This window comes from Phoxinus phoxinus (genome assembly GCF_949152265.1).
Source record: "Phoxinus phoxinus genome assembly, chromosome: 17".
In the NCBI taxonomy this organism is placed as follows: Eukaryota; Metazoa; Chordata; class Actinopteri; order Cypriniformes; family Leuciscidae; genus Phoxinus; species Phoxinus phoxinus.
In genome coordinates, this window is record NC_136892.1 from 10,391,738 (window position 1) to 10,638,045 (window position 246,308).

At 37.9% G+C, this 246,308-nt stretch overlaps 7 protein-coding genes across 19 annotated transcripts; 4 read left to right on the forward strand and 3 right to left on the reverse strand.

Moving 5' to 3' along the window:
• The first annotated feature begins 329 nt into the window (after nt 1–329).
• dbn1 (drebrin 1) lies at nt 330–93,155 on the forward strand. Of its 4 annotated transcripts, none has more exons than XM_079584918.1 (14): nt 330–618; nt 56,156–56,211; nt 58,847–58,959; nt 62,687–62,776; nt 68,995–69,141; nt 70,444–70,521; nt 71,526–71,677; nt 71,765–71,822; nt 72,164–72,217; nt 74,133–74,247; nt 80,451–80,558; nt 85,825–86,261; nt 86,452–86,557; nt 88,337–93,137. In XM_079584918.1, the coding sequence occupies exons 1-14, from the start codon at nt 536–538 to the stop codon at nt 88,387–88,389; spliced, it is 1,650 nt and encodes a 549-aa protein (XP_079441044.1). In that variant the 5' UTR covers nt 330–535; the 3' UTR covers nt 88,390–93,137. The 4 variants fall into 4 exon arrangements, with proteins under 4 accessions (XP_079441044.1, XP_079441045.1, XP_079441043.1 ...); XM_079584919.1 differs by having other exon boundaries at nt 443–618; nt 62,687–62,761; nt 71,765–71,828; nt 88,337–93,155; XM_079584917.1 differs by having other exon boundaries at nt 443–618; nt 71,765–71,828; nt 88,337–93,151.
• Nucleotides 88,385–102,552, reverse strand: prr7 (proline rich 7 (synaptic)). Of its 7 annotated transcripts, none has more exons than XM_079584923.1 (6): nt 102,531–102,552; nt 102,174–102,344; nt 102,028–102,076; nt 101,836–101,926; nt 97,555–98,369; nt 88,385–94,957 (listed from the first exon to the last, which is right to left on the reverse strand). In XM_079584923.1, exons 5-6 carry the CDS (start codon nt 97,853–97,855, stop codon nt 94,521–94,523), a joined length of 738 nt encoding a protein of 245 aa, XP_079441049.1. In that variant the 5' UTR covers nt 97,856–98,369; nt 101,836–101,926; nt 102,028–102,076; nt 102,174–102,344; nt 102,531–102,552; the 3' UTR covers nt 88,385–94,520. The 7 variants fall into 7 exon arrangements, with proteins under 7 accessions (XP_079441049.1, XP_079441051.1, XP_079441050.1 ...); XM_079584925.1 differs by having other exon boundaries at nt 97,555–98,207; nt 98,279–98,369; nt 102,028–102,344; XM_079584924.1 differs by having other exon boundaries at nt 101,836–101,921; nt 102,028–102,344.
• A 13,885-nt stretch (nt 102,553–116,437) lies between these two features.
• Nucleotides 116,438–177,642, reverse strand: grk6 (G protein-coupled receptor kinase 6). The gene is made up of 16 exons (XM_079587008.1): nt 177,340–177,642; nt 160,812–160,907; nt 136,827–136,939; nt 130,935–131,012; nt 130,666–130,766; nt 129,758–129,850; nt 129,135–129,198; nt 127,510–127,650; nt 126,782–126,972; nt 126,640–126,677; nt 122,422–122,511; nt 122,129–122,337; nt 121,405–121,542; nt 120,772–120,909; nt 118,851–118,985; nt 116,438–116,610 (listed from the first exon to the last, which is right to left on the reverse strand). Exons 1-16 carry the CDS (start codon nt 177,389–177,391, stop codon nt 116,560–116,562), a joined length of 1,728 nt encoding a protein of 575 aa, XP_079443134.1. The 5' UTR covers nt 177,392–177,642; the 3' UTR covers nt 116,438–116,559.
• Nucleotides 177,643–178,907: 1,265 nt separating this feature from the next.
• On the forward strand, nt 178,908–186,376 carry nop16 (NOP16 nucleolar protein homolog (yeast)). The gene is made up of 5 exons (XM_079587012.1): nt 178,908–179,185; nt 182,803–182,911; nt 183,001–183,055; nt 183,151–183,257; nt 183,354–186,376. Exons 1-5 carry the CDS (start codon nt 179,079–179,081, stop codon nt 183,489–183,491), a joined length of 516 nt encoding a protein of 171 aa, XP_079443138.1. The 5' UTR covers nt 178,908–179,078; the 3' UTR covers nt 183,492–186,376.
• Nucleotides 183,590–190,659, reverse strand: arl10 (ADP-ribosylation factor-like 10). 3 transcript variants are annotated; one of them, XM_079587009.1, is made up of 5 exons: nt 190,413–190,659; nt 189,581–189,610; nt 189,172–189,358; nt 187,443–187,618; nt 183,590–187,124 (listed from the first exon to the last, which is right to left on the reverse strand). In XM_079587009.1, the coding sequence occupies exons 1-5, from the start codon at nt 190,629–190,631 to the stop codon at nt 186,957–186,959; spliced, it is 780 nt and encodes a 259-aa protein (XP_079443135.1). In that variant the 5' UTR covers nt 190,632–190,659; the 3' UTR covers nt 183,590–186,956. The 3 variants fall into 3 exon arrangements, with proteins under 3 accessions (XP_079443135.1, XP_079443137.1, XP_079443136.1); XM_079587011.1 differs by lacking the exon at nt 189,581–189,610 and having other exon boundaries at nt 189,172–189,355; nt 190,413–190,658; XM_079587010.1 differs by lacking the exon at nt 189,581–189,610 and having other exon boundaries at nt 190,413–190,658.
• A 2,820-nt stretch (nt 190,660–193,479) lies between these two features.
• On the forward strand, nt 193,480–233,913 carry wwc1 (WW and C2 domain containing 1). Of its 2 annotated transcripts, XM_079586069.1 has the most exons (22): nt 193,480–194,447; nt 201,750–201,859; nt 202,989–203,192; nt 206,229–206,305; nt 206,549–206,628; nt 209,610–209,739; nt 214,324–214,470; nt 214,634–214,704; nt 215,682–215,924; nt 217,685–217,774; nt 219,177–219,745; nt 221,658–221,775; nt 221,860–222,027; nt 223,559–223,751; nt 223,838–223,978; nt 225,390–225,454; nt 228,633–228,780; nt 228,889–229,053; nt 229,154–229,246; nt 231,505–231,735; nt 231,820–231,938; nt 232,768–233,913. In XM_079586069.1, exons 1-22 carry the CDS (start codon nt 194,329–194,331, stop codon nt 232,832–232,834), a joined length of 3,348 nt encoding a protein of 1,115 aa, XP_079442195.1. In that variant the 5' UTR covers nt 193,480–194,328; the 3' UTR covers nt 232,835–233,913. The 2 variants fall into 2 exon arrangements, with proteins under 2 accessions (XP_079442195.1, XP_079442194.1); XM_079586068.1 differs by having other exon boundaries at nt 194,188–194,447; nt 231,505–231,938; nt 232,768–233,910.
• A 3,555-nt stretch (nt 233,914–237,468) lies between these two features.
• On the forward strand, nt 237,469–246,023 carry cnot8 (CCR4-NOT transcription complex, subunit 8). Its single transcript, XM_079586594.1, has 8 exons — nt 237,469–237,729; nt 238,125–238,259; nt 238,926–239,119; nt 240,059–240,252; nt 241,025–241,186; nt 244,802–244,946; nt 245,019–245,129; nt 245,213–246,023. Exons 3-8 carry the CDS (start codon nt 239,003–239,005, stop codon nt 245,339–245,341), a joined length of 858 nt encoding a protein of 285 aa, XP_079442720.1. The 5' UTR covers nt 237,469–237,729; nt 238,125–238,259; nt 238,926–239,002; the 3' UTR covers nt 245,342–246,023.
• Nucleotides 246,024–246,308: the final 285 nt, after the last annotated feature.

The following is a 246,308-nucleotide window of genomic DNA, read 5'->3' on the forward strand; positions in this document are numbered from 1 at the left end:
TATTATATTTAGAACACTTTAGATCTTTTTATTCTTATATAAAAAAGTAGGCTATAGGCTACTGCTTGTAGCCTACCGTATTTGACTAAATCGGACAAAATGAATGCAGTTTATTTTCAGCGCCCCATGTAGCCTACACACTAAGTAGCACACTAGACAGTATTTAGTATGAAAATGATTACATTCCATTATAGCCTATATTATATTCACTGTTTTTAACGGTCTATGCACACATGCAACATATGACGCATTGCTCTTTGTTTTGCGTCTCATCAATGAGCATCGCGTGTTTAAAATGTCCACTTAAACAGTTTGGCTTATTTTACAACGTTGTGTTCCATTGTGAACACAATAACGCACTTCACGCAGAGGCACTAGGACCGCGCGTCGGAGCAGAGCGGCAGCAGCGTCTCTTTGTTCAGCGTGCAACATCTCTCCTCCTCCTCCTCCTCTCCTCTCGCGCTCCGTCCGCAGTGACTCTCGCGCTCCTCATCATCACTGCTACACTGGGCTGGATGATTGCAGTGGCAGCAACATGGCTGTGAATCTCAGCAAGAACAGACTGGCCCTCTTAACAGCCTACCAGGACGTTATCAACGAGACGTCGGCAATCGACTGGTAAGATAAATCAAACATGACTTAAAAAGACTCCCTTTTTTAGTACGCTGTTACTGCTTTGCAATTAAAACAATTAAGCTGGCGTTCTAACTATATGCAGATGGGTTGCACAGAATGGGATTATGCGTCTGGGATGGATCCTGGATCTCTTGTTTCCTATTTCAGGGGGCTTTTGTTTGATAAATCGATTTTAAACCTCTTCATTCATTTTTTAGGTGTTTTTTGGGGGTAGTTGCATTTTAATAGTGCACACTTTGATACATTTTGGACCCTAAAATGACACATTTATTTTTATTTGTTGGCATCTTTAGTTTGCCTATTGGTGTACTCGGATTTTACACTAGGTTGCAGTTCATGCTTTGACCTCCAGAGAGTTGTGCAAGGGATTTTGCACTGTTTGCTCAGTTCAAGGGAGTCTTCACTACAGCGCTTGTGATTTGCCAGTTAGAAAGCATGAGCAGATGATCATGCCAAAACCCAAATGTTTGCAGCCTTCCTAATTATTTATCTACTGAGTGAAGTATATCAGTGGGAATAATGGAGCCTTTCCATTTGCATGGCAGGACAGGGATGGGCGAGGCGACGGCTGTCTGTCAACCTGTCAACCGTTTATTGTGCTCTCTCATCTTTATCTTTTGTACCAGACGGAAACGTTACCTCTGTTATAATAATTACTTACGCCTATTTAAGCTTTTGGTATTGCGTATATATTTTTTTGTATGGCCCTCGTGGTTGTGGAGCCTGTACAGGACAGTGTATCTGAGCTCTTTGTGTTGAAACGAAACTGTTAGTTCTGAATCATTAGTAATGCGTTGTTGGTTTAACACCCCCAGCCAAAAGTTTGGTTTGGATTATTTTGAGAAATTGTTTTTCGTTGTACAGAGCATAAGTTGGACCCTGACTGAATGACGTGTTATGAGTAGTGATAAACCAATATATTGATTGGTCAGGCCCATTGATTTGGCTTTGAGATGATCAGCCTTGGTAGAATCTGCCTGGCCACTTAACAGTGTTAGATTAAAAATCTACCCACAGTCTGGCTAATGAATAACAATTATTTGAATAAATGTAAATATATATGTAAATAATGTGGGATTTTTTTTGTATTGGCCACACACACACACACACACACACACGTGCATTGTGTTTTCATGTTTTATGGGGACTTTCCATAGACATGATTTTTTATATTATATCCCCCCCCCCCCCCCCACACATACACACAAAAGAAACTGGACATAAAATCAATCACTTTCCCCGAAGGATTCATATTCTCTCATTTTCATTGAGATGTTTGTTTTCTGCATCAGCACTGTAATTTGCTTGATTATATGATTATATATGAATAAACTGATGTCCCACAGTTGCCACTTTATGTGACATTGACTTGAGGGGAACAAAGACTTTCAGCCTCTGTAAACTGCTGTCTTCCTCTATATTCACCCTTAGCCTAAACCTCGGTCCAAACAATGCTCCTGTTCTACGTGCGTAAAACCACATGACTATACCAGACGCAAACACGACTCTCCTCTTTCCTGTACCCACACAGTTGACATTATCATTGAGCTAACTCGCATTCCTCTTCCTGGCATTCATCCATGTGTCATTACAATACAACCAACCACCACGTTATGGAGCCTTTGTGTCTGGAAAACCTTAAACGCAAAGTGAACTCTGTGTTTAAAAGATGAGATCAAGCCCAGAGGGTCAGCAGCATTTTACTAACCACCATTCATTGCCAAAGGAACCTCAGGGTAGGCTTCAAAACTGAGTAGATAAAGCTTCTAAACCTATTGAGGCGCATCGGACATGGAAATCAAATTGTCCTGAGTGCATGTGTAAGGTTGGAGGGCGAGTTCCAGGATGCTTTTCATAGGCTAAGGGCTATCGTAATTATTTTAAAAGGATTTTGATGTGTTGGGTGCCGTAGGGTTTAGAAAAGAAAGCTTTTTGAAGTTTGTCAAGGATAGGTGACGCCAAGCCATTTGGGATAGAGAGTTGGGTATCAGAGTACTCTCAAATATCAAAGAATTGTTGCAAAGAATGTTCGGGCTGCTGATCTGAAGAAAGCATATGGATATGTGATCCTCAGAGCTGATGATGAAGGTACTAGTGGAGTATCTTCTGGTCACCAGTCACATTATTTCAGCTGTCTATAGTGCTTCTTAGGCTTCTGGAAGGAATCTTCTTGGTCTTGGTTGGTCCCCCACCCCATTCCTGGTCCTGTTGGGTCATTGCAGTTATCATATGTCCATGATTTCGTAAATCAGGGGTTCCCAAACTTCAGTCGCTTTGAAAACACTGCAATATAAGCTGCACACGTAAATGAACACAGTGCCCCTATTCACTGTGAAAAACGCAGCACAACAGACTCTATACATCAATTAAATCACAGTCTTTGTTTTGTTCATCGTGTTTTGATTAGATATATTTCATATATAGCTTTTCATTGACTCACTAACCTCATGCATATCCCTCACAAACCCCTGTTTGGGAAACCCTTTTGTAAATGATAAACTGTTGGTTTCAATAGATATTTCATGTGAACCATTGCAGCAGAGGTGGACCTGCATACACTGTTTCCCTTAACCTCAGAGCTGTTGGAGATTTGTGGGGACCCAATCGCACTGCGGGGCATCATGGCACAGGATGTCTTGTGTAACACTGCAGTAGGAAAATGCAGGAAGAACACAGTTCTTGCAGATCTTACCAATGCCCTTTTAAGCAAGTTACTCCAGTTTAAATTTCACAAACATCCATTATACAGTAGCTTATATAATTCCTGTAATATAACTAGAGCTCTTGCATGTAAAAGAAAAAATTCCCAACTTGAATTTGGTGGGAAACATAATCATACATCATGATACATATATTATGACCATAACAGATCTAGATTAATGACTCACTAAATACACTATTAGCATCTATAATTGTTATCAAAGCTACTCAAGTGCTACACTCTTAAAAATAAAGGTTCTTTATTGGGATCAATGGTTTCATGAAGAACCTTTAACATCCATGGAACCTTTACAGCGGCTGAAAGGTTCTTTATAGTGGAAAAAGGTTCTTTTAGATTTTTAAAATGTTCTTCACACTAAGATTAAATTGTTATTTTAAGAACTGTTCATTGAACTTTTTTTTTGGCAAACCAAAAAGGGTTCTTCTGTGGCATTGTTGAGAAAACCTTTATTTTTGTCAAAGTGGTGCATTGGAACTTGTACATTTTTTCAAATGTAACAAACAGCAACACTTGCCACAACCAAAACACAACCACTGCCTCTTCAGCCAGAAGAAATCTCCTCTTTCAGCTAAGCTCAAGCCTTTTTGGTTTTTGATTAGGTCTTCTGAGCACAAAGAAAGCACGTGAGAGCCCCAGAGACAACTCTTCTGTTTGCATTCGGCTGCCAAGAAATGTCGGGGAAACCACACAGAGGACTGGAGATTCATATTTCGCATGGTCTACCAGACTCTGTAAATTGTTACCATTTCCCTAAAAGTGTGGTGTGAAGTCTAGATCTCAACTTCACCTGCAGGGAGTTTATCTCCCACATTCCCACAGTCTGATTCCTGCATTCCTCCTGCATCAGGTCACTATCTTAGTCAAGTCATTTATCATTCCGAACCAGTGCTGGGGAAGCTACATTAAAACTGTACTCAAGCTACTCAACATTTAAAGTTCGGCATTTTCCAGAAAAGAAGTTGCACATGATTATAAGTTGAACTAAACGTTCCCCTAGGGTAATTTTCCTGGTTGCATTCACACCGCCAGTAGGAACTCTAAAGTGATGTAAGCTGCGCATGTTGTTGTTGTAACCTTTATTTTGACGGCACTGTGGAAATTTATTTTAGAACGCCAGAGCACACAGCGCTCCCATTCTCCGCCTTTATTAGTTTACGATCTGTTTAACAGTCCTGTCTAATATGTTATTAGATAGAACTTTTGTTCAAAGAAAGTAAACCATATATGAAAAGGTATTAGCATTTGCCTCGTGGTTGATGCCCAATGTCGCTAGCTGAGCAGAAATACATTATCATGTTTCGCTTTGTCCCTTCAAAGTTGCGTTGGATTTTCTCCTTAGCGTGAAGGTTGAGAGTTCCATCTATCACTGTTTTTCATGTTCGTAGAGTTCGTTTTGTGGCATAAATATATAGGCTATAGTTTTTTTTTTTTGTGCTGGTGTTTCGTGTGCGTTCGGCCAATCAGCGTACACTTCATATACAGTATTTTCCGGACTATACGTTTTTTTTAAATATTTTTTTTCATTGTTTGACTGGTCCTGCGACTTATAGTCAGGTGCGACTTATATATCAAAATGAATTAAAAATGACTGAGATGAACCAAGAGAAAACATTACCGTCTACAGCCGTGAGAGGGCGCTCTAGTTGGCGGAGTTGTTCAGAAGCGACAAAGAGGAAGAATTCAATGGATTCAGTGTTGTGGAATGAGGTCGCGGGAGATTGTTGAACTTGCTTACCGGTAACTTGCTTGTTGGACTCGCTGGCTAATGTTAATTTAGCCTATTCAGCTTCCCAAGTATATTTTCTTTATGCTATTGTGTATCTGAATAACTATTAATGCGTTACGTTAACATGCCGGACACCTATTCAGCCTGTTGTTCTGTGTGCTATTGTGTAGTTGAATAACTTGCCTTTCCAGATTAAATGTCTGTTCTTGGTCTTGGATTTTGTGAAATAAATTTCTAAATAAATAGTCCAGTGCGACTTATATATGTTTTTTTTTTTTCCTCTTTATGACGCATTTTTTTTTACTGATGCGACTTAGCCTATATTCCAGAGCGACTTATAGTCCGGAAAATACGGTAGTTCATATTGTGCTGGTTTAGACCCTACTCTGAAGTAGGAGCTAATTTAGTTCCCCCAAAAGGAGTTCCTTGAACTAAAATTGTTCCTAGTTCCTGTGGTGCAAGTACTTCCGCCATTAAAGGTTCCTAACCCTAACCTTACATCCTACTAATACTCTAATGAGAGTTGACTTGATAAATGCTATGATAAAAATACTTGAATGTACTGCACATTTTAGATGATATAAAACTTGACTAAAAATATGGTAGTTCAACTAGTCAAACCCTTTTAAAAAGTTAACAACACTGCAAGCTACTAAGTAAAGCCAGGTGCACACTGTACACTTTTGGCCACGATTTTGCCGTCTGAGACAAATTTAGCAAATCCTATAAGATTCCTCTGATCCTAGGCTAAAATCTGAAGTCTTGATCGTTAGTTTGACATGTTTACCGACAGCTGATTAATGACCATTGCGATCAAATTTTACCTCACCCCAAGCTCACTGTTACCGCACGACGCACGTGTCATTGAACTCCGGAACTCCTTTATCTCAATGCTAAATTTATATTGTTTTTCAAAAAAGCATGTAAATTAGGCTGACAACATTAAATTGAACATCATTTCTTCAATAAAACTAGGAAAAACAAAAATTTCTGGAAATGTGTCAACATTAGTGACAAACATCTTTATATTTGTAAAAATTTGACTCAATTCATTTAAACGAATTGAACTTCTGTCATAACAGTAGTTTAAATGCAAAATAAGACATTTATGCTAATAACCACTACAGCGCCCCTTGTGGCAACGCTGAAAATGCAGTACATATTTTTGCATTATGCAGTCTTACAAAGTTTTGAATGCAACGGTGCATAAAATTAGTTTGTGTATTTCAAAGCATCTGTTATTGGGTTTTTGCGTCAAGTAAGTCTAAAGCTGTGGGCACATTAATGTGATAAACATTTCCAATTGGTATTTCCAACTCAAACTGATCTTAAATATGGCTGTCCTCTGTAACAGTTCAGTTGTGATGCATACGGAAAGAAATGCAGCCTGACTGCAGTATAATTGAAGAGAGGACATGCAGTGTTATCACTTTCCAGACATAGTGGTGCGCTGTGTGGGTAGATGACACTTTGGCTTCTCTCTTCATGGACTCAAGGCTGTCTGTGAAAGGCAGCTGATTCAGATCATGGCTGTGTATTTCTCCTTGTGAGTGGCATATATTAATAACAAAGGCGGCTCCTTGCCTGGCTCTTGACCCTTGACATTACAGGAGTGCAAACATGTCCACATCCCAGCTCTGATAAGATCCAGGCCACAACATTCTCAAAGTTCAAAGTTTAACATTTTCGACAGCTGGTAAGAACAGTTTTTGTGTTTGTTTGTGAATTTTTCATTTTGAAAAAAAAATGTTTTTGTCAATATAATCAATTATCAAATATAATATGTAAATGTTATACATTGGGTGCACAAAAGTTTTTCCCCATCAATTATATTGATTAATTGATGGGGAAAACCTTTTTTTGCACCCAATGTATAACATTTACATATTATATTTTGCATTTACAATATATATATATATATTATATATATATATATATATATATATATATATATATATATATATATATATATATATATATATATATATATATATATATATACATACATAGAGGGCTGTTAAACGATTAATCACGATTAATCGCATCCAAAATAAAAGTTTATGTTTACAAAATAAATGTGTGTGTACTGTGTGTAATTATTGTGTATATATAAATACACACATGTTCATGTATATATTTAAGAAAAAATGTTATTTATATATAAAATATTTATAATTTATATATAATATAAATTATATATGAATCGATATACAGTATATACATGCAAATATTTCTTAAATATATACAAGCGTGTGTGTATTTAAATACATACAAATAATTATACACAGTACACACACATTTATTATGTAAACACAAACTTTAGTTTTGGATGCGATTAATCGTTTAAAAGCCCTATATATATATATATCAGTAGAAACTGTAGATTAATTGCTGATCCATTAATTATCAAAATAGTTGTTAGCTGCAGCTCTGTTAACTGCAGTTATTATGAACATGCAGACTGTTATTTGCAGCACAAGATTTTGAGAAGGAATGAGAACTCTTTTGTGGGAGTTTGTTTTCATAACCTCAGCAAATGCGATTCCATATTTAAACTCTACTGGAAATGAAACAAGACCGAAAAATAATTTTGCTTTTGCTGCGTTTGTTGTGGTTTGACTGTGCTTTCAGCTAATGATTCTTTAATGGTGCTGAACTGTTGATTTACTAATTTGTGGTGTCGACAAGTTGTGTCAGAACTGCGACAAGCGGTGACTAGTGGTGATAACGTTTGGCAACTCTTCCGATTGTTTTGGCAAAATTAAAATCATGCACGCCACGGACACATTTCGCTTGCACACAAGAATGTGGAACAAAGAAAATGTCATATGGTCATATGAAACCAGCATATTGTTTCTCAGGAGTTTTAACTTCTGCACTGAAAGACATTAATGGCCATAAATTCCCATAAAGGGGGGGAAAAAGAAATCCTGGACAGATCACAAAAGTTTGTTCAGACAATGTTTATGAAAGGCCTAAGACGAGGTGACCGATTCGTTTTAGATGGACTTGCTTGTGGAGCTGAACATCTGGCAGTTCCTTCTTGCACTGGATTAACTACATCATTGAGAAACTGGTAACAATGATAAGGATGATTATGATGACATGGCACTTTTACATCTGGACGGAACGATAGACAGAGCCATGAGATCACAGTTGGATGATAACAACTCTGCTAATGTGTTTTGGATGCACCGATAAACTAAACTATTAAATATCTGCTGGTGATACATTTGCTGAAGAGCTTCAACGTAACACGCAAGCTCCAAAAAGGCGTTCAGACCTGTTTTATAGCAGAGTGAGGTGACATTAACAAAGATTTGTTTGAAGATTCATCCAAAATTTCATTAGACAAAAATGAGCTTTCAGATAGCGAGATCCCACTGGGTTCTGACCTGATGGAACTCCCCACCAGGAAACTCTTCTACTAAAATAAGTTTCCCAGTTTCCCTCTGGTAACAGCTACTGACTTCCCCACATCAAAAAGGTCTTTGTCTTTTGGCATTGGTCTGTCCATTCATTTCAGTTTTGTTAGTTGGTCTAATTTTAGCTTTGAACGGAAGACCAAAATGTAGTGGTCACTAATGGCAGCGAATATTTGTGATAGTTCACCCGTTTAATCTTTAATTATTCAACTAAGCCAGTTGACAGAACATGGATCTTGGAAATGAGTAACTTATTGTTCAAACATTTCCCTCAGCCCTGTTAAAACTATTTTCCAAAGTAGTTTACTTCCCCAAGTAGGTCTGAGGGAATGTACAGATTTTTGAGGCCATTCTCATATTAAACAGTCGAACATGAACAAGTGTTGGGAATTAACTTGCAAGATTTAACTGCCTTCTATTCAGGACAATTTAAGTGCTTCATTGGCAGCACTTCTTAGAAGCAGAGTAGCGAAATAGCACAAGATTGTCTAGGGTGCTTTAAAGTGGTATTAAAAAAAACATTGTCTCCATTCAAACGGACATGGGCAAATTTGCTTAGATTATATAACCAAAGAGCCGATTTAGCTGTTTTTGGGTCATCTAAGTTTGGTCAATTGAAAAGTTAATCTTTTTTTTTTTACTCTATGAAAATATACGTCCAGTGATAGCATTGAAAAGCACACTTAGCATTGAGTACTCAGCTCAGTTCCTCGAAGACATGAACAAAGGTGGGCATTTTTCTCTTTTTTACATTGCTCTCTGGAAAACTTTGTTCTGATTGGTCAATCAAAGAATTCTGAGGTAAAATATGTTTGTATAATGGCCCCTAATTGTATAATTCACTATTGCGTCAGGAATCTCTTTTTATACATAGCTGCTAATGCTAGTTTTATGTAAATCTCGTATCATTCTATGCCAACTTGTACTTTACAGTTAAATAATTTAAAGTCAGAACTATACTTAATTTTCATATAGTTATTTATTTTTTAATATTTGACTTGCAGTGGGATAATGTACAGTCGGTGGGTTGTAATAGCAAAATATGCACATTCAGGACCCCCGGTTTCGCATATTTTGCAACGATGACTGGCTGGTTATACATGATCACCTACTGACTGAAAGGTGTTGATTAGTGTTTGAACTCTATATAATTACACTCTCTGATAAAAATAGACCTTGTGCGTCACTGTTTTTCCATTAAAAAATTATTTAAAGGACTTGTCTTATGCTTTATAATAACTGTTGTAGTAAATGGTCAAGAAAGCATGCTACATTACTAAATTGGTTCTATAGGTTTACTTGTTGCACCTATACAGTAAGTGGAAATCATTGCATTTCTGAGATTGGATCTATTTTTAGAGTTGTTCTTCATTCAAGGTCATTTATCTCACTACAGGCTCTCAATTGGGAGTCTCAATAACCATCTGCACCAATTAAAGCTTTAAGATCATCTTTCCTCACTGAAAATGTCAAACGTCTGTGACGTTTCTGGAAATTAGATTCCGATTGAGGGGGAACTTTTTTTTGGTCTGAATTTGAATATGAGTTTTCGCACTTTGCAATGAACAAACACAACATGTTCCATGTAGAGCACCAGCATAAATTTCTTTATTTCAGAAATCGTAAACTCAATTGTCTCTGATCATCAGCGATGAAGATATGAAAAATTATTTTGAGTGTATTTATTGCCTTTGATTTTTATTTTCAGTGACATTTTTAGTTTTCCTCCCTGGATTCTATTCTAGAATATCTTATTTTAAGCCGACAGTGGTAACAGTTGAAATATGTGCTGAAAAATGTGCTCTAATCCTTTTTGAAAATGTATATTTATGCCTCTGACAGGGACCAGGCTTATGTTAGTGGATGAGGCTCGGGGATTTATGGGAAATGATTTGCTTAGTGTGGGTGTCAGTATAAAGCTCAGAACTATCTGAGACCGGGAAGGGGAAGGAGAGGTGAGGTTTGAATCTGAATGCCATCGTGAAGAGCCTTTTATCTTTGAGGACGTTTGCTATGGCATTCATAGTGCAAATGAGAGACAAATTTGGTCAAGTCAAATCTCCTTCATTTATATAGTGCTTTTAAAATACAGAGAGTTTCAAAGCAGCTTTACAGTGATAATAGAAAAGTAATGGAACAGAGATTGTTTTAGCTGCATACAGCAGATCTAGAAAAAAATAATTGTCCAGTTTAAGTACGTTTTTGATTGATTGATTCATTTCCGTTGTAAAAATCATTATTTGTTAACTTAAGGGCTGCTTACACAACACCATTTTCAACTGAAAACAGAGAACTGAATGCGTTTTGGCCGTTCATTTATAGGCATTTATAGCCAGACTCTCGTACACTTCATTTTTACAGAGTCGGTGCTCTCTCCATTGACAAGCGTTAACTTCCTTGTAGGTTTATAACTATTGGATCTGCCCAGAGCCACTCTGGATCTGCCATAACCAATCGCTAACGTTTGGTCGGGACGAAACTTCAACTCAAACTAGCGCACGACCACAACGTCATCGTTCTTAGCCACTCCCTCTGTTCGCTGATTGGATCGGTAAAAAATGAATACACACACCGCAAACCCAGACAACGTACTGAAGGAAAATGAAAATTGCGTAGGAGGGCGGAGCCAGGCTAGTTCATTTACACGACAACGTTTTGGTAGCCTGAGAATGCAAACTTTGAAATCGAGTTTTTGAAAACAAATGTTGAAAACGATACCGTTATCATCTCTGTGTAAACTTCAAAAACGTGAATCTGTGAAAACGGAGACTCATTATCACTTAGGGTCACTTAATCTATAAATAAACATTTTGTCCTCATACATTGCATGTTTCTAAAGTCACTGGCAGTGGCTCAATCTTTTATCCTAAAATTTTGAAGTGATTGGTGAATCATGATTGCTGCGTGAAATTATTTGTACTCAAGTTTTACACACAAAAATAATTTAATTTAAATGTCTAATTTAAAGTGGAGTCTGATATGTTGATGTGAACAACTCAGTGCACTGTAGAGTTAGTTTTGTGCGTTTGCGAGTGGAGGTTGGCGTCGCAGTGAGCACCGAGTGCCCCTGTGAAGACCATCTGGCTGTGTGCTTAGCCTCACTCTCATCCACAATAACATTCGCTAAGATTAATTCTGAATCCTGCAACAAGAGAAGTTTGCTTGCCTGTCAGCTGATTTAGGGGGATTTAAGGAAGAGGAAGATGTACTCCGAATGACAAAACTAGCAGTTCTAGCTATTTTAGCTCACCACAGTGGCCAGTGGTTGTAAGTCTGCTAAAAGCTGGCCCACACTAAAAAATTAAAGTGAGATTTCCTCATTGATAGTTTGTTGATTAGTATTTGTCTGCACATACTAACTGTGAATTTTCATATCAGCCAGGAAAATGGTCGAAATGTGTAGTTATGTACCAAAATAATTTTTTGTACTGAAACCGGAAATTTCCAATTTCCAAAATTAAATTGAGATAAATTAATTGTCACGGTCACAGTAATAAACTATTAATTTTCTGCCAAAAAAAATTGATATTGCAACTTTTTTTTTTAGCATATTGCCTAATTTTTGCTCACAGTTGTAGCTTATCCATGTTGCGTGCATGAAATTGACAACATTTTGACACACACAAAATACTTTCAAAATGGCTGGTGCATATTTATTTTTGTTTAGCCAGCTAAAGTGAAAACAATTAACCTATAACAATAATTATTTTAATGCAGATTTCCCAAGCACGGTCAGACAAACAGATCCCGCCCAAAGCTTACAGGATTGGTTCAACCAAAGTTGCTTTATCGGGCCGGTCAGGATGCAATGTTTTTAATAGTGCCCCCTTTAACTGTTGGATGGCTGATTTTTATTTTCAGCTTGATGGTTTCCTTGCAGTTCCTTGATTACATGATACCCTTGTACACTTTAGCTTACTCTCAAAAGTAGGCTACTTATTATAAAAATAATATACTTTAAATGAATATACTTTAGTGCGAACTGAATGTTGCTTTCAGACAGTTAATTGCATGTTTTTTTACAATTAAATGAAAATGTATTATAGTTTTAATTTATATTAAATTAAATGACATGCAATTATACCCATTTAAGTAGGATGCACATCTTTATGTAATTTCATAATTACTTCTACTGTCTTTGAAATATGGTTAAAACCTTCTGCCGAATGTAATGACAAGCATTTATGATTCATGAACTAAAATATAGTTTATTTTACTACATGAACTAAAATCTAGTTAATTATAGTAATTTCTTTTGAAACTTCTATGTCATGTATTTATTACATTTGCAATTACACATTATGATGAAGTTGCAATTTAGTATATTAAAATATATTAAATAACAAACTACTTTACATGTGCTTTAGTCAGCATCAAAATAAGTGTACTTTAAAGCATGACAAAGGGTGACAATGATTTAAAATGTGTATAAAACTGTACTCAAGTGTGTTAAGAAACACAGTCATTAAAGTATAATATCTTTAAATACACTTGGTGTAAGTGGCCTTTTTTCATTAATATTATATTATCTGTACGTTTTTTAATTGGCGTTAATATACGTATTACCATACATTGATTTATCTGTGGCGGCCTTCTGTAATTTCAACATTGACTGCCACAAATAGATTTCAGTGCTTCCATTTCATAGACTGTCGTTGCCGGGAAAATATATAAAAATGTCTCATAATAACATAAAAGGCATTTAATGTCGTGTTTTGCGCCATATCGGGCGCTGCGCAATGAGAAGTGCTTTTTTCGCTCACCCGATCAGCATGTGATCAGCTCCGCGTCTCAGTTCAATGTGGATGAATGCAGTGAACTCTATCTGTTCATGTGCGGAGTTTAGCGTACATTTGGGAACACAGTTACGCATTATTTTCACATTTGCATAGTTGATGATTACAGCATTTCACTTGATTTGTAATGAGACGCATTTGTAAACTTGTTTTTCGCCTAAATAAAAGCGTGACTGCTGTTTTCGTCACAGGAAATCCGGACAAAACTAATTATGAAAGTTTATGATTGATGAATTTAACTTTCAAATTTACAAAATTTGCCTTCGGGGGGCATGGCCCTGGACCCCCCTGGTGGGACCGAGGTCCTCCCTCCACACATTCACAAAATCCTGTGGGAAACGCTGTAATATACTTTTATAATTTGAAGTAAACTACAAGTGCACATTCCATACAATTATGCACACTTCTTTTTCACAAGGTAGCCATTAACATTGTTCAAAGTCATATGGCTCCGATTTCTATCTCTTGATGATTTAACTCAGTAAATCAAGGTCTTGGACTTGCTCACCATGTTGAGAGGGCACAATTTGTCTAAAGGGCTCATTTTGGCAGGCCGGCTGGGTATTCAAACAAGCAGGCGGCCAGACCGGCTCCCAGCCTGCAGGGACAAGATAACAACCATAACATTGGAATCAGTATATCAGTATATTTAGACCAATGGCAGTCAGTTGGTTGGTTTTGGACACTCACACTACCTGTTGGCTCCGACAGGCTCTGTACCTGCCATTGAAAGAAGTCCAAATCCCTCAACGCTGTAATCTGTATCAATCCCAGAGAATTAGGGACACAGATTTACACAAGTCCCCACATATACAAGAATGACACAGTTTAAAAAAACACACACAAAATGCATATGAGTAATTTTACCATTTAGGTCAGGTTCTTTGGAGCTTCCGGGGGAATTAGCCTAGTCCTTATTAACATTTAGATGCAAGTGAGAACCCTTTTTATGTCATTTCACCCAAATTATAATGAAATGGGTTCAGATCAGGCAGGTTTTTTTTTATTTTATTTTTTTTATTCCAGGGTAGTTTAACCACATGGCTGTACCTCAAGTGATTTGTACTACTAGTTTTGGTCTTTTTGATTTTAAATTCGAGAGGAATAGGAGATATTCTGTGACAGGGGATTAGGGAATTGGGGCCAGATTTATTTCCCCACACCCACAGAGCAGCAGGACAAATGCTGAATCGCTTTCAGAAAGCCTCAGTTGAAGCTATTGATCAAGTGAGCTGCAACCGACTTGAGCCGATCAGAAGTTAAATGTCACAGAGACATGAATATGCATGAATGAGTATTCAAATGCACATAAGCAAAACAATCAAAAGTAAAAAAAGCAGCGCTCTTGTATTTAGGTTACATAAAAAAATGAAGTTATGAAACTTAACTTTGCCTTAGCCAAATCGATTTGCTCTTGATTAAGTAATAGGTGAATAAGACCTTTACCGTTTGATATACTCAAAATAAATTATATCTGGTTAACCACTATCTACATAAGAGCCAGCGATAAATTCCCGAAAGACTACGAGATGAAGCTGTTCTCGGGAACATGAGCGCTGAGCGGCCGCTAACGGCCTGGAGCTCACATCTCCGAAAACATCTAAACAAATCGTCAAATAGATTGTTTATATATAAATCGCATATTTGAGGTATAAACAACTACATTCTTGTCTAAAAATAGCATATTTGTAAGAAATGCTGCAGTAGATCCAATAGAAATTGTGATTTGATTTGATTCAATCAGATTTGAGAAACAGAATTAAGTGTTGTATAAAGTATAGGCTAATAAATCTCAAATAAAAGTGTATTTGTCGAGAAAGTTTTCGATTGTGAGGAGTTTGTAGATGGTCGCGAGATGGCACTGAAAATACACAATGAACATGTAAGTTAAAAGAATACCAAACATTGGTATGATTGAGTAGTTGTTTTTATTGCATTGTGTGATATATACAGTATAATTAATTACACTATTAAATTCTAAATTGAGCCCTAAACCAAATAAATAGCATTTAAATATATGTAATACACACTGTTCAAGGTTGGGGTGGGTAAGATTTGGTAATGTTTGGTAAGAAGTATCTTATGCTCATTTATTGAATCAAAAATACAGTAAAATTGTGAAATATTATAAAATTTAAACAACTGTTTCCTCATTTAATACATTATAAAATGTAATTTATTCTTATGATGGCAATGCTAAAAATTTCAGCACCATTACTCCAGTCCTCAGTGTCACATGATTCTTCAGAAATCATTCTAATAGGATGATTTGATTCCCAAGACACATTTATTATCAATTTTGAAAACCGTTGTGCTGCTCAATTTGATTAATTGAAAGTCCAAAAGAACAGCATTTATTGGAAATAGAAATCTTGTAACATTATAAATGTCTTTACTTTTGTTCAATTTAATTTTTCCCTGCTGAATAAAAGTATTAATTTCTTTTAAAAAACTACAACTTCTGTATGGTAGTGTAGTAAGTGTACACTCATAGAAAAGCCTATGGCTGAAAGTTGCTAATAATATTGTTTTAGTGTCATCCTTATCATAGTGCCAGTATTCTTCTTCGGTTATTTACAGCTAAGTGAGACAACAGATCGGCACTTATGGTGCAGGCTGCATCAATAAAACACACACAATTGATTCTTTAAAGCAGTGTCTCAGAAGCAATAGTGTTTCTGCAGCTGGAGATTGATTGTCTTTGTGTTTCTATTCCTGTGGATGTTGTCCTTCCTGCTGATTATGAAGGCATTTTACATGTGAGAAATTTGGAGGTTTGAAAAGATGGATGTTAAGCTAAGAGATTTGGAAGCTAAGCGAAAGATTTAGGAGGGGAAAGACTGAGAGAGTATGATGTGTGGATATAAGAATGATTGTAGACCTTAGCGTTTTGCTGAGGTAGGCACACCGCTTAAACGGATGGTGCCGAGGGGGCATGGGTGGGGGGGTTGATGGTAACGGTTTAATGCCAGGCCATAGAGAGTAGATACACTGCTCTGATCTGTTCTTTCTGTCCAGATTTAAAAACTGACTACACCCAGACAGTATATCCAAATCTCCCCCCGCCTAATTCATTACTGTTTGTTCTGTCTCTTGTACCGGGCACAACTTAAACCCCATCGGATCACCCACCCAAGGTCCAGTCAATGGCTGATTCTTTTGCACTGACTTTCGGTGGCAATACTAAAGGCCTTTAGCTGGGAGATGAAACTGCACCAGGCCACGTCATTCCTGGCAAGGGATCTCTTTTCTGCTCTGGTGGGGGCAACCGGATTGCCGCAGTGGAATTTTAATACCCTGCAGGCATCAATCAGTCGGTACATTCCACCTATGTTTGCCGTTTCCTGTCTCCCTTCTTGGTCATGTTACAAATTGGTGTGTGGCAAAGAAATGCCAATTGGACTTGTGTTAGAAATGGCCAAGAACATATCAGATGTTGACCACAGCCATAAATGTACACAAATGTTTTTTTTTTTTACAAGGTTGTAGCCAAAGTTGAATTATATTTGTTTGCATATAAGAGTTTCACTTTTGCAAACCGTTTCTGGTTTTCTGTACATCTTTGTGACGCACCATGCCCATTTAAATCAAAATTAATTTGCAGTATTCTCTGACTCGGCATAAGAGTAAAGAATATTGATAATTAAGACTGTCCATAATAAGCAAAAGGAAACATCTTTAAAAAAAAATGTGTACGTGCCAAGTTGGTTTCATATGTTTTTTATTTTTATTTTTCAAGAAATGTTTAAATGAAATAACTAAAAAATGGCGTCTGGTGTAAGTCTTTCTTTACAACATGAATACATGTGACTGTACACATCTTTATTATTATGTATTGGGACATTTTTGGGGGGCTGGGGTCGCACTACATGACATTTTACAACCTGAATGTCATAAAAAGGTCAAAAGTTTCTGAATATTGGTTATCAACAGCTTTAAAATCTTTCTTCTTGAGAGGGATTTTTTTTTGATGATGAGCCTTTAAATTCATTCCTCTGTCCTGCAGAGCCAGAAACTGAGCCAGAGTTTTGATCTGCACAAAATAGATTGGTACTTTGTGTCAGTTTTCAATGGTATAACAGAATGAGACAGGATTTTCAAAAATGAGAGCGCTAACCTTCCATTTGGTGACACATTGAGTCAGCGTGAGGTTATGTAAGTCACGACTTCCTCGTTCCTTTTCATAAGGCTCAATAGATCAATTACTAATTCTTTTGTTCACGTTTTTCAATCCCTTTACCTAAGCCAGCTGTTTTTTTTAGGAATTGTTTGAACAAGAAAAGGTCTGCCAATGTCGATGCCTTTCCTTGTCCAAGAATAAAAAACGGCACAGTGGATATCTTGCCTTCATTCCGAGAGTGAAGATCCGTGATTGATGCGGCTACAGGAGTCTAGATAACTGTCCCCGCTAAATTTAGTCATGAAACGACTGGGACTGTAATTGAAAACGTAAGAGGGATGTTGCAGTTTTTTTCAAATCAGGATCCAATCTCTGATCACCCTTCGAGATTAAAGTGTACCTAATGATAAAAATAACCAAGGATTGACCCGGACATGTCCTGTACTTTTAAAACAGTTTTTCTTGACTGGTTTTGTCCAGGTTCTAATGACCTCTTTGAATTTTACAGCCCGACAAGCAAACCGATATTTAATATAATCGTGGTGATATTTTTGTTGCGTGTTTTTGTCCATGCTTTCCCCCCCTCTGAAGTCAAAGTCATTTAGAGACATAGCAAACCAACAAAGAACCGAAGCAAACCCATGTGTGGTTCCCATAACAAATCCTACTTGTGATGAGAAACCTCTCAAATAATCCAGTCCTGAAATGTAAGGATGTTTCATTTTAACCCAGTTTTTGGACCTACTGGGCCTGAGATTAGTTGTCAAGTCCATCCAGATCCATTTCCCCCCGAGAACGGTCTGGAAGCTTCTGTGGGTGTTTTGCGTGGATAACAGGATTTGCCCCTGATGATGGAGGCAGTTTCACAAGAATGGCATCAGCGCTGGCCTGTGATCACAGCGCCGTGTTGGACAGAATGGAGTGTGAATCTCTCCAACTCCTACTGTCGGCACTGGTGACATATTTCTGAGATTTCAGTGCCCCAGAAACACATGAACATCATGGTACTGCAGTTGAGCTAAAATCAGGGTTAATGATTGTGCTCAACGGGGGCTTTTAATAGGGTTTTTCATAGTGATGCAACAACATCTTTGATTGAGATGGAAACCAAAACTTCTGGACTCAAACCAACTCAAACGGGAAAAAGATTTGCAATGACTATCAGTTATTTTTAGAAGAATCCTAAGAAACCCTGCAACAATATCAGTAGAAATCCTTGCCAGCACCAGACGCTACTGTATATCTAGTATTATGATACAGTTCCACCCTTCTTGTATCAATTAAATATCAAGTACAATCATCAGATCTTCAAAATAGACAAATCATCTTGATCTAATGCTCTGAGGATTTTGAATTCAATTTTAGGGCAGCACACGTACTGTAAGCAAAGGGGTTTTCCACAAAGCCTTGATGAATAGTCTTGGTTGGCAGACGTACAAAGAGTATGTCCTGTTTTCCCACCTGTTTTTCTCTCTCTCTCTCATTCACCATCTCTGCCTGTCCCTCTTTCTGTTTCCATTCACACATGACATGACACATTTATTTTCATTTTCGCTCTTTTTCTGTGCTTTTCCAGGCCCAGCACTTGCTCACAGCTATGCTTGTTTTTTTTGTTTATGTATACCATGTATACATGGTCCTGTCATTCGGGACCGGAGTCGGGAAGAAATGTCACTCACAGATTACCCTTACCACCACTCGACTCGAAGGCAGTGTCATAGCTAATTTGACTTTCAGTTGTTACAGGCTATGTCTAATATACTTGCATAATTCACCCTAACCTCGGTGTATCTCAATGTCATGTTTGTTTTCCTTGTGGTTAATGGTCAGAGAGTTTTCCAAGGGTTATGCAAGCACATGACACAGCGACGCAACAGACCTTAGTCAGTTTAGATGCTATGTTATGTGACGCTGTATGTTATGCGAGGGATGAAAGTACAGTTTGATCAAAATGTCATATTATCTAAAAAGGGAAACTTCACACGTAAAAACAGAAGTTCTGTCATCATTTACTCCCCCTCATGTCATTCCCTGTGAAAAAAGAAGTGCACTTAATTGTGTGAATGTGCACTTGTAGTGCACTTCAATAGGATTTTTCCATAGGGGTTTGAATTTTTGCTGAAAATAAGCTCTGTGACAAACACAAGTTTTGATTCATCATGATACATCTAAATCTAATTGCCAGAAGAATTTCTGATCGCATTTACTTAATTACAATCAATATGCAATTAAGTGTCCGAAAACATATTCAGTTCACTCTTAATTATATTATATTATATTATATTATATTATATTATATTATATTATATTATATTATATTATATTATATTATATTATATTATATTATATCATTACGTACCCATATTTTTGGGCCACATTGACTTTCATTGCATGAACAAAAAATATTTTGGTAACATTTTATTTTACAATGTTCTTGTTACTCGTTACTGTAGTAATAACTATAAATTATGCATAATTACATGCAACTAACCATAAACCAAACCCTAATCCACCCTATAGTAAGTACATGTAGTTCATTCATAATTAATATACTCAGTACTTAATGCATATTTACACTTTAACACTGACACCTTATAATAAATTGTAACCAATATTTTTTTAGTAAAGGAAGTCCTACAAGTTTGGAGCATGAAGATGAGAAATAATGACAGGATTTTCATTTTAGTTGTCATTTCTTTAACAGCCATTTAAGAGTAGTGCAGTGTAACAAAATACATGTATTATAGTTGGCAAAAAAACTCAGTGACGCTGTGGTTTAGCATCAACTTCAATTTTGACTTTATTAGTGCACCCGATGATATATACTTACAGGATGATATATACTTACAAAACACTCTCTTAATCCATTTCAAAGCTCTGCATTGCATGCTTCCAGAATTAGCAAAAGGTCCTTAGGAAGCACACGGTGGCAATTTTTGGGACAAAACTCCCACTGCTAGGCTTATAGTGTGCTGGTGACCAAGAAACAAATCTGTGTCAAGCCCTAGTAGAAGCAGTCTGCTGACTCATATACTAGCATCTTCTCCCTGAGGAAGGACCATCCTTGGCTCTTTACTAAGACTGATCCCTTATATATTCAGAAGAAAGACTGTTTTCACCAATGTAATCCATATGCATTGCATCCTGTTTTTCCTAATAGCTGGGTAGTACACATGGGCTGTAACCACAAGCCAAGTCATCTGTGGCTTCAACATGTTGTTTTCTCCCTCTGACAGATGGCTAGTCAGTATTCAGTGTGAAATGGTGGTACAAATTTTGTTTGTTTGCCATTTGGGCTGTGCAGTTTCAATTGCTGACGCTGGTGAAATCCATAGAGGGCCAGTGGATATACTATTATTATTTTGAATGCATTGTCTACCATAGATCTTCCTCCATTTTGAGTTTTACTTTTGTAGCTTTTTATTTCTTCATGAAAACCGCTTATAATGCTGGAAAAGATGTCTTGCACCAGAAACAGTCAGACTTTTCTGTACTGGCACTGTACCTTTAAGACTTTTTCAAGGTAAATTAGCTCTTTTTTGATTGGCTAACCTCTGAAAAGTTCACATTGTTCACATCAGGATTACCAACTTACTGAATAGGCTCTGATATGCTTTTAATGTTTGATATTACAGTATGTCTACAGTATCCCTTGTTGTGAAGTAAAAGAGTACTTATTGTGAAAACAATATACTTTAAAAAATATACTTAAGTGCGATCTGAATGCAATGTTTTTAGTCACTTGATTGCATGTTAATTGTAATGAAATAATTTATTGTAGTTTAAATTTATATTCAATGGTATTTTTTTGGATTTTTTTACCCAATTAAATATAGGACTTAAGTACTTATTATGTAATTTCATAATTACCTCTGTTGTCTTTGAAATATGGTTAAAGTGTCTCCTGTAAACCTGATAAGTTGGCAGAACTCAAAACATTTAAGTTTTGAACTTAAAATTTTTTTAAGTTCTGAAATTCAAAGTTTAAGTAAGCAGAACTAGCAGATTTTTATTTTGTACTTAAACATTTCAAGTTAAGAACAATTAAAATGTATGAGTACACAAATTCATACAATTAAATTAAAACTTTCATGTAATCTCAATGTAAACACTTTTATTAGTATAAACTTAGTTAGCTTTAACAAGCTAATCCGCTAACATACTAATTTGCTAACATATTAGTAGTGATGCACCGAAATGAAAATTCTGGGCCGAAACCGATACCGAAAATTTAGGATGCACTTGGCCGAAAACCGAAACCGATACCGAAAATGGTTTCTTTTAAAAACTTTAATATATATTTATTTATATTGCTTAATTTTTTAATGGATCTGAAATGAAAAATCACAAACCAATAGAATAATCAAACTTTTATTACCACTAACAGTTACATAACAAAACCTAAAATATTTTATATATTATATATATTTTATATTGCATGTGCTTCATGAGGCACACGCGCGCGGTCTCTTGCTCTCTCTCCCTCTCCCCGCTACACGGTTTGTAGCACAGTCTCTGTCTCGCGGGCGCGCTCGCTCTAGATTCCGGAGATTTTAACTAATTCGCGGGCATCAGTGAGCCGCTATCAATATGCGGGAGACTCCCGGACTTGGGATGTCTGTATTTCTATACTGAAATAATATCGGCATTATAATTATTGATTTTTCATTACGCTAGTATTTTTTGGTGCCCTCTCAGCTCATGCGCGTGGTGGGAGCGGCGGCGCTGGTTGTCCTCATCTGAAACTTTAAAATACTTCCATACCGCTGACATGCTTAATCTTTGCAGACGCGTGCAAACAGCTCGACCGTGAGTGAAACCTGCTTGAGCACGGAGGGGAGGGGAGGGGTGGGGTGGTTGACGAGTGACAGCTCGACCGTGAGTGAAACCCAAGCGCTGGCGCGCGAATGGTAGGGGCGCGGTTGACATTCATTTTCGGTTGACATTTTCGGCTGGCTTTTTTATTTCGGCCCGAAACCGATAATGCCATTTTCGGCCGAAATTTTCGGCGACCGAAATTTCGGTGCACCCCTACATATTAGCAATAGTATGTTATACAGAAGCACTTGCTGTATGAGCGCAACAATTTAAAGGTATTATTTGCTCTCAAATCAATCTGCATGCACCACTTGTCATCATAATGGTAACTATCCTAAAACCAACATTAACATAAATTCTTCTAAATTAGTATAACAAAACATTAATCACTTCTAAATCTCCCACTTAACATTAGTCTGGCACAAAAAAAACCCATTATATTACACTTAATTTTAGCATTTACTCTCCCTTTCGAGTGCTATCGGCAAAGCATGCTGGGAAATGGACATCCCAGCCGTTTTAGTTAAACTTAAGTTCGTCTAAATTAAAACAAATAAATTCATGAAACTCAAAACAATGAAACACTTCAGTTTACTTAAAATATATCAGTTCTGTGAACTTGAAAGAAAAAGAAAGTGCTAAATACTCATAAAAGTTAATTTGACTCAACTAATTAGTTCAATTTAAGTTTGTCCTACTCAAACCAATTAATTATTTTGAGCGTTAGGGTTTACAGTGCTGAATGTACGGACAAGCATTTATAGTTAACTAAAATATACTTTATTGACACTCATAAATAAAAGCCTAAATTAAATCTGTTCATCATATAAGTCTCTTCAGAAAATTTGGAGTAAACCACTCATATGGATTCGTTTTATGATCTCTTCATTCATTTTTTGAAGCGTCAAAGTAGTTGGACTGTCAATGGACGAGGGACAGAAAGCTATCAGATAAGAGTTCATCAAAAATATCTTCATTTGTGTTTCAAAGATGAACAAAAGTCTTACGGGCTTGGAAGGACATGAGGATGAGTAATTAATGTCTAATTAATTAATAATCTAACTAACCCTAATCTAACCCCTATAGGATTTGTATTGGCTATTTCCTATCATCTTCTAAGGGAAGTACCAAATTTGGTAAGAAACTGAAACCTTGTTCTGCCACCCACGGTCTTGTGTATAGAGATGAATCATGCTTTTTGTGATCCTGTCTGAATTTTAATCATATTATCATGGTCACAAGGGGGTAGATATGATTCAGTCAATAACTGTAAGAAAAAAACAGACCTCCAGCACTCAAAGAGCTGCCACTTCTAGAGCTATTTGTGTTGTACAAAAAGCCGAACAATTTGCTCAATCATTCATTGAAATTTGCACGCTCGGATTTTACGAGGCCCTTAATTTGCAGGCCATACAACACCAAAGCAACACGGCTGTAGTAGCCAGCCAATCTAAGAGTTTTATGATGTGTGACTTAATCAAACCTCCTGTGGGTATCGTTCCCTTTTTCACTGAGGTGATTGTAAAACGTTAATGTAGTTAGTAGACAGATGTGCTCCGAGCTGGATTTATGTAGTTCGAGTTGGGACGGTAGAAGGGTGAGTGGGTTGACTGAAGCATCAGGCTATTCTGGATCGTTCTTTGTTGTTCCTGTTCTCTTACTCACTGCATCTGCCAGTTCCACCTCTTTGTTTCCCAGTGACGTTTCTTTTGTGTGTTTCATTGATGAAGTGGAAATGACCCCTGCTGATGTGGTATCAGCCCACTCACTAGTGGACATCTGGACAGTCACGGCTGCACTGTCCACACAGATGGTCCTTTCAGAGCGACTAGTGAAAAGATCGCAGGCCAGCGAATGCAATGACATTTGAGAGGCTGATGAAAGCTCAACTATTGCCATTGATCCTGTAATTTACACTCCAGAAAGGATTTTTAGGACCAGTATTTTTGTATTGTTTTCCAGTTGAAAAATTCAAGCATCTTTAAAACACATCTTTATTTACCTGAGAAGCAAAATTAAAGATACAAATTAAATATGTTGAAGTAAACCTTACTAACGTTTATTAGATTTACATTCAGTTTGATGTACCGTAATTTAAGCTGAAATTACTTAAAGGATTAGTTCACTTTCAAAAATGTTTTTGCTGATACTTTATTCCTGTCATCCAAGATGTCCATGTCTTTCTTTCTTCAGTCGAAAAGAAATTAAGGTTTTTGAGGAAAACATTCCAGGATTTTCCTCAATATAATGGACTTCGATGGCAACCAACGGTTTGAAGGTCCAAATGTCAGTCTCAATGCAGCTTTAACGGCTCGACACGATCCCAGAAATAAGGGTCTTATCTAGCAAAACGATCAGTCATTTTCTAAAAATAAATAAAAATGATTTTTTTAACCACAAATGCCCGTCTTGTACTGTCTCTGAGATGCGCCGCGCATTACGTCATCACGTTGGAAAGGTCATGCAAGACGTAGACGGAAGTACCGACCAAGTGTTTACAATATGATGTATGTATGTTGAATGACACATTTATATGTATTTGTGTCAGTTTATTGTTTAAAATGTCCCTTACGTGTGCATATCATTACTGGTACGTGTATTCGTCTTTGCCCGTTCGCTTTGTAAACACGTCTTGCGTGACCTTTCCAACGTGATGACGTAATACGTGGCGCATTTCAAAGATGGTACAAGACAGGCTTGTTAAAAAGTATATAATTTAATTTTTTTTAGAAAATGAAATCTTATTTCTCGACTGGGATCGTGTCGAGCCTTTGAAGCTGCATTGAGACGGACATTTGGACCTTCAAACCATTGGTTGCCATTGAAGTTCATTATATGGAGAAAAATCCTGGAATGTTTTCCTCAAAAACCTTAATTTCTTTTCGACTGAAGAAAGACAGACATGGACATCTTGGATGACATGAGGCCGAGTAAATTATCAGCAAACATTTTTTTTGACAGTGAACTAATCCTTTAAATATCCAAGTTGATTGAACTTAAAGGGATAGTGCACTTTAAAATGAAAATTCTGTCATCATTTACTCACCCTCAAGTTGTTTCAAACCTGTATGAATTTCTTTCTTCTGCTGAACACAGAGGAAGATATTTTGAAGAATGTCGGTACTCGGTAACCAAACAGTTAGCTGATCCCATTGACTTCCATAGTATTTTTTTTTTCCTACTATGGAAGTCAATGGGACCAGTTAACTGTTTTGTCATTAATTACAAAAAAGTTATTAATTACTAGCTTTACACCTTCAACACTGTTATTAGATTACTGTACTAAATACTCAATGTAAAAAGTATTGCATTACTTTACTAATTACTCAACCTTGACCAGTTGAACAATACAAAGATTGACATGAAACTGCTCTTTATTTCTTCCAAATAAATAATATAAAATTGCGTGAATTATTCTTGAACTGACCAAAGTATTTAAAGGGAGAAGGTTAGATTAAAAACATACTTTAAAAATCATTTTGATGTTAAATCCATACAGAATTGTTTTAGTTTATACCGCATTTAAATTACAGTAATGAATTATTAGTAATAAAATATGTAAATGTATTTGTAGTGTACTTGGCATAAAATCAATGTATTTCAAATACATTTTGGTATATTTATTTATATGTTTTGTATTACACTTGGGTGAGCATGACTGTAAATACAGTTTTTACAAAGTCATTTTCTGTGATAAATTTCCTTTCAGGTTTATATTGGAAACGCACATCATTGCACCTCATGATTGCCTCTTCACACTTCAACCAGGTGTTGTTGTCTCTTCACCTTTAGACGGTAACAACAGCAGTCCTGGTTATTTAGAGCGCTGCCTGGGTTTGTTTCTCAGTATTTCGTTGCTTTGGTGTAGAAAATGAAGCTGAAGACAGGCTTGTGGAGTGCTGGCCGTGGTTGGATTGTGCGGTGTGTGCGGTTAAATATTCTTTGATGGTGAAAGGTCCAGATGGCCTGGTTAGTGCAAAAGTCCTGTTGACTGCATGTCACACACGGCATGCTTTATAATACTGTAACCTGCCTCATTTGATTAGTGTTCTGCTGCGAATAACAGAGCTTTATGTGATTGATTTTGACTTTTTGTCAGCAAACAAATTATCAGCATATAATGAAAAGCTGTGGACTGCAGTTGACTGATAATCAATTGGGTTTATCATGGAATCTGTCAGTGAACTCGTCGTTCATGAAGCATCGATCATTCATTTCCTTTACAAATATGCCTACAAGCAATGCTATATGAGTGATTACGATATATTACGATTGTTTGTGTCCACACAGGGCATTTGCGGTTTCAGTCGCTGGCTGTATGTGTTTGTATAAATCCGTATGACTCAGGCATTGGTGTACAGGAAAGAGCTGGTGGGGTGCCTGCATTTTTTAGGTGCCCCTCATGATGGTATGAGCTCATTAAATTTGCATATCTATGAGTAGCCTTTTCTAAAAAAAAATGTGTGATTTGAAATTGGAACTCTCCTCGTCACTTAACTCTCACTTTGTCACAGTACAGATTATTTTCATGTTATGGCCAATAAATATTTGTTCAGTTAGTTTGTTTTCATGGACTTTCAGTTGGTTTTCATCAGTCACATTTGCTCTTTGTCTTTGTTTCCTTCCAGTCATCGGTTGTCATGGACACTCATCAGATCATCACACCGGTTCATTATCTCCTCGTTATCTCTGTGTATTTCAGGGTACGTTTACGCGACAACGATATGCTTAAAACGGAGAAGTTTTTCCTTTGAGTTTTCTGCGTATAGACGACACCATTGTCAAAAAGATCCCCATTCACACGGATCCGCGTAAACAACTAAAAACGCTGTATTCTGCTGCCAGCCCATTAGATGGCGATGAAACACTATAGACTGAACGCTGTTGTCGTGTAAATGAGCGGCCAAAACGCAAACAAAGTTTTACGTTTTTAGCTGAAAACAGTGTTACAGCCCCTAAGTTCCTCCTGCCTGTTTGCCTGTTATTTGAATTATTATTATTAAAACTTTGTGTTTAGAAACATTATCTTTGTCTTCGTCTGCCTTCCTGCAACCATCCGTGACTATATTAAATGCCTGATGTTAAAATGTATATTTATTCTATTTTTTCTAGAAAAATTAAAAAGATAAAACACTAACATCAATCGATTTAAATGTTACAAGTGAGTTTAGATCACAATATTGTAATGTACAGTATAAAATAGATATTCCTTTTTTTATTTGCTATTTCGTGTTTTCATAATAAATACTGCAATTCCATAAAATAAAAAAAGAAATGTTGATTTTGATTTCATGGTGACTTTAATGAGATATACAGGGGTTTGTATCTCTTTCATGCCGTATATACGCCCACTGTAGCCTAATAAGCAGACCAAACAACTCAAAACAATGTCCACATTAGATTAATTAACAGTAACACACAGTTACTGAAAGAACGGCTGCCCATGTTTATCATCCAGTGAATTGTTTTGGAAAGCGGCTGAGAGTGAGATGCCGAATGTGTCATGCGGTGGAGTCCTGCAGGTGGTGTGATTGGGAACATTTGTTTTTTAAAGTGGAACTCGAGTAGCAATAAGCAAACACTGCAAACTGTGTTTGTGTAAGGGGCAGTGCTTCAGTTTGGCCATTCTGATAAAAAAAGAAAAAGAAAGTGTGCATAGAGATGAAATGATTAGCACCCAGCTGGTGTTAAAGTGGTTTGAACTTTGAATCAGAAATTTAAATGGTGTGATCTTATTTTATTTAGTTTTAATACAAAATATGTAGTTTCAATTACATTGCAAACTGCAATAATTATTTACTTTTCTAAAACAGCCAAGAGCATGTGCAATACAACTGTGATTTTATAAAGTTTTTGTTCACCCCCCTAACCTTTCATGCTTAAATGTCAACCAGCCATTATATAGTCTGGCCACAGGTTCCAGTGTGGCTGTTTGCACTTGATACATTTCAGTTTTACTCTCTTTGCATCGGCTGAGCGTCTGCACAATAAATGGACACACTGGCATTTGGAATCCAGCACAGAAGTTCAGTGGTCATGCTTTCACATGCACTTCTTGGCTAAATGTCACTCTGCAAGAGCTTGTCTTGGAGCTCTCGCTAGCCATATGGAGCCGGGCTTGTTCTGGAGGCTTTCACTCACGCCTTCTTCCTGGAGCTTTTTACAGTCACCTCCAAGAGAAGAACACAGCGTTTCTGCGAGCTGCCACCTCCCTCCTGATGCATTAACTGCCCTGCTGGAGAAGACAAGAGGACAACAGCTCCAATTCTTCACACAGATATTATAAACCTGTTGCTCTTGTCCTCATATTGTCTGGTTTTCTGTCTTAAAGGGATATTTAGTTCAAAAACGATTATGTCATTATTTACTCATCTTCGTTGTTCCAGATTTTGTTCCATACATATTGGCTGAAATTGGAAATTTAATTAGGCATGCTTATTCCCCTTATTTTAACATTTAATAATGACCTTTGTCGGCAATTCAGATTACCCAACGCTCACTTAAAGTTAAAAACATGAACAAATTATCACTGCGACAGGTGTGATTGCGTTTACGGTTCTTACTGTTGCACAACTCTGAACGAAATTCAATGACGTCAAGGCTGCAATGTGATTGGTCGTCAAGGCACACGTGATCCAAGCTGTCACGCTTTTCCGAGGCCACGGACCCTCGTATCTCCCAATAATAAGACCATCTGTGGCGAGGCCAGTGGCACGATGCTTTTATTATTTATATTTAGACAAAGTAGCATGGCACACACTACAATAAGGTCTCATTTGTTAACATATTTTAGCACTTATTTAGTTTTTTTTTTTTTTGTTAAATGCCTGAAATAACCCCATATATATATATATATATATATATATATATATATATATATATATATAATATATATATATATATATATATATATATATATATATATATATATATATATGCTATATAAATATATATATGAACTATACCAAAATCTATTTCATATATATTATACTTCAAATTCATTAACATATTTATTGACATATCACTTAAGACTTATAATTCAACTTTACAAATAAACTTTATTCTGAGTATTTCTTTATTGCACAATGCACATTTCTTAATATTAAGCCTACAATGTGTTTTAATATCATTATTGATAAGGATTGTAAGATCTCTGTATAATATCAGTCTTTAAATGGAAGATATTTAAAGTGTACTTGCAATAGTTCCACTTTAGCAATCAAGTAAACTTTAGTATATCTTTAGTTGCACTATTTCTGCACAGTGCACGAAGTACAAAATTAGTTGTTCCAATTTAGCAAAGTTTAAGTATACCAGTTTAGCATACCAAAAGCACAACTGCAGGGTATTGTTATTAAGTACATAAATATGTAAATGTATTTGTAGTGTACTTAGCACAAAGTAAATGAATTTCAAATACATTTTAGTGTATAGATATTTTTTTACTTGGGAAGGTATGCGGTTAACACAAGTTCAAGGTATTTATTTATTTATTCTATGACATAAAATACATCATCAATACCCCCTTTTTAAAATATTTTACTTATTTTGAAAAAGGTGGTTGCTTTTAAATGGGACTACAGAGATTGTTGGGGACATTAAACAGCCAGATTTAACTGATAATCTTACCTCACTAGTCTGCTTTCACAGCCTCGTTGTTTTTATGATCACGCTTTTGCAAACTATCCTAACTCACTCTCTGGGAAGTTTTGGAGTTGTTGGAATCTTAGTGATGGTGATGTTGAAGTCATGCAACCGTGGCGTAGGCCTAGTTCGTTTATGGGCTACGTTTAACTTTTTACTTCTGGTGATTGGATTTAGGCTTCAACATTCATAAAGTTGTGTTCATTAGTGAAGATTCTTATGATAAACAACAACATGTGCAAGAATAAAAAAAAAAGGCAATATTCTCAAAAGCCAATGGAAGAATCCTATTGGGTTTTTGTCTGGGAACCAGTGTGCCGACTTCCGGGTTGCCTACAGTAATACGTCATCACCTGCGCGCTCTATTTGCAGACAGCTGAGGTATTTTACCTGTGACTGTTGGTGCTTGGCAACACTGATGTGAACAGGTTCTCTGCCCTCCCATTGAAGGGTCTAATTGCATGTGCGTGAGAGCAGGTGGCACCGTTCTACACTTCAATAAGGAAAACGTCAGAGCAGCTTGACTTCACCCACTAAATGACAACATGGATGACAACTAGAACCAGTATCCAATGTGGGTGTGAAGCCTCCGTTGACCAGGTGCGAAGAATCTGTCGTGCGTATCACAGTGGCCTCCATCTTCTGCCACCTCCTTCAGGCAGATGTGACACTATATTTAGCATCCTGCTAGAGTGCTGTTGAATTATCCTGCTTTTTTTAAAATGCCATCAAGCTAAGTGGACTCTTTTTAAACATGTACATGTTATAGCCTTTGAGCAAATGGCCCAAATTAATATTCCTATTTGGTTCAGTTGCTTTTAAAGGGATATTCCGCCCACAAATGACAATTCTCTCATCATTTACTCACCCTCATGTCGTCCCATATGTATATGACTTTCAATTTTTTTTGAGTTTGAAAAAAATAATCCATCTCTGTGAGTCCATATAATGCAAGTGGATAAATTCTTAAAAGTTGCAGAAGGTCCAGCTTCTGATGCTCATTTAAAGGGAAACTCCACCCAAAAAATACAATTCTCTCATCATTCGCTCACCCTCATACCATCCCAGATGTATGTGACTTTCTTTCTTCAGATTCAAAAAAAGAATCTGCATATAATGGAAGTGGATGGGACCCTTTAAATTATGCTTCAAAAACCATGCAAAACAACACGACAGTAATCCTTGCAACCCCACTTAATGAATCAATGTCTTTTGAAGCTAAAAATAATGATATTTTTAACTTTTTAAACAATAAACCGTCGCTTTGTGAAGTGTGATATGTCACGCAAGAGGTGATGTGGAAGCAGAGATGGTATGAGGGTGAGCGAATGATGAGAGAATTTAATTTTTTGGGTGGAGTTTCCCTTTAAATGAGCATCAGAAGCTGGACCTTGTTGAACTAGGCTATCCCTTTAAAGGCCCGTTTACACCAAGGACGATAACCATACTGATAAGTATAACTAAAGTTTTAATAATCATTCTAATTCTATCACAACAACAAAGACACAGTAACAATATTGTTGGAAAGTTACTGATGGACCCTAAAATCATTGACAGGCAATCAGAATCCAGATTTTTAAAAAGCATTTAAAGTGGCAGACAACATAACAGAATGTTATCACGTTATAGTTATCATTCTTGGGATGAACTGGCCTGAAATCTTTCTTTAAGATATCAATTGTCTGTTGAAAGCTAGCCGAGAGAAACCGGCAAACTATTGCCTGAAGGAAAAGCGAAAGGTTAATGTGACTGGCCCGATTGTAGGGTACTGACCTTGCAAGACAGCTCTCGTATTCTTCTGCTCGAGATACATAACACTCGTATTATTCACGCCAAGCACTTCAGCTCAAGGAGCTAACTGTCTCCCCAAAGACCAGCTGGGTTTTTAACGCATGTCTGAAAAGATCCGAGTGTCCTAATCAGAAATCACCATTAGCAAGATGTGTCCTTGTCTCTTGTGACTCAAGTGGGGAAAAAGTCCCCCAAAATGGAATGCTAATCTGCTGTTAGCATTAGTATCGAAAGAATCATCAGCAGGCATAAAATGGGTGACATGGAAAGTGACTATGACCTCGGTAACCACAAAACTGCTTGTGCAGTGACATCATGACCACATGACACAGACCAGGGCGGCTGAAACGGACCAAATGTGGGATAGAGAATGAAATCAGAGAATTTCACTTGGGAAATATTACAGTTAACCTTTCAATGCAGAGACAACTGGCCGTTCCCTCATGCGTAATGCAGAATGAAATGTGTTTTGCATATTGTTCCAGGCTTTGTTTTGCTGTTGGGGATTGGAACAGGAACAGTGTGTAACTTCCGGGCACAGTTTGTATAGGACTGCATGCCGTTGATTTTTATTAAAATATAACAATATTTTAAAGAGAGAATAGTTTTTTTTAATATAGTGCCCTTGTGAAAAATAAGTGTGATTAATTGAATTTAAGCATAATAATGCATAATAAGTGCATAATAATGAAATTAAGTGTACTTAAGTGTACATTTTCATGACTATAATTCTTATACACTTTTAAAATGTGCATTTTGTAATGTCAAGTTTTACTTTAAAGGAATATTTTTACCATAAATGCTTAACCATATTTTAACGACAGTAAAAGTAATTATTAATTTACATATAAAGATGCACTTAAGATCTAATAAGAGCATTTCATGTAAAAAAAAAAAAAAAGTATATTTAAAGGAAAAATTATAATTTCCATTACAAGTACTCTTTTTAAAAGTGAAGTGTAGTTCTTTTTCACAAAGGGTGGCAGAACTGCTGTTAATCCTAAAAATACAGTTGGATGTACGCCCCATATATTAAATCTCATAAATGAATAAATCTCTTACGTCACTGCAGCAAAGACATAGTGTCAATTCATGTAATGGGATAAAACGGACTATGAGTTCTTGGAAATAGGGCATTGCATTTTGTGGCCTTGCGTGGAAGGACGTGTTTTAGTGCCTTGAAACCTGATTATCCAAAGGGAATTGGACAATAATTTCATATGAAACCTTGCCCAGCCATTGTAAAGTGAAGCCGGCCTTTCCCAAAGCAAATGAGAAGCCTCAGATTAGTTCTGTGACGGCCTTCTTGGCAACAGCCTGAAGACAAGCACGTCAGCTTGGTTTTGTTTGCCGATTCAGTCCCCAAATCTTGTTTACAGCTGACCATCTGCTGTTGGTAAGGCTGGGACATATCCTGGGCATTTCAGCGGTCAGTTTTAGTTCTGACACTGAAAGGGAGAACGGTCACGCTGTCTCCAGAGCAACAGGAAGCAGAGCGAATAAACACTTAGAAGAGAGAAACTCAGAAATCGCTCGAGGTGATAAGGCAAAATGAAAATTACTGCTAGATTAAACTGAGAGTAGGTAAAACATACGAAAGACATGAAATGTAGGGTTGTCACAATAGCAAAAGTCAGAATTTTATTCTGCATACCATGCACTTCTTTGTCCCTGTTTACACTTGGTATTAAAGCTACACTGTGTAATTTTTTAAGTTGATTCTTAGCAAAAAACACTTTGTTCTTTCAAAATAATATTTGCTCATTAATGTATAATTACTTCTACCAACTAATCAAGTATTCTCATAAGCGTAGAATCTGCCATTTATAATATATATGGGTAAGTTACTCGAATGGCGGAAGCCATGTTGCGCCTCCATCTTGAAAATACATTAGCCAAAGAGGGACATATAGGCTCAAGTAGTATAGGCTCAAGTAATATTCAGTTGGTATTCATACAATTTCACCACTAGATGGGAGTAATTCCTACACAGTGTAGCTTTAAGTATGCGTTTTGGTCGATCGGATTACAAGTGGACGATGCTAAATACAGGTGGTCTAAAACTTTTAGAGCTCGTCCTCTTTCTACCACTTCTAGAGGTAGTCGAAAGCGCATTAGATAGTGTAAACGCTCATGTCGTCAATTTAAACTGTCAGATGGAGACCCAAGTTTGGTTTGAAGATTAAAAACGTCTGTACCAAGCACAATGTTTTCTTACATTGTTCGGTGTGGTCTTGCGGCTGTCAGAGCAAAAATGAAAGTTCAGCTGAAAATGATTTGCTGTCGTCTTCGATCGCGTTTATATGTAAATTGCATGAGCTTATTTGGTCCATTAGATCAAAAGATCTGAAAAAAAATCAACATACATTTACCCGCCCATAGACCCTCCCCTCAAAGACATCAGGACAGAAGTGGTTAAAACTGGACAAAAGAGACGGATTAAAACACCAGGTGTAATCGGGAATGCGTCTCCCTTGTCTGCTTGTGATCAGAACAACCAAAACGCATCTTAATACCAGGTGTAAACACAGCCTTTATGTAATGATTAAAGTATTATTTTTTTCTAGCTTGTTTGATAAGTATTAGCAATATTATAAACAGTGGCATGTATTTTTGTGCTGCATTTATATTAGGCTACTAATATAAAATAATTCTAATTTAAATCATTATATTTTAATATTTTATCATGCTTCACAGAAGTACACTTATTTTGATGTGCTGACTAACATAGTAAAGAACATGTAGACTTGATTACAATGTGTGTTATTTGGTATTACATTTGTTGTTACAAGTTTTTATATTTTAAATGTACTAAATAAGAGGATGCACGATGATATCGGCAAAACATCGGTATCGGCCGATAACAGCTTAAAATGACCATCATCGGCATCGGCCGATATGAATATTTCTGGCGATGAGCCTTGCCGATAGGGTGGCCTGTTTCCTATGCGCACGTGACGACCGTGAACATAGCATGAGCGCCAGCAACGTAAACTTCCAACATGTGGAGGCATTTCGAGCATGGGCGTCAGTTTGGTTTGAAATGTGCTGGGGACAGAGACGCATTCGGAAGTGCATTTTCAGAAGTGCTGGGTAATGACGCAATAATTTATTTTTTCTCTTCCGCGCAGGTCATGTTTTGTAATGTCCTGTAGTTTACTAATGTAAGCTCTCCAAGCTACTATGCTCTCCACAGAACATAACATATTCATTTTATTTTATTTTTCGTGTTCGCATTTATGAGGAAAAAACAATGTTACGGACGTGATAGTTCTCGGTCATGGACGCGACCGCTCTGAAATCGTCTCTAAAAGACTGCAAAAACTTCCTCAGAGACCTCAATCGGAAAGCACAAAGCCTTTCTTTAAAGTGAATTTCGTTTTGTATTAATTGTATTCTTAATTTCAATCAATGTTTCATCAACCAATTGCCTGAATTGAATAAATAAGTAGGGTAAAGGAGATAATATATCACGGCACGGAGGCGCATGAACTGGAGCTCATCTCATAAATGAACCAAAACTCAGCACTTGCCTGACACAGACCTAAGAAATATATATATATATATTATCTACAGTATGCTTTAAATCATACTTTAAAAACAGAACAATTCAAAACGAAAGAAAACTATGTAATCCGTATGAAATGTGCATTTCTCTCTGGCGCGTTCATACTGCGAAGATCGCGAGTCAGCATATCGTCAACTTCATCTTTGCAGCCAACACAGAAAAAATGTCTCCTTGCTTGACATATTCATAATCATTACTTTTGCCGGTTCTTTGTGACAGCTTTTAGGTGCGCTGCGCTTCTCAGTGTGCGATACCACGAGTTGTCATAGACGCGACGCGGTGCTGCGCTTCTCGGTGTGCGATGAGTTGTCATAGACGCGACACGTAACTCTCTCTGCCTGCCTTGCTTGCGCTAACAGCTGCGTAGGGCTCTCTTGCGTGCGCAATCTGCACCACAGAACTGGCTTAAACAGACGATCTGATGGGTTTTAGAAGATTAAATACAACCCGAAACTAAAAAACAGACCCGGCCTCTATTTGAGACCGGCCTTTATTTATCCAAACCTCTAGCCGCACCAGACGTGTAAAAGAGACAGGCGTCTATTTGGGACTCGGCTATTATTTTAAGTTTTATGGTATACATCGGTATCGGTATCAGCATCGGACAAAATTAGTTTGAAAATATCGGCATATCGAATATCGGCCAAAATCCATTATCGTGCATCCCTACTAAATAGCAACTTCATCATTACAAATGTGTAATTACATATATATTTAAGTTTCAATGGGAATGCCATTAAAGTATATTGTAGTTGACCATAAATGCTTGCATTCAGCAGCACATTTTAAAGACAATAGAAGTAATTCTGAAATTACATATAAAGATGTACAGTTACGTAAAGTTGATTTTGAGTTTTCCTTATAAATTTAAACTATAAACATTTCCATTGTAAATAGAATAAAGTGAAGTGTCCGAAAACATTACATTCAGTTTGCACTTAAGTAATGGTACATTACTTTAAAGTTGAAGTATTACACAATAAGTATTCAAAGTATTCTAAAGTGTACTTTTTTCACAAGGGTTCTATAACCTCAGATATGAGACTTTTATGAAAGAAGAAATAATTTTGGTGAATCTCCTTGATTTTGAATGACGTTACCTTCAGCATCTTGATGACCGCAGACAAACGGGCAGCTGTACCCACAAGGATGGAATTAACATGCACTTTAATCACTTTCTTTGTGTTTCCTTCCATGTGGCAGTAGCACAACTTGTTTAAATGAATTGTGGCGACGCTCTTTTATGCAGACAAGCAGCCTCATTTAAATGACAATGTGAGTTTGTCAGCTGTGATTGGATGCAGTTGAAGTTACGGCTAAATTATCCTGGACTCACAATTAAACTTGGCTTCAAGCGACTGACATCTTTCTAAAATGTCTTAAGTCAGATTAAAGTGCATTTTCTTTTTCAAATCTTTCGTGGTTATGGTACATTCTGTTTTTTATCTTTATTTTTTTCCTTTTGCTAGACTAATCCACACTGCTCCAAGAATAGATTTTCATCTTTCTCTTTGGATAACTCTACATAAGGCCCTTGACATGAATGATTTCAAGCGTTTCTTTCTTTTTCAAATCTATGCAACTTTCCTGCCGGTTCTACATTAAATAGGCCCTTTGAAGAGGCGTGGGTTCCCTAATTATAGAAACTCTTGAAGAATCGAGTTTTTTTTAGTTATCAGTATCACTCATCCCTTAGCTGAATGAAACAGATGTAACTGTATGTTTGTGTGTGTGCAGGCATGAAAAATCTCGGCTGTTTAAAAGAGTAATATAACACTGTTTATGCGTGCACAGTGTGTGTAGTATTTCTGAATCTTGAGAGCTTGAGTAAGCATTAAGTGCTGGAGAGGGTATTTATGTCTGACAGAGTTTGAGTCAGAGCAGCGCTGATGCTGGATGGGATGTGACCTGATCTCCACGAGGACCCTGTGACCCCGTTTCTGCATTAATGCATCTCTGTATGCTGTTATTTATGTGTCTGTGTGAGCTAGGGTGGATGTGTTTAAAGTTGACATTTTTTACATTTTACTTGTGTATTGTGAGGGATTTCAGGATATTCAATGAGAGCAAAAGTCATGTAAGAGGCAGAACAACTTTTTTTTGCAATAATATGCACGGATGAATCATGTACAGTAAGATCAGGAACATGAATTGAAAAAATAAATAGACCCAGTTAAGGCTGCATAATATTGTAAGAAAAAAATTCTTAGTGTGAAGAACATTTTAATAATCTAATGGAAAGTTTCCATGGATGTTAAAGGTTCTTCATGTAACCATAGATGCCACTATAACAAATCTTTATTTTTCAGAGTATAGGCTCAATGTCAGCATGTTTGTTATATGTATGTGGGCGTGTAAGTTCCACATCATCATTGTATCAGATGTCGATCATTATCGCTTACCCATTATTGCTTCACAGTCACTGGAATCTATGCAAGCTCATTTCACAGAATGAAAAATAAAAAAGGTAATTGTGGCTTTTTATCTCCCAATTCTGACTTTTTTTTCTCACAATTGCGAGTTTACATCAGAATTGCGTGATATAAAGTCGCAATTGCGCGTTATAAAGTCAGAATTGTGATAAAACCTTTCAATTGTGAGAAATAACCTTGAAATTCTGACTTTTTTTCTCAGAATTGCATGTTTATATCTCGCAATTGCGACTTTATTTCTCAGAATTGCGAGATATAAAGTCGCATTTGTGAGATAAAGTCAGAATTGCGAGATGTAAATCAAAATGAATATGTTTAATTCTGTGGCGGAAACAAGCTTCCATAGGAATCCCCTGGATTGGCTGAGATTTGCTTTTATTCATGTCCTATTGTGGAACATCTTTTTCTCCCACCCCATCTGCACAAGCTTTGGCGTCCCCATCCCTGAGTCCCCATCTCTACATTCTAATCTAACCTATTACTCTGAAACTCAAAAATGGAAAACCTTGTGGAACCCGTGTAATCACTGCAATTACGAGTAATTATTCCTCAATGTTGCACTGAAGTGGTAATGAAAGCAGATAGCTCAGCAGGTGGCTTGTATTTCCTCTGAGGTTGCCCAATTTATTGATACCAATAGCATTTCATGGTCCACCAGCAGCACATGGTCATTTCCTCATGGATTCCAGGGTCTTGCTGTACCCATGACTATATAAGGTTATTTTCCCAGCTTCTCGACCTCCTCCCAATGCTAATACACCGCCACATACTCCCAACACATTCCCAGACTGAAGAAATACTTTCGGGTATTCGCCACCCCTTCTCAGCCCCTCTAGTTTTACAAAACGATGACTAAACAAGCCGAGAAATGATGTCACCATGTTCTAGCTGCGGGTCAAAGGGCGACATAACTCAGATGCCCCCCCTCACGTCTGGTCGTCACAAACAACTCTGTGCCAATTACGTTCACTGCGTTCTTTTCAGGCCCGGTAGAGCGTTTGATCGGCCTCTGGGATAGTTTGCCAATGTACCATCTAGAGTCATGTTGCTCAAATTCCTCCTTCACCACACTTTGGAAACCGACTGCTCCTGATTACAGGCCATAGATTTTCCAGAGATGTGCAAATGATTCATATGCCTCATAGACAGTCTCTAAAGCCTCATCAATTCAAGTTTATTTTTTTGGCATGTCCCTAAAACAGGAACAGAACATGTGAGGTATTTTAATCCAGGAAGAGCTGGAGAGTCTTCGCTGTAGATATCTGGATATCCTGAGAAAACTTTGTCTTGGCTGATCATTGTGGTAAAAACCCCTATGGAGATGAGACTTCTACTGAGTTTATCTGGTTTTCTATAATCTTGAGGATGCCATATGAATTAGCCTTCACTCTTCGTTCTCCCAAGAAAATGTCATGCATTGCCATGCTTGATGTTGAGGAGGTTTATTCATACTCATACAAATCAATGATTGACTTTAAATAGCTTTTGCTCTTGTGTTTAGACTCTTTTGCGGTTTTGTGTGTTTGTGCTACAATTTATTGTATTTTCCATTACCTAGCACATGGGTAAGAAATTAACTTTTCAATTAAGGGCCAATATTTGCCCTATAGAATTGATTGCCATGGCCTTTGTAAGGCCAATTTGTTTAATTACCTTATTAAAGTTACCTCTGTTGTCTTTATTTATTATTAATTAGATTGTTTAATGCTGCTCCAATTTTGTATACATGTATATGTATACATACACCAATTGCATTATGTAAATAACCTAAATTATAAAATTACATTTTTTTTTATTTTTTTATAAAAACAGGAACTCATTACAAGGTAAAGGCCATTGCAGACTTGAGTCCGAAATTCTCATCCGAAATTTTCGCATGTTAAAAAATAAATACGACCTCACGTTATGCCAATCAGGCTTGCACACTGCCTCCGAAACTTTCGTCCGTCATAAAAAAAATCTAAACGGGTTTTTGACCCTCCATAGACAGCTGCAGTACATAAGTTCATAAAAAGATTGTAAAACTAATCCATTATTCAAATGAATTGAGTGGTTTAGTCCAAATTTTCTGATGCAACGTGATCACTTTATATGATGAACAGATTGATTTTGGATTATGGCAGCTGCGTAACACGAGAATGAACCTCATTGGTTCTCGCATGCCAAGCGAATGTGCTTGAGCTTCCATTTACCACAACTCATGCGTGAGTTGATGAATGTTTATATGAGCCTCTTTCACACAGAGATTACGGAAAATACACGGATAAAGTGACCCGGGATATGACCCGGGTTCGTTTGATTTTGGTTCATTCACACTGCCAGTGAATTTCCGGAATCAGAGACTGCGTTCACACACAACCCGTTAAACATCCCGTAAAGACACGTGACACGTGTGACATGTAATATATTTTAGCAGCGTGTTAAGTTTGCTTATGAAACCACAGTGTAGAGTTGACACTAGCCGCTTTAAAAAAAAAAAAAACCTGCTAACTAAATAGTTATGAAAAGGACCATGGTATTACACGAAAGCATCTTATAACGGTACACTAATCATTCAGGTCGTTCATGCTCACATTCCATTGCAGTGGTTGAAGATTTTTTTCTCATTGAATATCCTTTTTCACTTGGAAATATGTCAGGTTATTGAAGTAAAATGGTTTGTGAAAGTCATTTCTAATGACTAATGTTTCAAACATTTCAAATCATTCCCACACTTCTGGCAACTTGGTTTACTCACGTTCACAATTCAAAATATTTGTGAGTATTTGAGTTGCAGTTTGAAGGCCTTCATTAAACACTTTTCACAGAGATGCTGTGTGAATAAGCTCCGACCCCGAACAAATCTGCAGCCCTCAGCACAGTTTTCCAGAAACTCATTTCCTTTGCCACAAAGATCTTTATGCAATTACGTGCAGAAAATGAACCAAGTTTTGTGATCATCTTTCCTGAAGGAATATTTGTCTTAGTCAGCATAAGGCTTTTCCACACAAGAGGAACATTGACTTGTGCAAAATGTTTTTTCCATGTGTGGCAAATATGCTCCAGTTTTTAAAACACGTTTGCTTGGTTTGTCAGGAAACCACGGTGCATCAAGATCTGGAATGATCATTAGCTGAGCAAAACGCTATTGTTGTTACTACGGCTTTCTCTTTTGTCACAGTCGTAATTTTTGAGCATTACACAGATGCTGGGTATTTCCAGAACATTAGCAGATAAATCTCCAAAGTATTCAGTCTTGAGAGCAGTGAATTATGGCAGCTCAGCCATTTTAGATGCTGCATACAGGAACCATACTCCCCTATGCATTTTATGGGAATTTTTGGTTGCCATGACAACAGTGTGATATGCCTGTATATCCTGATATTCTGTATATGGTTGTGTTAGGGTAAAGTCACCTCTGTATTTTTGCACTTAAACTCAGAGCTTTCTAGGATCATAAAGTGATGTTTCATCAAGCAGTCTCATTTATATTTCAAAGTCAAATACATATACTGTACGTTATGCACTCTTGAGAGACAGTGTTGATGTACTTTACAGCTGTAAATGAGCGAGAGCCTCTGATTGGATGTTGCTTGACTGGACCGAGCTGTGACAAGACAACTCAAGACAGCAGCTTGCACTCAAACTGACAAATAGACATTGACATGCACATGCATACGCACAAATGTCGCGCTCAAATGAAAATGACCTACTTGTGTCAGCCACTAGAACAGTGACAGACTGCAATTGGACCGTTTCTGGGGACATTCCATGTTTTCTCGATGACACCGTTTTGTCTGGGCTGGTTATGAAGTTAAATGAAGGCACAATGGTTTATATCTAACTTCATTAGCAGTTGATTTCTCTTATGTTTAAGCTGATCAACGCCTGGGGGGGGGGGGGGGGGGGATACTTGATACCAAAAAAACTTTTTTTTCTTTTAATTATTATTTATTTTTTATGGATTTTTCTCACTTAAAAAGGAACCTTCCTGCTAGTTATTTAATATTTTGAGGTATGGTGAAGGATGTGTGATGATGTGGGGCTATTTTAATTCCAAAGGCCGAGGGAACTTTATCAGGATGCATTATATCCTGGATCCATGAAATAACTGGCCTTTAAAAATAAAAATCTGCCTGCCTCTATGGGCATTTAACACAGGGGTGTGCTGACTTATGCACCCTGTATTTTAAGGAAGAACATTTATTTATTTACGATACTTTATTCATTCACAAAGAAAATTGGTGTATTTAAAGGTTCGATTTTTCCTCATTTTTTAAATTAGGGCATTAAGATCAATTTCCAAAAGAGGATTTTTTTTTATTCCTCTTTTTAGGCAACTTTAGCATGGGTGTGTTCACTTATGCACAGCACTGTATTAAAGCACAAAGATAATCAAGGCCATGCGTTGCAGTGATTTTACCAGTTAAACATTATAAAAAAGTATTACAAAAAGTGCCATAAAGCAATAAAGTGCCATAAAACTGCAACAATTAAAATTATTATATTATATTATATCACTCGAATGTGAGAGCAAAAGTTATTATATTATTATATTATTAAAATGATTAATGTTATGTCATGTTATGTGATGTTGTCTGGAAAAACTAAAATTATTCTTTCTATTGCATGAAATTAAGTCGACTGTCCAGTTCCACACACATAATGGGTTTAAAACAGGCGTTTTAATTGAATTTAACTGGTGTGTTAAATTGGCTAGTCTTATCGGGCAAATGCACTGCACGCGTGTGTGTGTGTGTGTGTGTGTGTGTGTGTGTGTGTGTGTGTGTGTGTGTGTGTGTGTGTGTGTGTAACATCCTAATGCAGTGGGCACAGACTGGAGCATGAACACACCCCTCCAGCAGAGAGATGCCCGTGGACCAGCGTTGCCATGGTAACGGCAGGGATGCTGCTGGGCTGGCTGGCCTAATGATGCTCTGCTGGGAGTGGAGAGGGCAAGCTTGAACTTGTTCTGAAGTGAGGGTAGAGAAGAGAGCATGAATGTGACAATATGTGTTGCTTTGTGTCTGCATGTATTTGCCAGCATGCATAAAATCAGCTCACATGACTTGTGGACTAAGATTATTGCTACTTAAGTGTGTGTGGTTTGTGTGCACATTGATGTACATTTGTCGTGTGCCGTCCCCCTCTGAAAAGCTCTCTCAGCAGTCGGCTGGGACAGTTCGGCTCAGGGTAGCAGATGTCTGCTTCACCTCTATTTCAAATCCTGCTATTGATTTGCCTTTTTTTCACCGTGTCATAACCCCCACCCCCTCCCCCACGTCCCCTTCCCCATCTTTTTCCTTTCTTTGCGGTGAGGGGAGGGGGGCTTCCTGTCATGAATAAGTCAGCAGCTTTTCACTTCTAGCAGTGAACAAGGTTAAGCTTAAATTATTGATTTTGGGATTTTAAGATGGTCTGAGGAAAACTGTCCGGGAAAAGAGGGAGTGATGACAGACGGTAAAATCCACACCAGATTCCAGACTCTCACACACACGTTCAAACATATGCTTATAGTCATGTAACAGGCAGTTGACTTAAATCAAACATGAATATTTTAGGTTAAAATGTAAAATGAAAAGAAAATGTACATCTTGCATCCTTTTGTCTTTTTATTTGATATCCAATTTAATTGAAATGCTCAAACTATACAATTTACATTTAGCAATACAATGTACAAAATACAATACACATTATACAACACAAAATGCAATTTATATAAAAAAATATATTTTGTGCATCCGATTTCATCTTAAAGCTACACTGTGTAGGAATTACTCCCATCTAGCGGTGAAACGGTATATGACTACCAACTGAATATTACTTTCTAGCCCCTCCCATTCCGAGGGTGTTTTAACTCCTACGATGGCCGTATTATTTCAAATCTGCCGGCAGTCGCGAGTAATCTCCCCCTCGCATTCGTCACGGTGCCACTGAGTGTAAAAACGCGAAAGGCGAAGCTTGAATTTCCAGGTATGTCCCTCTTTGGCTAATGTATTTTCAAGAGGGAGGCGCAACATGGCTTCCGCCATTCGAGTAGCTCACCCGTATGTATTATAAATGGCAGATTCTACACTTACGAGAATACTTAGTTGATTAGTTGGTAGAACTAATTATACATTAATGAGCAAATATAATTTTGAAAGAACAAAGTGGTTTTTGCTAAGAATCAACTTAAAAAATTACACAGTGCAGCTTTAATCAGTCCAAAATATCAGTCCTCTAATATTAGCCGATACCAAATTGTGTAAATTGTGCATTCCGATTGTATACTGGAATTAAATGGTGAAGTAAAATAGCATGTGTATCCTATTTACAGTGAAAACAAGCAAATCTGCCAAAAAAACATTGGCAGGCTCCCAGTTGTTCAACTGCTCAGCAACAGAATCTCCATTTTCTTATTTCGAGAGGTGTGAATAACAGGACCCTATGTGTGAGTATATGTGCAATCTTCACACATTCTATTGAGACTTGGCTCAGAATCCCTTCGTCATGCTGTGTCCTGCTGACATCTGTCCGTGTGTCGGCCACGTGTCGCTCTGACCCCTCGACTCATGACCCTTCCCCCCCGACTCCAGCCCGCAGGCTTACTCTGCCAGATGCGTCTATTTGCTGCTTTCTCTAGCGCTTTCTTTCCTTCTTCCAGTCCACAAACCTTTACTAAGAGCACATGCCATATTTAATTGTCTTAAAAGGAATAGTTCATCCAAAAATATAAAAATTCTGCCATTAAACTCTTCTTGTTGAAAAATCTAAATGGCTTTATTTCTCGTGTAAGACAGGAAAGGAGACTCTACACAGAATCTTCTGATTTTGTGGATTGGGAACCAGAATCTATTCTTCTTCTATGTCTATGGCAGCCCTTAGAAGCGCTTGTGGGAAAATTATGAAATTTGCCACACAGATAAAGGACAGTCTGAACATTAACCTCAGCAAATTTGGAGTGTCTAAATCAATTGCTCTAGCGCCACCAACTGTCCAAAGTTGCACTCATGTTTATGTTAATAACTTTTGAACTGTAAAGGTCCTTGCACACCGAGTCCGAAATTCGCGTCCGAAATTTTCGTACGTTAAAAAATAAATACGACCTCATGTTGTGTCAATCACCCCTTACACTGCCTTCCGAAACTTTCGCCCGTCATAAAAAAATTCGGATCGGATTCGATTTTCTGCGTTTTTCGCATCCGTAACAAGCATTTTGAACGGTGTTTCGAATACGAAAAAACGCATTCGAAAATTGCGGGCTCAGTGTGCAAGGACCTTAAGGGCTAGGAACAAACATTTGTTCTCTAATTTCTTGACTCAAGACGATTTGACAGATCATCTTTAGACCACGCTGACAAAAACTTATGGATTTAATTTCATGTCGATATATGAAACTTTCATGTACCGCATTAACAAATTAGATGGCATGATGCCAAGAGGCTGTGTATCTGCAATGCTTTGGCAAATTGACACCAAATTTAGCATGTGTCATTGTCAGCTTACTTTGACCACTCCACATCAATTTGGTCACAGCGCCACCTATAACCAGGGCTTGACATTCACTTTTTTGCTCACCAGCCACTTTGGCTAGTGGTTTTGCAAAGTTACTAGCCACTCAGCATTTTCATTGCCCACAATTTTGACATCGATACCAAGAGGAAAAAACTGCCATATAGATATTTTTAATACTATCTCATAATTTGGCAGCAGGTATATTAGGCTACTGTCACTTTAAGAACTGACACACGAATCCATTATACTGCTGTCTGATACATGTTCACTTAAAACATAACTAACTGTGTTTACGTAAATTCTCGCCAAGACTGGCATTTTGACATTATTTTCAGTGTATTTGACTGTTTAAGTGCACTAAAAATAACTCAATTTAGTACTGAGAGGAGGCTTTATGTGCAAAATCTGCAGGAATGAGTCAAATTAAGCGCAAAACGCGCAATCCCACGGCAAAATTCAAGCCATGTAACTCCAACAATATTCATCCGGAGCAAATGGAACAAGTGAGTGACGGGAGACGGGTTTGTGTGTCAACTCGCTGTCGGAGAGAAGAGAGAGCGAGAAAGTGCAGCTGGTATCGTGTATCTATTCTGAGGGAAATGAGTAATGCAAGCGTTTCAGATATCGATATTTCAAAATCTATGTTTTTTGAAAACACTTCACTGCACTTAGTTTATTATTTCAGAAGTCTTTTAAAAAGATGTAAATGTATTTAAAATGGGTGTTAATTAAATCACAGTAGTGATTGTATTCATGATTTTTCAGCCTGACATTTTTCTCCTATAATGATCTTAATTGCTCATTGTTGCTGGCATAACTTATCGTGCCTTCTTTGTGCTTATCCCATTAATTGCTGCTTCTGCTTGTATCTATATTTATTTAATATTTTTATTATTATATGATAATATACTGCTTATTCAAATGTAATTATATTTATTTATTTTGTTTATTTTAAGAAACCGGTTTTCTTTTTCTCAAAGCTTTTCCATCATAATTTTCAGTCGCTCTGTTTTCTGATGCTACACAGATTATTTGAATGAACATCTGGGCCGTGTGTTGGCCACGGGACAGAGGTGACGATTTAGTGCTGGACTATAATCCAGCATCAGCCCTAATCAACTGTGAGCCGAGAGCGAGAAGTGCTGTTCTATTTCGGGCCATTTCTTTATCTTTAGCACCTCCTTCGCTCTTTGAAGTGCATGTCATTTTCCCCTTTAATGAGCTTTTCCTTTTTTGTCTCATTTGTGTTCCAATTAAAACGTCTGTTCTTCAGTACATCAAGCGCGGTGCATATATAAATGCACAGGGCTGATGGCGCTCAATGTGGCCTATTAATGGACATTCTTAGGTTGTTGTGTATCACAGAGGCTGTCAGGTCCTTCCATGGACTGTGAGAGTTACATCTAATTTATGAAGATGTTATTAATGTCTCATTTATGTTGTTTCTCTCATTATTTATTTTGGATGTGCGAGTGTGACTCATTTTCCTGCAGAAAGATATAAACATTTGTGCATATACCAAGTATGTGGTAGTATTATTATAAAACAAACAAAAAACTTTTCAGTACTTTTATTTTGAATTTATGTGATTTAAAAAAAAAATCCATTTATTTTCACACAAATTCTGTTACTGCGTCAATATTCTTTGGTGCAGAAACAGAATTTGTGTGAAAATAAATGTATGTTCTATGTTAGGGCGAATGCGGGATTGAATTTGATACACTACTGGACCTGGAACTACTACTCTTCCGTTAGGACATTTCGGGCCCCACTGTACGGTAATGCAGTTTTCCTAGTGTTATTAGTTTTACTGACTTGATGGGTTTGAAAACTGTGGTTCAGGATTGCATCCTTTCTTTTTTATATTAGAACTGGCTTTATTCGCCTCTTTTGAATTATGATATTTTTATTTCCTTTGATAATTACATTTAGATGGAATCTGCCTCCCACCGTTGATTTGCAATCCACTGAATTTAATTGCATTAACTCCTCTGTGGCTGGACGTTTTGCTGAGCTTTGTTATTTGCAAAGAGGCAATCTCTTCGCAAGAGAATAGCTGGTGAAGTGTGTGTGTGTGTGGGTGTCAGTGTTTTTTTATTTTTTATTTATTTATTTTTTAGTTTTTATAAGATGACCTGTGCATTTTATTTTGCAGTTATTTTTGAGTACTACTAATATACAGAAATATATACACTGCCCTTAAAAAAATTGGGGTATGTAAGAATTTTTGGAAAGAAATGTGTGTGTGTGTATATATATATATATGGCAAACAGACTTTGGGACAACAAAGGAGAACTAAAATGAGGGTCAATATCTGTGTGGCGTTTTCGAGGTGCCGAGAGCTCCACGTCCGTGACAAACTTGTCCGTGACAAATCTTTATTAGACAGGTGAGCAAATGTACATAAAACAAATCAATGTTATATAACTCAACATGATGAAATGTAAGAATATGATCTGTATGTTATTCTAATGTTGATCTAGCTTACTAGTAAGCTGCTAGTTTCATATAGCAAACAAACTAACTCATAGAATAACATTATAACTTTCAACACATGCTGTTTAGTGTGATAGTGTAACGTTAGACGAAGTGAAACAGCGCTGCGTTACCTCACAAGTTTAATCGTCTAATAAAGTGACCTGTGCGAGTAGTAATTCAGCACTTGCGGGTAGTTCGGTAGAATTAAATATCCTTTTTCCTAAACCGATGCCTTTGTTATTGTAAGAGGTTAGCAACCCCTAGCTGCGAAAAAAATGACATATTGTAGCTTTAAGGTACTAATAAGGCAGTGCCTTATTGCCAAGCTAAAGGTACAATTGTTGCACAGGGTGTATATCTATATTTTCCATCTATATACTTTATTACTATGCTATATTATATTGGTTATTGGACAACGCTTTGATAGATATCGACATAAGGCATTGAATAAACCATGTTTGTCGACCACTAATCTCTAACAATCTATTTATATCAGTTTCAGCGCTTCCTCAAAGCACACCTGATAATATTTAATAAAATCTGTTATCACAGCCATTTCTCTCCCTGTTCAACATATTAATTCCCACGCGAAACACATGAACCACAAAACCTGTGACCTTTTCTTTCCAATGTCACAATACTTCTTCCTCTTCTGCACAACAAGAAAGAAACTTTCAGTACTGCTTTGAGGGACATGTGCATTCACTTTAGAGAAAACTACCTGTGTATAGTTTCTCATAGAGGCAAGATATATTACACATGTGGAATCGGTTTATGAGGCTGTAGGAAACATTTCGGAAATGTTTGATTGCTTTGGCTTCCTGGAAAAAAGAGCGCAGTCATGGGGCAGATTGGACACGGCGACCCTCGGAGAAACAATCAGATTAGTAGCCCCTGCTTAGGCGTGCGGCGGAGTAATCACGATGACATGGTCGAGAACGAATTCCGAAAGCCAGAATGGAACTAATTGCAGCTGTGTGGAACTGACCAAATTCCGTGCACATTCTTTTCTCGTCCTTTGGCATACCTTTTAATTTGGCCATTTCTGTATGTCTGCTATGTAATTAACAACGAGGTCACTAGCCGATACTTTTACTTAAACCATTCACATATTTGTAGCATCACGGTCAGTGAACTTGAAGAGTGTCTTATTTCATGTCTTATTTTGAAGTTTAATCACAGTCTTGGTTTCTGTTTGTCATGTGATTCCTTGTCCTCATGTGATCCTGTCATGTGCTTGCATAGTCTCATGTGTCACGTTCTCATTGGTTCATTAAATGTTCATTGCTTTCAGGTGTGTCTTGTTAAGTCATTAGTCTTTACACTTGTTCGACTTCATGCAGCGTTGCGCAGACTGATCGGCGTCTGACTTGAAGCAGTGCATGCCGGTTAGAAATTTTGTCCAACTTGACAGCGGCGACGCCACGTCACTGTGACGTATGGCACCGCGAGAGCAGCTTCTCCATAGCGGCTGCACAAGCTCTGATGACGACACAGCTGTTCCACGATTGGCCGGATTCACCGCATGATCACGTGTGTTTCGTGTTTATTGTGACATCTTCAGTTCCACTAATGCTCACAAATCTGCATTTTTATGACGGTAAAAGCTCTTTTCATGTAGTCACGGTGTTATATTGTGTCATGTTTATCAAAATAACACTGATAAAACTCATTTTATAGACGCTGTAATAAGCAGTTCATAAAGTATTGAATCTCTGAAACGTCTGTGTATTTGACAAATATTGCATTTAATTCACTTCATCTGTGATAAAGTATGCAAACGCAGTGCGAGGGTCACTACGGGAATCAGAAAGTGTCTGACTTCACGTCTCCGTTTTAAGTTGATGTTAAGCCCTCATGTTACCGTTGTCTAGCGTCGTGTTTGTAACCTGCTGTTGGTGAGTTTTAGTCCATGTTTAAGGTCATGTTTCAAGTCAGGTCTTTGTTTATTTTGTTCTTTTTTGTGTGTGTGATTTTTTTTAAATAAACTTCACATGGGTTCTCACTTCATCTTGCCTTCAGTGGACATTCCTGCAGTCAGCATGCCAATTGCACCCTCAAAACTTGCGACATCTGTGGCATTGTGCTGTGTGATAAAACTGCACATTTTAGAGTGGCCTTTTATTGTGGCCAGCCTAAGGCACACCTGTGCAATAATCATGCTGTCTAATCAGCATCTTGATATGCCAGACCTGTGAGGTGGATGGATTATCTCGGCAAAGGAGATGCTCACTTACACAGATTTAGACAGATTTGTGAACAATATTTAAGATAAATCGATCTTTTGTGTACATAGAAAAAGTCTTAGATCTTTGAGTTCAGCTCATAAAAAATGGGGGCAAAAACAAAAGTGTTGCGTTTATTATTTTGTTCAGTGTATTTGAAAATGGCCACCTCAAGAAGCTTTACAACACTTTTTTCAGCAGTGATATCAAACTCTCATTGGCTCTCGCCTGCTTCGTAACAGATCGCAACATTCTGTGTTTCTGATGATGTGTGTTTGATATGCGCGGCTTCAAGGAATGGATCAGGAGAAGATTTTTCAGCTATTAATAAGGGTGTATTCACACCTGCCTTGTTTGGTTCGATTGAATCGAACTCTAGTTCGTTTCCCCCCTTGGTGCGGACCTTTTGGGCAGGTGTGAATACAGCAATCGAACTCGGGTGCGGACCAAACAATCGAACCGAGACCCAGCTGAAGAGGTGGTCTCGGTACGGTTCCAAACAAACTCTGGTACGGTTAATTTACGATGTGAACATGAACCGACCCAATTGCAAGAAAGCTCTGCGCCTTTGAGTTAACAGGCCTCCGTAGTCGGAGTTGCGTTATGGGAAAGTGATATGTTGTTGATGCGTTAATTTACGTTAAACTGGTCTAACTTAATCGCAAGCGTTAACGTTGACAGCACTTGTTAGCAGTATACAATAGCTTTTTTTTTTGCACTTCCTAATTTCCCTACTTGAGAATCCTTGTCCAATGAATGGACGACCTTAGCACACGTGTGGTTTTGTTTACAAATTTTGGTTAAATTGCAAAAAGAGCAGTGTGAAAGCGAACCGTACCAAACCAAAAATTATTTGGTCCGGACCAAAACAAGTGAACTATCGGACTTTCCTGGTGTGAATACATCCTAACTTACAGTAAATTCTACTCTGTACCTCATACAAAACTATTATACATATATCCACAGAGGCGACTGTAACATAACATCATTTGGACTACTTTTGGTACTGCTTTTGGCAATTTTACAATGAATCAGCCAAAAAAATTGGATTAGAAATTAGATTTATGGTTATCAAAGAAGAGGTGTATTCATTTATTGTATATGGTTTGCATTGAAATGTGAATAAATGACTGAAACAGAACGAAACGAGCACTGCAGTAGGTCATGTAGCCTAGTGTTATTAAGGCAGGAATGCATCAACGTTTCATTCACGCTAAGGGAACGCTTTAATTAGCATGGCTATAGAGAGTTTGTTCGCATGTTTCCCACCCTGCGAGACAATAGAGGAGCCCCCCACTCTGGGGCTTGAGCAAATCGCGCTCAGCTTCTCTCTGAGCTGCGTTTCTAGGTCATGAGAGTCTGTTATGAATAATAAAACGAGTCAGATTTAAATGGAATATTTATAGAAGCGCACAACAGCAAACGCTGCACCTCCTTCCTGTATTATTTTCTCTGATGTCTGTGGTATTTCTTATTTACCAATATTTCCTCCATCTTGTACTCTTTACCTTGGCATATTCAGCTCTCTCTGTGTGTGTGTGTGTGTGTGTGTGTATTTACCGTTATGTTAGCCAGGGGGATCGTGAGACAGACTGTGAATGAGCCAGGGACCTAATGACTCAGGCTGAGGCCCTTGACGGGAATGGTGATATTTGGTTGAGGGGAAATGGTTCGGTTAGGTGATGAAAGAGGAACTCGGGAGAAGCAGAGGTTTTAGAATTCTGCCCTAGATGTTTAATTGTGGGACCACTCAGATGGAAAACAATTAGAGCGTAGTCAAGTAGGTCTATTTTGGTGCTGTAGGCTATTTATTTGCCAGTGAACTTATTTTCAGCTCCTCTATAATCAACATAATAATTGCAGGATCCAAGAAATCACATGTGATGGATTGGAATCTGTCTACTCTTTCTGGACTGGATACTCATAATGCATGGCCTTGCACTGGGGGCCAGTGTTATTCTTCTTCAACATTATTGTGTCTATCAGGCTCCTCCGGATTCCAGGGCGCCTGTGATAAACCACTAACTAAAATAAACTTTAAAGGATGTGGCTTCAGCAGAACCATATTCACTCACCCTATGAGTGAATCTCAACTCATTAGCACACTTTTTTTAGTGGTGGTTTCTGCTTAGGGTCTCCTCCAAGCAGCCCCCTAGCAATGATCTGGAAAGCACCTACAGCCATCAGAAAGTGTAAATATGGAGTTGCCTGCTGAGTAGGGTTGCACTACTATTAAAAGTATTTTTTCCTCTTATGGGTGATATATTAAAGAGGATCTATTATGTTTTTTTTGTTTTGTTTTTTGTAATGTTGCTTCTTGAGCATGAAAAAGGTCTGCAAAGTTACAAAGCACAAAGTCAGTAAGCACAGTTTCTGAACTCCCTGAAACGCCTCCATCGTAGTCTTGAGTTTTCTTCTGGGAACGAACACGTCACAATATTCCTCATTTAAATAATTCCCACCCAAGGTCTATACAAAATAAAGGGGGCAAGGTGTTATCGCCACGTCCAAGAGATGCTGGGGAATTTTTTCACCCCAGATCTTACTGTTATGGTAAGGGGCGTGTTTCCGAAGCATGTTTGAAGCAGTTGACCAATCACAACACACTGGTCCTGCCAACCAATCAGAGCACATTGTGCTTTTCAAAAGAAGGGGCTTTCGAGAGACCGGACAAAACAGGGGTGTGTTCCTCTAAAGCATTGTTAGCTAACAATGGTCGCAAGTTCTGTCGTTACCATAGTTCAACGATTTGTCGTTTCCCGAAACCATAGTTCCAACAAACATTCACAAACAGCATCGCAAACTTAAGAGGTTGTTACTACAGCTCTTGGGCTGATAATGTTTGTTTTTTTCAAGCATGAAGATTCAAGCATGAAAACCTATTCTAGTAGAGCCCCAAAAAATCAAGACTTTGTAAAAAGGGCATAATATGTCCCATTTTACCATTTTGTCTGAATAAATGAAAAATTTAAAATGCTAAAACCAAGAATTTTAAATTAGGCAAGTGAATTTAGAGATGCTGGAGATTTAATTTGGCAATGTTATTCAATTATTAGTGTGTTTAAACTTTAAAAAGTTTGTTCACCCAAAAATTTAAATTGTCATTATTTACTCATCTTAATGTTCCAAACTCATATGGCGTCGGTCAACTTCGAAGCGCATATGAAAATATTGAGAGATTGTGTCTCTTTAGAAGACTTTCTGGATTAAATAGCTTGATTATTTTTGGAATACGTTAACGCTTTTCCATGGCGTGGTACGACTCGGCTCTGCTCGCTTTGCTTTCCCACTGCAGTTTAGTACCGCTTCAAAGTCGGTGGGGTTGTAGACTAATAGACTAAACGGACTATTTTGTGGGTTTGATGTCTCGTGTTGCAAATCCAATGACGCTGGTAGTGACGATTCTCTCTGACCAATCAGTGATCTGCAGTGTTTACACGTCACATTTTAGTATCGTACGACTCGCTTGGAACCTCAACTGAGGTGGTACTAAAAAAAAAAAGTACCAGGTACTACTAATCGTACCCCCAAAAGCAAGCTGTACCATGCAGTGGAAAAGCACCAATAATTTTGGTGAAATGGACTTTCAGTGGATGAATAGAAATCTCTCATGTTTAATTAAAAATATCTTCATTTGTGTTTCAAAGATGAATAAACAATCTTATGGGAGTTAATGATGACAGAATTTTCATTTTTGAGGAAACTACCCCTTTAAGTGGTTTTTAATTGCAACAAATGTTATCTAATTGCAAAAATAAGGTAAGTGCATATGCACAATTTAATATCCAATATCAACCAACATTTTTATGCATTTATAAAATCGGTAATAACCGATATGGTATCAACATGCTTTTAATGCATGTTTATTTCAATAAATTACATATTTCATTATTTTCAGACAAACGTAATGTTAAGAGCATCGGATGCTGATGCACAAGTTCAATTGTATTTGGCAAATGAATGATGGCAGAAGTTGTGAAGAACGGATACTGGCCTAATGCTGTTTACTAAAGCTGATTATGTTTGATTAATGATGATTATTAAATGGCCGTTGCACACAACATTCCTCTCATTATGACACACAGATAGATGAAATCTACATATTTCAAACACATCCATATCAACCCTGTGGACCTTCAGCCACTCTGACATGCTTCTCTGTTCTACCCCCATAAACATGTGACAACATAATTATTGTTTAAGAGCTGTAGAGTAGTTTTACCCTTGGCTGCAGCCAAACTTTTTCTCTGCCAGCACTCCGGAATATTTGCATATGATTGTTTGCATTATTATAGGGGTCTCTTTGTAAGCCTGTCAGTATAAAGGCTGGAGGATAGTGTCAGGTAAGGGAAGTCCTCACTGTTTAAATCGTCCTGTTTGTGCTTTGGACACGTTTTTAGCCTTGTGAATTATAAAACTGGCAGACAAAGTTTGTCTAAAGACTTACTTTGATTAGAGGAACCACCTAACAACCATTCACAACACCCTTGCAGATAAATAGAAATGCACTAAAAACCATTTAGAACAACCAAAAAGTAACACCCTCAACATAGGGTGCACAACATATCACAATGGCACTGGCATCCTTGTTCCAAACCTGAATGAGTTTCTTTCTTCTGTTGAACACAAAAGAAGATATTTTGAAGAATGTTGGTAACCGGACAGTTGATGGCACTCAGTGACTTCCATAGTAGGAAACAAAATGGCTACCATCAACTGTCTGGTTACCAACATTCTTCAAAATATCTTCTTTTTTATTCAACAGAAGAAAGAAACTCGTACAGGTAAATGATGGCAGAATTTTAATTTTATTGTGAAATATCTCTTCAAGTGGGAACTACTGTAAACGTAATGTTTTTGTACACTTTAATTGTAATTAAAATGAAATAAAAATGTATTAGTTCAATTATATTTATTGCGATAAGTTGAATTTAAGAGGGTTTTTTTCAACACACTTGAGTAGGAATTAAGTACAACTTTATATGTAATTTCATAATTACTTCTATTGTCTTTGAAATATGGTGAAAGTGTTATGCCGAATGTACTGACGGGGATTTATGGTAAACTAAAATATACTTGTATGAAAATTTTATTTCTATTGAAACTTCCATGCCATGTATTTAAAATAAATATTTGTAATTACACATTTGTACTGAAATAGCAGTTTAGTGAAATGTATTATTAAGTGGCCTTTTGTTTCATATGATAAAATATTAATATTAACAATATTTTATTGTTCGCAAGTTAAAAAAAATCTGAGCACATTCATACAACATGTACTGTATGTGTAGTGTGTACTCCCTTTTCACAAAGAAACCACAATTTCTAAACCACAAAGTTTCTGTTTTTATTAGACTTTGGGACAATATATTCACAGCATTGTACATCGGTTCATCTAAACAGCAAGACACGCCGTTTTCATCCATTTCCCATGCTTCATGCTGTAGCTTACGGCAGTGGAACTTCTGTTCCTCTCTTTGTTGTCTTTACTAGCGTAGCACCAAACTCCCACTCATTATTTTTGCAGTGATGGGGAATGAGATTAGCTGTGCACTACAGTATGTTAATGATTATCTCCATTATTTAAAGAACGAAACATCAAAGCCTTGGCATGTTAGAAATGCCGGGATATATTTTATCTGAGCGTACACAATTCATTAATATCTCTAGATATCGCTTGTACCAGAATCCTTCTCGCTTTTGCAGGTAAGCGTGAGAAAGGATGAAAAAAGCAGCAGATGCACTTTTATTAGAAGCATAACAAGTACTAGTGCTCCATATTTTATCCTCCTACACACACACACACACACACACACACACACACACACACACACACAGCTCTCAGATGACAGAGGATAATGCCTTTTTCTCCTCGGAGCTAACAGCACCCTTGTCCCAGAGTGCACTGCTTTGGCCTTCTGGATAGAGCGCATTCCAGTCTTTCTGTAGAGATGAGTTTGGTAGCACTTTATTTTATAGCCCGGTTCCCCATGTTCATACTATATACTTATACAGTAATAGCAGAACATGTAATGCATTTAAACAAATGGCAAACAACCAATTTTAGAATCTGCAAATATTATAATGCAGTTTGGTTGCAATTATTTATGAAAAGATGCATTATAATATACATTATGAATACTTTTATAATGCATTATACATAAGGGCTTTACGTAAAAACCAATGTTTTAGTTCAACCTCCTTCATAACTGTTATTATTTTTGCATTGTGTTGTTGTTGCTGAATTCTTTGATTGAAGAGCTTTACTGAATCTTCTCTTCTTTCTCTGTTCTCCAGGGCCATATACACATATGAAGACGAGAGTAATGATTTGATCCTGTCTTCATCGGGAGGTAGGCTACATCTCAACATACCTCCTGTACAAATATAGACGATCTAATAATAACCGACCAGAATCTAGTCATGCACTTGCAATAACGCGGCCGGCTGTGACTGATGACATTCATTTGCATTGTTGATGTTCCATGATTATGCCGGTGAACGCCACCGTGCGATTTGAATCGCGACACGGAAGCCAAACCCATTAAATATGATATTAACACTGTTGGAGTTGTGCACAGACAAACATCTTTATTGATTTGCAGCTTATCTAAATAATCTTAAAACTCGATGGACTGTAATCCTGCCATCTATGAACAGAACAGATCCCAAACACTGGCGTCAGTAACCGTCACTCAAATCTCACTGCTTTTTAAAACTATTATGGCGCATCAAACTGTACGGTCTGTTTTTTCCCTCAGAGCTGGAGGAGGGAAACCTGTCATTTCACTCTGATGACAATCATTTAGTCTGTGACTGAGGGAAGGTTATTATTAAGGGCCGTGTTGATTAGCACAGAAGTTAGTTTTGTTGTGGGAATTCGGTTTGCAAGAGGTTTCCCGCTATGTTTATTTACAGTGAACAGTTTGACTTTCTTGTTCCTGAAGTATTTGTATCTAAAGCCATCATTTTGCTGCAGTTTTCAACATCATATCTTAGCAATGTTCAAAATGCCTGCAAATATGACAATATGAGAATGATGCAAACCATCCAAACTTGAGATATTTTGTATAACGATATAACGAATAATAAAATATATATATAGCTCAGCCAATCAGATTTCAAAGCAGAAAGGATCCAATTTATCCAATTGCAATTCCAAATGATCCGTTTAAAGCTACTATATATATATATATACACACAATATAATTTGTTTTCGCGGCTAGGGGTCGCTAACCTCTTACAATAACAAAGGCGTAGGTTGATGACGCAGTGATAAGCGGAATGATGGGACTTGGTATGAAGCAGGGCGCGATTGCAAATAAGAGACAGATATCACACGCGAGTCCCGCGGATATAAAGGAATAAGGACATTTAATTCTACCAAACTACCCGCAAGTGCAGAAATACTAACGTACTCACACAGGTCAGTTTATTTGACGAATTAAACTTGTGTGATAACGCAGCACTGTTTCATTTACTGCGTGGTACGGTTCGGCACAGCACGGTTCGGCCTGCTTCGCTTTTCTACTGCGTGGCACGGCTCGGCATGGGACGGCTCTGCACGCTTTAGCTCGTTTTGCTTTTTTTCCCAATGCAGTTAGTACCGCTTCAAAGTGGGTGGGATTATAAACTGATCGTTATAGTTTATCCGCTCATCGGCAACCAACGAGAGGAACGTCTGCACTTCGTCCACTGACCACGATTCAGCCATTTCTGAAGCCATTTCGTAGACAATACTACGCAGTTGTCCACGTCTGTCGCCATGGATACTAAGGCAGTACTTGAGCGGAAACCAGGGATAACGCTGATATTACGTCATTGCCAGGCGACAAATGAACAGGGACAGGCACTTTTTAAAAGTGTGAATTTCTCTGAATTTACAAATTCTTGGAAACATTTAGGATAATGGAAGGACACAATTGAAAGAAATACTGTGCAAGTGGGTTTTGGATATTTTGATACGAAATTCTTACATATTGTACCTTTAAATGACCAGGATTGGTATTTTATTTAGATCATTTAGTGTACACAGAGTTGGGGAAAATTGGACATTGAAATCAAAAACATGGAATTACATTTTTTTTTATGTGGGCAGTAAGTGGTGAGCTTATGTGTCTGCAGCTTTGTGTAATTTCCTCTTTCCGGAGTAGGAAAGAACTTCCACCAGACTGTGGTTGTGTGTGTGTGTGTATATTCATGTCCGTCCAAACCCTCTCCAGAGGTTTTTTTCTGTCTATTGGCACATTTATACCTCTCATGAGAAGCAGTAACTAACCGATCAGTCATGGTTGGCATAATGGGCCACTTAAATAAGAAACGTTTGCAACTAATTTGACAGAATTGTATTATTAAGAAGTAATTCGTTTTAACCATTTTTATAATGTTGTTTATATTTTTTTTAAATAAAAAAACATTTAGATATTAATAAAATACTACTACTAATATATACAGTGTGTACATACATACATACATACAACTTAAAACAAGATACATTTATTTCAGAAGCAAAACTGCAAGACATTAGACTATTACATATTTAGAGAATATCTTAAAGTATTTTGAATTGATAAGTATTTTCTTGTAAGTTTATCTTGTTTTTAGAATGTTTTGATATTTTTACTGGAAAAAAATACTTTATTTATTTGCATTTTTTGCATTATTTTTTCAGTTAAGCACAGTTTAGTACTGTACACTATTAACTGCTATAGAAAAATGCCTCTAACTACCACTCTGGCCAGACCCCACACAATCCTGTTTCCTAAATAGTAGTTAAGAAATGACTACTTCACTAAACATCCAACATTTAGAAGATTAGATTAGAAAGCATGTTCTATTACTGTGTGGTCAGGCCAGTATGGGCCATATTTTGACTGAAAAACAAGAAGAAAAAAAACAATACTAGTATTATTATTGCAATTGCTACACTACCAACTGATGGGAAAATGGACTTTTCTTTCTAAACTCTGTGATTGCTGTGTTTGACAGATGGCGGTCTGGCAGAGATTGCAGTCACCTTCGATAACACCCGGATCATGTACGGTTTCTGCAGTCTGAAGGAGCCCACGGCAGCCCTGCCGCGCTACGTCCTCATCAACTGGGTGAGATGACGCAACAACCTGCGCTCAGTGACACTGACATTTTGCAAGCCGTTAGCAAGAACGCTTCAGCTCTAGAGGTCGACAAAGACAGAGCAGTCAACATAACCACAGTCAATGGACATCAGTGCCACCCTTTAATTAAACATGCATTCTTTTATCTTACAAAAGCAGGAAATCATTTTGGTATGGAGTGGGAGCGAGACCCCAAGTCTAATCCATATATTTAGCCCCCACAATCCTGAATTAGTAGTTGTGAAATTACTACTGTATTTTGCTAAAGATCTAAGATTAGATTAGATTAGAAGATACATTTTGTTACTGTGGCAGTGTGGTCAGCCTGATATTGGCCAGTATAACAGTGACTTGAAGGCATTTTTATTTTTGAACATGAGTTGGAGGGCAAAAATTATAGATGAATCACTGTTTAATCTTGAATAAAGTAAATGTAAGCCTCCAGTCATTATTTTAGCTCTCCAATTAAATGATTTACACTACTGGTCAAAAGTTTGGAATAATTATGTTTTATGTTTTTGAAACATTAAGTATTTTATGGGGGCAGTTGTGGCCTAATGGTTAGAGAGTTGGAATTGTAACCCAAAGGTTACTGCTCAAGAAACATTTCTTATTATTATCAATGTTGAAAACAGTTGTGCTGCTTAATATTCTTGTGGAAAATGTGATACCCTACCATTTTAAAAGTTTAGGGTAAATAAGTTTTTTACAAATAAAGAAATTAGTACTTTTATTCAGCAGGGATGCATTAAAATGCGTAGTTTCCACAAAAATATGAAGACTGTTTTCAACAGGGATAATTGAAATCCACGGGTCCTTGAAATCCTTGAAAGTTTGTGAGTCTGAAAGAAAAAAAATCAAGGCACTGGAAAGTTTTTGAAAATAAACATAGATAGATACAGGTGAAAGTGCTTGAATTTATTTTGTACAAGAAGTTTTCTGGAAAAAATTCCATATTATTCCCTTCGGTCCGCCAATGTGTTATTTCGCCAACGCTTCGTGGCCTATGCATACTAGCTTGCTTGATTTACATTAGAAACACGTAGACTTGTAGTCAAGACCGCCTAAACCGAGACCAAGACACTACCAAGACCAGAGGGTATCGAGACCAAGACAAGACCAAGACCAAGACAGACCAATTCAAGACCAAGACCAAGTCGAGACCAAGACCGAGACCAAGTCGAGACAGACTAGAAAAAAACAGACTAGTGTTGAAGCTAAGCAATAACTTGTATGAATTCAAGAACAGCAGCATACTAGGGTTCAGCCGCAGTTTCTATTCAATACATATTAGATGGTATTACTTCAACTACACAGGCAGAACAATACAGAAACAGACCATGTCATGTGTGTGACTGTGAGCTCACTGTAAATGTTTTTGCAGACTGGGTGAGATCAACTATAGCAATTGCATGATGGCTGTTACTGCACTATTAGAGGATTGAGACTCCCTTAACTTTTGTGTACTGTTGAGGACTGACATGACTGGTACTGACTGGTTCATCTGACAAAACATCAAACACCATCTTGCTCCTCAAACAACTGTCTAAGAATGAGAAATATGTAACCAATTGAAATTATACTTAATGTGTAGATGAAATCGTAACATCAAATTAAAGATACACAAATATAAACTTAAACTTGGACTTGGACTTGAATGTTTAGTCAACACAACGGAGATATGCAGTTGATATTTAAAATACCATTTATTTAGTCTAACACCATCTTAAATACAATACTGTAATTAAACAACACACACACACACACACACACACACACCGTGCGCTCAAAGTCATCTGTCAGTTGTGCAGTTACCCAAAATCTCCTGAATGAAGTTAAAACCCATCATGTCACTGATACAGAATGTGGTTTTTAAATCAAGTGATCAAAGTGCTCGTTGCCGGCGCTGCGATCAGTGGCGCGGATACAGTGTTTTCTTGTGTGGCTCGCGCGCACGCCGCACTGTCTTCACTTCGGACGCGCGCTTCAATCCGTTGCGGATACTCTTTATTCGTTCTGGTGAAATCACAAAACAATGCACACAAACGTGTCCGTGCTTCATATACAACCACTGATGAACATAATCGGTTTTGATAAGAAAGAAAAACTATACGAGAAAAAAAAAAAAAAAAAACTATACGAGTGTGGATTCGAACCCAGAACTTCTGACACGGTTGGCGAAATATCTACCACTGGACCATTAAGATATTCATTGATTAAATAGGCGAAACGGCGGTCTCACAAAAAATACATGCATTTGAAGGGCGCGAAATAATAATAATGTTGCATTATCGAATGTTTTTGTGTCGTCGTGGATATTGTAGTATTGTATTGCTAAATCCTTTATATACTGTCTATGGCTAAATCCCCCGACCACTATGTCGGTCTGAGACAGCGAGACCTAGACAAGACCGAGAGGTCCGAGACCAAGACAAGACCAAAGTAAAAGTGGTCTCAAGACCGGTGTTGTGCCGAATTTCGACCCCCTGCCAAATTATTACCCCCCTCGTTGAAGTCAGTACCTGATTGCCTAATCCTAACCCCACCCCTAATTCCCAACCCCTCCCCCTCAACCAATCCTAAACCTACCAATGCTAGGGGGGTAATAATTTGGCGGGGGTCAAAATTCGGCACAAGACCGGTCTCGAGACATACATCACTAGTAACACGTTACGTTAAGTCGTGTTTCCCGTGTGAGGTACCTTGTTGTACGTTGCCATGACGTTTACGCGCGCACGAAACTACTACGATGGTACCTCAGCGTTTGTTGTTGGACACAACAAATATGTCCCCACATTAAGTCCTTGAATTTGAGGGTATTGGACCTGGAAAGTCCTTGAAAGGTCCTTGAATTTGAAGTAAACGAAGGTGTGGGAACCCTGTTAATAATAGAGCACCAGTAATATAATTGAGCATTATAATTTCTAAAGGATCATGTGACACTGAAGACTGCCGTAATTATGCTGAAAATTCAGCTTTGCCACATCACAGGAATTAGTTATATTTTAAAATATGTTCAAAATAGAAAACAGCTATTTAAAATTGTAATAATTTTTCACAGTATTACTGTTTTACTGTATTTTTGTTTAAATAAATGCAGCATTAACAAGCATAAGAGACTTAAAAAAAACACACATAAATATTCCAAACTTTTGACCAGTAGTGTAAATCATTCAATTTGAAGTTTGCACCAGTATTTTGAAGTGCATACAAATACTACATAAAAAGCAAAGTACTGTATATTGCACACAACTCATATGAAAGACACTCTTAAATACTTTCATTATTTTCTTATGTTCGTTTAAATACAAGCATGTTTTGTTCTTTGTATTTTTAGTACTTATCTCTTTATGTCACAGCAATTATTTTAAATTGTGTGAGCTTCTTTATTTTGAATGGGTGCTGATCAGAGAAGTATCTCTAATGTTAGTTGAATTATTAAAGCGACAATCTCTCTTTAAATGTATTGGCGCCTTGGAAAAGCACCTAATGGTTGCAGTGGAACACAATATTCACCTCAATTTAAGGTTCAAGGATGTTATTATCAATTTTTGGTTTTCTGAATGCAGTGGGAGGTTGTAACTACTTAGGGGAGCAATCTGAGACAATTATATATTGGCAGTACTCTGAAGTGTGCTAGACTTTTTTTATTTTTTTTCATTCACACTGCAGTTGAATTCTCTGAATAAACACATACTTGACAATGTGTGTTCAGGTTGGTGAAGATGTGCCCGATGCCAGGAAGTGTGCCTGTGCCAGCCATGTAGCCACCATAGCCGAGTTTTTCCAGGTGGGTCTCCCCAAGGTAAAACAAACATCTTTTACTTCCCTTTTAAATTAGGTAATGCACCATTTCAATGACATGATCCCATTGTCACTCATTTTGACATAATCTATCCTCTGAGCATGCGAGGAGTGTTAGCTGTTAGGTTTCATCTTTTCTGACTTTCCTGAGAAAACTGTCTGGAACGAAGGAAATGTGATTCATCCAAAACTATTTTCTTTGTTAGTGTTGGGGTGAAGCTAGCAAAGCAGGTCTAGTTCACCACAAAATAAAATAAATAAGAAATTATATTTTGCATGAAGAAATAAAAGATCATAATGTGACATTATTTTGGTGATTAGGCATGTTCCCCTCCAATTCCCATTTCCTTAATGTTTACAAAATCTAGTTCTTATTATCATAATGCAAAAAAGTATTTCAATTAAAGACTTAATATTTTCAAGGTATTTACATTTCATTGAAGTTCATTTGACTTTCTGCCTTTACATATGCAGATTTTTATCATTTAAAAAAATGTGTCCAGACAATTAGATCTTTATTACTTAGTTACAGTAATGAGAATCAAATGGGAATTATCATTTAGAATAATGAAGATTAAATAAAAAAATATATATCTTAATTCACAACAATGAGAATTGGTGAGGAAATATGGCAAATTGTCATTAAAATGATTTTAATTAATAAATCGTCTCAGGTTAATATGTAACCAGGTTCCCTGAGAAGGGAATGAAATGCTGCGTAATAGAGTTGACACTATGGGAACGCTTCTGCGTGACTGGTGTCTAAAAAACACATGTGTAAATACACCAATCTTGATTGGCTAATGTGATGTCAAGTTACGTAGCAAAGCATGACCATAAAAGGGCCCTATGTCACAGAATCTCCAGATTTTGATTGGCTGAATGAAGCCACAAAGGCATGCCTGAAGTGTGGCAACGCAGCATCACGTTCCCTTCTCAGGGAACCGGGTTACATACGTCATCAAAGACGTTCCCTTTTGAATGTAACTCAACGCTGCGTCATGTCATTGCTGCAATGGGAATGTCAACAGCGACGCTAGCCCACTGATGAAAGCTGCCTGCCTATCAAAGCCAAAGTTGCCAAGCTGCCACAAAGTCTGACAGAGGAATAATTTTTACGATAGTATCAGTTTGTTCAAGGCCGTCAAGCAGCGAACTGGAGGGACCACCCGAAGTAAATGAAGGGAAGATTCCCTCATTAGTGAAGATGGGGCAAATGGCCTGTCGAACACCTCCACCTCCCAAATCACTAGGGGTGGCAGGTTAAGTAGAGGCGCCCCCTGAGAGCCCCAAAGAAAATCTGTTACACAATGTCGAGGTGTGCCCAGATTCCCCCTGGGAGGGGATGCTCTTAGGGATTTTGGATGGTGCTTTGGAAGATGCTTCATACCGGGGTGGAGTGAGCTCTGACACCGAGAGGTGAAGCCATTCCACATGCCTCATAGCCCAGAAAAATTGCATCGCTTATTAAATGCGAAAGGCGTTGCTACATAAACACAGACCCCCCTTGCTGCGATCTCTAGGTAGACCAGCATTTAAGTGCATAAATGCCACTGGTCTGAGCGGTGGACTGAAATCCTAAGAGTGTGAATAGGTGGAGCCTTTCTTGCTCCAGTGATTAATGCTGCATAAGAAGGCATGAAGTATGACCAGATGTGCGGTCGCATAAGCGTGACTATTTCTAACACCTCGGAGCCAGATGAGCACAGCTTCGGTTCCTCGTTCGGATCAGAAGAATTTACAGAGCAAGCTTTCAAATCCAAAAAGCATCCTCTGAGTCAATGGATATAGCAAGAGAAAGAGGGACACCCGTCTTAAGCTCCTCCAACCCCATTATCTAAGCCGCCGTGCTGCCTCAACAGGCACAGAACCCGAACCAGAAGCCTGACTCCCATCCCTCGAAAAGAGAGCCAGGAAGGAGCGGTACGCCTTATGGAGAAATGCTCACAATGAATACGGTCAGCCCACTTCAAGGACTGACCAAGCATGTTTTTAATGTAATCAGGTCTGAGGTGCAACATCCAAGCAGTATGGCATCCAAGGGGTTATTCTAAAAGGTCCAGTAGATCTTCTGCTCTTCTAAAGAAATAATTTAGTAATTGAAGAGCCACTTAAAAAAAGTCAGAGCCTACTCTGTGGCTGACTCAAAGGGTTCAAATTGAGCTTCTGATAAACTTTTCAGGACCACAGGAAGGTCTCAAAAATGAACTTGCTTCCTGCAGATAGGCCTCAGCCGTCTGGCACCATGAAAAAAATGGAGACATCAAGGGGTGCATCCCTACAGAAGCTCTAAAAGAAGGTATGTGGCTAGGGAAAATAGCAGCCACATATACCTTAAGGGCAGCAGAGGCTAACCCTGAGGTGTCTGTTGGGGAACTCCAGCAGTGTACCAAAAGGGTAGTGGGCTAGGTTCAAGTGGTGGTGTTCACACCATGACTGAAAGAGCTGCCGTTTTAGGGCATAACATTTCCTTGTGGAGGGAGCTCTGCAATTCAGAATCGGCCCAACAACCTCATTTGAGCGACCGGAATCCATGAGCTGGGGCCCCTCAAGGGCCAGACCCAAAGTTTCCAGATCTCCGGCTGGATAGATCGACCCCTTCAGTTGAGACAGGAGGTCTCTCAGGAGAGGAATTTCCCAAGGAGTGCCATCAAAGAGTGACACTAGATCCTAGAACCAGACTCTGGCTGGCCAATACAGAGCCACTAATAATAGGTGGACTCAGTCTTGGCAAACCTTTACTAGAACGTACAGAGGGAGTCTTGGCTACATTTGTATTGTGGTGTCCAGCCCCAAACAAGCTGGAGGTGTGAAGGTGAACTACTCTGAGGGTGGACAGTGGGTTGACTTCTCTGAGGCAAAAAAGACCAGTTCCTCTTGACCGTACCTCTGCCATATGGACTCCACCACCTATGAATGGATTCGCAATTCCCCAGGCCTCAGTCCCCGACAGTATTCCTGCTGCCAGATTTGCATGACTTGGAATATAGACTGCCCTCCTCTTATGACTCATTGAGCCTTTAAAAAAGTTTATCAAACATTTTTAATGCCTTAGCTTATGCTGCCCACAATGGGCAATAAACATGCCTGCTTCGTGATCGAATCCCATGTTACCCTAGAAAAGTGGTTATTTCTGATTTGACGATAGTACCCTTTTCCTGAGGTTCAGCCTCAGACCTATGCACCTTATATGGGAGAGAACACCTTGATGCCGAGCCACCAACTTCTCTAGGATCAGCCAGTCAATGCAATACAGTACACAGATGCCCATGAACAACCTTAAATGTCCTGATGGCATCTGAAGAGGGAGGTGGGTGCCACACTCCGGCAGAATTGCTGAGCACAGTTCAGGTGGGATCCCGCTAGAAACGGCTGCTTACCAAAACACTGGTTAGTGAAACAGGTTCTTGAGGGAAGAGTGAGCACCCAATACTGTGGTGTGACACACTTACCTCCGAGGGAACTTGCCCTTTAGGCCACTGAAAGCCATAATAGATTAAAGAGATAATTGCTCCATTCAGCTCCCTGAACAGCTTACTGGCAGGGAACAGCCAAATTTTGCAACTATGTGTCACGGATCTATGAGAGAGGACTCAAGCGCAGAATGAGTGTTAACGGGATTTATTAACAAGACTAGAGATGGTGGGTGAGGAGGTGATAACAGTCCAAACAGTAGGCAGGGAACGAAGCACAATGACAGGCAAGCTGAGAGGGTGGCCGCTGAGACCAGCCCAAGGTGAGCACGCTGGTGTGCTGTGGTTGATGTGCAGCACAAGGCCAATGAATGCAGCGAGAGCCAGACAGGATCATACAGCACACGTAGATAGACTCACAGGGCATGATCAATCACTGCACCAGTCTTGCTGCTTGGCAGAGAGAGGAAGCAGCTAGAGAAGCTCAGCTTGCGGGGCTGGAACAAACAGGACACAACAGACACAAGACAAGGTATCCAGGCACCATCTTCAACTTGAGCAAAAAAAAGCGATGCACACAGAAGTACACAGTGCCACAAGTAGGCACACACACAACGAACTGGCAAAACAAGCAGGAAAGAGAACACCTTATAAAGGGAGCTGAGAACACGAGGAACAGGGGAGCACACTCAGACTAACGAGGACTCATCAACAACTAAACAAGGGGGCGTGGTAATTGGAAACAAGGATGCTGGAACAGAGGAGCACATGTCCAACACAAACAAAGACAGAGCCATGTGCTCAAGCACAACACAAACAAAGACGCATTGAACAAAGACAAGACTGTCAGTGGAAAACCCTGACACTATGGGACTGATTGAAAAGACAGTGCCTAGCATTTACCATGGGGCAAACTGCTGTAACAACCTTACGTGTCCACAACACTCCAGCAGCATTGCTGGGTGGAGATTGGCTAAACCCTACTGGAAATTGCTGTTCCCCGAAACACCATGGGTGTTATACATACTGGGCAGAATCCCTCAGGAGACTGTTTCTTCCCGTAACACGGAATTTGGTGGGATAGCAAGACAGCGCCTTGAGTGCACCGAGGAAGAGTGAGCGCCCATTTTATTGTGGTGTATATTTATATTTACAGTATATGCATAGAAACACAATATTGTACTTTTTTCCCACTGAAACGACTTTAATTAGAAAACAGTACATTTATTTGCAGTATATGCATAAAATATCTTTTAAATAAGTTTGGTTTTGTTAAATGAGACTTGGTCATGTTTCCGTGAGATTCCCACATTAAAACAATTGATGTTTTCAGAAGTTCATCAGAGGAGTTCATTTCAAACATTGACTCATAATGACAGAATTTTGTTACAAACATGTTTTTACTAATATGTTTGTTAGTGTACCACCTCTGTGGTTGTTGTTTAGGCTTTTTTTATGGCTTTGTTTAACAGTATGCCTCTTTAGCTCTGCTGTAATTCAGTCCTGTGCTCCAGCAGATAAGAGTAAATCAAGTCATGTGGGTGGGCCACAGAGTCTTGGTGGGTTTGTTGGATGTGTGTGTGCTTCTGAGTGTATGTACCTTACTGCTGGTATTGTGCAGCAGAAGATGTTTCTAGATGACTAACTTGCTCCTCTTCATGGCTATTGTGTTGGAGGTGTCTGTCGGTGTGAGGCATCTGAATGGGGGGCCGCTCAGCTTTTCAAGCCTCTCAATCTCTTCAACGTGGGTGCGTGGGTGAGAAAGGGAGAGAGAGAGAATAGAGGTATTGAGGTAGAGAAACTCCGCGATAAAACATCAGCGAGACAACCAAGGCCGCCGCAGAGATTGTGCTTTTGGGTTGAAAGAGAGTCGGTGCTATCAGGAATGAATTGATCTAAAGTGCCAGTCAACTCACCGGTTGCTCTTTTTGAGCTACTGAAAACATTGATGGCAGTATTCATGTAGCTATGTCAGAGAAATACACATGAACCAGATATAGTCGGTTTGTTTGATATTCTTACAAAAGCTTAGTTAGAGGAAGAGCCCTATATTCTGTGATGCTCGCACAAGCACATTGAAGACTTGTTTTGTCTTGCATGAAAAGCCTAATTGCATGTGAATTAATCATTCATTCTCATTCATAGTTATTCCTTCATATGTTATTAACTGCAGTTATTCACTTTGAACTAATTATTTCATTAATTATGTTATTGATGAGTTAATAGTGTACACCACTGTTCAAAAGTTTGGGGTTAGTATGATTATTATAATTTTTTTTAAAGAAGGTAATACTTCTATTTATCAAGAATGCATCAAATTGATCAAAAGTGATTGTGGACAATTGGACAATTATAAATGGACAATTATTAAAAAATGTTAGTGGTTTGCGGAAATTAATCAGACTTACAATCTCCCAAACCCCTTCTTTTTAATGGTGGCCAAACGAGTCACCAAAGAAGACTTTTGAACCAATCCCATTAAATAGACAGTTTGAACTGATTCACAGAAATGAATCAAACTTACCAACATTGATGAGACTTTTGCTACTGGACTGTAATTTGTAAACATTTCCCTCACAACAGTCTCATACAAAGTCACATGACAAAGTAGAATCACAAAATGTCTTTAGGAAACCTGTCGAGTAGAGTTGGTCAATGCAGCCTGATGCTTTTGTGACTTTCTTCTTTTGTGACAGTTAAAAGAGTTCTCGTCATTTAAATGCGCGGTTGATGCTGGTTGCCAGGTGACGTGTGTGTGTGTGTGTGTGCAGCAGTACTACTGATGAATTTTTTCTCTCTCCACCAGGGTGTTGACGTCGTCGTGAACGCTAGCACCATAGACGACATCGACCCCTCAGCCATCGGACAGAGGCTGACCAATGGGACGGCTCCAGTGGCCAGCCCAGTGCTGAGCCGCCTGCGAATGAAAGACGAGGAGAACACAGAGAACGTTGTGCGTGATTGGTGACACAAGGGCTGCGGGGGGGCTTGTTTGCATGCACACTGGAAAGGGGTCAAATCAAGTTGTCTGTGAATGGCTCTCTAATAGTGTGATGTCTGACACAAGGGCACAGCCTTGTTGCTGTTTTTAGAGGAAAGTGCTCTTAGAGCCACATTGTTGATTCAGAGGAACCGAAACAATGATTGCTTATGTACCATACGAAACAGACTTTAAAATAACCTAGATCCTTCCTGCTGTTTTGCTCACTTATCAGAATGACGTCTCTGCCAAGTATACACTACGTCAAAAGTTTGTAATAATTACAATTTAATGTTTTCGAAAGAAGTCTCTTATACTCACGTTAAAAAGAGTAATATTGTGAAATATTATTACAATATGAAAGAACTGCACTGTAAATGATATGATCAATACGAACATACATTTGTTCAGCAGGGATGCATTCAATTGGTCCATAGAATTAAAGACATTTATAATGCTATAAAAGCTTTCTATGTCAAATAAATGCTGTTCATTGAACTTTCTCTTCATCAAAGAATTCTGAATAAAAATGATCATGGTTTCCACACAAAAATATTAAGCTGCAAAAACTGTTTTCAAACATTGAAAATAAGAACTTTTATTAATAACTAAGCACTAATTGGTGGCAATTGAGCAGTAAATCATCAAATTAGAAAGATTTCCGAAGGATAATCTGAAAATTCAGCTTTGATCACAGTAATAAATGACATTTTGAAATATATTCAAATAGAAAACGGTTCTTTTAAATTGTTATAATATTTATCAAATAAATGCAGGCTTGGTGAGTATAAGAGACTTCTTTCAGAAAACATATAACGTATACAACTTGTATGCTTTATTGTATCCCCTAAAATTTGGTATTAGTGTATCATACCTTAGCGTTTCAACCAATACAATTCAAGAACCAAGTGATGTTGGTATAATCTAATCACAAAGACAGTTTGTACATCTTTCAAACAGTCTCCACAAGGATAGTAATGGCATAATTTTTTGGTCTTGTGGGGACATTTTTTGGAAATTATGTTTTCTGAAAATCTAAATCTGTAGAAAGTTTCTGTGATGGGTAGGTTTAGGGTTAGAGGATAGATGATATAGTTTGTGGAATATCCCCATAAAACATGAAAACCCAACATATGTGCTCTCTAGCTGACTTTATGTTTGGAGAAGAAACAAACTGTCCTCATAGTGCCTCCCTTGGATCAACATCTTTGTCCTTAGCTGGCTGTCCAATTGAAATGGCCAGTACTCACACTTCCCCTTTCCTCCTGACCACAGGGCACCACCTACCAGAAAACAAATGCAGAGATCGAGATGAAGAAAATCAACCGAGAGGAGTTCTGGGAACAAGCCAAGGTAGAAATGTGATAGCTTTGTGTTTCTGCTGCTAAGATGCTTGATCTGAGACTCTGAGGATGGGTGTGTGAACCACTGGGACCAGTGTAAGCACAATGTGACGCTTCATCTGACTAGCCTCTTCGTTTTAACATTGAGGAAGTGCTTCTGTCAGATTCTTTGATGCCGTTCAGTCACTAGCAAACTTTCTTTTCTTTTTTTTGAGGGTCTTGGATTTGGTTTTTTGGTTTTTTTACTATGCCTTAAACTTGTTTTGGTGGATTGTTTATTTTTTTTTGTATAGACTTCAATCCTAATTGATTATATTGATTATATGATCCGAATTTAAAAATGGTCATCTAAACACAGAGTGAAATAGAGGTAATATTTATTGTGTGTAAAAAATATCAATATACATTTTTATGAAAATTATGACTAAAGCAGCTGACAACAGCCACTAACAACGTTTCCCTTATTGTTTTATATTTATATATAAAAAATTGTGTACTTGTGTCCAATTTTTGTTGTTCATTATTTTCTAACCCTACTGTAATTTAACATTTAAAAAATGATTATTATTACTATAATTGCATGTTAAATGTAATTTTTTTAAAAAGTAATTAATATTTTATTTAAAATTATTATTAGTAGTAGTATTATTAATACTAATATAATTTGCAGTATTAAATTATTATTTGATTGTGTGCATTTAGGATACATAAAATGCTAGCTGTTAAAAAAAAAGAGTCTATCAGTTATTTACATAAATGTAAAAAATGTTGATGTTTTAAAATATACTGTAATTAGAACATCAACATTTCAAACATTTATGTAAAAAACTGAAAGACACCTTTGTTTTATATATATATATATATAATATATCATTACAATGGAAAAAATGGGGTCTGTATCCTTTACAGACATTGATTCACTGTTCAGTGTTGTGTTCTACAATGTTTAGTTCTATCTAATCTTATTTAAATACATATTACTGATATTTTTTTCTGACGTGTGTCTGTTTAAAGCGGGAAGAGGAGTTGAGAAAGGAGGAAGAGAGAAGGAAGATTGCGGAGGAACGGCAGCGCTTCGAAGCAGAGAGGATGGAGCTGGAGAGAAAAGAGCAAGAGGATCGAGAGAAGCGGTACCGCGAGAGGGAGCATCAGATCGAGGAACACAGGTAGAAGTGATGCCACAGTCGCCAATACCCATGACCCTCAGCCAGACATTATTATGATGCTATCTGTGTTTATATGCGCGGTCACAGGAAGAAGATGCTGGAGGACGAAGAGGCCAAAGAGAGGTCAAGGAATCAACCCTTGATTGTAAGAGTGCGTGTGCTTTGCATACAGTAAACCAGGTTTTGTGGCTTTAAAGAAATGCAACGAATGCATGATAACCTATGGGTGGTAAGACCTATGACCCATGTTTCTTCAGTAATATTGTGCCTGCGACATTTGTGACTGCTGAATGGCCGTGGGCTGTACACAGGCTTCAGAAGTATTTACACAAAATCTGTTCAGATTTATTGCACTAGACATTTGTAAAGTAAATAAGTTACAAACATCGGTATGTGGAGGAACCCACATTTAACTGTTATAAAAAAAACAAAAAAACGTTTTGCTGCCCCCTGCTGGAAATAAACATGCACTGATTCTCTTCACAGACAGAGCCCAGCTGTGAAGACCCGAACCTGGAGAAAAAGGAATCAGAGGTTGAGGTGGGTTGAAACGGAGCCGTTAGAGCCACACTAACATCGCTTCATTTCTCAGAGAAGTGTTTTAAAAAGGAGATCAGACCCCAACAAGCTGAAATGTGGAGCAGATTTGTGTTATGTGTTATGATGACAGATATTCTGCTGGGATTTACATGTGGGTCAGTGGGATTCCTCTGGCTATTTAAAGACAAGTGTGTTTCAGTGTGTGTGTGCAGTCGATAGGATCTTCATGATGAGAAGGGGCCGAAAAATCCTAAAGCAAAACTTTCTTACCTGCGCGGCATGCAATTATTACATTAATACACTAACCGGTAGTGAAAAAAGTTTGGAATAATTAAGATTTTTTTAAAGGGGTCATGAACTGCATTGTTTTATTATTTTATAAAGTTTCCTAAGGTGCACTTTCATATGATTTGTACATCAAAACTTATCATAATTTAGAAATAAAACGCCATTTCCTACCCTGATTTGAACGCTCTGTTTTAAGGGGCGTGTCTGCTGAGAGACTTCAGTGTAAACGCCCACTGCTGTGATTGTCTGACAGCTTTGCATAAGAAATAGCTAGTATTACATGTGGAACTCTCTCGAAAACTTCTACTCCGTTTTTACTGTTACAGCTCTCAAGGTTATCTAATCATGAAAAGTGTTGATTATAGCATTATATTTAGATCTATAGCAGAATATTCAGATCGTGGCATGAAAGGTTGCAGTGATGAGCATTGTAGCCGATCACAGACATGTTGAGCACGTGAATGCAGTGATCTCTAACGAATGCACACTAACGAATGCTTTCATCATAACTAACAGTGCAAACACGATGTAAATAAAATATTAGTTGATTATTACGGGAGTCCACCATATGCTGTTTGATTGACAGCTCCAGCAATTGTGAAGGGAGCGTTATTTGATGGCTTTCTATACATATAATTTAATCAGATTATTTTCATCCTACTAAGAGAAAAAAATGTGAAGTTGATCGTTTAGTCACTGGTTTGATTTACTGACACATAGACAAAGAACATCTGACCAGTACCTACATGAATCCGGTCACAGATCAGGCATAAGAATTAACACACAGTTACTTACATGTTGTGGCAATACTGTCGAGTCCATATCGTTTGCAAAGCCTGCGCCGAAATTGCGACTGATTTACCAAAGAATCCACAGTGAAATGTACCGAATACAAATAAATAATGCTCAACTCAGACATTCACATTATTGAAAATAAATGACCACAATCTTAGCATTAGGATTTTTTGTAAGGTAATGTTATTTTTAGTCCAGTGATCCTGTATCGCTCTTCACTCCTCGTCATCTCACTAACACGCCAGTGGGCGGGGCCAAAGTTGCAATGATGAAGTAGGCGTTGATCTTCTTCTGCAGAGTCTGTCTTTTACCTGTCATTGATTGTCTCATTCCAACAACGAGTTGTTATCTGGTCTTGGTTACAATAAAAGCTGTTTTTGAAGTAACCAAGGAAGTTTTCAGTTCTGAAACTTACAGAATATTCTTATTGTATGATGACGTCTTATATGTTAAAAGCTCAAGGGAATTTAGATTTCTTGATTTTTCAGCATCATTACTCCAGTCTTTAGTGTCACATGATCCTTCAGAAATCATTCTAATATGCTGTTATGGTCCTCAATTTTTAATAATGCTTCTTATTATGAATGTTGAAATCATAATTCCTTGCTGAATAATTACAAAACTATTAATGTTTAAAACTGTTTTTAACATTAATAATAATAAAAAAATTATTGAGCAGCAAATCAGCATATTAGAATGATTTCTGGAGGATCATGTGACACTGAAGAGTAGAGTAATGATGCAGAAAATTCAGCTTTGCATTACAGGAATAAATATTTACTTAAAAAATCATAATTATTCATTATGTATTAAATATTAAATGTGTTTATAGGAGGCAGCAGCCATCATTGCCCAGAGGCCTGATAACCCACGGGAATACTTCAAGCAGAGAGAGAGAGCCATAGCCAACAGTGTGGACATCTCACCAGTCACCACGCACAGGACCGGTAAGATCATAGTGAAAGGTGGAGGAGAGGAGGAGGAGATGCTACTAATCCTCTGTTTGTCCTGCTACTTGCTCTTCACTTGTCTCTCAATCTGTCATTTAACGAGAATTGAACAACACAACTCAGGAGATACCATCTGTCTGAAATCTGTGCTCTGAATCACCGTGACAGAGGGTCATAGACAAATTATTCATATAGTTAAATTACATAGACAGATTGATATGTTTATATAGAGAACAGAGGTTAAAGAGAGAAGGATCTAAACTTCATATATGCTGGCTGGCTACAAGTTATTGTAAACCACAGTTATAAATGTGAGAATGTCTTTGGATTATAGAACAAAATATCAAAGGAAGTGGCAGCATGTGCTAAAACCAGTTTAAATCTCCTCATGCTGGTCATTTCGATCAATGCAAATACCCAACATCTCTGTGTTGTATGTTTTTTATCCTTAATCAACATGCTAACACTATGCAATCACAATTGGTTGATTGTGCTTTGATAAGTCATGAAGTTTGCTGGTTGATGTTGTTTTTAGTTGAGAAAATACTTTTTTGGTCCAAAAAACTTATTTTCAACTTTATCACAATAGCTTCAATTGTGCCTTTTGGAGGCTGAGTAAATCAATGCTATTTTAGAGAAGCCATCTTATACCAGCAAACCACCTTAACCTAGTTTAAGGCTTTTTTTTTTCTTTTCTTTTTTAAACAGGGATGCTAAAGCAAAGATTGATTTACTGTCAAAATGCTTTATTAGTGTCATTTTCCAACAGACTGTATGATCCTGCAGAACAATGCAATATTATTTACTGGGTGATTGTGTCATGTCATTGTTTATTTAAGATCATAGACTTTTCAGTGTTGGAGTGACTGTCAAACTCCTCACTACAGTACCATCTGATGTTGAAGGGTGTGAGACCATCACACTAACAGCTGTTTTCTTACCTCTCTCCTTCTACCTTACTTTCTTTCTCTCTATTTTTTGGTAATTTCTTCTTTTTTTTCTCTACTCACTCCATCTTTTTGGTTGTTGACATGTCCTGTTTAACCATCCGTCCATTCCATCTCTCCTTCTGACGATCCTGGATCTTATTTACCCTCCACCCAACTGGTGCACATCCGCCATCACTTCTGTTTTGAACTCGTGCTTCTCTGTCTCTTATCTTTCACTTTTACACAAATTTCCTCCCCTCTCTATCCCTGGATTTATTTCCTCATGTCTATCTGGTTTGGTCTTCGTCTGTCACACCTGTGTACGTCGCTCTTTGTGTTTGTGTGTGGGTGTCCATGTGTCCCACACGATGGTCCCGTCTCCCGTTTACCAGGCCGCTTGGACAGTCCATTCTTGAGGCAGCAGCACAGTCCATCCGATTGCAGCCCGCCCCCTTCTCGCACTCCGCCCCATATGCGGCGGCAGCCAGGTCCACCTGGTAGGTACTGGACAGATCTTGCTGAGGGCCACTGCATCAGCGTAGGATCACCAAGTCACCAGTCTAGCCTGTAGCCACTCTTCTTACTGAATTACCGTTGCTCTTTTGGCTTCCTCAGCAACACTAAGCGCATTCACTGTAGCTGCACTGCACTGGGACGCACTAGGTCTTCCAGGGTTAGTATGTGCTAGTATTAAAGGGATAGTTCGCCCTAAAATTAAACGTCTGTAGCTATTTACTCACCCTTATGATGCTCCAAACCTTTATGACTTAGTTTCTTCTGTGGAACACGAATGGAGATATTTTGCAGAATGTCTAAGCTGCTCTCTTCCATACAACGACAAAATAAATATGTATTTTCTCATGCAACTCAAGCAATCAAACCAACATTAGGCATTTTGAGTTGATGCATTTAAGAAAAATTGACACGCAGCCCAACATGGTAATAATTAAAAGAAAAAAAAGATGAGAACGTGCATCCGTCGTGTAAACAATACAAAACTTTTGCCTACATAATGTGAACAATCTGCCCATTCTGGCTATTTTGAACTAATGTGCATAAATCACACAATAGGTTATATAGACGCTTAAAGGAGAACTCCGGTCAATTTTAACATTGAGCTCAATTTTTTAGTAAATTTGGAGTGCTGTCAATACAGAGAACAACGACAAAAATCGGTGTTGCCTACACCGTGTTATCCTCTTTTTAAAATTTGCACCCTGTTGACTTCAATGGGGCACGTTTTAAACCTGCTTTTAGCCTCTTAACATCTTTGATATGTCATTACAAGTGCCCAGCCATGTTAGACGATTCCTTCAGAGTGAACACGAGTGAATCTGACTGCAGTAGATGTGAAAGATATTAATAGAAATGATGTTATATCAGCCAGCGCAAATACCTGTATTTACATCCTGTTTTCGGTCGAAGTCCAAAGTAGTCGATTGTCGAGTTCACGCGCATAGGTTTAGTTACCTATGATCACGCGCGTGAACTCGACAATTGAAGTCGACGGTGCAAATTTTAAAAAGAGGATAACACAGTGTAGGCAACACCGATTTTTGTCGTTGTTCTCTGTATTGACAGCACTCCAAATTTACCAAAAAATGAGCTCAATGTTAAAATTGACCGGAGTTCTCCTTTAAGTGTTTAAAATTAAAAGAACAAATTGCCAAATATCAGCCATATACTGTCGTATGTGCTCAAATCGCATTGTAATTAGAAACATTTGGTGGTCTTCAGACTACAGAGCGTAAACACAAATGATTTTATCATGATTTTAATGTTTAATTAACAAAGTTCGGGAGGAGCACGTTCAAATAATCTATCCAATCAACTCATCAATCGCAATTACCACGTCTATCCTATCAGCATGAGAGGAAGCCTATATATATATACACACAGTCGACTCACCTACATTCCTCGACAGTTTTCAGCATCCCTCAGGCTCCACCACCCCGACTCCTCACTCTTGGCTTGTTCCTACCACAGTCAGGAATACGGGGGAGTACTCTGGGTTTGGGCCAAATACCGAGCTCTGAGCGCTCTCCTCGGACAGCACGCCAAATACGCATACCATTTATTCTATCTGACTTATTTGTAAGTGAACTTGTGAAATAAGCTTGGAACCATTTGAAAGCAGCTGCCTATCAGTGGGTACCGAATTGAGTTGAAATAGTCTTGGCTATTGGACCCGCAATCCGCCCGTGCCTAATGGTTCCCGTCCCGCACTTGCACTGCAGATGACAACGCAAATGTCACTCCACCCGTTACATCAAATATTAGCGGTTCACCCGTCGGATACCCTCGGGCACCCACCCGCGTGCAGGACTCGGACTCCCAAGGCTCGATCGGGCCTCATCGGGGCCTCCTTGGGGCCAACAGCCAGGGTTTTTTGGCCTGCCGAACACTTTGGTCCAAAGCGAGCCAATCAAGGCTTAATGCGTTAACACGTTGGTATTATTACGTAACACTTAAGAGATACAAAACTTACATTTTTGTACGTTTGGATAGATGCTGCAAAAGTAGTCCAAATGATAATGTGTTGCAGTCAAAGTCCTCTCTGGTGAGATACAATAGTTTTCTGTGAGGTACAGTGCAGAATTGAAGTTGTTAAGAGCTGAAAATCTTATTCCGATCCACTCCGTCAAAAAGACATTACCTGAAACTCGGCATGTAGCGATCTGAGAGCCAATGAGCATTTGATATCCCATAAAGCCTGCTGTAAAGCTTCTTGAGGCAGCAATTTTTTTATTTATAATTCATAACAAGCTGCTTGGATTTGACTTTTATGATCGCTGCTGAGAATGCAGATTAAGATCGCTGAATCAAGGCTTGAATTTGGGTCTGTTCCTCGCAATCGCATGGATTCTGAAGATTTGGATTACAACGCACAAATAAAATTGATTACTTTTTGTGAATTTGTTGCATTTTTAGTGTAGTTTATGGTTCTATTGTCAGTCACAGCACAGGACTATACTGAGAAAACGACAAACAAAATAAATATTACATGATTACTTAAAGTGTAGTCTTGTTTAACATTTATGTAATTCATCGAAACAAGTTTGCAGCAGAAGTCCCACAGAACAGAGCGAAATTTTATCATTTCATATTAAGTAGATGAGTAAACTAACATAATGGCGTCCTGATGATGACAGAACCACAACAGTCAGGTCCTCAAATCTGTAAAGTAACCATCTCCCGTTCTGTATGTCCCGTCTCAAGTAACCTGCTGTACTAGCTAACTAACCTCCGGCCTTCTCAGTGTCACGATCCATTTCTTTCTCAAGACGTCTATTTGATCCATATTGCCATCTTCTCTGGATCCATAGTCAGTATATGTGTTCTATACTTGTTGTCCTTTGACTTTGTATTTTGCACAGGAAACATTTAGCATGTGTTATTTTGAAGCTATTCCATGGACGTTTGGAGGGACTGAGACAAACTGATTCTTTTGGTTAGAGAGATCTGGTTGAATCTCACCAATGTTACTCCCCTCATGTCCCCCTTCCTCTCCTCCCATGCTCTTTCTGACGGATAACCGGCGGCCCCGTCTGCGCTTCCTTTCTTCCTGTTGACCTGTGAGTGTACGCCACGCTGCACCGCATGTGATTGTGGTCTCCGAGCCCTTGGGCTTTGCGTTCCGTGGACCTTGTGTGACTGTACTGTTGTGGAGCCGACCTTGTGGTGTGTTCAAGTGTAGAGTTAAATAGCAACACGATGACAAATGGCGCCCGTGAGGACTAAACACTGGGTCTGTACTAAGACCCAACATCTAGAGTTTATGTAGAGTGATGCTGTGGATTTCACTTTCAGAAATGGGTGAATTTGAATTGTCACTTGGCATGTGCAAGCAGTTTTTACGATGCTCATTGTGGTTTCCACGAGTTGTTGTTTGTTATATGTGGTGTGAGGTCTTCACTAAGCTGTATCGTATTAATCACCAAAATTTGCATCTCAGTGTTTTTGTTGCATTTCAAATTGGTGACTTCCATATGAAAAATTTCCCAGCTATCAGGGAATGTTCTCAGAACTTTGGCTTAACGTAGTAACATAAATATAATGTTCATTCAAAGTTATCTGGACTTTAAGATTGTTCTCAAAACGTTGGCACAAAAACATTGTTTAGCTATATATTGTTCATGGATTTTTTTTTCTGAAACAATTTAGTTGGATGTTCATCGGACATTTTATAAAATGCTAATACTTGGTTTAGATTGTACAAAGAACATTCAAAAGTAACATTATGTTTGCAAAATGAGCAACTGGAAGGTTTCCTTAACTTTTACATAACATATATATATATATATATATATATATATTAAATGTTCTTAGAACATATTTTTGTTAGCTGGGTTCATAGTTTAGACTGATAGTCTTTCAGAGCTCAGGAGACATGACTTTTCAAAATGTTTTTCACAAGTAATTTTATCTCAAATTTATAAAACAAAAATAAATGAGCCGATTGTTGATAATTTGATCTTGAATTTGATTACTGTTTGAAATCTCTGACTTTTGATTGCAGATGTTTTGAAGTCTCTGCAAACCTGAGCACAATTTGTGATATTTTACTGTAGATCTTAGACTATATTTGACCCAGACAGCAACATAGTGTCGGCCCAGATCTGGTACGTGTGGATTCAAAGCGTACCAAATGTGGGCCGGATCTGGGCCGACACTATGTTGCTGTCTGGGGAGATTGTAAAAACATTAAATTAGTTGTCGATTAAATATCATTACTGTCCAGGAGAAAGAATTGAGATTTTAAAGATAACTCATCTGTGATTGGTCTTTACAGTGGGTTGTTATCATTATTTACATATTTCCTAAAAATTGCATGAACAAGTCAAATAGGATCTAGATCTGTTCTGCATTATTACATTGTAATTTTAAAATCTTGTCTTATATTGACCACCTGTCAACTATTTTTCAACCTGTCAGCTTGCTTTAGCTGTTTTGAGTATAAGACATTTTTTTAATAAAACATCCTTCTTGAGTGCATGTTCAGAAAACGACATGCGTTTGTAAATGTGAACTCATTTTCTGTGCTGCACACTGTGTTGTGTCTTCATGGTCACAGTGGCATGTCTGTGTTTTAATGTCGCAGTCGTTGATGAGAACACTGGACGATTCACTTTTTGACAGACAAAACACTGCTTGCTGTCGTTTGGCATTGATAGCAATCCTTTCAGACTATTTGTAAATTTGTGATTGATGTTTTGTCTGGCATGTGTTGCTTGAGATGATCAAACATTTACCTTCTTTTTGATGTCTCAGATGACTCGACCGAAGGAATCCTCGAGCGCAGCATGACCACTGGATGCACTCCCATCCCTAAAATCGCCATTCAGGAGGAAAAAGATGACTTCTTTCGAAAGGAGTTTGGTAAGGCCTTAAAAACAAGGGAACTCTTTTTTGATATTCATATAGGGCCAGATTTACTAACAGCTTGCTCCATGCAAACCCTGTTTTGGCGTTAAAAAAAACTACTGTCAGGATTAACTAAAGACACGCAGTTAAAAATTTTCCATGGACAGTTTTTGTTTGCGGCTGACCTTATTGCATATGTATTTGTAGGAGTTTCCCTTTCAGATACAACATTTATGAGTATTTAAATTAATCATGCAAGGTGATTTTATTAAAATTTGCGCTAGTCAATTTACTGGTATTTGCACCATTATTTACCACCCCAAAAAGCACGTCTTAAACCAGACGCTGATTTGCGCTTCTCTTGATAGATTGCATTTGGTCATTATGGAAATGATCCGGCTGCTAGGGGTGGGAATTGGCAAAAATGTGACGATTCGATAGTATTGCGATATTTGGGCCACGATTCAATATTATTGTGATTCTTAACATATTCATGTCCCCCATATTATTCAAAGGCATTAAAAAAAAAATTAGGAAAATAAGACTAGAGCCCTGCATTTCAGCCCGAGCCCGACGGGCCCCGACTTATTTAAACCTATCACACTGACATATGACTGACACACGACAGTCTGCTCGCGCTCGCGCACACACACACACACGCACGCACGCACACAGGTTTCCCGGCGGCGCGACCCAAGATTTGCGCAACCTGCTCGCTGTTTTTAGTGTCCCCGCCAGCAGCAGAATATAGCGAGCAGGGGCGCCGCTAGAAGCGAGCGTGACTTCAGCGCAGCTGGAATAGTTCAAGATAGTTCGGGCTGACTGGATTAAAACCTTCCAATGTGGATGCTGTGATTTTTCTTCACGATGCTCTGTGAGACTGTTCTTAGCCATGTTAGGGGGCTGTCTTGTTGGCTTTCGTTTGAAAACGACTTTATTTTCATCAGTCTGTTGGAAACTATTGGAAATAAGAATGGCCATGTTCTGTAGCCTGAAGACTTGATTTTTGAGGTAAGATAATGTGCATGTTTGTTTTTAATTTAATGCTATTTATTTGATTTGTTTATAGGCTATAGCTCATTTCGTTTATGAGCGCTGTTGCTGTGAGCAGCAGAGCAGTTTGCCTCAGCTTTTAAAAAATGATAATTAACGTTTAAACTATAACTGTCTATGTGTGATATGCTTAAGGTGTTTTATGGATTTTATTGTAGCCAAGTAAAGTGTTGATTTGAGAGGTTAAATGGATCAAACATGTTTAACTCGCTGTCGGCTGCTTGGTCGTCAATAAAAAAACAAAAAGAAACCGAACATTTGTCTAAATTAACTTAAATTAAAGAAATGATAAGAAACATAACTAACAAAACGGAACTATTTTAATGGCTGCAAATAGTTAGTTTGCCCTTGACCAGGCTACATGTAGCCTATATATAAAAAAAAAAAAAAAAAAAAAAAACGGGCTCGGGTCGGACTCGGGCTGATAATTATGATGAGCTGTCGGACACGGGCCGGGCTAGGGCCTGAGCGTCTCGGGCCAGGGCCGGGCTAGGGCCTAGATTTGAGGCCCGTGCAGGGCTCTAAATAAGACTGCTCAACTCACTTTAAATGTCACATTTAATTCTGTGAACATAATCTTCTACACATGAAGTGCAAAAACGTAGGAGGGTAGTGCGAAAACTTTGTCCTTGAACATTCAGGACACAGGACCTTATTACAGGACAGGACGTAATTATTCTCTGAATAGGAGACCTCTCACATGAATGGTGAGCTCCCAGCACATAACTTAAAATTATTTAAATACAATAGAGTAACATAAAGCAGACATAATAGAGAAACATAAACCTGAGAATAATCATATAAATAATGTCAAGGTCTTTACTATTTGCTTTTTGATGAAAACCTAAATTTACCCACACTTTCGTTTTGAAAGAAGACGGAGCGTCGTGTACAACCGGCTGTGATGGTGAAGCCATTTTCATTTGCTGTTGAATGCACGACAATAAAGCACCACAACAAGCGCCACCTTGTGGATGTAATACGCAAATGTAAATTATCAGAGTAAACTCGGGAGAAAACCCGAAAGTAAAACAGATAATTTTATAATTAAATATCGCAATTGCGTGCGTAAAATATCACGATACTGAACAGAATCGATTTCCCCCCCCACCACTACCGACTGTGTCTGTGTTTTTTTATGTGTACTTTGTCAGTAGATCACATGCAGAACTTTCCACTTTCATCTGCATTTTTTTGGAATTGCACTCATGCTTATTTGCCCTGTTTAGTAAATTTGGCCCATAGTATCATCTCTTTTTATCCTTTTGTGGTATTTTAAATGTGGGTTTATGGCGCTTCAGTACACCACAGAAGTTGAGCCTTTTGTAGACAGAAAGAAAATTATCAACAGACCTTTAATATATAAAGCAGTAGTGCTATTTTAAATAATAAAAGTTTCGATCCCAAAAAATAATCTCCCACCAGTTAATAAGTCAGCAAAGACTGTTTGGGGTATAAAATGTTGAATCTCATCAGCTCAGTAAGTTAGACAGATGGGGGCTGTTGTTTCTCCCACAGAACCGGCCCCTGTGATGCAGCCTGGGGCTCTTTTGTTTGTCCAGGTTGTGTTTGCCTTCACATCTGACTGACTTTCTCAGCTCTTGTGTGTCCACGCTGACTGCACCGAGTATGCTTAAGAAAAGCACTTCACTGGGGCTCAATTTACTGCTCATAATCAGAACATGATGAAAACAGACCCAGAAATATCTTTGATTTTGCCATGAATGCTTCCTTAAGATGAGAGAAAGATGAAGAGTTGTTCTATATCAAAGGCTTCACATATTTCCTTTTCATAACAAGCATGTATTTATGCTACATGTACTTACTATAGGGTTAGGATTAGGGTTTGGTTTGGTTTAGTTTAGGGTTAGTTGCATTGTTCATAATTTATAGTTATTACTATAGTAACTGCATGTAACATTGACACTGTAAAATAAAGTGTTACCTACTTTTTTAGGTACCATAACCATGAATTAGAGTAAATAAGCAATTGTATTACTGCATAATTAATTACATATTATGTGGGGTAATGAAAACCTTTATATATTGTAAAAGGGTGCAAATGGGCAGTTGTTACCTGAATATCTGACTTGACCCTCAAAATGACTTGTGTTGGCTTAACTTAATATTGACAGATTGATTTCAAATACTTTATCACATTACATTTTCTTTTTAGATTAGATTACCCGACTCTCTGATGCCAAGAAACCCCAAATATACCTCAAATATTTTATTTTTACATATAAGGACCGACTTTCTGTGAATTTTAACCCGATTTGACATTATTAAAATGTCATAAATAGATTTTCATATTGTCATGGTGGTAAAATCAAAAGACGTTATTACAATATTATCTGTAAAGTAGATTCAAATAATTAATTTTCTTTAGAAGGCAAACTGCAGCAGTAAAAATTGTAATTCTGTAAATGTTTTACACTTTTTTCTCTCTCTCTCTCTCTCTCTCTCTCTCTCTCTCTCTCTCTCTCTCTCTCTCTCTCTCTCTCTCTCTCTGAAATTTTAGGCCCCTGGTGTAATGCATTGTAGGTTTCATAGAAAGTGCCGTTCTTTCCAAATAAATTTCATTAACATGAACATAATAGTCAAGTCACCTTTTTTCAATGCAGCTTTACAGTGATAACAGGAAAATGATGCATTTCTATGAAGGTAAATTAGGAGCAAAACTCGAGGGCACGTAGATTTGAATTTGAGAACTTGTACAATAAATATTTGTACTTGTACGAGAACATTTTCACTCACAGCTCCAATGTGAAAACCTGTAAAATAAAAATCTGAAGTTGAATGTTGAAATTTGTACTCGCAGACAATAGTCACAAACCTGTATACTGAATTTGAAGCTGCAGACAAGTAGTCACACGTGTAAAATGCCATTCACAGAAATACAATGACAGACACAAACTTGTAATATATATTTGCATTTAATCTTACATTCACAGTACAACCTCAATTAGGCACTTGCAACTTCTCAAATCTGTCATTGCAACTTTAAATTTCGCGCCTTGACTTTTGCTACTCTTTTCGCGATATATGAGGTGCAAAACTGACTTGTGCACTTGCAACTCGGTGGCGGCGAGAGAGAAAGGGGGGGGGGGGGGAGCGGGGGTGTTCAAACGAGCCGTTTTATTGGTTGGCGCCTAGCCGATGAAATTAGACTTCTATAGAGCTGGTAAGTCCCGCCCCCTCCGTAAAACCCCGCTGGACCTCAAAGTTGAAAAACCGTCAATGCAAGTGAATGGGAGAAAATAATTATTTTCTGGTCCCGTTCGAATTGTGCCATGAATGTGAACATATGTTGTATGGGAATTTTTTATATAATCTTTCATGTTACAAGTTTGACAGTATATGGTATGATTCGTCGGCTAGCAGTTGTGGAAAAGACATAACGAGAAAGACTACATGTCGCCTATGTGACGTCACCGCATAAAGTTGACTTACCCGTGGTTTTCGCCAACCTCAACGATTTTGTCCTGTCCCTGAAAGAAGGCGGTGAAGTGCACCAAAGACACAGCCATGTCTAGCGGGATCCGTGAGCTAGAGCCGTGAGCTAGTGGTGTTGACGTTTCAAACGCGTCGACAGCAGCGAAGAGTTGTAGTCCACAAAGTGCTCTTACACAAAGTCTACCCGTATCAAACTTCTACCCGCTAAATTGTAGCATTCTTCACACGAAAGATTATATAAAAAAATCACAGACAACATATGTTCACATTCATGGCACAATTCGAACGGGACCAGAAAATAATTATTTTCTCCCATTCACTTGCATTGACGGTTTTTCAACTTTGAGGTCCAGCGGGGTTTTACGGAGGGGGCGGGACTTACCAGCTCTATTGTACTGCGAGTGCAAATTTCAACATTCAACTTCAGATTTTTATTTTACAGGTTTTCACATTGGAGCTGTGAGTGTAAATGTTCTCGTACATGTACGAATATTTATTGTACAAGTTCTAGAAATTCACATCTACGTGCTCTCGAGTTTTGCTCCTAATTTATCTTCATACATTTCTGGCTGTTGTTCAGCTGAAGTCAGTTGTAAAGATCGTCAATTATTAAATTAGTTAATTTCATATATAAAGCAGTAAAAAATTGTGATCGTCCAGCTCAGTACAGTCCGATATTAAGTGTCCCCAACTAAGCAAGCCAGAGGCGACAGTGGTAATATAGTTCTATATGTTCACGAGTGTTTCCTAAATGTCCTTTTCCCTCCTCAAGCCTTTGACACTCCCAAGCAAACTCCAGTGCAGGAATCCGGCTTCAGCAAGACCTCTCCGAGTGTTTCGCCCCTGCCCCGCAGCACAGATGACACCCTGCTAGACCTGTGGGACAGCAGCCCAGCGCCAGCCTCGGCACCCTCCCAGACCCCCGCCCACATCATGGACCTGATGGAGGACACCCCGGAGCCCCGTCGCCCCGGCTCCTCCCCTGCTCTCCCGCAGCCGCTCATGAGCTTCGATGAGGTGCCTGACACCCCCTACTGCACCGGCCCCGAAGACGAGCCCTCCAGCCTGGTGGACGTGTCAGGGCCCCACCAGATGACCCTGAGTTACCAGCAGGCCCTCCAGCACGCGTCCGGCTCCGGCAGCCAGGACATGGATGACGGACAGCTGCTGCTGACCAATGGAGACTCGCTGCTTAAAGAAGGGACCCAGGTCTGTTAAAACAGCCTATCAATCTCCTTGTTATATTTGACTTATGCATGATATTTATTTTGCCACTAGGGGGCAGCATATACGTTCTATATTTGACATTATCGTAATGCCAAAGACACATATTCAGGACACTATGTATGCATGGAGCTTTGTGTTTACATTTAGCCATCATATGTTTGCATTTATGCAGGCAAGTGAAGGCTACTTCAGCCAATCACAGGAGGAGGATTTCGCCCAGTCAGAAGACTGCACTGCAAAAGTCAACCCAACACCAGTTTTTTATAACAAACCACCAGGTGAGATCGCCGCAGATCGAAGCACATCATGGTTTAATGAACGCAATTCTTGATTCTGTTTTGATGGGAAACAGGAAGTTTGGGTGGGACACAATGAAGGGCTTTTTTTTAAGTAGCCAATAACCTTTAGTTCACATTTACATTCTACTGATTATCAAATGTAAATGGTATTTACAGTTAATGGGAGGTCAGTTATCATTTTAAAGAGATTTCTTGGACAAATGTTTGTATCAGTGTTATTTTAGTATCCCTTGAGATATTATTATTGTTTTAAGTTTTATACTTTCTGGTTTCATGTTGTTGTGTTTTTGTCTCTCTTTTGTCTCTATAGTTTTTTATATTTTTTATTTCAGTTTAAGTTTTAGTTCTTGTAGTATTAAACTGCTGTAAATGAAAATGAGAAACTAGCTGAAATAAGTTTTTTTTAATATTTTATTTCAGTTAATGTTTATTTTTTGTAACAAAAAAACACAGCACTGCATGTAAAAATTACATTGACACGGCACCATAACGGTGTATATATGTATGTGTGTGTGTGTGTGTGTGTGTATGTATGTATGTATGTATGTATGTATACACCGTTAGGGTGGAGTTTTCCTCATTTTTTTTTAATTATGTACCGTAAATAAATAAATGTTCTTCCTTAAAATACAGGGTAAGTCAGGACACCCCTGTGTTAAATTCCCAAAGAATGGGAAATTCCCAATGGCCTTTGGAATTAAAATAGCCGCACATCATCACACACCCTTCACCATACCTAGAGATTGGCATGGTTTTATTTCAGTTTGCCTCATAGCTGGTTTGATCTTATGGAAAGTACCCCATGCCAATCTCTAGGTATGGTGAAGGGTGTGTGATGATGTGCGGCTATTTTAATTCTAAAGGCCAAGGGAACTTTATCTAGCCTGGCTAACGTCAGACCTCGTCTCATTGAGACCTGGTCTGGGAACCACATGTTAATTTTCTCGTATTTGAGGCGTGGTTTACGAATGCCCAGAGCCGTTTATTGGGTGCTACGAATGTCTATCAAATGCGCCTGTACGTAGCTCATAGCCAATCGTTTCAATTATTCCAGATGACGTATGTAGAGCGACAGAAATTCGACGAGGAAGAAGACGATGGGTCATAGTTTTATGTGTACACAATGGCGTTCAGCGACTATTGCCATTTATCAGGATGCATAGTATCCCGGATCCATGAAATAACTGGCCTTATTTAATAAAAATCTGCCTGCCTCTATGGGCATTTAACATAGGGGTGTCCTGCATGCACCCTGTATTTTAAGGAAGAACATTTATTTATTTACGATACATTATTCATTCACAAAGAAAATTGGTGTCCTTAAAGATTGGAGTTTTCCTCATTTTTTATTAAGGCATTAAGATCAATATCCAAAAGATGATTTTTTTTTTTATTCCTCTTTTTAGTCACCTTTAGCATGGGTGTGTTTACTTATGCTAAGCACTGTATACAGTGTATAGTTTCATTTAAAGTTCATTTTATTTTAAACAAAAGTTTTTTGGCTTTAGTTGACTATAAAAGGCCTGGTTTGTCCACACCCCTTAGTACATGAGGGTATTTTTTTTTTATAATATTTTTGAAAAGTGCCACGCAAAGTGCAGAGTGCCGTGTTTTTCCAAAAGAGAAAAACTGTAAATGTTGCATGTGTGCGGGGCTGTTCACAGTGTTACAGCAACAATATTTTCCTAATTATCTGTCGTTATGTTGCATCCCACCATAAAAAAAGATCCTAATTTAAGGTCTTCTTGTCTTCTGCAGAAATCGACATTACGTGCTGGGACACAGACCCCGTGATGGAAGATGATGATTAGGAGCGACCGAGGGAAACCGAGGCGACGCCTCGACGAAAACGGATTTTACAACAGTTACTAAAGTCTTGCATCAAAAATGTTTTAGAGAAAAAAACAACAACAATGTTAGCCACAGAAGAAAAGGACTCGGGTTATTGTTAAAGATGCCAGTGGGTATGAGCGCTTTCGGTTTGTGTATGTGTGTGAGAGTGTTTATTATTTATTTCGATCTCTTTTTCCTTTTCTTTTTGCTATGCAGAGTATAGCACAGTGCGTCTCTAGCGCTCACCTGTGTTGTATGGATCCCTGTGCCTAACAGGTGTGTGTAGTAGCAGATTAGATTCAGTTTTAGTTTCTATCTCCATAATCAACGCCGAGCTTAGGTCTGCTCAGCGCTTCAATCAAGTTCCCCACAATCCTAGTTGCTTAGTTGAATCACATGTGTTTGAGTGTTATGCCCACAGGGGCCTTTGCTTTGACTCAATCGGTCAGGGACAGTCGAACCCTCACCCCTCGTCGAAGCAAAGGCACGTCAGAACTCGATTTTAGCTTCAGTTGAGTCAGTCGTATTTAGCAAACGGAAAATGAAGGGGGTTTATATGTGATTATGAAACAATTTTGTGTTGTGCCAATTATTTTGAGTATGACGTGTCGGTGTAACGGCCTTTTAGGACTTTAGCGCCAGGTGGCATATGTATATTTTGACTACATATGAGACAATGTGTATAAACAATGGCTGAAACTGACGTTTGGTTTTTTTATGAACAACTGCAATAGAGCTTTGATTTGTTGAGAAACTTAGGCAATAACAATTGTAGTGAACTCCTTTGGGAATTGTTTTAGTTATATATGCAGTAGTGTGTGTACATATACTGTATGCGTGTACATCTAGTTTAAAGATAAAGGGAGAAGAGAGTCCCTTATTATTGGGGTGGTTCAGGCCTGAAAGATCGACGCCAATGCAAGCTCGCAGTCCCGGATGTTAGCATGCGGCCTTACTGTGGCGTTAACAGACCTCAGTACTCAAAAGGATAGTTCAGACAAAAACTCGACCTTGTGTCGCTTCAGATCTGTGTGACTTTTTCTTCTGTGGAGCACAAAAGAAGATATTTAGAGAAATCTTAGTGTTTTATGTCCAAACAGTGGAACAAGCTGTTTGGTTACCAACATTCTTCAAAATATACAGAGCCCCTAATGGGACATGGTGGCGAAAACAAAATATATGATATTGGAGTAAAAATAATAAGTCAATGGTTTTGCGTGCACTCGTAAAACCTTTGCAAAATGTTTGCGTTCGCTCGCAAAACGCAACGTTTCTTGGGGGAACGCGAACATTTAGCGAGCGAACGCAGAGTTTCTCGGGGAACGGAAACTGTAGCGAAAGAACGCAAAAGCATTCCCAAATAATTTTTTCTCCCATCTCATAATTTTTTTTCTTTACCATGTCCTTTTAGGGTGTCCGTAAAACACATCATCTTTTGGGTTTTTTGTACAAGAAGAATGAAATTCAACATGCAGATGTCGTAAATTATAGAATCAAATTTTTGGGTGAACTATCCCTTTAAGAAGCCAAAATAATTCCCTTCAGATTGCTATTATCCAAGTAAACGTGCTTACCAGGATTCAGTGTCTTACAGAGGATGATTTATGCTAATGCTGGCTATAGCGCCCCCTTGTGGCTGAATTGCATTCTTCTAACACATTTTTTTGCGAATGAAACCGAAGCATTTGTGTTTGTGTACTTGCGTAGAGTATGGCCTTGACCTTAATTTATCGTGGATGTGATTTTTGAACCTTTTAGTTCTACGCTCCAAGGGAAGGAAACTCTTAATAATTACACACTTCAACCCCTGGTAACCCCCATTATTGAAATATAATATTAATATGACCACTGTATTCTTTTTTTTTTCTTTTTTTTTTTGCTTGTTAAAAATGCTTTATCCAGGACTTCGTTCAGAGTGATGTTACCCTTATGGACGTCTAGACATTTTTTTTTTTTTTACCTAAAATTATTACAACCCTTCAAATCAAATTTGGATTTTGTTACACAAGGACTAGTGCAGGGACACATGGCCTTGCTCAAGGGCAGAATGGTGCGAGTTTATCTCGCTAACTCAACACTGACTCAAACTGTAATCTTTGTTGTACCAGCCCACATCCTTAACTGCCAAGTTATCACCACCCACTGTCTTCCTCATACTTTTAGTCATTTTGAAAAGCCACATCACAACATCTTGGCTTTACATTTAATTTTTTTGTTCTTTTGAGTGGAAAGGCGAGCAATAAGACTAAACCAATAGTATTGTTCTGTAAATAGCTTTAATTTTGTTCTCATGTAAAATGTACTACAATAACTAACATGTATTGATTCACCACTCATGAAAAACGTGTGGTGGCGTACGTTTGGATTGGGTTTCTTGCATTTCTTTGGTGAGAGAGAAAACATGGTTTCTCAGTATGAAACCTAATAGGAAGTAACCCGCATCTTTAACAGTAACTTAGCCCCTTTTGAAACGACTTCCGTGTGTTCCTGTTCACCCTCCAACCTCCTTAGTAGTGATTATTATTCTCTTTCTCCCTCAAACTACTAGGAGACTACTACTACTACTACTACCACCACTATTATTACTATTACTACTGCTGTTCTACTACAGTCATTTCTTCTTTGCCCCTGAAGCAAGGCTTAGCGACTCCTGAAAGTTCTCTTTTTTTAATTATTTTTTTCTATCTCTTCCTTTTTTTCCCCGTCCGCTTCTCACACGCTGTTTTTGAAACAAGCACAAGATCTTTTGTGACATGCTATGTGCTTATGTATGTTAATAAAAGACTTTAAAATCCTTCAGAAAACTTGTGTACTTTCACGTTTTTCTGTCTGCAACCACCTGGACACAGAAATGTTTAAACGACTTTGTACCTCCCTTAAACACATACCTTGGGTCGTTAGTGACCTGGGACGTCATTCAAGACATCAACCTTCATAGTATTCCTTAATCAATTCATTATACGCAATGAATGCCTGTTTTCCCATTCATTTTTTGTACAAATTTGTATAGGGTTGCTAATGACCCGAGGTGTGTAACAGTGTAAATATATATTTCTGCACAACAATAATTGAATCTTTAATGACTGAATTAAGTGCAATTCACCTTTATTCCACAAGGTGGCAATGTCTGATACACAATGATGAAGTGACATTTCACTCATAGTTACGCAGGCAGAAAACAAAAGAATAGAAATTATCAGCAACTCTTGAAATGGCTCAGCGATTTACTTCAGAGTAAGTACTGAACGCAATCAAATATTAGTGTCACTGTCACTTGATGGTGGATCTGATGAAGTTTGATTTTGAAGACGTTGAAAACGATAGCTTTGAGAATATGGTTGGGATTGCGAATATGAGCGGATGATGACAGTGATGAAGGTATAAAAACACCTGCTTAAACTGAACCCTTCCAAGCTACAAAAGGTAACAAAATATGCTTTATTTTATTCTTCTGTAATAGTTACTCTAATATCAGGAGAGTTATATACTATCGCGGCAGTTGGAGAGCATCCGTGTTAGATATAGATCCGGGTTGCTTAAGACCCGAATATGTAACAATGATTGGCGAAACATTCATGAATTTTAAGTTTAAACAAATACGTTAGGCATTCACTGGCCCTCTTTGTGTATCTTCTATATTTTCAGAGACAAACCGAAAATCCTCAAATGAACATTGAAATATATAGCAGCTATGAATTAGTACAGCTCCGATTATTGTGTCCGCACACGCAAGCACACTTTGCACGCTACATGAACATTGCATGATACACTTTCACAGTTTGCCATTCACAGTTCAAGTGACAAGAAAGAAAATCCGCTATAGAAAATCTGGAGTGTAAATCTAGTGTGAAATAGGAACAAAATTGGGCCTAAATTGAGACTCTTGCCAGATCAAAAGAGATTTACTCAACATAAACCCTTTTGATTGATGCACCAGAGCCTCTTGATGACGGCTTTCATTGAAAATGGCACTAACGGGGTACATTTGGTACATAATATGTCTCGTATACTGTATGCTAATTTGCAGTCCACAGTCCACTTATCATAGTGGATGTGAGAAGGCTGTGTGCCAGAGCAGTGACGGTACTGCTCACTTCATCTATGCAAACAGATTCACACGGCTCTGCTACGGTCGCATAGCAACACATTGCTGGCAGAGAGAAGGCAGTTTACATCTCTGTCTTTAGCTTCGGTTGTGATGTAACTGAATATATAAAGCAGAGAGGGAAAAACATAATACAGTCATTTTCATTTACTTTCCCATATATTAATTTGGGGGCTGTAGTCACGTTGAATGCCGTAACATGCTGTCAAGAGGGTGTTTTTGAAATGACATTAAGGTGCAATACATTTCATTGATTGTCTTTGTACAATTTTGTATTTTGGTCTGTGCAGAATATGGATATTTCCCCTGAATTGATAAATATTTGTCCATTTAAGGTTAGTTCTAGTTGTCATTTTTTTCAGGACATTCTTATTTTTATATAAAAGAGAGTATGGTGTACTTTTTGAGAAAGTATGTTTCCTCCTCAACCTTTTCAAAACAATCCATTTGTGATCCCACCTTCATTCTGTCATTTATATAACAAGAAGTAGCGCTTGATTCCCAACATTTGACATGGTCATCGGTTTATCTTTGTAGGGATAAGTAATAAATAGTATATCCTTTATTTAACTGCATTAATTATTTCTGCACAGGTTATAATGAAGGAGGGAACAATGCCTCATATACCAAGTCTTTATAATGTGGGTTGTGGGAAGTGCGTTTCCTTTATGCTTTTGTTATTTTCGGGCGCTCTAGTAATGGCTGCGCAATTTAAAAAAAAAAAAAAAATGAAGCAAAGACATCACTATGATGTAGTAAAAGCATTGTGTGCCCACTTACACTGCTAATTGCTTTTTCACATTTCCCAAAATAGAGCTTATTTTAATCAAATGTCATTTGAAAGCATCCAGCACATGCATGAAAGCAGTGTTATACGCTGGGAAACTGACAAAGACAGCCATTAAATGGATTTGAGGTAGAATCGTTTAAGGGCACGGAAACATACATAAGAGAAATGATGGCAGTAAAAGGGAAAAAAAGCATTTTCACAATGCAGCAATCACCACATTGATTACGAAAGAATACAAACAGCCTAGCAAAAAGGGATTCAGTTGGTCTTACTCGGAGAAGCACCATTAAATGAATGCGGCTTGTAAAATAAATGGCGGAAATCCCACATGTGGCTGCAACAACAGCAGGAAGTACCGTGGGCAACATGGTGATGCTTGAAAATGTTGACAAATCCCATTTGCAGGTCATTACAAACAAGGTGTTATCATCAATCTGAGGAGCACTTCAGGAGGATGGATTTAATATATATATATATTTTTTTAATCATTATTCATACAGAGATTCAGAATCTGTAAAAAAGAGAATAGTACTGCTGACATGAATTTAAAGGCAGTTTCTCAGTGTACCCGCATGGTAATCTATTAAAAGATGTGAGAGACAACTTTCTCCAATGGAAACTACAGACATCTTTCAAAAAATGCAACTCCTCAGGCAACAGCTTCCTTTGGAGGAACAATTTGAGATTACTTTGAAGCTTTTCCACCCCCAAAGTTCAGACTCCTTCCCGAGAAAGGAACTGGCACAGAATCCAGAAAGAGATGCCAGGTATTGTTTTCCAGTTTATGAAACAACATTTTGTACAGCTGAGCAGCATTGTGTAGCTACAATACGGAGCAATCGCTGTCATTTCGCTATGTCGCACTTGTGTGTTTTACCCTGTTTCACAAAGACAGGGTTTGAAATGTCATTTGTATTATATCAGTGAGCCGCAGATGAGAGAGGACGTGAGGGGCGAGGTGTTGGTGGGCTGCAGACAGCTCCTGGGAGCCATGGCAACAGCGTTCACATAATAGCTGCTGCTCTGCATCAGCCGAAGACGCCACGCAGAGCAAAGAGGACGAGAGAGAGAAGCGAGTGTGATGGATCTGTAAATGAACCCCTGAACAAAGCTGATTCAACCGATTCTGCCCCCAAAAGACAGCATTCGAAACGCCTCTGGCAGACTCTTCAGACCACATATGACTCAGCATTGTGAGGTCTATTTTTGTGGGCTCATACCGCTGTGCTTCGACCCAAAAGGGGAAAGGCGGTGGGCAAACCATAGTGTTGATCCAGACCGCGGAGTCCCCGCAAGCCCAAGTCTGTGTGAGTCCGGCCCTCGCGAGGCATGGTGGCGATGGCAGAGGCCTGGGGCTCGGCTGGCAGGTTGTTGTGGTTGAGGTCCATGGTGGACAGGAGGTGCCCCAGCGAGTCCCAGCGTCTGGCCGAAGGTAGGCGTATGAGGGACGAGTAGCCACGTTCGGGAAACACGGTCACGGGGGCCATCTTGCTGGTCTCAGACTCTTGGTGCTCCCTGGAGGACCTGGTTGTAGGTTTGGTGTAAGTTCCTCCCCTGGGGTCCGACAGAACTTCACTGTATGGGGGCGGTGGGTCCTCCATCAATACGGCCTCTTCGTAGCATGGAGGTTTTCCAAAGACATCTGTGTCTGCTGAGAAAAACCAAATGGTTCAGCAAGGAACAGAAAGAACACTGCAAGCTGCACCAAACATGCAAGGTTTTAGTTGCTTATAATCACCGTTGCACACAAGATTTTGTGAGCCTTTCTTTTTCCATGTCAGACCAGTCATTATTAAACATACATAATCACACGATTTATCAGATAAAAAACAAAAACTCTGATTAAAGTTATCACAACATAAATGAGGGCTTGGTATATTTTATCTGGGAAGGGTAGAAGAACTGAAGCTTTTATCATTTTTTCCAACGTCACCTCTCACTCTAAAATGAAAGCTAGGATAGATTTTCTTTTGTGAAAAGCAGTGATAACCAGCATATTGAGGTCAGAGATAAGACTGTTTGCTTGTGACTAGGCAGTGTTTTCCCCCTATCATAAGTGGAGGTTAAACCACTTGAGTCACATGGATTACTTTCATGTTGCCTTTACTACCTTTCTGAGGCTAGAAAGTGGTAGTAGCTGTCAATAGTGGGACAGAAAGCTCTCAGATTTCATTAAAAATTATACAATTTTAATAGTTGTTTATTGTATTCCAGCCTTAGTTCTCAATCATATTCTGATACCTAGATATGGCCATCCATCTATCCATTCTTCAAACAGCTTGTCCTATGTAGGGTCGCAAGTAGATATGGCCAGTCCAGGCTAGCTAAATTATTTAAAATAACATTCATGTCTTTTGTCTATGTATTTACTAAAGAAATGGTTGATTTTGTCTTAGAAGCACCATTAAATAGTTCATATGGTAGGTCAATTCCAGACACCCTATAGTTTCAGGTCTGCTCACGACATCATCTAAAACTGTATTTTTCTTCAATTCATCTAGCAGAATTTACTATTGAACTGTAGAAGTGGTCCGTTACGAAGGGGTCAGGCACATGTCAATGATTATACACCCCCACCCCTCTTAACACTGTCCCTGCTGGTGAAGCTATTCAAGGACGGTGTTATGGCAGAGAAGTCATTTGATGGTGACTCTAGCTTGAAACTTATACTTCTAATTAAATACAATCTTTGGGGAATGTTTACTTAATTAAAATCTTTACAATTTGTTTTTCAAAGACCATTTTCTCATTTGGTGCTCAATGCGTCACAGGGGACATGATGAGTCTGTTGTTGTAAAGTGATACAAAGTCCCTTTAAAGAGCAGAATTCTTTCCGACTCTTACTCTTTTATGAGCTGACTTATTACTCAGGCCCTGTTTCAATGTGTGGTCATCCATCCTGTGCGTTTGGCACAGGTTTAAAGGGACATTCTTTGCCCATGGCTGGGGATCCACCATCTCTGGCAGCCAAAGCACATGATTAGCCCGGCTCTAGCTGGTGCTAGCTCAGTGCTGTACTCGTCTGCCTACACAACACCCACACAAGACTCACTGTTACCATGTCATACATGAAAGAATGCAGCTCGGGCTGCCAACACTGTGTGAGGAGTCAAGGTTTTCAGTTGTACAGCCCTTGTGAGATGGACTATCTTTGTTGATTGGTAAACAGTGTGAAACACAACATGCTTAATGTATTAATAAAAGGTAATAAAGGAGTAGCGTCCTCTGCTTGGTTATTGGATTATGCATATTGCTATTTGAAAGATGATCATTCTAATTGGAAATTACTTAAAAAGACAATTACTGACACTGTCTTGATAACCCTGCTGAAAAATAATCCAGCATAATATTTTTCATCATCTCATGTCTGTTGAGGCTGGTTTATGCTGATATAGTGCTGGTCTAGCAGGTGGACCAGTATAATCATGCTGTTCTCAAGGAAAACCGAGCTGGTGTAGCCACCAGCACTCCGGCTTCACATGCTGGTTTCAGCATGCAAAACATACCTTATGCAGGTGACCAGCAATGCTGTGTTTTTCAGCAGGGAAGTTTAAAAAGCTGTTTGGTTTGAAAGCTGTGAAGGGATTGTGTACTTTAAATGCTTCAAAGTCTAGCTTATATAGCATTAGTGTTGAAGTGGAAGTCTGTAGGAATTTTATAGGAAATGTCTGATTAGTAAGAGACAGAGCACTAAGTCAGGCTAAAGGACTGTGCTGAGTTTAGTGGATGTAGTTTATAACCTCTAGGAGGGGTAAGAGTCCGAAAGGTGAAAGGTGTTTAACATACCTGTAACCTTGAAACTTGCTAAAGTCAATAAAATTATTATAGATTAATAACTAAGAGATATTAAACATTAGAAGGAAAGGGTCTAATTATCTAATGGATATTAGAAAGAACGATTTGAAAATTGACCAAGGTCACATTGAATTATATGAAGTGGTATTTGGAACTAACCAGATAGCTGGAGAAGGACATTTTGAAACCTTTCGTCATTTCAAAGGTCTAAGTCCTTTGAGTTTTATTTTGCTTATATTCTGCTAAGAGTTGTAAAAATACATGGTCTAAAAATGTTGATTTCATTGGGATTTTTAAGTCATGGCTCTTTGTAAAGAAACGATTTTCTTCCGAAAATGTGGGTGGGTGGATGAATGTAGAAGCTTCTACATGCCTCCTCAACCAAAATAGTCCCCATAGCCCTGATTGCAGACAAAACTGCATTGCATGATTGAGCTTGTTTGAACGTCCTACCTTCAGAGACAGTCCAGTTTGCTTGAGGGAGAGTGTGTGTAACAGGCAGCTGTGGAGACATCATTTGAAGTGGAGGGCAGAACTGAGGGGGTTCTCTAGGAGGGTATCCTCCTCCGGTGCAGTCCAGAGGCTCCATCTCAAGCGCCCGCAGGCACTGTTCCCTCAGTCTCTCTTCACGCCGCCGCTTCAGCTTGCGCTGGGCGAAGCTGCAAAAGCAGCAAAGCATGACAATGAGAGCCCAGATCAGCCAGAAGCCGGCAAAGCATGCCAAAAACGTATAGGTCCCCTGAGACATCACCATGATGATCACCTTGATAAAGCTTGTGCCCTCCAGGATCCGGTGGGAAGATTTAAAGTCTTAAGGAGACCTGCTGGTTGAGTCGTAGAGTTCACGCACCAAGTCTCAAAGCACACGAACTGACCATAGCTATCATATTTCTATGAATCCTGTTGTTTAAAACCATTAGGAGTCTATCCAAGTGTTTGCTGAGCTCATTTTTTCCAAAGTTAACCAGCGGAAAGGTTTCCCACTGACCGGAGGTCAAAGAAAGTGACCTGATTTCACTTGAAGCACATTCCACGAAAACACAAGATGTCCGATATATTGCAAAAGAGAAACTGAAGGGGCACGTTCCCAAGGTCCTCCAGGGGCCCTTTCACAAAAAGAAATGAATATCAGCAGATGCTCTTTTCCTGACAGCTGGTGCAATGAGGGAATGCTTACGTCTCACAGTGCCTGGGTCTCCTCCTGTGTTGTGATCCTCCGCTGAGCAGATCAGGGCTCTTTAGATCTCCAGAGGACATCAGCAGTCACGCTGCTCAACAAAGGGAAAGAACATAGAAGGGGGCAACCGTCATAAGTTGTGAACTTGTCATATTTTCAAAACACAGACCCTTAATATTTCACACACAATGGCCCGTTTCATAATTAACCTCAGCTGTTCAAGCACAACTCACACAATGACTTTAGGGGGTAAGTATCAATTTCATACATTGAGAGAGTGGTAGTACACATAGTTTTCTAGAAAGATTGTAAAGAAATGGTGTCAACAGAGTAAGTTTTCATTCACTATGAATCACTAATGTATTTTGAATGTTAATGATGGCTTTCAACATGGCACCTCTTCAGCTGTTAATGACAGCTCTCGACTGCCGACAAATAAATATGCCATTTTATCACTAATATTAAGACAACTTATGTAACCAGTTCTGAGATGATCTAGTAGAAGCTTTATTTCCTACACACATTCACATCTCTATCCGAGATCTTGCTGACCTTGAGGAAGCAAAATAATTATTTGTCCTATGTCATTATCACTGATGGCATCTGATGTTCCCATCTGAATGTGATCATCCATTTCCGATTGCTTACACAAACTGCCTTAAAAAACGAATTCAGCTATGTCATCTTTTGGAGGACATGACCTATAGATTACCTGGGGAACTACCAGAGCTGCTTTACATTGGGGACAATTCCATGCTAATATTGGTCAATAAATAATGGTTCCCCCAATGCAGATAAACTGGTCACATTCGTTTTTGTTTAACATACATTGATAGTCATTCAGTTTATAGGAATGGTCAGAGAACACTGGCTCTCATTAAATGAATGAGAAGGAAGCTGTCATCACCTCTTACTTAACTGAGGAAGAAATATGACTTTGCCTAACCTCAATGATGCCCCCTATTATTAACACATTGTCATTGATATAAAGCACATTATTGGATACGTTTCATAAAAATAAAAATCTGTTATCACATAAGAAACATTTTTACAAATAAAATAGGGCTGTGTTGTTTTCCTTTAATTACAACACAGTTCGCAGTGTTTGGTAAGCTAATATGTCCATGTCCAATCATCACAAATGAATAAATCCATAAATAAACAATATATTAATATAGCAGTGATATGCAGCCTCTCATTTGGGTGATATTTGTGGAGAAATGTGCGCAATTGGTAATGACAGATGAACACCACATTTTATATTACAAAGAGTAGACTACAACATTCAATGACTTAAAAAAATATTCACTTGTGAACGCCTTTATCACCAGACAGCTTTTATTAGGCGTATACTTCATTTGTATACTACCTTTAACCACACATGTGTGTCTAATTTTTAAATAGAAACAAATATGCTGCTTTAAGCTCGTACTTACATGATAAGCGTCTTCCAGTCACGATGTGACACCGTTTCAATGGTCGGGACGTGACTCAATCCATATAAAGTTGCGGTAGTTGTCAGTGGCACATAATGTTAATAGCAAACTTGTCGTTACGCGTGTGTTTTTTAGTGTCTTCACTAATGTTTACCTGGATAAACAGAACGCGTTTCGTGTTCCGCGTCATTCCTTGGTCGAGATGCGCGCGTTGGTTAACGGACACCTGTAAATGACGCGCGCGCGTCATGAAACACCCACATTGGCACTCCGCGCGAGATGCGCTTCTGCTTTCACGAGGACTCTGTATATCAAATTGAGAATAACGGTTCTCTAAACAACCTGACATGTTCGCTCCTCCTTTTTAACTGTTTGTAGAACAAAGCGACTGAAGTGGCACGGTTTTGTCTGAATGGGATTTTTTGTTATGTCTGTATCGGTCATGTTTATGATGTGGTTGTGATTGTTTGGTTAAATGAAGTCTAAGCGTCAGTACTTCAGTAATGATAACAATTATATCTTCGGTTTGTTTCACAAATGCTTCTCACTGGATGGAAAGGTCCTTTGATATGACTGTTAAAGATGCACTCAATTATTTTACGCATAAAAAAAGCACTATTTGAGAAATACAGGTAAAATGATGTACTCTCACATAAAATGAAGACTCACTCAAGACACGAAGTATCAGTCGATTAAGAATGTACATGTATGCGGGACCAAGTGCCGAGTATAGGGATGGCTATATAGCCTTATTCTTCTTGTGCTGATTGGTTGGATTATCTGAACATGTTGCTTCTGAACTTTGTTAAATAAAATGAATAACAAACATGCTTAAGAATCCACTGCAAGTAATGTTCTGACTTCTGAACACATTACATAACAGAACATGCTCAAGGACATTCTGTATTGGAGAGAACATGGTCAAGAACATTTTGATAAAAAACATGCTCAAGAACATTTTGTGTAGAGTGCAACAGTGGCCTTGGTTTCTAAGGCTATTTTTCACATTGGGATTTTAAGTAAGCCATGGACCAAACCAACCAGCTCAGATATATATGAATAACAATATTACAAACTTTTATTAGAAATAATATATAATATCATTCACAGTGCATTATGGGAATGGGGAGTCACTCATTTGGCATGATTCTATGATTAGTGGATATTTCTCTGAGTCTGTAGGATGTAGCCAGTATACAGTAGTTCTTCACCAGGAATTGCACTGTTTTTTGTTTTGCACTGTAACATTTTTAAAATCCCCCTGTGGTGAAAATCAAGCTTTTAATGTTGTTTATATGTCTGTGTGTTGTTTTAATATGCTTTAAGACAAACCATGTGCAAATTCATGTCAAGACCATTGCTGAGTATTTTCTCCAACTGCGGTGAACCAAAGACAGTCTCAAAAACGAGGTTTGAAATCGCTAGTAGCACCTCACTGCAGTACACAAGATCCAGGGGGCGGAGTTCCAGATCTAAGGGGTGGAGATTGGTAGGTTTAAGGGTGGGTTTAGGGATCAGGGGTGGAGATGGGTAGGTTTAGGTATATGTAAGGTGGTGTTTCCGACGTCACAAAACCTTGTAACCAATTAGGTCAACGTGTGATCATCAACGAGTGGATCTCTGAGCCGGTGTGAGTGAGTGGAGACGGGGCTAATTTGCATATTCATAGAACCGCGTAAATGAGGCAAGGGTGTAGATTTACATTCAAGCTATTTTAAGGCATGAATAATTTTTTGTCGTGGAAAAAACTTTTAAATATGTCATTTTGATGATCAAAGGTGAGTTTTAATGGATACACTTATTGACTACAGGGGGACTTTAAAACATGAACTTGGACTGATCACTTCAACAGATACGGTAGCTGATACATACCTCATAGCTTATGGTATATCTCTCTTTACAGACTTATAAGTTAAAAATCAATTCCCCTATGGAGAAATTAATGACATTTTTACTTCTTGAACCCAACAGTGGCACTCTAGGAAACATGCGCAAGAGCACTTAGCATTGAAGACTGTTTTTAAGAACGTAGTGCATTTAATCTTCCACAGAATAGAAGATGCTCAAGAATAGAACAGACTTTCCATAGAACATATTGTAAGAATTTAGCATAAGACAGACCTTCTCTTATGGAACATATTCATCAAGTGTTGGCCATTCTTCAGGATAGCAGAATGGAACTGATTTGTACTACCTCCTCTTTTAATCTGCGCTACAGCGTTGGACATAAGGGAAAAGAACATTGCTATGACAACTTGCATGAACACTGCACCAGCTTCACAGTGACTATAAAGTCGTTGCCATATTGCTTACCATTATCATTATGCAGTGCTTCACCATAGTGTAGCCGTGGGTTTCCACTCTTCATCATAGACAAGTAATAGGATAGGACAGACAATAGGATACGCCATTATTACCATGCACAAAAAACGCTATTTGATTGGCAGTGTGTTATTTACCTCAGAGTAATGCTTGTGTTCATTTTAGACGTAGTCTCTCCACACACACCTCAGACTTATCATACTATAGACACCATCAATGCCTGTGTTCATTTTTGAAAGCCCTGGGCAAAACATCCTTGAAGCATTCTTTGTTTTCATGCTGAACAACATTCTCTCTCCTTGCTGGCCCTGTGGATGAATAAAAGACATCAGAGAGTGCTTTTGCCTTTTATTTCACAGGAAAGAATGGACACATTATATTGAAATTCATGAATACCACAATTTAATGCCCACATCTGTTTGTCTGTCTGTCTGTCTGAATTTTACTTCATGTCCATAACTTAACAATCAGTCCCATACATTTCTTCACCTTACCAGCATTACTCTGTCCTTCCGTGCTTCCCTTGTGTAATGGAAGTGTTCATGCTGCAGTGTTTTCGGTGAGTCATTAGGTGTGTTCCATTCAACCGCAAGTGGCCTGAGAAGTTTACTTCACAGGGGTTTCTGCCATCTGTGAGAGTCCAATCTTGAAGGGAGCATACATGTTCAGTTTGTACAGAACATCGATAGGCTACATCACTTCACAGGAAGTGGAGAGGGAAATGTACCCAAAAGTCACTGCACATCACTCCATTACTGCAAGAAATTTGAAAATGATTGGTGAAAATGATTTGAAGTTCCACGTTTTTTTTTAGTTTAATTAGTCACAGGTGTGGTTTGGACATGGTTGTTCGTGGGTATAAAGTAGGCTATGCGAGATGTGACAGTTAGAGTGCAACAGTCATGATTACCAGTAAATAAAAGATAAAAGACACATCCAAAAGTGTTTATTTTCATTTTGCCATGTTAATGAATATGGCAGTGTTAATGTGTTTGGTCTTGGCAGACTGCCTGGTCTACACTAAAAACAACAACAACCAAAACTAGAACTTGTAACATACCACTTTCAAACCAAAAAATTATATTTGAGATTGATTTCTAGAATTCCTATAATTTTTCATCTACTATATAAGGTAGCAGCACTACACATTTAAAAAAATATTCCATACCAATTGAGCGCATAAATTACGGTTAATAGAAGCTCAAACATGAATGTTTGATGCACGAGAACCAATGAGGATTATTGTCATGCATTAAGAAAGCACATTTGAGGTTTAATACCATGTATTGACAAACTATTATGTATCAATAAACAGTAATGTTTAAGCTAAATTAAAATTGGTTCTTCATCGTCTCTTCAGTGTCATAGTTATGTTCAGTTTGTTTTAGTTTTAATCGACATTCAGTTCATTTTCATCAGTCACATGTCTTCCTTTGTTTGATTTTCCGGCAACTTCTTTGTTACCATGGTCACGTCATTATGAGTTAATTTGTTTCAGCGGTGTATCATTAATTACCTTTTAACTCTTACATTAAGGGGCTGTTTAAACGACACCGCTTTAAACTGAAAACGTAAAACTTTTTTATGCGTTTTGGCTGTTCATTTACACGACAATGGTGCCTGAAAACGCAAACTTTTAAAAAAGTTTTTGAAAACAGTCTCCATGTAAACAACAAAAACGTGAAACTCTAAAGACGATGACGTCATGCACATGTGTATTACGTGTTCAGTACATAGTGCTTCATCGCCATCTAATCCGGGAGCAGAATACAGCGTTTTTAGTCGTTTACGCGGATCCGGGGGAATGGGGATCATTTGACATTGCTGTCGTGTAACAGGGTTCTAATTCATATAAATTGTATATGGTTGAATACATACATACGCATACAGGAACGACTTAATTTGCATATCACATATTTTAACATAAAAAGCTTCATGCAAAACCATTTTAAACTGTCTTCTTGGGAGAGGAACCATTTGCCACATATTATTTACTCACCAGGGCTTTCAGCCAAGTTCGAGCCGGTTTCCTGCATTATCCCTCAGAAGAAAGGCAATGTCATTCATTCTGAATGGGGTAAATGACTCAGGAAAAAAATGACACAGTGATCTCGATGGAGGCAAAAGGTCACTCTTTTTGTGATTGGCTGACCTCCTTCTGCCTCTGTGGTGTGCCCTCGATGACAGGAATTGACCCACAGACGCTCTGTATGACGGATCACATGCCAGCAGTCTCAGAGTGTGACACAATCTGGCCTGCCTAGCAATACAGATACAATCAGTGACACATTGACTCAAACACTTGAGACAATGAGAGTCATTGTCCGATGAGTAATAGCAAAAACTTTGTCGTCACCGAGGCCTGTTTGCGTTTTTCTCTCTAAGCTTTGGCAATATCCACCAAATTTTTGCATTAGCGTAGTCTTGAGATCAGAATGAAAAGTAAGCATAATATATTACAGGAGAGTGTCTTCTTCACACTGGTAAATATTTAGACTGCTGGCTTAACCTTGTTTTCTTGGGAGACAAAATGTTTTAGTGGCTTCATTATCCTAGAAACAAGCCCATTATTAACTTGTCGAGTAAAACTTTGTTAATGAATGTGAATGATTGTAAAGAACTTCAACATTGTCCATTAGTAGATGCCTGATTATGTTGGTCTATAATTTACAGGGTGACAATGTCTGACACAGTTTTCTCTAGTTCTTCATTAATTTGACCCATCATCTAAGCTAAGGAAACAAAGGATATTTTTTTTTCATGGTTTATTTATTTCTTCAGTGAATGTAAATAAAGATATCATACCAGAATATGATGCAGTAATGGAAAAAAGTGGCCAAATTATGCAAAAGCAAAAGTTCAGGTAAGATGTTTTTTAAATGTCTCTTAATACTCGATCAAAATACATCAATATTGAGAAATATTACTACAATTTGAAATAACTGGTTTCTTCATAGAATATATTTTAAAATGTATTATTTTCCTGTGATGGCAACATGAATTTACTTTGAAGAATAGAAAGCTCAAAAGAACAACATTCATTTGAAATATAACTCTGTAACATTATAAATGTTTTTACTGTCACTTCTGATCCATTACATGCATCATTGCAGAATAAAAGTATTAATTTCTTTAAAAAAATATGAATACACCCAACTCAAAGATTGTTGTCCCCCATGTCAGTCACTACTGCGTTATGTCGACTGAGAAATGGGGTCTCGACTCTACTTCATCGTGAAGGCAAGAGCCCTCTCTGATGTAACCCCAAGAAAAGTGGTGTATTACGGCCAATCTTGGACCTGCGAGTTTTGAACCGGGCCCTTCACAAACTCTTGTTTAAAATGTTAACACAAACGCATTCTCACGTGCGTTCTTCCCCAAGATTGAAGCAATCGACCTGAAGTACATGTACTTCCACGTCTTGACGTCTCAACACAGACCGTTTCTTCAGTTAGACTTCAATTAGTCTTCGAGGGTCGGGTGTACCAGTACAAGGTCCTCCCTTCCCCTGTCTCCCCGTGTCTTTACCAAAGTTGCGGACGCTGCTCTTGCCCCGCTAAGGGGATGAGGGATAAGAGACCCCTACAGCACTGGCTACACAGCTGAGTCCCGAGATGGGTATGGTTCCGTGGCACATTGAACTTTCAGCCCTTGGTCAGACCTTGCCTTTCTACGGGCCAGAGTACCCTTAGAACAAGTGTCTAGGCATGTTGTTGTGACAACATATGCCTCCAGAACAGGTTGGGGCACTGTATGCAATGGGCACGCAGCTTCGGGCTCTTGGATGGGACCTCAACGGTGGCATATAAATTGCATACAGTTAATGACACTGCTGTTAGGCCTGTGCTGGCTTCGACTGTTGTATCAGGGCAAGTGTGTGTTGGTCCGGACAGACACCCTGTGACGGTTGTGTATATCAACCGCCAAGGTGCTGAACACTCACGTCACATGTCTTAACTTCTCTGCCATCTCTTCTGGAGTCAGCATCGGCTCAGGTCGCTCTGCGCCATTTACATTCCGGGTGAGCTCAATCGTGCAGCCGACATGCTCTCACGACAGCTCATGATCCCGGAAGAATGGAGACTCCATCCCTAGTGGTCCAGCTAATCTGTCGATTCAGGGAAGCACAAGTAGACCTGTTTGCCTCCCACTGCCAGCTCTTTTACTCCCTGACCGAGGTCCCCCTCGGTACGGAAGCTTTTTTCCACACAGTTGGCCCTGGGCCTACGCAAATAGGCGTTTCCCCCAGTGAGCCTGCAAGGAGCAGGTCTTTAAGTTGCGCCTTACTGGCCCACCCGGACCTGTTTTTTTCAGACCTGATGTTCCTTGCAACAGCCCCTCCCTGGTGGATTCCCCTGAGGAAGGACCTTCTTTCTCAGGGACGGGGCACCATATAGGACCCACGTCCGGACCTCTGGAACCTCAACGTGTGGCTTCTGGGCGAGATGTGGAGGAATTAAGTGGTCTACCACCAGCGGTTGAGCTTAAGATCCTGTCTCTAAAGACAGCGCTCCTGACCGCGCTTACTTCCATCAAAAGGGTGGGGGACCTGCAGGCATTTTCGGTTAGCTAATGCTGTGTCCCGTTCGCGCCCTGAGTATTTGCATGGACCGCTTTAGAAGCTCTGAGCAGCTCTTAGTCTGCTTTCGAGGTCAGCAGAAAGGGAAAGGCTGTCTCCAAGCAGAGGTTGGCCCACTGGATAGTGGATGCCATCGCCTTGGAGTTCCAATCTGAAGGCGAGCAGTGCCCCCTCGGAGTGAGGGCTCACTCCACTTGGAGTGTTGCCTCCTCCTGTGCATTGACCTCTTTGGCAGACATTTGCAGAGCTGCGAGCGGGCGACACCTTATACCTTTGTGAGATTCTACAATCTTTGGGTGGAGCCGGTTTCTTCCTGTGTGCTGGGTACAAACAGGTAATGTGCTGGAAGGCTGGCTTCCCCTCTAAGGGTGAACCCTGGATTGAGTTTTCTCCAAAGCATACTTCAGCAGTCAGACGTGGCAAAGCTGTCCAACGCCAGCCCTAGTACTCGAGTGCATGCCCTCTCGGCCAGTCCCTGTACTGGCATAGATGCCCCATGTGTTGTGATTCCTCCTTGGTAATCCCATATGTCCGGAATTCTTACTGGTTGGTAGGTGATCAAATACTTAAGTCATGCAATAAAATGCAATTTAATTATAAAAAAATCATACAATGTGATTTTATGGATTTTTGTTTTAGATTCCGTCTCTCACAGTTGAAGTGTACCTATGATAAAATTACAGACCTCTACATGCTTTGTAAGTAGGAAAACCTGCAAAATCGGCAGTGTACAAAATACTTGTTCTCCCCACTGTATATCCGTATGTACGGGGACTTGCTTGGCATGCAAATTCCACTTGCCAATTCCATTGGCCATTTAAAAAACAAACAAAAAAAACAGTTTGAGGCCTCCAAGTGAGACCCCATTTGTCAGTCGAAATAACGTCTCTGTTCCCTCCATCAGGGAACAAGGGTTACATAAGTAACCAAGATGATATCAGTAGACTTGAGTTGTCTGCTGCAGGACTTTGTATTTCCAAACAAAGGATTTCCTCTATTTCAGCCGTTTAGTTGTAGATTTTTTTTAGATTGTGTTTAAGGTCTTCGTTGTGTTATACAGCAAACTTTCACACTACTGTGTTGGTGTTTTTGGTTTCGTTTTTATTTTAATTTGTTATCATTATTTCCTGTGTTTTATTCCTGTTTTTGTTTTGTTGTTACCTTGATTCATTGATTAGTTCACACCTGTTTCATGCTGAGTTCAATTATTCTGTGTATAATATAATGCCTTCAGTTCTCAGTTGTTTCATTTTAAATTTTCATTTCAGTTTAATTTTATTTCCGTTTTTGGATTTCAATCCTTTGTGTTATTTAATAAAGTTAAGCTGCAAAGTTAATGCCTCTCTGCATCTTGGTCATAACGTGACATACTATGCTTTTTTGGATAGCTGCGATACAAAGTAGAATTCCCTACACTACTAATGAGTATAAAATGCCCAGTTTATAAATAAAAGGTGTTTAATTAAACTCCTCCATTCAAAATACATTTATATAGATGTCATGGTGATGTTCTTTTGTAAAATTAAATGCGGAAATTTTATGTAGATGAATAAGCTAATTTTGTTCTTTTAACAAAAATGTACTCTGGATGTACATGTTTAATGAAGCCATAACAAAGGCTTTTTGTTTTGTCTGGCCTTTTTATGTTTTTTAATTGTGCTTACATTCAAGGACAAATTAATTGAGGACACAGGGTAAACAACATTCTCCAACCAGTGAACACAATGTTGATCCATGTTCAGATTTTAATATGTACAGTACATTACCGACTATCCTGATTTACAACACCAATAAAAGCCAAGATTACCAGGCATTTTCTTATTTTGACTATAATTATCATAATTAATCTTTACTTTCCAAGCTGTGTATTATTATTAATAATAAGAATCACGACATCACTCTTGGGAAGGATCTGCTCCATTAACATTATTCTGATAATAAATTAATAAAGCTATTTTGGTTTTTTTATGGGAAAGCTGACACCAATAAAAGAGTATTTTACCTAATCAGGTTAATCTGACATCATGTCCTCTATGTAAATATGATGATTAATGTTGTTGAAAATATATGTAACAAATGGTATTATGTAACGAAAAATATAAATGGCTTACTTAAAGGATAATTCCGGTATTTAACACATTGAGTCTATATTGTAGTTTGGTTTGGATGAACAAGAGTGGTGGACAACATTTTTTTGACAATGGTTCCTCTCTCGAGTTTTTGACTATAAAAGAATTGGCCATGGACCCATTTAACATTGGAGTCAATGGGCATGTCCGAAAATGTCATTAAAACAGCCAATGATGTTCGTTTACAAAACTGTTAAACTCACCGAGTGATTAGTGGTGTTCATTGATGATTATAAACAATATACCGTCGCAATATATGATTCCAATCCGTTTATTTTGCTATAGTGGAAATATTTTTTCAACAAAGGGATTTTACAAAATGACGAATAAAACACGACAGAAACTGTATTTCGCAACACTTTTTGGTTCTGGAACATCAACTAACATCACTAATCACTCGGTGAGTTGCACAGTTTTGAAAACTAAGGTTAAAGGTTGTTTTAATGACATTTTCGGACATGCCCATTGACTCCAATGTTAAATGGGTCCATGGCCAATTCTTTTATAGTCAAAAACTCGAGAGAGGAACCATTGTCAAAAAAATGTTGTCCACCACTCTTGTTCATCCAAAACAAACTACAATATAAACTCAAGGTGTTAAATACCGGAATTATCCTTTAAACACTTATCGTTCTGTTATTTCAATTAGCTTGTAAGCGAACTGGTTAACTCACTTACAAACTAACTCACAATCTAATTAACCAGCTTAACTTAGCATACTGCTAACAAATTTACCTGCAATATTAACATACTGCTATACCATTAGCCTACTATACTTTAACATAATGCTAGCGAATTAGCCAGCAAGATTAGCATTTACCTTCACATATTTACCTGAACTGAGCTGGATGTTGACACCTTTATCTTCTGTAGAGCTACTTCAAACCTGAATCAAATTGGTTTCATGATTGATGAATTTTGCAACCGACAATGTTATTGAACAGAATTGAATCAACATTGAACTGACTCGAGCTAAATAACAACACGTTCCCTTCTGTAGAGCTGCTTAATTGAACTACTTTCATAATTGATGAACTTTGCATTTATTGAACATAAGCTGAATAACGACACTTCCGGAACACTGTTGTTTTTTTAGAACGGCCGAATAGCAGAATTTGTCTCATGTTTGATGAAGTTTGCATAACTGATTTTGTTATTTACTTGTTTATTACTTTGAAGCTGCTTTGAAACAATATCTGTATTGTATAAGGCACTATATAAATAAAGGTGACTTGACAATTAATTTAGCAGATGCTTTTATCTAAAGCAACTTACAAATGAGGAACATCGGAATTGATCATATACAAGCCAATTAGCATGTTAGCTTAGCTACTACTTGTGCAAAAGGATAAATGGAAATGCTATTTTGATCATCAAGAAGATATTGTGATAAACAAACGTGTGAACACCATCACAGCAGATACTTTTTCGATAGCTGTCCCTCCAGCAACCTTGGTCAGGTACAGCAGAAATGCTCTTCAATGCTCTCGCCGTCAATAACAAACCCCCCCCCATCCCATGTTCTCACTGAAGGCCCTTGAGCCAGATGCTACGTCTACACCTCACAGACGGTGTGTGATGGGTTCAGTTTCGCTCTTCACCAAATGTTAAAAAACCCAGAAGAGTCTATTTGCAGCATTATTTATTTCTTTTAAATCGCTCTTAAAGATCGTTGCCCAGCAACAGAGGGAAGGAGTGGAGAGGAGAGCGAGGTGTAAGGGAACATCATGGACGGTTTGCAGCGATGAGCCGCATGATGGACGCGTCGACCCTGCAGAACAGGAGATGTGCTAACAGAAAATGCCACTCACGATTTGAGCTGTGTAACAAGGTTCAACTGAATCTAGCGTGATGCATAATAAAAGTGACATTACCTTTCTTTAGGATTGGATAACAAGGTATTGAGCGATCAGATGAGGCCCATCTGCTGTTTATCTGCCCATCTGACGTAAAAAAAGAAGGGTATCAAAAATTTAGTGGCATCTAGACACTGTTACTCTCAGGGACTGGATTAGTCTACAGTTGCGGCTCATTATAGAGTCTGATTCGTCAGTCTAAACTGTTTCTTACTGTCGATTTCTGTTCAAAAGGATAGTTTTACCCTTGTTAAAGGATCATTTTAACCCTTGTGGTTCAAAACTTGTATGACTGTCTTTATTCTGTGAAACACAAAAGGAGATATTTTGAAGAATGTAATATTTTTTTTTAAAGCATTTACTTGAAAAATGTGGTTGCTAACAAGTGTCTAAATGAGACTACAGGTTGTCAGAAACATTACAGACCCCCTGAAATCAAAATGTAAGTTTTCTAGCTTTTAGTATAAATATGTTAGGCCTTAAGGCTATATGACAAAATATATATGGCTTATGACAAAATTCGCATTTAGGAGACATAAGCATTCAAAACTTAAGTCTCTCACTTCCGCTTATGCCTGGCTCACACTACAGGAGTTTTGAAATCCTAACCGATTTTTAAATCTGGTTGCAGCACACACTTTAGGAGAATCTTTGCAGATTTTCTTACCTCAAATCTTAAACATGCTCACTACAAGATTTGAAAATCGCGGCGCATCACACACTACAAAATGTTACTAAGATTATCGGGCCAGAGGAAGCGCCTCACGTGATCTATGCAGCAGATAGGAAGCGGGAAAGCGGATGTAAACAAAATGGCTACTGTAACACGAAAACTTGCTTGTATCAATAATGGTCGTTTGTTGTGAGAAAAAACAAAAGCAGAAGAATAAACGAGTGTGGATGAGAAAATGATTGGGGAGACGGGCTCAACATGGATTGTCAGTTCTTCAGCGAGAAATGCAGGTAAGAAATGTCTGTCACTTCCGTTTCGTCGTAGACTTGTTTCCTATTGGCTATTGTGACAGTACTGACGTAATCACAATCTTGCTCATCTCGATAAATATCAAACATGTTTGATATGATCGGGGTGAGCTCGATTTGTGTGAGAGCAGATCGGGAGGGGCAAGATTCGATCTGCGAACGCCCCAAATTACCAGATAATCTGCGCCGAACATCGCAACCGATCGAGGTCCTCGACAAGATTTTTTCTCCGATTCTCGGGAGGGGGAAATCGGGCATAAATCGGCCTAAAACTCCTGTAGTGTGCAGCCAGGCATAAAATGGATCACGGATTTTTCTCATCACATCTTCTGTCCAATCAAATGCTCTCTAGAATCTAAAGCTCCGCCCCCCATGCTATAAACACCACCTGGCCAAAGCGACCGTTGACGCGTCACAGAGCAAAATGGGTTGGAGATTTGTGTTCGGTTGCTCAAACGCTCCAGATTTATTCCGGTTTCGAACTTTACGTTGGTTAAGAATGAAATGGCTAGAATTTATTCACACCTCTACTATTGAATCCAGCGTATCATCAGCGCTCGGATTCGCTTCCATGGTGCTGTCAAGTACGACTTGCAGTCTGTGAGGTAAACCAAACGCTATTGGCTATTATTTAAGGCGCTTTTAAGGCATTTACCTTAACTACATGAAATTTGCATACGAAATCCAGACTTTTCAACAGTAATCTGCAGGAGGCAAAAAAACGTGAGGGCAATAATTCCCTACAGAAATGTTCTTTATACAAATTCGCAGTGTTCTGATTGGTTTGACATTTTTGTCCACAAAACTTCGCAAATCTGATTGCAATGGTGCAGTCACTCAGACTGATAAGGTCACAAAGTCGGCATGGAACGGAGTAAAAAAGTTCTTGGTAAAGAGAAAAATGTAGGGCGGGACTTGATTTTGTCAATGGGGAATTGATTGGATGGTTGTGGTTTGCTATTGGTCGATCTCATGTGAGTGACAGGTTGTCCCGCCCTCACGCCAAACACATCATCAGAGTGACATAAATTCAAATATGAAGTGAGTTTAAGAGCTACACAATATTTAACCAAATAAAAATTTATTGAAGTTGAATACTAATGCAGATAAAAAGGAAAACAGGAAACAAAATTCAGTTTGTTGAACAGAAGACCTGCATGAGAGGCCATGCGTAATGTACAGGCTTCACAGGCCAGAGACAGACAGCAGAAACTAAACAGAGAAAATGAGCATCAGTGCTTTGACAAGAAAGAACAAATTCCTTCACTGTCGTCATCATCACCATCAAAAAAAGAAACTTTACAGAAAAGTCTATAAACATTCCCAATGGCATGTCTTTTATGCAACTTTAAAACGGACAAATATAAACCAGTAACTTGACATTATGTTATCAGTAAGGCCGTATATATTAAGCAAATAAAAACATACATAACAATGGCAGTAACCTGAGTGAGAATTAACTATTGAGTTCAGCAAAAAATTTGTTTTCAATGTGCAATCCAGGAACCTTTTTTTTGTATCACATAAAAATAAGGCGTCAAGAACAGGAATAAACAGGAACAAGACAACCAAACACATTCTTCTGGCCTTAAAGGGATAGTTCACCCAAAAATGTTAATTATGTTATCATTTACTCACCCCGTCGTTCCAAGCCCGTAAGGCTTTCGTTCATCATTTAATGAAATTAAGATAATTAAATGAAATCCGAGAAATTTCTGTCCCTTCGTTAACCACTTTGACGCTTTAAAAAGTTCATAAAGAGATTATAAAACGAATTCATATGACCTGAGTCATCAATTTTCTGAAGAGACACGATGACTTTATACACTAGACAGATTGAATTTAGGCTTTTATTCACATAAAAACATTCATCAGCTCACATGTTCGATTGATGTGCAAGAACCAATGAGGTTCATTCTCGTGTTACGCATCACGTCTGAGCTTCCGCAAGAACCAATGAGATAGGATCTTACGCTTCAAGCAAGTACGGCTGAGCTTCTGTTTATGTCCGCTGATCAATGTTTATATGTGAATAAAAGCCAACATTAAATCTGTTCATCATATAAAGTGATCGTGATCTCTTCTGAAAATTGGACTAAACCGCTCAATACATATGGATTAGTTTTACAATCTCTTTATTAACTTTTTGAAGCGTCAAACTGTAGTTGCTTGGACTGTCGATGGAGGGACAGAAATCTCTCAGATTTCATTTAAAATATCTTCATTTGTGCTTCAAAAACGAACACAAGTCTTATGGGTTTGGAACGACATGAGCGTGAGTAATTAATGTTTTTAATTTTTGGGTGAACTATCCCTTTAAATGAAAGGGCAATGGACTTATACATACATATTAGGCAAAAGAAAAGAAAAGGGGCAACTTTAAAATAATACAGATATGTTAAAATCTGTTTTAAAATTGAGTCGCTATCAGCAAAACTAGACACAATTTAAATAGTGAGATAAAAAAAACACATTTTAAACTTACAATAGCCAAATCCTCCAGTTACTGTATATTCCATACTCAAAAAAGCACTTTATACAGTTACTAAAAAGTCAAATTTGATTCTATAGCCCTCAATGGCATGTTGTTTGCTAATGGAAAACCGATGCTTGAAATGGCACCGTGCACTTTGAGGCTTACAAGATGTAGGAATAATCTTCAAAACAACAACAAAAACACTAATATGACAGAGTTCATATAATGGGGTCTGTGTTTATTGTTTAGAACTAAAATACATTGATTAATAACACTGACATATGTGGCTGGAAGTGTGCCGTTTCCATTGTGACACTGACCTCCAAAGCCACTGGCATGTCTTTTCTCAGTCTTGTTGTGTATGAAATTTTGAGACTCGCTCTGCCTTGAGGTAAACATGACATCTATGATATTGAAAGGATTGGTATTACTAATAATGGACAATATTATTATCAGTCAGGCTGAAGTTCTCCACCTTTCCTCTTGGAAAAGAAAAACACTGAAAGCTTCCCTAAAATGTAACATTTCACTAATTTAGGGCAAAAAATGGCATCCACTAGTGGTTATGATAAAGAATATGGGCACATGCAGTGCAGGACACATACACTCAGACAGACATACATACACAGTTATAAATTCGCAAACAAAAAGAAAAGAAAAAAAATACAACTGTGACAGAAATGATCACTTCACAGTGTTAAAAGCCTGGCTCAGGAAAACATTGAGTCAAACTAAGTTTTGTCTCGCTCTAGATTTGAAATGTCATTTTATACACATTTACATAATAGTTATACTTATCAAATCCATTATTGCTAAATAAACAACAACAAAACAAACTGAATAAATTGTACAACTGTACAGTACAGTAGAGACTGGAATGTATTTGAGTTTATCCAAGAGAATTAAAGTAAACTGCAGGTGGATGAGAAACGTGTCGACTTTCAAGGATCCGCCATGTCATTCGCTGGCGGTGCGTTTGAAGACTTCCTCCAAAGTATCTCATGTTTTACAGACCCTTGAGTTGGCAGGTCACGGATGTTACGCGTTCAGCTAGGCTTCAATATAAAGTCCCAAAAGCCTTTTTGCGAGACTCTACGATGTCCAAAATAAGAATTCACAAGGTTGCGAAAAAGTTTGAACATCCACAGGGCACAGTAATATTCGAGGTAAAACAACAGCGGAGAAAAGAGAAAAGTGTGCGCACAAAATACTAAGCCAACTCAAAAATATAATGCAGATATTTGAATAAACAGCCCTAATGACAAGAGTACCTTAAAACTTCAAAAAGGCACCTTCAATGAAGATGGAGGACAAAAATTGAAGTTGTTTGGTCTTAAGTGCATCAAGAGATCAAATTTACAACAAAGTTCCCAAGACATCATATTTCCGAGCAACTGAAAACATAGAGAGCTTATTGAGAACGCAGGGGATGCGCAACACGGAACAAAACATTTCTTTTTGGCAGATGAATTTTCGTTTGACCTACATGTAAAAAAAGCAGCAATTAAAATTGTATGCAGCCCATACAATTGCGCAAATCTACTTATAAAAACATGAAATAACGTGTCTATAAGAATGATGAGCAATGGTCAATTGCTGAGAATCGTTTGAGTATTAAAGTCGTTCGGTCTTCAGAGCTGGAATTTGACAAATTACAATGTCACGTTATTACCAGTCATGTTGTGAAATGGAAAATAATGCCTCGTTCTGGACTATAATCAGGATGTTCTTCCCAATTATCCAGAGAAGAATTAGCAGGAAGACGCACTGAAGACTTTACAGATGAGTGTCGGGTATTTACAACATGGTACAACTGTTTGCAGTTGTTATTGTACGTATATGCACTTTAGTCACGACTATTTGGTTTACTAGGTATCTCTAGCTAAGTAACCTTGGATAACATATTTGAGACTTCTGGTAGCGAATTGATGATCTTAAAATTTCCCTCGGTTTTATTAGTCCTTTACTGTTTTTGCTTTTTTTTTTTTATCCATTAATGCACATTTATCACTGTTTTATACAAATGGTGCCATTTGATTGTCGAGATTACCATAAGAAAATAAAATTCAAAATATAAATATAAAAATATCTGCAAAAGCAAATTTCCTTTGCTCCCCACGTCTAAAACAAATATTCAGAGTGCATACTGTACATGTGTGAAATCGTACAAGAACAGAAAAAGAAAAGAAAAGCGCAAAGAGGCTGCGAGACATACCTACGAAATGTACAAGATCGGTTGGCCTCAACCGGGTTTGAGACTTGAGCAGTGTTGAACGATCTGTCCTTGCCATACTTCACACATGATAAAGGACGATAATCGGGACCCCTTTTTATGTCCTTTTCATTGCGATGACTTTAAATAAGATACACTGCATGGCTATATAGTGAAAATATACATTCCAATGTTTATATAGAGCTATCTTAAAAATACAAATGTGCAAAAACTGTAAACAAATGAGATCCTCAGTGGTGTAGGGGAGGAGCCCTAGGCAGGCCATGCCTTCACAGCCGCGTGGGCTCCTCCTCGCTGTCGCTGCAGTTTCCACAGCAGTCCTGCGGGGGCAGCATAGACACATGCACGGTCAAACACGGGGATTTATCAGCATTAAAGACCTTATCAAGCATAACTGACTCTGAGGTCATCTGTGTGCTGATAAAAGTTGAAAAGCAGACATTCACTTCCTGAAAAAACAGCCCTCCAAAATGACTCATTATGACTCAATATGACTCATTTTGCACTCAGGGGTGTATACAAATCTTGTCCAATCAAATGCTCTAAAAGAATAAACATGCTCCTTCCTCAATGTTCCTGCCACAGTCGAGCATTAACAAGTAGTAAATATTGTGGAAAAATTCCACTCATTTTACAATGTTTCTACCGTTTCACATAGAGATGCACCGATCGACCGGCCACTGACCGAAATCAGGGGATTTTCCGCCTTCTCGGCCAATAACGTTCATGCTCTCTTTTCTCCGACGGCGAATTGACACACACCCGCCTCCTCTGACGCACCCGCACCAGTTAAATAGTGCTTGTATTGCGCATAATTTGTAGCCTGGCTAACGCCAGACCCAATTCTCATTGAGACTTGGGTCTGGGAACCACATGTGCATTTTCTCGTATTTGAGGTGTGGTTTACGAATGCCCGGCGCCGTTTATTGGGTGCTAAGAATGTCTATCAAATGCGCCTGTACGTAGCTCATAGCCAATCGTTTCCATTATACCAGACGACGTATGTAGAGACGCCAAAAGCTGCTCTTTTTTCAAAATAAACTTGCGTTCTAAACTACTTAGAACAATATCTAAGGCTGCATCAAAAGGTAGCTTCGCGTGAATCGCGTCTGCTGCCATGTTGAATCCATAGATATAAACAAACTGCTTAGTTGTGTCGCATGTCGTCATCGTCTTGCTGCTCCCTCCCCGTTCTGTGATTGGTTCCCTAAACGAGGCGAAAATCTGGTCCATGGTATCCAGACTGCCTTTCAGCGTGAATAAAATCGCGCTGCGCAAAGGCAGTATGGGGAAACCCAGGCTACATAATTTGATTAATTTCCACAGGTTTCGCACCAAAAGCGAGTGCGCCACTGATCTAAATTAGTGGCAGGCAAATAAAGCCGCCGCTCAAACAGCTTGTGAGTCGCAAGAAGCAAAACGAGTGGCTTACTGCGCTTAAACGGTCAAATACACACACAGTTATGTAAAAATAACTGTCTTGGTGAGTATTCAGTTAAACACAATCAGTTTTGGAATGTAAACAGTTGAGAAAGCAAGCAAGTTGGATCCGTGCATAAACTCTTAAAGTGACAGTAGTCTAATATTCCTGCTGCTGTCTGTCATGTTAATAAAAGAAAAAAAGACAAAGACAATCTCTCTCTGCTCTTGACTGAATCACTTTAGTAACTTTAATTGTAAGCATTAATCTGTATTTAATTTTTATATTGAAGACTATCCAGTGTTATTTTACATTTGATTAATTTAATTTCTGTAGTATTTCTTACCTAAATAGTAACCTACTGTCAGACCAACCTAAAAAACTCAAAGCAGTGTTTATTTCAAATCTCTCTGTAGTCTATTGCAATTATTTGTGCTGTTGTTTACAATTTGTTCTTCTTTTATTACTGACTTTTTACTTGTGTATTTTTATGAAAATACAATTTTGCATTGAAGAAAAGTAAATTTTTGTTTGTATATGTTTTCAAAAAAAGAAAATTGGAATTGGCAAAAATCAATATCGACAGGTTACACATAAAATAAAAAAAAACCCGGAAAGCGGAATCTGCCAAGAACATTGCAATCGGTGCATCTCTAATTTCACAGCAACAAACATACGTCTAAAACACAAATTTGTGTGCCAAAAAATGCTAGCATGCCTTTACATTTAGTTTGCATATTGATTAAAGAGTGACAAGAGAGCCAAATAAAACTGAGAACAAAAGCAACAGGCTCTAAAAAGTTATACATTTGTAATCTGTCGATATCGTCACCTTCCTTTTCATTTTCAAATGACTTAGGCAATTATTTTAGGAAGGTGACGATATATTACATGGATCAGTTCATACTTAACTAATTATACAGCAGGGAGAGGGGGAAGAAAACCTGCACACTGATATTTTATTGCATAACAAGAATCGCCTGCAAACCCGTATACGATTTCACCATCAAACATAATACAGGACACGAAAAGTTTCAGATACACTTTGGCTGAGAACCTCGTTCACTAATGGAACAAACAATGATGTCTTGGAGCAAAAGCAATGCATTTAAATAATAGAAGAACGTGATGAAATCTCACCTGCCGGCCGAAGAGTCTCTGCAGTAAGCCCTGTTTGGGTGGGGGCGAGGGTTGACCTCTCCAGTCCAGGTCAGGGGGCACAGTGCCATCCAAGTTCAAGATGTTGAGTTCTTTAAAGCACTCCGTCTCTATCATCTGAATGGATCAATCAAATGACAACACACAGAATTAAAGTCAAACTAATATAAACTGGGGCTTGTTGTCACTAGGTCTATCTCAGTAGTCTTGTGTAGCCAGACCTTCAGAAGTCGATGACCCTACAGTAACAGACTGGCGTGTGAAACTCTTTTTCATTTGCATTTTAAAGAGTCTATGCTGTGAACTACACATACTTCACATATTTGTGAAAATCCAGAGTTCAGTTGATCACGATAAGCGCTCGTTCTCACAGTTGTAAACACGACGGCTTTCTTCTTCTATGAGGGGGTTTGGCGTCACGGCGGCTTTGGTTCTAGACAACCGTTAAAGAACGCGACACACACGTCTCCGGGGAAATCATGTAGAATTCAACCAATCGGGTGACGACATTTTGTGTGCCTCATGCATCAGATGTTCTGAGACTAACCTCTCAGTAACTACAAAGGTTTGAGACAACAGTCTGATTACAGTTTTTATCTAGCAGTGGATGTTAGTTTCATGAACTGAGTACAAAACATGTTAAATTAGAATTTGTATTAATACATTTTTATTATTTTATTTTGTCAAGTGTTGTTGTCATGTTGAAATAAAATTAAAACTATTAAATTAACAAATGTTTTTTTAATAAAAATGTAGGAATATTTGTAAAAACAAAAAATTACAAAAGCAAAACCATTACAAGAAATAACCTAAAATAAAAACATAAAATATACAAAATGAAACCTAAACTTTATCAAACTGTTGATAAAAAACTGATATTATATAAATAATACTAAGAAAAAATATCTTATCTTGTGAAAAATGAAAATTTAAATAATGCCTTGGAAACTAACTGAAATAAGGTGAAGTTGAACTAAAACGGAAATAAACATTCATTAAAACTGTGATAACACTTTACTATAAGGTCCCATTAGTTAACATTAGTTAATTTTAGTTCATTTTTAGTTCATGTTAGCTCATATCACAAAATCATAAAAACTTTTGTATGAATTTCAAACCTGTATAAAGTTCCAAAGTTGTACTGTATGAATTTCTCTCTTCTGTTGAACACAAAAGACTTCCATATAATTTTTTTTCCTACTATTGAAATCAATTGCTACCATCAATTGTCTGGTTATCAACATTCTTCAAAATATCTTCTTTTGTGTTCAACAGAAGAAAGAAATTCATACAGGTTTGAAACAATGAGGGTGAGTAAATGATGGCATAATTTTCATTTTTAAGTGAACTATTTCCTTTAAGATCATGTAGTTAATGAATGCCAACAAAGATAACCTTATTGTAAATTGTTACCAAAACTAAAAAGTGACAAAAGCACAACTAAAACATTAAAACTAATTCAAAATATGAACAAATACCAATAGTATATAAATAATACATATTAAAATAACACAGAACCTCCAAACTAAAATTACATTGTTAATTTTATTCATAAAAAAGTAATGTAGAAATTTAGAAATATTTCTAACTTGCATTCTAAGTCTTGATATTGATTCTAAAATAAAATAAAAAAATAAAAAAAATAAAAAAGGTTATAAGATGAAAGCTGTAATAACATAAAACTTTTTCACATCCCTATTAATTTCATTAAGTCAATTTCATAATGGCAACATGTCCTGTTTATTCTCAAGAGAAGATATCCCCGATTTGTGTAGATTGCAGTCTGTTTGTACACATTATTAAAGTCAACGTTAATTTCCTTTTTATTGCATGCTGGTCATAAAGCAGCAATCAGGGTTCGGAGTAAAACATTTATTGAGGTTATTCTGGGTAGTGACCTGACCTCATTTTGCCAGGGGATGGGAATACTTCCAGTGGATACTTTGCAGTAAAAGGAGTCGTCTTTGGGTTCCAGCTCCACCCCCTTCACCGTGGAGAACTGCTCGATGTCCAACACGTCCTTACAGTAAATGGCCTGAGGCTGAAACAGAGAAACATATCATGCTGCGTTGTCTCATTGAAGAAGCCATGTCTGATTTTATGAATAAATCATTCGCAAGACACACTGATGTGATTCAAATTGTGTTCTTTTCTTTCCTCAAAGCTGATGTATAAATAATAATAATAATAAAAAGTAGTATGGACTACTTTTATGATACTTTCATGGTGCTTTTGTGTCCTTTTTGAAGCTTGAAAGCTCCAGTTCCCATTCACGGCAAATGCAAGGAAAAGAGCGACCGGTACATGATTCGAAATGTCTCCTTTTGAGTTCCAAGCCAAAAAGAAATTGAAATGGATTTGGAACAACATGAGGATAATTATATATATAAAAAAAAAAAAAAATGGTGGAATTTTCAGTTTTGTGTGAACTATTCATTTAAGCAGTATAGTTATAGAAATAGTATCAGTAGTTGTTACGACTGATATTGGCAATAACAGTTAAAAAAAAAAAGTGTCAGTCTCAGAAAATACTTACATCTGGAGTAAAGGGCGCTTCGAGCATGCCTGCCGCAAGCCGCTTGAAGTTGATGGAACGGAAAATAGGGCAGGCCTTCACCTCTGAGGCTCCGCCCCCCTGACAGCCAAGCCTCTCACAAGGGTCTTTGACTAGCAGCTAAACCAAAAAAAAAAAAAAAAAGATTTTTTTATATGTAAATCATTCTTCATTGACATTTTGAACTACTTAACAGTTGTTAAATTTGCCACTTTTCTGACAACTGTTAAGTAGTTCAAAATGTATTTATTTTAATGGCATATAAACATCATAGGCTATTATTTTGGCAAAACAAATTAAACAATTCATATACAATTAAAATATATATAAAAAATACATTTAAGCTTCATTACATTTAAGTAATTTTTAAAGTCAGTTGAAATTACTTAAATATTCAAGTTGATTGTACTTAAAAAAATTAAGGTAGCAACTTTTTCCCCCACAGTGTATTATTCTGATTACTAAATTTATATAACATCAATTACAATTAATAATTGGATTGGATTAGGGAAGTACAGATACTGAACATAATGATTCATATTCTTTTGGTTTCCCAATATTTTTAAAAATGACAAATGCAATGAAAATACAGGTATCGGTAATCGGCGAGTACCAAAATTGATAGTATCGATATAGGACTCATTCTGGAAAGAGTGGTATCGGGGCATCCCTGGATTGGATAATTAATATTTAACTGGATACTAACCACTTTACAGAGTGATTTGGCATCCTCTGAGAACTTGCTGGAATATTCTTCCTCCACCTCTTTGACTAGCCGCTCCACTTCCTCTCGCTTGATTTTCTTCTTGCGCTGCTGAAAGGGTGACTGGCCCTCAATCATCTCGTAGAGGAGACAGCCGAGAGCCCACCAGTCTGGACTGAATGTGTAACGCTCGTTCTTCACCACCTCAGGGGCTGATGGGAGACAGACATATGCAGGTTACATGGATTGCTTCTGCTGCTGATATTGTTTAGAGGTTAATAAAGGCAAAGACATACCCATGTATCCCACAGTTCCCACCCGGCCTTTGATTGTCTGACCATCTGGTACATGCACAGCGAGGCCCAGGTCTGATATACGTATATGACCTGAGAAGAAACATCACAGCTCTGTTATATTAGTCCTTTCATAAGCAAGCTTAAATGATGTCTGTCAGTGGTTTGTGCCACTAGATATCTTCAAAAGCTTAGTGCATTTACAATATATAAGCATTTTCAATACTAATAACTTATTACAAGTTATATGGAAACAAAGCAAACTTTTTTTGCTATTTAATACTTCAATTCTCTTCATTTGAGGGATTTCAATTAAAGCTACACTGTGTAGGAATTACTCCCATCTAGCGGTGAAATTGTATATGACTACCAACTGAATATTACTTTCTAGCCCCTCCCATTCCGAGGGTGTTTTAACTCCTACGGTGGCCGTATTAGTTCAAATCTGCCGGCAGTCGCGAGTAATCTCTCCCTCGCATTCGTCACGGTGCCACTGAGTGTAACAATGCGAAAGGCGAAGCTTGAATTTCCCGGTATGTCCCTCTTTGGCTAATGTATTTTCAAGATGGAGGCGCAACATGGCTTCCGCCATTCGAGCAGCTCACCCGTATGAATTATAAATGGCAGATTCTACACTTACGAGAATACTTGATTAGTTGAAGTAAATAAACATTAATGAGCACATATAATTTTGAAAGAACAAAGTTGTTTTTGCTAAGAATCAACTTAAAAAATTACACAGTGTAGCTTTAAGGGTTCTCACATTTTGATCAATTAACTTATGACTTTTCATTGACTTTTCCATGGATATCTCTAGTGGTTTGTGACAACTTGATAATGACGTTTAGTATTATTATGATCTCACAAACACTTTAAAAGCTATATTACATTGCATTATATTATGTTATATATTACAAAATAAATTTTTTTTGTTTTAATACGTACAACAATATGCACTACTGTTCAAAAGTTTGGGGTCGGTATGATTTTTTATGTTTTTGAAAGACGCCTAATGTTCACCAAAGGCTACATTTATTAAAAATAGAAATATTGTGATAATATTATTACAATATACGCTGATGAGCCAACACATTATGACCAGTCACAGGTGAAGTGAATATCATTGATCATCTCCCAACAAGGCCACATATTAATGTCTGGGTAGATTAGATGTTGATTATGAGAACTGACTACCGTGTTGGATGCAGGAGAAAAGGGCAGGAATAAAGATTTGAGCGACTTTGACAAGGACCGAATTGTTATGGCAAGTCGACTGGGTCAGAGTATCTCTGAAGCGACAAGGCTTGTGGGTCGCTCCCGGTCAGCAGTGGTGAGACTTTACCAACAATTGTCTGAGGAGGGACAAACCACAAACTGACGACAGGGTGTCGGACGCCCAAGGCTCATCGATTCACGAGGGCAACGAAGGCTATCCAGGCAACAGAAGATCTACTGTGGCATAAGTCACACAAAATTTTAATAATGGTAATGGGAAGAATGTGTCAGAACACACAGTTCATCGCACTCTGACCAATCAGAGTGTCTAAGATGACCTCTGTCCACCGTCGAAAGGGCACGCGGACATCAGAACTGGACCTGGAGCAGTGGAAGAAGGTCGGTGGTCCAATGAGTCCTTTTAGATCACATGGACGGCCATGTCTGTGTCAATTCACCTTTATTTATAAAGCGCTTTATACAATACAGAAAGTTTCAAAGCAGCTTTACAATGAAAACCGGAACATTATGATATTGCGGTTGTGGGTCAGCAGAAGATCATCAAGTATTAAATTAGTTCATGTCATCTATAAACCAGTTCTGCAAAAAAATGATGTCATCGTCCAGCTCAGTTCAGATCTCCTACAGCAGCATCAGTGCAGTCAGATCAATAATATTGTTGAATATTAAGTGTCCCCCAACTAAGAAAGCCAGAGGCGACAGTGGCTAGTAACCCAAACTCCATCAGGTCAAGTCACCTTCACTTATATAGCGCTTTTAACAACATGGACTGTTTCAAAGCAGCTTTACAGTGATAATAGGAAATTAAAGTAACAGAGATTGTTTTGGCTTTACAGCAGCTCTAGAATAAAGTTATTGTCCAGCTAAATTTAGTTTTGATTGATTTACTTCAATTGCAAAGATCAATAGTTATTAACTTAGGGGCTGCCAACACGACACCGTTCAAACAGAAAACCCTTAACGCGCTCCGGCCTGCTCATTTGCACAACAACAGTGCCTGGTGGCACGCAAACCTTGAAAAAAAAAATATATATAAATTTTTTTTTATATCTCTGCGCAAGCTTTAAAAACGCAAACCAGTGAAAACGCTGGCGATGTGCACATGCGTATTACGTGTTTAGTCTATAGGTATGTGCGTTTGAATATATTTGTGCGCAGGCATGCAGTCTTTCTTTACAAATTGACCTCAATAAATTACTAGCCTGGCCTAAAAAAATTATAAAACAGAATTAATAATCGCTTCGTTCCGAGTAGCCACGTGAACCGAAACTATTTTGACAAGTTTTATCTGTGCAGAGGTAAAGGGAAGGAGACGGAGGCCTTCACAGGGGAGAGACTAGTTGACACTTCAGGACTGTGTTGTCATCATGTCCAGGCGCAGGTCCTTCATCAGATCTGGAGTGTGTGTGAGTGACAAAATAAAAAAATAAATTCTCCTCTGGCCAACAAACAAAAACAGTGTCATTATGATTCAGGCTGCATCACAAGTCAAAATTCAGATTGGGATCGTAGCATTCAAATGTTCATCCAGCTCCTTATGCTTGAAGATCGATTCGGTATGGAGCCGAAAAGCTGGTCATAGGGTCTGTGCGGAGGACCTGTCTAGTTCTTGTGGCCTTTGCTGTGGATCTGAGCCGATGGCTTTCATGTTGTTTGCACCGTTTACCTGGGGAAGTAAAGGCACCAGGATGCACTGTGGGACGACGACAAGCCGGCTGAGGGAGTGAGATGCTCTGGGCAAATATTCTGCTGGGAAACACTAGGTCCTACCATTCATGTGGACATCAATTTGACACGTGCCACCTACATAAACATTGTTGCAGACCAGGTACATACACCCTTTCAGGACAATAGTGTTCCCAGGTGGAAGTGGCTCTTTCATCAGGATAAAGCACCACACTGCACACATTGTTCAGGAATGGTTTGAGGAACATGATCAAGGTGTTGCCCCTCTCCAAATTCCCCAGATCTCAATTCAATTGAGGTGATGATCTGAATGTGCTGGACAAACAAGTTTGAACCATGGTGGCTCCACCTCGAAACCTACAGGACTTGAAGGCCAGATACCACAGGACACCTTCAGGGCTCTTGCAGAGTCGGTGCCTCGAGCGCGTGCAGCGCTGTTTTATCAGCACGCGGAGGACCAACAGCACAGGCAGGTGGTCATAGTGTTTTGGCTCATTTTATATCATTAGAGCTGTCGAATCGATTAATCGCATCTGACATAAACGTTTTTGTTTACATAACATATATGTGTGTGTGTGTGTGTGTGTGTGTGTGTATATATATATATATATATATATATATATATTTATATATATAAATAATTATATATATATATATATATATATATATATATATACATATTTATACCGTATGAAAGCACTTTGGTCAACTCGTGTTGTTTTTAAACTTGCTTTAGAAATAAAATGATTGATTGATTGATTGATATATATTTATGTATATATGTGTATATATACACAGACACACACATATAAACAAAATAATATATACACACACACTGTATATTATGTAAACAAAAACTTTTATGCTAGATGCAATTAATCACGATTAATCAATATATAATATAATATAATTATTTAGTTTTTTAGGGCTGGACATTTTTTTTTTTGATTCCCTGATATTTCCAGGTTTTCCATAAGTTTGGGACCCCTGCAGCATGTCATGCAATTCATTTGATAAAAAAGAAAATTCATTCAGTAAAAACCCAAGTTTATAACATACAGCTGACAGTATGTTATAAACGTGGATGTTCAATTTTATGGCACAAAAACAATATTATACAATGTACTCCCTCTTGTGACAAACATAAGTACTACAGTTCAGAATGTGATGTTCAATCATGTGGCATTGATTTTCTTTGAGAAATTAGTTTGACCATTGTCAAACAAATTACCATAACACTAAGTTACTAACCCTGAATTTGCTGAGCAACCACAAAGAAAACATAATTTGCTAACTTACCATGATCGTCCAATAGTATATTTTCTGGCTTCAAATCCCTGATAGAAGATGAACAAAGAAAGCAGGTCAATCAGCAATCAAAATATAGATTTTTTTTGCAAACAGTCCCTTGTAAACCCAAATTCAGTCTGAATCTTGTCACCTGTACACTATCCTCTCCCGATGGAGGTCCTCTAACCCGCAGCAGATCTCAGCAGCATAAAACACGGCTCTCTTCTCATCAAAACCCGCGTCTCCCATGTGGTAGATGTGAAACTTCAGGTCCCCTCCGTTCATCAGCGTGAGCACCAAACACAGGGCGTCTTTCGTCTCGTACGCGTACGCCAGACTCACCTCCACGGGAAAACAGAGAGGTACATCGTTTCATTTACAAAACACAATTCCCATGTTTGATGCAGCCTGCGTGGGAAAGCATCTAAAAACGTAGGAAGAAATTACGAGAAAATCCTGAGAATAATAGCCAAACAAAACAGCTCAAAATAGCGTGCTCGAGGTCAGGCCTTTGGATACACAAACCTCAAATACTAAGTTATCATTTCATTAAACTAGGGGTTACCATTTTTGAAAGGCCGCTGAGAATCTATTTTTGTTTCTGTTTTTTTCTGTTTCTGTCGTTTAATAAAATGTAGTATTCTGAATGTAAACATTAAATAGAGACAATAGTGTACTACAATTTTTCGACATCAGATCTCATGATTCAGAATGATAACTCAGACGTGGCCTCACATGAAAGCAGGACATCTGTGAGCTAATCAGCCCAAAAACAGAAATGGGAACTACAGCGACTTTGTGGAAAACATGGTTAACAGAGGAGGTGGAAGAATGTGACGCATTTAAATGGGCAAAACAAGCAGCACTACAGATGCTTACAACAAACCGACTGTTGACTTTCTCCAGAATCTGCTTCTCGTTCAGGGCCATGGACTCTCCTTTCCTCTTTTTGATGCGTTTCTTCTCCAGCTTTTTGCAGGCGTACATCTTCCCTGTGGCCCGCACCTGGCATGCACAGACCTTGGGGCGAAAAAAAAAAACACAGTGGGAGAAGTGAGAGGCCCATTTATTAGTAACTCTCTCTTTTATGAGCATTACGTTAATGATGAGGTTTAAGAGTCTCAACACAATAAGCCAGTTTGTTCTAAGCAGTATACAGAGAGATATTTCATGCTATTTTGGGGGATAGAGGGGTAGATGTTACATTAAAGTGATCTTTGATCAGTTTTTGTTTTGCATTAAGAGGGTGAATCTCAAATTAATATACTGTATTCGGTTTGATATGCAAATGTATAAGGCCTCTAAATTATCAACATGATCAAAACTGATTTTTAGCAACGTTTAAGTATAATTCTAAAAACGACCCATTCAGGTCGTGGTACACGTGGCGTTTTGCTGAGAAATGTAAGGATTTTTACAAAGTAAACAGAAGAACAACTTTTCCATCGTTAGTAATATTTCAAGATGAACACTTATTAGACTGAAGCAGCTTCGGTTTACCTGATTATACATCTTTTTTTTTCTTCTTTTTTTTAAAATCATGTTCAAGTATGATACATCAGGCTTCTGAGGAACAATTAAAACTACAGAGCTTTGATCATGAAAATAAGCATTTAAATATCATCTTTTAAAAAAAATATATAGAGTGACAACTGATATTTAAATGCATTTTCTGCTATATTGTTATAAAGACCTACTTTGCCCATATAAATATCAGCAATTACTCCAAATTGCATATTTTTGCTCAGTTTGGGCCTCTGAATAAAATGTGTATATATATATATATATATATATATATTTTTTTTTTTTTTGTCTAAAGGTTCAATAAACTGTTCAATTAAATTAAATTAATTACATATTTAAACTTGTGTGTATATATATATATATATAACTGTAAAAAATAAAATAAAAAAATTCTTACTATCATTTCATATATAAGGCTTGCAGGGTAGTTTAAGCAGATTTTCCCCTTAAAATGTTAACTTTCTTAAAGTTTTTGTAGCAATTCTTAATATTTTCAATGATAATTCTCAATACTATAATGAGTATAAAAAAGTACCATATTTAAAAAATAATAATAAGTCAATACAACATTTACTACCATGATGAAAAATATTTCAATAAATAAAACTAATGTTACAATGCAAAAAAAATCGCTTTTTTTTTCACTCCGTCAAATATGACTGACATTCCTTGTAGGGGTTTATCCAAAATAACCTTCCACAGGGCAGCGGAGGGCAATAAAAAGACTCAATGTGATTAGATATCTGGTAGGGAAATTAATAGAGACTTGCTTTCTCTATATCTGCCAACATTGACTGGCAGTTACTGGCAGTATGTATGATAATCTGAAGGATTTATGTCTGATAGTGTAACAAAAATAGGATATTAGCCTTATGAACCTTGGAATGGACAGATAGCGTTTGATTTAGTGGCATTCCAGATAATAACTAATAACACCCTGATATGTTTCTGCAATAAACGGAGCAAGATTTCAGACTCACCTCACCAAAGCCTCCCTTTCCCAAAACCCTATACTGACGGAATGTGTTTTTTGTGACTGGCTGTCTGTCAAGGAAAGGAAGAGAATAATAAACAAAAGTTACATTTCAGAAGAACGAACATGACCCAGTCTTATTTAATTATAACATACTTTTACAGTCCTGTTGCCTTTACAAGAAGCTCATCTCTCAAGAGACAATGTTAAAACGCATGGCTTTAATCTAATTGAAGGGTTTTTTCGTATTCAATAGATGGCTAGTGTACCAGGCCTCTTAAAGTGTACATGACAGTGAAAGTATTTGTTCTGGCATATCATATTCTTCTCTGTAAAATGTCTTGATGGGAACTGTCCAGGCCTGGCTTAGACTTTCAGTCAGAGGACATTTTTATGACTAAAAGTAAATAAATAGCAAGTTCAGAGTTCACATCTGGTTTGTATAAGCTAAGCTTCATAAATAAATCATGGCACCCAAAGGAATAATTAGACTCTACAATGGCGGTGAAGAAAAACTTCTTAGCTATATATAATTTCTCACATTTAACATCAGAACTAGAGAAAATGACTGAGTTCACACATTATAAACAAAACCGAAAAGTTCAAAACGTGCTGAGGTGCTGGTTATACCTCTCAAGCCATTTCCACTGTAAGAAGCGACTGTAGTACATACTATCGAGGTAGTCTGCGAAGGGGGCCACGCTCAGGTAGTCATGGATCAGTCTACAAGAGAACATTGAGAGAAAGAGTTACTAGACTGCACAGTGAAAAAACACGCTCTCACTCGCGCATCCTGATTTCATTAAAGGGGTACTTTACCGCTGGCAAAGTGGACTTTCAATAAAACTTGGCTGCCTATGCAGCAGAAAGGCGTTTTTTTATTATTATTTTTATCAGTGCTAAGTGTCAACTTGTATTGTTCCAGCGTGCAAGAATTCAAAGAGTAAACATTTAGCAGGAGAGGGTTATTTTAGGTTTCCAGAGAAGGATCCAGTGAGTTTTAGGAAGTGGATGAAGGCTGCAGAGAATCGTAAATACGGAGAGAAGGCCGCGGCGGAAAATCGGAAAAACCTCAGTGTTTGTAGTCAACATTTCAAACTGGATGACCACGAACACGGAGGGGAAAAACTAAAAGAAACAGCTGTTCTGCCAGTTCCGGCCAAAACCCTGAAGCAAAACGCTGTTGCGTACAGGTAAGAAAGTCGTTGCCATTTTTTACCATAATACTGTTTAAAAAGTAGACATAGTACACAACAATTTAATTAAAAATAACTGTTCTGTTAATAACCCTCTGTCGATCCAGCTGTCTGTGGGCAGGAATGCAGGAATGTGGAAGTATCTAAAGTAAATCTTTAGTAAAGTAATCTTAATCTGTTACGGTAATTTCTTTTATCACTGTAAAGCTGCGCAGAATTTAATTTCACTCAGAAATGTGTTGCTCAGATGCCTTGTGTTCGTCAGACAGTGTCAGTGTAGTTGCATCATCTACCAGTGGTATCTAATGGATAATAAGAGTGTTTCCTGTCTATAAGACTCACTTGGTACACTCCACGAAGAGCTCTTTACATGCCTCCTGTTGCAAGCGTTCTGCACACTTAGTCACCATCTCCTCTGTTACCTCAGGGATGTAGTCCTCTGACTGCAAATGGAATAATCAGTACGTGAAGGATTTTAACTTGTCAATAAAATCAACAGAAAAAAACACACACATGAAATCATAAGCGCCATATATTAAATGAATATGTTTGGCGCACACACTAATATAAGAGACTGATTTAGGTGTTCCCTGTGCTACTCTTCTCGATACCTTTGGGTTGAGGTACGTGTCTAGGAGTTCCTGTCCACATTCCTTCCTCTTCTCATCTGGCGCTACTTCATACTCCACCTGAAATTATGGAGAAACATTAGCATATAACAAGTAACTAGCATATAACATGTAATATTGTTTTGATATCTACATTCTTCATTATTTAAACACTTATGATTTTGCATTATCATCACTCAATACAGGTTCAATTTCAGTTCCGTTTCACTTTTTAATTTACAGAGGCATGGATTTGATTTGAAAACAAAACCCAAGACAAAACTCAACAAAAAACAAACAAAATCCAAAACAAAGCAACAAACTAAATAAAACCCAAGACAAAACAACACAAAACAGAAACCCCAAACAAAACAAAAAAACACAATACAACCAAAGGCAAATCACAACACAAAACAAAACCCCAAACGAAACAAAACCCAAGACAAAAGACACCCCCCCCCAAAACAACAACAACAACAACAAAAACAAAACAGAAAAACAAAGACAAAACAAAACGGAAAAAAAGAGCCAATTTTGTGAATTTAAAATTTGTAAACCTAAGAAAAGCTGTAAACTAGTTATTTGAGGATTTTTTCCAAAATCATCATGACCATATCACAAGGATTACATTGCAGCGTAATCTTCTGTATATGAGGGGACATTTCTACGCCTTACTTTCTGATCTTAAACACTGAAGGCCTTACCACTTTACTAAAATGCATCCCAATCATTTACTTGTCTTGATAATTTCCTACATGCAACTTACTGAGGCCTCAGTCTCTGAGAAACATGCAAATATTGAAGAAGGGGACCATTTTTTGACTTGGACCAGCAAGCAACCACTGTAGCGATCATACCAATGCGCTAGCAAACACCCACAACACCCTAGCAGCGAGTTTTGCACGAACATGCAACGCTCACATTTGCTTCAGAAATGTGTACAATCTGGTTTTAGATTCGTGTTTATTTACAAAATAACCGTTTCTCCACTGAACATGCAGTATCAAGGTCTTTAAAAGTGGAGCAAACAATAGCAAGTTTTTCATGTGGGCGTGCGCATGTACACACAAGACCATATGCATGTCCTGATGTTTATGTTGAAGCTTAGTAATAGTCTGCATTCCACATCTGAAACAGCATGTCACAGCAAACATATACACGAATTTACCCTATAACCAGGATTTTGGAGGGCAGAACTGGTCTCAAATCAGTAGTTTTAAATGCTTAGTGGAAGGTCTGGTACTCTCTGTTTCAATGTAATTTTATCTCCAAGCCCAGTGCGTCAAGCTTTATAATAATGGATCTCAAATCTTAAGTCGCAAGTCTGCTTGCTCCTAAGTTATGGGCGTGGAAAAGACATTCAGGATAAACTTGCTGGTGGGCATTCACTCGGGTTAGAGGCAGTGGTGCAAATGCGACCCCTGCATTCCTGTTCAGGAAAGGGGTGGAGGAAAAGAGGCAGGCTATGAAGATGTTTTTATGAACTGTATTAGTAGTGAAATTAATTTACAATCACTTTGATTAAAAAAACATGGGGCCCTATTTTAACGATCTGAAACGCAAGTGTCAAAGCGCAAAGCGCAAGTAACTTTGTGGGCGGATCCCGGCGCTGTTGCTATTTTCCCGGTGGGATAAATGACTATTGCGCCCGGCGCAAATCTAATAGGGGTTGGTCTGAAGTAGCTTCATTATTCATAGGTGTGGTTTGGGCGTAACGTGAAATAAACCAATCAGAGCGTCCTCTCACATTCCCTTTAAGGGCAGGCGCGCTTGTTCCATGGCGGATCGCTATTATAACGGCGGATTTGCCAGCACACACCAGAAGCGGTTCACAGCTGATGAGGCCGACGTTCTCGTCAGGACCGTAAAACACAGAGAAGTGACATTGGGGATGATGGGAGAAACCCACCCACATTAGCTTCGGTTAAACAGGCGTATAATTTGGGTGAATGTGTAGCCTAATCTAGATTTTAAAAAAAAAATCTAGATAGATCTTTTCCACATCTTCACGGACGCAACAATGATTTCCCTCGTGTGTTAATATTTTCCTTGTAATAATGTATGATTTGCAAAAATGAAAACTGCTGCGTCTGTTTATAATTATTAGAGAATCAAAGTGGATGCGCGTTAACACACTACATTATAGCACGCGCCCTTAAAATACCATATCACTAACGCGCAACGCGCCACTGTCTTTAGACTGTTTTTTTCCTGGTCAGTGGCGCAATTGCTTTCTAAAACTGGAAAATAGCACCAGGGGAGTTTTGCGCCAGAACACGCCTCCTCTTTGCGCTGAACCGCCCCCGCGAGCGCAAGATCATTCCCTAATTTACCGACGTGCGTCTGTGGAGGGAAAAGTCCGCTGTGCGCGGGTGCAAAATAGGAATGATACATGCGCTGGGTGCAAGATAGGGCCCATGGGCTCTGTTCCAAATTCTTATGTGTTACCATGCTATTTACTGTATACAGGTAGCTGCCTTATAAAGGCTGCATGCTAACAGAAAAGGAAGCTCATAATTGATGGAATTGAAAAGCTATTGGTCAGTGACGATGGTCAGTGTAAGAGCACACCTGAAGGAAATGTCAACTCTCTTTATTGGGCCAGCACTATACCGTACATTTGTTTACTATGCAAATGCTTTTAATGCTGTGCAAACTTTAACATTTCTGTTTTTCTGTGAAATTTGGTTGTAACTTCTTATCAACTTTTTAATTTTGACAGCTTGGTAAATGTATTAACTGCCACTGTCTAACATAGTTTTGTCAAAATTGCAATAATAGTTTGTGGCAGCAGCCTCAGTTACAATGTTTTAAAAATCACAATCAGTTTTGCCATGTATGACATTATTTCGTAAAAGTGTTTATGAATTTGTTATATTATAATAATACTAATTTTACAGATATTACTACGAATTTTCTTGCTAAAGAAAACTACATATTTTTGTGAAAAATGTATAATAAATTATCAAATTTATTTTAAATTAATATTTTTTTTTTAATTATAAATATACAATTATAAAATAAATGTTTTTAGAAGTTATAATTTTTTGGAGTTTGGGCCAGTTGAAAATGTTGGCAGGACAAGTACTGTCCAGACAAAGCAAAAGTCTGGTGTTAGCAGGGTGCTAAACTAACAACTCTAATGGCGCTTTTCCACTGCACAGTACCAGCTCGCCTTGGCTCGCCTCACCTCGACTCGACTCGCCTCTGTTTGGTTTTCCACTGTGTAAAAGTATCACCTCCGGCGAGGTTCTAAGCGAGCCGAGGCGAGCTGAGGCGATACTAAAACGTGACGTGACACACGGGAGACTGCTGATTGGTCAGCGAGAATCGTCACTATTCACTGCGCCATCATTGCACGCGCCAGACGGAGTATCCTGAATAACCCCGGCATTTTTAAATAGTTTTGCCAGAGATTGCGTGATATACCCATTACTAATATTATGTAAAACAGCATACACTCGATTTTCCTGTGTGTGTGGGTAGCGGGTGTGTGTCGCGTCGCTATGACGACCACCAGGTACTATTGTGGAAGTACTATGCAATGGAAAACGGAGCGAAACGCGAGCCGAGCCGAGACGAGCTGAGACGAGCTGAGTCGAGTCGAGCTGGTACTGGTAATGGAAAAGCGCCATAACATCAGTCTCATTCACACCCATAACCAGAACTATAACAATATTAGCGTTCACACCAATGGTCGATAACGTTCTGTTTACTGTATGCACATGCTGTAATTATATCAAAAGTCCAGTAGGGCTGTCAAAATTAACGTGTTAACTCACGCGATTATTTTTTGTCAGTTTAACGCGTTAAAAAAATTAACGGAATTAACGCAGCATCCGTTTTTTCCCCCGTCATCCTTTGGCTAGCGTAACATTATATGACCACGGTCATATTCATGCAAATGCTTTTACACCATTAAAGCACAATGACACACGCGACTAGTGCACACAGAAAACCGCTTCAGACAGCACTTGCATGAACCCCCCCCCCCACAAAATTATACCATAATGGTCATTTTTTTGAGTATCCTCGCAAGCACAGTATTAAACGAGTTAAATGAAGTTATAAATGAACATAACGATTGGTGAGAAAATGGGATCCGCGTCACGTGCGTCAGGTCTTAAAGTGACAGCAGCCTAAAAAAACTGCTGATGTCTGTCATTAATGTTAATCAAAGAACAGAAGAAAAAGAGAAAATCACTCAATGTACAGGATTGATATTTATTATAATGAGTTTATGTGAAGATTGATTTAAGTTGTTTAAATGTTGAAATTGATAGCTGTCAATTATATTGTAATGTTGAATGACTATAATTAATGGCAAGATCCAGGCAAAATACGGCTACAGTTTTTATTTTACTATGCAAAAACAAAAATGCTCACAGGGAAAAGCACTGGTCTCTCTTTTTTGAAAGTTCATAATTTCGGTAACACTTTACAATAAAGTCTTGTATGTTAGCATTATTTTGTAGTAATCTTTTAGCTAATCATTTCATATAATAACAAAATTAATTAGTTAACTAACAGTGACAATACATTTCATTATAAAAAAAAATACTGAAAAAAGCTGGAGTGTCTTTTTTCCTTTTTATTATTCTAGCTCAAGTACCGGTAGTATTTGTCACCAAACTTGCATTTTCAAATTAATAGATTTTTTAGGCATATGGCCAATTAGTCTCTTTTGCATTTTGTAGCAATATACTGGAGCCAAACCTGGGAAATATCCAAATATCCCACAACATTACTGTACAAAAAAAATAATGTAGTTGTAATTCATGGCCAGAAATTATGCTAATTGTAGCATTGAATTTAAGCATGAACGTGCGCCATATTCACAAATTATTGGAATTCATTAACATAAAAAAAATTTAACTATCAAATCTGAAGTTTACAAAGATTTTGTGAATTTTCGGGCAGATCTATTTTTTGTGCAAATTACACATATATTTATGATGTTTTTAAATCTTTGATTATCTGGAAAACATAGTTCTGAGAGTGATTCCAATGATATTGTTCCTCTGTGTCGTCATTGTATTGCTGTGGTGTGAACTTCCTTATTCTAATAGAGTGATTATTAAAACATTATAGTTATCATCCTTGTTGTGAACGGACCTTAAAGTAGCTTTTGTAGCTTTTAGCCACAGGTGTAACTATCGGTAAGCAGGCTATGCGGTTGCTTACGGGCCCGGACCAATCAGGGGCCCGCGTGACTGAAAGATATTGATTGACAGCCGGAGCCCTCTATCGCATTTTACTACTTTTAGTCTGATCACATTTTACTTTATCGTGAATTTATTTGAATAAATAAATGACAACATATTTTACCGATCATTAAATACATGTTTGAAACAAACAATGATGGATTTTGGTGTAATTTGTTTCGAACTGGGACTGGGGAATCCCCAGGTACCAATTAGAATCCCGGATATGGTAAGTGAAATGCGTATTGCGCGCAAAACAGTAAAAACGTAGAACTTGAGACAGACAATATCGACAACTTCGCACAGAGAAAAGTCAGGAAAATGTGAGTAACAATGTGTTATGGTGTGCTGTCACCAGCAGTGTTTTTTCATGCGTTATGGTTATGGTGTATTTTTTTTTTTTGGTGCGGGTAGGCTACTCCTGATTTTGTCAGTCATCTCATCTCTTATATGCTGTGTCTCTATGATCCTATTCCTACTCGTGGACATTGCGTCATCACATGCTGTGGTAGGGGGAACCGTCTTGATAATCCTGCATAAGGGCCCTGTGTTGGCTCCTTACGCCACTGCCTTTAGCAATGGCAATCATAGCAAGTTTTAAAATCCTACATAGATGTACCTAAACACCATACTGACCTCACCGTGTATTATGGGTCAGGCTAAGGGAACGATAGGGACAAAAGCTTCTCACCACAGCATCCAAGAATTTGACACAGCGCCTCAACTCCGGCCTGGTATCACAGAACTGACGGAATAGAAAGCAGCCGATCGGTTGCCTCTCACAAAGGCTGTTGTAGTCTTTCTCTGTGAAAAGAGACCAACACGAAACACAGTGACTAAGGGGTTTGAAAAGGTGGGGTTAAGCACACACTCACAGAGAGGAAGAGAGAGAGAAAATGAGTAAATATCATTTGGGACAATCAATGAATACAATAAAAATCAATAGCACTTTCCTCTCTTCTTTTCGCTTTGGAAAGGAAACTGAAGAGACGAAACCATTAGTTGACCACAACAAAATGGATAATAACATCGACAACATCTTCAAAATATCAAAAGGCACACCCCAGGATTGGTAAAACTGTTGCGTTTAACCCACATCCAAAGAAAGTGCACAGTACTTGCATCTAGAGTAGTGGTCGACCGGGTTTTGCAATAGCCGATACGGATATCTAGAACAGTTTTGCTTGACACACAGGTTTTACTCTGAAAATCAAGTGGTGACCCAACACAGTACCAAAATTGTTTAGCGTAAACAAAGTGAACATTAAAAATAAAAAAATTAAATGTTTTAATGTTTTCATGAACTGTATAAGCCCAAAAGTGTACACAAATTATTGGGATTTGAGAAATCATTGAGACTCAAAGTGCCTGTACCATTTTTATTATTTGCATACTTGTTTATTATTTAATTTTAATTTAATTGAAAATGTACATGGCTCCAGACTGCGATTTTGACGTTTTTTTCTTGCTGGTGTGACTACATTTTGTTAGAGGTTGCAGTGGTGCGACCACCACGATGCCCAACTGATAAGAGCTGCCATTTCTGTTGCATATGAGCAACGAAAGCATAAAGAAACCGTCTACTTGTTCGAGATGCGCAGCGCGGACAGTTTGTCAGCTTTTCGCAGTTTATACTAGACAGCGCAGCGCGAGCTCACAACAGTTTTACTCGTGGACCGATCTCGATCACATGACACCGTTACTACACAGCGCTGTGGTAACCCAGTGAGAAAGTGTTTGGATTCACAGCAGTATTAATAACATTACTGCAAGATCTAATGAGAAACATTCAAATTCAGTGCAGAATTCTCTGTTATTAACAATATCAGATCAAATAGTGTTGACCTGGAAACTAGGAGAAACATTGCACCATGAACGTATGAGTTATGAAAGGCTTTTAAGTCCAGAAATCACCAACATTTACCATGGATTTAATTTAGTAACGCTAATTGCATTTAATTTGAGGTTTTCATTTAAAATTTCCATTTATTTTATGGACCACCAGTTAAGAACTGTCTAGAGATCAGGGTGGCCAATGGTCAACATAATGTAGATAATAATTATGTAAAGCAATTTAAATAATGTAGTTTGTTCTGTGTAAGGAGTTTCTGAAATGAAAAGACCACTTATTTTACACAATATTCACTCAAAATCCAGCAAAAAACAAACAAAAATTCACAATTACCAGCCAATAAACTCAAAACAGGCAAATGTTGGTCGATTGATTGCCCAAATTTATATAGATCTCTTTCAATTTGAGATAAAGCAAGTACAGCCTAACATGCCTACAATTTATCCTGACAGTAACGTAAGGTGAGGCAAATTTCAAACCACACGGTTCCGACTGTCACAGCTTCTCTAGACCACACACCTGATGGAGTGCTTGAAATGAGTGTGATTATGAAGACAGAATGCATTGAAGTGAACAGAGTGGGAAGGCTATGGCCAGTGGCTGAGATTTGCATTTGCTGCTCAGGTATATGCAAAGAGACAGCAGGATTTACACAGAGGCAAATGGGAGTGTGTGGACCAGCAGCAACATACAGTAGAAGCAGTGTGTAGGAGGCTGGTATTGATAGCAATGCCGCATAAATACATGGAGAGCTTACAGCTCCTTCATAATGCTTCTGGCACAAAGCGCAAAGCTGTACTGCAGAGTGCAGATAACAATCAGCATTATTGCTCTTGATACACGCTTGTTTTAATTAGAGCAGATTAGATCTCTTTAGAGAAATATTTGTCTTTAGATTTACTGCTGAAAATTTGAAATGGCCACCGTCATACATTGTGGAGATGCTGTTGATTCTCATTTACTAACCCCTCATTAAGAAACTCATGTGTTTATTGCTTTCTTTATTATTTTGTGTAGAACAAAAGGAGACATTTCAGACGTGTTTACACCTGGTATTAAGATGGGTTTTGGTCATTCTGATCACAAGTAGACGAGGGAGACACGTTCCTGACTCCTTGGAGAAAATATATGCAAGAATTTATGAATGAATGAATTATATGAAATGAATGCATCTCAAAGGGGGAAACGATTGACTTCAGAAAAGTTTCTAAGGCATTTGCTTGTTTACAGAGGTTACCGGGGAAACAGCTCTATTTCTGATGCTCCATAAGCGCCACCTACTGTCAGAGAGAGGATTTACAGTTTTATTCAGCCTGTCTGCCGTTTTTGTTCAGATCAGAGCCGTTCAGACCAATGTGAAAATCGGATTTTTAGTGTACATTTTACCTGTTAGACGGAAACTAAGCTAACACGCATTCTTAAAATTTGGATAATAAGGAAGCCTATGTAGAATTGTTTATGGAGCAGATAAAATACACATCATTTATAATTTTGTCATCCTTTTCATAAAAATTACTTATGTGAGGTTGAGGCTGAAAGGTAATCATTTTATGAAATGTTCTTTTTTTTTGTCAAAGCATGTTATGTACTACATGTTCACATAAAGTTACGTCGTTATGTTTTAAGTCACCCAAACCAATACTTTTGGTCCATTTAACATCTGGCCATCATTGTTAGTTATTATTTTAAAGGTGAACTATGCAGTTTTTTACCTTAACTGAACAGCTTCAGAGTCATTGGAATGGTTATATTACTTTTTTCGGGTTGAATGGTGGTCGTCTCGCACAGCGAAGAAATACCCAAAACTGCATAGTCCTGCTTTAATGTTTATCCAAATAAAAATATTTTAAACATTGGCCCCAAAAAGTATTTGGACTCTTAAGCCACACTTAAAAATATCAGAATTTCACTGCATTAGAAACAAAATATCAAACCAAATGGCATCTGAAAACAAATTATGTTACAGCTTTTCTCAAAAAGTCACTTTTCATGAGCTACTTTTCAATTATTTTCAACTAATTGGTCTTGAGGTCATTTTTTAACAATGTATCTATTGCTTCATATTTTAAAAGCCTAAATTTACAGAATAAAAAGTATATTTGAGCTTGAATTCTTTAAAATAATTGCATTTTGATATTTTGTTATATTGTGGCATTGTAATTGTGGTGTAAGTGTTCACATCCTTTTTGGGGCCACTGTATTTTATGAACATCATACAGTTTAGTGTCATAAAAAGACAAATTATCACACACTGGCTATGTTTACATGCACAACTTTTTTTTCCGAATGCGAAGTAGTGTTTACGTGAACGCTAAATTAAGTGGTCGGGTTGATGTGCGCATTTATATGTCACAAGCTTCTGATCACAATTAAGTTTTTTGACATGAACACTGCAGGTATATACAGAGTTTCCCCGCTGTTTGCACATACTATTCTCTTACATTGCTACTTTTTACTTAATGTTGATCTATTACGTGTCCTAATTAGGAGACAATGAGCATATTAACCGCTGTGCCGCGCTGTTTATCAAGCCGTAAAAGCACCTGGAACAAGGCGTCCGTGGACGAGAGTCTGAAAGAAGGACTGGTGGGACGATGTCTTGCTCCACTTCACAGCTGATGAGTGGTAGGAGAATTTTAGAACGACACGACAGTCATTCATGACACTTCATTCAACAACGGTCATGGTCATTATGCCATTTCCACGCCATTGCACATGTGCAGTACATTCCAGTTTCGGTTTTCAATCCGATCAAGTGTTTACATGTCCTATCGATTGGATCAGAAAAGGAACAACCCACCCATTCACACCCAAAATTTTATTCAGATCGAGCTCAATTGGATCGATTAAGGCGTTTACATGAAGGCTTTTGAGTCCGATTATTGGAGTTCTAATTATTGGACAAAAAACTTCCACACATAATAACCTAGAGTACTGTCTAACACTTGATGGCTGCTCTGTTAAGTCTTCGTCGTCGGTTAGGAACCTGGGTGTGCTCTTTGATACCAATCTTTCATTTGAAAGTCATGTGTCTAGTATCTGTAAAACCGCTTTCTTCCATCTTAAAAATATATCTAAATTACGTCATATGCTCTCAATGAATAATGCAGAACAATTAGTTCATGCGTTTATGACCTCAAGGCTAGATTATTGTAATGCTCTACTGGGTGGTTGCCCTGCACGCTTAATAAACAAACTACAGCTAGTTCAAAACGCAGCAGCTCGAGTTCTTACTAGAACCAGGAAGTATGACCATATTAGCCCTGTTCTGTCAACACTGCATTGGCTGCCTATTAAACATCGGATAAATTTTAAAATATTGCTGATCACTTACAAAGCACTAAATGGTTTAGCTCCGCAGTACTTGAGCGAGCTCTTAACGCATTATAGTCCTTCACGTCTACTGCGATCTCAAAATTCCGGTCAGTTAATAATACCTAGAATATCAAAATCGACTGCTGGCGGTAGATCCTTTTCCTATTTAGCACCAAAACTTTGGAACAGTCTTCCTACCATTGTCCGGGAAGCAGACACACTCTGTCAGTTCAAATCTAGACTAAAAACACATCTCTTCAGCCTAGCATACACATAACACATTATAGACTTATATAATTAGGCTGCATAGTTTAGAACAGCCGGGACCGGGAACACTTCCCGTAATCCTGATGTACTTGGTACATCATAAGAAGGACGGCGTCTACGCCAATATTAGTCTCTCTGTCTATCCCGAGGTTTACCGCTGTCCACTGGAACCAGGCCGTATCCAGATCTGATGAAGGACCAGCGCCAGGACACGACGACGACGACGCTGACCTGAAGTGTCAACCAGTCTCTCCTCCTCTCCACTCTGACTTCAAACTACCGGAACTGGACAAATACTCTGATTCATTCTGAACTTCATACACTGTTCACTCATTGGCCAGAGGAGAACTGGCCCCCGACTGAGCCTGGGTTCTCCCAAGGTTTTTTTCTCCCTTCTGTCACCTGATGGAGTTTTGGTTCCTTGCCGCTGTTGCCTTACCTTCTGGCTTGCTTAGTTGGGGACATTTAATATTCAACAATATTATAGATCTGCCTTAAAGGTGGATGATGATGAAATTATTTTTTGTATTATTTTCATGTTATCACTGTGAAGCTGCTTTGATACAATCTGTATTGTAAAAAGCGCTATATAAATAAAGATGACTTGACTTGACTTGACTCCGATTGAGTCGTCAATCCGACTACGAACGGATTATTTGGTTGCATGTCAGATACCGTATAATGTGTGGTGCACAATTTTGTTCAGTGTTTTAGATCAGTGGGTTTCTGATTGACTACTTTAAGCTTTTGTGATGAGTTTCAAAGTGTCTCAGTTGTAGCCAGCAGACTGTGAGTGATTATATGTTGTAAATAATTGATTATGAAATGGGGCCGCTTTATCTTCCTCTCCTCCCCTATCTGGGGTGTACTTCAATTATACAACACTATTAAGATCCTTAAAAACAAACCAGGTTTGACCCCCTATGCCCATTTTATGGAAATGATTAAACGAGCAGTAACATGGTTTCATTCATACAGTCACAAGGCTTCCTTTGAGTGTACTTAGTCAACAGAAAACATGGAGAGATTGGCCTTCGGAACAGGGTCTCGCTCGGTCACATTGTTAATTCTAAGAGGGGTTTAGTGACCTGTCAGTGAATGGTCAAATGAGTTAGGAGATGGGAGATAATCACAGCGAGTTTCTATTTAAATTAAAAATGGAATTGAAATTGATCCAATTTAGTGTATTAGTACACTATTCGTCACTGCATGTTACTGAAACCCAAAAATTGTGATGTAAGGCTAAATTACGACTGTTTTGGAGCAAGAAACCTGAACTATCAGAGAAAAATCTAAAATCAGGGCTCGGAAATAAGGACAAGTCGATGGCCTCGGGGCACAGCATGCAGTTGAATTGAACGAATTGTCACTGGCAAGAAAGTTGATCATTTGCATGCATTTTAAATCTTCCCAATTTAAATCTTCAAGCAATTTTGAATCATTCAAGCGCAAGGGAATGCGAAAGAGAACTCAACATGTTACTCGCATGTGTTTGATAAAGGTTTTCTGTGCACAAACCCAAAGCGCACCAAAGCATCCTCTCCGACAGCGCGCGGATACTGAATTAAGGGCTGCGTCCGAAAACGAATACTTCCATACTATATAGTATGCGAAAAACAGTACGCGAGCAGAGTAGTATGTCCGAATTCATAGAATTCGAAAAACAGTACGCGAAAAGTACCCGGATGGCCTACTTCTTCCGGCGAGATTCTGAAGTGCGCATACGATGGACACTTTACTATCCCATGATGCCACGGGAGAGGAGTTGTCGTCGTTATATTTGAAAATGGCGGAAACCAGAGTTGTTTCAAGAGGCTGTTTTCAAGTGTAAGTACTTTATAAAACACTTTTTGTTTCTTTGTGGTTAACCAAATCTTAAAATCTTAAAAAATCTTAACCACTGTTTATTTAATTTGCATCTATTTTCTATTGTAATTATTTGTGCAATTGCTTGTAATCAATATGTTTATTTGTTCCTGTTTATTTGTTCTTTAACTTGTCTTGAACAACATTTGGTTAAATGTTGCATATGTTAGGCAAGTAGTTTTTGCTGTGGTATGGTAACATGGTGGCATGGTAACAACCTTACTTATTAAAATACAAGTTTAAAAATGTCAAAATCAATGAAAACAATTTGATTTTGTGCTGACTTTAGGATGGAGTTTGTTTGCTGGTTCAACAAGGTCAACGTCATGCTAAAATCTCCTAGATATTAGACTTTCATTTGCCATTGTTTAGCTAGTGGGGGCGATTCTGTGATAAAGTCAAATATACAGCCAGGGAAATACAGTCAATGTCATAAACCTGAATTGAAGGCTCATGGGCCAATAATGACTGTTTGGATATATATATATATACAATAGTGTGTGTGTGTGTGTGTGTGTGTGTGTGTGTGTGTGTGTGTGTGTGTGTGTGTGTGTGTGTGTGAGAGAGAGAGAGACACACAATGTATCTATAAATAAACACTTGATGGCTGCTCTGTTAAGTCTTTGTCGTCAGTTAGGAACCTGGGTGTGTGCTCTTCGATACCAATCTTTAATTTCAAAGTCACGTGTCTAGTATTTGTAAAACCGCATTTTTCCATCTTAAAAATATATCTAAATTACGTCATATGCTCTCATTGACAAATGCAGAAAAGGTAGCTCATGCGTTCATGACCGCAAGGCTAGATTATTGTAATGCTCTACTGGGTGGTTGCCCTGCACGCTTAACAAACAAACTACAGCTGGTCCAAAACGCAGCAGCTCGAGTTCTTACCAGAACCAGGAAGTATGATCATATTAGCCCCGTTCTGTCAACACTGCATTGGCTGCCTATTAAACACCGTATACATTTTTAAATATTGCTGATTACTTACAAAGCACTAAATTGTTTAGCTCCGCAGTACTTGAGCGAGCTCTTAACGCATTATAGTCCTTCACGTCTATTGCGATCTCAAAATTCCGGCCAGTTAATAATACCTAGAATATCAAAATCGACTGCTGGCGGTAGATCCTTTTCCTATTTAGCACCAAAACTTTGGAACAGTCTTCCTAACATTGTCCGGGTAGCAGACTCACTCTGTCAGTTCAAATCTAGATTAAAAACACATCTATTTGACCTAGCATACACATAATGTATTATAGACTTCTATAACTCAATGTTAGGCTGCATAGATTAGGTCAGCCGGAACTGGGAACACTTCCCTTAAATCCTGATGTAATCGTTACATCATAAGAAGAATGGCATCTACGCTAATTTTTGTGTCTTTGTTTATCCCAAGGTTTTCCCGCAGCCTGCCGGATCCAGATCTGACGAAGGACCTTCGCCTGGACCCGATGACAACGCAGTGCTGAAGTGCCAACTCGCCTCTCCCGATGGAGGATCCCTTTATCACTCTACAGATAAAGCGTTGTGGGAAAATTTAGGTTTCGCGTATCTACCCCGAAGTGATAAAATTCTGTCTCAAAATGTTTAAGGCCAGACAAGTAGTTTGTTAAGACTTGGTTTGTAGGTATTAACAAACCTGCACACATATATTCAAATGCGCATAACTATAGAATGAATTATTGATGCGCAAGTAAGCGCCATCAGCGTTTCTCACAGGTTTGCGTTTAAAGTCTGTTTAGAGAGAACGGTGTCGTCTTAGCGACCTCTAATTTAATAACAAATGATCGTTGCGACGGAAGTGAATCTATCAAAACTAACTTTAGCTGAAAATATCTTTATTCAAGAACCGCTATAAAGCCAAAACAATCTCTGTTACCTTAAATTATCCGTTTAGCTCTGTAAAGCTGCTTTGAAACAATCTACATTGTTAAAAGCGCTATATAAATGAAGATGACTTGACTATACTGTATATATTAAGAGTTGTCATAATTAACACGTTAACATGCAATACTTTTTTTAGTCTAAAGCATTAAAAATATTTTTAATGTTCTTTATATTCTTTTTTCCCCCTCATCCTTTGGCTGGCGTTACATATTATGATCACGCTCTTATTCGTGCAAATGCTTTTGCACCATTCAAGCACGATAAGACAAAAGAGAACGCAGTGCAGTACTGGTGCGCGTCTGTGAACTCCCTGTCTGTGTGACACACACACTCGTGCGCATAGAAACCCGCTTCAGACAGTGCTTGCAAGGACAAAAACACACAAAATTAGCAAGCACAGTCTTTAAATGAGTTAAATGAATGTGAAAATGGGATGCGTGTCACATCCGCGTCACGTGCGGCAGGTCTTAAAGTGACAGCAGCCTATAAAACCTGCTGATGTCTGTCATTAAGACTAGTCAAAGTACAAAAAAAAGAGAAATCACTCAATGCTCTTTTGTAGCATTAATTGAGATTAATCTATATTTAATTTATCATTTATGCAGTGAATTTTATCATTTATTCAATGTCTGTATATTTCTATATAGCTGTTAGACCTACATTAAAATCTTAAAGCACTGTTTACAAGGTTACAAGGGTCAAAAACAATATGAAAACAATAACTCTTTGTGCATTTTGACAGGGCAAGTAAAAATCTGAAATGGCCTGAAAGGAACAAATGAAAAGTTGAAGGGCACAGGTAAATATGACATTTATTATAATAATATAATATTATAATTTATTATAAAGACTGTTATAAGTTCACTTAAATTAAAAGTGATATTGACAGCATTCAATTATACTGTAATGCTGAATGGCTATAATTAATGGCTAAAAATTGAGAAAAAAATATTTTCCATAGGGACATCAGTAGCAGTATTGGTATCAGTGATACTGGCCTTCTTTCACAAAAAGATGCCATTAAACAAGTATTTAAAATATAGGCTACTGTCTTCTTTATGTTGTTTCTGCATTAGTTTCGAATTAGCCTACAAATTCATATATTGTATATTATATTGTAATTTTATTACAATATAAAAAATATATTAAAAAAACTTTAATGTTAGACGTGATTAATCGCGATTAATTACAGAAAGATTCGCAATTATTTTTTAATTTTTTTTAAATGTAATCGATTGACATCACTAATGTCTATATATATGCCTTGGCATGGATGTATGTTGGTTAGTTTTTGTCCAAAGTGAAAATCAGTTGGTCTTCCTGTCTGGTAGAACAACTGTGTGCAGAGAAAGTAAAGCCCAGGGTGTTAGGGAGGATTAGAATGTGTTACTGGGCATGTTGTCATTTGCTTTGGAGGTTGTTTTTTGGTTCCTTGCATTTAAACACGGAAGCCGAGAGCTTCCTGAGGTGCCAGCCCAAGCAGCTGTGCTTCAAAACAGAGAAAAACGGCTGAACATCTGCTGTTGTCTGGCCTGAAGTGCCATGTAGACACTTCTAAGCTTATGAATCAATGGCAATAAAATAGACACATTCTCGTACAAACAATTCAAACATGACCTTTGACAAAAGTCAATGCAGACATGTTTTCTCAATTCCCTAAGGTGATGTCACACAACAGGGCGAAAAATTCCCAAGGCTTTCCCAGAATGACCTTTTTCAGGAGATTACCAATGAATTCAAAACACAACAATTAGACAAGACTGAACAAGCTTGGAAACATTGTCTTGCGTAAAGGTGTGAAAAATGTTCCTCTGAACCTTTTGATATCTGCATTATTTATCCATGTTTATATCTTCTTGTGATGGCCATTTAAAACATTTCAGAAATATCTAACAATTATAGTCAACCCATTTTACTTCCATAATCATATATTTCCATGTGAAACAAACAAACAAAAAGTACTTGTTTTTAAATCTTTGGAAGATTGGATCATGAAAATGAGCGTTGAATGGAGCCAGACCTCATTACCAGTTTGCAGTTGATTGTGGAGAGGAAGAAAATTTCACCCCAGGAATTGAGTCATATGAAAAATTAAGATCAAGGTCCCCCTTGAGAGCATTTGAAAATGTAAATATGACAATAAATGTCTTTTAAAGGGATGGTTTGGAGTAATTTCAGGGTCTTTTGCACCATGACCTCGAGCCAAACACCCCCCCACAAGCTTTTTTTCCCTTGGTCGAACATTATTCAAGTTAGAGCTTATTTAGAGATATCAGCCGAATGGCTTAGAGCAGGCGCTATTGGATTCAAGTTTGTATCTCGTAAATTACCGTTTGGTGCCCTGAATGGTACCAAACGTCTACAGTAGTACAAATAGGTTCTGTACCAAAAAGAGGCATTGGGAAATTTGTAAGTACATCAGGTTTGTAAGTACATTAGCCCACTTAGTTTACAGCAAAGACTAGGCTATAGAATAGCACAAGACGCGTCACTCCTATTGTTTTGAGTGGGGGAAAGTGCAACGCTCAATATGGTGGAATAAGTCCCACCTTATAAATAAGAGCCAATCACCGATTGGTAAAGTCACTGCAGCTGCCGTTAGAAGCTCCGGTTCCTAATATAGAAACAGTCAGACGTGCGCTTCCACTGCGCATGCGCGTTAGCTTGATCCAGCCTGAAAATTTAATTTTCTGTCATGATTTGAGCGTTTAGAAACAAAATTTATGAGACAGTTGTTGTCAGATTTCATTGGCGATTTAAAACATGAAATTTAATCGTGAGCTTGGTGAACAGTTTTGGATAATTTGACGTTTCCCCATTCAGAGAGATAAGAGCTGCACTTGCATGCCCGAGAGGCGTTTAAAAAATGGCCGCCGAGTGAAATGACTTGTCTTAACAGGACTGTACGGTTAACCGATTAGCCTGTTAGCATAGCATACCTTTAGACAAACAGCCTTCTAACTTCAGTCTCAATCAGCTCCCTACCTCAGTAGTCAGGGCACTGATCAGAGAGTCGGCCATTTTAAGGGCTGTCTCAATCGCAAAATCCTTTTAGTGCTCTGTAACATTTTGTGAGGTACCGAGTGTCACCCCAAGTACTGGGATGTGTAGGCTCACTGGCTTTAGATGGTGGAGGTGGAAAAGACGGTTACCAGAGCTCAATTGTTCTAAAAATAGAATAAAGTTTATTTATATATTTAACTCAGAAGTCAAGAAAACAAAATAAAGAAATAAATTAAAGGAGTACAACGTTTCTAGCTTTCTCCAAAAGTATAGCAAACACTTAGTACATAGCCTCACAGCAAGCTAGTACCTACCCTCCCAAAGCATCCTGGGCTAATTGGACCATACCAACCATCAGGGTATTATCTTTAGCCTAAGGTCATAAATAAGCTATAAACTAAGTAGAAAATAAACATAATATCAGGTTCTTATGAAATCATCATATCACAAACTACATATATAACATTTCCACCACCTATTCACACCATACGTAAACATACAAGACATTACTACAAACAAACTCCCCTGTGAACCATGCTCAGCAGCCTCTGCCGTGGGACGCGAAATACTGCCCCTACAGCGGCGCGCGCATCCGTATACGAGCAGTCGAACCGGACCGGGAAGCAGGAAATGCGTGAGTAGCAATATGTATGAAGTAAACAGGAATTTTAGACAGAAATAGGGAGTAAATGGAACATGAACTAGTGGGTACCGCACTATATGTCATGGAGGTGGTAAAGTATGAAGTCATAAGCAGTGACAAATGAGTTTTTCCTGTTGTGAATCATATTGCGGACTAACCGCGCTATATACAAATTAACGCAAATGCGTTAATGGCGCCTAGCCCCGCGCCAGCCTTCCCTTAAACACAATTAGCCTACACAATGTATCATTTTCTTTTATCAAGGAGCGTATAGGTGTATGTGCATGTGTACAAAAGTCCAGAGTCTCTCCCGCTCTCGCGGGTAACGCCATTCACATTCAATGCGGGGGTGCGTAACAGTGAGAAGTGAAGTTCACTTTCTCACACATTTGCTCCCAAAAAATACCACAATGCACCACAAAAAACAGGGAGCATCGATGCTCACCATGCTCCCGTACCGGAAATGATTTCACATTTCTGAAGCGCGAAAAATAAAAAGCACGCGCCAACTCAATATAATGACACGCAATAGAAGATTTAAAAAGACAATACGTTTTTAAATGATAAGCCAGCAGCATTAAACACACATCTGAGAGAATGATTCAATTACTCGTTTGTAAAGACAGTCACTTGGTTCATTTCAGAATAAATTAGCTGTATTGAACAAATCATTTGAATGAATGATTCAATGACTCACTCATTAATACAGGGAATTTCTGCCGAATTGCTACGAAATCATTTGGTATTTCAATATACAGAATTTTATTTTTTAAAACAAATATCACTGTATTATTTATTTACCCCATTAAACAGTCTGTGTCAATCAATACATCTAAATGTCACTTCAATACAAAAATGGATTTAGTTAATAATGATAAATTAATAAAGATAATGATTTAATTTAATTCATAGCAGCCCTAGTGTGTTGTTTCTAATTGAACGAATAGATTACATGTATAAACTTGACATAAAAGATGACATGCATTTAATAAGGTAAAAAAAAGAGGTCCTTATAAAGGTTACCATGCCTTTTATAGTAGTCTAAAAGAATAGTGAAGTTGCCATCTGGCCATTTGTTAACAGTTTTTAACACCTATTATTTTGGCCTACATGACATCATCCTGAAAACTAAAGTCATTTCAGAGTCAGCGCAGGCTCTTAACATTTCGATGAAAGATTACAAAGACAACCTTTTTTCTTCTTCTTTAAAACACTGAAGAAAGCAAATGGTTGAAATTCTGATTTGCCATTGAAACTCTTAATGACTGGTTCTTCATGCTAATAAAAATAATTCATGGTATTTTGTTTATTAGGATGTTTTGACACTGTACATAATGTTCAATGGCAAAATTCACAGTGAGGCACATTATCAAACACAAAACCTGTAAGAGAAAGCTTCATTATTTAGGGACAGACTTGTCCGTAAGGAACATTTTGATATAATACTACTGACAAAGTGGAGAAAAATCGAAAGCACTGATCTTAAGCCTCCCTAGAAGCAACGTGGCAAGATATGACGTGTTCACAATGTAGAATCATGAAGAGAGGTATTATTGAATGGAGCACATTAAATGGGATGGGAACACCCCAGGCATCGAAGGTTTAAAATAATCAGAGATGCCCAAAGCTGTCCTCTATGTCTCTTTTAAGCAGTCGTTTCAATGTTTATATTGTTTGGTCCTTCGTTTGTGGTTTTGCACTCAAGTCCCTTCTTCAGACACCTAAGGCGAAGCCAGCATGATTCTCTTCACACTTAAAAGGCACCAAAGTTGAGACATGGGATTATTCACAGAAGTGTAATGGCATTGGTCATAGTAATAATAATAATAAGGTTTTCAGATTAGATTAGAACTCCATTAGCTAACTAAAGAAACCTGAAGCTGTTTCGGGGAATGGTTTGAGACAGTAATTATAACAAAGGAAACAGGAAGTAAGTGAGAAAGACAGGCATGAGATGCACGATGGGCACAGTACACACACACACACACACACACCAAGTGTTTCACTTCCTGCCCAACTCAAGTTGATTAATATTCATGGGACTATGTTTCACCAAAGAACTCAGGTGCCGTGCTAATATAACAGGCTAATGGGAAACAGAGAAAGCTTTTCTTCAACATCAAGAGGCAATGTTTTCCCAGAGTAGACTTCTGGGCGGCTCACGGCTGATTCCCATCTAAACCACATCTCATTTGCAGAATCTGGTGACATTAGGATAAATTAGGCTCCAACTCAGAGGAAATTATATGATTGGATTTAAACTAATAGGTACTTTTAATCCACCCCCTCCCCTCAATGATATGCCTGTGTACGTCTACTGTACAGTAACAGTGCTGTTTACAAAGAGAACCTCACTATTACTGCAGCTTTGCTCACACACGGGCTTAGGATGTGGACAAACTCTGAACCCTAAGTAGTAAATTCAACACGTAACTCATCCCACACTGTTTGTGCTACAGACATGAATGATATAGGCTATAACTTGAATCATAGCTTGTTGAGAAGAAATGTGGTTATACTGTATATTTAAAAAAAATGAACAGATGCATGATATTATGCCCTTAACTTCCATTGAAGCAGAAAACTGAGCCATACGTAGGGGCCAGAATACTGAACTCTTTTGACCTGGGACTTTTGGAAACCACCTAGCAACCATAGAGAATCATGGCAAAAATAAATAAATAAACTCAAAACACGTATCATATAGCATGTCAAATGGAAATAAGGTAAGCATGATATAAAAGTATCAAATACATTTTTTATTTATTTATCGGTATTGGTTAGCATTGGATATTCAATTGTGAATACCTTTATTTACTTAAAGGAATAGGCTAGTTCACTTAAAAATGAAAATTATATAATATTTCCTCACCCTAAAGTTGTTTCAAACCTGTGTGAGTTTCTTTCTTATGCTGAACACAAAAGAAGATGAAGAATGTCGGTAACTAAACACAGGGGTGCAAACACATGTATGGTCAAAAAAGAGAGAGGTAATCGAAGCCCTCGTCCCGCGGCAAATATCCGGTATATATTACTGCTATTTCATGAAAACAATTTCACCTGATGATTTGAATAGCTCTTTTTGTAAAGAATTAATAATTCTAGGATGATTGGGGTAATTGTGTAGGGTAGGTCTAGTGCATCTGCATAGAAACTAATAAACAAAATACAAATATGAATACAATAAAACACAAATACACGAGAAATAAAGCAGTGCTTTATGTTTTTCAGGTAAATTAACTGTATTAAGTATTAATACAGTTTATCTTTTGACAAAATGTGATTTTTCTCTTTCTCTTTTGTCGTTTGATTAACTTAGGTGACACAAACAGCTGCAGGTATATTGGGTGCTGTCCCTTTAATTCGAATGCACGTATACTGGTAATGACACGCATCCGTTTTGACTGCGTTTACGGGGAAACTCGTTGAGACGGACACTGGCTTATTTTTTCGTGCACATGTCTGTTCAAACACAAATAGATAAGATAGAAAAGGGAATTCGGTGTTCACGAACTTCACGTGCTGTCTGCGACTGCGTGGCTCTGTGCGCCGACAGACCATCTACATTTGGATGTGAAACATAATAGCCTATATATAGCCTGATACAGCAAAGACAACGTCAGCAGTATTGACGGCAAAATAGGCTACAGAATATTTCGTTCTGTAGGCCTGACGGGCAATATTTGAAAATCGATAATTAGGCCTATTTTTTTAATTACAATTATATATGGATTTGTCAAAACCGAGAGACATTCAAGCATCAAAATGTAATTGATTAATATGTATTTGCGCCTTCTATTTTGTCTGAAAACTTCCAACACTCTTGCGTGTCGCGTGAAAAATAGGCATCGGTTGCGGTTCTATTTCTAGCACGCGGTTTCGGCGCGGCTCGAGAAGTGTGTGTGTCACACAGGCAGGGCCGGCGCTCCGTACACGCACTGCGCGTAGCAGGCATTGTGCTCTACAGTTAACACGAGAGCCGACATAAAAACGGACACTCCACGCCACGGAGAGAGAAATGTGATGCAGTGGCAGATCCAGAGTGAGACAGAAACACTAGTGGTTCACGCTTGCGCACATAGCCTACTGCTGGTTTGGCGCGCAGTGTTCTGATTCGCTTATTTCCTATTTACTTGTTGGTGGACGCAATCCAGAATTACTGTCGGTTAAATCCCCCCCCCCCCCCCCCCCCCCCTAAAAAAAACTCTTCGGATCTGCACGATTCACACAAGTCACCCAAACTGACGTGAAAAAAGCGGGAGGCGCCGAAAAGCACGCTGTTTGCACCCATGTAAACAGTTGATGGAAAAGTTCATTTTTAAGTGAACTAGGCTATTCCCTTTAATCTTTAAAAACAGTAATCATTTTAATTATAACACTAGTAAATCTGTTTAATAATAATACTGCTTAACATTTTTCATACTTTATTATAATGCTATGATGCCTCATGCCTAAATGTTAGCATTTAAAATAATTGATTGAAAAATAGTACATCTTTTTTTATATAATATTAGCCATTTATATGATATTGACCATAACTTCATTAGCTTATGGGTATCAGTCAGAATATACTAAATAATAATAATAATGATCAAATTCAGTCAGCCTTACTATAAATCACACACAACATCCTTGAATCGTCACACATTTTTGCAGACAGCCATGCAACATTTACATTTTCTAAATAAAATGTGAGAATTTCTGAGCATTTTTAGTAATGTTATTTAGATACAAGAAGTTTTTGTTGTGAGAACAGAAGAAAATGGCACGTTTCCCCGGCATTGCACACACTCAAGATCAAATCAGCAACTGTCAGGAAGTTAAGAGTGATTGTGTAACACCTCAAGTTTCTTCCACAACTTTCTGCAAGAAAGCATTTTTCTAAAAAAGTGCTATTACTTCATCTTAATGGAACACTCCCTTTTTTTGGAAATAGGCTCATTTTCCAACTCCCCAAGAGTACAATTTTCAAATCCATTCAGCCGATATCCGTGTCTGGCGGTAGCACTTTTAGCATAGCTTAGCATAGATCATTGAATCTGATTAGACCGTTAGCATCTCTCTCAAAAAAATTACCAAAGAATTTAGATATTTTTCCTATTTAAAACTTGACTCTTCTGTAGTTACATTGTGTACTAAGACCAACAGAAAATGAAAAGTTGCGATTTTCTAGGCCAATATGACTAGGAACTATACTCTCATTCCTGCGTAATAATCAAGGAACTGTGCTGTCGTTCCATGGGTGCAGCAGGCGCAATGATGGTAAATGGTAAATGGACTGCATTTATATAGCGCTTTAACAGACCCATGGCCACCAAAGCGCTTTACATATTGCCTCATATTCACCCTTTCATCCACCATACGCCGTCCGTCAGCCATGCAAGGCTCCATCCAGCTCGTCGGGAGCAGCTGGGGTTAGGTGTCTTGCTCATGGACACCTCAACACTTGGTCAGGTGGAACCGTGGATAGAACCACCAACCTTCCGGTTTGTAGACAACCTACATGAACCACTGAGCTACAGCTGCCCATATTGCCACCCATATGATATTACGCAGCACCTGAAAATAGTCCCCAGCTAGGTAACTTCTAACGTGACCGGCACTAAGTTTGTAATATCATTGCACCTGCTGGTACGGTAGCACAGTTCCTTGATTTTTACGCAGGAATGAGAGTATAGTTCCCAGTCATATTGGCCTAGAAAATCACATCTTTTTACTTTCTGTCTTATTACACGATGTAACCACAGAAGGAAATATCCTCTTTAGTATTTTTTTTGAGAGAGATGCTAACGGTCTAATCAGTTTCAATGATCTATGCTAAGCTATGCTAAAAGTGCTACCGCCAGACCCGGAGATCGGCTGAATGGATTCGAAAACGGTAAAACTCAACTGCTTAACTCTAGGGGAGTTGGAAAATGAGCCTATTTCCAAAAAAAGTGGAGTGTTCCTTTAAGGCAGGCTCACACTACAAGACTTTTTGCTGGATTTTGCAGTAGCAGACAGATTTCCAAGATCTGCGACCCACTGGGAACTATATTCTCAGAAGGCGAAGCACTGCTACTTCTGCGGAGTGATTAGCGCAACACTGAGCGAACTCTCTGCTCCTCACCACGGGGCTTCTCAGGCGCTGCGAGCAAATCACTCCGCAGAAGTAGCAGAGCTTCGCCTTCTGAGAATATAGTTCCCAGTATGTATACGGTTAGAAGATGGCTGTGTCTCATGTGACCTTGTTATTTGTACACGCTGTGACTCCCAAAAAGTCGGCGTGTTCCTTTAAGCCCGGGTTAATTAAAGCAAGGAAAACTACACAGTACCTCAACAACGCAACATAATGGAAGTACTCGTCTCTTCGTGGAAGTGGAACATTAATTTTTTTGTGACCCACAATATTTCTTAAAAAAGATTTAAATGCAAAAGAAAATATATGAGAGAGCTGTTTTTTGTCAATTGTATGTTTTAATTTAAAATGTTTGCGATGTTGACATAAGTAGGCCTACATGTTTCAATGTTTTGCCACTTGCTTGAGCAACTTAATATATAAATCTATATAGAAGTAATGCTTTGAATAATACGTTTTTTTAAGTGTATTGAGTTTAAACGTGAATACGTCTGTGAAAGAGTGTAGACCTATAACTACTGTGAACAAATAGAATCGCAATGCTGAAACTTTTTTATATTATTATTTTACAAAAGACACTGATAATAAAAATATTGAAAATACCGCAACACGCACCGGATATCCACACAGAGTATGTGTGGAACAGGCGTTACATTTACAGCTAATTTAAGGCATGAATAAAAAATAAAAAAATCACAGTAAAAAAAACATTTAAATACGGCATTTTTGTGGTCAAAGATGAGTTTTAAGGGATACAATTATTGATACAGATACACACATTGCAAAGATCATCTATGTGACTTCTAAAGGAAACTGATTCAGCAAAAGTTGGTCACATGGCGGCACACATACTGTAAATAATAATGTAAGTCTAACAATTCAATTCACAAGGCATCTGCAAAATGTATAAAATGTTACATTCCCGGTGCAAAATCAAAGACATTAACTGCACAATTCACAGATTTTTTTTCTCATCTTGAGAAGAATTAAGTGACTAACTTCAAAAAATGACAGTTAACTTCCTCTTTCTGGCCTGGCCACAGTTTCCTCTCCTCAACAACAGCCGCACTTACTCTGTCAACTGACGCAGGCATGAAACTCTGTGGCCAACCTACTTTTTCAACATCCCGGTTTACATTTATAATAACACAATTTTATACAATATTACATATGCATAACCTTTACAAAGACTGTAAAACAGCTGGACTAATGTATTAACCTCAGAAGGAGCCAAACAGACAAATAAAATATGGGAACGTGTTTTTTTGTGTGAATCTATGCATGCGCTAGTCTCTGCACATGTGCAACACCTTGTCCGCAAAGGCGGAGGGTAAACCAACTCCAGGCTAAGGTTAGATGCGCTTCCTCCTTACAAACACGTTTTAAATCGTATGTCATGAAATGGTTTCAAGTTACGTGTCATCTACCAACAACCTACACATCCCAGCATAAACACTCCTGATAAATTATTTATTAAAGTGGCTACGTTCGTGATTTAGCATGGCAGCCAATTTGAATAATAAATAATAGGGGTGTAACAATGTATTGTGTCACAATATATTGCGATGGAAAAATGCAACAATATGTATCGTGGATAGTGACAATATGTTTTTGTGTATAGTTCGCCCAAAATAAAAAAAATTGGAAAAAATTTGGATGCCCATGTGGAAAAAAAATCTGGAAAAAAAGTTCACTAGGTATTGAATCGTGACATGAGGGTATCATTACACCCCATCAAAATAACCATTGCCTCAATGAAGTTGTAAAAAAAGTTGTATTTAAATCATACCTGCCAACACCCGTTTTTTTTAGCCCTATCTCCCGGTTTGTTATTTCTCACGGGAAACTCCCGTAATTTGCAAGGCCCAAACACCTTTATAAATAATTGGACCAATATGTTTAATGTCTAATGTTGACCAGTTGCCAGATCTTGTATGAAACGCATCCTATTCACCCAATCCACACTATATACAACGTTGAACCCGTTTGTCACCTCAACCTGACAACCTATATTGCGCAGTTACAACTACGCAACCTACAAGTTGCCCAGTTGATCTCTGCGCAAGCTTCGGCGGTTCACAGTTAGTTCAGAGCCGATGAAAATGATAGGTGAAGGCGGTGTTCCCGCAAAGAAATCAAAATATAGCTGTAAATTTCAACAGTGTTTTGGCGCAACAATTTACATGCATCTTACCTAGTCATATCGACAACCTCCACGCTTTTTGTAAGGTGTCGCATTGATTTTAATGTAGCGCACGGTGGGAAAAATTACATAATAGTACCCCCGCACATCCCGGATTTTGAAACCAAATGTTGGCAGGTATGATTTAAATGGATTATAAGCCTAGAAAGCGCACAGATAGAGCGCTCCCTTTATAATCACCCAAAAAAGCTGTCACCTCAATTCATCGCGATCTCACAAAGTTCCGTTATAATCAATGAAGCACATTTAATCTCTTATTTAGGAGGACATCATTTCTACACTTTGTCTCTTATAAGTTAATTTATAATAGAAACCTTTGACGCTAACACCAAATCTCTTTCGCCAATCTGTTTCGCCAGTCTTAAGTCCGAGGCCAGAGGAGAGCTAAACCTCGCCCAGTCTTACACAAGCTCCGCCTATGCTTGAATGCCAAAAACAATGAGCGAAACACTTCCGGTTCCAACACACAAATATCAAGACTTGTCTTGCACCTAAATAACTTAATTTGCATTTTCACAAGTAAATGATCAGCGTAACCAATAAACACCCCTACCTCTCTCTCTCCCTCTCCCTCTCTCTCTCATAGCTTGTTGAGAATAGATGTGCTTGAACTTTTTTTTTAAATGAACGGATGCATGATATTATTTTCTGTTTATGTTGTTTCTGTTAGCAACCACCCAGTCCCAGACAACACCCTAGCAAGCATAGAGAATCATGACAAAAAACTTTTTTTTTTTTTTAATGTTGGTGTAGAACAATATTGGATATTCAATTGTGCATACCTTTGCTGTCATACGTTTACATGGACACCAATAATGCGATGATGTCTAATAATCAGAGTAAGGTCTTACAGATCGTTGATTATTCGCTAATAATTCATTTATGGTTATGCAACACACAGATAGACATACAGTATGTTACATACAGAGTTCATTCATGAAGTTGTGTGAACAACACCACATCAGTGTACGACGTCCGAGCGGTAATAATGCGATTAAGGAAACGTCTACATTCATTCGGATACATTTGAAAACGGCATTTTCATTTAAAAACGCTCTCTGTTCATGACAACCGGTTTCAGGCGTTTTCCAAAAGTTTCTTATCCACACTGAAACGTCGGAATTCACCCTTACTTAAATGCGTAAACCCTCACAAAAACTCACTGAGATCATACGGACGAAAAAATAAGTAATAAAGTTATCGCGCAAAGCTAAATACCTCACCATTAACTGATGCGTCCAGGTCACCATATGTTTGGTCTAAAACGCAACTGCTCAAGTATTGCTGTATCAACTTTGCAGGACTGTGATATGAAGAGTGTGCAAAGTAACATATTTTAGCAACTGTGTGAAAGTGAATGGCACATAACAGGCACAATACCGGAGTAAACATGAATATCTCTTGGTATAATATGCACCACATGACTAAACATGCGTCATCGTTTTCAAGTACCTCCGGTTTCTCAGACCACACAACACGAAAGCGCTCTTTTCAAATTTATCCACTTTGGAGAGCGTTTTCAAAAAGCTTCGATTTCATTAATAAAAACGCAGTCTCAGGGGCTGTTTACACAACACCGTTTCTTTTCATTCATTTACACAACAACAGCGTTTCGGGTAGCTGAAAACACAAACTTTTGAAAACAGTCTCCGTGTAAACAACAAAAACGCGAATCTCTGAAGATGATGACATCGTGCACATGCACGTGTTCAGTTCACTATAGGTGTTTCATCGCCATCTACTGGCCTGGCAGCAGATTACAGCGTTTTTAGTTATTTTCACATATCCGTCTGAATGGGGATCGTTTTGACAATGGTATCGTCTGTACACGTTGTCGTGTAAACGTATCCTACAACGCGAAAACGGCGTTTTCAAATTTATCCACTTTGGAGAGCGTTTCTTTAAAAAGCGTTGTTGTCATTAATAAAAACGCCATCTCATTGTGGACGGAAGGCCAAAACGGAGAGAAATAGAAGCGTTTTCAAACAAAAAAGTAACTGTGGACAAGGCCTAAGCTGTTTACATGCCTGTTTATTGCCATTAAAATCGTGTACGCCACATAGTTTAATGCGAATATGGTTACTACGATTATGAGCTTTACATCGCATTAGTTTGATCGAATAGGCCTATATTGCATTTACATGAGATAGTTTAATCGCAATATTGCAAAAATTCCATTATAATCGCATTATGTTCTGCGTTCTGATGTTAATCACATGTTAACGCACTGATTTTTAATAACTAAACCATTTTAATAATAACACTGGTTCCCTTTTTTCATACTGAACATTATAATATTGTAATGCCTAAATTGTAGCATTTAAAATTATTTATTTTTAATAATTTCATTTCAGACAAAATTATACAGAATTTTAATATTAGCCAATAATTACCGGTATGTGACCAAAATACAAATAATAACCAAAAATAAATACACCTGTGATATTTATTTTGAAATGTCTATGCTTTACTTTCAGCTGCTCATTCAAAAGGATAAGCGGGATAAAATGTGCACTAGGGCTGCAACAACGAATCGATAAAATCGATAAAAATCGATTATCAAAATAGTTGACAACAAATTTCATTATCGATTCATTGTGTCGCGCGACGCGGAGATGTTTAATAATAAAAAATAAAATAAAAATTTGTTGAGTGCAGAGCTATGAGGCGCTATATTTGGCAGATGTAAAGCACACGTGTATGTTTTTTGTGTTAGTCAATTTAAAAAAAAAGTATTACTTCAACAGCTCAGGGATGTTCAAGGAGCAACCTGTTTGTGCACTTTCTGAAGATTTTGTTTTATCCGATTAATCGATTAATCGAACAAATAATCGACAGATTAATCGATTATTAAAATAATCGTTAGTTGCAGCCCTAATGTGCACTCATAACCATTTACAATATTTTACAGTATAGAGTATAGACAGCATAAAGTTATGTTTAAGTATAGACAGCACTGTCGTAATTCATTAACATTCATCATAAGCAATCACTGGGCATAAATGTGAGGTACTCAATAATTGAGAAATGCTCTGAAACCGCAAGCCTGTAAAATGCGCAGCAGCGCCACATTTTGAATTTGACCGTGCAGCGCTCACATCTAATTAATGTCATCATCATTTTTTTGAAGATTAATAATCACATTAGGCCATATGGTGATTTCTGTTTCTCTGTCCCCAAATTTAAGAATGCTAATTAAGACTTCTGTTCTGATATACTATTTAAGACGTTATATCAACATGTCATTTTTTCACTCATAATGTATAGTTCACCAGGCGAACCAAAGCAATTTAAGATTGGTATTTCCTTGCATATTGCCATATTTCTCTGCAATCACATTTCAGATAGCTTTAAGACAACACAAAACAGCCACAATAAAATGACAGAGAATTTGAGAATAAAAACAAAACAAAGAAACAACTTTTTCTATATACGAGTGAACAGTTTGTTCATATGACATGAATGTGACTTGCATATCAACACATATATGACATATTTGATATATAAACGTGAGCGGTGTACCTATAGTCTGACGTAGCTCCTCACACAGACTTATATGAGGGAACTGAAGCATCTGTTTCCATTTCTTGCTCTTGCCTTTTCTGTTCCCACCCCCTCCTGCAAAGGAATCAAGCAAAGATCAAATTAGAGGCAGGAACTGCATACAGGCTCTAAAATGCTATTAGATTACTATCTTAACACAGGTGGGCTTTAGAAGACAGAATGGGACATGAATACGTATATATTATCCAATTATGTGAATAATAATAGGCCATATATGGGTAATTCTTCAATTAGGACACTTTTGAAAGCTTGAAAAATAAGACTTCTTCAAATTGTTTCATTGGATGTTAAAACATTTCTCAGATTTATCAAGTGGATTCTGGTATAATGCGTGATGGATGTTTGATCATGTGAAGGTAACAACATTTTAAGAGAAGACTTTGGCTGGCTAATACACCAGATAGCTGTGAACTGGAAATAAAAAGACATTTCTAAAATGCTTAGAGACTATTCTGGTAATGACACTTAATAAACCTACTCAGTGCTCATGATGTAAAAATCATACAATTATGACCAATTAATCATATATAAAATAGAAACCTTTTGGGATTAAATTTCTAAAATATTTTCCGTGACAATAATGACAGCAGTTTTGCAGACAGTGATCCATTATTATACAAAAATAATCGTAATCTTTTTATTAAATTGCACATACACTACCATTCAAAAGTTGTTTTTGAATGTTTTTGAAAGAAGTCTTTTATGTTCACAAAAAAAAGCACTTATTTGAATTATTGTTTTAAAATCAGTAATATTGTGATTTCACAATTTCAAAAAAAGTTTTCTATTTTAATATATTTTAAAATGTCATTTATTCCTCTGATGGAAAAGCTGAATTTTCAGCATCATTACGCCAGTCTTCAGTGTCACATGATCCTTCAGAAATCATTCTTATATACGGATTAGTTTCTCATTCTCATCATAGAAACATTTCTTATTATTATCTATGTTGAAAACAGTTGTGCTGCTTAATATATTTGTGGAAACTGTTATACATTTTTTTTTCAGAATTCATTAATGAATAGAAAGTTAAAAAAAACAGCATTTATATGAAACAGGAATCTTTTGTAACATTATAAATGTCTTTACTGTCACTTTAAATCAATGTAATGCATTCCTGCTGAATAACATATTAATTTCTTTTTAAAAAAATCTAATATATACATTTTTATATTTATAGTACAATTATGTACAGTAATATACATGATCAAATCTAAACTGCTCCATAAAGTATGCAAATTTGATTGTTACTTCATTTGAATCACAATGTGTTACATTGCATATTACAGTTCATTTTTCATCATGATGTTGATATGCTCATTTACAGGTTCATAAGTGTTTATAGGGTCTACTAGAATATGTGTGCATCATTTAATGTTCAAACACATTGTTTTTATTATCATTTGCATCGTTGCAACAACCGTTTTCACCCTCTTGGCGAATTCCAAACGTCTTTTTTGCACCCTTGAAGGGCAATTCAGGAAGGGGACACCATTTGTAGGGGCCATTTATAGTAAACAACTGAATCCCTTCTTGAAGGACGATGGTCACTTCAAGGAAGTAATTTAATCGTTATGGTCATGTGACCCAGGGAGACAAGTCATTTCATTCATTTTAAATGAAGATATGGCGGGAGAGTTGGAGTTAATGTAAACAGAATAATTCAAGTTGTTCATGGCAACAGAAGTCCCCACGTCAAGGGCTCTACCCTTCGGAGTGAGTAGGGCATAGAGATACTCACTTGCGATAGGAATTTGCCCACTGTCTGAACGCTCTGTTTTTAGGGCTGGGTATCGTTCCAATTGACCGTTCGCAAAGACCTTAGTTACTGTCGCTATGTCCGACAAGCTACGCCGCTCTCACACACACACACCATGTTCTCACAGAGTGAAAAACACATCGCGGAGCAGAGAGGGCACTGACAACATGCTGACAGACAGGACAGACCAGGTTACTTTTGATATTAAACATATTAAACAAAGTCTCATCTTTCAAATTTGGTCTTTTTTTTTTAAAGAAATTTAAACAATGTAGTTTTGTAGCTCTTTAATGTGTCTGACAGATCGATGTAGAGCATCATTTAAAGCTGCTCCTGAACGATCATCTCTTCCTTCTAGTTCATTTATAGCATCAAATAAACATGAATGAACATAAGAAGGAATGTTGTTTTAACCGCGGAAAGGCGTCAGTACACTCCGTTTTTCAATTTCAAATCCACCCAATCTACTAACTCTCCTGACTGCTTTGACAGACAAAATGGTGGCTGGCGAAGAATGATTGGTCAGATCACCTGTCAATCAAGCTCCCTGCGAAGAGTCAATCCGATTCACAAGATCTCAATTCGATTCGACTCGATTCAATGAATTTTCACTGGCCACACCACAGGAAAAAAAAGTATGAAATTAATAAAATAGCTAGTAATTGTTTTTGACCCATGTAACCTTGAATTGTAAAAAAATTTAGTTGACACCTACATTTTTAGATACCAGTGAAATTGAACAATTCTCGATTCCAATTTCGATACCACAGCTAAAACTACTAGATAATATAAATGTCAAAGATAATTAAATAGAAGTTAACAGTCAGTAATAAAAAAGAACAAAACATTAAACTACACGCAATAACACAAATAAATAAATACAATAGAACAAAGATACGAATGAAATTATCAGTGACTTTAAGGTCTAACTGTAGTTCTCAGGTACATAAATTGAATAAAGTAATCAAATGTAAATCAATGTACAAATTAAATAGAAGTTAATTTCAGTGAAGAGCAGGAAGTGATTTCTTTGTCTTTTGTAGTTTGATTAACATTAAAAACAGACAGCAGCAGGAATATTAGTGTCACAGTGTCTGGTTTGTGTATTCCTGGTGTCCACTAGAGGTCCTCTTCCCCACGGTGTCATCCACATTATAACTACATTTCCCATAATCCTTTGTCTGTTACCCATCAATGTTCATTTCACACAGCTGTTCCCTGTCTTCATTCCGAGCAGCCCCCTCCGAGCAGCCCGCTGTCGTCCCGGAGGCCGTCCCCTCCGAGCAGCCCGCTGTCGTCCCGGAGGCCGTCCCCTCCGAGCAGCCCGCTGTCGTCCCGGAGGCCGTCCCCTCCGAGCAGCCCGCTGTCGTCCCGGAGGCCGTCCCCTCCGAGCAGCCCGCTGTCGTCCCGGAGGCCGTCCCCTCCGAGCAGCCCGCTGTCGTCCCGCAGTCCGCCCCCTCCGAGCAGCCCGCTGTCGTCCCGCAGTCCGTCCCCTCCGAGCAGCCCGCTGTCGTCCCGCAGTCCGTCCCCTCCGAGCAGCCCGCTGTCGTCCCGCAGTCCGTCCCCTCCGAGCAGCCCGCTGTCGTCCCGGAGGCCGTCCCCTCCGAGCAGCCCGCTGTCGTCCCGCAGTCCGTCCCCTCCGAGCAGCCCGCTGTCGTCCCAGAGGCCGTCCCCTCCGAGCAGCCCGCTGTCGTCCCGCAGTCCGTCCCCTCCGAGCAGCCCGCTGTCGTCCCGCAGTCCGCCCCCTCCGAGCAGCCCGCTGTCGTCCCGCAGTCCGTCCCCTCCGAGCAGCCCGCTGTCGTCCCGCAGTCCGTCCCCTCCGAGCAGCCCGCTGTCGTCCCGGAGGCCGTCCCCTCCGAGCAGCCCGCTGTCGTCCCGCAGTCCGTCCCCTCCGAGCAGCCCGCTGTCATCCCTGAGATTGTCTCGGAGCCGCCCACCATCAGTCCTGCCACGGCAAAGAGAGTGGTCTTCCTCTTTTATGCGGTGGCGGTACTGCATGCGTGGAGGAGGCACAGGATGTCTGCCGTTCCAGAGACTGTCCACTTCACGTCTGCTGTTCCAGAGCCGGAGCCAGTGTCTGCTGTTCCAGAGCCGGAGCCAGTGTCTGCTGTTCCAGAGCCGGAGCCAGTGTCTGCTGTTCCAGAGCCGGAGCCAGTGTCTGCTGTTCCAGAGCCGGAGCCAGTGTCTGCTGTTCCAGAGCCGGAGCCAGTGTCTGCTGTTCCAGAGCCGGAGCCAGTGTCTGCTGTTCCAGAGCCGGAGCCAGTGTCTGCTGTTCCAGAGCCGGAGCCAGTGTCTGCTGTTCCAGAGCCGGAGCCAGTGTCTGCTGTTCCAGAGCCGGAGCCCGTGTCTGTTCCTGAGCCGGTGGTGTCTGTTGCTGTTGCAGTTCCTGAGCCGGTGGTGTCTGTTGCTGTTGCAGTTCCTGAGCCGGTTGTGTCTGTTGCTGTTGCAGTTCCGGAGCCGGTGGTGTCTGTTGCTGTTGCAGTTCCTGAGCCGGTGGTGTCTGTTGCTGTTGCAGTTCCTGAGCCGGTGGTGTCTGTTGCTGTTGCAGTTCCTGAGCCGGTGGTGTCTGTTGCTGTTGCAGTTCCTGAGCCGGTGGTGTCTGTTGCTGTTGCAGTTCCTGAGCCTGTGGTGTCTGTTGCTGTTGCAGTTCCTGAGCCGGTGGTGTCTGTTGCAGTTCCTGAGCCGGTGGTGTCTGTTGCTGTTGCAGTTCCTGAGCCGGTGGTGTCTGTTGCTGTTGCAGTTCCTGAGCCGGTGGTGTCTGTTGCAGTTCCTGAGCCGGTGGTGTCGGTTGCAGTTCCTGAGCCGGTGGTGTCGGTTGCAGTTCCTGAGCCGGTGGTGTCTGTTGCAGTTCCTGAGCCGGTGGTGTCTGTTGCAGTTCCTGAGCCGGTGGTGTCTGTTGGTGTCGCCCGAGGGGTCTTCACCGCTGTGGCCGTCCGAGGGGTCTTCACCGCCCTGGTCACCCGATGGACTGTCTGCTTCGCCCTGGCCGCCCGATGGATTGTCTGTTTCGCCCTGGCCGTCGCTTAAGCCGTTCCCCCTTGTTCCTGTTCCCCTTCATGGTCCTGGCCCTCCATCCCTCCCCCTGATCCTCCACCATTCCACCTCCCGCCTGGACTCTTGTTTTGTTTGTTTTTTGTGGGTCTTGGAGCGTCTGGTAGCCGCTCCGTAGAGGGAGGGTTATGTCACAGTGTCTTGTTTGTGTATTCCTGGTGTCCACTAGAGGTCCTCTTCCCCACGGTGTCATCCACATTATAACTACATTTCCCATAATCCTTTGTCCGTTACCCATCAATGTTCATTTCACACAGCTGTTCCCTGTCTTCATTGTTCCCAGCTGTTCCTTGTTAGTGTCTGTGTATAAGTACCCTGTCTGTCTCAGTTCATGTCACGGAGTCCTTGTTTAATGTCACTCACACTTCTGAGTTTGTCGGCCTGTTTCATGTGTCTGTTGGATTGCTTTACTGGATTTTGACCCTTGCCTGGACTGTGTTGTGAGTACGGATTACCCCTAATAAACTACTGCAATTGGATCTACCTTTTCCCGTGTGGGTTCGTGACAATTAGTCTGCTGTCACTTTAAGAATAGTGCATGGATACAACATAATGATACGCATGCATTTTACTGTTTACTTAGCCATAACCGACAATGTTTACTTGCATACTAGTAGGCATTTTGAGATAAATCTGTGTGAATTTGTCCATTTAAGCGCAGGGAGACGTGAAAGATAATTAATTGAATTATTTGCGGCATGTCCGAGATGCGCAGCATTGCGCGCACACAAAAAACTTCTCACTCAGCGCGTGCGAGTTATCTTTCGCGTGAATTACTCAATTGTGCAAGTGCTAAACTTTCGTGACCACGCATCACTGGTCCAGTCGGGACAGTGACGGTTCCTTCAACTGTCCGGAACGTCTTTTACGCAGAAATCGACCACATTTTTAAAAACAATTCATCGAAAAATTAATTTTTTTGCCCAGCCCTATCTTTTTTTAGAAAAGCACAGTCTGCTCTGATTGGTCAGCCGGCCCCAGTGTGTTGTGATTGGTCTATCGCTCAGAGCGTGTGTCGGAAATGTTTCGGCGGCATACATAACCATCGAGTGTCTGCTGTAGAGGCTTCCTGAGGTGCAGCTGTAAACACTTCTGTAACTACGCTAACTATGGCCTCAGTTTTGCCATAATGAAAACCAAGAAGAACAAGCTGATCAACTCTAAACCACAATAACAGTGTCTCTTGGACATGGTGACAGCATAGACCAACACAACTCAACCAGGCCTCATCCCCCATTTTTTGCATATGCCTTGGGCGGGAATTATTTAAATGAGGAACATTGTGGCGTGTACATTCCCATTAAAAAAAACCTCACGACTACAATGGAGGCATTTCAGGGAGTTCAGAAACAGTGCACACTGATAGGTATAGAGAATAACTTGCTTTGGAGTGACTGTGTGCTTTGTAACATTTTTCATGCTCAAACAGCAACATCACACACTAAAGAAAGTTAAACATGTAAAAAAAAAAAAAAAAAAAAAAAAGATTACTTTAAATTATCATAAAATTCAACTAACATGAACAGGCGTAAGATTTAGTCCCTGTTGTACATCTTTACATTCAGCTCGCATCTAATACGTCCCTGGATTGATTTCAGGAAAAGAATCACGCCAATGCCGTGAGAATGTCCCGCTGGCCCGCACTTGTCCTAGCTGACGTCATCGGGGCAGCTCGGGCTCCCCGGGTAGAATGACTGGCCCAGGTGCTGGACCCGGCGAGCTTGTCAACAGACAGCGCAGAGAAAGGTCAGGAAGCGATGCTGCGCGTGGGACACGCTCGTCGGGAATGGAGAGGACTCTCGTGAAAGCTACGGCCAGGTGTTTGCATTGTTGCTAGGTTATGAGAGAATTTGAAGAATAGATTCGACGCTAATGGGACAGGACGGGAGGGCAGAAGATCAAATGATTACAAACGTACGGGAGAAGCTTGTGACTGCGATCTGATAAGAGGTCAAAACACGACTGTACGTTACAACAAAGACTTTCTCACATGAGAGGCTCTAGATGAGCACAGCTGAGAAACCTCATTATCTTACATAATCAAAACCTGCTGTGAAAGCACAGACTTTGCACCGCAACTCACCTCAAGGATATAACTCGACAATAATTAATACGTAAAGTCAGGCAGTGTGCTAAATGCAGTTCAAACAAATGATCATACTCACCGATCATGATGTAAAAATCATCAAATTACATTTCTGACCATAAAACTGCCACTGAAGAGATGTGCCATGATAGCAAATATAAACTTTCTGCTAAAATTATTGCGGTGATGATAATGAAAGCAGGTTTGCGGACAGTAATTCTTTATTACAGACATGAAATGTAAAAAAAGTAACAAAAAATAAAGTCAAATATTGCCAATATTGACGTGCAAAAACGTCTTACATTTTTTTAAACACTTTACGATAAGGTTAATTTTTTAACATTAGTTAATGTAATAAGTAACAATGTACAATACATGTGTTACAGAATGTATTAATCAGAATGTGTCGATATTATTTAATAAAAATACAGCTGTTCATTGTTTGTTCATGTTAGCTCACAGTGCATAACTAATGTTAACAAATGCAACCTTTGATTTTAATAATGTTGTATTAGTAAATGTTGAAATGAATATTAACTAAGATTAATAAATGCTGAAGAAGTATTGCTCATGCTTAATGTTAACTAAAGTAGTTAACCAATGTTAACAAATGAACCTTATTGTAAAGCGTTACCAACAAATTATATAATGTTCAAATCAAAAGTCTGGGGCTGGAAAGATTTTTTAAAATGTTTTTGAAAGAAGTCTCTTATTCTCACCACAGCAGCATTTATTTGATCAGATACAGGAAAAACATCATTATTGTGAAATATATTACAATTTAAAATAACTCTTTCTATTTTGATGCATTTTAAAATGTAATGGCAAAGCTGCAACCATTTCGTAATGGTCAGAAATCATTCTAATATGCTGATTTGCTGCTCAAAAAACATTTCTTATTATAATCAATGGAGAAGACAGTTGTGCTGCTTAATATTTTTGTAGGTTACATTTTTCACAGGATTCTTTAATGAATAGAAAGTTCAGTAGAACCGCATTTATTTCGTAACATAAATGCCTTTAACGTCAGAGTGTGATATTTGCAATTCAAACTAATGGTTTGCAGTGGCGAGATTACAATGGTACGGAATACGGATACAGTAGCAAACCTCTGTCATTATCGTTGTGGGAAGTTGCTAAGATGCAAATGGCCTGTGAAATATACTGTTTATGCAGCAGCAGTGCAGAGGTGGAGAGGTTTCATTCACTGTGTGCAAAACTTGCCTCCAGCACTTACCGAAAAGGCCCCGCTTTCATCACACTATTCACCTCATAAAATCACCAACAAAGTATAAAACATAGCATATAAAACACTCATCTTCCTTGTTGTGCTTTCTGTGTAACAGCTCTTCTGAGAAAAAGTGGAACGAGCCCTATAAACCCTGTGGGTTCCCTGCATTGAAATGAAACACCTCCATTGTTGAAAAAGAAATGCTTAACTTTAAGAATTAAACCGGCACATGACTAGACTACATCCTGTCATGTTGTAAGGAGAAAAGATGTGAAGAGATAAGGGAGTAAACAAGAAGTTCAATATATGTAGACTATAGGGTGCTTTTTAAGGTGTGGTCCGATTAGCGACATTTAATCAATTTCGCATAGGACTGCAAACGATTAATCGCGATTAATCTAGGGCTGGGCGATATGGCCTAAAAAAAATCCCCGATTATTTCACAAAAAAAACGATTTACGATTTAAATCGATGTTGAGTCAATGATCTTGAGTCAATATCGATTCCTTCAGATAAATATTAGGTACAGTAGATACGTAATGTGTACAATAGATACGTAAAAAAAAAAACTCACCTACTGTAAACATCCAGAGGCCTGGCAGCTGGTCTTATTATTAAAGGTTAAAATTAACATCTCATATTTATTTTAATGCGTTTTTTATAATGACAACGTTATACTATTTTATTATATAGGTAAAAATATAATAAATATGTAATATAGTTATCATATTTAGCAAAATAATCCTCTCTACAGACAATTTCTTAAGTCCAACTAACGTGCTATGGTCATTAAATGGATGAGGTGAAAGTAACGTTACGTGACTGAGCTGTCTTTCTGCGGTTGAAAAACACTTGATCGATCGATTTTATTACATTTCGGTAAGTTGAACTGTATCTTTCAAATGGCCTATTGATCATTCGTGTTTATTTATATTAACTAAGTTAGTAGTAACAGATGATCGGTTCACGTGCCGCTTGAACTGAGATCTGTCACGAGATTTATTCTTTGAATTTTGTAATTAAATTGATAGAATCTGAGAGCTGAGAATTTGTTTTATATTAATAGTACCGTAAACCTTCTCTGTCGGTGTCAGTGTCCTCTTTGCTTAGCGATTTTCTCTGCGTGAGAAAATGGATGTGTGGCGTGAGAGCGTGTGGAAAGTGACAACTGCGGCTGAGCAGTTGAGTCTGAACTACAACTGAGTCTCACGATGAATGCGTGAGAGTTGGCAGCCCTGCAGATTCAGTTTGGAAATGTTTTTGGCGGGTGTGCTTGTGCAGCCGCGGTCTTGTTCATTTGCCATGTTGTTTGTGTAGCTCTATAGAGCTGGTAAGTCCCGCCCGTCCGTAAAACTCCAAGTGGACCTCTAGGTTGAAAAAGCGTCAATGCAAGTGAATGAGAGAAAATAATTATTTTCTGATCCCGTTTGAATTGTGCCATGAATGTGAACATATGTTGTCTGTGAATTTTTTATATAATTTCTCATGTAACGAGTTTGACAGTATATTGTATGATTCTTTGGCTAGCAGTTGTGGAATATACATAACGAGAAAGACTACACGTCGCATATGTGACGTCACCACATAACACATTTTCCCTCCACAAATGAAGTGGTTTTCACCACGCTCAACTAGTTTGTCCTCTCCCTGAAAGAAGGCGGTGAAGTGCACCAAAGACACAGGCATGTTTAGCGGGATCCGTGTGCTAGTGATGGTGACGTATATCAAACGCGTCGAAAGCAGCTAAGAGTTGTAGTCCAAGTCTAACCGAAAATTATACCCGCTAAATTGTAGCATTCTTTACACAAAACATTAGATAAAAAACATATGTTCACATTCATTGCAAAATTCAAACGGGATTAGAAAATAATTATTTTCTCTCATTCACTTGCATTGACGAAACTACGGGAGCCCAGAGGGCGCGTCGGCGGATATTATAGAGTAAACCGATTTTTATTCAAACAAAATCGATTTATCACCCAGCCCTAGATTAATCGAATCCAAAATAAAAGTTTGTGTTTACATAATATATGTGTGTGTATTGTGTATTTTTTATACATAAATACACACACATGCATGTATTTAATTATGAAAAATATGTTATTTATATATAAAATAGTTCTATTTATATATAATATAAATCATATAAAAATATATATGCAGTATATAAATGCATTTCTCAAATATATACATGCATGTGTGTGTATTTATATATACAAAATAATTATACACAATACACACACATATATTATGTAAACACAAACTTTATTTTGGATTCGATTAATCGGGATTAATCGTTTACAGCCCTAATTTCTACTACATAAATGACCCATTTTAAATACACATTCATCTTTCCAGAGGTGAAGTATCCCTTTAATATTAATAAAACCACAAAATACAGCTTTAACAAAGATTAAAGAGATAGTTTGGAGACAGTGCCTATATACCTGCATTATATGACTGACAGACAAGAACGGTTTGACCTAAAAATATCAAAATTTAAACTACTGCGGAGACAAAGACACCTACATCTTGGATGCACTTCAGGTAAGCTAAAACAAACCAAAATTTAATTTCAAAGTGAACTATCCCTTTAAACTATATTTAATTTCAGTACTAGTGAACAAATAGTGTTATTTTACATTTAGGCTAAATTATACATTTCTGTACCTGTATACTACTGTTAGACTTTGTCACTTTGTTATTTAGTATTCATCTCTGCTTGTAATTTGTGAATTTGTTCAGTTGAGGTTAATTCTAATCTATCATAAGTGAATAATTGAATCATTCATTTAAACCAATTTTTTTTTGGATTAATCAGATTAATTAATCATTTTAATTTATTTAAATTTATTACATGTTATTTTGTTCAGTTGTCTATTTAGAATCATAGGAGAATCGTGATCAGTTTGAAAAAAGAATTTTTTTGATTATTAATTTATCCAGAATCGTGCAGCTCTAGTAAAGTATAAGGGAGTAAACAAGAAGTTAAATATGTGTTTAGCGTGGATTTAAGGTGAGGTCAGATTAGCAAAATGTCTATATTGTCCATGCAGCTTTATGTTGGTCAGCACAGAGAACTTGCGTGACCAAATTGAACTAACCCTTGACTAACCCTCATGTCATTCCAAACCTGTAGGACTTTCGCTTATTGTCCCTCCATTGACAGCTACACAACTACCACTTTAACGCTTCAAAAAGTTCATAAAGAGATTGTTAAAGTAATCTATATGAATTGAATATGAGTGGTTTAGTCCAAATATTCTAAAGAGACAATCATTTTATATGATGAACAAATTTAATTTAGGCTTTTATTTACATACTCTGTTTACCACAATCGGTCTTTGTCAGACACGTGGGTTTGTTGTGTGTGACGTCACCGCGCCGCCATTTTTGAGGTATCGCTACTGACTGTGAGCATTGAAGAGATTACAATAGTAGAGAAAACAGGTAAATAACTCGCAAAACTGGAGAAGCACAAGAAAACTGAGAAAAGGTCGTACCGCAATAAACTCGATAAATATGGCAGGTACCGTTATTTGGAGAAATTGTCATCCATTCAGAACATAGATCCATATATGAGCTAACTGCAGTGAGTTGGAGTGCTGATCGCGAATTGTTTTCCTCATCCTCATACTTGGACATTGTCAACTATCTTGTTTATGGTATAAGCGCATATACCAGTGAACAATTTAAAAACTATAAATCTCTTAAAGCCCACGGACATTTCATAAATGGCTGTGTACAGGATTTATTTACATTCCCACCGAAGGACACAGTAGTAATAGCAAAGATAGGTTTGCTGTATTGATGATGATGATAATGTCATGTTAAGGATGTTTTAGTTTGAAAAAAGAATGAAAAACACAATTCTCCAACATCAGAATACCCCAGCATCGATACCTTACAAATGGCGGTTACGCCCATAATGCACTTCGTGTATCGCGAGTGTGACGTCACCTGACAAAGACCGATTGACACATTGGTAAACAGAAGCTCAAGCATGTTTACCTGACATGAGAGGACCAATGAGGTTCATTCTTATGTGTTACACAGCACGTCTGACCTTCCGCAAGAACCAATGAGGTTCATTCTTGTGTTAAGCAGCACATTTGAGCTTCAGAAAAAAACAATGAGGTTCATTCTCGAGTGTTACGCAGCACATTTGAGCTTCAGAAAAAAAACAATGAGGTTCATTCTCGAGTGTTACGCAGCACATTTGAGCTTCTGCAAGAACCAATGAGGTTCATTCTTGTGTTAAGCAGCACATTTGAGCTTCAGAAAAAAACAATGAGGTTCATTCTCGAGTGTTACGCAGCACATTTGAGCTTCAGAAAAAAAACAATGAGGTTCATTCTCGAGTGTTACGCAGCACATTTGAGCTTCTGCAAGAACCAATGAGGTTCATTCTTGTGTTAAGCAGCACATTTGAGCTTCAGAAAAAACAATGAGGTTCATTCTCGAGTGTTACGCAGCACATTTGAGCTTCAGAAAAAAACAATGAGGTTCATTCTCGAGTGTTACGCAGCACGATTGAGCTTCAGAAAGAACCAATTCGCTCCGTGCACAATAGCGCGACCGTTGACATTCGAACTTGAGTGTGCGGGCCAGTACTTCCGGTGAAAACTTCTGGTGATCTGACAGCGAGAGCGGGAGACAGCGAGATCAAGAGACAACAGCGACCGAGTTCCATTACCAGAGAGATCATTTTTCACAATGAGTGTTTTTAGGATTCAAGAGGGTGACTGCCTCAGCACTTCATTGTTGTGTGCCGTTATATGTACCGTTTCGTCACGTTACTACAACAAACAAGTCAGCTCATGCATTCCCCGTTGACGCTGCGGTACGGGCTGAGTGGATGCAGAAGATCCGGAGGGATGACTTCAAGCCAACCAGATTTTTAAATGCATATAATTTTCAGTGTATTTCACCTGTGCATTTCTATGCTTTCTGTGAGATGAGTAAAGAGCATACCGTTTCATAAATCATTATCTGTCTGGTGTTTATAAGCAGCACATACCGTATTTTACTACGTGTAAAATATAGCCTACACAAACTTATATTAAATTGTTTGTGGTACCTACAGTTAAAAATATAAATGTAAAATATGTATTTTATTTAACAACAAGTCCAATACAATCTTCTGTTTCTGAACAGTTTCATTTATTACTCTGACTATGTGCATCCGTGCATTTAATTGCCATTGGCTCGTGTGATAGTAATATATAGATCAGTATTTTTTAAGTGATATAATTGATTCTATAAAATACTATAAGAGATCATTTTCGGCTTTCTCCGGCTCCCTGCACCGGGCGTAATACGAAACCGGAAGTGTCTATCCGCACATTCGCTGTAGTGTTCGGAAATCCAACATGGCGGCCAGGTGCAACTAGCCAGTGAGGTTCATTCTCGTGTTACGCAGCACGTTTGAGCTTCTGCAAGAACCAATGAGGTTCCAGGGCCTGAATTTTTAATTTGAGAGGGGAGTTTTTTATTTATTTATTACATTTATGTCGCCTAAATGTATGCTCACTCATTGCATTTTTACAATGGGGTAATTTTGTTCTTAAGAATTGACACAACACAAGGAAGCTTGATTTCAATCTTTGAATTAAATAGAAAAAAGTAGCACAAATAAATACAATAGAATAAAGATACCAATAAAGAGAAATAAAGAGAAAAGGTCTTTGCTTAAGTCTAACACTAGTATTCAGAAATACTACAGAGACTGAAAGTAATCAAATGTAAAATAACACTGGGTAGTATTTTAGTCCTGACTAAATTAAATACATAGGCTATTGATCCTGATTCCTTAAAATTAAAGTTATGTTTTGTTGTTTTGACAACCAAATTAATGACAGACACATATGGCTGCTGTCACTGTAAGAGGCGAGCTAGTGCACGGATCCTGTTTTCATTATACGGTCACGTGCGATTTATGTTTATTTAAGGCATAACCGACTGTGTTTAGAGGATACTCACAAAGACCGAAATTGACATAATTTTCGCATGTTTTTGACTGTTAAAGCGATATAATCCACAAAAAATAACTTTTGTTACCCGCGAGTTGTTTGTGTGGCGGCTTTACTCTATGTATGTGTGCAGAGAAAAAAAAACATCTCTCAGACAGCGCGCAAGTACCGAATAGTTTAAAATCGTGTGAATGTTTAAACTGGTAAGATTTAAAAAGACGTGCAAATGGTAAACTTTAGTTACTCATGATGCAATGCTGGCTCGATTATGCAAGTGACAATTCCGTCTATCCCGACTCCCGAAACGCGAGAGTGTATTATCGCCGCCTGCAGCAAACTTAATGATTGCCTTGTGCAACCCATTTTGAGAGACGAGAGATCAAATCACTCACACTGTTTGTGAAATTGCGTCTCGCAGACAGTTTTAAAATTACTGATTTGATTTTATAATCTGTGTGGATTCATTTACTAATACAACCTACATGCTAAAGTGAATCAATGTTTGCGGGAATTTCCCGCATTATAAGTCGGAGACCTGCGGAAATGATTAAAATTATGCGCAATACCCGCTTCGAAATTCGACACCTGGGTTCATTCTTGTGTTACACTTTACGTTTGAGCTTCAGCAAGAACCAATGAGGTTTGTTCTCACGCATCAAGCAGGTTCGGTTGAGCTTTTTTTTATGTTCACTCATCAAGGCTTATATGTGAATAAAAGCCTAAACTCAATCTGTTCATCATATAAGCAACAGGTTTTCTTAAGGAAATTTGGACTAAATTCATATGGATTAGATTTACAATCTCTTTATGAACTTTTTGAAGCATCAAAGTGGTAGATGCATAGACTGTAAATGGGACAGAACGTTTTCAGATTTCTTCATTTGTGTTTCGAAGCTGAATGAAATGAAAGTCTTACGGATTTGAAACAACATGACGGTGAGTAAATTATGACAGAATTTCCATTTTTTGATTGAACTAGCCTGACCCTTTAAACCCTTTAAAATTGCCATGAAACAGAAGTTGTGATATTCTTTTCTTCCCAGTTGTGATGTATATCCAAGTAAAACAAGAATTGATTGAAAGATTTTGGTTATTGGTTGATCTCATGTGAGTGACACAGGTCGTCCCACCCTAGCGTCACTAAACGTGTGATCAGAGAAGAGAAGAGAGGAGATGTCGCTTCAAGAGGAAGGGAAAGTTAATTTGATTAAGGATTATGGGGGCAGATTAATTTTTAATCAATGATGTGCACAGGTAAACAATTTATAATAAATACTACAATACTGCGAAGCCAATTTTGATAAGATAAACAAGCAAGTTTCCCAAAATAAAATAAAAATTAATGTAGTACAACATAAATATAGAGCTCTGCCTACTTGCGCTAGTGTTTAACATCATCTTAAAAAAGGAGGAAACAACACATTAAGCAATCATACAGCAGTGACAAAACTGAAACCATCTATGAAATAAGACAGCTTTCAACATTTTAAAATGTCCTAATGTTAACAACTGTCATCTGTAGTACATCGCCTGTTCTAGCCTTTTTAGTAGGGCCTGACTAAACTTTTTTCTTTGTATTTTGTCATTAATGTAATCCTACATAAATCACCATATGCTCCCTACACTGGTAGTATGTATTATTTTACTGAATAAAATTAAACTACAATCACAACGATCTTTTAGAGACCTTCCGGCTGCCATTGTTCGTTTTCGTGACAAATGTAGCCTAACGTTAGTAGCCCAAGTGTGCAGCTCAAGAGCGTTTGAACACGGACGCGAGGAAACACAGCAGGATTCCCTCATGTTTGAGAAATACACCTGCGGAAAAAATGATAAACAACTGAAAGTGCCTACTAGACACCATTTTTGACTATCAAGTGGGTAGACAGATCACTATTTTGAAAAACACTTTCAAAAATCAGAGGGTCGGTTAATTCAGAGGTTCAGTTAATTCAGGCGCTTATCTCGAGCACACAGACACTAATGACTGTTGTCAATATAACACTACAGACAACAGTGTTTATCGCTTCTCCTTTATACAGAAACTCACTGTTCACTAGAAATGTCGTATAATAAAACCCAAACAGGGTTTTTACAGAAACGGAGATGTTTTTTTGATTGACAGGTCCATCTTTTTTTTTTTTGCTCAAGGTTAGGAACACAACACAAAGCAGGCGGCGAGCAACACACCATGATCAATGTGTAACTCTCGGGTTGATTCGTAAATAAATAAGCATCATAACGCATGCATTCTTTGCATTGCTCTTGTCTTTTTTTGGCCTAACTTCCTTTGGGGGAATCCCCCATCGTTTTGAGGCAGATAGCACGGCGTTTGAGGAACACAGCTGTCAAAAGTGACAATGATCAGACGGGCTGTCATGTCTTACCTTCTCTCGCCTTCAACAGAACAGTGTTGGCCACGATATTCTCGAGCTCCATGTTTCCTGGGTTGCAGGCAGGCACCGCAGGCCCAACCTCGTCGCCGGGTTGGCAGTGTATGTATGTATGTGTATGTGTGTCCTCCCCCGCTCCCCCCCACGGCGGAATATTATTAACCCTGAATGACTCTCAGCTCTGCCGTTTCGCTCCTCTGATTCCCCGCCCAGAAGCTTCGGACTTGCGTCGATCGTAGAGCCTACTATGGCAAAGGCTGGGCTCATGAATATTAATGAGACATGCTGACGTTGCTTGGTAACCGACCCGGAGCGTCCTGCTTGAACGGTCCTGTGGAAAACAGAAGAAGAAGAAGAAGAAGAAGAAGAAGAAGAAGAAGAAGAAGAAGAAGAAGAAGAAGAAGAAGAAGAAGAAGACATTCAAAGAACATAACTTTCCCGCTGTATTTAATTCATTTAGCAAATAAAACGAAGAACTGACATATTTCAATTTCAATCAGATGTACAGTATTAGTATAATAACAAATTATAGATGTATGTTAGACTAGGCAATATTTGAAGGCTTAGAGAAATAATAGTTCAAGCTTAAAACAAACACACACACACACACACACACACACACACACACACACACACACACACACAGTGGTGGCCAAAATCATTCTAAAAAAAGTATCTTCTGCTCACCAAGACTTGAAGGCACCAAGGTCACTAAGAGTTTTTTTTTTTTTAAAGAAATTAAAGAAATTCATAATTGTATTCAGCAAGGATGCATTAAATTGATCAAAAGCGACAGTATATATATTGTATATGTTTTGATGCTCATTATTGTTGTCCTGAAAATGTTTGTACATTTGCTTTAGTAAAAAGTCTATAAAAACATTGACCACGTGATCTGTTTAATATTCATGACCAAATCTTCGCCATAGTAGGTTTCGTTCTTCCTCAATCAGACTTTTACATGTTAGTGCTTGTCTTTTTTTAAGATACTATGTTTCCGTATCCCAATATATATTATTATACGATATTTTATTATTATTACTAGTATTATTATTATAACCATATTGCTGAATATATTGCTGATCGTTGTCTTATTTATCGTCATGTCTTTTTTTAGATGACATCAACATATATTTTTTCCAGGCATACGGGCTGCCACAGCAGACTATATGCAACTCTGAACTTGTATTTACATGAACTGCAGATGAAATGCACTCGTTACTTTGCCTTTTGCAAAACTTAGTTTATATCTCCATCTAGAGGTAATCGGTATAATACCTAATTATTTAAAAGCCTTTTTTTCTAATATAACAATGATGATTATATTAACACTAAATAATAATAACAATAATAAAAATTACTATTACTAATAACGCTGTGAAGTGTTTGTTTTTAAATGATATCAAAACGCGCGATCACGAACTGCTGCGTCCTCCTCGTGCCTCCACTTAATAAAGGTAGCATGAATGAAAACTGAAGTCTTCTCTATCCACCACACTCTTCTCTATTCGCAATAACACATTGAGCAATTTGATAACACATTATATTTCACAACCACTACTAGGCAAAGCTCGTCTCTGCATCTTTGACGGCAGGTGGCGATGATGTGGAAGCATGTCGATGTGTTTGGCCTTTGGACGGAAAAGAAGAAGTCGTTACTTCCGCGTTCCTCAAACACGCGTGTTACAGTGTAAAGACAGTTGTTGACTGGTGCGGTGTTTTAATTTACAGTTATGGGTAAACTCAAGAAACAAAGTAAACGTAACACGTTTGATTACAATAAAAACAAGAAGAACCTGAAAAGGAAGCTAAGAAGAAAGGAGAAACCGCACATTGAATGGTAAGTTCAGGGACGTGCTAAATGCCATCTAGAAAGGGCTTTCTTGCTAACAATGTTTTTATTTTATTTTAAGCTATTGGCCTGGTTTCACATTTAGGGCTCAGATTAGGCCATAGTTACATTTTAAGACATTTAAGTAGATATTATAAACATGCATTAGAAAAAACAACATTGTGGTGTGTATCTTGAGACAAAACAATAGCACTGACATGTTTTAAAATATATCCGTGCAAGTTGCTCAAACATGTATTTTAGTCTGGGACTAGACTTAAACCTTGTCTGTGATACCGGGGAATAATTTAATAGTTAAGACTATCCTAAAAATAAATGCATGTAATTGAATGTGCATTAAGTGTACTTAAAATCTTGAAAGTATATATTTTTTCAAAACAACTGTATCTGCAGATAATGTACAGTATTACACTTAAGTGTACTTGAGGTACTTGTTTAAATCATCATGTTTTCATAATCCTTTGTCTTGCTTTAAATAAGTAGGCTACACTTATTTTGATGAGTTGACTAACAAGCGCTTGTAAAGTATTAGATTGTAATTTTAATTGTAGTGTAGTTATTCTGTTTTACAATTAATCTTATTATATTTTATGTACTAAATTGCAACTTCATCATTACAAAAGCATAATTACAAATATATTTAAATGCATGACGCAACAGTTTCAATAGAAATGACATTAAACTAAAGCATATTGAAGTTAACCATTAATGCATGTCATTATATTTGGCTGTATACTCCATATTTCAATATAATATAATTAGTAATAAGTAATTATGCAATTACATATAAAGATGTACTTAAAGGGTTAGTTCACCCAAAAATGAAAATAATGTCATTAATGACTCACCCTCATGTCGTTCTAAGCCCGTAAGACCTCCGTTCATCTTCGGAACACAGTTTAAGATATTTTAGATTTAGTCCGAGAGATTTCTGTCCCTCCATTGAAGCTGTATATACAGTATAACGTTACTGTCCATAAAGGTAATATAAACATCATCAAAGTAGTCCATGTGACATCAGTGGGTTAGTTAGAAGTTTTTGAAGCATCGAAAATACTTTTTGGTCCAAAAATAACACAAAATAAGACTTTATTCAGCATTGTATTCTCTCCCGGGTCTGTTGTCAATCTGCGTTCAGGACTCCGCAGTGACGCTGCTGACGTAAGACGCTGATGACGTGTTATCTGGTGCGCCCGAGCTTCGTTTATAGACTGAGGGAAACGCACGCTGTAAAAGTGTCTCATCCGCGACATGCACATTTACGCACCATTAAAAAAATGATATCCACGCAAACAATGTAGAATAGCTTGAATATAGCGTGCGTCTCCCTCAGACTGTAAACGAAGCTCGGGCGCACCAGATAACACGTCATCAGCGTCTTACGTCAGCAGCGTCACTGCGGAGTCCTGAACGCAGATTCACAACAGACCCGGGAGAGAATACAATGCTGAATAAAGTCTTATTTTGTGTTATTTTTGGACCAAAAAGTATTTTCGATGCTTCAAAAACTTCTAACTAACCCACTGATGTCACATGGACTACTTTGATGATGTTTATATTACCTTTATGGACAGTAACGTTATACTGTATATACAGCTTCAATGGAGGGACAGAAATCTCTCGGACTAAATCTAAAATATCTTAAACTGTGTTCCGAAGATGAACGGAGGTCTTACGGGCTTAGAACGACATGAGGGTGAGTCATTAATGACATTATTTTCATTTTTGGGTGAACTAACCCTTTAAGTGTGTCAGAAAAGCAGTTTTGTTGCATTTCATTTAATACAATACATTTTCATTTAATTACAATTAACTTGAGATCAAGTGTCTAAAATATTGCATTCATTTTGCTGAATTCTTTATAAGTATTTTATTTTAAACCCTTTTGTGCGTCAATTTAATACAGTTTCTCAGGTCCTTAGAGACGAAAAAATCTGTCAACATTTTTTTTAACGTTGGAGCACAGTCTTAATTTTGGTCTCATTTTAAAGAAGACCATTGGCAGATTATTGTTGAATTTTAAATAAAATATTTATTTAATAACATGTTAAACTGTTAGAAAATCAAATCCATAAATCTAAATAAAAGTTGTTTTCCATATTGGAGGTTGATATCTCAAAAAATTAGTTTGGGCGCAGTGCCACTTAGATGCCAGCAAAGATGGGATTTGTGATTTGCTGTACAGTAGTAATTTTTCTCTCTCAAAACACACACACACACACACGCACACAAGCTTACTACTCTTTGACATCCGCACCAGCAAACCCACACAATTATTGCTGCATAATTGATCCAGTTGACTATATTACACCGAAGCAGAAAACATGAAAGCAAGTGTTTGCTTTTTAGGAGCCATCTGGTAAAAAAAAAAAAATAGTACACATTTTAATTGTGAAGCCTTGCCAACAGAATGAAAGCCTATTACCAAAGACTGCATAATGGCCTGCGATTAAAACGTGCAGTTTTAATGGGTTTCAATGGGGACATTTTGGTTATTAAGGTTCTGGACGCAACTCTTTTGTGTACCTAGTGTAAAATAGATTTATTAAAGGAGGGTGAAAGTAAAAAAACTGGAAAAAGACCTTAAAGGATTAGTTCACTTTTTAAAAAACTTTTGCTGATAATTTACTCACCCCCATGTCATGCAAGATGTCCATGTCTTTCTTTCTTCAGTCGAAAAGAAATTAAGGTTTTTGATGAAAACATTTCTCCATATTTCTCCATATAATGACCGTTTCAGTGCCGCTTCAAAGGGCTTTCGATACCAGACGATGAATAAGGGTCTTATCTAGCGAAACGCTTGGTCATTTCAAAAATAAATAAAAAAGTTTAAGTTTTATAAGCACAAATGCTCGCCTTGCTCTGTTCTGTGATGCGCGTTCGTGACGTCATGTAATACGCAATTACGTTGAAAAAAGGTCACGCTTCTATGAAAAGTAAAACATTTCTATCCTAACGAAAATGTTCTTTTAGGCTTTTTAATATTCCAACACCCAGGATACGCACACGCAATGGGCATTTAAAAAAATAAACTGACACAAAGACATTTGAATATGTGTATATGGTCCTCCTTCCGCACATTTGTAAACACTGACTCTGTGAAGCGTGACCTTTTCAACGTAATTGCGTATTACATGACGTCACGAACGCGCATCACAGAACAGAGCAAGGCGAGCATTTGTGCTTATAAAACTTAACCTTTTTTATTTATTTTTGAAATGACCGAGCGTTTCGCTAGATAAGACCCTTATTCATCGTCCGGTATCGTTCAAGCCCTTTGAAGCGGCACTGACACTGTCATTTGGACCTTGAACCGTTTGGTCGCCAGTGAAGTACATTATATGGAGAAATGTTTTCATCAAAAACCTTAATTTCTTTCGACTAAAGAAAGACATGGACATCTTGGATGACATCGGGGTGAGTAAATTATCAGCAAAAGTTTTTTTTAAAAAGTGAACTAATCCTTTAAGGGTGCCCAAGGGTTAGTCTTTTTAAAAGTGTGTTCAAGTGCACAAGGGTGATGTCATTTCATTTGAAACATCTGTTTTTTTACCCTACGATGTTATGCATTATGAAGTTTGTCATGAAACGGGTTATCTAACAAGTCCTCAGATACGTAAAGCTTGGGATGAACAGAAAACTGTGAAGCAAAATCTACGAGACATGGGGCTGTCATCTGGGACCAAGGGCATGCTTCCTATTAAACCTAAAAAGGCAAGTATCAGCCTTGAATCAGCGATACAGTGTGTTTCTACAAATACTGCCTGATCGGGACCACCAATTGCTTTAATCTGATGTTTCAGGACACGAAAAGTGAACCAATGGAGGCAATTGTGTTGAAACCCTATGTCATCAAAGGTACGTTTTGAAACCAGTGCTTATGAAATCTGTTATTATTGAGATGTAGTAATATTTCCATGCACTGCCAATATGATTTGGTGTCTCGCCTGCAGAAATGGAGGCAGAGGCCAGTCTCCGTGGGAAAGACAAAACCACATGCTCCACCGACATGATTGAATATGTTCAACACATGGTGAAGGAACACAACGAAGATTACAAGGTCAGAGAGAGCCGTATATATATCCACGATCCTCCTTGTGCACAAATAACACTCTTTAGATACAGTTCAACTGATTATGCTTTATTGACTTTTCAGGCAATGGCAAGGGACGAGAAGAATTACTACCAGGACACGCCGAAGCAGATCAAACGGAAAGTGGAATTATTCAAGCGGTGTCATCCTGAGGAATATGCCGCGTTCATCGCGTCTCTGCAATCTCAGAAGTCTACGTGAAGAACTGGGGTCTCAAACTGCTAGTCAGAATATCACCCGCTCAATCCTGCTCCTGGAGACACACCGTCCTGCAAAGTTTCTATCCAACCTGCATGTGATTTTGTTTGTTTTTTTAAGGGATCCTGAAGAGCTCGATTAGCTGGTTCAGGTGTGCTTGTTTAAAGATGGAGCTAAACTCTGCAGGACAGTGGAAGCAGTGTTGACCTCTATCCCAGGGAGTCTTCAGGCTCCACAGTTCCTTTCTACTACGGCATCTTCAAGAACATGTTAGCTTTTAAGTGTTTATATGAATCTAGTGAGCAAATTAAGGATTTGTAGATGTATATAAGCTTTGCATTTGTAATTGTATGTTGTGGAATGAAACATATATAAACTCTTAAATTACAATTGATTAATTCAGACTTTTTAATGGATACGTCTAGTGTGTTTTGGCAAATACATTTAAAGAGCTTTATTGTGTTCATATACTACAGTTCAAAAGTTAGGGGATAGTATTTTTAATGTCTTTTAAAAGTCTTATGCTCACCAAGGCTGCAATTATTTGATTGAAAATGCAGTAATAAATTAGCCTGGTTTTACCAGACTCTCGTACATTTCATTTATACAGAGAGTATGGCCTCGCTCCATTGACAAAGTGTTAACTTCCTTGAAGGCAGGTACTCTGTTGAAGTTTAAAACTATTGGATCTGCCCAGAGCCACTCTGGATCTGTCATAACCAATTGCTAACATTTGGTCGTGACGTATGACGACACAAACTAGCACACAACCTCAACGTCATCGTTCTCAGCCACTCCCTCTGTTCGCTGACCGGTAAAAACTTGACTGGAGAAAACCCAAGAATATACCACAATCCCAGTAGTACTGAAGGAAAATGAAAATTGAGCGGAAGTACGTAGGAGGGCGGAGACAGGCTTGTAAAAAATAGCAATGTTGTGGAATATTATTAATTTTAAAATAACGGTTTCCTCATTTAATATATTGTAAAATTGATTTTGTTCTTTTGATCAAAGCTGAATATTCAGCATTATTACTCTTCAGTCTTCATTACAGTCTTCAGTAACTATGTTTCTATACTAAGGTATGGATTTATCTTGTGTACAAAATTGGAATGACGTAGCCTATATAACATTTGGAAATAAAGTATGAGTTTCCATATGCTCAAGAGAACAAATGTGAGACTACATTAAATATATATTTTTTGTGTTCCCATTTGCTCAAATAGCAAAAGAAAAACTCCACAATAGCGTTTTCACAACTTTCAAAAAGAGGGGGAAAAATATAGAGCGATTGGCAGTCAGAAGAGAGAAAGGCGCCAATTTTACTGTTATAGCAGCGGTATCTACTGTAGTTTTTTTTTTTTTAACTAGCTACTAGCGGTATGTAGTTTACATTTTTTAATGAATATATATATATATAAACTTCGCAGGATTTACGATGCTGGTGACCGTTAAAATCCGAATGCAAGAACATGACAGCGTCAACGTTTCGTCCGCAAGTCATTAATGTAGGGAAAAAATAGCCTCTGCGTTTGCTGCAACTTCTATTATTATCACAGATATTGTGTGACTGACAATTTCTGTGATCAAGTTTGTTTATAAAGGAAGTTCACTGCTATAGAAGTTTACCCAACTTTGACGACTTCCGCTTCTGAGAAACCTGGAAATGTGAAATCTCATTTAAAATGGCCAAAAAGTTTCGCCGAAAAATGGCAAATGTGACCGCAAAATTAATTACACCAACATTAGGATAAATAGTAAAGAAATCATTTTTAGAAAAATATCACACGATTTTTTTTAAAGGTCTTTTTTATCTGACGTCAATTATTTTCTGCAGTATTCGACAGTGTGCCAAAATGATGATAGAGTTCAATTTTAAACATACCTTTAATACAGAATAATTACAGAGGTTTGTACATGTTTTCAGTGCTCCTGTAGACACTGTTGTTGCTTCATCACTTATCTTGTGTCACATCATATCTTCACATGCGACATGCTGCATAGCATGGTTGTGCATGAGTTAAAATAAAAATCTTGCAAGCAACTGTTCAGCATTGCGAAATCCTCACAAGACTATAGATGCACTGCATTTGCATTACAAAACTGACATTTGTTACATTCATAGGGGCATTTTATCTGTCCATGTAGCTCCAGGGTAGGAGATCTGTAGCCAATGTCATTTGCAATTACTGTGGGGGGTAATAAGCTGTATTTCAAGAGACTTTTCATATAGTTGTTCTTTCATACCACTAGCTCTTGTTGATGCTAATTTAAACCGCTTGCATAACCAGACTGTATTGATTTCACAGTGAAGAGGCCTTATTTTGGAACAGCTGTGCAAATTCAACACAACATCTCAGTTTGAAGCCCGAATCACAGTTATGAAAAGAGAATTATCTGAAATATCCATTATCAACAGCACAATCTGACATGCTGGAGGCAAAAAGCGTTTTAGGATTAGTTGGGTTAATCACTCACGGAATGTCCCTATTTCAGAAAATAAAATATTCAATTTCTCATAAAGAAAATAAATATTGATTTTTTTTGCATTTGTGGCAATATTGTCATGATAATTACGGACATGCCTTAAATTCTCATATCAAAAAATAATAATAATAATTGCCGACGTATAAACATATTTTTAAATTCATTTGTATTTAAATCAGACAATTATATACACATATATAAATATATATATATATACATATATATACACACGCACTGCCCGGCCAAACAAAAAAAGTCGCTGGATTTTCATAGGCAAATAGAGTCAATGATTGGATCGTTATTGCAGTGATTTTCAATAATGTCCTGTTTCCAACATTAATAATAACTAAGCATCAGATCAGCATATTATACTCATTTCTGAAGGATCATGTGACACTGAAAACTGGAGTAATGATGCTGAAAATGCAGCTTTGCGTCACAGGAATAAATTAAATTTTAAAGTATATTAAAATAGAAAACCATTACTTTAAATTCTAATAATATATCACAATATTGCTTTTTTCCCCAGTATTTTTTATCACATAAATTAAGGCTGTATGAGCATAGGAGACTTCTCTCAAAAACATTATGTTTCCAAACTTAGTTGACCGGTACTGTATGTATAGCATTTCCAAGCTAAATACTTCCTGTTGCAAGCAGGAGAACTTGTCAGCAATACATAGGTTTGTATTGGAAATATGACTCCACATGCAGAGATAAAACATAATATAATACACTCTTTGTAATACTGAATATAATAATAATATGAATTGTGCACTGTAACTAACAGCAATAATGCCCTCATCAGCACAGTACTCATTTTGAAAAAAATAGTGTTTGTTCAACTCCTTAAGTAGCATTATCCTGACGGAAACGTTCCTTACTCCTCGCACGATTCGAGGAAGAAACCCAGACATGGAATGCTCTCTCGTTGCAAAAGATCCCTTTGCCAGTCTTTCGTGGCACTGCGGTACCAACCATTCACACCAATGTCAGAAGCAGGTCCTGAAACTTTTGGAGGCCGCAGGTTCTGCTTAATCCGTCAGATCCCGACTGAGCTTCCAGCAGGAAGAGCTTCCTCTGATCCGCCACAGAGCTCAGGGAAAGAGCCTCGCGCAGCTCCGGGACGCTAACAGCATCCGGCTTATCCTGAATGAGGGTAGAAAAGGCATTTTAGTCAAGATTCACAGTGAAGCAAAAACCAGGGAGCCTCCTACTCCATTAAAGGTATAGTTCACCCAAAAGTGAAAATCTAAACCTTCTGAGGAAAACAATATTTACAATTGAGGTCAACAGGGTCCAGTGGTGCTTTGGACCCATTTTATTGTATGGGCAAAAGCTATTTCTTCCAAATAGGGTGAACTATCCCTTTAACTAGAGGGTAAAAAACACAGTGGAAATCAATATGAAGCCTTTCCGACACTAAACAGGGTTAAGGTTCAACCATGAACTGAGGCTTTTGGTCACCTGCTTGTTTCCCAAGACCACCACTGGAAGATCAGCGTCTGCTTTCAGTAACCGGTGGAGCTCGTCTTTGGCCTCAGGGAGCCGGCCTCGATCCGAGGAGTCCACCACGTACACCAGGATGTGTGTTTTCCTTAGATAATCTACCCAGTACATTCGCAAGTCTTCACCACCTCCAACTGATGGGACAAGGTGATCGAATTAACTCTAATGTGTTTTTACTGCCATTAGCACGTCTTTGAGAACAAGAATTTAAGTATCCCACATGAATAATATGAATATACCCTTGTGCATGGGACCCTAAATATGATTTTGGCTTTAATAAGATTTTCCCAAGTAATAGGCACAAATAAACCTCAATTCTTCCATGATTCCTGTTCTTTCCTACAACAAAGCGACGAGCTCGTCTAGTGATGGGTCGTTCGCGAATGAGCCGGATCTAAGAGCCGGCTCTTTTAGGTGAACGACGGGAGCTGGCTCGCATATCTGAAGAGCCGACTCTATTTAAAAATATATAGCCTATAGAAATTAAATCATTATGTAATAAAGAAATAATGAATTATTTTAATTTTATTTAAAATAATTGACTAATTCAAAGAAACGCAACAAAATAATTAGGCTATCGGCCTAAAGGCGCACACACATTCGTTTCGACTGTCTGATCAGCCTCACACTCTGTTCCTGTCAATCATACACGCGATGTCAACCAATTATACTGCATGAGGGAGGGCCGAGCACGCACGCACGCACACACACACACACTAGAGATGCGGATAAACCGCTGATCGGGCGGATGGCGTGACAAAAAATAATATTTTAATTCAATTTGGGCGGGTGGCGGTTAAACCAATCAAATGAAAAAAGTTTGCCACTAAGCAAACTTGCAAGCTATGAGCCGAGCTGTCAGGAGGAGGCCTAAACGTCTCGTAGATGAGACTGACTGGGTTATTTTGTTTCGATATTAGTTATATTTTAAAACAACCAGTCATTGTAGCCTACCACTTGTGGAACATTTAAAAGAGAGGCAGATTATGGATATGACTCAGAAATGACATCGGGCAATGGCAGCGCAAGATGTTCAGAAGAACGTAGTGTGTTATTTGATATTACGTTTAAAGTTCATATATTTTAAATGTACTAAATAGGCAGTATATGATTAAAAATGTGTAATTACAAATATATTCAAATGCATTACATAAATGTTTCAACAGAAATTACATTAAAGTATATTTTAGTTTACCATAAATGCTTGTCAGTACACTTTAACCATATTTCAAAGACAATACAAGTAATTATAAAATTACATGAAAAAATGTATTTAAGTGTAACTTAAGTTGGTCAAAAAGCGCATTTAAGTTCAATTAATTGTAATTGCAATATAAATTTTAGTGTCTTGAAAACATTACATTCAGTTCAAACTAGTGCTGTAAAATCAATTAATCACTAATATATGAATATTTAAATATATATATATATATATATATATATATATATATACGGTTTACACAATCATATATTTATACATACACACACATTTATTATGTAAACATTTTATGTAAACTTTTATATTAGATACGACTACCGTAATCAAGATTAATCGATTTGACAGCACTAGTTTGAACACAGATTATTTAAGTATTAACTACTCTCTAAAGTATGCTAAAGTGTACTTGTTTTTCACAAAGGTATGCAGGTGAATATGAGAAAAGGGTGATCTGGCACCAATTCGTACTTTCCAGGAAGTCCAGCTGGCACGCAGGTGTGTGTAGGCTGATGAAGTTGAAGCCGCGCGTGGGCTTTCGGCAGCCCGTCCTGTGGCCCGCTCCACTCAGACCCTGCAGAAAACTGCTCTTACCAGCGCCGTCCAACCCAAGAACAAGCACCTGCCTCTCGCTGCGCTCCTCCTCCTCCTCCTCCTCCTAAACACACACACACACACACACACACACACACACACACACACATTCATGGAAGAGAAGGCAGGGAAATAAATGAGCAATACAGCAGGACTGGATTTAGAGTCTGTTTTTCCTGGGATTTTAGCACATAAAGCAGGGATTAATTTTGCAATTTCTGCAAATAGTCAAAGCCTTTGCCATCATTAATTAGGGTATTAGTTGTGTAATAACAGACAGACTGACCCCGTTTCTGTTACTTTGGCTATTCTGTTGCTGTTGCAGAGAAAAAAAAAACAGGTTTATGTCTGATTTATTGTTATTAACAATAATAATATAATTTTGACTTTCATCTTCAAGAAGCACTTTACATCAAATGTTGTCATACTGTTTTTGTGGCACACTGTATATTCATAATATGATAATTTTCATCATAAATCATTTTGTTTACTGGTTTGACTCATTCATTGAATGAACTGCAAGCAAGATTTACTCTTCCAAGATCAATATCTAGCTGCTGACTGAAATATCATCGACCTGAGCATAACTGAATGAATATTACTATTTAGTATAGAAATGTCCATATTTATTATGGACATTATGAGTATATTTATATTTATTTATTATTATTTTTTCCATACATAATTGTATATCACGATACGTAAATTCTGATATTTTCAAGTTGTTCATGAACTTGGGAACTATGTAGGCTATATGCTCATCTAAATGTCTAATGTTTTGATAATAATCAATAATTCGTTTGAAACAGTTGTTTTGTTCTCGGATGCATTTGGGTATTGGTATTGCACTTTTAGAGATAAACTATAAAAAAGGCATTACAAATCAATAGAAATGAACAGAATTACTTTTATATCATCTCTAGATACTGTGACTTCTCAAAATAAAATCCAAATGCACATACAGAATCCAAAATCACACAGACATACAGTCGCTACGTAGTGTGTGCAGTTCAATAACAATTAACTGAAAGTTCCCTTGACGATAGTCTCCACTTATCAGTCACGCGCGACAAGCGGCATCATAAAAAGAGGAACTATTTCTTTCGTTTCATACTAACCTCTCGAAACGTGCAGTAGTTTGACTCTGGTGTCCATACCCGTCTTTTATAAAAGACATTGATTGCGATAAACAGCGCGGTCCCGACCGCAGCCATTGCGGCGCTGAACGCCACGGAGATATGACGCAGTACAACCATGAGCGCACCTGAACCTGAACCTGAAGAGAAGTGAGAGTGACTGAGCAGAGCGCGAGCTGCTGCTTTTGCTCTCCAGTGCATCACGTGATCCGCCCTGGATTGTTTTGAAAAGCACGCGCCCAGTTTCACCCCAGCGGGTGACAGTTGAGGGGCGGAGAACCTTCACTTCTTGGTATTAAAAATGTGGGGTGGTGACATGTTTTATAAGTCATTAAATTTTTTACAGTTCAACTGAACAGATCTGATGTCCATAAATTATGTTGGAATGTGGAGTGTGTGTGTGTGTGTGTGTGTGTGTGTGTGTGTGTGTGTGTGTGTGTGTGTGTGTGTGTGTGTCACTTAAACTATTGTGTGTATTATTGAAACATTTTTGGTTCAAAAAACAAATGACAAAACTAACCAAGAGACAGGAAAAGAAACGCAAAAAGAAAAAGAAAATGAGTTTAAACTAACCTAATAGGTAATGCATTGTCTCCTACTCGCCGTTGGAGGGCGTTGTTTAGTTGAAATTTGGGGAACTTGTGTTGGCATTGTTATGTGTTGACATTAATTATTCTTGGTAGAGATTCACTTACACACACAGTTTACGACTAATAATACCGCTGCATTTTTTTTTTTGCACACTTCTGGATTAACTTTGGTTCCTTTGTTTTGCATTGATTCTTTAGTTATGTGAACTTTTCTGTTTCAAGGCAGTTTAAAAAATGATAAAAAACAAAACAATCCTCCTAGTATCACATGATAAATTATTACAACTTTTATATTGTGCTATTTCCTTTACTCCATCTTTCTTTATCTTTTTTATTAATAATAAAGAGTGTCAAAATTAGGTAAAATGTATACTTTGCATTTTTTTAAGAACTTTAAAAAGTCATATTTTCTTTTAATTTGGTATGCATGTGTAGAATTTATGACAAATAATCACTGTCCCCAATACTGCCATCCTTAGATTCCAACAATCATTTTAGAGAACGTTTTGAGTAAAAAATAAAATATATTTTATGTTTTTATTTATTTTATTAATATTTTAATTAATTAATTAATTCCAACATTTTAAGAAATTTACATTATGGTTTGTGAGTAGCTTTATTAAGTGAATTGAATAATTAAAAAACAACATCATTCGTATATTTAAGTTCAGTAATTTCACTTTAATGACAATAGGTAATTTTCATTGCCATTAAAGTGAAATAACTGAACATAAACATACAAGCTTGATAAAAATGATCATTCTAGAAGAAATTTTCAGATGGCACGTAGAGGGTTTTGCATCTGAAATCTTCATATATATATATATATATATATATTGAAGTTAATTAACTGCTAGCTTACTTGTGTCAACTAGTCCAGGGCTTATCTATCCCCAATGAAAATGTTAAACTGTTATTACAGTCACACATCATTATCAGTATCAGTGTTGGGTAAATTTACTTTTAAAAGTTATGCATTACAGTATTGCATTACTCCCTAGAAAGTAACTGATTGCATTACTTTGTTACCTTTTATGTAAAGTAATAATTTTAAATCATCTGGGATGGGCTTCCTTGTTTGTTTTAATAACAAACAACAACAACAGTTATATTTTTGGCCAATGCAAAGGCTCTTTCACACCAAAAGTGACACGAATAAGCCTCATGCTTATAGAAACGTGAATGCACGCCTGTACACTAGAGGGCGCAGCTAAAACAAACCTCTCAGCTGGATGAGATGAAGTATTTGTGCAATTATTGCAGGTTTGCATAATATTCCGAGTTTGCATTTCACAGTTTTTATTCATTTTGAGGAATACTGAATCTGTTTTTGTGCAAGTGAGATGAGTAAATTTAGTCCAGAACTACAATAATCATGTTCACACAACATGCACTTTCTCCTGATTTCTCTCAGCTGTCAGTCAATAAATGGGAAAACACAGTAACTCATGTTACTTATTTTAAAAAAGAACTCATATATTATGTTTTAAATGTAAAAGCTAAAAGCATTACTTTACTAGTTACTTGAAAAAAGTAATCTGATTACGTATAACTTGTGTTACTTATCTTCATTTGAGTGTGATGCATTATCACACTCATTGTCCACATCAAAAATCCACTTGAAGATTGATCAGATCCTTAATTCCAGGACATGTGATGAATGTCTCCAAAAGAGACCCTCGCCATAAAATGAAAGTTTTGTCATAGTTTACTCATCCTCAATGTGTTCCAAACCTGTATGAGTTTTTCTTCTGCTGAAGAAGATATTTTGAAAGATGTCGGAAACCATACAGTTCTTTCCGTTACAAAACATGGCATCAATTTCATATATGTCCACTGTAGAGGACACCAGAACCTATCAGGCATTTTGGGAGACACAAGGGAATAGGGAAATCAATTATATATCAATATTCTAATGAAATATTAGACATCATTGTGAAAATGTTGCCATTATTAGACGTATTTCTTCATTACACGTGTTGCCCCTGGGACACAATAATATGCTGATTAGATAGCCTACAGAGTACAGATACATTGTATTTAAAGGCACTACACATTTATGGCCATTTTACCCATATTATTGCATAAAGTAAAATGGCATATCAATTAATTTCGTTATATCTTTATTAACATAGTTGAGAATCATCTTTATACAAAGTTTGGTTTAAAAAAAATCCTGAAACCTCAAGACTGATTGGTGGTGATGATGAATGAAAACAAAATCCCATTTCATGTCTTTTTATTTTCCTGGTGTCCGCTACATAGATGACAAAGTAGCCTAACATAAAATACGCTATATTTTTATTGATTTTTTAACCGTTTGTTTCTTATGCTCTAAACCGTGTAATGATATTAAGAAGAAGAAAGATTTTATTTGTCTGGCTGTCATGAGGATAAGGTTAACGTGAGTGTGCTCTGCTACTAGAAGGACTACGGCCATCACCTGTATGACGTAATCCATTCCGACCGCAGCATAGCGACCGAGCTTGACTACGGGGGAGAACCGCACACAGCCACTTAAAGGAAAACACAACATTTGGAAACAAATGAGAAAGAAACGCGCTACTTTTCCAAAGAAATAGCCGAAATGCACCGGAGGTGATAGGAATGCATCGGCAAAACACGAAGATACGGAATACGTGTGTGTGGAGTAACTAACTGTTTGCGTTGCCTATACAACGAGCTTTTGGGCTAACAGGCTAGCACAGTTGTCGCTAAAACATGGTGGGCAGACACTGAACGGGGGGGAAAAAACCCCACTATAGACTCGCTCATATGTGGATAATATTGGGAAAATTAACTATATTTTCTGCTCGGAGGGAATTGTGTGGACTTTAAAGTCGACTTTTGACTTCTTTTTCTTGGAGGAAAACTCTCGCGCACGACCTTTGAAAGTTTTTTGACGTCTCGCGCAAGTTAACCATCCATCAATCTCCGCGAGAAAACATGATTGACTGTCTGATGTAGTGCGCACTCGACCGACCGAGAATGCACACGAAACGAGGAGTTTCTGAACATAAAAGCGCAACTCCTGCGGCAAAGTTACGCGATTCAGAGCATCACACCCCTCGTCCATTCATTTAACAGCGTTTGCTCGTGGAAACAATGCTCAGTATAGCCTGCACGGACTGAACTGGAATATTGGGACACGTATCATAAGGAATACATCTGTCAGTGGTTAATTAATGGCACTTTCCTTATGCGTGGGGTTTAACTTTTTTGGACTAGCCCACGCAAAGCAACACATGGTTTGCTTTCAAATCAACTTAGAAGACTTACAGAGAAAATTACATGGAGACTAGTTGGTCATGCCAAGGAAGGAGTTACCATTGCCAGAGGGTTGGGAAGAGGCCCGAGATTTTGACGGGAAGGTCTATTATATAGACCATAGAAATCAAGCCACCAGTTGGATTGACCCAAGGGATAGGTATGTGTTGAGTACTGCACGTTCTGGGAATGCATACTTGCGTACTACTCGGTATACAGATGCATGCTGGGTCCATTACTCATGTGTACAGCTGTAGTTCACTGAAAGTGTTCTTTAAATCCTCAATTCGCAATAATGCACACGTTAAAGCATCAAAAATGGTCTGCATTTCAGTGTTGAACTGCTTTGTTTCATCCTGGAACCCATGATCGGTGCCAGCTTTACCACTTAAGTCTCCCTGGACTTTAACACCAAATCTGTGCAGGAATGCTTAAGATTATATTCGAGGTTTGGTATGTTTTTGGTATGTGAACTAGGGTGTTTTTCCTTCCCTCCTTTGGATTTTCAGTTATTTACAGCGTGCACAGAAATGGAAAGATGATAGCAAACAGACCGCATATTTTTCTTCTTTGTGTGGTGCAACTGGTTTGCCTGTAGCCAGGAAACCAAGATGGCAGAAAGTTGTAAACAAGTACCTGGGACACATTCCTTAGCATGAGAAGCCCACAGCTGATTCCCTCAAATCCCTTTCACTGCCAGTCAAGGTGCAGGACGGGATCAAAGTGCACCCGAGCTGTGCAAACTTTAACAAGAATGGTCAAATAGTTTTTTGATGCATTCCACACTTGTTTGCTTGGTATGAGAGCTACGTTTTTTTTTTGTCAAAGTTTTGGAATAGTTCAGCCAAAAATAAAAACAAATTCTGTCATCTTTTACTCACCCTCATGTCATTCCAAACCAGAATGACTTTCTTCTGGAATACAAATGAAGATATTTTGAAAACAAATATATATATATATATATATATATATTTGATGATATTTCTCTGTGTGGTAAAAAACACTTTTTTTTCGTACATACATTGAAAGTATGCAATGCTGCTTTTTACACCATAGGCTTTCATTGTATGAACAAAAACAGTTGAAATATTTGTCAAAATATCTTCTTTTGTGTTTCACAGAAGAAAGTATGTCACACAGGTTTGGAATGACCGTAGGAATTTTTTGTGTGTATTAAAATGGTGTGATAAATAAAGGCAGAAATAGCTTGCATATATATATATACACACATACACACCCTAATATTGTAAAATATTAAATATAATATGAAATGTAATAATATAATACGGTTTAAAAATATTTTAAAATAACTTTTCTATTTAATATTTTATTTTAATAAACTAATTTATTTCTGTGATTTAAAGCTGAATTTTCAGTATAATTACTCCAGTCTTCAGTGTCACATGATCCTTTAGAAATCATTCTGTTATGCTCAAGAAATATTTCTGATTATTATCAATGTTGAAAACATTCATATTTTTGTGGGAACCGTAATAATTTTTGGGGGGTTCATTGAAAATTAAAAAAAAGTTATATGAACAGTATTTATTTGAAATAGTATTTGAATGTTATAAATATCTTTGTCACTTTTGATCAATTTAATGCATCCCTGCTAAATAAAAAAGTGTCATTATTTTTTAAATTTTTAATTGTAGTGTATCACTTTTCCATAAAAAAAAATGCACAACTGTTTTTATCATGAAGTTTTAAAATTTGAAGTTTTAAAAGTTTCAATAATACATTTTAAATGTTATATTCAAATAGATTTCTCACATATAGGCTATTTCATATAGTTATATTTCACAATGTAACTTTTTTTTTATTTTGATCAAATAAATGCAGCCTTGGTGAACACAAGACACTTCTTTCAAAAGCATCAATTAAAATCTTAATTATTCTAAACTTTTGACCAGTTGTGTATGTATGTGACATTTTGATGTAAAATGAATACGAAATATTTAAGATAAATCAATAAATTCCCAAACTCTAATTCCAATAGTATTTAGTCTGTACTGAAATGACACTGAGTTGATCAACTGCACGGAAACAAAAGCTGAGGCACAACAGACGTTTCCGCGCTCATGCCTGGTCGGCTGGACTGTTATTGCACAGTGTGGTGCATCAAAGGCGCTGATTAAAAATGACAAATATTTCAAATCCTGACCCAAAACTGTCAGCAGAGCCTCCTCCCCCCATCTCTCAGACGGCTGCTTCTCCACTGCTGAGCAACAGTTGACAGGGAGTTCTTCTTGGTAATGAGCTCCCATTTGACAGCGTTCTTGAGGCAAATGCACAGAGGTGTTCCTGCCCTCCAGTCATTAAATAATAATAATAATAATGTGCTTTTTGGTTTTGGTTGACTAATTCAAAGTGTTGGTATTAGTAATGATCTTCATGTAGTTGCTGTTTGGCTTTTTGATTGTAGTTACATCACATTTTTTAGTACATGCAGGCTATATCAGTTTTGTGTTTTGCCAAACTGAGGTTATGTCTTTTGTTTACATATTAAATTGGTTCCTAATTTTCAGTGCTTCTATTCACAGCTGGCCGCTGTATGTCATCTTTTTTTTCTGCTTGAGAATGGATCCAAATATTCAAGATTACAGGGATCCATAAGTACAAATTGAAGTATCAGTAATTTAAATCTAATCACAGATTCATTGTTATTGGTGTAATTTTCTGTGGTGACATCATGCTCAGGGGAAGTGTTTGAGAATGACCCGGGTCACGTCCTGAACCCTGATCCCACTTCGCTCTCTCACCTCTACACTCTCCTGTTTATCACATCTGTGTACTAATAATATTATAGCAAAATGTATTATTTTTATGCTTTTATTATAATAATAATAATAACTTTGATTGTTTCAAAGCAGCTTTACAGAGATAAACGTATAATTTAAGGTGTGTATATATTATATACAATATAACGTATAATACTATAATATAATATAATATAATATAATATAATATAGTCAGAAAAGCAACAAAGCAAAATTATACAATGGAGTACAAAAGTATGGAGCCTTTAGGGATATGGTGCTAAATGTGAAATTGGAAATAATAGGGTGGACATTTTTTTTACATGCCCACTTTTCCATACAAAAAAATGTGAGACCATATTGATTTAAAAAAAAAACTCGAGCCTGCAATAAAGTTTAGAAAAAATGTGAAAACAATATATTAGAAGAACGGGTAGGCCTATATGTGTAGCCTATGCCTTAATAATATGTTACTAGAAATAAAGGCATAGCCTATATATAAATTAGAATATTGTGAAAAGTTTTCATAAGCTGTTGGCCATAGTCATCAAAATTATGACAAATAAAGGCTTGAAATATCTCACTTCGCATGTAATGAGTCTATATAATATATTAGGTTTACCTGTTAAGTTGAATTACTGAAATAAATTAACTTTTGCACGATATTCAAATTTTTCGAGTTTTACCTGTATATGTATCAGATTTTACATTTCTAGGTCATTAATCAAATGCAATCAAATTTGTATTATCGACCAAAGGTCGGATAACATGGATCATCAGGTTTTGCTTTATGTAAGCTCAAGTGCTACTGTTATCAAAGCGAAAGGAGGGCAAACCAAATACTAAGGCCCTGTTTACACCTGGTGTTAAGATGCGTTTTCGGCGATCGCAGCGAGTGTGTGTTTGAGAAATCATGAATGATGAGAGAACATAGTGCTCGGTACATTTATCGTCTTCAAATCAAACTTGGGTCTCCATCTGACAGTTTAAATCCCGTCTGGCTAGAGCACTTCCTATAATGTGTACACATCAGGTCAGTAGCGGAGAGTAGACGTTCTTTTGTGGCTGTTCGAACACTTTCAAAGACACGAACGAAAACACTACCAAAGCAATCCGGTCGAATGCGTTTTCAACTCCCTCTAAAAGTGAACAAGCTCAATACGCATCTTAATACCAGGTGTAAACATGGCCTTAGACTTTTTGAATTTCATGTACATTTTTAACGCTTCACTCAAATAGTTGCTGATGCAACAGAAATAGATTAAATAGGAGAAATGCTCAATTATAGGATGTTCAGTAGTGCTCTCAGACTTTTGGATCCACTGCTGATGCTAAACAAGAATCAAATGCCTCATAATTAGTTTTCTTTGCAAACCCGATGAAGGTCCAACCGCGTAATTGCGGAGAAAGCATTCCTGTGGACTGCCCACATGTCCCACACTGGGCGTAACTGTTTTGTTTTGCCTCAGCGTGACATGCTGAAAACATGCGCTCAGGTAAATGGAATGTTATCTGGCTCTCTCTGATACGAGACCGTCGTCGGGGTGTAGCTGCGCACTTTTATTGTCGGACCTTGACTCGGTTGGAGCCTCATAAATGACTCGGGGAATTTATGGAGTGCGCTGAATGAAAGTGTCTGACTCATCGTTGAGCTATGTCCTGTGTTTGCACTCGGCTGTGCGCTTTTGTCATTTCGCATCAGACCATGGGTTCTGGGTCTTTGACTTCATAGGTTCGCTAGAGCTTCAAGAGAACCTTTTCTGAAGCCTTTCTACAGTTCTTGTTGTTTTACATCACAAAAGCAGGCCATTGGGCCATATTCATTCTGCTCATTCCTAATCATTCTAATGTGGACATCTCAACTGCATGCTTTGGGATTGGGATTTTGGGGTTTCCTTAGATCTTGTGTATTTGAAGATCTCAGATATGCTGGGTTAAGCCTAGAGTTTGATGACATGCATTTATTCAGGTGAGCCATAATTGAGTCTGGATATTGGAGAATAAAGGAGTTGAGAAAAAGATGAGCGTTTCTCACTGCAGCCGTGGTCTTTGTTACGTTGCAGAAGTTTCTTTTCTCCGAGTTAAATTTAGAACAGGCCGGTGGGGGTCTCTCAGCACAGTTTCATTATTCATAACATGAAAAAGGAGCTAGTTCAGTTTCACCCTCTTTGAAAGTCTTGAATCGACAGGGGAAGACAACAGCTTGTGCTCATTTACTGCAGACGACTGCAAGATGATTTGAATGAAACCCCGCTTGCCTAAATATGAAATAAAACATGGCTAGATGTACAGTATATAGTTCCAAGGCAAGCATGCATCTATCTATCCATCCATCCGTCGAGAATATTTCCATCCATCCGTCGAGAATATTTCCATCCATCCGTCGAGAATATTTCCATCCATCCATATCTATCCATCCATCCATCCGTTCTTCCGTCCGTCCATCCCTCTATATCTATCCATCCATCCACCCATTCATCCGTCCGTCCGTCCATCCATCTATATCTATCTATCCATCCATCTCTCTACCCATCCATCCGTACATCCATCCGTCCGTCCATCCATCCATCCATCCGTACATCCATCCATCCGTACATCCATCCATCCATCCATCCATCCGTACATCCATCCATCCGTACATCCATCCATCCATCCATCCATCCATCCGTACATCCATCCATCCATCCATACATCCGTACATCCATCCATCCATCCATCCATCCATCCATCCATCCATCCATCCATCCATCCGTACATCCATCCATCCATCCATCCATCCATCCATCCGAACATCCGTACATTTATACAGTGCTTTGCATAAGTGAACACAGCCATGCTAAAGTTGACTAAAAAGAGCAATAAAAAAATAATCTTTTGGAAATTGATCTTTATGCCTTAATTTAAAAAAAAATGAGGAAAACTCCAATCTTTATAGAGATGCATAGTATCCTGGATCCATGAAATAACTGGCCTTTAAAAATATCCTCTATGGGAATTTAACATAGGGGTGTCCTGACTTATGCACCCTGTATTTTATGGAAGAACATTTATTTATTTACGATACATTATTCATTCACAAAGAAAATTGATGTCTTTAAAGATTGGAAAAATTTTGTCAAATTTTTTAAATTAAGGAATTAAGATCAATTTCCAAAAGATTATTTTATTTTATTCCTCTTTTTAGTCAACTTTAGCATGGGTGTAGGATGTGCACTGTACATAAATCCATAAAGTTGTGAGAAAATGTTGTGCACCTTTTGCTTGCAGATGCCATTTGGTTTAATATTTGGTTTCTTATGCAATACATTTATACATTACGTGTAGCTTAATGTGGCTTTTTTGTGGAAATGGTTTAATCCTTTTAATATGCTGCACAAATCAGATTTAATGTGGAATGTTCCTGATAATCTGAGGAGCAGAGAGCTGACTGTATTGCGTAACTGCTGCTGGACGTAACGGCTTTAGAAAACACTCAAGTCTGAAAGTATTTGAAATGGGGAAATATGACATTCCTTTAATGCATGAAAACAATGCCTGCCCTGAACACAAACTTAAATCTTTTGCAGTGGTTGGGGGAAAAAACTAATTTGTCCACACAATAGTATTACAAAAGCTACATTTATGATAAATGATTAAACCACATCTGGTGTTGGGTTGACCCATTGTTCAGGCTTTAATCGGGTGGTTTGCAAAAAAAAATTTCTACGTTGATAATAATAAGAAATGTTTCTTGAGCATCAAATCAGCCAATTAGAATGATTTCTGAAGGATCATGTGACACTGAAGACTAGATAAATTCAGCCTTGCCAATCAAAGGAATAAGTAACATTTTAAAGTATAATAGAAAACAGTTTTAAATTGTAGCATTTCACAATATAACTGTTTTTACTGTATTTTGATGAAATGCATGCAGGCTTGGTGAGCATAAGAGACCTCTTTCAATAAATCTTGATTATTCCATATTTTGACCGGTATTATATGTTTCTGTACACACTGCTACCGTTTAAAAGTTTTGGTTTGGTAAGCTTTAATTTTTTTTTACATTTTTTGATTTATATATATTTTCTCTTTGGAAAAATATATATAAATAAATGATGTAATAAAAATCATTTCTTATTGTTACCTAATGCCTTTGGTTCGCATTCTTATATCAGGTTAGTGTTAAACCTCCTACCCTAGGCTCTTCGAATTTACTCTAAAACCTCAACAAGCTCTTTCTTTTTAATTGATTAGTCTAGCTAGCGAGTGCCAGCAATACTCTCTCCACTGAAGTTCAGCCAGACTACTTTGTTAGCATTAGCGTGCGCCTGCTAATAAAAGTTTTAGCGTCGCTCTTTTCGGCCAAGTGAGTGTCCCCGTTGCTCTGCGGTGATCCAAAGCACTGGGCTTGGAGAGCCACAGCGTGTTGCCTCAGAAACCTCCAGGCGATGGGTCAGCAGGGCCTGTGGAATGCCCGGCTTAGGTTTCCGGCTATTGTGCTCGACCAGCACACTGGAGGTGAATAGCCCGACATTCCTCTGATGCCCCCCTCCCCCCCACCACACACACACACACACACACACACACATGCTCGCGCCACGCTCAAACTCTCAGTGATTGACATCCCATGGAAAATAAGCATGAAGGGTGGAGGTCCAACATCCCGCTGTCTTCTCTGTGATTGGCTGTTGACTGACAGATGGATTCCCTGTTTGATTTTGCAGGCAGACTAAGCCTCTGACTTTTGCTGACTGTATTGGAGATGAGCTGCCTGTGGGATGGGAGGAGGCCCACGACCCCCACGTTGGAGCCTATTATGTCGACCACAATACCAGTAAGTTGAACAAGTTGCAGCCCACCTTATGCATACATAGGAGTAAAGAGTGACTGTTGTGTGATGTTGTGGGGTTTAGACGGATGAAATGGCATATTTAATCGGACGTAAATGAAAACATGGCTTTGAGGGTCGAAACTCTTGATTCAGTGGGCCTTATTTATTAAACAAATTTCTGTGCAGATAATTTGTCGCCAATGCGCAGTATTGTGTGCCATTATGTAACAATTTCATCTGAAACATTTGGACACACCTACTCGTTATTTTTTTATTTTTTTCATTCTTTCAACGTTTTATAAATATATGTAATAAATAAGTGTTGTTTTAGTATTATTGAAATTAATTTGATAAATATTTTTATTTTATATTTTCATTTTAGCATTAATTTATTATTTCAGTTTTAGTACCTCAATTAAAGCTTTTTTTTTTTAAAAAAAGGTATTTTTATTTTAGCTTTACTTCAATTAACAAAAAATATTTTGTAATCGTTTTAATTTTAGTTAACAATAACAGCACTGATGAACTGTTTTTGCTTTTGTAGAAACCATGGTACATTATTCTTTGATGAATAGAAAGTTCAACAGGACTTTGAAATAGAAATAGTTTGTAAGTTATCAGATTAATTGTCTTTACTGTCACTTTTGATAAATTCAATGCATCCCTGCTGAATAAAAGTATTAACCAGTATTCATATATATATATATATATATATATATATATATATATATATATATATATATATATATATATATATATATATATATATATATATATATATATATATTCTGTTTTCAAAATAATAAGAAATGTTTCTTGAGCAGCAAATCAGCATATTAGAATGATTTCTGAAGGATCATGTGACACTGAAGACTGGATGCTGAAAATTCAGCTTTGACATCAAAGGAATAAATTACATTTTAAAGTATATTAAAATAGAACAACGTTCTTTTGAATTGTAATAATATTTCACAATATTAATGTTTTTACGACGTTTTTGATCAAATAAATGCTGGCAGCCTTGGTGAGAAGAAGAGACTTCTTGCCAGAACAACAACAACAACAAAAACCCTGTAGTGTATTTTTTCCATTAATTTTCAAGATATTTCTATCTTCTCTCTGCTTCCCCCAGAGAGCACCCAGTTGGAGGATCCACGGGCTCAGTGGCAGCGGGAGCAGGAGCTCATGTTGCGGGATTATCTGAGCGTGGTTCAGGATGCGTTGAGCGCCCAAAAGGAGATCTACCAGGTCAAAGAACAGCGCCTTCACCTGGCCCAGCAGGAATATCGGCAGCTAAATGATGCTTGGAGGGACAAGACAACCTCACAGACCAGCCGTAAGACTTGTGCCTCTATACATGCGTCTGTCAAAGACTGTTCTAATGAGCCACTTGACAGTGATTCTTGACACAAGTTTTTGACATGTTTAGAATTATTCTCCTTTCACTATCTCATGAAAGTCGTTACTCACTATAGGTCAACAATGCCAGATATAAACCTAAAATGTAAATATTGACATCTTCAGGACAGTTTCATACTGATTTTCAGGTCTATCCATTTTATTTTCATCCCCATCAGACTTATTTGAATGTTTTTGTGGTGTTTCTTAGAGGAACGCAGAACTTTAGGGAGAAAACGCAAACATTTCTCCATCAGCATGTCCCATTAGGGGCTTCGTACGTAGTAGTGTTTTTTTTTTTTTTTTTTTTTTTTTAGTAGGGCTGTCAATAGAGGTTATTTAAAAGGATGAGACTGTCTATATCCAGTAAAATGTAAACCATCAGATGGAAGGGTGATTCTCACAAAACTGGATTTTCTTCAAGCTTTTTTTCAAGGTAAATGTAGGTGTCTAGGATACTTGGAGACTCCAAATAACTAAATTATTCATAAATGTATGCACACCAAAGCTCAAACAACATTACAGGGAAAAAAAAGCGTCGAGAATTCACAGTGTATGGTATGAGTACGGTACAACAGCAAAGAGCTTGTTTATATTGTCAAGTTGCGATATCAAACAGGAATACATTGAGATGCCCCCCCCCCCCCCCCCAAAAAAAACTTAAACTAACTGCCTTAACCTGACTGCATATACCTACTACAGTAAACATATTTATTCTGAATTACAGCAACATACACACATCATGACAAATCAAAACATTATCCTGAATGTGTGTGGAAACAACGTGAATGTGCTGAAATGTGTGTCATTGCATCACGAGCGCACATACACGATTTGTTTGCGCATCAATATGACGGACTAATGCTTTCTTACTCTACAACTCCTGTAATGTCACCGTAATTGTCTTTTCCTTGATTGCAATCCTCATCCATCAAAACTTCACTAGCGAGACACTGGTTTGCTTTATCTCGCGCTCTTCTGAAACAATCACAGAATACGACAGAGCTCACGTTTTAAAGCGAAACACACTGAAAACTGGTCACGAGTCACTGTTCTCTCTGCCATCTCTGATGTAATCAACCTGGTTTTCTTTAAATTAGTGATTTTTTGGACTGAATGCTTGAATGAATTTGTGTATCATTGGGAAAACTTTCCCAGAGTTTAGCGGATCTGATCGCAAACAGTGAAGCAAAATCGGGTAAAAGGTTAGAATCTAAATTTCTGCATACCAGGGTTACAGGTGCTTGCACCATTGTAGATGCTCAGTGTGATAAACTCCTGACTTCCAAGATCATCTAACTGCGTGACATAAATTACGTAATGCTTCACTAATTTATTTCCGTGAAATTATTTTATTTCGTTAATGGAATCGCATGTGTTGACAGCCCTATGTAAAAGACAATTTTCTTGATCTTAACGGGCCCTATCATACACCCGATGCAAAGCAGCGCCAATCGCGACGCAAGTTTTCTGCTAGTTTCAGCCCGATGCAGTTATCATTTTCACGTCCTGCGCCACGTTGTTTAATAGCAAATTTGTGCCTATTTATGCGCCCATGGGTGTGCTGGTCTGTGTTCAGGCGCATTGTTGGTGCAATGCTATTTTGAGACAACTGAAATGCGCCATTGACCAACAAAAAACTGGTCTAAACTCAATGGCGCAATATTTTTTGGTTATTTAAAGAGCGCGTTAGTAATGTGCGCCTATTGGCGGGTCCACAACGCGCGTACACTCTGCTGATCACACACACACACACACACACACACACACACACACACACACACGCACACACACACACACAAACTAGCCAAATATAAAAAATAAAAGGATTACAATGTAAAAGATGAATGTTGTGTACATAAAGATATGGTGGAATCGTTTTGTCCCGTAGATGGTCTGCTTGCGCGCTCTAACCTCGTCCACAAGCAGATCCGTTTGCGTTCTGGAGACGTGTTCAGTCAGCAAATTTCGTCCTGTAAATAGCAATCCGCCAAGGCGCGAGCGCAACTGGCTTTTAAAGGGAATGGGAGATGAGACTCTGGTTGGTGTATTTCATGTTACGCCCAAAACACACCCATTACTCATTAAGAGAACAGGGACAACCTTTTTAGACCATGCGCCGCGCGCGCTGACCATTTTCCCCGTCGTTAAACTAGCAAAAGTGGATTTGGACTCGCCCTAAGTGCAATTGCGACCTGAGCTTTAGACCATGCGCTTAGATTGTTAAAATAGGGCCCAGCGTTTATATTTATTAGGGATGCACCGATATGAATTGCCCGATACCGGTAATTCTTTATATTTGATAACCGATGACTGATATATTGGCCGATAAATCTAAATTCAAATTTGTATATCATTTTTGAGAGCCGGATGACGAAAACAAAAGTCTCATCGTCAAAAGCCATGTCCCAAGAACACAATTATAATGTTCTCATTATAATGTTATGTAGCCAATATGATAGATTTGGTCTGCACATGTTGCACTTGACTGTAGTCAAGAATATATATTGTGCATCCCTAATATTTATTAATCTAAATGAAGTACTAAGTTATAGTCTGAGGACAGGTGGTTTTAGGGAACATTGCCATAGTTTTGATAGTATAAAGAGAAAATCAAGAGTTACGATTGAGATCGTTCTAGTTGAGGGACATGTTTTGTCCCACGTGTCAAGAATCAGTAAACTGTCATAGTTAAAACTATGCATCATCTGTTGAGATAAGACAGCGAGAGCTGCATGCTTAGTTGATGAGGTTACAATCTTGAATTCACTTTCAAATATTTGTGCAGCCCAACCTGCAATGCCTTCACTCTTCATACATCTTTTGCAAGCAAATTCTTTATTTTGAAATATACAAAATGGATGCAGATTTATGACAGTCTATAGCAATATTATAAATCACTATGGAATTCCAGAGCCGTGTCGAGTGGCTTTCCAGATAAGATAAAGCTTTTGAACTCTTATCTTTCCTACAGTAAATTCCAGATCCTCATCAAGCAGTAAATATGACCCTGAAATCCTCAAAGCGGAGATTGTTACAGCAAAAAGCCGGGTAAGAAGCTCTTCCACTTAACATGGAGCCTTTGATTTTTTTTGTTGTTGCTGTGAATGTTATCTTGTTTATGCAAGACATGAATTGTGTGTAATATTTGCAGCACTCCGTACATCATGGATTTTAGATGTGATGACAGGCAGCGAGATTATATTTAAAGCCAAATGTAAGACGTCTTGTAATTACACAAGTGTCTCATTCATTCTCCTGCTCACTTTCTCTCTGTTGCTGTCTTTTGTTCAGGTAAATAAGCTGAAGAGAGATTTGGCCTTTATGAGGCAAGAACTGCTTTATAAGGAGCAAGGCTTTGAGACGTTGAAAGAGTAAGTGTAACCTGACCTCATTGCACGATCACGTTCCAACAACTGATCGCTTTCTTGTTTAAAAGCAGTCCAGTCTGAAAACACCTCGAGACAAAAATGTATCATCTTATCTCTTGCCATTTTATGAGTGCATTGGCACTTTATCGTGATGGAGTGAGCTCACTTTTTGTCTTCTCTGTTGTTGTAAAAGTTGATATGATATTTTTATTGTTCTTCGAAGCATCATGCACCTCAAACAGTCAGTGTGAAGCTATTCATATTATTTTCAAAATCCACCCGATTTTCTCTGAACAACTACTTGACTAGTCCAGTGATTCTTAACTGATGGATTGAAAGAGCTGGGTATTAATACAGGTTTTCCTTTTGATTCATTTGAATATGTTTAAGTTAGAATGTCAATTTGATTAAATATAAAAGAAATAGGCCTATCATCTAATGCTGTAAAATATATGTCGTAGACCAGTGGTTCTCAACCTGGGGGGTTTAGCAAACTTCCAAGGTGGCAACAGGATGACTTAAATGCAATTCAATTCATAAATAATATATAAAAAAATAATCAAACTTTAAATTAAACTGCTAAAAAAAACATAAAATCATGAACCTTCTTTTTAAAATTCCATTTCCGTCATTCATTTTGGGAATCGGACCACATGCCGTAAGTTTTGATCCTCAGTACACAGGAGTCATCTGTTCGTGATTCACATTAGTCTGATTTCGTTGAGTGCTTTTGATTCACTAAAACGAACCGGTTCATGCAAATTTGTGAGTTTGTGGACTACACTTTGCATTGTATGTTTATTTTTGCGTGCAGTCCTCGAGAACATCTCAATTGAAAGACATACCTTGCCTTGGAGTAAAACACTATCTAGTGTGTATCTACTGATACACTGTCTTGTTGATATTGGGATTATTTGAATGAAGATCACTACTAATTAGGAGCCAAGCACTGAAGGTGCGTAGGCAAGGCACCTATTGTAATAGTTAGTCTTCTTATTATTATTATTCCTCTCTGGAAGTATATAGCAGCCCATAGAACTGTGTAGTAAAAAGTTGTGAAATTTGGCACACAGATAAAGGACAGTCTGAATTTTTGGAGTTTCTTTATCAATCCCTTTAGTGCCACCAATTGTCCAAAGTTGCACTCATGTTTATGCAAATAACATTTGAACCGTAAGGACTAGAAACAAAATACGTTTCCCCTCTAATTCCTTGGCTCAAGCCGATGCGATTGCACCATATGAAGTCATTTAGCCAATTAGAAAAAAAATTAAAAACTTTTTAAAACTCTTCCGCTTTGATTTTCATGAAAATTTAAACATCATCTTCAGACCATACAGACAAAAAGTTACGGAATTCAAGTTCATTTGTCAAACCCTTCTCGAATAATGCTTGAACGTATTCGACAAAGAGCATGCCACAATGGATGTGAGGCTATATCTCCAAACTTGGTGTGTGTTATGACAACCATGACCTGAGGGTATCTGCACAGTTTTGGCGCAGTGCCACCTAGTGGTCTGGAGATATTAAAAATGGCTATATTTGCTTATAGTTCCTGAGTGGTTTAGCCTAAAAATAATCTTAAGAGTGGTCTCTTTAGATTCTGTTATACATAATGAGTCGAAGGATAACCAATTTTCCCATATCGGCCATATTGCGCATCTGTAAAATTCGCTATTTTACGAACGCATTGACATATCGTATGTGCCATCGGCACCATGCCCTGAAGGTACTCAAAAAGTTTAAAGACCTTGTGGTCAAAAATTTTACTGAAATTTAATCAAATTCTAACAGCTTTTGATTAATTTTGCCTATTGTAATTAAACTTGATAGATTCATTGGGTCATACGGACAGTGAGACTGGAACTAAACTGAGTGTTACAGACAGACTGGGAAGAGAGGTGCTAAAATAATGTAAAATATGTGAAAAATAATGTGTTTTTTTGAACATTCAAGCATGAAACTCTACTGTAGTAGACCCCAAAAAGAGACTTTTTAAGATTCCCCTTTAAGATATTTTTCCCTCTGGGCTGTTTGAGGAAGACATTGACATAAAGCTTTGGATCGGGCTGTTTTTGTATGTAAAAGGGCGTTGAGATGCTGGGCTTGATTCCTGTTGACTGCTTCCCTCTAGCTCTCTTGCCCAAAGGAATGTGGACTAACCTGTTGCTCAGGTCCGCACATGACTTACCGATGACTTGCTTTACATGCCCTCTTCTGCTAAACAGAACCACCCCCCCACCCCCCCTCACCTCTGTATTCTTGGCTCTACTGGAGCTTGACATTCCAGGAAATCGCAAGCAAAACATTCAACAGAGGCGTATATGAGTATTTCGCCGTTAGTGCGGTCTACGTGAACGCATGCCATAACATACATTCGGGAACACAACATATGCCAGGCATCTTTCAAAACTTGTAATGAGACATACTAATAACCTGTGGTTTTCCACCAAAATATAGGCTTGATGGTTTAACATTTGAAAATAAAAAAATTAAGTAATTCTTCTTCTTATTATATTTTCTTAAGTACTCGATTCTTTTAATTTTACAGTGGAATATTACAATATTAATATTTATTATTTTGTTTAATGTTTTTATTTAGTAGTATTAGTAGTAGTAGTAGTAGTAGTAATAATAAGAATAATACTTTTATTCTACAGTTCTATTATAATTATTTTATAGTCACTTTGATATATAATCACAACATTTTTGCCAAAAATGTGCAACCTTTCAAACTAGCACAGCAAACCTTTGCCGAATAGCATTTTAAATCGCTTTCAAAAAATTTTTTTTTTGCAAATAGACTTTTCCACAAATCTAGCTGGCCTTTTCCGATTCCCAAACATTTTTTTACTGAAACATTTTATTCTTTCACCGTTCTCCAGAGATTCTGAGTGTGATGATTCAACTAAGTCATTAAAAAGCTATTTGGATGATTTAAAATGATTTCTAATTGAACGTTTTTTTTCTTTGTCTTTCACCAGAATTGATCACAAAGTGTCCAGTGCCTCGCATGGCTACAAACTGCATGAAGCCCAGGCCATCCTGAAGGAGGTGAAGACCATTAAAGATGCCATCAGCTCTGGGGAGAAGGAGAAACAGGAGCTCATGCGGGTACAAATCTCTTTCTCAGTACATTCCCTGAGCAATGACACCCTGAAAGAAGCGTTTACACGTCGCCCAGGTCACGAAAGGACTAATCGTTACACCTTGAGAGTGTTCTGGGAACACATTCCTACATACTTTCATCATTAGGACATTGCGGAGAACTTTTTTGTCTCAGTTCCAGCCAGGTGTACATATACAAATAGTCAAGCCAACGATGATTCATAATGGCTAAGTACACACTAGAGAAGTAGGCAAACCAATTTATTCAAATAAAAACTGCCCTGAAGTGCTCTACTTGCTGCAAAGTTATCTTTATTATCTTATTGTCATAAGCTAATGTGTTTGAGCAGATAGGAGTGGCTAAGTGTGGTGGGGCTTTTCACTGAAGACGACAATCACAAACAGATTATTTTACAGCCATTATTTGTCTCGTACTCCCACCATTTTTTTAAAAATATTTTACAAAATACAGTTGTGTATTGGCATATAGAAGCAGGACACTCAAACTTTGTGAACCATGCCACTTTTTCACGCTTTTCACAAAATAATTACCGTACTTTCAATGGCAAAAGGGATCTTAAATACTTTTACATTGTTACAAAAACAACTTTCAAATAAATAAATAAATGCTGTTCTTTTGAACTTTCCATTCATCAAATATTCCTGGATAAAAAAGTATCACGGATCATGTGACATTGAAGAATGGAGTAATGGCTGCTGAAAATGTAGATTTACCATCACAGGAATAAATGACATTTTAAAATATATTCAAATATAAAACGGTTATTTTAAATTGGTATCCTATTTTATAATATTACTGTTTTTACTGTATTTGTATCAAATAATTGCAGCCTTGGTGAGTATAAGATACTTCTTTCAAAAACATCTAAAAAATCATTCAACTTTTGAATGTTGTATACTATTGTATGTACTACCTTACTATCTTTAAAATATAACGTGTCACTGCATTTTTTTTGCAGTGTAAATAAATACATTTAAAAAAATCCCTATTTAAAATTAAGTTTTACAAAAATGTATGTCAGATCATCAAAACAAAACGCATAATATGTCAAGAATTTAGATGTATGTGAATGTATAATTGTGTAACTCATAATTTATTGACCATTTTTATAGGCTTTATCCTTCACTAGTTCATTTTATTGGTCCTTTGATTTGTAATTTTCTTTTAAAAAGTTAAAATTTTCCTTTTCCTAAAAACTATTCATAATAATTAGCTAAATGTTATTTAAATACAGTATAGAAGGTCAGCTTTTCTATACAACTTAAACACATTAAAAGAGGATAGAATGCAACTCAACCCAAAATACACGTAACGTTACGGGGTCAGAGAAAAAATGAGTGGATTATTTGGTTATAATGTAAATTCATGTAATGCGATACGGGTGAACGTTAGGGTCTGTTTGTTTTCACGCTGAGTGTTTGCATTAGCATTGCGGAGTGTGAAGTTTCCATGTTTGCATAATGTTTTGTGAACCTACTGCTTTTGAATGTAGGCCTAAAGAAAATATTTGGTTATGTATTTGGTTTGCATCCACTTACCGTAATGTACAAATCTTGTTTAAGTGGAGACTTAAATTTCATCGAGTTTGCCCCGTGTTGTTTATACATTTGGACTTGTTAATTGTAGCAACACAAATTTAAAGAAGCCAGTGAAGACAATGTGTTTTGCCTCCCAGTGCGTTTGAGGCGTTTAAAAATCCCCCCTTTTAAAAGCTTATCATAGACTTCCTATTATGTACATCACCCTTTGGTCCATAGACCCTACTTTTTTTTATACAGCATAGATGTTGTTGACATTTCTTCTAAACATATTTTTAATTGTAAAATTCAAACAAAAGTTTGGCGCTGGATTTTAAAAATGTTTTTACACGAAGTCTCACCAAAGGCTGCATAAATATGAAATATTAAAACAATTTAAATTAAGTATTTTAATCTTTTATAAATTGTACATAATTTTAAAGCCTGTCCAGTAGATAATAAAGATTATATGTATTAACAAACATTTTTGATTTTTAAGTAATACATTTTTTTGTAAGTGTACATTTAATTTGCTATTATAAAACTGTATAATAATATACAATGGGGCCCAAAAGTCTGAGACCACTACAAATTTTTTTTATATTTAGCATTTTCTCATATATATAACATTAAAAACATTTTAATTATTCAATTATATATATATATATTATATATATATTTATTAATTTTGTATCAAATTTTTTTTTTTAAATAATTACGATTTTTTAATGTTTATGTTTTTGAAAGAAGTCTCTCATGGTCACGAAGCCTGCATTTATTTGATCAAGATACAGTAAAAACAGTAATATTGTGAAATAGAATTATAATTTAAAATAAATGTATATATTTTAAAATGTAATTTATTCCTGGGATTACAAAGCTGAATTTTCAGAAATGTTCTGCATTTTCAGCATCATTACTCCAGTCTTCAGTGTCACATGATTCTTCAGAAATCATTCTAATATGCTGATTCTCTGCTCAAGAAACATTTCTTATTATGATAAATATTGAAAACAGTTGTTCTTCTTTATATTTTTGTGGAAAGCGTGATACTGTTTTTTTTTCAGGATTCTTTGATGATTAGAAAGTTCAAAAGAACAGCATTTATTTAAAATAGAGTTATTGTGAACAATGATGATATTAATTTCTTCAAAATGATACTAACTGACCCCAAACTTTTGACCGGTAGAGTGTGTTTGGCAGATGGAGTCACAGTAGAATATGAAGTGTTTAAACAGCTTTGTCAATGTCAATGTCACCTTTATTTATATAGCACCATTAAAACAACACAAGTTGACCAATGTGCTTTACATTCTCACTGAAAAATAGAAAGAAAAACATACTACAATAATAATAGAATAGAAATAAGATAAAAACATTTAAGACGGATAAGCCATGGCAAACAGATATGTCTTAAAGGATAATTTATTATATTCCGGTATTTAACACCTTGAGTCAATATTGTAGTTTGTTTTGGATGAACAAGAGTGGTGGACAACATTTTTTTGACAATGGTTCCTCTCTCGAGTTTTTGACTATAAAAGAATTGGCCATGGACCCATATTAACATTGGAGTCAATGGGCATGTCCGAAAATGTCATTAAAACAGCCAATAATGTTCGTTTACAAAACTGTGCAACTCACCGAGTGATTAGTGATGTTAGTTGATGTTCCAGAAACAAAAAGTGTTGCGAAATACAGTTTCTGTCGTGTTTTATTCGTCATTTTGTAAAATCCCATTGAATTCTTTTGAAGGACTGAGTGCTCGTTAATATAAATGCGCTAACGGAAACGGAAAGGGGGCTGTTTACATTTGGTCGATGTAGTCTTTTTGCTCGCTTCCGTTTCTCATAAGGCTAGCGGGCAGATCAACTGTGCTCCGGGAGAGTAAGCGAAATAAACAAACAAAACCTTCATTAATTGTTACTTGTAATATGAAGTTGAACTCGACTGTGACCGTGAGTGTCCCGCGAGACATAAACATCGGTTATCGCCATCAAGTGGTCGGGAGTGTGCTAACGCTTCAGATTCAAATATTGAGCGGAAGTTACACGGTTGTGAAGTGTCTGAAAAAATAGTTCCACTATAGCAAAATAAACGGATTGGAATCATATATTGCGACGATACATTGTTTATAATCATCAACGAACACCACTAACCACTCGGTGAGTTTAACAGTTTTGTAAACGAACATTATTGGCTGTTTTAATGACATTTTCGGACATGCCCATTGACTCCAATGTTAAATGGGACCATGGCCAATTCTATTATAGTCAAAAACTCGAGAGAGGAACCATTGTCAAAAAAATGTTGTCCACCACTCTTGTTCATCCAAAACAAACTACAATATAGACTCAAGGTGTTAAATACCGGAATTATATTAAGTTGTACTTTAAAAACATGTACAGAGTCAGCATCCCTAACATATGATGGCAAGCTATTCCAAAGTCTTGGCGCTACTACTGAAAAAGCACGATCCCCTTTCTGGCTTAATTTAGTCCGTGGAATTTTCAGCAACTTTTGAGTTATGATCTCAAGGTTCTTCCTGATTGATACTCCATTAACAGAGATGATAAATAAGTCGGCTTTTCTGCTCTCAGTCAGCCCAAGGTGACCCCTTTTTCCTTGAGTATTATTCCCTCTTGCTTTGTCATTTTTTATTTATTTCAAGCTATTCCTCACACTGTTCGACAAGCATATGGAGAGGCAGGCAATGTTAAATAATGCATACCCCCCACTGCAGCTGGCAGACCTCTTCCGCCATGCGTGTGTTCGCCCGTAACGTGCTCACTCATAGCTTTGTGTTTCTTTCTTGCAAATCAACTCTCCTCCCTGTAGACTCACTGCCTCTCTTTACTCGTCACTTAATAATCACACAGGTAACCTCAGTTCTGCTTAAGCCCCTGTCGGCAGTTCTCATCTCAGAAATGTTCTGTCTGCACTGAATATCTGTGAGAGAACGGTAAATAGAGGTCAAAGATTTTCTGACCTCACAATGCTCAAAGGGACAAAATCACAGGCTGACATCTGGTTATTGTGTTTTTCTTTTAGAAACTGGCTGTGCTGAAGGATGATTTCCAGTTAGATTATGGCTCTCAGTCTGACCTGTGGGCCAGCAATCCGTCCCTGGCCAACTCAAACCTCTCTCTGCCCCGCGTCTACTCGGACGCCGGGTCTCAAACAGACATCCCTGCTGAGGTGAGAAACCAAATCCAGAGCTGGGTTTTACATGCTTGTGAATGATGAATCACTTTGGTGTCTTAGTGGTTTCACAATGTGCAAGTCATTTGTAAAATAAAATGTATTTTATATTAGCAGAGATGTTTTTTTATTTTTTTTATTGTGATTCTTTTTTAATTAGTTTGTATCAAGCTCAAATAAACTGGCTGAGAAGGTACGGCTGAGCCTGAAATATGAGGAGGCGAAAAGAAGGTATCTGTTTTTCTTCTAAATGTTCTTCTAAATTATTAGTTTGTAGTGGTCAATAAAGTTTGTTTAATCAGTAATGGCAATATTTAAATTACTATGTATTTATGTGTGTGTTTGTGTATATATTTGAACGACAATATACAATATTGTCGGTCAAACGTTTTGGATTGGTACGATTTTTCTAATTTAAAATAAGTTTTAAAATAAGTCTCTTATGCTCACCCAAAATGACAAAAAACGAAATATTATTACAATCTGTCAGATGAAGTGTCATGATGAGTAATGATGGTGAAAATTCAGCTTTGCATCACAGGAATAAATTCCATTTTAAAATATATTCAAATAGAAAACAGTTATTTTAAATTGTAATAATATTTCACAATATGACTGCTTTTACTGTATTTTGATCAAATAAATGCAGCCTTGGTGAGAAGAAGAGACTTGTTTTAAAAACTTTGAAAAAGACCCCAACACTTTTGAATGGCAGTGTATATATGTATATATTTACCCAAATGTTTGATACCACACTGAAAATCTGTGATCCAAAATGTAATTTAAGTCTGGAAATAAACTATACGTTTTCGAAAAATGTAAAACAAAGAAATAATAATGACATAAAAAAAAGAGAAAATATATGATTTTTTTTATTTCTGAGACGCGTCAATTAACCAAAGGGCATTCCAAATACAAATATATATATATAATATATATACAAACGTATATACAGTATATGTATATATTTTTTTCATTTGAGAGTGTATGTGTGTGTATTAATAAGTTTAGTTTTTTTTTGTAATATTAGTAGTAGTTTTCAGACTTTTTGTCCCACTTTATAGGAAATTAAATGCACACTGAAACAAAATTTTGTCTTCTAATCAGGCTGTAAATGGATTTTGAAATCAACCTGTAACTGTATTGATCTCTCTCAATAGTTACATGTTTAACTTTCTTTACATTGCCTTATTCACTCTGCTGCTCAGGATTGCAAATATTGAGGTCCAGATTGCTAAGCTGGATAGCGAGGCATGGCCGGGCCTGCTGGACCCGGAGAGAGATCGCTTAATCCTCATCAACGAGAAGGAAGAGCTGCTGAAGGAACTGCAGTATGTAAAGCCGCGCAAGCGCGCGCCCAGCGAGGCAGAGAAGATTGAATCCGAAAAGAAACGACTCGAGAAGGACCTGCAAGCTGCACGGGACAACCAGAGCAAAGCACTGACCGAGAGGTGAGATGGTTAACTGGGCCAGTAGAGCTCCGTGTATTTGGTTCCAGTGGTGTATTTCTTTGGTTACACGACGGCACCATAGAATGGGAACGTGTTAAGTTCATGCAGGAATGAAGGCCTTTCTACTCTCTAGAAAGTCCTGGAAATTGATTCTCTATTTTCTATTGAAAAAAATCTATAATTTGTTTCTCTTTATGCCCAATTTTTTCGGTTATAAATAAATAAATTAAATCCTTATCCAGCCATTGCAAATGATTGTAACTGGCATGGAAAAATTCCTTGAAAAATCATGGAAATGATTGGTAAGAAAGTGTGGGAATGAGGATCGCACTTTGCAGAATTCAAAGCTAAAATCTTTTTGTCCTGATCTTTAGTTCTTTAATCACTAGGCTACACAATCCACTTAATATACTGCAGGAATGCACATCTGACCCAATGTGTTTCCCTTTCCCTGACAGCATGTTAGAGCAGTTCACCTCAAAAATCTATTCTAGCGTGAATGATAAAGGCGCCATTATTGTGGAAACACACAAAACCGACTCTGAAGGCCTCTTTTAGACTTAAAAATGTTGACTGAAGGCTTGATGTACAGAGGCCGCACTCGCAACGATATTTGGCATTATGCAAAACGAGCAGCACAGCAGTCATTTTGTCCATTTAATGTCCCATTCATTATAATGGAGCAATTTGGTTTTGTAAATCAAGGCCTAAAATGGCAGAAATTGAACGTGCGTCTGTGGAGGGAAAAGTCAAAATAGGAATGATACATGCGTCGGTGTACAAAGTCATTTGCGCTGGATGCAAGATAGTTTACTGCTTGTGGTTTGTAGCAAGTCTTGTACTCTTAGGCCTGGTTTACGCCTGGTATTAAGACGTTTAAGAAGTCAAGACGATACAGACGGAAGGCTGTCATAATTGTACGTCGTCTTAGCTGAGCATTCGAATGCACAAATACTTTCATAATAACACAAGCCAACTGGAATGAAGAAAGCGATCAGTGTGATTCATGTTCAAAATGATAAGCAAGCGCTGTTTTGTTTATGGTTTGTATATCTGCAGACCTAGTTTCGGTTTCCCTTTTTGAAAATAGAATATTGATGATAGACAGATATTGACGCAGGACTAGAACGCACATGCTAGTTGACAGTTGCCTTTTGGTGCGTTCTAGCGCAGTTTTTTGGCCGGCTCTCGTCGACACTAGTTCTTTGACGTCGGCTTGGTGTGTCCCGGGCTTTAGACCCCGCTTACACCTGCATTTCGTAACGTCCACTTGTGATCCGATCGACCAAAATGCATCTTAATACCACGTGTAAACATGGCCTTAGAAGAACCCCCTGTGTTTTCAGATCAGGTTGCTTAGGTGAGAACCCATTTTTTGCTTGATTCACTCACTATCTTTCATTCTCTCTTTCTGTTGGTCTTATTCTCACTCGTTCTCTCAGTTATTTGAACAGGGTCCTTGTTCTCTACTCTAGATACTGTATTGTCGTTTAGCTTGGCGTCTGCACTCTTCCTGTAACCTGAGCTGCACAAACGCTGGATCTAGGTTGAACACAATAGACGCCTTCTTCATGCGCTGCTGTTGAATAACAGACCAACATCATTTTATCAAAAGAACCACAGAAAGACTATATATACATTAAGAAAATGAATGGGGTTGATTGAAATTTTTCTTATTTTCTAAATTATATACTGTGTGTGTGTGTATATACACACACTATAGTACTGAGTCACCAAGTTCTCTGTGTTGCTTTGCTCAGGTTGAGGCTGCACTATAGGAGAAACAAACTAGTGAAGGAGCTGGAGGAGACCGTGAGGTTGGCGTCTTCCCTGCACACCCAGCTGAAAAGGTATCGTCCAACCCTCATATTTACATAAAATGGACAATGCAAATAACACCCATAATATGGACTACATATTATATTTACTTTTTCTCCCCGTTGTTTAATTGGGATTCACCAATGTTTATCAATTCTGGCCAATACTGATAAACTGATTCACAATTATAGTCACATTACTGCCAATAACCCATAAATGTCATTATTAACATTAAATTGAAAAAGTATTGAAAATCTATACTATATTCTAAAAAAAGTCAAATCAATAGTTTTATATGCTACAAGTGAAATTATAATTCTATATATAATGACATATTTATAATATTATAATGTACAATTTGAAAAACCTGTATTTATTTTAAGATATGTCAAACATTTAACAGTGTTATGAAATTATTAGTTCTTTCAAAGGATAACTTTAAAGGGTGAATTCAATCAAAAATAAAATAGATTTACTTACTTTCATGTCTTTCAACCCAGAGACTTTTGTTCATCTTTGGAACACAAATGAAGAAATGTTTCATATTCTCATCAAATTATTATTTATATTACTATTATTTACAAACAAGTCTCTTTATATGATGAAGCAGGCTTTTAATTTAAGCTATTTTAATCTCCACACATACATGGATCACATCAAATATGATGAACAAGCTCAAACGTAGGAATTAAAACCAATTCAGTTTGACCAATGAGGTTTCTTATCGCACATCAAGCATGCAAGGTTGATGATGACAGAATTAAACATTTTGGTAGAAATATCTTTTTAATTGAGCATTAAATATTTCACAAAGAAAATATTAATGTAAAAATACAGTAAATTGACCAATAGCGAATATGATACTGATATATTGTGCACCCCTAGACCATTTAAAACACATTTTAATGGTAGGAAAGTTATAATAAAAGGCAAAATTGTAACATGTTACTCATTTATTAGGCCGTTTTGGATATTAGCAGTAAGCGGAAGCTGCATATCATAAGAACTTTTCGTCACTGTATATGATGTAATGACTTTGCAATACTATATATGATGTAATGACTTTGCAATAAGAATGCTCTGAGTTTTAGAAGAATCAGACTTTTGAAGTTATAAAACTATGCAACCAAGCGCTCTTGTTAACTTTAACAATAGCTTTGCCCTTACTTTTTATTATGACTAATGCCTAATTCATCCTCGGCGTCTAGTTGAGGCATATCAAAGGCATGTTGCATGAAGGAACAGTCCCTTGTGTGTTTCACTAGTGAGCCTGCTACGCCTTAATTAGCATGTTTGCTTTAAAGCAGAATGCACTTGATGTCGAGATTTGAAATAGAGTAGAGTGCGAAGAATAGAGGGGGAAGAAGCATGAACCGGAGCAGCTTTCCCGATTAACTCTCCTTCTGTCTCTTCCCTTTGACATTAAAACTCCAGTCTGTCTGCCAGCACGCTGTCATGTTCCTCGGGCAGCAGCCGTGGCTCGCTGACTTCCAGCCGAGGATCCCTGGCCACCTCCAGCTTGGGCTCCACTTCCTCTCTCAGCTTCACCGACATCTACCTGGAGCAGCCCGAACTGGGCGACCCTGACTTCCAGAACAAACTGGACTCTATTTTGCAGGAGGGAAGCGCCTCTGGTTACAGGCCTTCCAGTTCAATCACCACCATCCATGAGAATGAGGTCTCGTCCTCCTCCGGGCAGGTGGGCGGTGGGCCGGGGGTGGCCCAGAGAACACAAGCGCTGAGGCTTTCGGAGACCCCTCACTCCATGAGCTCCCTGTCCCCGCGTTCCTCGCTTTCTTCCCTCTCTCCTCCTTGCTCGCCCCTTGTTACTGATGCTTCCTTCCTGTCAGGAGAGGCCTTTTCTGGCCCGGCCTCACAGTTGGATTTAGATCTGCAAACCAGGCTGATGGAGCTCCGGCTAGACGAGGACCAACAGCAGGGCCGGCTGGCTTACCGTGACAACAAACAAGACAGCATCATGGCCGCAGTAGAGTCTTCGAAAGGTACATTGCTCAAAATGTTTTATTGCTTATTGCTGCACGATAATGGTTAAACTGGAAATCACGATTATTTTGGTCAAAATTATAATCACGATAATTAATCACGATTATTCTCATTTGAGGAATTACAGAGAAAGAGAAGAGACTTGTAAATAAATTGCATAATTATCAAAAGTGGTAATGTAATAGGCCTAACGGCAATTTCGCACGTTCTTTTCCAACCTACACTTCACCTAAAAGGCCTGTAGGTGGAAAGTCAATACAAAATGCATGGTTTTGATGAGCACTTTGTGATGTGTCTTTACATTAGATCTTCTAAGCGACAACTCGGTTGCAAGTGAGACAAACTGCAAAACCAGATCGCTCAGCAAATTCATGAAAGAATTATCAAAGAACGATAGCCTGTTAATAGACACTGAAAACTGTCAGTGGCTGTCGTTTTCAACTGATTCACGTCACGAAAACTGGTAAAACCTTAAACTTCAAAAGATAGAATGTGAAATTCCTCATTATTTCCAATAATTCCAAATTATTGTTAATTTAATTCTGCAAACATAATCCCAAACAATAAGGTGGAGATCCATGTTTTGATTTTTCCCAAATAAAGCGCTGAAGGTTTGATTGGCAGATTTAGTCACAGCACAAGTGGTTTGTGAAGTAACAGACTGGCTGTATGACAATTTCATGTAAGCAGAATATCGCTGTGGAGATCACTAAACTCCAGTGCATGTTTGTTTTCAGATCATCAGTGCTTTTTCCTCCGTGTAGAGTCAGTGTGCGCAGGGTTGCCAGATTGCATAGATTAAGTAAAACTCCTGGCAGAACATGGAAGAGAAAAGCTTTTTTGGGGGGGAATTAAGCTGTTTACATCTGGCAACTACAAACATCAACGCTAGTGTTGACTTGACGCAAATGTCAACAACAAAAAAAGCCGTTTTCTGGATAAATGATGAGTAGGCAAATATCGCAACGATTATTTAAAATTAATCGAGATAGGCATCGTTATCACAATTAAAATACGATTAAACGTGCAGCCCTAATTGCTTATCAAAATCATGTGACATGATCTACCAAATTAAAGTCATGTGACAACACCCTGCAGACCCTCATGACTCTGTGTCAAGGTGAATTAGTCTTAAAATAACAGATCATTTGACCTTTTAATGAAAAGGCAAGGTTCGTTCAAGTTGTTAAACGTTGAAGCGGAGCGATGAGTTTTTGTAAGAAAAATATTCATATTTATAATTTTATCAACTGTAATCACTGGCTTCCGGTAGTGGCCGTATGTGAGTCTAGTTCTGGTGGAAGAGTGTATAGTCGACTATAGTCGGAACAAATACAGACAACCGCTCATTTATCAAATAATCGTTAGATCTATCAGCTAATCTGGAAAAATCGATAGATTCATTGATTATTAATGTTTGAATATAACATTGAAAGATTAATGGTTCTATTTATTATTTGCTGGTAAGCTAACTAAAGGATCAATCGACAAATCAGAAATAATCGATAGATTACTTGTTAAAAGTCATTGTGAGACTAATTGGGGGGGGGGGGGATTGCTAGATTCATCCATATTAAAATAATGGTTAGTTGCAAATTGATACTTTTCTTGAAAATGGTATACTTTTTTTCCAAAACCACATGAAATCAACACAAATACAAAGAATACATGTCTAAGAAGAACTGCAAGATTTTTCCTTTCTCTTCATCATGGACACACTTCATTTGTCACTGGCAACCCAGAATTCCACCTGAAACTAGAGAAACCGTCTGAACGTCTAGTACATCAGGGTCGATTTTCAGCTCACTCCCAACTCGCCCAGCGGGTGAACTCACTCGAGCTCAGGAACCTAAAACCTTTCCAGAGTGACACATTCTCACATTTCTACTCGCCCTTTTTCTGTGCTTGAAGATTCTGTTACGCAAGCGAGGGTGTCCGCGCCTGGATCCAAGAAGGCGGGAGTAACGTCGGCAGTGTCTGACGAATCGGTTGCAGGCGACAGTGGGGTGTACGAGCCCTCAGAGAAAAGGTAGGCCACTAGAGATTTATTATAAGTGATGTTTTTTCACAGACCCTGATTTGGATAGTAAAACGGTGCTGTTCATTCCCCCAGGCCTGGGCTTCCTGTCGAGCAGCTGCTGGGTTATGATGACGTGAGCTCGGCGAGCAGCGCTCAGATCCAACTCGGCCTGAAGTATGAAGCGAAAGAGAAGAGGTTCACAGTGTTCGTAATGCAGCTGTCCAACTATAGCGCGCTCTCCCTGCCAGCCAACCAGAACATGTAAGGATTGCGCTCTCTCAGCCAGCTTCATTTAAAGTTGATGGAGAGACATTAATTTTAATCAGCAGGATGTAATTTTGATGAAGCACCTCTGCTAGGGAAATGTGCAGGGTTTTACAAATGGAATTAACCCGTTCAATAGTTGTAAAATGGTAATATGAAGTGGAGGAATCGATTCACAGATACTTTGCGATTCTTTCTCAAATTATTGTGGATCAATCCAAATTAAGAGTGCCTGACTTGAAAGTCAGAACAGGCATTTTTATTATGGCTTTTATGCATATTTGCACAAAATGTAGCAGCAGGCCACCATAACACCCCTGCAGTTTTGCTTGGGAAATTTAGATGCATTGAGAATAATTTTGGAACGCGACTCCTTGAATTGACATTTTATTGAATCATTTGATGCCTCAACCCAAAATAGATTTTTCCACCTCCATTTTTTTTAGTTGAAACCCACCAGTTGAGAACCACTGATCTATGATTGGCCAATTCTTGTTTTATTTTGGCATGTACATGCCCATCTCTGATGTTAAAGACTATGGGCCCTATCTTATATCAGACGCAATGTGGCGCCAGGCGCGACGCAAGTGTTTTCTGCTAGTTTCAGCCCGACGCAGTTATCATTTTCACGTCCTGCGCCACGTTGTTTAAATAGCAAATGCATTTGCGACTATTTGTGCGCCCATGGGTGTGCTGGTCTGAAAACGAGGTGTATTCAGGCTCGCTGCTATTTTGAGGCAACTGAAATAGACTGCGCCATTGACCAACTGAAACTGGTTTAAAGTCAATGGCACAATATTGTTTTTGTTATTTAAAGAGCGCGTTAGTAATGTGAGCCTATAGGAGGGTCTACAACGCGTACACTCTGCTTATTACACACAGGGACACACAGCAGCACACAAACATGCCAAATATTAAAAATAAAAGAATGTAAAAGATTATTATTGTGTACATAAATATATGGTGGAATCCTGCTTGTCCCATAGATGGGTTGCTTGCGCTCTTTAACCTCGCGCACGAGCAGATCCGTTTGCTCTCTGGAGTCTTTCTGCTTGCAAATTCCAGCATGTAAATGGCGAATCCGCCATGGCTCGAGCGCAACTGGCTTTTATAGGGAAAGGGAAATCACACTCTGATTGGTTTATTGCACGTTACGCCCCAAACACACCCATTGCTCATTAAGAGAATAGGGACAACCCTTTTAGACCAACCATTTTCCCGTCGTCAAACTAGCAAAAGTGGACTTGCTTTAGACCAAAGGTGCCCAATCCTGCTCCTGCCGATCGACTGTCCTGCACAGTTCATCTCCAACCCTAATCAAACACACCTGAAGCAACCAAATAAGGTCTTCGGGATCACTTGAAAATGAAAGGCAGGTGTGTTTGATTAGGGTTGGAGATGAAATGTGCAGGACAGTCGATCGGCAGGAGCAGGATTGGGCACCCCTGCTTTAAACTATGCGCTTAGATCATTAAAATAGGGCCCCATCTCTGATTCGATTTGAACTGTTGGGTTTAATCTATTGCAGATATGTCCGTGTGGTGGTGCTGCCGTGCTCAGAGCCCGTTCGCTGTTTGTTCCGCACCCACGGCGCTCTTCCGGAGGAACCTTTAGAGCTCAAGGAAGCGTTTAGCCTGCAGATGTCCTCCACTGCTCTCAGACAGAAGACCCTACGCATTGATGTCTGCACCACCAGCAAATCTGGCCGAGAAGACTGTCTAGTGAGTGTCTGATCTGAGATTGAGCAAACAGCATGATGGCTAAGCATCAATAAAGTGTTTAAAGTGTCTTTTTTTTGTCTTGAAAGGCTGGTGCTCAGATCAGTTTGGCTGATGAGGAGTATTCAGAGGAGTGGTGCACCAAGTGGTATAACCTCCTCAACTGCACGTACATGCCAGAAGTGGATAGAAAGCACAACGAAACAGAGGACTCCGCTCAGCAGGAGCTGGTAAAACACACACACACACACACACACACACACACACACACACACACACACACACACACACACACACACACACACACAATGCTTAACCTCACCACAGCTAAATGCTTTACTAACATTTCTTGGAAACGGTCTTGCCAAACTGCTAAGCTCATCAAGGAACATGGAGTATTCATAAATGTTGTATCCAGTTCTTGCGTCATTCAAATGAAGAAATGGATTCTTTCTTGCCCAAAAAGTCCTTTCTGCTTTCTAATACTGTTGATGATCAAATGACATAGAATTAGTTGCTTCACTTATCAGCAGTTTTGAATTTGCAAACAGCCTGTTCTGTTATGATGGTTATTATATGTAGAATTTACTGGTACTTTCCACGAATAAGTTACAAAATAAGGCCTGAAGCTCTTTTATCTTGTGAGATGATTTTGTTACTTTCTAGCAATACACTTCAATAGACGTCAACATTAAATAGATAAAATATGAAATTTAAAAAATAATTAATGTGCAAATGTGAGATGGTGATATTATAATATGACTTTAATTTAATTCAATTGATAATTTAAAAAGTGTAGTTTTGACATAGTGAAAATTATTATGTAGTTTGTTTTGATGAATTGTTGAATAAAGTGGAGAAGATTAAAAGTTGAGACAGACCAAAATCAATTTTTACGAGGAATATTTTATATATTAAAAAATATCTACCTTGCATTCTAGGTTAATTTTATTTTAAATAATAGTTTATCCATTTCTTGCAACAAAAGCAAGTACATCTAACACCTTTATGACAATAACAGGAGTCAAAATTGTTCCATATTAATAAAAAAAGTGTCTTTATTGCATTTACGTTTATCGTTTAATCATGTAGCAGACCGTTTTTCAAAATGACTTGCAATAAGATAATTTAAAAAAGGGCTGTAATTTGGAACGTGACTCCTTGAATTAATATTTTATTGAATCATTTGATGCCACAACCCAAAATAGATTTGTCCACCTCCATTTTTAAAGTTGAGAACCACTGATCTCTGATTGGCCAATTATTATGTAGTTTGATTTGATGAATTATTGAATGCAGTGGAGAAGATCAAAACCTCTGAATTTGGGACAAAATCACCATTTTACAAGGATTTTTTAATATATTTAAGAATATCTACCTTGCATTCTAGGTTAATTTTATGTCAAATTTTATCTTCTAACAAAATCATATGCATCTAAAACAATAACAGGACACAACATTGTACCCTATTCATAAAAAAAGTGCCTTTTTGCCAATAATTGGCTCAAGTATTACATTTAGAGAGTTTTACATTACAATTATCTGTTACCACCAGGTAGAAGACTAATTTAAAGTAATATATTGCAGAAAAGCCTAAATCAAGTATGTTTTTAAATACGTTATCCTTTTATTTATTTTTAGGCTTCAGCTCCCAGCACCTCAGAGACCGCCACTGCACACCTGGAGCACGTTCCTGTGGAGGACTGGTACGTTACCTGCCACTACTTGTGACGAAGCACCAATATAATAAGCTTTAATCCATTTCAGTGCAGCTGTCAACCTAACAATGTGTCAGTGTGAGTCTGGGTTTTATATCATATCCAGTATCCCACCCAGGATCAACACAAGCAATTAACCAGCTGTTTGAATCTCATATTCCTTCTCTTTCTTTTCCAACCCCTGTTTTCCTATTGACTGACCTCCTTTCTGCTGTCTTGTGGGAATTCATCAGTGTGACGGCACACGATGACTCACTTTCCCTGGTGTTTGATCTGCTCCGCCAAAATTACATTAGTAACATAAACAGGATGAACAATTGATCTAAGGGCAGTGCATGAGCAATACTGAGCGGCATTCCTCTCTCATGCCATTTTCTGGTGTTCGCATGTGAATCGAAGAAATTAGCTCACCTTGCCTCTTGTGGATTGGCTGAAGGGCAGTCTCATGATTATAACCAAAACTGCACTTTACAAAGCCTGTTTGTTTTAGACGATGATTCAACCACAACCACCTGTCATGGAAATTAAAAACAAGGACTGGAATGTGGCACGGCAGCATTTTCCGAGAGCATTTTCCACCCTCACTCACTCGCTTCTGAAAGGTTGCAGACTAGATAAGTGTTGCACTTTTAGGATCATTACGGTTTAACTCAGTTGCAGGGGTGGTTGAATGTGATTTCACCTTTATAACTTTAGTTAGTGTGTAATGTTGCTGCTTGAACATAAACAACATCTGCAAAGTTACAACGCTCAAAGTTCAAAGCAAAGGGAGATATTTTCTTTTAAAGAAATTGCTTTTTAAGGACTTCAACAAACGGCTGGACTACACGACATTCCTGTCACTAACCATAGAATTTACATAAACCCCGCCCCCGGAACACGATTTATAGATTATCAAGACAGAATATGCTAATCAATGACTAGAAGATAGCTACACATAAGCTACATAAATTCATCAACTAACCGTTCAGAAATGAAAGTGTTTGAAATTTCCAGTGTGTGAGTGTGAGGTAAAAGGACACAAGCTCTTGAAGCTCCGCCCCCTGTGCCGGGAGCAGCAGCTCATTTGCATTTAAAGGGACAGACACAAAAATGGTGCGTACATTTGCGTATGTACGGTGCGTAACTTTAACATGCTATATAAAAATATCTGTGGGGTATTTTGAGCTAAAACTTCACATACACACTCTGGGGACATCAGACTTATTTTACATCTTGTGAAAAGGGCATTATACCACCCCTTTAAAACGCAAAATAACTTTATATTTAATTCAATGCTGATGGTCTGATTACAGCAGTGGAATTACAAGAGTGAAAACTATCAAATATTCTTTTTCGCAAAAAAATAAAAATAAAAATGTCATTGCAGCTTCTACATGTGTTAGTAGATTTTAAAATAGACAGAGACAGACTATGTGGTACATACCACAGCTAAATGTGTTTGTCGGTTCACCTTTTATTGCTTAATTCTGTTCTGAACACACAAACAGTTTAGCAATTAGCTTTTTCTTATTGAATTAACTCCCGAAAAATGCATGTTTTAGCAAAATTCTACGCAGTGTTTTACGGAACGGTACTGAACAACTAGTTGTTAATGACGTATTTAAATGCAAATCAGGGGCATTACTCTCTTCTGTATGTCTTTACTCTTCTTGACTTGTGTTGACGGATATCAATCTCAAACAAGCGGCCCAAAAACGCTTAATAATTGTGTCAAAGTCCCCCAGTAGTCAATCATTTTATCCTTTAAAACTCATCTTTGATCACCAAAATTGCATATTTAAACGTTTTTTTTCCTTAAAAATTTAGTATACGTGGTTCTATGAATATGCAAATTAGCCCTGTGCATGCAAACTACAATTTCGCATGAGGTAAAATATTTTCATGGATTTCACATCGCATTCAAGTTTGTTCAACTTTAAATCCACCGTGTTGACTAATATACTGTAAAACTGCTAAGTTTGGAAGTGAGTAAGCATTGCTTCATGGGTCAAAATATTAATAGCGGCCAGATAATGGACCTTCTTTGTCTGTGAAGTTTTGCTAATGTGACCGCATCTTAAGAAAACTACATTAATTGACAAAGAAATTACTTTAATTGGACAAATTAAACTTGAACTTTGAGGTAATTGTGTTGTAAGTTTAATGCAGATGAATATATAGAAAAAGTACATAGCAAACCATAATAAGCAATTTGTGGGTACTAAAAGAGATGGAAACTAAAAGTAACGCTGAAACTAAAGGAAAGCAAAACTAAAAGTAGTCATTTTCGGAAGATAAAATGGAATTACTTCAAGGTGAAGTATGTAAGAAGTACTTAAAACATATGTTTTATATTTATGTAACACATTCTCTTAACCCAGTTTATTGTTCATTGACTGTTATTAGCATGACATTCATGGGTTTATCTCTCCCGAAAGTAAAGAAAAGATTGAGTTGTCTGCTCAGATCTGTCAATCTCTTTCCAGCTCAACCAATAGGGAGAGTTTGGGGTGTGACGCAGCCAGAGAGTGTTTGTTTAGCCAGCGTGTAAAATCATTCAGCTTTGGGTACTGGAGTGCAAGCCAAATTTAAAACCTTTGACATGTTCATGACCTGGTTGTTTAATCTTTAAAGCGGATGGGGCATTGAGATGCAACGCACTACAATGGACGTTTCAATACAACATCATGTGCACGTTCAGAAAGACAATTGTTCCTGTTTATATGTTTTCCATTTTGATGTATCCAGTGTATGCAGTCTCATATAGTTGTGGCGCAACATGTTAAAAAATGCGGCTGGTGCAGATATACACCGGATGGGTTTATTACAAGCGAGATGCTTGCATTCGCTCTTGAGAGAGTGTTCACCTACTCAGTTGCTTACTCATGACACATAGCAACACAGCTAAAAGTATTTCTTCATATGTACCTGTTAAGACATGCCTTCACAAGCTCCCCTAAGACCTGTGTTTTGGATGTTTGAGATAAGGCGTGCAAAAGGGGCGTTTGCAGAATATGCTGATTTTTTGTAATTCTTTGTGGGTAATTAAGCAAAATACAAGCTATTTATGCACATTAAAACAACCTAAAAAAAACTAAAAGGAAAATTGTATAGATTAAATAAAAATGATAATGTCTGAGCCATAATAACCCTGTTGTCAAATGGCATATTTGTGATCTTCTAGGCCCACAGAGGCATTAGATGGTGACGTGTTTGTGGATGGAGAAGGTAGTGATGTTGAGGAGTGTGAGGAGTTTTACCCCGATGAATGCCAGTGGGAACAGGAGGAAGAGCCGGTTAAACTTGGACCAACAGCGGTCATTACGGAAAAGGTGACAGCCATGATTCATTTACACAGCGAACTTTCTCATTGCTTTTATAGAAGCTTTTGTTGTTCCTTTCCAATGAAACTTGCTGACATCCTCTCTTTGCCTCTTAAGGTGAATAAGGAGACCAGTGTGGACGGACTCCCCCATTCTGCTTCTGTAGTTCGGCCCAAGGAGCGACGACACGATGTTCATCAGCAAAACCCTTTCATGCGAGGAAACACCATCATCCGGTCCAAGACATTTTCACCTGGACCTCAGAGCCAGTATATCTGCAGGGTGAGAACATAGATTTCACACACAAATGTATTTAGATATGAAATTATTATAAGAGCTCAATATTTTTTTTTACCTATGCCCACATTCACCAAATCACCAGATCAACCGCAGCGACAGTGACAGCTCCACCCTTTCTAAGAAATCTCCATTCATCCGGAACGCTTCTGAGAGACGCAGTGTTAGAATGAAGAAGGTAACATATGAAAATATTTCACATTTACATCCACTCGTTTGGGTAAAAATCTCACGATTCTTATGATTTAAAACCAGTTCAGAGACCCCATGGTCATTTAATGGCAAAAAAAACAAATGCTTTACGTTCGATGCTTAATTTCTTCTGCTTAATCCTATGAGATTTGTCCTTATTATGAAATAATAATCCTATTAAATCCAAAAATTCAAATTGATAAACAAGCTTCAACCATCTCAAATGGGGCCCCAAACATATAAATCGTGCAGTTAATCTCAACAGAACATCGGAAATAGATTTAAATTCCATTTCGGGATCCCATTGGATTTTTCTTAGGACACTGCATGCATTTCACTAACCCTAAAGCTAAACACTTTCCTTAGAAAGGGGAGTTTAAGCTTATTAGCAGCAGTTTAATATTTAATACCGACATTTCTGTGCTGACCTGAGGTCAGTGTTAATGAAGTACAGTCTCGGAGTGAGGAAATGGGTTTGCTGAGCCCCTCCAGAGGGCCTTAAATAGTCTAGAAAGGTCAGGTTTGCTCTCACTGTGCCTTAGGAGACACATTACATTGAGTCTTTTAAAGCAGTGTCATAGTGAGTAATTTTGAATTGATTTGCCTAATGAGGACTGTACAGAGAACTTCAATGATTTATAGTACAGGCTTTTAAAGTCTCCTAAAAGGGGATAAAGTACCACCTCCCTTTAAAGCAGTAATATACAAATATCACATATCCCATTCTACAAATATGAGGTAAATGGTGGTGTGGTGTTAGCAAGCATGAAACTAAAGCATGACGCTGCATTTAGTTCCACACTCTTCAATATAAAAAAATATATATATAAATAGTCTTTTAATCTGAAATAATGAACTATGTGCAATGTAGTGTTAGTCAGGTCTTAAAGTGACAGCAACCTAATGTACCTGGTGCAAAATTATGAGATAATATAAAAAATATCTATATGGCAGTTTTCCCCATCGATGTCAAAAGCGTGGCCAGTGAAAATGGCGGGTGGCTATTGTCTGCTGTTTTGTTTTTAATGTGCAATTATCATAATAGAACATCACAACTCATTGCATGTCTGCAAAATGTAGTAACTCACTCAAAACATTCAAGAATTCATGCTTCAAAACCTAGTTATTGTTTCAGTAAATTGGCCAATGCCATTTTTTTTCATCATGTGAGCCACACTGGTCAGAATGTAAAAAAAACCTCATGGAAATATTTGTTATTTACAAATGTCATGTTTGTTATGCTTTTTTGTTGACACTGATTGCTTTCTATGTCTATACAACAATATTAGATTGTTTCTAGCTGAATGCTCTTGTGTCTCACACTGAGCTTTTTAGATACAGACTTCTACAGTTGGTACACATTTACTGGGAAAAGTCAATAATGTAGTACAGACAAAAAAGTAACATTTATATTTATTCTGTACATTTATTTTTAAAATGTGCTTCATATAAACTGATAATTCACAGTTGCTCGTTCATTTTTACCAACTCTATTCTGTCTCCAAACTTGATTGTTTGATTGACTTTGATTTTTCATTACAATGGCAGGCCATTTGCCAATTTAGACGTCACAAACATTCAATGTCATAGATATTTATGGAATATACATGCATGTCTGGCAGATTTTAATAATTGAATAGATCATTTTGCATGTGAAGGCTCACACAAGGAAAGAACATTTAGAAGTTGTGGAGTTTTGATCAACAAACCATGTTCATTTAGTTATCGCTTAAATCAATAAGGAATTCAAATCTGATGTGAACAAGAAACGAACTGATCAGAGATCTGAACTCAAGAGAAAAAAACTTGTGAATTGAGCCAAAGCGATTGGGGAAAACTGTACGATTTTGAAGAAGGATTTGCATTAGTGATCACAGATGTTTGGGTCAATGTTTATCTACATATATGTTTTACTAATACATTTCAAAGCGTGTTAAATGCTGTGTATGGAGTCTGGACCACTGATTTTTTTACTTGTGATTGGTTGCATAAACTGCTTTTAAGACTAGTCTTAAAAGTTAGTCATCCCATTTTTTTCTTCAAGACTGATCATAACTTTTTAAAGGCTTTTTAAACTACTTAAAAGGTAGACTGTTCTAATTTGAATCAGAAAAGTAAAGTCTAATTGCTGACACATAAAGGAACTGGCCCTTGATGACAACAACAGAGCTATTGAATGAGTTTTCACCCCTCTGTTCTCTCTCTCTCACACACACACACACACACACACACACACACACACAGCCACCGATGCAGGTCAAAGGTCTGGACGGGCTTCTGCGCACCTCTCTGGATCTGGAGCTAGACTTGCAGGTGACCCGCACGCGGCAAAGCCGACTGAACGAGGAACTGCATGTGCTGCGGGAGCTAAAGGAGCAGTTGGAGACCGCCCGTCTGCAGGGCCAGCACGTCCTCCCCGCATGGGTACAGGAGGACGAGCGCTTTCGTCTGCTGCTCAAACATGCAGAGAGACAGGTCAGTCCCGGTAGATTTCCCGAACCAACAAATGGTACATCATCCGGGCCAACATCTGATTTTGATTCGCCATTCTCTCCTCAGACCCAGGAAGAGCAGCTACAGGAACAGAGGGTAGAGAAGATGATGCGAGCGGCGGCTAAGGATGTGCACAAGATCCGTGGACAGAGCCTCAAGGAGGGCCCGGGAGTCCAGTCCTTTAGGTGGGCATCTGTTTGCTAATAGGGGTGTAACGGTTCACAGATCTTTTGGCTCGTTATGCACGTGTACAGACCGAATACAGTGTTAACCACTGTGTGTGTTCCAAAACCTAGTGAGCTGCCTTGTTGTCTAACTGCCTACATAGGCGGCTACCTTCCAAGTCAGCATGTTAAACTGAAATGAAAGCCCATAATCGACTGATCTGGAGCAACTCCATGTGACACTCAAATAGCCCTCTTCACCTGATCTTCACAGGAGTATACTATCAACTCACAGTTGATTCCAATAGTCTGAAGTTGCTAATGATTGATTTTCACAGACCATGCGTTTCCACAGTTATTAAAGGGTTAGTTCACCCAAATACGAAAATGCTGTCATTAGTTACTCACCCTCATGTCGTTCCAAACCCGTAACACTTTCGTTCATCTTCGAAACACAAATTAAGATATTTGAAACAAAATCTGAGTGATTTCTGTCCCTCCATTGACTGACAGTCCAACTACCATTTTGACGCTTCAAAAAGTTCACAAAGAGATCGTCTTTTTCAAAGACGTTGAACCATTTTTCGCTTATTTCTGATTTACTTCACCAACTTCATTGCAATGCATTATGGAAATGCCTTCCCTTTGAAGGATATATGCGATGTTACCTTCAAATGTGTTCCAAGACACCTCATTTTGGCAAATTTTGAGCGCATCTTCAAAATGCGTTCATAGGCAGCTCACTAGGATTTGGAACGGAGCAAATGTCAAGTAATGACTCTTCCATTGTTTTATATCTGACACCGTCCGGTTTCAAGCTCTGCTCATTGTCTGCTGTGACCTCTCTTAGAGAAAAGATGGCCTTCTTCACCAGAGCGAAGATAAACGTTCCTGACCTACCAGCCGACGACGTGTAGAAGATATTCTTCTCAACTGCTTTTGTTTCCATGGAGACAAAACTGACATCTGGCAGTATTATGAATAATGAAGAATGGCGTGACAGGAAAATGTATGTTGGGCAGGAAAAATGTCATTTTAAAACACTGGGTTTGTAACTCTCAAAACTGAAATTGTATAGATCCGTGTTTTTTTTTTTCTTTTCTTTTTTTAGATAGATTTATTTTTTAAATTTCACCATGTTCTGTTACTAATAAGAGTATGTCAGTATCTGTTCTAGGTATTTGAGTGGTCATTGAAAAACAACAGCGCGTCTGTGAAACGTGCTGCTCTGCTATTGGGCAGGACTGCTTACTGTAACTCTTGAAGATGTGAATACAGATACTTACGGTACTACTTCTGTTCACAGCACAAGGGTTCAGGACTCAAACTTTATGACAAAATGAATGGGCATAAATCCTGCTATTTCGGTCACGTCCCTCTAGAAACAAGCACATTTGTCCACATTTATGTTCGATTGTGTAAATGGTTGCAGATGTTAGGAAGCATGAAACTAAAGCATGACGAGTTAACTAGACCGGTTAGTAGACTAAATCGATTGCTAACAGTTCTAAGTGTTCGTTTTGTTGAGTGCACATGCAGACAAAGACACGTTTAGTGCAAATGTTCGTGAAATGATGTAGAAACTGCACTTAGTTCCACAGACTCTCAGGTAGAATATCAGATAGTTCATGCACTTTAATAGAAAAAGGCATTGATATAGAGAATAAAGCAAATAAGCACATTGTGTGAACGCAAAGATCATACTATCCCATTGAAGTGAAACCCTGTTTCTCAGCTCTTGTTACGTCTCTGGAATCTTTCAAGCGACTTTTTCGGTTTTATCGATCTCCCATGCTAGTTTCTACAGTTGCCTGTTGTAATAGTATATCATTTCTACTGGTATCGGACCTCTTCTAACCTAAAAACACCCCTTCAACACGTTAGCTGTGTATGTGACTAATAAGCTTCAGAACTAAAGCGGTAGCATCATTTCATTTATGTCAAACCCTGATATATTTTTATTGATACACCAAATATATTTTTATTGACACACTATAAACAAAGGAGAAAAGAAATAAGGAATTATATTTTGCATAAGATTTACATAACCCTTAAAATTTCACCAAAACCATTAAAATGACTTGCAATCTAGTATTAATTTATTGACAGTTAAGTGCATTTCCCCCCAAATTCTTATGACTGTAATGTAAAGGAAAAGAACGTGATTTATTTTATAATATATATATATATATATATATATATATATGTATATATATATATATATATATATATGTATGTATATATATATGTATATTTTTTTCATTACTTAAAATTAATGAAAATTAAAATTATCAAAAAAAACTTTTTACTTTTATGTAATGAGAGCTATATATATTTTTTTTTTTTTTTTTTTCTTCTTCTTTACAGTACACTAGATTTGTGGAGAATTGCCATTAAAATTAAGTCAAAATCCAAAAAATATAATTATTTTATTTCTACATACCAGTAAGGAGCCTTTAGTGTGTTGAATCTCACAAAAAAATGTCATATTTCACACCATAACCGAAAGAAAAAAAATTAAGAATTTTGCATAAGATTTTATCTAAAAACATTCAAATTACTTGCAGTGTGAGAAAAATTTTATGACATTTCCCCCAAAATTCTTATGACTGTAATGTGAAGGAAAATAACTAAATGTATATATATTTTTATATATATATATTATTGCTGTTATTTTTTTTTCCATTACTTACTTTTTTTTTTACTCTTATGTGATGAGAACGATATATATATTTTTTGCATTAAAGTACATTAGATTTGGGGAGAATTGTCATGAAAATCCAATCAAAATCCAAAAATAAAATGACAAATTTCTGTAATCTCATATTGTATTTATTTTTATTTATTATTATTATTTCCAAAAATATGACCTGGACAATTTTCTGTGAGATTCACACGTTTATGAAGAAAACTATTGAAATCTGGAACCCTATGTAAAGAAACGGGAACACATCTAAGGCACTGAAAGCTGTGAAAGCACACAGTTGATAATTCCCAGCTCTTCCTGTAAACACTTAATAATGTATCGCACGCCACTGCAGAGTGTGTGTGTACCATTTACTCACACCGAGCGAGTCACTGGTGATTTGCGTTATGTAAATGAGCGAATCTATGCGAATCTAATATGGATTTTCACTAAACACTTCATCTACAGGATCTTGATAGTATGTGACTGTGAATGTTACTGCCATGTCATAAAAATCCCTTTTCAACGTAACGCTTTGCATCACAGGCCTAGATGTTAGTCTGAATGAATGTAGCACTTTAAAAAAAAAAGCCCCAATTCATGTGACCCCTTATTTGATACTGGTTTACAGTATTTTTCTTAATTTAACCAGTTATGGATGGCATTACCAGCCCAATTCCATTGATTTTGCTCACATTTAAAATGTTACGTGAAATCAATCTTGTTTTGCATTTCCCTCCTGGAACGCCACGTTTCCACTTAGATCCTCCTGTGCTTCATTATGCTTTTGTTTCTCAAGGAAGCATTGAATGTACTGTCATTTACTCAACCCCAGATCATCAACTAATAATGTCGTTTGAATTGCAGTAGCATTCATAACGCGTATAGGCTACGACATGCGACGAAATGATACCACAGTGTCCGAAAACTAGTGTGGAATCTGTCACGGACGATCCAGAAGCCTTCCTTTATCTGCAATGCTCATGTGGCCTAGTCTCTTGCTCCACCAAGCGGCGTACAGACAGAACTGAACTTGTATTTACTTGTAGCACTCGTTCTGAAACTGTAATTTCACCTAAAATTGGGTTTAGGAGATGGAGTTCCCATATTTATTTTGACACCAGACAAACCCAACTGAAGTGCTGCCCCAAAAAGCTTTTAGCCACATATCCAATTCAAATAGAGGCATCATATAGCTTTCACCGTTAAGCCATTGTACTCGGTTGTTTTGTCTTCTGCAGCGCGGTTTCTCATAGATCCTGTAGTTAAACCTAGTTTGTTAGCGTACAGCCATGCCTTTGTCTTTGTTTCAGCTCTTTTAATGTTATTTTGTTGACCCATTTAAGACAGTACACTGCCAAACGTATACATCCCAGCTCAGTTTAATGCGCTGCTGCGTGATGCATGTTTCTCACATTGGCATTTTTAATCAAGGTACTTTTTTTTATCATTATTTTTACCAGAGTTTTTCAGATTTACAGTTTTTACCAATGGTTATTTGAATGTGAGGGAAACAGTATATGCCCTTTAAATGTGTACTGTTTACCTGGAAACACTACAGCTGAGCTGATTCTGAGAGTGCTCGAACAAGAGAAATTGTCTTATGTTTTCACTGGTCGTACAGTATGCTTACCGTTCACAGTATGTGTTGGAGAGAGACTCGTCTTGATTGATTAGGTGCTCTTCGACTATCAAATCTGAGGTTCATAAGGACGTAATATTTGGCTTTTTTATTTTTTATTTGGACGCTTGGTCCAATCATGCCGAAATCATGTAATACTTGCTTCAAATAATCAAAAGAAAAAGAAAAAAAACACTATCAGTATGCTGGTAGTCATGAATGATTCATTTGTTTATTGTACACAGTAGGACTTTTATTCTGAAAACTCCAGTGCATTTAATTTTTTTTCTTGTATTAATGATGAAAAAACCTGATCTGATCACGGCGATGGTTGGAGAAGTACAGCTTGTATTTATTGCACTTTTGTGATTTGGGTGTGCTGTCTTTCTTTTTCTTGTGAGACTTTTGAAAGCTGTGAATTTTATCATCGACACTGTACTGTCAACCAGAATTGTAAATATATCACCAGCACAAGAGTATGTTTTGTAGTTTCACAACAAATATAAAAAGTTCCTTTCTTCTAATCTTTATAATGTTTTGTGTGCGTTTGTGTTTTTACTCTCACATTCCTAATAGATTTATCTTTATTGAGATTGAGGCCAGTCAGTTTTCTTCTCATTCCAACTATTATGTGCAGTTACTAACAGTAAAATATCAGAAAGACAACTAAATATGGGGCATTTTCAGCAATTGATTCAATTTATGCTATATAAAAACAGTACACAAATCACACTGATTCTCAAAAGTGGCCTATATATATATATGTATATATATATATATATATAAACATAATAGTTGGTCCAACTTGCTCATAGATGTATGACAAACACTCACACAACCTCATGCCCATTATATCCCAGTTCAAATTTTATTTTAAAGAGACAGTTCAACCAAAAAAGAAAATTTTCTCTCAAGTCGTTCCAAACCTGTATGAGGTTCTTTCTTCTGTTGAACACAAAAGAAGATATATAGTACAGTCATTTTAAGCCAAAACGGGGGTCAACCTAGGACAAATTGCAACAGAAGCAAACTCAACTGATTTTGTGTCCTCAATATGTCCTGAGTAAAGGGAGGGAGGGGGGGGGGAAGCCCCCAAGAATCCCATTAGGGGAAAGTTTCGAAAATGTTTAACCTTTAGATATCATCATGAGTTGATTACTTGCATCAAGACAAACAAAACATGTATTACAAGTTTTTTTTTTGTCAACAAGATTCAACAAGACATTTTCACCTGGCTGTGTTTAGATATGTTGTGGTATTTATGCAAATTAGCACATACGTAATTAGATTATGCCCATGTTAACAAACAATTTCAAAAAACTTGTAATACATTTTTGTTTGTCTTATGTCTTGATGTAATCAACTCAGTAATTTTCATGGTGATATCTAAAGGTTAAATGTTGTACCCTATTCACGTGAGAAAAAGATTTTTCGAAACTTTCCCCCAATGAGATTCTTCGGGGCTTTTTTTCCCTTACTCGGGACATATTGAGGATACAAAATCAGTTGAGTTTGCTTCTGTTGCAATTTGTCCTAACTTTTTTCATAAAATGACTGGACTAAAAATAATGTTGGTAACAAATACCATGGAAGTCAATGGGTCTGGTTACCATCATTGTTTAAAATATTTTTGTGTTCAACAGAAGAAAGAAAATCATACATGTTTGAAACAAACTTGAGCGCGAGTAAATCATATAATTTTCGTGTTTGGGTGAACTGTCTCTTTAAAACATTTAAACTATGTAAATTAAAATAATACAATATATTACTATGGTAAAAAAAAAAAAAAAACTAAACTTTATATATATGTCTTCCGTGTAAGTATTTAGGATATACAAAATATTTAATATAAATCATTTTGTGACAGTTTTTTTTCTTCCTCACTGCCAACGATTGAAAGGCTATAGTTTTGGCGGGTATTTCCCCACAACCCCGCGGGACCGGAAGCAGCGCGCTGTGTGTTTAGAGTCGCTGCTACTGCTAGCTGCACAGCGGCTTCTACATCTACGCTGAAGAACACCTAACAACCTGCCAGGTAAACAGTCGTCTGAAACTTTGTCTTACTCCGTATGATATTTGTTTAGTAGCGTTTCATACTTTGGCTGGAATGGAAATGTTGTTTGTCGGCGTGTTTGGCGGCAGCAGACTAACAGAAGCTAGCGTTTTAAGCTAATATCAAACCCTTGCACCAAAATCATGGTTAATTTTTTAAAACTTCTTTAATGAACAATTAAGATATATAATCAAATACATTTTTAGAAATTCGCTACTAGATACTAACCTGTGAATGGTTAGAGTTATCTAGATTAGACTTCAGACGTTAATGTTAGTGAACATTTAATTAATGCAAATGTTTTTTTGTTTTTTTTGCATTTCCACGCCCATTACATTTTGAATAAATGATAACCGAGTTTGCTAGTTGTTTGTTTGGGTGTGGAAACGTTGTGCGCGTTAATATTCACTAATATAGTTCATTTAATATTCACCTAACTTACTTAATTCGTATGTCCACTATGAAAGTGAATTAACTATACATTTCCTGATCAGATTAAAATGTAAGATTGTAGTTGCTAGAGTATTCATCTGGTTGAGTTAGCAAACACTTATTAATATTCATCAGTCTTTCATTAATATTTATGTACTTTGTTTTATATTTCCATTCTCATGAGAAATGCCATAACTCAATTGCTCTTCCTGGCAGAGTTTCTTTTGCGTGCGAGAGCTTCAGGATCGCTGGGATACTTGATCAGTTCCTCGGCCTTCATCATCATCATCATCATGCCAGCCGCACTCGCAGATACCAGTCAAATTATCTGTGAGGTCTGGGCCAGCAATGTGGAGGAGGAGATGAGGAAGATCCGACAGATCATTCAAAACTACAACTACATCGCCATGGTGTGTGTGCCTGTGTTGATGTTCCATCTACTAATAATGTGGCAAAATGTCCTATAATAACTTTAAAAATTATAATTGAGAGAACATTACCAGTCAAATAGCACATTTTTGTTAATATATACACTACTATTTAGTAAGATTTGTTTTTGAAAGAAGTCTCTTCTGCTCACCAATTGCATTTATTTAATCAAAAATATAGTAAAAACAGTAATATTGTGAGATGATATTACAATTTAAAATAACTATTTCAATGTAATTTATTCCTGTGATGCAAAGCTGAATTTTCAGCACATTACTCCAGTCTTCAGTGTCACTTGATCAGTTATTAATAATAGTAATATTAAATATTAGTAATCATTATTTTCAGATTTGTTGCTTAATATTTTTGTGGAAACCATGATTTTTTTTCTTTGATAAAGAGAAAGTTCAAAAGAACAGCATGTATTTGCAATAGAAATCTTTTGTAACATTATAAATGCCTTTACTGTCACGTTTGATTAATTTAATGCATCCATCATTAAAGCATTTTCTCAACAAACAAAAAAAGTACCCAAACTTTTGAGTAGTAGGCTAGTTCATCAAAGTTTCAACAAAAAATGTGAAGCAGCAAAAACGGAAATGTTTCTTGAGCAGCAAATCAGCATATTATATATTTTTTTGAAGGATCATGTGACACTGAAGACTGGAGTAATGATGCTGGAAGTTCAGCTTCGCATCACATGTCAAATTACATTTAAAAATATATTCAAATAAAAACCAGTTCTTTTAAATTATAGTAATTTTTCACAATGTTGTTAATGTTTTTACTGTATTGATCAAAAATGCCTTGGCATAAGAGACTTCTTTCAAATACATAAATCTTAATTATTCCAAAAGTTTAACAGTAGTGTAAGGGATTAACAGAAATATGAGCTGAATATTTGTGCTTTGGATCCTCAGGACACAGAGTTTCCTGGTGTTGTGGTTCGTCCCATTGGAGAGTTTCGCAGTACTGTTGACTATCAGTACCAGCTCCTGAGGTGCAACGTGGACCTTTTAAAAATCATCCAGCTGGGTTTGACGTTTATGAATGAAGAGGGAGACTACCCGCCTGGAACCACAACATGGCAGTTCAACTTCAAGTTCAATCTGACGTAGGTGTCCAGCATTACTTGCTTAACCCTTCTCATCTCTTATGTTGATATTTGTGTCAGTCCATGTTTACACCTGGTATTAAAATGCATGTTGGTCGATCATATCACAAGTGGACGACGCTAAATACAGGTGTAAACGGGACTAAAACTTTGAGCTTGTCCACTTTCGACCACTTCCAGAGGGAGTTAAACTCATTCGACCGGATTGCTTTCGTAGTGTAATCGTTCGTGTCTTCGAAAGTGTTTGAACAGCCACAAAAGACCGTCTACTCTCCGCTACTGACCTGATGTGTAAACATTGTGGGAAGCACTCTAGCCAGACAGGATTTAATCTTTGTCGGCTGAAGACCCAAGCTTGTTTTGAAGACGAAAAACTTACCAAGCACAATGTTCTCACCATTCCTGATTTCTAACACACACTCAGTGTGCGGTTGTCAGAGCAGAAATGAAAGCTGATGATCTCCGTATGTTTTTCTGTTGTGTTCACATTTAAATTGCGCAAGCTTATTTGATCAAAAGATCTGAAAAAACACACATTTCCCACTCATAAACCCTCCCCTTGAAGACATCAGGACAGATGTGGTTAAAAGTGGACAAAAGAGACGGATTAAAAACACCAGGTGTAAACGGTAATGTGTCTCCCTCGTCTGGTTGTGATAAGAACGACCAAAACGCATCTTAATACCAGGTGTAAACACGGCCAGAGTGTTTTACAGATTCAGCCTGAGCCAGTAACGGTAATGTTGGTGTTGTTTGGCCCTGTGTTTTGCAGAGAGGACATGTACTCCCAGGACTCCATAGATCTCCTCCAGAACTCTGGGCTGCAGTTTAAGAAGCACGAGGAGGAGGGCATCGACACACTGTACTTCGCTGAGCTCCTGATGACGTCAGGCCTGGTGCTGTGTGAAAATGTCAAGTGGCTCTCCTTTCACAGGTAATCGAAGAGTCCATCAATCTCTGCCGGACTTTTAATCTATTGATTTATTAAACATGCGATTTATACATATGACAATTATTATTTCTTAACAAGAATGCTTAACTACCTGTTTGGGTCAAATTTGAGGTGCAAAAAAGTCCATTGTCAATACTGTGGCTATCGGGCTACAGCCGCCGCCGTCCCAACATTCACATCGCATGTTTTAGCAACACCGCTGAAGGGTCACGCGCAGGTCTTTGCCATCACAAAAGTTAAAGCGGTCATGAACTGCATTTTTGTTTTATAATGTTTATAATGGGGTCCACTCAGGGCTGCAACAACTAATCGATAAAATCGGTTGTTATAGGTAATGAAAATAATCGTCAACAAATTTGATTATCGATTAGTCACGTCAAACAGACGGAGCGCAATAATTCTGACTTAAATAGTTTTGTTAGAAATTAAGTGTAGGTTTAAAATTCTACATGTAACAAGATATATTTATGAGAGCAGTAACAGTAAAGGCACTTTTTTTTGGAATAGCACATTAATGTAATATAACTATGTTCAGACGAGTGAATGTGAGTGTTCTTCATGCCTCGAACAAATTTTGTTTGTTTATTGTCATTTTTAATTTAGTCGTTTTAATATCTGCGTGAAAATACTAAGCAATATTGTTTTTCGGTTTGGAATGCAATGTTGATATGTACAAGTAATACAGCATAGCTTGTATAGGAACATTTTGGCCACTGGCATTTTTCATTTTATTTTACACATTGTTTGGAGGACAGCATTGGGCAGGATGTGGAATAATAGTTTAAAATAATGGATTAAAATGAATTTTAATGTATAATAATCTTTTTATTTTTTCATCCGATTAATCGGGAAAATAACCGACAGATTAGCCGATTATCAAAATAATCGTTAGTTGCAGCCCTACTCCACTTATGTTATTAAGATTTTTTTCATCAAAAAACATGCTAATTTAGAATAAGCTATTTTCTATCCTGATTTTGAGACATTCAATACTTGGAAGTAAACGCTATGATTGGCTAACAGTTTTGCATATTAGAAATAATTTTTACGAAATAAAATTCAAGGTAATTTTTTTTTTCAAGGCCATTACACGTGTTTGATTTGGAAAAATATTGTTACATAGTTAAAACATTTGCCAACAGTGTGAAACATTTCTGCATATTACATAAACTTTATAAGTCTTGGTCGTGGCAAATAAAATTTAAGTACAGAGTTATCACAGTTATAATTGAAAAATAATGACTTGCGGTGTTTTGTGTAAATGGAATTATGAATGAATGTGCCATAATTGTCATTTGCAGTGTAGTGTGTTAAATAAAATGAAACTTGTCTTACTGACGACAAAACAGAAGATTTATTCAGGATTTCAGTGAATGGCTTGGAAAACTATGGTTTTTATGAAAGTGCTTTCTTCTGATAATCCAACGCATTAACCCCATAAATGCTGAAGCAAAGGAAAGAACTATGCACCGTTTGACATCGGCGCTACAGTATAAATACTCAGTACATCTGTATCGAGCAAAGCAATAGTGACACATTTTTCACTTAATTTTTTAGACTATTTGTTCTTAAATGACATTTATCTCACCTAAATGTTTGCTCGCTTAAATGTTTGTTTTTACAATGGGATTTTGTTGCTCAAGAGTTACACAACACAAAGAAGCTTGATTTCGATCTTTGGATTATATTGAAAAAGTAGCACAAATAAAAAAATAAAGATACAAATTAAATAAAGGGAAAACATTTTTGGGTAGGTCTAATTAGTATTCAGCTACCGAAATACTACAGAAAATGAATAAAAAGTAAACAAAAGTAAAATAACACTGGGTAGTCTTTTAGTCCTGTATAAATTAAATGCACTGGCAATTCAGATTCCTTACAATTAAAACGATCTTTTGTTGTTTTATCAACATTATAATCACTGTCACTTTAAGAGCTAGTGCACTGATCCATATGCTGTTTTCGTTATACTGTCACGTGTGTTTCTCAACTGGTTATGTTTATTTAAGACATAACCAACTGTTTATGAGGATACTCACCAAGACCAGAATTTTGACGACATTTTTGCGTGGTTTTTGACCGTTAAAGCGCTATCATCTCCGAAAAATAACTGTTTTGTTATTCGCGAGCTGTTTGTGAGGCAGCTTTATGTATGTGCTCAGAGAAAACCTCGCGGGAATTATTGAAATTATTTAAAATTGAGTCATTTTTTAAGCAATAAACGCTGTTTTTGTACTAACGAGGAAGTTTTGAGTTCTAAAACTTGCAGGATATTGTTTTAGTACAATAACCTCTTATGTGTCAATGACCTCTTGTGTTACTAAACACGCGCACACTAAAAGCCTGTGACAGAGCGTGAGTTATGTTGTGTCTTATTGCGCTTTAACTGTCAAATACACACAAGGTTTTCATAAACCGTGAATGTAAACAGGTCGGATGCGTATCAGTTTATTAGATCTGTGCATTTGGTCTTCGATTGCCATCTGTCATTGATGTTGGTCACTTTAAGAACAAGAGACGAATGAATTAATCATTCATAATATTTCTGTAAAAAAAAACTTTAAGGTAAATTATTTTAAAATATTTTAGAAAATATTAAGATGAGCACACATGTAGTAGGAGAGTCACTTTTCTTTTGGCTAAAACAGTCCACCGACAGAGTGAGATCAGAAGACTTATGAAAAATAATACGAACCAGGTCAATATTGCATTACTGAGAGAGAAAAAACACAGATAAGTCACATCGGCGTACAAGTGACATTTATTACATTCAGAAATCATGTAAAATACCAGTCAATAAAACAAACATGTCCCCACACATCAAAACAAATCCTTGAAATGTAATGGTAATTAGAACAGAAATACAAGTGCAACACAAATTAGTCACATTCATCATAAACGTATATTAAAAACACCATGTCTAAATTAATTAATTTAAACAAAAACTTCCAGCATGTTGAAAATGTGCTATAAAATAAACCGCTCATTCAGTAAATCCAGATGTGTGCGCTTTGATCAAATTTTGCATACTTGACATTAATTGCATTATACAAATTGCTTTGGAATACGTCACAGTATGCTTCAGGTGATTAATAAACATGACTTGTGTTTTAGAAAATACAGTGTGTTGAATGGCACATCTAGGGATGAATTTACTAACAGCTTTCCAGTGCAAACCCTCTTTTGGCGTTAAACTACTGTCCCGATACTAAAGACACATAAAGGGGTGAATGGGGTTATTTTTGCAGCTGATCTTATTGCACAGGTTTATTGGAGTTTCCCTTTCAGACGCAACATTTATGGGAGGAGAGTATTTAAATGAATCACGCAAGGTGATTTACGATAGTCAATTTACTGGTATCTGTGCCATTATTTAATCATGTTTTCAACCAGACGCTAATTTGCACCGCTCCTGTTAGATTGCGTCGGCCATTATGGAAACGATCTGGCTGCGTGTTCTTTTAATGTGCTCTTCTTCAGCAGATCAGCAGACATCTGTGGGATTTCGCTCGCGCTAATTTGCCCTGTTTAGTAAATCTGGCCCCTAGTGAGATCTAAAGTGTGTTTTTTATTATGTGTTCTCTCTGTCCTCACTAGTGGCTATGATTTTGGATACCTGGTGAAGCTCCTCACAGACACCCGGCTGCCAGAAGAGGAACACGAGTTCTTTCAGATCTTAAACCTTTTCTTCCCAGCCATTTACGACGTCAAATATCTTATGAAGAGCTGCAAAAACCTTAAGGTATGCCAAGCACCGCAACCCGTGTTGTGATTGTCATCGTTCAAGATGATCAGTGAGTTTTGCTCCGTTCAGGGAGGACTGCAGGAGGTTGCGGACCAGCTGGAGCTGAAAAGGATCGGCAGGCAGCATCAGGCCGGCTCAGACTCGCTGCTCACTGGAATGGCTTTCTTCCGCATGAAAGAGGTTCATATTCTCTAAATGAGACCATAGCTGACGCCGGGATCTCAGCCGATCATTAATTCTGCTGTCATGTTTTATTTCTGCAGCTGTTTTTTGAGGACAACATCGACGATGCCAAGTACTGTGGGCGACTCTATGGCCTGGGATCCGGTTCCTCTCAAAATCAGAACGGAATCTCCAATTCCTCGCAGGAGGAAGCCAACAACAAGCACTGACTAAAATCAAGTGGATGACGCACTTGTTTTAATCCCACTCAGCATTGTTCTTTACAAAGATGATTTCAAAATGATTCATGCATTCTAAAGGGACATTGGGAAATGCAAACAAGCTAATCTCCGATTCTGTTCTGCTCTGTAGTCCATCACACCACGACGTTCCAGGACTCTAGATGTGCTCCCGTTCTTCCCATCGGCTGCTTTTTTGAACATTTTATCTTTTTGTTTTACAGTATTAAAAACACCATCGTTTTAAGCATGGGACCAGCGCTTGTGTATCTTACTGCTTACGAGACTCCAGGCATTTTAATATGCTCAGTCCTTTTTAGAAATGTTTTGATATTTTCTGGAAAGGCTCGAGATTGAATCATCACTGAGATAAGAGGAAATGCCTTCTCAACGTTGGAACACGTGACTTTGGGGTTGTGTTTTTAAAATAAGCCAGCATGTATGTATATTAAAATCGAAACTTTCAAAAAGAAATTGCTATCTTTAAGCATTTGTCCTGTAATAAATACATTTTAGATTGAGGTTTGGGGCATCTTTGAGAACACGAGTCCACTGGTCCTATGTAACCGTTTTAAATTTGTTTCGTTACACACGATCTCGACTGTTTGTGGTACGTGTTTTTATTGTATCTGTTGTTCGAGACAGTTGTGTATTAAAATGTTTTCTATCGCCACAGTGGTGTCATGTCCAATTACAAGGCATGTGTACTGAAAACTGACCCTTTGTTACAGCCGTTAAAGGAATAGTTCACCCAAAAATTCAAATAACTTGATTTAGGATTTCTTTCTTCAGCTGAAAAGAAATTAAGTTTAGAGAAAACCATTGGAGGATTTTTTTTCTCCATGTAACGCAGGTGAATGGTGCTTTAAAGGGCTGCACACTACCCCAGCCGACGATTAAGGGTGATCTCTAGCAAAACGAGCAGTCATTTTAACCCCTTGAATTAAATTTAAATTTT

Coding starts and splice junctions, on each gene's coding strand:
- dbn1 (XM_079584917.1), top strand. CDS start 536: ATGGCTGTGAATCTCAGCAAGAACAGACTGGCCCTCTTAACAGCCTAC. Junction 62,777..68,994: donor TCCAGGTGGGTCTCCCCAAG/GTAAAACAAACA, acceptor TCTCTCCACCAG/GGTGTTGACGTCGTCGTGAA. Junction 69,142..70,443: donor AGGAGAACACAGAGAACGTT/GTGCGTGATTGG, acceptor TCCTGACCACAG/GGCACCACCTACCAGAAAAC.
- nop16 (XM_079587012.1), top strand. CDS start 179,079: ATGGGTAAACTCAAGAAACAAAGTAAACGTAACACGTTTGATTACAAT. Junction 179,186..182,802: donor GAGAAACCGCACATTGAATG/GTAAGTTCAGGG, acceptor TTATCTAACAAG/TCCTCAGATACGTAAAGCTT. Junction 183,056..183,150: donor GAAACCCTATGTCATCAAAG/GTACGTTTTGAA, acceptor TCTCGCCTGCAG/AAATGGAGGCAGAGGCCAGT.
- prr7 (XM_079584923.1), bottom strand. CDS start 97,855: ATGGTGATGTCTCAGGGGACCTATACGTTTTTGGCATGCTTTGCCGGC. Junction 94,958..97,554: donor AAACTGGACTGTCTCTGAAG/GTAGGACGTTCA, acceptor GGTTTTTCTCAG/CAGACACAGATGTCTTTGGA.
- arl10 (XM_079587009.1), bottom strand. CDS start 190,631: ATGCACTGGAGAGCAAAAGCAGCAGCTCGCGCTCTGCTCAGTCACTCT. Junction 189,611..190,412: donor ACTACTGCACGTTTCGAGAG/GTTAGTATGAAA, acceptor TCTCTGCAACAG/CAACAGAATAGCCAAAGTAA. Junction 187,125..187,442: donor TGGTCTTGGGAAACAAGCAG/GTGACCAAAAGC, acceptor ACCCTCATTCAG/GATAAGCCGGATGCTGTTAG.
- grk6 (XM_079587008.1), bottom strand. CDS start 177,391: ATGGAGCTCGAGAATATCGTGGCCAACACTGTTCTGTTGAAGGCGAGA. Junction 160,908..177,339: donor TCTGTTGAAGGCGAGAGAAG/GTAAGACATGAC, acceptor ATTCCTTTGCAG/GAGGGGGTGGGAACAGAAAA. Junction 130,767..130,934: donor ACACGTACCTCAACCCAAAG/GTATCGAGAAGA, acceptor TTCCATTTGCAG/TCAGAGGACTACATCCCTGA.
- wwc1 (XM_079586068.1), top strand. CDS start 194,329: ATGCCAAGGAAGGAGTTACCATTGCCAGAGGGTTGGGAAGAGGCCCGA. Junction 223,752..223,837: donor CTGGCCGAGAAGACTGTCTA/GTGAGTGTCTGA, acceptor TTGTCTTGAAAG/GCTGGTGCTCAGATCAGTTT. Junction 228,781..228,888: donor CAGCGGTCATTACGGAAAAG/GTGACAGCCATG, acceptor TTGCCTCTTAAG/GTGAATAAGGAGACCAGTGT.
- cnot8 (XM_079586594.1), top strand. CDS start 239,003: ATGCCAGCCGCACTCGCAGATACCAGTCAAATTATCTGTGAGGTCTGG. Junction 240,253..241,024: donor AACTTCAAGTTCAATCTGAC/GTAGGTGTCCAG, acceptor TGTGTTTTGCAG/AGAGGACATGTACTCCCAGG. Junction 241,187..244,801: donor AAGTGGCTCTCCTTTCACAG/GTAATCGAAGAG, acceptor TGTCCTCACTAG/TGGCTATGATTTTGGATACC.